The following is a 282048-nucleotide window of genomic DNA, read 5'->3' on the forward strand; positions in this document are numbered from 1 at the left end:
ATAACTATAGGAGCAATTAAATTAGTATCAAAATCTAAAAAGAAATACTAAAATACATTTTTTTAATTACAAAATACCATTTACGTATAGATATGATTTGGTTGGTTCGATTAATTTAAAACTTTCACACCAGAAATCGAACTAACTAAACTTTTTAAAATTACAAACTATAACCGAATTGAATTAACCAAAGATCTAACCTAATTAAAATTTGGGTTTGTCAATTCATTCGGTTACATCCGAATAGTGCATACACCTAAAAGAATTCTTTAAATTGAATTAAATTATGGTCTGCAAGAGTGACGAATTCTGACCATAATTCAATTATTCCCACGTTCTCTTACAGTGTGATTGCATAGCCCACCACATGGCATTTCCCAATACAGAGCCGTGAAAACATGAAACTCATAAAAGCCCAATTCCTATCTTTTTTTGAGTTTTCTTTTAATGTGCCGCTTCTTGTTCTTATCTGAACATAAAACCTCAGCAGCTGCTGGTTTTCGGATCAGTAGAATATTTGGTTTTTATATCAAATCAGGCTGTTTCACATGGCAATGCTTATCAGACATTGGCATCATTAATTTATGTTCCTCTTGCACATGATCCATTTGACGGTGATTCGCTTCCTGCTGCAATCTCATGACATAAGGTATAGATCAGTTGCTGTTGCATCTCCATCCTCACCGTTGGTTGCTCCATTGTCTTGATATCTCAATTATGAAATCATCCGCAGTGTTTTAAAAACTGGACCAAACCAACTGGTTCAATCATAAACCAGAAATCAATTCAGTTTGGTTCATTTCAGAATTCAAAATATAATCCAAATTCCAACCGGAACAACTATGCTGAATCTACTTACAGTCGATTGCTCCATTATCTAGATATCTTTATCACGATATCATCATCATTCATAAATGTTTTAAGAATCAGATCGGAACAACTAAATTTGATCGGTTCACCACAAATTAAAGATCGCTACGGTTCAATTCCATCTTAAGAAAATTAAATACGTTTCAATTATGCTGAATCGGAAAAATCATACAATTCGATAAATTATTAAAACTGGTTGAACTATAAAAATCAATTAGTTTTCAAGTTATAAGTTTTTTTGAAGCTACAAAATTTACATATAATATGTTACTATTCTTTTTTTTTTTTTGAGATAATATGTTACTATTCTAAAAACTTAAATATATACAAATTATATTAAATTAAAAAATATATTTATTTTCATTCAAACGGTTCAACAGTAGTTAAACTGATTGAACCGGTTGAATTGTGGAATGATGGCCACACAAATAGGTCACTGGTTCTGCTTTTAAAACAGTGATCATGATGGCTCAAATTGGTATCAGGTGATATAGCATATGACAAGCCAAACTTGTGTCTCACATTTAAAGGAAATTAAAATTGATAAAGATGATTAATAAGCAGTCAAGATTGTCAGTTTCTATACAAATTTGCTTATACAATTAAGCCAACATCCCATGACTGTCTGTCTCATGAGTTATCCCTCCCTCTCCATTTAACTGAAAATAACTTTTTCTTTTAATGTTTGTTCTGATTATAATTTTTATTTATAGAGTACTTTTATATTAATTTTTTACCCTCTTTGATAATGCATTTAGAAAAAGAAAAGGACGTAACTTTTAATATAAAAATTAAATCATTAATTTTTTTAAATAATGAGTAAAAAAATCTCAATTTTACTAAGATGGGAAGAATATTGCCGAGTTGGGTCAACCCACAAGAATCTATAGTAAGAGTATTTATTTTTCAAGACAGATAAATAAGAACAATAGGTACTTTTATTTTGAATTGATAGGTTATTTATTATTTTTAGCATTTTAAATTATGAATCATCTTATATATTTGATATGCGATTTTTTTTTTGAAATAAAAAGTTTTACTAATCAAAAGCTGATTGATCAGTCAGTACATAAACGAAGGATCAGTCAGTACATAAACGAAGGACATGCCCCAACCAATTAAAAAACTAAAATAGTCATACGCGATTTTTAAATTAGAATTTTTATTTATTAATTACTTTATATCCTAATACAACAATAAAAAAATATAATCATTAGTATATTACTTACACTTAAAATTATGAAAGGATAAATTAATAAAAAAAATAAAAAAAATTAATTTTAACCAACTTAACTAGTCTCTCTTTCCTATTAAATTGTGGACACACTATTTTTATTGGTTCTATTTTAGAATTCCAGATCAGGATTTTAATGCTTGCATGATTTTTTTTACTCTTTATCTCTTTGTAAAATTAATAACTAAAACTCTAAATACAATTTACAAAATCATCATTTTCAGAGATAAAATGAGAAAAACAATATAGCTACTTTTATCTATCAGCAGATGAGATATTCTATGTTTTAAAATGTGACGGCTTTTTAATTTTTATTTTTATCCAAACGACACCATCATTTGGAATGAATAAAGTATATGAGAAGTTACATATTTATTTTGTCAAATTGTACTAGTGGAATGTAAATATTTAGTTTCTTTACTATAATTAGAGTTGCATAAAATAGAAGCATTGATTGCACAAATGGAAATTAGTCGATTGGCAAATGCGAATTAAGGAGGAAAAGAGTAATTTTTTATAAGGCCATCTCCAATTCACTCTAAATTTAAAATTCTATATTTTCTCTCCAATCACAAACTTTATCTCTAACTCTAAAATAGTATTTTAAAACTACACTATTTTATTATTTTAACAACTTAGCTCAAATTGAAATTTATTTTACATATTCATCCTAGAATTAAAAACATATAATTTTTATCAATAGTAAAACATATAGTTTTATTATTAGTAGTAGTAGTAATATTGTTAATTTTTATTATTATTATTTTTATTGTTGTTATTTTTATAATTGTTTGTATTATTTATTAAAATATTTTTTGTTGATTTTATATATTATTAATTTATAGTATATGCGGTTTTTATTATTTAATTTTATTAAAAGTTATAAAAAAATATTATAATAAAAGTATAAATTATAATATTTAAATATACTATTTTATCAAAGAACATAATTGTATAAAGGCCTAATCACTCAGAAGCCCCTCACCTTTAAACTTTTTTTCAACTGCATCCTGACGTAGGAAAATTCTCTCAGAACCCCCCCACCTTTAGATTCTTTTTCAATTTTATCCCAAAGTATTAAATTGATCTATTTTCACATGAAAAGAACTTTAAACTAATCTTTCATTTTTAATCTATATTCTAATTAAACACTAATATTATTATTAATGTAAAAAAATCATTCTTCCTAAAATTATATCCAGTAACTTTTTAAAATCAAAACTATAAAAAATTTCAATTTAGGGTTGAAAAAAAAATCTAAAGATGGAGGACTATTAAGTGATTAGGCCATGTATAAATTAAAACTAATGAATTAAACATATAATTTATAAAAATGAAAAAAAAACAAACTAATCCTTATAGAGTTTTGAATAGTAAAACTCTACATGTAGAGTTTACTATTCAAAGCTCTAAAAAAAAAAATTAAAATTGAATTGAAGTTGGCCAGTTCTAAATGGTGAGACCCAACTCTTTTTTAGAGTTGGGTTGAAAATGCCCTAAAATTTAACAAAAGTGGATCAGTTGCTTACCTGACATGAATAACCGATTCATGCAAGTAGTCTATTGGCAGTAGGGAAAGAACGATCAGAATTGGAACATGTAGAATTAGTGAACCAAACATACTCTTTTTTGGTTTTTTTTTTTTTTTGCCATAACCAAACAGAGAAATTATGAGGGGAAAGAATAATGAGCACTATTCTGTAAAGTAAATGAAATCACATTTTAACTCCTCATTAAATGATGGTGAACAAATTTATTACTATAATTTTATCATTATTTTAATGAAATATTAAAATGTTTAACCACGTTAGATATACATTTTAATAAAAAAATCCAGTTAAAAAGTGTAAAAAGAAAAAATAAATTATAGGAAATAAAGAAATATTATTTCATATTTAAAAAGAATTTACAAAATTCCAACCACAAAATTATCTTTCAAATTTGTAAAAATTAAAATATTTGTTAAATATCGGTATGCAATAAAAAAATATTCACAAATCTGTTACTATAACACAAAAAATATATAAAAGACTGATTACATTTTGTAAAACAGTGAAATCAAAAGGAAGCATTACCTATTTAAAAATAAGTAGATTCGTTGTTAAATAACAAGTAATTGTTACATTTAAATTTTAAGAGTTCTAAAGGAGAAATTATATAACCAACTTACTGAGTGCAAGCGTATTGGTACATGCAGCCAAAGATGTAATAAAATAGAATTGCATAATCAAACTCGAACTCAGGTCTAACTAAGTTCGAGCTTGAACTTTAATCTCAACATCGAGCTTGAAAATTTTGTCAAATTTTTATAAATTCAAATCAAGTTAGAGCCTTAATATCAAGCTTGATCAAAAAAGTTGATAAAACAACTTTTTAAAGATAATAATATAGTGAGAAGAATTTTTGTACAAGAAACTATAACTATTAGTATAATATATGAGTAAAACGGTAAAATTAGATAAGATAAACTCAAATTATATCGAGTCAATTTGAAATCAACCCCGGATAGCTCACAAATCACTTACACCCTACTTGAAGATGACCGCATGAAACCAAAAGCACAATGTTATGACAAATTCATAAAATTAGTGACTGGAGGGGGAAAGAATAATAAGCACTATGTCCAAAAACAGAAATAAAAGAATGCACTGCTCAATTAGAAAAGAAAAAATTACAGCTTGTTCAAACAACACATCTACACCTACAATGCCTCAAGACAACAGTTTATAAACTACAAAAGATTAGTCTACAGGTTACGCATAAATATGACCTAAAGTTATAAACTCCTAGTTCAGACCAAGGCGCCAAACAAATGCAATTGAAGAAAAAAATATATGATAAATACGATATAGGGAGAAGCAATCAAACATACATAGCCAACAGCATGCATTCAAAGGAACATAAATAAGCATCATCATTCAGCTCCCTGGATCGGCCCATTAGATCTAAATCCACGACCCCTTCCACGATATCCTCCTCTCCCACGGCCACGACCTACAAGATTGTTTCATGGTTAGCATTTGAAAAAATTAATCTCAACATTCTACCAGTGAAAAAAAAAAGAGAAATGGCAACCATCATTACAAGTTTACATCAAGAAGATTTTAGTAATACAACTAAGGCAGATCTAGGAAGCAATGCTACTATACTAAAGTGTAACATAAACCATCCTACTGAGAAACCTAAAACAAATAAACCTAAATAATCCATTAAGATATATGTAGGATAAAAGTAGACCACCCTAGTGAAAGACCTAAATACAAACCTATAAAAATTTATACTAGAATTAGTAAAAAGAAAAGTACCACGGCCTTGAGCAGGTGCATCATAACCATATCCTCCATCTTGCTGCACATCAGCATATGATGGTCCACCATTATATCCTCCTCTTCCACGTCCACGGAAACCACCACGTCCTCTTCCTCGACCCCTGCCCCTGCTGGGGCCCCTGTTGCGATCCCAGCTGCCATCTCCATATTCAGAAATATATCCATTCCCTGAAAAACAACACAATTGTTAATACAAAATAGCAATGATAAAGATATAGAGCATAAAGATGAGCCCATTCTACATTTAATACCTTAAATCGATAAAAAATTCAAAAGAACAGTTAAACATAAAATCCCAAACAACAAGATTCTTGCACCCAGCACTTAATCATTGACAGATGATACTTCAAATAAATGAACAGAGAAGCAGATATCATCTCAAAAAGAAAACTAGATTTAGTTGCACAGCACCAGCAAGATACAAGAAAGTCACATATGAAATAAGGATTCGTAGTTAAAAGCATGTGGTCAAAATGCATTAACACGTACCTCTTCCCCCACGGCCCCTGCCCCTACCACCACGACCCCTACCTCGGTTTGGTGATCCCTCTGCAGCACAAAACTAACATTAAAAAATGAAATTTGAATGATTGTACATATGAGTTGAACAGCAATGAGCTCACCTCCATCATAATCAAATTCTAGAGGCCCCTTCACCTGGTCTGCTGGCAACGGAGGCTGATAGCTGAAATGACGGAGTTCATGAGTGTCATGCATTGTTTGCCACAAGGCAGCATTATAATTCATTCAATACCAAAATGTAAGAACGCTGTAACTAATCAACAGTTCACTGTACACCATATAATTACAAAGAATTGCCAAAATCCAACCACCTATAATAATCAACAATTCAATATTATTTTCCACTTAGCAAAGCCTATTATGTTGCAGAAATATCGCAATGTCAACATCGGAATCCAAAACCCTAAGCTTGAATTATTATGTGTATACACTATTACAAATACTTACCCAATGGCAGATGTATTAAGTTCCTCTTTAGAGAGGGTAATTGTAATCATAGAGACATGCCTTGTGGTCTCCAAACTGTATTAAATGTAAACAAAATTGAATTAACAGAAGTGATACAAGGCATGGCAAAAAGATACTCAAACTCAATTCCAGAATGTTCTTACGGCAGGAGGCCTTCCTCCAGGGGCTCCCATGTATCCGTAATGTCCGTAGATCCAATCACTGTGATTTGGTGGAGACCAACAATTCTTCTCTGCATTACACGAAATTAAAGACAGTACCATTAAACATCTAAAAATAAAAATTTAATCCGTGTTATTAAATCAATGAGAATAAGTGTAAAGAACCTTAATTAACTCCACTATCGTCACAGTTTTATTAATGGCTCTTCCCATTGCTTTGAATACAATTTCATTAGACCCTTTCTCCTGCAAATTCAAAGTAAAAACAACAATTGAAACCAAAAACAAACATATAATATCACTATTTGTTTCCAACTACCACTCCGAGTAAAATTGAACAATAAGCAGCAGCACTTGCTCCTAAGTAATAATCTAAATAGTGAGCACGAAGCATAGCTTAAAATAATAATCATCATCCACAGAAACACTAACTATAGAATCTATTTTACAATTAGCATTGTAGTAACAATATCCTAGCCTCTTAGCAACTCAACCGAAAATAAGATTCAAAATTATAGCTCTAAATTTCATGACTAATATGAACTACACCATACAGATCCAAAAATAATAATTTTCCTAAAAAAATTGCTTAGAATCAAAGAGTAAAATTACATGTATAATCAAAAAACAAGCTAAAAAAAGAAGAAATACTTGAAGCAGAGTCATGGCGTATGAGATATAACTGCGCATCCTTCCTTGACTTGTAATACGAATCTCATTCTCATCAATAGGAGTATCTGCTTTAGGTTTCTCCACTCTCTGGTACCGATCCATCTGTACTTTTTAACACACAAATCGAATAACAACAAATTGAACATAATCAGAGTCATATAAAATAAGATATGAATTAGGGTTTTGGTGGATCTGAGGGGGATGATTACCTTGGAAGAATTTGGGGATAAGTTTGTTATGTTTGCTCAGCCAAGAAAGAGCCCTCTTCTACGGCTTCGTTTCTTCTTTTACGCCCTAAACCGCATACTATCATCTCTTCTCTCTTATATACCACCACTAATCTTAATTCCCAAACTACCCTAACAAACTCTTCTTATCCGCTTCACACCCGGCTTGCTTTTTACACTGTTGCTCCCAAATTAGTAATTCACACTGTTTTAAAAAGATTTTTAACAAATTGTGAGCACCTAATTATTATTTATCTAATTAATTATTACATATGTTTCCATTAATTATGATAGTACATTAAAAAGACAATACAATATACTATTTCCTTTGATTTTCTTTTAATTTCTTTTGATTTAATTTGTATCAAAAAAATTATCCATTTAGTCTTTTTTTTTTTTGAATCTCAAAACTAATATCAATAAAATATCGAAACAGCTTACAAGCGTAAGAATGACATTTAGTCTTAATTAGTACTATTGTAAAGAGATTTTATCGCTTAAATGAATTGGTAATCATATTTTTAACATGTTTGATCTAATAAAGAATGACATTTAAAAAAAACATAAAAAGTGTTGGATATGGCTCATTTTAGATTTGTCCCACATTGTTTAGAAAAGGGACTTGTGATTGTTGAGCTATATACATATAGTGTAGAATCCCACATTGCTTAGGAGTGGAAGGGTGAGGACTTCCTTAGCCTATAAAAGGGAGTCTCCTCTACCCATTGAAACTCATCCCACAACAAGTCTTATTAACTCCTAAGGCTTAGTTGGTTCTCTCTCGAGTTTGTATTTTGTTACAAACAATTAGTGGAGTATTTTGGGCAGTGCCCGAGGATGTAAGCCGGTCATTTCTGGCTGAACCTCGTTAAAAGGTTGGTGTTCTCTTTATTGTTTATTTATTAGCTAACGCTCAGGCTAGTTGGAGTTATATATTGTGAAGTTATTTATATCGTGTGAAATTCTGTCTAAGGAGTTTGGTACTTAAGTGGTCCGTCTGTGACCCACCATTCTTTCCTGGGAATTTTCCGGTATAATTATTTAGCACAATACGTGATTCGCTAGCGTAATCGATTGAGCTTCCGCAACAATTGGTATCGGAGCTAAGGTTCTATCCTTGGCATATCGGTTAGCTATTAAATAAAAGTTGGAGCAGAAATGTCTGGAAGCAAAAGTCTATCCACGTTGATAGCTTCTTCTTCGGGAAGAATGGCAATGTTAAATGCAAGAATTGCGGTGGAGATTTTTGATGGTACAGGACATTTCGGCATGTGGCAAAGTGAGCTTCTAGACGCTTTATTTCAGCAAGGTCTAGATGTTGCTATTGAAAAAGAGAAACCAGCAGATGTTGATGAGAGAGAATGGAGTAGCATCAATCGTTTAGCATGTGGTACCATTCGGTCATGTCTTTCCAGAGAGCATAAATATCCTTTCTCAAAGGAAACATCTGCAAGTAGTTTGTGGAAAGCATTGGAGGAGAAATTCTTGAAAAAGAACAGTCAGAATAAGCTTCACATGAAGAAAAGGCTGTTTCGGTTCACGTATCTCCCAGGTACTACTATGAATGAGCACATCACAAATTTCAACCAATTAGTAGCCGATTTGTTGAATTTGGATGTGACGTTTGATGATGAAGATTTGGCTTTGATGTTGTTGGGATCACTTCCTGAAGAGTTTGAGTTTCTTGAAACTACTCTCCTTCATGGGAAGGTTGGTGTGTCTCTTAGCGAAGTTTGCGCTGCAGTATATAGTTATGAATTGAGAAGAAAAGATAAGAAAGAAAACACTAGTAGTGCAGCAGAAGCTTTGATTGTTAGAGGCCGTTTGAAAAGCCAAACAATTGGAAAGGAAGGGAGATCAAAATCCCGACCAGAGAAAGATGAATGTGCCTTTTGTCGAGAGAAAGGGCATTGGAAAAGGGATTGTCCTAAATTGAAGAATAAATGCAAGACTGATAAAGAAAAAGCTGAGTTTGCTTCGAATGTAGCTGAGTGTGACGACGAAGATTCAGATCTTTCATTGGTTGTTGTGTCATCGGTAAATACTCCTACTGCATGGCTTCTAGATTCGGGTTGTTGTCATCATATGTGTCCCAATCGGGAATTGTTTGTTGACTTCAAAGAGCTAAAAGGTGGAGTTGTTTACACAGCAAGTGGCAATCCTTGTTTGACAAAAGGAATTGGTTCAATTCACTTGAGGAACCATGATGGGTCAATAAGGATTCTGAAAGATGTTCGCTATGTACCGAGTTTGACGAAGAAGCTCATTTCTGTAGGAGTCCTAGAATCAAAGGGCTTTGTTGTGACTGCAGTAAATGGAGTTATGAAGGTATTCTCGGGTGCACAGGTTGTCATGAAAGGAATTTGGAAGAACAATAACTTGTATTACTATCAGGGTAATGCAATTATTGGGTCAGCTATAGTTTCTTCTAGTGATGATAATGAGCTAGAAGAAATCAGTCTTTGGCATTGGCGTTTGGGGCATGATGGTGGAAAATTCTTGACGGTTCTTGCAACTCAAGGATTATTGGAGGGACTACGTCCCTGTAATTGGATATATGAAGAAGGATTTCTGAACAAGAATGATATTGGCTATAAGGCAAAGTTGGTAGCTAAAAGCTATGTTTGGACGGAAGGAATTGAGGCTATCTCTCGAGTTGTTAAACATTCTTCCATTAGAATTTTGTTGGCCTTAGTAGCAAATTTGAATATGGAACTAGTTCAATTGGACGTAAAAACAGTGTTTTTACATGGATTCTTGGATGGGGAAATCAATTCGACTCAGCCAGATGGACTCAAGGTGGCTGGAGATGAAAATTGGATTCTACAGTATACTTTGAATACTGTGGATATTGGTCTAATATTTGGGCAGGACAAGAAAGATGGTCAATATGTAGTTGGGTACAATGATTCGGACTACGTTGATAAACGGCGATCGACTATGGGCTATGTGTTTACACTAGCAAAGGCGTCGTTTAGTTGGAAGTCTACCTTGCAGCCAATAGTTGCTTTGTCTACCATGGAGGTAGAGTACATGGCAAGTGCAGAAGCTGTTAAGGAAGCAATTTGGCTTCATGGGTTGTTTGGTGAATTGGAAATTGAAGAGAAGGACCAAGTTCATCATGCAAGGACGAAGCACATTGATGTTCGATATCATTTGGTGCCAGAGGTTATTGAAGAAGGTGGAGTCCTACTTCGGAAGATTTTGACCATGGAAACTCTTGCTCATATGATGACAAAGATTGTGAAAGCAGTCAAGTTCAAACATTGTTTGAATTTGATTAGTGTTCTCAATATTTGAGATTTGAATGTGGCCCGGCCCACGCGATGCGTGAGGGGGGATTGGTTGCTCTGCTCGGTCATGCTATGCGTGAGGGAGAGTGTTGAAGTGGGATCATCCCACATTGGTACTTGACTGCTACAGTTAAGAGTTGGCGCTTTTGAAGCGCAGTTGAAGGTACTATTGAAGATAGTCCGAGATGGTAGAGAGAAAATTCGCCAAGGTGGAGATTTGTTGGATATGGCTCATTTTAGATTTGTCCCACATTGTTTAGAAAAGGGACTTGTGATTGTTGAGCTATATACATATAGTGTAGAATCCCACATTGCTTAGGAGTGGAAGGGTGAGGACTTCCTTAGCCTATAAAAGGGAGTCTCCTCTACCCATTGAAACTCATCCCACAACAAGTCTTATTAACTCATAAGGCTTAGTTGGTTCTCTCTCGAGTTTGTATTTTGTTACAAACAATTAGTGGAGTATTTTGGGCAGTGCCCGAGGATGTAAGCCGGTCATTTCTGGCTAAACCTCGTTAAAAGGTTGGTGTTCTCTTTATTGTTTATTTATTAGCTAACGCTCAGGCTAGTTGGAGTTATATATTGTGAAGTTATTTATATCGTGTGAAATTCTGTCTAAGGAGTTTGGTACTTAAGTGGTCCGTCTGTGACCCACCATTCTTTCCTGGGAATTTTCCGGTATAATTATTTAGCACAATACGTGATTCGCTAGCGTAATCGATTGAGCTTCCGCAACAAAAAGTACTACAAAATAAAGTATGTGAATTTTTAGTATAATTTAACTCATATCATTTATATAAACTATACTTTTTAAATTATATTTTACCTAATAAGAAAAGGATGGAAGCGAATATGATATGGTCAATGTTAAATGCCTTATTGCTATTAATTAGTCATCCTTAAGAAATGCAAAACCTATATATATACACTCAATGTAAGTTTGCAATTTTTTTGAAGACAAAAAACATCAATTGAGTGACAAAGAAATAGAGGAAGCATTGCTCTTGTTTTATTGTTATTCCTTATAATGGGATGAGTTTTATGAGTAGGGTTTATCTAGTTATATGCTCTTATTAGTAAGTCAGCATTCAAATGAGCTTGCCCCACATAATTTTAATTAATTTTCTCCCACCATTGAATGTGCATCCACCAGCTGATTAAATTGCAACTTCTATATACTCACATAAATGTCAACCACATTCAGTTTTCTCTTCAGGCGAGGAGCACTGCTCCTCAGGTAGTGGCGGACGGTAGCTCCTCTGCCGGTGGATACAGAATGTAAAAATCTTAAAAATAATTCTTCAAATTTTTAAAAAATAATAATTTGATTTTTGAAGTTTTAAAATATAAAAAAAATTGATATTTCAAATCATTAAGCGTTAATTCAGACAATGAGAAAAATATTAAACACTCTTTTGAATTTTTACTATTAAAACCTGGAGAGAGTATTTCACTCTCTTGGAGATGCAATTTGATATGAAAACAACAAGTTGGAGAATTTGTTTGACTGTTTTTCTTCGAAAATGACTTATTTGATTTTTTGTATCATTCTTCGGACTTTGTTAGAGATTTTATTCATGTCTATTCCTGCTGCCAAAAGTTTTGTTTATGGACCGAGTCAGCCCGAACTAATTAACTCCATATATAAGTATACTATGCTAGACATGCTAATTGGTGAATAGAAATCATAAATCAATAGTGTCCGCGTCCATGTAAATAGAAAAATATAAATAATTACTAATCGTATTTAATATATAAAATCAAATATGATACACTTAGGTCGCTGATTGTATGACATAACACACATTGAATCAATGTGTTTAAAATGACACGTTGTTGGAGTACTTAAGATCAGATTAGAGCTTTGATTGCACAGCCTTCCATCACATGGCAGCAGACCAAATTGCTGGGCTTAAGTCTTCAACAATCCACTGAATTGGTAGGAATGCCAAACTTACAACAATATTAAACACCTTTTTATTGCATTACCAACAGCTTTTTTGCACACTAAACAGTAGCTGTTTTTTTTTCATCTGATAACATAAGTTGAAAAACATAAACAAACAGAGATCTTGCCAGCAAACTAACTTATGTATTTCATAATAATAAATGCATGGTTTCTCCGTCTCTGCTCCTCTTCGCATTAATCAATGGATCGATTAATTTTCTCCAGCCCTTGTAATCTACGGGAGATCCAGCATCAGGCACCACAAATCCATTGATAAAGAAAGTAGGCGTGCCGTGCACTCCTCTTGAAGCACTAAACTGCATTGCCACAGAAGAATTTGTTCCAACATCAATGTAAGCAATATAAGTAGATGGCTGATTTTTTCACAAACGCCATGTCAAAGAATATCGATATGGAAGCAAGAAAGCAATTCAAATTCTTGGAAACAATTTCAACTCATAAAAATTAAATCAATCTCATTATCTTACCTTAAAAGAAACTCTTGTTTGAAGATCAGTTTTTCTATTATTGAAGCCAGATTGAATTGCAGAATAATAGGAATTTCCAATTGCTGAACTTGCAAAATCCACAATTTCTTTTACAACAGCAACTCTTGATAAGTTATGTGTTTGAGCATTATAGAACTTCTCCTGAAATCAAAATGAAGGACAAGTTAGCAGTCTAATTCAAACTCAAATAGATGTATAATTTCACTAGTTAAACAAGCTTGCAGTTATATAGTCTGATCAACAAATAAAATCAAACAATCTAGCCTTACATAAGTTGTACTCTCCTAGAAATGTAAATGTAACTTTAAACCATATAATCTCCGAATCTAAGATTAGTTTTTTATAATCTACCGAGCCAGCAGGATTAGTCTCGATTGAGTCACTGTTTGAGAAGTGTTGGCGGCAGAAGTGAGTTATGATATTTCCGGCGAGACAAATACGAGGAGGAAATGTGTTTTGCTCAAGCTTAGGTAATAGAGATGAATACAAACACCCCGACTCTAAGAGGCGGAATCGGAAGGAGCTGGTGAGAGGTCAGCTAATGAAATAGGAAATAGGAAAGAGAGGATCTGATCTAACATGAAAAAGAATAGAGGCTGTGTGCAGATATGCAATTCAAAACTAAATAACTCCATCATATAAAGTTCGATTCTGTATGAAGCACATAAACAGAAAACAGCTATTTGAATTATAATTGAGTGAATTTGTGACTGCCTATAGCAGAAATACATGACAATTTCTTCAGTGAATCATCACTGAAACTAGAATTAACTCTATAGCAAATTCAACATCATATTGACTCCATTAAGAGCATAGTTGTTGTCAAATCGGAGGATCGAAATGAAAAGATTAACAAACAGAAAATTGATCAATTTAAAAGGTGAGAGCAATCACAGCTCTTAGCTCTATAGTAAGTTGATTTCCCCTTTGTTTTACACAGCAAATTAAATCATCATATACAGTACTGTTAGATACTAGAAATACCAACCTGGTGCTTAAAGAAGAGCTCTAACAATGGAAAGGTGGATGAAGAATTCAGATTATTTGCAATATGCAAAGCACGTGAAGCAACATATGCATTGTCATGATATCTGCAACCAATTTTCCAAAAAATCAATTCCCAAACAAAAAAATGTTACGGACATATAAAAAAAAGTCAACTGAGATCAATCATCGAGTCCTCAACATGTTGAATTATAAGAAACTAATTAAGAATAATAGTAATAAATAGCTGCAAATTCATGAAAGCTTAGAAGAGATAAGGAAAACTGACGGCAGAGGCAGAAGATGAAGAACCAATGAAGTGCGAGAGCCATAGTATTGAAGAGCTTGTTTAAGAGGAGGCCAAGAGTCTCTGCTATCAATGCAAACAGGATCAAAGAAAGCTTCAATCAAGATAGTATCGGCATGACCATGGCCATGGCGATTCCCGTACAAGAACCCATCGTATCTTGCCGGCGGTATGATCTGAGCATCTAGGCTCCATATAGATACGTTAGTAACAATAAAGAGCAGTGAAACCAGAGTGAACAAACTTAGCTTTGCCATTTTTGATTCTGTGGTTTGGAAAATGGATGGGTTTCCTGATATATGTGCTTTTGAAGTATGATGATGTGTGATTACTTTTTCTTTTTATCTTATGATGTATGATTAGTTTTAGCTTTTATGTATACCGCCAGTAAAGTAAACAAGGTACATGACAAATAATATTGCAAATATATTCATGCGAAAATACATTCATTTAGTAAAAAAATATGACCGATTTAAGTATCAATTTATTCTCCCAGCTGATATGTATAATTTTACAAGCAAATTTATTTTAAAATTGGAGATTATAGTTAATTAGCTTTATTTTTATAAATAGTTTATAAATTGAAGGGCAATTTGTTTATGGTAATTATAAAAGTGCACAAAGTAAATTTTTTAAAAAAGATTATTATGTCCTGAGACTTATAAGTTATGGCCCCACCACATGTCCCACTGGACCACTCTGATTTGTTAATTTCAAATTAATTAACTATGAACCAAATACACAATGGAGTAGTTTCAAAAAAAAAAAATACACAATGGAGCATTCAATTGATTTGCGTACACATAGCCATGGGCCGGGCTCAGTCTGGGTCTACCGGGCATTTTTACTTAATCCAAGTTTGGCCGAGCCCCGCTTGAACTTTATTTTTACTATCCAAATTCGACTCTTACCTTCTATTTTTGTGGGTTCCGGATGCACTTTTCTGGACCTACATGTAGAATAAAAATAGAAGTTTGTCCGTCTATAAAATAGTTGACTTTTTCGGACTCGGACTCAGGCCAGATTTGAAACAAAAAGTTAGTGTCCAAACCCTCGGTCCTAAAATAAAAGTACGGTCCGTCCAAGTCGGTCGGATATCGAGGCCCATGAATAGGTAGGTAGATACCGCACATGACTCTTCCTTTAGACAAACAATAATTTTAATATGCCTTCATTTGGACAATTTAAGATAAAAACTAATTGAGCCTTTCTTTTTGCCAATGTCATGTTTACCAATATAGGGCTCTTAATAAAAAAAACTATAAATAGTTATATAATTTAATTAAAAATAGAACATATTCAATACAATAGTTGCATCTAGGGCTGATAATTTATAATTACACAACCCGTAACCACGACAAGACACAATGTTAAGCGAATTCGGATTGATCTTATAAATATTTTAGACATTTGTAATGTACAGTGTAATTACACCCTAACTTTTCTCAAAAGCCCATAAACCTGAGGCCTATAGTCTTTTTGGTGCAACCCATGTTTTGGATTTATTGGAAGGGATTTTTTGAAAAGTACTCTATTTTTACAAAATAATTAGAAATATACGGACTGGTGATTATTCTTGGGAACAACACTTATTTACTTAAAATAATCCCATTTATACGGAATATTTAAGATAATTTCCAACAAACACGTACTTGCGTTCCCGCTGTTAGATTTGTAGACTCCTATTTTAATCTTTGGCTAATTAACAAAGAAAATCAAAAGCCGCTTAAGTGGGGGCATGTGCTGTCCCTTCCCAAGTGACGTGTTGTTTATGAGCCACTTGATTTCTAATATTAATTGACTTTGATGACATGGCCTATGCTGTTCTTCTTCTCTCCCACGTGCAATTCCTTTTAGTTTTGATTCCTTTTAGCTTGTATATTGATACGTGTCCACTGAGTCATCCAATTCTTCACTGCACTCTCTTTTTTACTTTTTAAATATTTGTTTGCTTAAAATGGGATGAACCATATTTTCAAAAACATAGAAAATGAAATGGACCAATTAATAAGTGAAACTCTAAGCAATCCATATAACAGACAATTAGTACATCAAAAACATACAAAAGAATAACTTATTTTTAAATATATTAAAAAATAACACTACATATTAAAATAAAAAAACACCAAAAACATACATATTACATGTATATGCAAAAAGTATATATAAAATATACGAATTACATATTAAAATATATAAAAAATATATGTAAAGTATAATACCAGTATATCTTTTGTATACTTTAGTATTTAATAATCATTTTTATATATTTTAGATATAAATTAGTTTTAAATATAAACAAATAAAAATTTATTTCTTTATATACAAAAAATATATAAAAAATATATAAATAGTATATAAAAAGCATACAGAAACTTAGTTCTAATATGATTATATAATTTATTTACATCTTAAATATACATTTAGTATACCATCTGTATATTTTTGATATACTTTATTCATATCTTATATATACCGTAACTATATATTTTTTAATACTTTATATAAACCGTAATTATTAATGTCTGTATATTTTATGTATACCATAATTATGTAATTTCTATATATTTTATGTATATTTTATGTATACCATAATTAAGTAATTTCTATATACTTTCTGCATATTTTATGTATACCATAATTATATACTTTATGTACACCGTAATTATATAATTTTTCTACATTTTATGTATACCATAATTATATAATTTATGTATACTTTATGTATATCATTATTATGTAAAATCTATATACTTTATGTATACCATAATTATATAATTATTGTATAATTATTATATATTTTATATATAACGTAATTATATAATTTATGTATATACTTTATGTGTACTGTAATTATATAATTTTTTTATATTTTATATACACCATAATTATTTAATTTCTGTTTATTTTATATATATCATAGTATAACTTGTGTATGTTTTATGTATACTGTGATTATTTTATTTTTGTTTGATTGTTTCTTGCTTCCAAAATTTTAAATTATATATATATATATATATTTGACTAATGTATATATTTTGAATTATGTTTAATAATTCTAAATTTTAAGTTTTGAATTATATATATTTTTGAATTATGTTTATTAATATTCAAGCAAAATTAATGATTAGTAACAGTGAAGCTCTTGTTTTAACTCAGCAACACAAAGGTTTGTAAGTTCATTAAACTATTGTTCTTCGTCGGCATGTTCGTCATTTAAGCGTTGCTGGAGGTGATGATTCGGCGGATGTGAGGAGGTGTGGGAGAGGGGTTCTGGTTTGGAGTTCCATGAAAACAGATTTTCAATTCTTAAAACCATGTCCTTTTACTGCGCATGCCATCAATAGTTTCCATGTACCACACGTTAGGCTTTGCTTCTCCATGTTTCATTCTCTGTACTCCATAGTAGTAATAGCTAAAGGATCATGAGGAGATGCCATAGAAACATTCTTCTTTTCCTCTTTTGCCCTTCTTTTTTATTGGGTATCGAGGCAATGTCAGATTTTTCAAAAATAAAAATCAAACAGTAAAGTGGATTTGCTTTCATTTGATTTTCAATTTCAGGGTGGCGCTAGAGACGGGGGCGACGGAGATGCTTCGACGATGATAAATTTATTGCCAGAAGAAGATGGTGTTGATAATTGGCAGTGTTGTTGGTGGTCCCAGTAAAAAAAGCTATCAGATATTTTTGAGATTATTTTCCCAAAATAAGTGGGCTCTTTAATTTTCTCAATTAAATAAGTGATGGTCCCAATAAAAAAGGCTATCAAGTGTCAGGTGTAATTATTTTTAATTTTTAAGTGCTATAGCTAATTTTCTCTTATTGGAATTGAACAATCTAAATCAACATTAAGGGTGTGTTTGTTAAGTTTTGTTTAAAATTCGAAACTTTATTTGAATTTGTTTTATGAATAGGTGACTCTCTTGCCCTAGCCGTTAACTACTTTTTATTCGTCCGAATTCTTCTCATTTACAGCTAAGTGTCATTGAATCAAACAATAATCGAATCACAGAAGTTGTGCCTTAGCTGGCCAAATCACCACATTCACACACTTTACTATATATATAGTAAAATCATTTCACCATTCAAATTCAACTTTCACTCTACCCATTACTCTCACCTCTACAATTTACTTACAACAGATACACTTCCTTCCCTTGCCAGCTACGAAACGCGCCGTTTCGAAACCCCACTAACGGCCATTAACTCCGTTGCTGTTTCCCTTCACTTTTGCTGACGTCACCTTCCACCCGTACCTGAAAAACAAACGCCAACCCATCTCCTCCTATTTATAGGCATTTTTTGATTTTTTTTCACTTATACTCGCCTCTACGCCTCTATAATGCGCTATGGTGTGCATTACGCACCCTCAGCTCTTCTTCGTCCTTTACCTCCAATACTCCTCTCTCCTTCTCCGTCACCAACCGCCGTGAACCTTCCTTATACTCCGCCTCCCCAATCTATCGCCAGCCAAAACATGCTGCTGTCAGTTTTTTTGGCGCTTTTTCTGCCGTGTGTAGGCATGAGCGCCGTTTTCTTAATCTATATTTGTCTTCTTTGGTACGCTGCTAGTCATAATGCAGAGCCGGTTACTCCGGTGAAACCTGGAGAGAAGAAAGGATTATCACCGTCTGATCTTGATAAACTACCGAAAATGACCGGAAAAGAGCTGGTTTTAGGAAATGAATGTGCGGTTTGTTTGGATGAGATCGAAAACGAGCAACCGGCGAGACTCGTTCCTGGCTGTAACCATGGGTTTCATTTGGAATGTGCTGACACGTGGCTCTCGAAACATAATGTTTGCCCTGTTTGCAGGTCTAAACTCGATGCACAGTTTTTCAATGCCTCCAAAGAAAATCCTTGCTAGCTAATTCGAATGAGTCGTATGCTCTGTTCTGTCGTTTTGTGTATATGAGCCGGTACCGGAATTATTAGGATTTTGTACTGCTAGAAAGATAGGGAAAAAAAGAGAAATTACTCTTCTCTGTTGCTTTAATTTTAGTCATTTAAATTTCTTGTTCATAATCACTTTAGCTTAATGTTTTCTTCTCGTCGGTCGGTCGATCGATCGTTGATTATTGTAATCGTAATCATACGGCGGCGTTTAACGAACGATGAACAGAACAGAATGTCCAACGACCATCAAAAACAAAATTTAGTTGGGCATTACGGAAGGCGTGTTGTTAAATTTTTCTGTTGCCAACTTGGCAGCGTGGCGTTTCAAAGAAGTCTGTTACTACTTTTTTTTTGCCCCTGTTGTCTTATTTGCGTGAAGCCATGGTTTTGTTTTGTTTTTTACTTGCTAATTAATTTACTAAACAACCAAAAAAACTCTTGGTTTTGGGTTAATTTGGTTAATACAGTCTACAGATAGCAATTAAAATGTGTGTGTGCGTGGTTTAGAGAGAGTGGAAAACTGAAATGATAGCGTGGGGGAAACTGCCAATTTTAGCATACCCACAGAGTTTATCGAACTGTGTGTATTTTTTTATTCCTTTGAGAACAGAATCAATAACTGATTAATCATCAACCGCTCACCTGAATGAATACACCAGATCTCATCTCACATGTCCATGGCAAATTCATTTCTACACATGTCATTCAGTGTAAAATTTTGGATTAATTCTTTTGAAGGTCCTTCAACTTTGCATGTTTTATGTATCTGGTTCATAAACTTTCATTTGAATTTATCTGATCTTTAAATTAATTTGATATTTTTTTATTTATCTTATTCCTTAATTTTATATTTTTTCTTTATCAGATCCCTCAACTTTGTGTTTTTTTTATTTACATAATCCTTTGATTTTATATTTTTTTAAACCAAAAATCAAACACTAAATGAAAGTTCAAAAACCAGATAAATGAAATATATAAAATTAAAGTACCAAATAACACCAAATAAAAATTTAACAACCAAATAAACAAAATTCATAAAATTAAAAGAACTTAAAATGAGTTAATCCTAAAATCTTTTCAAAGTTCAAGTTCCATATTTTTCTAATTTTTTTAGGCAAAACCAAGTTCAAATTATTAAAAATTGAATATATACAAATTTTAACTAGTAAATAAATCACACCACAACTTGTATTAAAATTTGCTTTATCTCTCTAAAACCAAACATCTAACTTCTCTTTGAAATCAAAATCCTGTTCTAAGGGTGGTGAATCGGCGATTCCGGTCTTGAGCCAAAAATTAATCCTTTCATCGCCCTTCCGTTTTTTTTTAGCTTTACTTCAATAAATTATAACCTTTTTTGAGACATGTTGGTTATTTTGATATAGTTTGCACTGTATTTTAGTGATTTTATTTAGTTTTATTGGGATCGATCCTTAATGTGTTCGAGATTTGTTCGAATTTTACATTCAATTTTTTTGATAAGTTGAGGCTATGTCTAACTATTGATGTATACTTGAAATGACAAATTAAAAATAGACGTACTAGATGTATAAGTGGTGCTGATAAATTTTCAACACTTGAATGATCTAGTTTATTGGAGCGGTCAAAATCCATTATTGGATTATAATTTTTATTTCATCTTAATTAAAATTGATCAATTATCCATATTTATTTTAATATATTTTATTTTTAGCAACGTAAAGTCTCTTTTTCCAGTTCAATGAAATTTTATTTTTACAGTTTTTTTATATGAATTGAAATAAAATAACCTTATTCGAAAAATGTTATTTGGCAGTTTTCATATAAATGGAAAATTACGTTGCTCTTGTTGATAAGATTGTCTAAATGAAGGCCCAGCTGCTACCAACTTTCTATCTATCTCCTCCATGATTTGTTGTGTGTATGATGAGAAGGGATGGTGAAGTGCCTTTAATTTTTATATTACACGGATGCTTTTTGCTCAGACCATAGCTTAGTGGACCAGATATCATATTAGTAGACCCATCTATTATCAAATCCTATTATTAGTATGTCTCTAATCAATTGAATTCAATGATTGGTTTAGTTCAAATAAATGTTATAAAAAATTATATTTAATTTATTGGAAAAATTATGTTTTAATTTTATAGGATTAACCATATTTAAATCAAATAAATTATTTATTAAATAAAATTAATATTAATAATACAATTAAACAAAGAAAGGTAAATCTCTCTCATTTAACCATAAAATTGGTATTGCCATGATTCACTTATTATGCAACAAATTTGAAACTATTTTAGGCAATTTTTTGCACGCCAGCTATAAATATCTTAGTTGCAATGTCGTAATCTTTTCAAAAATAGCTCCAAATTTGTTAGAATAGCTGCGTCCATTGATGCTATTTTGAGCAATTTATTGGACTGTAGTATGTAGCTATAAATATATATAAGCTGCTATGTCAAATTATTTTCAAATTTAGCTCCAAATTTGTTATAGTATTCCATAATTAATGATTATTTTACTAAAAGTACTAATTTTTTAATTAAAGAGATCAAGACTCAGCACATAACCATCACAATCAGTTAATCGCGCATTTGCACTATGAGAGTATGAGTCACGTAGGTAACCAAACCACTAAGCGACAAATAGAAAGCTTAGTTCTGTGCATAATTATTAAGCCTAATCTAATGTGCACTATATGAAATACATATCTTAATTATTTACTTAAGAAAAATTAGATCTCTAATTAACCTTATCTTTATAAGATTTTTAAAACAAAAAGAAGAAGACGTATCTCTGAAATAAAAGGCAATTATTATTAGTTTGTGGAGAATGCAGTGTTGAGTAGGGTATATTTATGGTGACAAGGAGCTATGAACTGTGAGTAGGCAAAGAAGAATGAAGTGTCGAGTAGGGTATATTTATTGTGACAGGGAGCTATGAATCAACCATCATCATAATTCATCATAATTTCACCCATATATTTTATATATTACGATATTTGTATTTTTTCTGTCAATAAATTATCTAGTTATTTTTCTTCGGATTTAGTGTTTCAATCATGTTTTATGTATATACGACAATAGTTCTATAGTATTGATGTTTTTTTTTATTCGATCACAATTTTATTGTTGTTGATGAATCTCGTTTTATGAAATTCTTTTGATTTAATAAAAATTCTTGTGAAAGTTCAAATTTGTTTGTTGCGGATTTATACTGATATTTATAATTTTCTGCACCGAATCAAGTTTTCCGATTATAGATTTCTTTTAAAAAAAATCAAAATTTGTTTTTCTTTTATTGTTATTATATAATTCATTTTTGAAATTCTTAGACAGATTTGTGATTATAGCATCTATGATAAAAAAAAAAAAATATAAGACCACCAGACTTTTTTGTAAATTTTATTTATTACTGCTTTTGATTTTCAACTAACACAAAATAATTCATGTTGACTTAAAAATTTATTAGTATTATTTTACTTTTTGAGAAAAGGAAAGTGGCCTCAAATTGCAGACAAGATAAATTTGTTCTTGAACTGTTAATTTGATATTATTTATGGTGAATTTAGCTGTTTTATAATTACTGATTATCAAGTTCAGGAAGATGTCGGTCCCATATTAATGACAAATCAAAAGAGATGAACAATTGCACTTGAACTTTTTGATTTTTTTTCTTTTATGAGTACATCAGCCGCGACCCTAACTTGATTCAAATTGATATGATTAAAATTAAATTATTAGAAATAATTATAACTAGTTGTATATCAATCTTATGCCAATAAGTTTAATCATGCTACGTCCATTCGCGAGTCGAGACATGTATACAAAAAATTAAAGAGAAAATATTTTGGGTAAAAATCGCTAACTTTTACCGTCTGTACTAATATTGAGAGAAGAAACTAAGTTTTCATTGATTGCAAAACAGTGATTATAACTTACTGAAATGGTTAGTATATATACATGCTGCCAATGCTAGAAAAAACAGATAAAAAAATAATAACCGTCCCTAACAAACTCTAAAAAACTAAACACCCTTTAACAGCAGGTTAAGCTGAGCTGCCACGAAGCCAAATCATGTTGGAGTGAAGAAGCACGCAATAAGCTACTTCACTGCACATGTGAATCCTGGACAGCCTGACTGATTTGAACTGAATTCATGCTCCGTATTAGTCTAGAGCTTTGGAGACGTTTACACTGCTTAAATTACCAGTCGTCCCTATAAAAGACATAAAAAAAAAAAATTATCGTGTCACATTGCAAGACATGTTACGAGACAGAAGTATCATGTCTCAAGTGAAAATCAACTATAAAGGCAATGTATAATGGATAAAGAGTTATAAGAATAAGAAATAATACCCAATGAGTTCATCGGGAGAAGCCTCGTTGAGTGCCTTCAAAATTTTATCAGTCAGCATTGTATCAGATCCACGACCATCATGAACCCTTATTACAGCATTTAAAGTCCTTGTTGCAATTCTATAGCCACTGCAATCACATACCACATTTGGTAAACTCTTAATGAAAAAAATAGTTGTTTATGGAAATCAAAATTGACATCTACCTTTCGGTTGCTTGATACAGAACATAAAACGTGGCATCTGAATTGCAGCTGCTTCATATAGGTGTCGAGTATTTGATTCAAACTCAGATTTATTCTAGAAATCTGCATTTTGAAAACATATAGAATTGGAAAATAAATTGAACAGAACATAAGTATGAATCTAGCAAGACTATTACTAATCTTTGTAAGAACATAAAAGCAACATAAAAGTATATGATAAATCCGATGTTTAAAGACTTTTGCCTGGAAGCTGAAAAATGAATATAAAATGAACATTTCAAAATGCCCGGAAGCTGAATACTTCATAATGTGGCAAGAGGCACTCTTTGCTAAATTCAAAATATTAAATGAACTAAACAACTATCTAATAGAGAATAGTGCTCAGTACTAAAATTGTGAATATAGAATGTAACATGCAAGTGAATTTATTCCATTTCCACCTAATCATCTGGCTGGCTACTATAAATGACATTTCAGTAGACAACAAAAAGCTTTCAAACAAAGTTACGTTCTAAAATAACATCTTTTGCAATCAAAGAGAACAACAAGACGAAAGCAGACTAAGCTTGTCTTACCTTGGGATCATCATGATCATTAAAGGATGGTTCAACAGAAGCTTTATCTGACTGAGACCCAACTGGTAATTCTGCTTCAGAAGACACTTGTTGATCCGGAGGATAATAAGCTTCACATTTGCATCTTCAATGAAATTAGATGTCATAACAGAATGCAATACCTTTGCACCATCCGTAGCTGTATTTTCCCCCTGTTCACATAATATCCATTCTACACCAAGAAATGAGCATGTTAACAAGCAGTCTGTATTAGAGAAATCTTACTTTTATTTAGGATGCTTAACTAGATTGAGAAAATTGGCTTCCAGTTATTTCACGAATTTACTTGGAGAAAGTGATCTTGAAATGAATTTGGGATAAATATATTATGTAGCTCTCTATGATGCTCGATTTATATATTATCGTATCTGTTGATTGTTGCTAAAAAAAAATAGAAACAGCCACTAATAATTCAAAGGCAGTAACTGCACAAAAAAAGGGATGACAGTTGGGAAAAGTTCAATTTACGTCGGGCTAATCCTAATCCTAATATATGCTAAGCTCTAATCCTAATATACTAAACCCTAATACCTTAAATCTTAAACACTAATCCTAAATATACTAACATTAAACCCTAATCCTAAATATACTACCCTAATCCTAAATATACTAAACCCTAATCTTATACTAAACCTAAACATATTAACCTTAAACCCTAATCCTAACCCTATACATATCTCGATTTTTGTTAATTATATATTTGCCAGTAATTTATGACTATTTAGTTAAATGGTGAAAGCTTTTTCAAAATTTGCATCCTTAGTTATAAATTTTGTACAACTAGGGTAAAATCAAGTTAAACCCTAATTTATGACTATTTAGTTTTTTTTTTTTTTTAGTTATACTGCCTTTGAGTTATTAGTTGCTATTTTTAACTAGCATGTGCTCATTTCTTGGTGTAGAATGGACACTATATGAATATGTGGCAATTCAATAACGATAAAACTTCACAATTATAAATTAAAAGTATATAATTTAAATTTAAAAAGAAAAAAGAGTGAGCACTATCTTTGTGTTTGTTCCTGACATGAAGATTAAAACCATTAACCAACTACTAATACTATGTAGTAGACAATGTAAGATAATGACACATCGTCAATACTCAGTTCGGTTAAGGCATAGGAAAAAACGGGGAAGTTCACCTACTGTCTCTAGCAAATGCGAGAAAGACATAAACTATCAATCTGAAAATAAGTTCACAGAGTTAATAGCCTTGTTAGAACAAAAACAATGAGAACATGAAAGTACATTTGGAGATTATATATGTATGTATGTGTATGTGTGTGTGTGTGTATATATATATACCTTTGATAGTTTAATCTTATGCTCTGAGCAATATCTTTGAAGCCCCTGTTATAAGAGCAGTAAATACTGAGATCAAAAAGATTTCAAAATTAATGTAATAATAATATTGAGCAAATATAGAACACTAAACATCAAATCCTATAAGAGAAACTGTTGTTTCTTAGTGTTGTTTTTATTTTTTTAATTTTCTGGGTATTTATTTATTATTTTACCACTAAATATATAATATGTAGTCCTATAATAGTAATCATGCAATTCCACAAAATCGTAACTAAACTTATACTTAGAATTGACAAAAAAGGGAGAAAATACCTATTTTTCTACTAATATCTTAAAACTTGGAAATCAAAATTCACATTTACCTCTTGGTTGCCTGGTACAGAACATAAAAACTTGAGATCTGAATAGGTGTCAAGGATTTGTTTCGAACTCAGATTTATTCTAGAAATCTGCATTTCAAGAACAAATAGTAATTATTAGAAAAAAAATTGAATAGAACGTAAGTATGAATCTAGCAAGACTAATACTAACCTTTTCGAGCATCAAATAAGAATCTAATAAGTTAGTTGTTTAAAGACTTAGTGCGTGGAAGCTGGCAAATAAATATAAAGCGAACAATTCATAATGCCTGAATGCTGCACACTTCATCTCTCTCCCTCTCTTTCTTTGCCTCTGTCTCTCATCTGCTTTTGCCGCGTGTTCTGCTTCTACTTTACTTAGTCTCTCAGCCTCTTCATGCTTCCAGGATTCCAACCATGCAGCTTTCTCAGCCTCTCCTCTTCCCACTTCACATAATAAATTTTCTTTCTCGTGACCTCCCTCTCTTGCTTCCGAGCATGAATGATCTAATTTATTACTATATCCGACCTTTCCCAAAACTCTTGGAAAATTATCTTGTATTCAAGCATCCGAGACAACCTATTTCTCTCTTTTGAGGTCCCCATCATGACATTGTCTCCTCAGTTCAGCCTCTAGTTGCTGCTCACATTCATGAAGGGCCGTCTCTTCCACTAATCGCTTTTGAAAGGAAGTTAATATTAGTGGAGCTACCTCTTCTCTCTTACCTCTTCTCTCCTCTAGCAAACCTATAATATTTCTTGAAGGATCCTTTCGTTCTTCTTCCTTCGCTCAAGTTCAAAAGCATGCCTCTTCTGCTCTGCTTCTTCTCTTTTCTTCTGTTGTTGCAACCTCCTTGACAGCTCTCCTCGTACCATTTCCAGTAGTTGGCATTCTTCTTCTTCCTTCCTCTTCTCAATAATTGATTTACGAGCAAGAAGTCTCTTATGTTCCTTATCCACAATCTCTCATTTCAACCGATTCAAGATCCAAATTACTAAATATATGGCATTCTTCACATGATCAACTGAGATATGATTTGGAAAATCAAATAACCATTAAACAAAAACAAGTAGAAACAGAACACCCAATAACCAAAGATCAAAAAGAAAAAAAACTCTAAATTTCAAAGTGGTAGATACAAGCAAACCCATTTTTCAATCTCCCACATATCTCCAAACAGCTGTTAGATTCCTAGAAAACAAACCAGCAAAACTTAATAATCCCACCACATTCTGAAAATAAAAACATAAATATGTTTAAGTAAATAATAAATTAGAATTACTCGCCTTTTTCCAGAATAGAACGCGTGTCCCCTTCTCATATCCCCTGCAAACAGCAACCACTTCCTCAAGTTTAGCAAATGGATGATGTCACCAACAGCAACATAAAAGAAAGAAAGAAAAAAGTAATATTGAAACTGTGCAAAACTTACATGCTGTACGAGTTGATCACAATCCTTGAATCCATCTAACACTATATTGCTTGGCTGACCAACTGAAGAAAATAGATCATTAAGCCAAACCTTTTATAGAAGTAATTAGGAAAAAGAGAAAACAATCTTATCATACTTGGACAGAATTTGAAATCTGATGCATCCTATCAATATCATTATGAATGCTGATATTGATGATGAAATGGATGCATGCCAAGATGCATCCTATCAGTATCATGGGCATTGCATTTCAAGATCAGAGTAATCCCCTTCAAGCAACTAGTACATCATTGCTGGTGGAATTCAGTCACCACCTTTTTCTGCCAACAGTGGTAGAAAATTTAAAGGCCATGAACTATTACCTGCTAAAAGCATTTATAGACCATAAACTATATTACCAACTAACCTTTATTCATCATTGTGATGCTAGCCCAGAAGAATGAGATTTGACAAAAGCTCCTCAACAGCAGGAATAACATTTTTAACAAGTGGATCACGAAGCAAAACCTAAATCATCAATATAGCTTAATTATTACAGACGAAACAAATTAACTAAACTGACTTCTGTTAACTAAATTGGGAAAATTTAATTAAATTCAATTATGTCTTTAGGACTAATAATCGCTTATATGCCGCCACATAATGTAATAGAGATTGGTGAAATGGAGATTGAAACCATTGGAAAAACTATAAAAACAAAAAAGGCTTCAGCAATTTTACTCCAATATATGTATAAGAGCTATACTTGTGAGATGCCATGTTAGCATCATCAACAGTAACACAAAAGTAAGACCATGATAAATGATATCAATGCACAAAGAAGCAGAGAATCAAGGAAAACGATTTTGATATGAATATGTAAAATAAGACCATGATAAAAAAAATGAGCAGAACAAAACTTACTTCATCCCAAATCTGATCGTTAATTTTCACACTCCCCTACTTAGGTACACAAAGCCCGTCTGTGTGAAGTGTTCCATTGGTTTTGTCTTCATGTACTTGTTCATCAGCAGTAATGGCCTACATAAATTCCAAATGGAAATAAAATAATAGTAAATCGTACTACTATTAACTAGAGAAATAATTTCATACCTTGTTAGAGATTAGGCAGTTTCTCTTTAAAAACAATTCATGTGCACCTATATCGCGTCTCCAGATACCTGGAGATGGACAAAATAAATTGAGAATAACATAAATATCTAGTTCTTCTTGATTAGTGCAGAGTAATTGAAGAGAAAAGTGAATGAACAGGAGAGAGAGATAATGAAGCTCACCAAACAAATTCCGGACAGTTTACTAGTGCCTGGAAGCTAAACATTTACATAATAGCTTTCAGCCTTTCACTAATAATAGAACTTTAATTTTATAAGTTACTGTATCTTGATGGTTAAAAGTTGTGTTGCAGGAGTTTTGCAAGGGTAAATACGCTTTCCAACAATTGCATGCTAGCTTTTACCCATATTTGAGCTAAAAATCATCCTGTTGAACAAAAAAATACAAATTCTATAAAGACATGAATTAGCAAATTGTAAAACTCTATAGTATGAATTGAGTAGAGAATTTGCTTGCCTTCGACAATTGTATCGGCAAGAAAAAAAGATTGTGTTGGAGATATTTTTCTTGGAGACATGCCAGGAAGGTTTGGAAATAGAGACCTTTCTATTTGAAGTTAGAGTGCCATCTGAGCAGCAAAGAAAAAAATAAAATGGTTAGTTCAGGAAAAAGTTTATATTCAAAGGGCAACAATATAATGTTGCACGAAACAATAATACTTAGAAATTTTATTTCTATAATGTATTCTTCAAAAAAGATAAGTTTTTTGTCATTTCTTGTTTCAGTGTTTTCGTTTTTGATAAATAGAGAGCATGGCAAATCTTGCAAGATGATCTCGCATTTCATCCAATTCAAGATCCAAATTACCAAATATATGGCATTTTTCACATAATCAACTGAGATATAATTACTTTAAGAAGAAACCTACGTTTTCATATTGCTCCACCATATAATGGAATCCTGGAAAATCATATAATCATTAAACAAAAACAAGTAGAGACACAACAGTAATACCCAATAACCAAAGATTAAAAAAATAACTAAATCTCAAAGTAGTAGATACAAGCAAACCCATTTTTCAATCTCCCGCATATCTCCAAATAGCTGGTAGATTCCTAGAAAACAAACCAGCAAAAACTTAATAATCCCACCAAATTTTGAAATTCTTAACTGAAAAAATACTTAAATTCAAGCAACCTGATTTTTTAATCTTTGAGAAATACATAATGCTCCAAGCAGCTTGTGGAAATTTATAGCATAAATTTTTGTACGCCAGTCTGATCAAATATTCACTACTCAATATTAGGAGGACCTAAAAACAACAGAAACAATACTCATAATCGAACATCCAAAAGAAGATTTAGAGAATTAAACACAGTAAAGAAACCAAAAGATCTTGTGGGTGATAATGGATAATGATTCAAAAATACCTTTAAAAGAAATGAGGCGACCGTCATTGTAAAATACCATTATATTTGAGATACCTTTGACATATTTAAAAGACCTGCGAATGTTTCTGCCTGAGGACCTAAAAATTGACATATTAAAAATCACAACAGGTTGGAACTATGATCAAGCTATTCCCAGAGAGGTAATCTCAAAAACTTACCTCCTCTGTGATATTTATTGAAAATATGAGAACAAAAATGTGCCTCTCCTGTAAATTGTAGAGGAAACAGGTAGTTCACGTGATTAACCTTCTTGAAACATGTTAACTGTATGAGAAAGGTAGTACAATTTAACGCTTTGACAAAGTTAAAGATTAGAAAAACTTCAAAATTTTGTAATCGTGACTCTCATATAGTGGTAAACTGTAACTTGATAACGATGGTGAAATACCTATGGAAAAATTACTTTCAAATTGTAAGAATAGAGGATCAATGTTAGTTGGGGTCTCAGACTACATTTTCCTCTCATTAATTATAGTCTATGGAAACAGAATTTGGAGGTTTTGGCAACCTTGAAAACTAATATGAGCTCAAGATGTTGAGTAGGAAGCAAATAGTTTTACCTTAAGAAATTCCAATAGCTCAACATCACCATCCCTAAGAGAAACAGTGGACTTTGCAAGAGACTCCCTAATTGCATCATATGTAAGGCCTCCCTCAAGAAGAAGATAATGGGATTTCCCCACCTGCGGTATACAAAAAAAATGGAAGAATCATAAAGCAAACAACATTGTTACCTATTACATTTGCTGAAATTGAGTCTTGTAATATCTACAGAAATGGCGTTTATCATGATTACAACCAACAAATGCAAAGCTATTAGTAGACTAGAGCCCAAAAGCAGAATTAAACTATGGATCCCAATTGTAATGCCTCTTGCTTCATATTCTTTTTAAAGTCTTTGTTTAACCAAAAATTCAATTGAAACTGGATGCAGTAATATGACAATTAGCATTAGAGGAGGTAGACAGAAAAATAAAAATAAAAAACTAAAAATCGAAGACTATTCGGCTATTTAGATATAAAATCAAAACAATTTGAGCTGCATGACAGAAATAAGACTAGAAGGCATGTGGGTAATTATCATTAAAAAAATATGTGAAATTACTAACCTGTTTATAACCATGCAACACCTGACAAAGATCATTGTGTTGTGTAGCTCTTTGCTCCTTATTTCCTATTTTTATGTGCTATGTTAGAAGACATTTAAATTAAAAATTCTAAAGATAATTTTAAACAAGCAAAGCCATTCTTACATGCCAATTTACAATAGCTTTGCACATGAGTACAAGTGAACTTAAAGCTCTTGAAGGATTTGCTCGGACCTGAAAGGGATCCAAAATACTCGAGTTTAGTTATTAATTCACCATTAATGATGATAACTTCTAAAATCAAATTCAAACTATTGCGCATAGGCCTTGGAAAGCATCCTCCTTTTCAATATCATCACGAATCCTGCCATTCAAACATTTTCTGATGTGATGACACCATAGAAGTGGCACAAGAAAGCATTCTACATTAACATAAATGGACTACTTTCTTTTGAGCACACAGAGCGACCAATACTTACGTAGACAAAGCAATACACCATGATTGCATGAAATGCTCCATATAAGGTGATGTAATCTCTATGCAAGCCTTCCAAAAGTGATTGCACTATTTTCTATTAGTGATTTGTTGAGGTCCTGTTTAGCAAATTAGCAATTATAAATAAATAAAAACAATTGCACATGCACCGGTGAACACCTATGCATGTGGTATATAAAACCACATCTAATATGAATAATAATGACAGAGACAAATTACCCTTGGATGTTGAAGAATTGATACTAAACTTGACATAAAGAGTCATAACAATTGAAGAAATTTCTGGACAAACCTATAATAACAAATAATTGATTTCAATAAATAAAATAAATCCGGAAGGAAATTCTTACAATTAAATCACTATGTATATTTATATATAAAATAGAGAGAGTTTTAAAAGAAAAGAAAATCTAGAGAAACTAGGAAGTTGGGCACATACCTTGACTGCTAATTCTCCAATAGCCCATCAAACACTGTTTGCAACAGACACAGTTCCCTTGAGCTTAGGTGTGCTCTGTGATATACACATATTAGGTAAATCTACTCCCAACCAAATAAAAAAGGAAACCATGAATACATGTTTACTAACCAGTTATTTGGCTGCAACATTAAAAAATTCGGCCAATCGAGGGCGCAAATGCACACCACACCTGAGGAAGTATAAAGATATTCACATAGCATCAGAAGTGGAAAAAAAGGGTAAAAAGCCTAAAGAACATAACTAGTTTGCTAACAGATAACACTTCTCGGCTTTAAAAGAATAATAAGTATTACACAATTTAATCAAGTACTAACACTCTGGCAATCTAGCCGAAATAAAAATTGTCCTCGAATATGTATAGCTACAGCCATGTGAAAATCATTACCATCATCGTCGCCATGGTATTAATTTTTTGACTTGTAGATTCTGATTTTCAAGTTTTATATTTTTCATCGCAGTCAGTTCTCATCATACTGCATCGTTCATAGTTGCAGGATTTGGATGATTCAATATGGAAAATGAGATGGGCAACAATAACTCATCTGACTTGCAAGGTAATTAACGACTTCATGTTATTAATTTACTTTAATTAAGCTTTTCTTTCAAACATTAATTTTTTTTAATGATGTACTAATGCAGAAGCAGATAAAACCAATTCTGAAAATCAGGACAAATCTATGAATGAACCTATTAATGTCAGTGATGTAAAAGGAGAAAATTACGTGGGTCCATTTGTGAAATAAGAAGAGATGCAAAACTGAAAGACAAAGTGGACTCTGTAAATTGTGTTACTAAAATTTGAAGGCGCCGCAATCAATTTATAACACATCACTTTAGTTTTTGGTTAGCAAATCTCAAAGGAAATGATAAATTAAACAAAATAAGCTGTCCTGGAAGGTACAGAATTTGACATTTTTTGCAACATAACAATACAGTGTCAATGAGCAAGAAGATGATCATTAATGTTCCAATTATCATGAGGCAAGGTCTGTTAAGGTTTTAAACATATTGATTGACAAAAAATTAACAAACAACAGAAATAGAGAGGAAAGATGAAACACTAACCACGGAGATAGCTTTCTCTACATCCTCCTTGTTTCGGCCTGCCATATGTCCTCTTAAAGATTCTAAAGCATCTCTAAGCTTCTTTAAAAGAATATGTCCTTCCAAAGAAGCCACCTCTCTAAGTTTTGTCTGTACCAAGGAAACAACAAACACTATTTATTTAGTCTTCTTACCATCATGTTAGTGTAAGCATACAGAACAATTTTAAAACAGTTGTTAAAATCCAGGAGAAGGCAGAATGAAAAAGTTATGAGAACCTCCTGAGCCATCTTGGCAGCAGCAGCCAAGTTGGTGTCAAATTTAGTAGCCAGATCACGAACAGATAGGCGCTTTTGCTGATCTGACAATTGCATAGTTTCTTAATCAACAACTTCTTTTAAGGATGGACCTTTAGTTTCTTCTATCGACTCTTCCACAATCTGATTATCAGGTCCCAACTTATATTTTGGAAACTCATTGTAAACAAAGCTGACATCAGCTGAAACATATAGAAGAACTTGTGTCCCAAATAAACGTCTATTTCTTATAGAAATAAAGTATGGAGTAAAAAAGGAGTACCAAAATCTCAATCCCGCTACCAAGACCCTTAACAAGCCCCTAGAGGAGACAATAAATTCTTTATCACATGGAGCTACTGCTGAAACAGGGTCAACCTGAAATAAAATAACACGACCATGGAAGCAAACATGTTTCTTTCATTCTCCTTGCTATGCATTGCAAGTCTTACATCGATATAACGTACTATGCATAAGGTAATGACATAGCAGATGCATAAACCTTTAAAAACTGATTCCAGGTATAAATCTAACAGAAAATAGGCTAGTAGTAGTAGTCGCCCAAATACAATCTCCCATTAGCATTACAGGAGGTAAACTGAAAAATCAAAAATCTAAGACTATTCAGCTGTTTAGTTACGAAATCTAAGATTATTCACCACTCGCACAAAAAATGTTCAAAACTTTTATGAAATTTGTACCAACTGTCGAGAGCAATACATACTTAGAACCCAATCAAATCAAACTACAAACCCAAAAGGCTCCAAAATCATAAAAAAAAAAAATCAAAAATAACTGGAAATTCACAAACACACAGAAAAGAATCAAAAACACAACCAGAAAAAAGAGAAAAACAAAACAAAAATTATTCACAAATGCACTCACAAAGGAGACACCCACAAACTAAAAGACGCAAAATCACAAACATTAGGGAAAAATACACAAATTCACAAACACTGAAATACAAAAATACAAAACAATTCACCCAAAATTACATAAAATCACAAACTAAAGACACAAAGTTACTAACAGAGTACCTACAACCCAAATCAAATCAAGCTACAAACCCATAACATTCAAAGCTCATAGCAAAAAATCTGAAAATTCACAAACACATGTAGAAAAAAATCAGAAACACAACTAGGTATACAAACCCACTCAAAAGAGAAAAAAAGAAACAAAAATTACTAACACAAACAACATTCGCACTCATCATAGATACACAAAATCACATAAAAAAACTGACCTAAAGAAAGACAACCACAAACTCAAAGGCACAAAATCACAAACGATTAAACATAAAAATACACTCATAAATACAAGCACTAACACAGGTGTAAAAAAATACAGAATCAGAGAGACATAAACAATCGGAGAGAAAAACAAAATCAAAATCAAAAAACAGATCATATAAACACATATAAAAGAATGCACAAATATAAGCACATCACACAATAAACACAATCAGAGAGAAACAAGAAGTGAAATGAAATGGCGGGTAAAGAAAAATGAAATGGCGGGTTCGGTTCGATTTACTTATAAGCATAACATACAATCCTAATGAGAGTTGGTTTTTGTTTGAATGTAACGGCTCACTATGATTCCAAATTCATTTAGGAATATAATTGCCGCGTGACGTTTCTTTTCAGAACAGAAAATTAAATGCTCAAGTTAAAAGTTAAACGACAGCTGTTAATTTTTTTTACCGAAATAAATAATAATATCCTAATGCAAACATCTCTATTATTTGAAGGAAAATAACCGCGCCCAATATCTCATGGGCCCAAATATTATTGGCCCAGTAGTAATTATAAAACTTTAGAAAACCAACACTTTCATAATTTTAATATATTTAAATATACAAAAATAAATAAGTAATAATAAATTATATCACATATACATTTCCTATTTATTGAAATTTTGAGAGTGTAACATACTCTACAACTAGTTTATTTATTTTTTTGAAAAAAAAAACCTTAAAATTTACTACATTCTTCAAATTGACATTTAAAATCTTTTAATTTTCTTTTGATAATTAAAATTTTAATCATGGATCTTATAATTTAAAAGCTTAAATATTAAAAGATAAATTAAAATTGATAATTTTTAAAGTTGGAATTTAATATTCTTTAAACTTCAATTATGAGTGTACGTATATAGAAAAGACTAAAATAAAAAGGAAATATATAAAGCAAATATATACTCTGCAAATGCCTACGTACCCGATGTGCGGGATTAATGTTCACGTAGTTCGAATTGAAATAATGAGATTTGGATTTGAGTCTTGGTTTGTATGCCGAGGCGCCGACATATCTGTCATGTCGGAATTAAAACCCACGTAATCTGTAAAAACTGGATTTCGATAAAAAAAATGTAAATTTAAAAAGAAATGGATTTGAGTCTCGGTTTATGTGTCGAGACGCTTGCGTGCCCAATTTGTCGGGATCAAACAAGCGTAGTTTGCTTAAGAATTAAAACCACAAAGAAAACATTTAATTTGTGAATAATGAATTTGGATCTCGGTTTAAATGTCGAGACGCCGAATAAAAAATTGTAAATTTGGATCTCAGTTTGAATGCCAAGAAGCTGAAAAAAAAAGATAAATAAAATATTATTCTAACCCAGACATAATATTTTAATACTAAATATTATTCAAACACTCACAAAAATAAAGAATGAAAATATAAAGAAATGAATTTCATAAATTATAAAGGGTTAAATGCAAATTCATACACCAACTTTGACCTAATTTGCAATTACAACATAAACTTTTAAACTTGGCAATATCGGTAACCAACTTTCATTTCTTGGCAAATTGGTACACCGACCAATCATAAAACGACAAATGGCGGTTTATTACAATGTCCACGTTAGTGTTTTTTGAGTTTGGTGTACCGATTTGCCAAAAGTGTAAAGTTGGTTACTGACATTGCCAAGTTTTAAAGTTTATGCTGTAATTGCAAATTAGGTCAAAGTTGGTGTATGAATTTGCATTTAACCCAATTATAAACAAATTCTTTAATGAAAAGTTTAAGAGTTGGACTTGAACCGAAAATTAAATTCTAATGTCTAAATATCCAAACACTATAATAAAAGTTTGTGTAGTTCGATCGAGAACTAAACCCTCTATGAAAATAATCAGTTTTAAAAAAATCTATAAATTAATATATGATATAATTTATAGGAAAAACTCACTTCCATGTCATTAAACTGTACATGCTTTGTTTATCTGGTCTTTAAATTATTTTTGTCTTTATTTGGTTCTTCAAATTAGCAAGAAATCATTTTCCAGTCCCTAATTAATAAAAACGACGTCGTTTAGGGTATCAATTTGCATTTCCAAAAATAATAACACAACGTCGTTTTTATCATTCGGGAACTTGAAAATGCATTTTCGTTTAGTTGAAGAACCAGATAAGGACAAAAAATTAGTTTAAGGACCGTATAAACAAAACAGTTATAGTTTTGGGACATAAAAATGGGTTACTCCTAATTTAAATTAGGCGTAAATGCACCAAAAATCACCAACTTTCGCGTGCTGTTAGCATTTAATATAATCTTTTAATTTTGGCAAAAAAGTGCGCTAACTTTCCAAATTTTACTATTAAAGACACCGACACCGTTTTAGATTAAAATGACACCGTTTTGAATATAAAATGACACTATTTTTTAAAGAAAACACACACATGGTCTTAATTGCAGAAAAAATAAAAAGTTCATGTTAAATATGCCAAAATTAAAAGATTATGTTAAATACCAAAAACACGTGAAAATTAATGATTTTTGGTGCATTTAATTGCCTTTAAATTATTTAATTATAATATTCATTAATCATTATGTTTTTTTAAAAAAATTTGTGGAAAATAAGCTATTTTTGTTTTATTTGTAACATGAAATACTATTTAGAATATATATTAAATATGAAGTACCTATTTGAAATTTTACCGAAAGAAAAAGGTTAATTTAATTTTTAAGGGTGCAATTGAATTAAAAATGTGTGAATTTAGACATAATTAACCAAATTGCAATATTAGGATGAAATTGGAAAAGAGCTAAAATGTGAATGATGTTTTAGTTAATATACCTAACAAATGACAAGTCATGGTCGGCTAATAATCACCGACGGTCCTCGACCTTTGCTCTAAACTTCCGTAAACCCCCCAACCTTTCAAAAGCTTCCCTAAACCCCCCAACCTTTATGGCGGCGCTCATTCACGGTCCTCATGGACGAAAATACCCCTAAGCGCCGTCTTTTTTTGGCGGCTACAATTCTAAAAAAAAAAAGACGGCGTCACGTGTCATCTGACATGTGGCAAAATATCTAAAAAAAATTGAAAAAACCCAAAACACCCTTACAACTATTAAAATTTAATTAAAACAAAAATAAAAAATCAAAGCAAATCAACCCATTCAAACCACTAAATTATCGAAATCGAACCGCCACAACCGAACCCGCCTCCGGTCATCTTCTCAGGTGAGAAAACGACCAAGCTCGTCGTCTTCTCACCTGAGAAGACGATCGTCTTCTCAGATCTGAGAAGACGAGCAGCTGCTCGTCTTCTCAGATCTGAGAAGACGAGCTGCAGCAGCTCGTCTTCTCAGGGAAGACGAGCTGCTGCTCGTCTTCTCAGATCTGAGAAGACGAGCATCAGCTCGTCTTCTCAGGGGAAGACGAGCTGCTGCTCGTCTTCTCCGGTTGTGAGAAGACGAGCAGCAGCTCGTCTTCCCTGAGAAGACGAGCTGCTGCTCGTCTTTTCCGTTTTTGAGAAGACGAGCAGCAGCTTGTCTTCTCCGTTTTTCAGAAGACGAGCAGCAGCTCGTCTTCTCTGAGAAGACGAGTTGTTGCTCGTCTTCTGCACATCTGTTCTTGGAGAATAGATGTGCATCTGTTCTCCAAGAACAGATCTGAATCTGTTCTTGGAGAACAGATTCAGATCTGCTCTCCAAGAGCAGATTCCGATGGGTCGGCGGCGGGCGGCGGGTGGTGGTCGGCGGCGGGTGCGGTGAGTGGTTCGGGTTGGCGGGCGGATTGACCGTGGGTTGGGTTTGATTAAGTAAATTTGATTTGGTTTAATTTTTTAGGGGGTATTTTGGGTGTTTCAATTTTATTTTGACATTAAATGACGTGTCAATTAACATGTGGCGCCACTATTTGTTTTTTTCCAAAAAAAAGGACAGCCGCCAAAACCAAAAGGGTAGTTTTGTCTATAAGGGCCGTGAATGGCGCCGCCACAAAGGTTGGGGGGTTTAGGGAAGCTTTTGAAAGGTTGGAGGGTTTACGGAAGGTTAGGGTAAAAGTCGAGGACCGTCGGTGATTATTAGCCGTCATAGTCTGTCTAAATTATAGAGAAGTTGAAATTTTCTCTTATTTTTGCATATCTATATTTTCTACATTTTTTTCACGTTTTACTTTATTTAGTAGGGGTCTTAGCTCCATTTTTTAAGGCTGTGATTTTGGCCTATTTTTAGCTTAACTCATATAGAGGTCCTTGTACTTTACATATTTTTTTCGGTAAGTCCTTATACTTCATTTTTGTATTATTTGATCCCTCTACTTACCTATTTTTGATTTTCAGGTCCTTTATGAATTTTTTTCGGTCCTTTTGTATATGGCTGGAGGAAACAAAAATTGTAAGTAGAAAGACTTGAGGAAACAAAAATTGTAAGTAGAAGGACTGGAAAAAACTCACAAAGGACCTGAAAATCAAAAATAGGTAAGTAGAGGGACCAGATAATACAAAAATGAAGTATCAGGACCTACGGAAAAAAAGTGTAAAGTACAGGGACCTCTACATGGGTTTGGTCTATTTTTCATATTTTATCATCACCGTTCCTTGTAATAACATGTCATATAGAAACAGCATTTTATGGTGTCTCTGAATTTTCGAGATCAGAGATGCAAACGATTTTTCAAATTGTTTAATCACTTGGTGAACAAGTTCTTTTGACTTGATGTTATAAGTTCTTTATCCTTCCTTTGATAATCGGTTGCATCATCTTTAAAATTATTGCGAGTTTTTGAGCCATTTTTCGATAGTCACATCAAATGTGCTCAATTGTTCCGTGTAAATTTTTAAAGAACGGTTGGTGAGTAAACGTGACAGAAGGTAATAACTTAAATTTGAGATTTTGAATTTAAAATTAAGCGATTGTGACAGTTTTAAAAGGACTTAAAAATATTAAGTGGGTTCTTAAACAATCTACAAATAGAGTTTAAAATTGAAACAGAGTTTTATAATTAAAAAATTAACATTGTAATTGTAATTGAAGTTACGATTAAAATTAATGTTGAAAAACAGAATTTGAATTAAAGACAAATATAAATTACAGTACATAAGAATTTTAAGAATTTTGAAGTTGACATTGATTTTTTTATGGGAGTTTTTGAATTTTTGATTGATTTTACCAAGTACTCTTATAATTTACCTTTTCTGATTTTATAGGCTCTTTTTAAAATTGTAATTTGCCCACCTTTATTCAACTTCTCATGTTCTCCAAATTTTACATTCTCAACTTTTTAAAAACCGTTTTATTTTATCGAAAGATATAACTTAATTAATGAAAATCAACTATAAAAGTTTCGACTTTAGCCACACATATTGCGCTATAGCGCGCCAAATTAGGACTGACTTCATCTTTAGGCTTCTAACTTTTGTAAATTATGGGCTTTTAGATTTTTAGACTTATAACCTTTTGAATTTTTAAAATTAGTATAAAAAATTATTTTTGAAGAAAAGAAAAAAGTGGACTCCTTTTTAAAAAAAATAATATTATCCAATTAAGAAATATTGTTCTTCCATTAGCAATTTTAATTTGACATTCTAGATTAATTTGTCTGACTCTTCTATTATCTGCAACCCAAATAAAAATTTATAACATGATCATAAATTATACTAAATTTAAAACACATGGTTGATAAAATTTGTCAAATATTAATATTGCAATAATTAATTATAACACTTCTTTTTCACAATACTATATTTGAGACATAAATAAAATTTTATGCTAACATATTAAATTTAGCATGAAATATGACTCTCCATCTCCATTGATGCATTGAGTGGCTATTTATATTGTATTTGTTAGCCAAAAATCCACGATCTATGTACGAAAAACGTAAAATAAAACTTGTATGTTTCATATGCATATCATGATCTACTCATAAGTTTAATTAGACAAGTAATGCATCTTTGTAAAATCCTAATACTAAATTAAACTTTACAGCTTGATGCATTAATTTAACAAGTAGCATTAAAAGAATTAGTCAAATATATATATTTAAGGTTTAATTGCACTAAAAATCATCAACTTTCGCATGTTTTTGGTATTTAACATAATTTTTTAATTTTGGCAAAAAAATACATAAACTTTCAAAATTTTGTATTTAAAGACACCGACACCATTTTGAATGTAAAACGACACCGTTTTAGATTAAAACGTCACAGTTTTGGATGTAAAATAACACTATTTTTCAAAGAAAAACACACATGGTCTTAATTGCAAAAAATTAGAAAGTTCATGTTAAATATGACAAAATTAAAAGATTATGTTAAATATCAAAAACACGCAAAAGTTTGTGATTTTTGGCACATTTAAGCCTATATTTAATTGATATTATAAAAGATAAATATAGATAAACATATATAAAAACTACATTAATAAGTTATTGTTATACACCTGAATATATTAAAAAAATAGAAGAGTTAATTTTTTTTAAAGCATGAGGTATATATAATACTTAGCATATCTTTTTTGTTACCATAATTTATTAGAATTAGACTAACTTATTTGAAAATATTTTATCTTTTTTTTCTCTATAAATGATCTAAATTTTCAAAATCGATTTTAGTTCATATTTTACGTCTCCGTTTCAATTGTAGATTTAGTTTGAAATTGAAAAAAAGTTCAAATAAATCATTAATATTTAGAATCTTTAATGGTAGAAAGACTAATAAAAACAATATAAAAGTCATATTTAAATGTTTTCACTCTAATTTGAATAAATGACTACAATTTAAATAAGAATTGAAAAATAAATAAAATTTGATAAATAAATAAAATTTGATGATTTTTTTAAATTTGGGCCACAAATAAAAAACTAAAGAGAGGAGACATTTTTGGATTATTTAATCTCACAATTATTACTGTAGAATCTAACATATTTTAGTTAAAATGAAAAAGATTAAACTAAAATGTTTAATTAATTTTTTTATTATTATTATTATTCAAATGAATCTCATAATTTTCCTTTCTACAAATAGAGAAGTTCTTAGGTAGATTCAGTCTACCACGTTATCCGTGAACTAGCCTATCACATTATAACACGTCATTAAAATAATGGCACTATCATAATTTGTTTAATTTTTTTTATACTTTTGGATAGTAATATTATGACAATGCCATTATTTTAATGACATGTCATAATGTGATAGGTTTTGTAAATGACGCGGTAAACTGAGTCTACCTAAATTTTTTTTCTATGTTTATATTTAGTAGCCTTTTTAGTTTTACATATACGATAGTATAACTTTTCCTATGGTATGAAATGAAAGTGTAAGTTATCAAATAGGACATCCAGTAAAAAAAAAATCAACAGCTGTAATTTAACTCTTTACTCAAGTATTTATTTCCTATTTTGAAAAGATACGCCACGTGGAAAAATCAGTATTTATTTCCTATTCTGCCAAAAAATCAACAGTTGTCATAGTAGTAGCAAACTATAAAGTGAACCGTTACAATTACATTGCAATTTTTTCCTGTTTCGAAAAGGATACGCAATTTTATTCCCAAATGGTTTTGGAATTAAAGTGAACCGTTACATCCAAACCAAAACCAATTGTTATTAGGATTATATTTTATGACTATAAATGAGCCGAACCGAACCCGCCATTTCATTTCATTTTTCTTTCTCTCTGTATATGTATTTTGATTTTGTTCTCTCCAACTGTTCGTGTTTCTCTGATTATGTGTTCATATTCATGGATTCTTCTATACATCTATGTTTGTTTGCTCTGATTGTGTTTTTCTCTCTGAGTGTTAGGTTTCTTTAGTTCTCTTAATGTTTGTGTTTGTGTTCGTTTATACCTTTGTTAGTGCTTCTATGTTCTTTATATGTTGTTTTGTACATATCTCTGAGTGTATTTTTGTGTTTGTGATTTTGTGACTTTGAGTTTGTAAGTGCGGTCAATAACTTTTGTGATTTTGTGCCAGTGTTTGTGATTTTGTGTATCTATGATGAGTGTGAATGTTGTTTCTGTTAGTAATTTTTGTTTTTGTGTTTCTAAGTGAACGTTTTTGTATCTTAATGTTAGTGAATTTGTGTATTTTTGTCTTACAAGTGTTTGTTATTTTGTGTAAATTTGTCTCAGTGTTTGTGTATTTTTGTCTCAGTGTTTGTGATTTTGTGGGTGTCTTTGTGAGTTTATTTGTGTGAATATTCTTCGTGTGAGTCATTTTTTATCTTGTTTCTCCTCTTTTGAGTGGGTTTGTGTGCCTAGTTGTGTTTTTTTATTTTTCTCTCTCTACGTGTTTGTGAATTTTTGGTTATTCTAGGAAATCTTTTATGAGCTTTGAGTTTTTTTGGGTTTGTAGTTTTTTGAGTTTTGCCTAGGTGGGTATTGCTCTTGATATTTGGTACAAATTTCGTGAAAATTTTGAGCATTTTTTATGTGATTAGTGAATGATATATCTAAACAGCTGAATAGTCTACCTCCTATAACGCTAATGGGAGATTGTGTAATTGGGTGACTACTAATACTAGCCTCTTTTCTGTTAGATTTATAGCCATAATCAATTTTTAAGGTTTATATATCTGCTATGTTCATAATTTCATTACCTTATGCATAGTACATAATATTGATGCAAGACTTGCAATGCATAGTAAGGAGAATGAAAGAAACATGTTTGCTTCCATGGTTGTGTTATTCTTAGTACATCAACTGGGCGTTTGTAGAGTTGAAATGTGAGCACGTCTAAACACTTGCATCGTGTTGCATTCCTTACTTTTTGATTTATTTATTTATACAAGTGTACTAGCGGTACAATTTTGAAATTTATTCAGCATTTCAGGCTGTCTCCTTTTTGGGATTACTGAGGGTCTTGGTAGTGGACCTGCTGCTGCAATGTTCTGCGAATGATGCTTCTGATGTTCGACAATGTGGTTTTGCACTGTTTGGAGACCTTGCAAGGGTGAATGTCATTGGCTGAACTCAACTCAGGTAAATTCTTCTCTACCAATTGGGTACAATTGAAAATTAAGGCCGAGAAGTGTTATGTGTTAGCAAAACAAGATAATTTGTATTTCCGTGGTTATGCTCTTTAGGCTTTTTTCCTTGTTTTTTCACTTCTGATGTGAATATCTTTATACTTCCTCAGGTGTGTGGCGTACATTTGTGACCTTGATTGGCCGAATTTCTTAATGTTGAAGCGAAACAACTAGTTAGTAAACCTGTTTTCAAGGTTTCCCTTTTATTTGCTTGGCTGTAGATTTACCTAATAATATGTATATCACAGAGCACACCTAAGCTCAAGGGAACTGTGTCTGATGCAAACAATTTTTGTTGGGCTTTTGGAGAATTAGCAGTCAAGGTATGTGCCTAGCTTCCTATTTTCTCTAGAATTTCTTTTCTTTTAACTCTCTCTCCATATAAATATAAATACTGATTTAATTGTAAGAATTTCCTTTCGGAATTATTTTATTTATTGAAATCAATTTATTATTATAGGTTCGTCAAGAAATTTCTCCAATTGTACTTATGACTATTATATCAAGTTTAGTTTCAATCCTTAAATTTTCAGAGGTAATTGTCTATCTCATTATTTCTAGTAGATGTGGTTTTATATACCACGCGCATAGGTGTTCAGTGTTGCATGTGCTATTGCTTTTTTGATTGATAAATGTATAATTTGCTAAATAGAACCTCAACAAATCACTGATAGAAAATGGTGCAATCACATTTGGGAGGCTTGCACGGGTCTATCCTGAGATTTCATCACCTCATATGGAGCATTTCATGCAATCATGGTATTGCTTTGTCTATGTAAGTATTGGTCCTTCTTATAGCTCAAAAGAAAGTATTGGTCCATTTATGTAACTGCAAAATGATTTCTTGTGCCAATTTCTATGGTGTCATCACATCAGAAATTGTTTGAATGGCAGGAATTCTGATGATATTGAAAATGAAGATGCTTTACATGGCCTATGCGCAATGGTATGAATTTGATTCAAATGTTATAATCATTAGGGGTGATACAATAGCTAAACTCGAGTATTTGGGATCCCTTTCAGGTTCGAGCAAATCCTTCGAGAGCTAAAGCTCACTATATTCATGTGCAAAGCTACGATAAGTTAGCATGTAAGAAATGGTTTTGCTTGTTTCTAAATTATCTTTAGAATTTATAATTACAATATCATCTAACATAACACATAAACATGGGAAATAAGGAGCACAGAGCTACCCAACGAACTTTGTCAGGTGTTGCATGGTTATAAAAAGGTTAGTAATTTCACATATTGTTTTAATGATAATTACCCACATGCCTTCTAATCTTATTTTTGTCATGCAACTCAAATTGTTTAGACTTCATATCTAAATAGCTGAATAGTCTTTGATTTTAGATTTTTCAATTTTTCCGTCTACCTCCTATAATGCTAATGGTCAGATTACTGCATCCAGTTTTAGTTGAATTTCTTTTTAAACAAAGCCTGGAAAAACAATCTGATGCACACCACAATTGGGGTGCATAGTTCAAACCTGATTTTAGATTCTAGTTTACTAATAAAATTCCGCAAGCCGCTCTGAGTATTATAATGTGCTCATAAAAATTTAAAAATCAGGTCGCTTGAATTTAAGTATTTTTTAAATTAAAAGTTTCAAAATTTGGTTGGATTATTAAGTTTTGCTGGTTTGTTTTCTAGGAATCTACCAACGGTTTAGAGATATGTGGGAGATTGAAAATGATTTTGCTTCAAGATGCTGATAGTAAAACTAATTTCAAATGTTACAGCTAATTTCATTGAAGATGCAGATGTGAAGCTTGTTTTCTCCAGATCAACAAGTGTCTTTAGAAGCAGAACTACCCTTTTGAGTTTTGGTTAGATAAAGCTGTTGTTGAACCATCCATTGATGATCACGACAATCCCAAGGTAAGACAAGCTTATTCTGCTTTCATCTTGTTGTTCTCTTTTATTTCAGAAGTTGTTATTTCAGACTGTAGCTTGGTTTGAGAGCATTTTGTTGTCTGTATTGAAATGCTATTTTAAGTAGCCAGCCAAATGATTAGATAAGAAATGGAATACCAGCACTTGCATGATACATTCTATATGCACTATTCTCACAATACAACACAATTTAAATACTGAGCACTATTCTCTATTAGAAATTTTTTTAATTCATTTTTAATTTTTTAATTTAGCAAAGAGTGCCTCTTTCCATATTATGAAGTGTTCAATTTCCAGGAACTATGAAATATTCATTTCATATTTATTTTTCATCTTTCAGGCACTATCAGTCTTTAAACAACAGGCTTTTCAGATTCTTATATGCTGCTTTATGTTCTCGCAAAGGTTAGTATTTGTCTTGCTAGCTAGATTCATACTTATGTTTATATTCAATTTCTTTTTCTATACTTATTTGTTTTTTTTCTATACTTATTTTTTTTTGAAATGCAAATTTCTAGACTTAATCCGAGTTTGAAACAAATTCTTAACACCTATATGAAGCAACTGCAATTCAGATCCCAAATTTTATGTTCTGTATCAGGCAACCAAAAGGTAAATGTCAATTTGTAGTTCTATAAATAACTATTTTCTTCATTAAGAGTTGACCAACCGTGGTATGTGATTCCAGTGGCTATGGAATTGTAGTTAGGGCTTTAACTGCAATAAGGGCTTATGATGGTTGTGTACCAGAGACAACACTAACTGATAAAATTTTGAAGGCACTTGATCTTGCTTCTCGAGATGAACTCATTGGGTATTATCTTTTATTCTTATAACTCTTTCCAATTATCAAATTTTTGTTCAATTGTTGCTTAATATGATAGAAAATTTACCATTTACTTAAACATATTTGTGTTTTTATTTTCAGAATTTGGTGTGGTTATTAAGTTTTTGCTGGTTTGTTTTCTAGGAATCTACCAGCTATTTGGAGACATATTTGGTTACATCGTGTCTCTTCTTGTTTGGTAATTTTGTTTAATGGTCATATGAGTTTCCAGGATTTCATCATATGGTGGAGCAATATGAAAAAGTAGGTTTTAGAAACAGTATTTTCCAAATCATATCTCAGTTGATCATGTGAAGAATGCCATATTATTTGGTTATTTGGATTTTGAATTAAATGGAAGAATAAGAGAAAGCTGCATTGAAGATGTGAAGCTTGTTTCCTCCAGATCAACAAGAGTCTTCTGAAGCAGCATTACACTTTAAGTCTTGATCAAATAAAGCTATTGTTGAACCAGTCCTAAATGATTTTGACGATTCTGAGGTAAGACAAGCTTATTCTGTTTTCATCTTTTTATTCTCTTTGATTTTAAAAGCTGTCATCTTATATCCTATTTAGTTGAACTTAAAGCATCTTATATATCTTCCATGTAACACAGCTGGTCCTTGGCCAGCTTCTCACCCCAGCTGCAATTGGTAGACTTATCTTCTTACTGAGATTTCAGATCAGTTTACTTTTACTTCTTCTATGCTCTCTATTAATCAGAAATGAAAACACTGAAACAAGAAATGACAAAAAAGTTATCTTTTTTGAAGAATACATTATAGAAATAACGTTTCCAAGTATTATTGTTCCTTGCAACATTAAATTGTTGTTGCCCTTTGAATAGAAACTTTTTCCTGAACTAACCATTTATTTTTTTGCTTTGCTGCTCAGATGGCACTCCAACTTCAAATAGAAGGTCTCGACTCTCTATTTCCAAACCTTCCTGGCATGTCTCCAAGGAAAATATCTCCAACATAATGTTTTTCTCTTGTTGAGAAACTTGTCAAAGGCAAGCAAATTCTCTACCTAGTTCATACTGTAGAGTTTTACAATTTGCTAATTCATGTCTTTACAGAATTTGTGTTTTTTTATTCAACAGGATGAATTTTAGCTCAAATATGGGTAAAAGCTAGCATGCAATTGTTGGAAAGCGTTTATACCCTTGCAAAACTCATGCAACACAACTTTTAACCATCAAGACACAGTAACTTGTAAAATTGAAGTTCAAATATTAGTGAAAGCTATTATTTAAATGTTTAGCTTTCAGGCACTAGAAAACAGTTCGGAATTTGTTAGGTGAGGTTCATTATCTCTCTTTCCATTTCATTCACTTTTCTCTTCAATTACTCTGCACTAATGAAGAAGAGCTAGATATTGGTGCACATCAAGAAGAACTAGATATTTATATTATTCTCAATTTATTTTGTCCATCTCCAGGAATCTGATGATGCTAGATATAGGTGCATATGAATTGTTTCCGGATTGTTCAAAGAGAAGCTGCCTAATCTCTAACAAGGTACTGAATTTTTTCTCTATTTAATAGCAGTATACTTTATTATTATTTATTGAATTTGAAATTTATGTAGGCCACTGATGAATAATTACATGAAGACAAAACCAATGGAACACTTCACACATACGAGCTTTGTGTACCTAAAGAGGGGAGTGTGAAAATTAACGATCAGATTTGGGATGCTGTAAGACTTGTTCTACTCATTATGTTTTTTTTATCATGGTCTTATCTTACAAATTCATATCAAAATCGTTTTCATTGATTCTTTGCTTCTTTATGCATTGATATCATTTATCATGGTCTTACTTTTGTGTTACGGTTGATGATGCTACCATGGCATCTCACATGTTTTAAGGTAACAAGTATAGTACATTTATTGGAATAAAATTGTTGAAGTCGTTTTTGTTTTTATAGTTTTTGCAATGGTTTCAATCTCCATTTCACCAATCTCTATTACATTATGTGGCGACATATCAAGGCGATTATTAGTCCTAAAGAGGTAATTGAATTTAATTAAATTTTTCCAAATTTAGTTAGCAAAAGTCAGTTTAGTTAATTTGTTTCGTCTGTAATAATTAAGCTCTATTAATGCTTTAGGTTTTGCTTCGTGATCCACTTGAAACAAATCCTTGACACCTATATGAAGCCGCTGCAATTTAGATCCCAAATTTTATGTTCTGTATCAAGCAACCAAAAGGTAAATGTCAATTGGTAGTTCCATAAACAACTATTTTCTTCATTAAGAGTTGATCAACCGTGGTATGTGATTGCAGTGGCTATGGAATTGTAGTTAGGGCTTTAACTGCAATAAGGGCTTCTGATGGCCGTGTACCAAAGACAACACTAACTAATAAAATTTTGAAGGCACTTGATCTTGCTTCTCGAGATGAACTCATTGGGTATTATATTTTATTCTTATAACTCTTTATATATATCAACTTTCTGTGCAAATGTTGTTGCTTGGAATATGATAGAACATTTACCATTTACTTAAAAATATTTGTGTTTTTATTTTCAGAATTTAGCATAGTTACTAAGTTTTTGCTGGTTTGTTTTCTAGGAACCTACCTGCAATTTGGAGACATATGGGAGATTGAAAATGGGTTTGCTTGTATCTACTTTGAAATTTAGTTATTTTTGATCTTTGGTTACTAGGTGATGTGTCTCTTCTTGTTTGGTAATTTTGTCTAATGGTCATATGACTTTCCAGGATTTCATTATACGGTGGAGCACTATGAAAAAATAAGTTATAGAAACAGTATTTTCCAAATCATATCTCAGTTGTTCATGTGAAGAATGCCATATTATTTGGTTATATGGATTTTGAATCGGATGAAAGAATAAACTAGATCATTCTTGCTTCGAAGCAAAAGAGGGAGATCATAAAAAAGAAATTTATTGTGTGAAGTGTGAATAAGAGAAGCTGAGAAAGATGCATTGAAGATGTGAAGCTTGTTTCCTCCAAATCAACAAGAGGCTTCTGCAGCATTATTACACTTTGAGTCTTGGTCAAATAAAGCTGTTATTGAACCATCCCTTAATGATCATGACGATCATGAGGTAAGACAAGCTTATTCTGCTTCCATCTTTTTGTTCTCTTTGATTTCAAAAGTTGTTATCTTAGATTCTATTTAGTTGAACTGAAGCATCTTATATATCTTCCATGGCCAGCTTCTCACCCCAGCTGTAATTGGTAGACTTATTTTCTAACTGAGATTTCAGATCAGTTTACTTTTCCTTCTTCTATGCTCTCTATTAATCAAAAACGAAAACACTGCAACAAAAAATGACAAAAAATTTATCTTTTTTAAAGAATACATTATAGAAATAATGTTTCTAAGTATTATTGTTCTGTGCAACAATATATTGTTGCCCTTTGAATAGAAACTTTTTTCTAAACTAACCATTTCATTTTTGCTCTGCTGCTCAGATGGCACTCCAACTTTAAATAGAAGGTCTCGACTCTCTATTTCCAAACTTTCTTGGCATGTCTCCAAGGAAAATATCTCCAACACAATGTTTTTCTCTTGCCGGTACGATTGTCAAAGGCAAGCAAATTCTCTACCCAGTTCACACTGTAGAGATTTACAATTTGCTAATTCATGTCTTTACAAAATTTGTGTTTTTTTTGTTCAACAGGATGATTTTTAGCTCAAATATGGGTAAAAGCTAGCATGCAGTTGTTCAACTTTTAACCATAAAGACACAACTTCTTATAAAATTAAAGTTCAAATATTAGTGAAAGCTATTATTTAAATGTTTTAGCTTCCAGGCACTAGAAAACTGTTTGGAATTTGTTTGGTGAGCTTTATTATCTTTCCCTCCATTTTATTCACTTTTCTCTTCAATTACTCTGCACTAATAAAAAAATGCTAGATATTGGTGCACATCAAGAAGAACTAGATATTTCTGTTATTCTCAATTTATTTTGACCATCTCCAGGTATCCAGAGACGCTAGATATAGGTGCATATGAATTGTTCCCGCGATTGTTCAAAAAGAGGCTGCCTAATCTCTAGCAAGGTATGAAATTATTTCTCTAGTTAATAGCAGTATAATTTATTATTATTTAAATTTGAATTGAAAATTATATATAGGTCACTGATGAACAAGTACATGAAGACAAAACCAAAGGAACACTTCATACATACGAGATCTGTGTACCTAAAGAGTGAAAGTTGACGATCAGATTTGGGATGAAGTAAGACCTGTTCTGCTCATTATGTTTTTCTTATCATGGTTTTATTTTACATATTCATATCAAAATTGTTTTTCTTGAATCTTTGCTTCTTTGTGCATTTATATCATTTATCATGGTCTTACTTTTGTGTTACTGTTGATGATGCTACCCATGGCATCTCACATGAATTAAGGTAACAAGTATAGTACATATATTGGAATAAAATTGTTGAAGCCTTTTTTGTTTTAATAGGTTTTGCAATGGTTTCAATTTCCATTTCACTAATCTCTATTACGTTATGTGGCGGCATATCAAGGCGATTATTAGTCCTAAAGAGGTAATTGAATTTAATTAAATTTTTCCGAATTTAGTTAACAGAAGTCAGTTTAGTTAATTTGTTTTGTCTATAATAATTAAGCTCTATTGATGATTTAGGTTTTGCTTCGCGATCCACTTGATGAAAATGTTATTCCTACAGTTGATGAGCTTCTGTTAAATCTCATTCTTCTAGTCTAGCATCACAATGATGAACAAAGGTTAGTTGGTGTATAGTTTCATGGTGTATAAATGATTTTAGCAGGTAATAGTTCATGGTCAATAAATTTTGTACCACTGTTTGTTTTCTAGGAAACTACCAGTTGCTTGGAGATCTGTGGGAGATTGAAAAATGGGTTTGATTAAGTCTACCACTTCGAGATTTAGAGTTTTTTTTTCCCTTTTGATCTTTGGTTATGAGGTGTCTTGTCTCTACTTGTTTTTGTTTGATGGTTATTTGACTTTCCAAATCATATCTCAGTTGATCATGTGAAGAATGTCATATATTTAGTAATATGGATCTTGAATCGGATGAAATGCGAGATTGTGGATAAGGAACATAAGGGACATCTTGCTCGTAAATCAATTATTGAGAAGAGGAAGGAAGGAAGAAGAATTCCAACTACTGGAAATGATACAAAGGGAGTTATCAAGGAGGCTGCAACAACAGAGGAAAAGAGAAGAAGCAGAGCAAAAGAGGCATGCTCTTGAACTTGAGCGAAGGAAAAAGAACGAAAGGATCCTTCAAGAAATATTATATATTTGATAGACGGGAGAAGAAGTAAGAGAAAAGAGTTATTCAAAAGCGATTAGTGGAAGAGACGGCCTCAAAAGGAGACAATGTCATCATGGGGACCTCAAAAGGAAGAATAGGTTGTCTCGGATACTTAAATACAAGATAAATTTTCAAGAGTTATGGGAAAGGTCGGAAATAATAAATTAGATGAAATTGTATGAAAAAGAAAATCTATTATGTGAAGTGTAAAAAGGAGAGGCTAAGAAAGCTGCATTGTTGGAATCCCGAAAGCATGAAGAGGCTGAGAGACTAAGAAAAGTAGATGAAATTGCTGAGAAATAGAGGCAAAGAAAGAGAGGGAGAGAGAGAGATAAAGTGTTCAGCATGCAGGCATTAAGAAATGTTCACTTTATATCTGTTTCTCATCTTCCACGCACTAAGTCTTTAAACAGCAGACTTATCATATTCTGATTTGATGTTCGCAAAGGTTAGTATTAGTCTTGCTAGATTCATACTTACGTTCTATTCAATCTATTTTCCAGTTCTTATTATTTGTTCTTGAAATGTAGACACCTATTCAGATCCCAAGTTTATGTTCTGTATCAGGCAACCAAGAGGTAAATCAGTAAATGTCAATTTTGATTAATTTTTAAGATAGAAGAAGTAGAAAGATAAGTATTTTCTCCCCTTTTATTAATTCTGACTGTAATAATAGTTACGATTTTTTGGAATTGCATGATTATTATTATAGGACACAACTGTTTTTATTGTAGGATTTGATGTTTAATGTTTTACATTTGCTCACTGTTGGTATTACATGTATTTTGAAATCTTTTTGATCTCTGTATTTATTGTTTTTATATCAGGAGTTTCAAAGAAATTGTTCAGATCATAAGATTAAACTATCAAAGGTATTTATAGAGGGGGGGGGGGGGGGTTAGTCTCCAAATATACTTTCATGTTCTCATTGTTTTTATTCTAATAATGCTATTAACTTTGTGAACTTACTCTCAGATTGATTTTTGTCAAAAACACTCAGATTGATCATTTATGTCTTTCTCGCGTTTGCTCAGAGACAGTAGGTGGACTTCTCGGTTTTTCCCTATACCTTAATCGAAATTGAGTATTGACCCATCCGTTTTTCAGCTGGATCTGAAAAAACTTTTCTTCATTTTGTAGGAAATGTCATTATCTTACACTGTCTACTACATACTATAGTAGTTTGGTTAATGGTTTTAATCTTCACGCCAGGAACAAACATAACGATAAGTGCTCTTTCTTCTTTTTAAATTTAAATTATATATTTTGATGTATAACTGTGAAGTTTGCTTGTATCGTTATTGAATTGTATGCTTATTATTTTACCAAGTAAAAGATTAACAAATTTTTAAAATAATATGATTGTTTTAGAAGGTATATAAATGGGGTTAATGACACATTTGTCTCTATTTTATTAATTATTTCTCATTTTGGCCCCTATTTTTCTAATTTTCTGATTTTGTGCCTTATAACTCGCGGAACTGTTCCGCGATTTATGCAACTCGCAGAACAGTTCCGCGAGTTATCCTACGTGGCTCCAAGCTGGCCAGTCAGCAAGGAGCCACATGGATAAAGTAACTCGCGGAACACTTCCGCGAGTTACTTTATACATGTCCACGTAGGACAAAAGTAACTCGCGGAAGTCTTCCGCGAGTTACTTTATCCATGTGGCTCCTCACTGACTGAGCCACGTAGGACAACTCGCGGAAGTGTTCCGCGAGTTACACAACTCGCGGAAGTGTTCCGCGAGTTGCAAGACACAAAATTAGAAAATCGTGATTTTAGGGGTTAAAATGAGAAATAATTAACAAAAAGAAGACACAAATGTCATTATCCCATATAAATGTTTGTTTTTTAATCAAATGGTGAAAGCTTTCAAAATTTGCATCTGTTATTATCTTTTTTGTACAACTAGGGTTAGGAATAGGGTTTTAGTATATTTAGGATTTAGGATTTAGGTTTAGGATTATGGTTTAAGGTTAAATGTTTAGGGTTAGGTTGTAAGATTAAGGTTTAAGGTTTAGTATTTTTGGGATTAGGTTTCAAGGGTTGCTATATTTTGGGTTAGAATTTGGGTTTAAAATTGAAGGTATTAGCTAGGGTTTAGTATATTAGGATTAGGGTAGGTAAATTCAACTTTTTCCAACTGGCATCACTCTTTTTGTGCAGTTGCTACCTTTGAATTTTATAGTCGCTATTTCTAACTCGCATGTGCTCATCTCTTAGTGTAGAATGGACTGCCGATCTGTAGATGGTGCAAGGGTATTGCATTCAATTGTTACAGCTAATTTCACTGAAGATGCAAATGTGAAGCTTGTTTCCTCCGGATCAGCAAGTGTCTTCTGAAGCAGAATTTCCATTTTAAGTCTTGTTCAGATAAAGCTGATTTTGAACCATCTCACTCCAATAGACCAATACAATTCAGCTTCATGCCACCTCAGCTTAACATGTTGTTAAAGAATAAAAGATGTTTATTTTTGTAGAGTTTATTAAAGGCATTTATATCTTTTTCTCTGATTTCTCAAGCACTGATGTTAAAACTTTAAAGTTGAAATTTCTACCGTAGGAACCAACCACTGGTTCGGTTATTCAAACTGTTATGCATTGCATTTTTATCTTATTTAGTCTAAAGATTTAACATCCAAAACAAAAAATAAAGTGTTGATATTTTCAAATAAAAAGAAGCATTTAAAAAGAAAATTGGACTGTTGTTGTGTAATGCCATGGCATAAATCATTGAGATTAGAGACTAAAGCGCTGTTATACTATCCAACTTTGAATTTAAGTGGAGAAAAGAAAAATTAAATAGAAGCAACATGTCACCAAAGAAGCATGGAGAAAAGATACGTGCAAATATTTATATCTGGAAGGCGGTTGTGGTTTTAAGTAAGAGACTCGGCAGTAAGTGAGACATGTGGCAATAGTCCTACAACTGTGGGCTAATGGTTCGTGGGACCCGAATGTATTGAGGTAATTCATGCCAATAATGTATTCTAAATGCACCACCATCCCACATCTGTCACTTATCTTTTATACGTTTCCACTTTTTTGACTGCAAGGAAATAAAATTTCTAATTCTCTATGGGAACACCGCTAATAGAGCAAAATATCTCCATGGATACATACGTGGAAGGGGAAGTTCCTTCTCTATTCACGAATATAGGAGGTGACGGGGAATGTTGTTCTAGACTCATGAAATCGATTGTAAGAATATAAAATTTAATAATCATATTTTTTAAAACTAAAATATTGAAATATTAATTTTCTTTTAAATAAAAAATTTGGAAGAGCGCTCGGGCCTTCATCCTCTCAGCTGGGTCCGCCTCTGTATATATATTTATATTATTATTAATTTTTTGTTTGTATTCGATTAATTTTTATTTATATAAATTGTAATATCGTATATAATTATATATTGGTCAAAAGATCCAACATTATATTTGCATTATTAATTAAGTATTTAATTTTAATTTTATTAAATTCAAAAAATTAAAAATTAAAACTATATTTTTATATTTTAAAATAAAATATAACAACATTTTTTATAATTAAATTACGGTTATTACTCCAAGTTGTTAGAGAAACTTTTTGGGACAAACTACTATAAGAGTATTATAAATTTTTAATTTAAAAAATACAAAATAGAAAATAAAAACCGTCATATTTTAAAAGTTAAACGGAAATGATGATCCTCATATGTATGGCAAACTTTCATGGAGATGGAAATGGGGATGGTTTCCCTCATCAATTATACGGTAACCAGAACGAGGATTTTCAATAGAAGCGTGATGGTATTCGCGCCCCACCCTACCCCATTGTCATCCTTAGGTGAAGGCGTATTTCATGGATTTCAAGATACCTCTCACCAACTCCAGTTCAATAAGGAAAAATAAGCAATTATTAGAACCTGGTCGAAATTTTTAGAAAGAATATTTTTCAAGAAATTATGCATTTTTAATCAACATTAAGTTCAACAAGAAAATAGTCTGAATGGAACACATCAATATTTTTTACCTATATAACTATTCAAAAAGTCACATGATTTTGTTATTTTTTTAATATAAATATATAGATACGTAAATTAATTACTCAATAACAACGTCATGTCTGAGAAAAGCAATTCTAGCTTTCATTTGTTTCTCCAAAAGGATAAAACCACTAAAAGATACTTTTTCTACATATGTCGGTAAAGATAAAGAGTGAAAGGTCATATATATCTTAAAATTGTATTTTATAAGATTAAATATTTAGAAGGGACGGAGTGAAAAAGAACAGAAAAAAGTGAAAACTCTGCTGTGTGATGGGAAAAAAAAATTCAATGGAAGCTTGGAAAAAAAAATGAAAAATGTATAATAGAGAGACAGGTGTCCTAACATGTTGTTTGCCAATCAATTACATCAATCCAAAAAGTCTTTCACGACACCGCGCATCATAATGCCAAATGTCCAACCTCAAATCAAATGTATCCGCTCCTATAGTAGAATTCAAATAGATGATCTCAGCATTACACGTGGCACCGTTTGTAAGGTACATGCCAAGGTGTGGTGATAGATTATTTGGCAACTTTGAATAAAAGTAGGACAGGCTGCAGGATATAAGTTTCTTTTTCTTTCTAGTGAAGTGTTTGTGCTACGTGTGAGCGCAGTGATGGACGAAATTAGGGATGCAATTGTAATGATTTGGAAAAATCAATGAATATATTATAAAATTAGTTGAAATTAAAAAGAGAGAGTAGTTTATAAGAAAAAAGAAGAGTTAGAGTAGAGAGGTGGCGAGAGATGATGAAATTGGAGGAGGAAGCAGCAGCTGGAAAATCAAACGGATCAGCTTCAAGCCTTAGATTGTCTTCTCTCTTAGCCTCCGCAGATCGGGATTTTCTTCTTTCCTCCGACGGAACTCAGGTTTCACTTTCTTTTTATCAGACGACACTATATTTATAGATAATTATAGTTATAGCTTCGTCTGTAGCTTCGGCTTTAAACTTAAGTTCTTTTAGTTCGAATTTGTAATTATGTTTTTTCTTTTAATTCTTGTTGTGTTCGGAATGGAGCAAGTTAATCTATGGAAGAGAGTAGAAAAATAATTCCATTTGCTTCCATAATTTTCTAGAATAATTTACGTACTCAAGCCAAATCCATAAAATCTTAGGTGATGATTAGAAACATTTGATTTCATGTGAAGTCGCGGTTCAAATCGTACTGATATACGTATGAAGCCGTTTAAAACTTAGAGGCCAGAGCTTTGCCTCCGGAAATACCTATCCGGCTTGAGCGAGGATTAATCTGTATGCTTAAGTGTGCCGTCGTCTTATAGTTAAAAGACGTTCAGAACACCTCATGTACCCTTACCAAAAAAAAATTATATATGTTAATTGATGATTACGTGAGGTGATAGTTTTAAGTACTCGTTCTGGTTTCTTTGCTGAGGTTTGACAAATGAGTTTAAACGTGGGATATCCAATTCTTCTAGCAGGTGAAAGTTTCTGAACTTGAAGGGAAAGTGATAGGCTTATACTTTTCAGCTAACTGGTACCTGCCATGTAAGAATTTCAATGAGATGCTAGTTGAAACATATGAGCAGTTGAAGAGAAACGACTCGAATTTTGAGGTTGTCTTTGTATCATCCGATGAGAATTTGAATGCGTTCGATAACTATCGAGCACCGATGCCATGGCTTTCAATTCCATTTTCTGATTTGGAGACGAAGAAGGCGTTAGACCGTAAATACAACATTGAAAGTATTCCTTGTTTAGTTGTTTTGCAACCAAATGATAATAAAGATGAGGAGGCGACACTGCACAATGGAGTTGATATGCTTTATCGATTCGGTGTCCAAGCCTTTCCATTTACTAAAGAGAGACTAGTGGAGTTGAAATTGCAAGAACAAGAGAAACATGATACTCAGACTTTAACAAATTTACTAACAAATCATGATAGAGACTATCTTTTGGCTCATCCTGCACCGAAACAGGTTGGTCTTTATAGTTGTAGGGTCGAGTTAAATATTGTAGCATCAAATTTTATTCATTAATTGAACCAAAGATAATATGATTGACATGTATAGTGGTTGATTATTGCAGGTGCCGGTTGCTTCACTGACGGGTAAAACAATCGGACTATTCTTCACAGCCAACTGGTGTCGTCCAGGTGTGAAGTTTACTCCCAAGCTAATTTCTATCTACCATAAGATTCAACAGACGCTAATGGAGAAGAACAAGGAGGAGTTTGAGATTGTGTTTGTGTCGAGTGATCGAGATCAAGAAGAATTTAACGCCTCTTTCAATAGCATGCCATGGTTGGCATTGCCTTTTGGAGATCCTACAATCAAAAACTTAGCTAAGCATTTCTATGTGCAGGGTATCCCTTGTTTGATAATTATTGGACCCGATGGTAAAACCATTACCAAGAATGGGAGAAACCTAATAAACTTGTATAAGGAAAATGCATACCCTTTTACTGAAGCAAAAGTGGAGTTGCTAGAGAAACAGATGGATGAAGAGGCTAAAAACTTGCCTAGATCAGAGTACCATGCTGGACATAGGCATGAGCTGAATTTGGTATCGGAAGGAAGTGGTGGAGGGCCATTTATTTGTTGTGATTGCGATGAGCAAGGGTCTGGTTGGGTTTACCAATGTCTTGAATGTGGCTATGAGGTGCACCCCAGGTGTGTGAGGGTTGTGAACCCTGGCTCAACCGGCGTGTGACAGATGAATAAGCTTTCAGGTCAATTCAGCTACTCAAAGGGTGCTAATTGAACTCTTATGCTAATTATAGTGTGTATATGTGTTCATGCCTTGGACTGTCATCTGCATGATATCATAATTTAGTTGCAAGGTGAAAACTTATTGATCTTTTCATGTTTTCTTAATATTACATCATTACAACAAACTTAATTTGTACATTGATTTTCCTTGACTAATCATGCACGTAGCATTGTCCGTGTGTCGGTCTTATTTATTCTTTTTACATGTTGTAAGCGTTTGGTCTATGTACATTGCAAATCAATATTATCTTGTGTGCCACTTCTCATCATGGCTGCAAATTCTTCATAGTTTATTCTTCCATCCTGCTCATCATTCAAAGTTATTCCAGAATCAGTGAACTCATAGCAGAAACAACACAAGTAGATAGCATTAGAGGTAAGAAAAATAGATTACTTTATTAGTATCAACATCTTCTATGATTTCGTCTATCGTAGCCTCGTCTCCCATTCCATATTGAGACATGGCTTGTCTTAATTCATCTCTTGTAATAAACCTGTGTAATTAATTAACTCTGTAAATCGGATAATGCATTTAATTTAATTTTGTTTGCAAGAGATCAAGATGATATGAGTATATATACACTAACTGCATATAGAAGCACTAACCCGCTGTCATCCTTGTCGAAATATTGGAAAGCCTTGAACAAGTGTTCTTCCTTGTCGAGTTTATGCCGATGCATTGTTGCTGTTATGAATTCAACATAATCAATAGTCCCACTTTTGTCGACATCGGCCTGACAATAAAAGATTAACCTTTTCAACACCAGGTTTATATGCAGTTGAAGATTAATTCATTGATACAGTGGGAGTATATTATTAATTAGCCCTTACAGCATCCATTAGCAGCTTGATTTCTGCTTCAGTAAGCTTAGATCCAAGTCTTCTTAATCCCTCTTTAAGTTCTTCGTATGTGATTGTACCACTTTTATCAGTGTCCATGTTGTTGAACATCTGCCTTAAGCCCTTGATTTCCTCTTCTGAAAGGCTTTCTGCTATTACCTTCAAGCCATCAAATTTATCAATTATGTAATAAATAAAAAAGAAAAAAACCCTTCAGCTTTGTATCGAAGTGGTATCCTAAAACATAATTTACACCGATGGTCCTTAGACAAATTCATGTTGATGTATACTGCCGTGACACATGGTAATAGGACACATATTATTATCTCCAAATGCCTACATGTTAATAAATTTTAAAAATGCAAATGATGTAATCACTGTGTTCAGCTAACAAATAATTTGAAGGTCATAAACTTATAGAGTTTGTTATAGAAACCTTGAGCGCGAGTTTCTTCAGCTTGTTCATTGCTCTGAACTGCTTCAATCTTGTAAGAACAGCACTGTCTATAGGCTTATCAGATACCTCACCGCCATCCACCTTTAGCCACGGATGCTCTATTTCAAATAGAGAGTAGAGTATAAATTAACAGTTTAGTTTTCGCAGCCAGCTTAATGAATCGAAGATCAATTCACCTATACATACTGAAGAATCACTTACCTAATGCCTGAGCAGCAGTAATCCGTTTCTTGGGATCTCTTGCTAACATTTTCTTGACAAGGTCTTTCGCAGAAGGCGAGATTTTAGGCCACGGCGCAGTTTGCAAGTCAAGTTTGCCTTTTAATATTGCTTCAAATATTCCTTTCTCATTCTCTATACATAAGAAATTGTTATCTTTTAGTCACATATAAACTCATTCCACGGTATGCAATAAATTAAGACCTTGTTATACCTGCCCAATATGGAGGCACTCCACTGAGAAGAATGTATAAAATGACTCCGGCGCTCCATATATCGATCTCCTTTCCGTAACTCTGATGCAGCACCTCCGGCGCAACATAGTATGCACTTCCTACAATGTCCTTATACACTACTCCTGCACATATTATAAGCATTCACACTATGTTCAGTTCAGTATAAGAAAAACTATACGTTAAATCATTGCCATTATTCAATTGTTTGCATGGATAATTAATTATTCCACAGGATAACTTTAATTATACTGTAAAGAGTTATCTATTCTGGGTGTATTACACCTATGAACGTTGACGTTTTAGTGATCTGTCTCTTTCTCCATTGACTTGGTCTCCCCTTGACCCATAATTGCATAAGCAAGAACATATATCTGTTTTACAAAAGTGAAGTCTCCTTCCATCTATCCGAGTCTTTTTGTTTGTTTATACTTAATATGATATATATTTTTTTTGGTTAAAGGCAGCATACGACTCTTCTCAATTAATTGTTAGTTACGGAGGTAAAATTCGAACTCATAATCTCTTGATACATTTAAAGACGCCTTAACCATCCAAAATAAGCCCAGACACTTATATAATATGAGTCCTACATTTCGTGTTTTATTTTCATTTCAAATATTTCCTTCTAAAACACAGTAACTATGTGGAACCATAAATTTTGTTTCAGGCAAAAAATTGTTTAGTCAGACAATATTGTCCGACTATTATTTTTAGACCAAACAATATATTATTCGACTATTCTTAACTTTTTAAATCAAATTATAATAGTTTTTAAAAATTATTCGGTACTCATTGGTAATGTAAAATGATAAAAATGGGTTCGTCCGACTACTTTTAAATCAAATGACATATTGTTTACTTAAAAAATAAATTATCTTTAAAATTAATGCTTCAGTACACATTGGTTTCATAAATTAAATTCTAAAAACATTGATATATATTATATCAAAAAAAATTTAAGTTAAGAGATTTGGAACATACCATCTTCAATGAAAACAGAAAGACCAAAATCAGTGATCTTCAAAGGAGAATCTTCTGCTTTACTAACAAGCAAGAAATTTTCAGGCTTCAAATCTCTATGCATAACCCCCATAAAATGACAAGCATGCACCACATTTACTATCTGTCTCGTAATTTTAGCAGCTTCACGTTCTGAGTAAACCCCTTGCGCTATAATTCGATCAAAAAGCTCACCGCCGGAGCAAAGTTCCATCACCAAATGCAAATTCTGGCGATCTTCATAACACCCTTTAAATTCCACAATATTGGGCTGACCAGTTAAGTGTTGAAGTATCAGAATCTCTCTTCTAACATCTTCAATGTCTTTGTTGTTCACTAACTTACGCCTCGAGATGGATTTGCATGCGTAGGTTAAGCCTGTTGATTTTTCAGTGCAGAGATAAGTTATACCGAACTGACCTCTGCCCAACTCTTTATCAAGATCGTACAACGAGGTTAAGTCGACGTACGGTTTGCCGAGAATGGGACCGATGTTTGAAGCTGACAAAGTGGGTGGTTTAATGTAAGATGATATCGGAGGGTTTGAGTAAGAAGGTATTCGCGGTGGCCGTGGCGGCGGCGGCGGTGGTCTTTTGGGTTGGGGGTGGTAGGGATGAGGTGGCGATTCGGTGGAGGAAACGATTGGGATGTCACTAACATTTGGTTTAGACCATTTGGTGAAACAGATACCCATGTGACTTATTTTTGTGGGTTTAAGGAAATAAGAGAAACGGAGAGTTTTTTGTTGAGGAAATTGTTTCTTGTTCTTGTATTTAAGAGGGGAGGAATTATATACTCCCTCCTTTTTAGCATAACTATACATTTTAAAAAATTAGTATAAAATAAGATTATAATTATATTTATATAATTAAATAGTAAGCTTACATGAAATTAAGAAATAATAATTCAAACTACTAATCCATAGAAGATGTATATAATATTTAATTTGATATTTTAAAAATTAAATCTGTGGCCGATCTCATATGATCATCAATTTTAAATTCCATCAGTTTAACGGTTAATCGATTTACATAATGCGTAATTTTTTAATTTTTTAATTTTTTAATTCAAAGAGGTTGAATCCAAAATTTAATTTTTGTCAAATCAAAATAATTTTTGATATATAGTCAAGCTGAATAAACGAACTGTTTTGATTTGATTATTAAAATATAAATATAAAAACCTAAATTGTAATTAATTATCTATATTTAAGATTAAAAACGATTAGACATTGTAAATGTAATAGATACTTTATTTAAAAAAAATAGATAGTAATTTCGAAAACGTATAAGAATAAGGGTGTTATTTTTTATTTTATTTTTTATTTTAGGTTAAAGCACTTTTTAAGGTGCTTTGCTTTAGCCCATAAGATGGTGCGGAGTATAATTTCTTTAACTTTTTGCACAAATTGGCTTTTGCTTTTTGCGTTTGCCTTGTCAACAAGAAGACAATTTCGTGTCTCATAGCTTGTAGTAATAGTAGAGTTTTTGCTTTTAGTAATTTTACGCGTTTCATTACATCATATTACCGTTTTGTTCGGTTTTTATTGTCGTCTTATGTACAGATATAAGGTGACGGCATTTCCCACCAATACAATTTTAGAAATTGGGTTGGATCCTTTTCTGAAGAGCGCCTAAATGGGCCTATCTTGTGAAAAGTGTTCGAAGTTCAAAGCCCAAAATTCTCTGCATCAGCATCAAAAAGACCTTTTCTATCCTTAATTTTGATTGTGGTTAAAAGTTTCTCAAAGGTCAGGCTGGAATATTTACATTAATAGAAGATGCCAAAGGCCCAAGCTGACAAAAACTTATTGGAGTTTACACTTTGTGGGCCTAATATTTCGTATTTACCATCTTTGTTCTCATGCACAATAAGATATTCTCACATTCTTTCATTTTGAATTGAAATGAATTATAAAGTATAATTAGATCAAACATTATGTAAAAAGCAAATAAAATTAATGTGATCAAACAGATTCAAAATGTTGTATTTATAAAATTTAGTATAACTGCGAGATATCTTTAAAATTACTAAAGTTATTTTTTTTACTCTATCGTCTCTGACTATCAGGTATATATATATGTATGATGAATTTATAATCATTAAATCGAATTAATTATCAAATTATAGATAGTTTACAACCACAATTATTTTTATTTTGGGTGGAACACATCAATCGATAAATGAAAATATAAATAATGAAAAGTTCTTCTTTACACGTGATCTATGATGGACTACTCTAACATAAATATTTTCTACAATTTAAATAATAGTGAATTTTTGTTTATTATAATGGTTTACTATATGGATGAAGTTTTTAAATTCAGTTTTTTTTTGTTATTTCAACTTTCAAATTCCTTTCAAACATACAAAGATTAATTGAATGACTATATATTTGAGTACCAATGAGTGATGGGATGTGTCTAATTTGCTAGAAATACGAAGAAACAGATATAAAATGACATATAAAATATGAACTAGGACACGGTCTATCTTGAATGATTTTCAAAATATGGAAATTTCATCGCCATTCTAATTAAGCCACTGCGCATATTTTCTCGTACCTTTTCAACGTAGTCACATTTTCATAGTAGTTTCATATATATAGCTAGACAGCAACAGGAGTGTTACATTAATTAACTACCTTCAACTTCAAAACCAAAGCTTAAGCTGATATATATTGACCAATATAGAGTCAACCACATTTATAGAGTTGGTCTTTCTTATGACTATTATACTTAAACCTGGCTGGCTGCTTCTTTATGAAATAAATATATACGACCTTCATTTCCTCTATTTTCCTCCATCACCATACCAATTCTTCTCTCGGCTTAATTATTTTTCACTTTCTTTCAATTATAATCTTGAATTCTCTAAGAACTTGTGATTACATATATAAAAGCTTATTTGATATATGATAGACACGCACATGAAGATTTGTAGATGTTCTTGGGCTTGTTTTGCTTTGTGGGTTTCTGGTACGGTTTCTACAGTTGCATGCAGCTTGTTTATTGCTATCTCTGCATTCGTATTTGCAGTTGGTGAGTTCTTCTTTTAATTTTCTTCAACCAATAAAGCTAGAAATATTCCATGCAATGCTGAAATTAATATTGTCGCAGGCAGCTTTGCTATAGATCCGATAAACACAAACATTACTTGTAATTGCTTGTAACTATAGTTAACAAGAAGTCGTAAAGCAATGAAGTTCTTTTCCGTGACCAAATTGATCACTTGCTAGTTTCTATTGAGAAATTAAAACGTCCAATCCAGGGTTTAGACAAAAAGTTACAAAACCCACATGCTATTGCTAGCTAAATCATATTCTGACATTTAAAATATTTAGAAATTAAATCCACAGGCAAATGTCACAAAATAAATTCCTGATGAATAATTCATCATATAAAATTATAAATCATTAATTAATTTAAATAATTATAGTGTCATCTTTTTGCTCAAATTTAATTTTTCATGTTAAAATAATACTACTATTCTTGAAAGCTCACCTAACAGCTTGAACTTTTAAGTGAATTGTTTATTTAACACTTCAAAACATAAAATCAAGATCATTGGCCCTTTAAATCGCTTTATGCTTTGATACGATATCAAAATTCAAAATATAAATTTATCTGAAAATTCAAGCTCTTATATGATTCTCTAACTATAGTTTTATCATTGTCTCCAACGTCATTCATTCTAACTCATCGGCAAAATAAACCTAGGAAGCCATTTATGATTGAAAATTAATTAAAGTATTCAAATTCGTTGTTTATTCACTCCTAGAAGGAAAAATGGTCGCCAATTTGGAGTAGTAATGCAAGTTATTATACTCTTTTTAGTACATAATAATCTTAATTATCATTTTACCGTTGACGACGTACAGTTGGGACAACCGTGGGAGGCATTTCTGGAGGTTTGGTTGGAGTGAAAACAAAGAGCGGGTTTGTTCATGGAGCTTCAGTTGGGAGCATTATGGGTTGTATTCTCTCGGCTCAACTCTTTCGAGTATGGTTTGATGTTTGGGATAATGATGACTCTGCTATCGCTGCTTTCATTTCTTTGGTAAGCCAGAGAGCTACACATAAAATTACAGTAACATAAAATCACTGTTTGATTGAAATTCTAAAACTATATTTTGATTTTGAAGATTGATAACGCTTCAAACCGCCTCAAAGAAATACTCGTTCAAGGAAGACATAGTCCAACCATTCATGGTCTTCAAAAGGATCAGGTAAAAACTCATTCCCGTTGTTGAACTTATGAACGAACCTTATACAAATTAAACTTAATTTATTTTAATTATTTAGTTGATAACTCTTCAAAATAAGACAAATTACATCCACTATTATAATTTCAGAGCCACAGAAAGTAAATTAAGTGTCTTCTGCAAATTTTAATTTTAATGTATTTGTGTTTTTTTTAATATTTTATATCAATTTTAACATATTTATATTGCTTTTCACGGGCTCTAAAAATATAAGAGTAGATGTAATTAAATTAATCTTGAAGAACTATGTGCTAAATTGTCAAAATATACCTAATTTAATTTATATGAGTCCGTCATACTAACTCAAGAACCAAGATGACCCTCTGCTTTTATGTAAAATGTGCAAGCATCAATTAACCAGCATATGATTCAATTTGATCAGGGAGAAGATGCTGCTCACATACTGCACAATGAGGTTCACAGGACACGGAAAATTTCAAAAGTTTTACTCACAGACAAAAACACCGCAGACGTCCTACGGAATGAATCATGCTGTCCAATCTGTCTTCAGGTGTTTTAACTTTTTTCTTCTTTACATCCTGATGGATTAGTAATAATTAAGTTTAATTAGTTTCTCTATTCAAGTTTCTTACTGCTGTCAACGGATCATACATACAGGACTTCCAATTGGGAGAAACAGCTTGTATCTTGCCCCATTGCTGCCACACTTTTCATCTACCGTGTATTCGTAAATGGTTTATCGCACATAGTTCTTGCCCATTGTGCAGAACAAGAGTATCAAGATCATGGATTTCCAAGATATGTAAAATCACCACAGATATGCAAAATGTAAGCTAGGGGCAGCTTGCATTATGCAACAATTATTTGATTCTTTTATTGTAATTAGACACAACTTAGAAGTAGAATCATACAATTTCCACAAATTAATTGCACATCATTATTTTTTATTTAAGAAAGATGTAAAAAAAACAGTTCATACAAAGGGCTTTTGAGTTTCTATTACACTCCCTATCATTCCCAGCATGGCTGGAGTGCGGTGCAGAAATATAAATTATCAAATAATAAGTGAAAGGTGCAGAGTTATTACAAAAGCTTTCAAGTTCTTGAAACAAAGAATTTCATATAACTAAACAAACAAACTCGATGCACTCTAGTTGAGAAGCCGAACCATTTTTTTTTTTCAGAGTGAAATGGACCAGGTATCGAACTTGGATTAAATAATTGCAAAACTCAGGCGTGTTCTAACTCGAGTATATAGATTGAAATAAGAAGCCACTTACTTCATAACACTCAGTTTGTTGCATCACGGCTATAATACTGATCCAAAGTCTTTGCTGGAATACGGTGGAGGAGCTCACGAGGGAAGATGCGGAGTAGTGTCCATGCAAGATCAAGTGACTGAAAGATGTTGCGGGTGTCATAGGCCCCTTGGGCCACAAATTTTCTCTCAAATTTATCCAGAAACTCTAGATAAAGCTGGTGACCAGAATATAAGACCAAACATTAATTAGTTAAATTTCAACCAGAAAATTTTAAAATACAAAAAATGGGTAGAATACACATGTACAAGCTACTTGGTTCCCATTTAAATCAGCAATTAAAAAAACCCGACCGGACAGGCCAGTTGAATCAGTTAAACCGGAAACTGGCCAGCTGCCCGGTCCAACTGATCCTAAAAAATGGAAATTTAGTTCAACTTTCGGTTTCTAAAATACTGATTCATACCACAACTCCCAACAACTATAACCCTACCCACCCGTGCATTAATATTTAGAGAGAGAGGGAGAAAGAAAGAGCACCAAGTCCTCAGAAGAAAGTGCTTCCTCTCCAACAACAGCTTTCATTGCCTGGACATCTTTTCCAATAGCATAGTTTGCATATAACTGAAGTTCAAAACCAAAAGGATCAAGTAAGCGGGCATGAAAGAATAATAAAAGATGGAACTCGAAACTTCCACATACCTGGTTAGAAACATCAGCGTGGTCCCGACGAGTCATTCCCTCACCAATAGCACTCTGCAGTTCAATGCAAACAACATTGGGTAACACTATCCCTTACTTTTGAAGAGTGAAGACAAATGGGGCATTAAGGAGTGACATGTCTTACCTTCATTAAACGAGAAAGTGATGGGAGCACATTAATAGGTGGGTATATCTGCTCATAAGAATCAATTATTAAACAGCCGGAGCAACTTGCTTAACTTATTATCAAAACAAGAAGATGGAAAAATGAAAGGCACCAGCAATTTGACTAGAAAAAGAATCTGAATTAACTTATATTGGAAGAGATACTTGCAAAGATCATTAAAAATGGACAAATGGCTATCAAAATAAGATGACAACTGAATAATGAAACAAAGTTTAGAGGCTAATGGGCAAAAATTGACTGCAAATAATCACCTGCCGATTTTGAAGTTGCCTATCAATGTATATTTGACCCTCAGTGATATAGCCAGTAAGATCTGGAGTAGGATGAGTGATATCTGTTTGAAGACCAAAATAAAAAATAAGTCATACAACCAAGAGAATAGAACACGAGTCAGGATGTTCTGTTTTGTGAATGCAAAAAATACCATCATTGGGCATAGTTAAGATTGGAATTTGAGTGATAGAGCCTTTTCGCCCTTCAATACGCCCTGCACGCTCGTAAATTGTTGCCAGATCAGTGTACATGTACCCAGGATATCCACGCCTTCCGGGCACTTCCTCTCGTGCAGCAGATACCTGCAGTCAGAATGAAGCAGGCCGCATCAGTAAACTACATGAAGTTCAATACAAACCTTAGCAAAAATTTACGGAAGCTTAATGTTTTCAATGTTGCAAGACATTTTCATCTTCAAACGTCATTTGACAAGGAAGAAGGACATAACAAGTCTAGAACAATTGATGCGATAAAATTTGTTACCTCACGAAGAGCATCAGCATAAGAACTCATGTCAGTTAGTATGACTAGAACATGCTTCCCACATTCATAAGCTAAATATTCTGCAGTAGTGAGGGCAATTCGAGGGGTGATAATACGCTCAATGGTGGGATCATTGGCCTGCAGAAAAGCATGAGAAACAGTAACATAAGTGCCACCTATAGATTTTTATACAACATAAGTGCCACCTATAGATTTTTATAATAACAGACAACAACCAAGTCAAAGGAAGGATCAAGAAGATTAATTAATTTAAAGTTACCAAATTTAAGAAAAGGGTCACTCTCTCCATTGATCCATTTTCCTCAAAATCACGCTTAAAAAATTGAGCTGTCTCCATGTTTACTCCCATAGCTGCAAATACAATGGCAAAATTGTCCTCTTCCCCGTCCTACAGAAAAAGACATGAAACAGCATAGAATATTAAATATTTCTTGAACTAAAAAGGAATATAAATAAGACAAAGGAAAGTCAGAGAGGTTTTAAGAAGGAAAAAATCATGCTGAGGCTAACTAGAAGAGAATCAACAGGGACCTCAAGCATAGCTTATGCATTTTTTCCCTTCTTTTGATGAAAACTATAATTTATACTACGTGAACCATCATTTATTAGCAACAGCAAAGATCACATACTCCCAAGAGATCCCCAGATTTTTCAAGCCTCTTTACTAGACCAGCTTGACGACAAATTTGAGCAGCTATTTCATTGTGAGGAAGACCGGCAGCAGAAAAAAGTGGAATCTTCTGACCACGAGCAATAGAATTCATAACATCAATGGTAGAAATCCCTGTCTGTATCATCTCTTCAGGATAGGTTCTCTCACTGGGGTTGATGGAACTTCCTGAGATGAATCCAGAGAGCTATAATCAGAGCAAAGATAAAATCTAAAGCATCACTGATAATCATTGACATTTACAATATCTCACCAGAAATGTCGAGATAAGCCTCAGGTAGAATTGGAGGACCGTTATCAATAGGTTTTCCAGAACCATTAAAAATGCGCCCAAGCATATCCAATGAAACTGGTGTTTTCAGAACCTGCAAGACGAGCATCATAAAAGCAGCTGAAATCTTAATATGTATTCACTAGTGGATCAATTAAAATCTGAAGCAGGAAAGAACATAGAAAGCAACAAGGAGAACGTAGACAGCCTTATTGAAAACCATGTGGCTCTATACAGAAACGCTTAAAAAAGGAAGCTTCTGCAATTAATAAATAATAATTGCACCTTTTTCCCTTAAAATCTTCAATTCAAAAGTTAAAGGAAAAAACATTTGTAAGACCTTCAATAAAGTTCCCTAATCCTCAACAAATTTTACATTTTTATGATTGAGGAAAAAAGAAAAAGAAGAAGATGGAATTCCTCTCATTCTCAGCTACAATGTTATCATGCCAACGAAGTTCGTGACAATTAAAAGAATTTTGTTAAGTTTCACCAGATGATGATCATATGTCTAAAAAGTCGAGCAAACTTCTTTGATCATGATCCCAATTTGACCATCAACTCACGCACTAACATTCACATTGGTTTCAACAACTCGTATATTTTTCACATTTTCAGAATATAGCAGCTCAAATGGATTATGACTCTCATTCAAAAAACGGATAATGGTCAAAACAAATATAGCAAACTGGAGTCCGAAAAATCAGACGGAAAGATTTGTACCTCTCCTGTGAATTGCACTGTTGTAAATTTGTTGTCAATGCCAGAGGTTCCTTCAAAAACCTGAGAAAATGAAATACCAATTTATGATGTTAAAATAAAAGGTAATCATCTATTCTAATCGTCCAATTTTAACCAAACCTCCAGTAACTCTGTTAAAAATACTGTCAGAAAAATGTTAAAAATACTTTTCCTTCTAGTTGAATTATAGGCAAGGCTAATGTAACACTTAATTATCGCATAAGCAAATGTAATTAGTGCAATTTTATGGCAGACAACTGCAAAACCTAATGAGTAACCAGGCAGTCACCCATCATCTGCTCTGGGGATGCAGCTTTTTAAACAGATATCGGTTTATGCACCCAGCCACCCACCCAAGGCTGCAGCAACTGCAGCCTTTTAAACAACGTGCTAATCTAGAATAATTAAATAAAAGAACAAATGATAACCATAAAAGAAGAAACAGTATAAAAATGTAAGGCTGAATTAAGCGAAGAGACCAGGCATAAGTAACCAAATTTGATGCCATCCAATGGTGGATCCCACCTTAGCAACTCTTTTTTTTTTCATTTCTGCACCTTGCTCAGGCAACACTCAATTAACTAATTCAAACTTGAGAGAAGCCCGTGATTAGGTGCAAAAATACGCAATCAACTAAAATGCAGAATTAAACAAAAGAATACCTAGATTAAAGTAGTTATAGTCAATAAGGACAAATTTACACTAATATCAGGTATAATCAAGATTGAAAATAAAGCAATCAGATGTGACAAACAAAAGGATATAGGATAAAGAAAAATAAACCTGGACAACAGCTTTTTCGCCATCGACTTCTAAGACTTGCCCACGGCGAGTAGTTCCATCTCCCAAACGAATATTAACTATCTCCTGGTATTTTGGACCCTGCAAAAAACATCCCGAAAACTTAAAATGTAAGCTAATTACCATGACATTCGACTTCAAATTCAACAAAAATGATCGAACATCAAAATTAACCTTGACTTTTTCGAGAATGACCAGAGGACCAGCAACACCAGACACAGTTCTATACTCTGTAAAACAAAAACAAAAATTAAACAACATGAGAAGAGTTTATTTGTGATTAAATTAATTTTATTAACAAACATAAAGATCAATAAATAATTTGAAATGTTTACCCATGCCAATCTCTAGTGTTTCCTCCTCCTCCATATCAAAACTCTTCCCTGCAGCTCCCATTCTTCTAACTTCAATCTGATCGCAAAAAACGGCTAAAATCTCAGTATCATAACCAAAAAAAACCGTTGAATTTCTTGAGATCCAAACAGAGGAATTATTATGATGTTGATAATAGAGTAGAATTGAAATCTTAAACACCAAAATTTAATTACAAACCAAGGAATGGATTAAAGGAAGTTACACAATGTAAACGGAAATTGGAAGGTTAGATCTGAATGACGTACGGATAATTGAGAGAGAGAGAGGTTCAAGCTGCTTCTCTGTTCAATCGTGAAGGCGTTAAATTTGGGTTCATACGATTAGAAAATACTGTAACTCGCTCTCCGGTTCGCTTTTGATCCGGTTTTCTCAGATTTTTATTCCTTTTTAATGTTGTGTCACGCGTGTAGGGTGATAAGTTATGAATTAGTGTTTGATAAGACTTAAATTAAGTAAAAAATTAGGCGATGAATGTCATAATTTATTCTCAAAAAAAGAAAAAAGAAAAAAAAAAGAATGTCATAATTTGTTTGATAATTATTATTATTGAAAATGATAAGAAAATTCATAAAATATATTTAATTTTACTTTTAAAAAATTGAAATTTAAAAATAATATTAACCAAAATAAATTTAAGTTGTTTTTAACGTAATTAATTAAGTTATATTATTAAACTCTATTTAATAAGAACAAGTGTTAAATTTTTTAATTTTAATGATTAAGTTGATTATCAAATACCACCTTATTCTGTAAAATCACCACGACGTTTTATTTGTCTTAAACAAATTAATTTTTCTTTTCGAAGATAAATAAACGGACGACATTTTTATTTTGTATTGTATTAGATAAAAAACATGTATAAATTCATCTCTTGAATATTTAATCTTCCTAATATATACTATCATTTAAATTTAAGAAGTTTGAATATGAATATTTTTTTACTATATTTTGAAAAGGATTGGTATATATGTATATTTTTAATCCTTCACCTTATTAATTTGGAAGTGTAAAGTGAAGCAATATGACAATTAGTCTTTCTTAATTTTGAATTTCAGTAGAGCTAGTAGTTTAAAGCCGATCTAAAATTTGTTAGATTTAACTAACTACTAATGTAATTATATTTTGTCTCTCCCAAAAACATATTTTTATCATGCATATCCACTCATCTCATACAAAATGGGCCAATGAGATTGTCCAATTATCTGAGTTTTGTTTATTTTATTTTATTTTACAATGTCAGTAAATATAAAAGCAAAAATCACATATTTGAATAATGCCAGCATGGTAGGTGATTGAAGACCAGAGAGGAAACTACAAAGAAGCTTCTTGGTTGTATGATTTGCAGTCTGGGGCCTTTGCGCCACTTGGCAAGAACATGACTCGCAAGGGCTAAAAAGACAACGTGACTACATTACTTTTCTTTCCTACTTATTTTGGCCCATTTAAGTGGAAAAAGCCGACAGTAAATGACCAATGACATGTCCAAAAAGTTACATATATAAAATATTGTAATCCAGAAACGTCTGTTTTCCTTCTAAATTCATAGCTTCCATTAATTTGATCAGTTTTTGCATATAAAAAAAGACTAGCTATAAAAATCTAATAAGTGGAAATCATACAAGCTGAAGAGGCCAATTGAGCAAAAATCAGAAAAATTATATTCCAGCAAATATCAAGTTTGTTTACAGTTGCCTGTCATGCTGCAGTCATCCTCCCTTCCCCTCCCCTCAACTAAATTTGTAGGTACAACAACATTTTCTCTCAAAATTATCAGAGTTCAACAACTTCCGACCCGATCACAACACTGGTTAGAAGAGTAAAAACGCTATATGGAATTAAAAAATGTATTTTTCTAAGCCTAAAATGTGTAACTGTCTTTGAGGTATGCACCATAATGTGTCTAGAGTTCTAGAGCCATTCACCAGTACCATCACCAGAATTTTATCCTGCTAGAGGGACAAGATAAAAAGGAAATTGCATATTTCAGTCCACGACTTACAATGCGGAAAATTCATATATGTAAAGATGGTATCAAATAACAGCAAAGCGTATCAATCTTCATCTAATCCAATGCCCTCTACAATCACAATATACAATTCAATATTGGCCAATACTCATTCATTTTCCTCTTTCGGGTTGCAGCTTTCAAAAGCCATTTTAAAAAAGCCAATGTAAAAGAAGTCCATTATTCAATATGATAAAAGAAAGTGGAAATTTGACTAACTGAAAATACCAGATAGATATACACAAAAAGAAAAAAACATTTGCATCACCTAACATCAAATACAACTAACTACTTTAGTAATTGGCGAGTACCTTTACTTATACTAGTTCAGGCTTTGTACTCTCCAAGATGCATCCACTTTGTAGCTGACCACTTGTTTCCTCTAATCACCGGGCAACTACCTGATATAAGGCATGAGATGAATTAAGGAAACTGGAGAATTATAACTTGCTACAGGAACATAGACCAGGACCTAATATTCCTACAATTTTAAAGAAACGGTAGCATCTCCTTGAATCTTAGTTAGAGATGCCAACCATTTATTAACTAAATGATTACTAACCATGCAAACTTGAGGGATCTAGTGTAGCGTCAGGCCTTGTGCTCCAAAATAGTAATGCATTACCCATTTTTGGTTTCACTGAAAGACCTTGTTTGGCACATTCAGACAACTCATTCCACCATGGCACATTGCTGACATTTCCCTTAGCAGTGGGAAACACTGTCTCACCACCCTCCTCGACATCTGACCTGTCAGTATAGAAACAGCAGAAGCAGATACATATAAGGAATAATCCAAATACATGCATACACATATATGTACCATGCTATCCAAAGGGGACAATCTTACAGGTACATAAGAACAGTTGCTGTCCGTTGGCCCCCATTCTTAGTGTTGAATTCATCAAGAAAATAATCAAAATGAGGCTCATACTTCTGCCCAACTTCATAGTGAAGAATCTGAAGTCCTTCCCCATGTTCTACAGATAAAAAAGTCAGACCCAAAAGGCAGTAATACAATTAGAGTAAACACTTGGTAGTTCGCAACAAAGTGAGGACAAAGAAAAAATGTTGCATGGCTAATGATTCCCTGCGACGTGGATCACCTATGCTCTAGGCGCCAGCATTTCAAAACCCTTTAACAATCTTCTTCTATTTAGTGCTTGCAAATGACAGATAATTCAAGATAGAAGAGCCAACCGGAAATGTATTAGAAACAATCGGAGTATTTACAGCTTTGTCATGCTAAAAGAATATATACAGGCCATTCAAGCCAATTAGATGTATAGTTAAAGTTAAGACTGCATGGTTGTAAAGGTGATTTAACGACGTAGTTTACTTACAGTTCGTTGCAACTAGCAACAAGTTCTTAAAGTTAGGAATTTATTTTCTACTATAAAAGATCAAGTCACTAATGGGAAAGAGAATTTTCATTGCAAATATATAACCAGCATTCAAGGAACTTCTCTTTCCAACATCCTAAGCTTAAAAATTACAACCAAACTTAGGCAGTGTTGTTCTGATATTTAAAATGACGTACCTGCAGGAACGAAAGAGAAGTCTGCTATCCTCTTTTCGATGTTCCTAATAATTTTATCTCGCCCTCTTCTTAGGAACATTCCAGAACTTGTACGCACCCTGCAAATGAGTATCATATCACTTTACAAATTCAGAAACCCCCGTACGCCCTCAACAAAGCGCACATCACACATAAAAGAAAAGAAAGAAAAATAATATTAAAGAATGGTATGTACCTAAGAAAAATTTACCTGCTATCTTTACTACGGCCAGTCTTACTATCCACCACAGTTGACTTTTCCATATGTGGTTTGGCCAGAGCTATTAGGTATTCACATTCTTCTTTCGACTGTTTGCATTAGCATCCCATGTCAGTGTTGGGCACAAATCAAAACTTCATAATCTATACTGTACGGGAAAATCTTAACCTCAAAACTAACCAAAAACTAATTTAATGTTTAATGTTCATTGCTAAAGCATAACAGAAATATCATAATAAGAAAAATGGCAGATAAAATTGAACCGTATGTATCATTTTGCAAAAATATTTCTTTCTATGACCCTTACAAGAAAACATGGGGTGAGCAGTGCACATACTTAGCCAATTATGCATAGAAATTCTTCGAAAGGATGTAAAACCTTATCGAGTAATTTTCAGCCTAGAACAAAATTAAATTAATCTGACCAAATCTTTTCCTTCTACCTTCATCGAGTAACATATAGCAGCTACTCATCGTGTCATGTAAGTCTAAATTGCTGACTAATATTTAAAACTCACCAAGAAATTATGATAAAGAAATGCCCGTGGCTCCCAAGAAAGAATTTCAGTCCATTGCTCTACCCTCTTTCCCAGATCATCATTATTATCCCTGTAACCCAAAACAAAACAATTAATCAAATACAAAATCGAATTGAGAAAACAGAAAATAATAAAAACGCAAAATGATTAAATTACCTTTCAGCAGCCATACGGCGATATGAAGCAGCGAGATCATTTGGAGGGGAATCATCGCTGCTGATAGGAAGTGAAAAAATACCGAGACCCAAAAGCATTAAAAGAACCATCGTTAGCATAATTAGCATCGTTAATACTAACGTCAATGTTGACATTTTCCTTGCTTGTAATCTCGAGTGTTTCACTTTTGCCATTTAAATTCTTCTAAAACCCTAATAGATAAACGAAAGAATCCAAATAATTCGTGATATGAATGAGTTTATTGAGTGATTTCGACGCGAATTGTGAGGATTTATATAACGATCGGGGAGCAGTGGTGGTTGGCGGTGGTTTTGAAGTCCTGGGAGGTTTTGAAGATAAAACAGTTTTTTTACATAAGAATTTGTTTTTGACTATATTGTCCTCTATATGCTAACAGTATTCTTGTTTACAAGTAATGTGATTGTAACGGTACAGGGGTATTCGTGTTCTAGTTGTGGGTGTTTCTGTCATTTACAGAGTTCTCGGTTTCTACTTTCTATCTGAGTCTTCCCGGCGCTGTGGGCAGCCCAAGGTTTTAGGATTTCTTTCTTTCTTTGAAAAGGAACATAAATTGGCATGTAGGTAACTTTTCTCGGTAACTTATTACCCAGCAATGTTATTTCATTTTAAAATTTTAATTTGATATATAAAAACTCTAAATAAAAAAATGTCCTCGATATTTTGACTATATTGTCCTCCATTTTTTAGTACATTTTATTATTAATTTACTTATAATAAATGAACAAATAATATTTCAGTTTTGCTAAAAATTAACAAAACATAAAAGCACTCTATAATAAGTTTAAAAATAAATATTTAAACTGGAAATAAAAAAAAAAAATATTAAACGATCTGTTGAATGATATTGCACATATTTGTATTAAATATCTCGTTCTATCTCCCCTCTCTTTCAAATAGAAAACCCTAGCCGTCAAGCGTTTCTCTTTTGTTTTTCGTTTCGGCTGCCGTTAATGGTTTATTTTTGCCGTTGGCGGTAGCCATTTCTTTTTTATTGCTTTAGAATAAAATAAATGAACGACTCCTTTTCATCTTTTTCATTTTGGTTGGTAAATCTATCGACGAGGCGCATCAATTTCAATATATATACAAATAAAAAATCAGAGATGGATCAAGTCCTTTCAAGATTGAAGATGAAATCGTTATAGGTTATATTAGTTTTTTTTATAACTATTTTACAACGATTGTCTTTCTTTTTTGAAAGTTTCGTTGTTCTTTCTATATAAAAGATTTGTTGTTTTTTATGAAGAGTTTGTGAGTCTTCTGTTAGACAGAAAAGGATTGGATCTTATTATGTTAGAGCGGTTATGTAATTTTGATTTTGTTTTGTAAGGCGATCTGCGAATCAAGGTTTATATCTTGTTCCATGTCAGGTCATTAGAAACGGTTATACCCTTTCTGAATTCTTACACCTGTAACTGCTCTTTATTATTAAAGAAAGATTATTCGATTGTCAAAAAAAAGTATCTCGTTCTATATCAATAAAAACATATATTAAATTCTATAATTGTATCAAATTTTGGGGTAATTGATTCTGACCATGATTTAATTTTTCTGTTTTTTCATTTCAGTCACTAAACTATTTTTTTGTCTTTTCAATCATTGAACTTTTTTTTTTATTTTGGTATTTTCAGACCAAAAATGCTTAGGTGGCAGCCGGAAATTGACATGTGGCAACCGGATTTTAATAGTTTTATTTTAAAAATTTATCACACATACATAAATTTACTTTAAAAAATGAGTTTTTAGGCCAAATTATGCAAATATGGCAATTTTTAGGTTTAAAAAAATAATTCCGGCTGCCACCTAAGCATTTTTGGCCGGAAAATACCAAAATAAAAAAAATAAAAGTTCGGTGATCAAAAAGAAAAGAAAGATATTTTAATGATTGAAATGAAAAAACTCGAAATTTCAGTGACCATCAGGATCAATTACCCTAAATTTTGGCTCCGAAAAAAGTTTTTTATTACAAATAATATATTATATTCATATTAAAATGTAATTTTTTTTTTAATTTTAGAAAAATATCATCACTTTAGAAGTAGTTTAAAAAATTATAATAATAAATAATCCGCCAACTCAAATATTTTAGATTTGAAAACTATTTAAATTCATACTGTTTTCATTAATTATTAATAACAACCAAATTATATTTTAATTTTAAATTTTATCTCAATTGTATCTCAAAATTAATTTAAACTAAAACTAACCCTTATAGAGAGTGTTTATCTCATGCATTGATTGTGTCATGTCATAATTACAACAAGTCAATGAGCATTCGTGATAGGAAATTTTTAAATTATTTTTTAATATTTTTATTATTAAATTTTCCTCATAATTAACGCATCATTGGTTTGTCGCACGAATGACATGGCACAACGGTTGCGTGAAATAATTTGTTTCCCTTATAAAAAGACATGTATGTTTTTAACTTGACTACATTATAGATACATGTAAACTGGTATTTCAGGTTTTGCAAAAACTGCTCTATAACATTTGTAAAACGTTTAGTGAATTCTAACGCTCATATTCTAGCTAAAGCAGAGAATTCCAAGTCTGATCGTCTGAAATGGTCCTATTCCCTCCTTTTTTTGTAAATTTTTTAAGTTTTGATCTTTAATAAAAATTTCTAATTGCAAAAAATAAAAATACTTGTTATATTATATCCATCTTACTACTCATTCCAGCCAAAATCTCCATTTCGAAATTCTTTAAAGTTCATTTTCCCCCAAATGTATCTAATGTATACCAAAAGTCGAATGTATCTAATGTAGTCCAATAAAACACCTATAGTTTATGCTAGATAGGTTAGTTTTAGTTCAAATTGAGATTCAGACAATTTTAACAATTTTAATGATTATATATTAAAAATTTTAATTATTCAAAAACATATCGCCTTTATTATATATCTCAAACTTTTAAAATCGTATGTTTTACTCATTTTTCAATTATAACTTCAATTGTATCCATTTTATTATATTAGAGTTTTCTTGCTTGAAGAGGGTTCAAACGTTCTTCATACTTGATACATAATTTTAATTTTTAATATTTAAAAAATATTACCAACTTGTTTAGACGTCAAATATGAAGTATTTTTGGAGTGAAAAAATGGATAAATTAAAATAAAAAATAAATTAAAATTGATGATTTTAAAAATTTGAAATATAAACACAAAAAATCAAAATGTGATATATTTTGGATGAATAAGCCTTAAAAACCACCAATAAAAGGTGCACAAAAATTTAAAAGAAAATTATTATTATTTTACTATTAAGATAGTCAAGAAGCTAAAATTAAAAGAATTTTTAGGTGATTGTGATTTGTTTGAAAATATATAAGATGCAATTTTATATAATGGAAAATATACAATTTAAAGTGCAAAAGATATTATTTTTAATTGTTTTAGTAATAATATTAATTTTCTTATTAATTTATTATGAAATATAAAATAAAATAAATTTATATATTCATAACTATAATTAATTTGATAAAACAATAATTTTAATAGTCAAGTTTTTAATTTTATAAATCATAATAATTATATCCAAACTTATCGTCAAAAAAAAAAAAAAACAGAAAACATTTAAACGTTTAAATAATTTTTATGATTAAATAGTTAATATTTATATAAAATTTATTATTTATAATAATAATTTTTTTAGTTACAAATTAATTCATTATAAAAATAAATTTAGATAAAAAATAGGTTATTTTCATCAACTAATTTTTAATATTTTATATATTATGTAAATATAATCATTTTTTTAAATAAAATATCTTAAAAATGTTACAAAAATTATTTGTATCTATTCAATCATGACTACCAAAATATAATGATTTATTGTAGTTTTGGTCATTGGTGAGTAGTGACTATAAATTTGGCTAAACATATCTAGAGTTTTTTATACTATATCATTTTTATTTAAAAAGTTTTTGTACTATTTTTTTATTTTTCAAGTCTTTGAACTCACATAATTTTTAATTTTTAAGTTTTTTTTTAGTTTTTTTCAGTACCTCTACTTACAATTTTTTTATTCCTCCAGTCCCTCAAAAGGATACGAAAATCCGAATTTTACCAAATACAGGGATCTGAAAAATAAAAAAAATAGTACAAGGCTTTATAAACAAAAATAATATAGCATAAATTGCAAAATTCGAAAACTACCAAAAGCTTGCAAGTTTCTTTCTCCTCACGCACACTAACCAGCACATACATGCATTTTGATCGTCTTCTTCATTCTTCATCACTCACCATAAACAAAATTTCATAAGCTGTTTATAAAAATGGCGACGCAAAGCTGTTTACTATGGCAACCAAAGGAAGAAAAACTCAAAAATATATGCTATTTACTGGAACAGCAAACTTCGCCTACTTCAAATAAGTCTCGCATTTGTCAACAGCTTCGACATTATACTCAATTTCATGATTTCAACAACTATCTCGCTTTCATTTTTGCTCGCGCTCAGGTATTCTCTCTCTCATTTCTTAAAGCATCTAATATTTTGTTAATTTATTTGAATTTTTCTTTTTAAGTTCGCACAAAAACATGTTAAGTTATCGCTTAATGAATTAGCCGTGTGATTGTTTGATAATTAATCTGCAATGTTATTCTAAATGTGTTCGTCAATATATAGCTATATTTGCACACGCACAAAATTAGTCACTATGTGTATACAGTATATATGAACTCTGCTCGATTTTTTTTATAGAAATTATGATTATCAATTTATGAATTATTTGTATTGATTTTCTAAACATTTGTAGGACAAATCGGTTGAAATTAGACAAGCTGCTGGTCTATTACTCAAAAATAATCTAAGAAGTTCATTCAAATGCATGGATCTTGCAGCCTGCCAGCAGTGTATAAAATCTGAGATGTTACATTGTTTAGGAGCAGTGGATAAGCGTATCAGGGCTACAGCTGGAACAATTATCAGTGTTATAATTCAACAAATAAAATTTGACGGTTGGCCTGAACTGTTGCAAGCTCTTATGCAACGCTTAGATAGCAATGATCTTGACCATATGGAAGGTGCAACGGATACCTTATCAAAGGTCTAACTTACCTCCCTTGATAGTCCTTAGCTTAAATGAAAACCATAACATCTTTTTAATCATTTTTGTGCTCTAATGTTTTTTGGAACTTAGATATGTGAAGATATTCCTAAACAACTTGATTCCGATGTACTTGGATCAGCTGACCGCCCCCTAGATCTAGTATTGCCTAGATTATTGCAGGTGACTTAAAGCTGGTTATTCATTTGCTCGTCTATTCAATCTTTGTGATGTGCTCATTATCTATTTTTTATATCTGAAATCAGCTTCTCCAGTCACCAGAGGCCTCCCTACGAAAGCTTTCTCTACAGTCGATAAATCAATTTATAATGTTGATGCCCACGGTAACACTTCAATACTCTTTCTTGCTGGTATTGAGACATTGTTGCATATTTTGGTGAGCAGTTTCTGTGTTTTCTTTTGCTTGTTTAGGCTCTTTATCAGTCTATGGATAAGTACCTTCGCGGCTTATTTTACCTTGCTCATGACCCTGTTGCGGAGGTTTGAAAACTGGTGAGTAACTTCTTCTTGGTGCAATGCACATTACGTTGTATGCATCGGAAAAAAATTGATAATCAAATTGAAACTTTTTTGAATATTTTCCTATTCTTTCATTCCTATTGACATATGTAACTTGTAGAAACCTGATTTTTCATGAGTTTAGAGTTTAGTCTACTGATGCTTTAGCGTTTATCTTTTCCTTATGTATCTTTTAGACTTTAAATCCAATCTAAATTTCCTTTTAGAATTGCAATTTGAGTTTGATTTAATAATCCATTTGGGAGAAATTATTATGCCTGCAATCTTTGACACTGGAGGGATGCAATTTACCTTGACTTACTCGTTTATATATCTTTCTCTCACTAATTTGTTTACAGGTTTGTTTGGCATTTGTTCTACTGATTGATGTCAATCCTTCTCTAGTGGAGGTGCTCTTCATGCTCTGTTTCATAACCTGTTATGCTCATTTATGTTAATCTGTTTCTCTTGGAGGTGCTCTTCATGCTGTTATTCGTATTAGCTTAACATTTTATTTCTATTCCAACCTAATTTTATAGCTGTTACCTCATTTACATTATGAGGTGCAAATTATTTTCATCTGGAAAATTAAAATTCAGTTATAGCCTTACAGTAGTACGCTTCACAGTCATTTTCATCTGCTTAATTGAAAACTAATCGGTTAAATAAGTCTCATATTGTTTTTACAGGATTATGTCTTTTCTTATCTGTAATTTTATTCTGCGGTTTCTTTCTTGTCATATGTGCTATCATGTATCAGCCACATATGAGGAATATTGTTGAATTTATGTTGCAAGCAAGCCAGGATAAAGATAAAGATGTTGCTCTTGAAGCTTGTGGATTCTGGTATCCTTAATCACACCACTCTTTTATTGATGGTATCACAGATAGACTAGAAGTTGACATATTTTCCATATGTTTGAAGGAGATTAGTATTGTTGAGAGTACTGGATGATGATTGGCTACTTAATTTATCTTAGTTTATCCTGAATCCTGATAAAGCTTTCAGCTTTTATGTGAAGTTCAAGCTTTAAGATGTTCATCATTTCGTGTTAGCGAAGTTAGGATTTCAAGTTTTGATCATCCTTTGCTTGTCTTTCTGCATCCTCTTTTATTCTGAGCTTAATTAGTTCATTAATGAGATTGACGTGTTGAAACAATATAGAGAAGATAAAACACCTTTATTATGTTCTATTTGGGGGAAATTATATTTTCACAGTCCCATTAAATTTAAACATAATGTAGCGCTTTGGGATTATGTTAATGTGCCCAGATCTCTTTATTCGGCACATCATAATTCTTCTCTCTCATATGTTATTTTTGGTAAATTCCAAGGAATGGATATTTCCTGCTTTTTATGCTTGAGCAACTGTAGAAGATTTTACTCAGAAAATTGGTGCTAACTTTATCATTAACAAATGTAATCACATTATCCTAGTAAAAGTGTATCCTTGAACATGTTTTATCTGGCTTTCAGGTTAGCATATGGCGAAGTTCAGTTAAATCCTGAACTTTTAAGAGAGTTCTTGTGCCTTCTAATTCCTGTATAGCTTCATGGTCTTATGTTGAATATTAGACCATTTATTTTGACTGTACCTTTTCTAATGCTTTGGCGTTTGGCCTCTTATTTTTAGGTTTTACTATCAAATATGATTTATGCCGACGATGATGAGTCTCTTATTGATGCTGAGGTGAAATCTTACTGGTTCTCTTGGTATTTTTAGAACTGGTCGAGACATCATAATGTTCACCTTCCTTCTCTTGATTCAGGAGGATGACACTCTTCCAGATAGGGATCAGGTTACCAGATTTCGTTGTACTTTGGTTAATGTGTTATCTTACTTTCTACACTGGTCAGAGTTTATGCTCATTTCACTTCTTTTTTTTTGCATTGTTCTTTACTGCAGAATATAAGACTGCATTTCCAATCATCTAGGTTTCATAGGTCAGATGACATGAAGGATGATGTATGATTTCCATCAAACCTTGTAATATTGACATATTGCTCAATTATCTTTTGAAAGACATTTTATTGATTGTCCCTATTTTTTATTGTATGATATAACAATCTAGTGATCTGATTTTGTGCTGTTGACCACATATTGCTTTTAGTTTTTATGAAGTCATGATTTATTACAAGACATATCAATTGTTTATTGAACTTCAGCAATTTTGATAGGACAATGACGACTTCAATATTTGGAACTTAAGGAAATGCAGTGCAGATGGCCTCAATATCATCTCAAATATCTATGGGGGTGACATTCTTCCAATATTAATTCCAATAGTTGAGGTAATATTACCAATTGACAAATGCAAATACAGTGTTCAGTTTTCCTGTATGATTTAAGAGTGTGGATTATAGATTCAGGTGGCCAGGTATTGAGAGTGGGTCAAATGACCTCTTAAGCATTTTGCTTGCTTTTCTTCATACTGTTGTGTACCACTAATTCAATGTGTAGCTCGTAACCTGGAAAAAAATAAAGGAGAAGGAAGGAAGAAAAATAAATGGAAACCTCACAAGCTTTCTTATGTTTAATATTGCCCTCAATTGTGTAACTAATAAATTAGCTTAATTTTCTTATGAAGGCTGTCCTGGGAACTGTTATCCCTTGATTATACATAAAAGTTAGTTTGATGGATATCTCTCTCTATTTTGCATGCTGTTAATATTGGTCAAGGATGTGTCCATTGCCACGTATTATTGAGCGTGCAGTATACAATGGTTGACCAAACTCATTCCAAATCCATTACCTCTATGTTCTGTACCAGGCCAAGCTATCTTCCTCTGATGATGAAACCTGGAAGGAAAGGGAAGCAGCAGTACTGGCACTTGGTGCTATAGCTGAGGGTTGTATTGGAGGCCTTTACCATCATTTGCCTGAGGTAACTACAAATTATACTCTGCAGACCCTTTAGTGCTATGCAAATATATCCTCCTTTATCATCGCATGCATCTCTAATTGTAAAGATTAAGCCTTAATCTAATTTTAGTGACATTTTTTTTACCTTCTAAAATTTAATGTTTCAGTTTTCTAAGTTTTAACATGGTTGACTGCTCATAATGCAAAACATTGAGGCCAATTGTTAGAACATATAAGATTTAGCAGAGTTCTGCTTTCTTCATTTCTTTCAGGGTTACAAGTTGATGGATTGTGTTTTGACATGATTTTGCCATCTCCTTTTTTCTGTCACTATCATTATTAACTACCATATTTAGTCTTGTTTCTGTAATTAATATAGCTTCTCCTTGCTTGCAGATTGTAGCATGTCTCATCTCTATGTTAGATGATAAATTTCCTCTTGTTAGGAGTATGGCCTGTTGGCCACTTTCTCGCTTTAACAAATTTATCATTCAGGTATAAATTAATTAAATTGCACACGACTGGCTTGAAAAAAGTCAGCTTTAGCAAATTTATAATTCAGGTATAAAGAAATTTATTTTCATGGTACTGGCTTAAAATTAAATTGTTTGTTATTGATCTCATTGTACAATGCTTTCTTTGTTGGATGATGCTTTGAGGTAATTCTTTCTTTGTTTGGATGAGGCTTTGAAGATTTTTCAGTAATGAATAATATATTCTTTCCATGGTATTGACAACCAAAAGGGCAAAGAACAGTTCAACAATGTACTTATGGGTCTTTTATGGAGGATGTTAGATGGTAATAAGCGGGTGCAGGAGGCTGCTTGTTTTGCATTTGCTACACTGGGGGAGGTTTCTCCTGTGATCACTGTGTAATGTCACCAAGAGTCCTTTGTGTAAATCTCAAACTCAATTGTTCATGTTTGACCGCAGGAAGCTGCTAAAGAGTTGGACTTGGCACCATACTCGGAAGTTATTATTCAGCACCTTATGTATGCCGTTGGAGCATATCAGGTTTTATTATGTCATAATTTTATGTATTTTCCTCAATTTCATGGACTCCAATCAATGAAACGTCATTGTAATGACTCAAAATCTTTAATCGCTGGATTGAACCGTTACATATTGAATCGAGCTGTTGAACTGAAACCAGGGCTCTCTAGATCATCATTTTCAAATGTACTATTGGAAGTGATGTGCTATTTATATTATGTACTTGCTTTTTTAAATACTATTTTGTATCCAGGGAAGAAATCTTCAGATTGCATATGGTGCTATCAGTACTTTAGCAGGTGCTGTTGGCGTAAAACTCAATCAGGTAATGGTATTTGATTTGTGTTCATATCCTTTCAGTTTCCTTACATGGTTTGATCTAGATAACCACAAAGAGAATAATGTGGAGCGCTTATATGCTTCTGGGTCTTTTAATACCGTCAAAATGTCACTGCAACATTTTTCGTGATATTTGCAGCCCAAGAATCTTGACATTCTGATGCATCCATTATTTGCAAAGTGATTGGATCTCTCGATTCAGATAAAGAACTTGTTCCAATGTTTGATTGCTTGACATCTATTGTGAAGGTATATTGCATTTAGGCTTTTAAATGCTGTACTGCATGTGCTGCACTGTTATGTCTAGGCAGATTAATACTTAATTGACAATATTTTGTTCATTGCATCAGTGTTAATCAGTGTGATCTATACATCACGCTGATGGTTTTCCCTCTTCCAATGGATAGGATTTTGTCTTCCACATAATCTATAAAAATCTAGGCTAATCACCTCAAAAACTACCGGCCTTTCATTTTTTTTTTCAATAACACCCTGACCTTGCAATTTCGTCAATTGCACCCTATTTCGTATTTTTACGTTTCAATAGCACCCTAAATTAAAAAAAATAGATGATTTCATGATTATAAGGATTAAATTTTATAAAATAACCAAATCTAAGGGTCATTTTATACTATTTTCTACTTGGCTAAATTTTAACAAGTCCTTTAACTTAAAATATGTTCAAATAAACCATCTTCTCCACTAATTCAAAATAAAGAAAAAAAAATATCTTCCCCGACATCTTTTCCGCTCGACCCGCTGCCGCTTCCGAATCCGCCACCACCCACCGCCGCTTCTGGGACCAGCAGCTGGCCTCCTTCCGGCCATGGAAGACCAGCAGACAAGCTGCTGCTGGTCTTCCTTTGGGGAAGACCAGCTCGTCTTCCCCAAAGGAAGGTCTTCAATGGAAGACGCGCAGCTCGTCTTCCATGGAAGACCGGTGACAGAGAGTGGCGTTTGAACGGAGGTGGTGACGGAGAGCGGCGGCGTTCGAATGGGTTTATTTATTTTTTGTTATTAATTAATTTATTTTTTGTTATAGAGAAGAGGGTTTGTATGTATAATATAAAACATCATATTTAGAGTTTTTTAAAAATATGAAGGATTTATTTTGAATTTTATCCAAATGAAAAGAGTTCAATTTAATACTTTAGGTGCTATTGAAACGTAAAAATACGAAATAGGGTGCAATTGACGAAATTAAAAGGTCGGGTTGTTATCGAAAAAAAAATGAAAGGTCGGTAGTTTTTGAGGTGATTAGCCAAAAATCTACTATTGGCTAAAGGAAAAAAAAAACGGATCATCTTTGGTTTTTTCTTCTTGTTTTAGTTATATGCTTTAACATTTCAGGCAGTCGGAATTGGGTTTTCTCACTTTGCTGAGCCAGTGTTTGAGAGGTGCATGAATACTATCCATTTCCAACGATTTGCAAAGGTCTGTGTGTCCTTTCATCCTTCCCTGTTTTTGAGAATCCACAAAAGGATATTAAATGTGCTTAGGTTGCCTATTTTTTCTTAGCAATGGATGTTGGATTATATTGCCTTAGGCTTCTGCAATTGACAAAACTTTATTTCAACTTATCATTCATTTTGGAAACTTTTGGAGCAGTAACTAATATGAGAAAAGCAACAATTTGGTCATAACCTTGAAATGTAGTTTTCTGATAAAACTATTAACTCTCACTTTACTAATTTCAGGCTTATCCCTCATCTACTAGAGCTCAGTACGACAAGGAGTTCATTCTCTGCTCTTTAACTCAGGGCTTGTAGAGGGCCTTGGTAATGGGATTAAAAAAATGGTATTTACTTGCACCTGTCTCCTAGTCTGTGTGTCATAATTTGTCCTAGTTTTAGTCACCTACTATTTTTTTATTGACCCAGAAGACTGAACATTATTAGTTGCCGCTTTCTGCTGATTTTAATGAAATTTTTTCTACATCATAGTTCTTTTGGAGATGTTACTTTAGATATAAATCTTCACTCCTTTCCACATATCTTGATATTTCTCTTGTAGGTTTCACAAAGCAATTTGAAGGATGTACTTCCAGAGTTCTGTGGTGATGATGCTCCTGATGTCCGACAAAGGGCTCTTGCACTTCTGGGAAACCTTGCAAAAGTGAGTGCGTGTTGTGTGCTCTTCTTTGTACCAATAATTAGTTATTCTATTTGACTCTAGATTTGCACGAAAATTGTAACAGAATCTATACTTCCTTGATCAGTTTTGTCCATTTTGTCTGTGGCTCTCTACATCCAACCTTCTTAACGTTGCATCTAAGCAGCTCGTAAAGGTAACTCATCAGCCCTACAACTTAATTTACGCTTGTGAGATTAATTGCCAGTTGCCTTAATTCCGATACAAAATGGTGCCACAGAGTATTACCGAACTGAAGAAATCCATTTTGGTGGCAAACAATGCATGCTGGGTGCCACGGGACACTACTGAACTGAAGGAATCCATGTGGGTGGCAAACAATGCATGCTGGGCAATTGGTGAAATAGCACCGAAGGTTGGGTCTCTTTTTTCACATTAAACTTCTGCCAAAATCAACTAAACTAGTTCGGATGCAAGCTAGCTTGCAGCATGCCAGCATGTATTAGGACGCAAGAAAAAGATGGACTTGGACCTCACGCAGAAGCTCAATAATCACTGTGACGTACAAACAGTTGTCTTATTTTGTTCATTGACTGCAGATGATAGAAGAAATGCCACCAGTTTTGACCTCTGTCATCTCATGCCTAAGTCTAATCCTTTGCCATCCAAAGGTTCGTTGTTTTCTCTGAGCAAACTAACAATGTAGCGTTCATCAGTTTCAAGCTTCTTTTCACAATTCACACTCAGTTCATCTCAGCAGAGTCTGAATAGCTCACTGGTGCTCAATAGTACAATCACTCTTGGGAAACTTGCTTTGGTCTGTCCGGAGATCGTGTCACCGCATATGGAGCAATTTATGCAACCATGGTGTACTTCTTTATCCATGTAAGACGAGCGATTTTTTTCTTCTCCGGTGGTGAGATTATGATTAGCAGTTTTGACCATCCTGCAGAATACTGAAGTGTTTCAGTTTCTTTTCTATTTGTTCATGTACAAATGAATCTCTGGCAGGACTCGTGATGGTGTTCAGAAGGAAGAAGCTTTCCGTGGTCTATGTGCAATTATATACAAGTTCTTTCATAGTTTCTGTTATCTAATATTATAACAACGATTCACGAATGCAGTCTCTTAATGATATATAATATATTCATATTTATGCAGGTTAGCTTAAATCCAACTGAGGCATTGAATTCAATCGTATACATCTGTAGAGCTATTGCAAGTTGGGATGTAATAACACAAATTTCCATACTACTGAATTATGATGCACTACTTTGTCTATGTGATTAATCTACATTCATTCTTTTATCAGTATGAGGTAATGTCTTCCGGTCTACGTAGGGAAGTTTCTCGAATGCTGCATGCATCTAAACAGGTCTCTCTCTCTCCCTCTCACAATAGCAACTCATTAATGCTTAGAATGGTGTTAACTTTAGCTTATGAAACAATTGAATTATAACATCAGCACTTCAATTTCCTTCAGGCTCCTGGTTATTACAGAACTACTCTAACCAAACTTGCACCAATATTTTAACAGATGCCGAACGATGGATCATGGGAGCAGTGCATGTCAGCACTGGAGCCTCTAGTTAAGGAAAAGTTGTCAAAATACCAAGTATAACATTGTTCACCAAAGCCTTGATGAATCTGCATCCGTCTCGGTATAACTCTTTGACCCAAAATTTTGCTTTGACAAACAGAATTCGCGTTTTCACTGAAAAATCTCGCTAAATGAAAAACCATACTGGGAGTAATGAAGGTACAAATGGAAGCAAATAAGAATAGGAAATCTGCAATTTTTTAAGCATCTCACAAGGGTGTGCCAAATCAAATCAGATAATATGTAAAATTGACTCCGTTAACATCGAATCAAGTTCAACTCAATATATAATATTTTTATCCATTAAAATTACATATTTATAAATTAATTCTTAAAAATTTAATGGAGTCAGAGTTAGAATTTCAATTATTACTATATCAAGTTCAAGCATGAATTTCTAAAGTAAAATTAGACCAAGCTCGATTTCGAACATTACAGTTTAAAGTCGAACGGAATTCGAACTTTACAGTATTTCAATTCGACTAGATTGAACACTATCGCAGCTTCAAAAGTGCTAATGACCGATCAAATTTACATATAAAAAACAATGGATCAACGGCCACCGCCGCCGCCAGGTTCCTTCTCAATCTGCTGTCTCTGCTGCTCAACAAGTTTGTCAATAGCCGACTCCACCGCATCTCTCCCACCAATAATCAACCGAGTCACAACCTCTGGATCCTTCTCATATCGTGCCTCCTCAAACTCTTTCCTCGCGTTCTCTCTCAGTACCTCCTTCCATAGCACACCTCGCGAATCAGGCCACGTGAAGAATCGTGTTGCCCGCAATATGTCTCTGTAAAGATGCAGTGCCTCTCTCCGAGTACTGGTCAATCTCCTCCGATTCAACAGCTCTTCTTCTTCGTCGTCCAGCGATTTCTCTTTCTTCACCACGTGTCTGTCGATTAATTCCTCTACTGTGTCTGGACCTTCGTGTAGGAACCGCCGATTTGAGATGACATTGCTCCGATTAGTAAGATTCATAGAAAACGATATATTTCGACATTTCAGCAACTTTGTGTTCATTGTGTTCGGCGTTTGCCTGCAGACTTGTTGGGCAAATTTAGTTAATTTACAAATTTTATCATTTAGCCCACCTTTTATTTCAAACTTAGGCTAATACGGCGTCGTATTGAGTGCTTTCAAAATTTTATTTGATTCCCTTCTTTTCCTTGCTTAGTTCTCCTCCCACTCCTGCAAGAAGAGAAAATTGCAGGTGTAGCCGTCAATGGCTTTAATCAAATCGAAGCTGCGCGTACCCTACTCGTCGTCTCTCTTTAATTTTTCGCTTAAACCCTTTTCTTCTACTACTTCAGATGAGCTAAACGACGTCGAATCAACAACTCCACTCGCCGCTTTATCTCCCGAGGAAACCACGCTAGTCGACAAAATTCATTCTCTACTAAAAGACCATCACCGGAGCAACCCAAACCCAAGCCTAAACCCGACTCCACCGGATCCTGACTTCACCTCTCCGTCTCTCTCCCTCGACTTCTCCCAAATCTCCACCCTCCACGTCGCCTCCATCTCCTCCTCCCTCGTCCGCCACGTCATCAAGAAATGCGCCAGTGTTCGTCACGGCATCCCTCACCTCCAAGCTCTAGCCTTCTTCAACTGGGCCACGCGTCAAGACGGGTTTATACAGTCACCTGAACCCTACAACGAGATGGTGGATCTTGCCGGTAAGGTTAAACAATTCGATTTGGCGTGGCATGTTATTGATTTAATGAGAGCTAGAAATGTTGAAATTACTATTATGACCTTTTCCATTCTCATTCGCCGTTACATTCGCGCCGGATTGACTGCTGAGGCTCAACTTGCTTTTAGCCGGATGGAGGATTATAACTGTAAGCCTGATAAGATTGCATTTTCAATTCTGATTAGTTACCTGTGCAGAAAAAGAAAAGCTAGTGAAGCTGAGAATTTCTTTAATAGTTTGAAGCATAAATTTGAGCCTGATGTCATTATATACACAAACTTAATTAGAGGATGGGGTCGGGCCGGAAAGATAGAGGAAGCCGAAAGGGTATTTAGCGAAATGAAAATGGCTGGTGTTTCGCCTAATGTTTATACGTATAGCATAGTTATCGATTCTTTGTGTAGATGCGGCCAAATTACTCGTGCTCATGATGTTTTCGCAGAGATGATTGATGTTGGATGTCAACCAAATTCTGTTACTTTTAATAATCTTATGAGAATTCATGTGAAAGCCGGTAGGACTGAAAAGGTTTTGCAAATTTATAATCAAATGAAAAAACTTGGGTGTGCTCCCGATGCTATTACGTATAATTTTCTTATCGAGACTCATTGTAAGGATAAGAATCTTGATGATGCTATGAAGGTGCTTAATTCTATGGTTAGGAGAGGGTGTAATCCAAATCCTTCTACGTTTAATACTTTATTTGGGTGTATCGCGAAGTTAGGAGATGTCAATGGTGCTCATAGGTTATATAGTAAGATGGATGAGTTGAAATGCAAGGGTAATACCGTGACTTACAATATTATGATGCGATTGTTTGCTGAATCTAAATCGACAGATATGGTTCTTAAGATGAAAAGGGAAATGGATGAGAATGATGTTGAGCTTAATGTGAATTCATACCAGGTATTGATTTCAATGTTTTGTCGAATGGGGCATTGGAAAAATGCCTATAAATTATTTAGAGAGATGATTGAGGAGAAGTGCTTGAAACCAAGTTCGCAAGTTTACGAGATGGTTTTAGAGCAGCTGAGGAAGGCAGGTCAGTTAAAGAAGCATGAAGAATTGGCAGGGAAGATGGTCGACAGGGGATTTGTTGCTCGCCCTCTATAGTCGAATAATTGGTTCTTATATCTTCACTTCTTCTCAGGAATTCATGTTTTTTAGATGCCGGACGCTAGAATTTATTCATACATTTTGACATTTAAGTTTCAAGCATTTCTTTATGGAAACTGTGCGATTTCAGCTAAATTATGTAATCTTCGTCACTTTATGTATGTGTATTTCTTGCTGATATATGTATACTTATTTGGAGATGATCTGGGTAGTAATCTTTGATATTGAACAACACTTTTCTTGAACAGATTCTTATTCAATGAGAAGTGTGTAGTAGTTGAGTTTAGAAAAAGATTACTCCATTTATATGTTAATTTAGTGTTATGAATTCTTATTTTTGAAAGATTAGTGTCAACCTTTTCAAAATGTATCATTGTACTTCTGTACTTATTTTTCTATCATTGCACTCTATTAATATGACCAAAAATAAATTTTAAGTTTATCATTATAGTCTGTCATTTTGATTATATATAGAGAAATATATTATTTCCACAATCTATAACTATTTTTGTTGGCTAAAATGACAATCAAATTAACCAAAATGAGATCTATTTTAGCATATTAGTGATTGTAAAACTGCTAAAAGCGTTTATTTGATAATTTTTTTATTTTTAAGTTAAAATACTAAGTTAAAAAGGTAAAATTCAGAAACTGAAAAGTGTGTGGCAATTTTCTTCCATCCATGCTACTCTATCATTTCTTCAGCTCTTTGCAGTCTGAACTGCATAGGGTTGGCCGTGTGGTGCACATGAATTTGTTAGCCAATTTTTTAAAGCAAATCAGTCACATGGACAGAAGATGACACATTAACACTAAATTCAATGTCAATTAGCTTCTTCACATCTGTTTTGAAAAAACAAACACAGTTTCTTCACTACAAACTACATATTTTTGTACAAAATCTTACTTACATAAAACTCATCACCCACAACACCCACAACTCAAAAACAACCAATAAAAAGGCAACTACCATTCATACGACAAAAACTAATGGTGGCAGTGTTTTGCAGGGGTTTTATGGACAAACCTGCCTATGGGGTGTTGCTGAGTTAGATGAATTTGCAAAATATTATTGCCACTAAAAACATTTGAGCACTTAGAATGTGGGCAAACCTTGGTAAACTTCTTGTGACAATTGTGATTGTGAAAGTGAAAGCCGTTAACGTGAACGAACGGCCGTCGTGGAGACATTCAAATTCCTCATTTCCATGCAGTTTCTTTACATGCGCCTTCACCTTTTTACCGTCGCGAAACATGTTTTGACAGAACCGACACCTTTTCTTGAAACCTTTGTGAAACTCCTTGTTGTGTGCAAGAAAATCATCAAGTTGCGCAAATTCTTCGCGATCATGAACGCAATAAAATGTGATTTGATCTTCTGTGTTTTGCTTCTCTTCTGATGAAAATAGCAACTTAAGTCCCAAATCATCCTCCATCTATCTACAACTTAGAATATATTCAAAGAAGAAAATGAATAAGATGGTCTTCTTATAGCAATTAGATAGATGTGACATGAAAGGTCACGTTATTGATATCCGGTTATAATAACAGCAGTTATTACACTGCAGTTACCGAAGCACCCACTCAATACATTAACCCTATCCAGTTTTTAACTCGCCACTATTTACCAATCAGAATTTAATATATCAATGAATTAAATTTAAAACAAAAACAAATAATATTGAATTTACTTCATGATACTCTCGTCCACTTTCTCAATCTTGAACTACTGATCATATTTCTTCTACAGCAAGTAGCCATTGATTGTTGTTCACAATGCAAACAGCCATAAACTGTTCTGCATTGAACTGCCTCTCCCATTGGATTGCAGATTACATGACAATGATCTCTTAACTAGACACGAATTTTTTGATGGATCCAGTACTATCCTTGAATTTATACATAGAAGAATGATCCACCATGAAATCGATCTAGTCAAAAATTTATTTACCAAAAAGTTTTTTTATCTAGACCGGATCTTCATGAGCTCTCTTGAAAGAACCCTATGTCCCTTAAAAAATTGTAGAGTTCACTCTCTATCATGAACCCAGTCTAGATAAAAAAAAAATCACATTCTACCATGCAAACCAAAATTAGCCATCTATCACTGATGGTGCGGTGCAACGACTCAAGCAACAGTTGCATCCAACTATAGCATGTTGTTGAATAAGGTTTGCAGATACATACTGTTCATATTTAAATAACTGAATGTAAACAAGCAAGCAAATGAATTTTCATATTTAATTTTCTTTTCATTCTCTTTCTGCATTGCAGATGATGAATTGTCGGTCCTACCCAGGAACGTGAACCTTGAAATACATATTTGGATAGCCATTTCCAGTTTTAATCTACTATCAACTCCCCTGCATATCAAGCATCTCGTCCAAACGTTTTAATCTTTCTATTCCTTCACTAATCAGAAAACGAATCCTTTGCTTGTCCTTGCAATTACGGTTATTCTCCATCTCCTGTCTTATTGTTTGTTTCACTTCAACTGTAAACATACATTGGATTTGAGATAAAGTGGTTAGACATGTGCTGAAGCTCAACAACAGAGTACAATAAAACTCTAAATAATTTAACAATGACACAACATAATGTCCTCTACCGCAAGTTATGCCTATAGGTCACATATCCACAGCACCAGAAAATAAATAGTAAAACTTTGGCAAAATAGCTCAATGCTATATGAGATACTTTACATTCTACAGATTCAGTGGCAAATAATAATAGCAGAAAGGGAGATTATTATTTTGCTTACATATATTAAGCCTAAAAAGAATCTTGTTTATGAGAAATGTGCCCTTTTAGATCCATAGTTCAAGTGATTTAATCAAGAATAAAAATTTAGACTCTATAATGGGGAACGTAAATTAGCTTTCTATATAGTAAACACAAGTAGCAATGAATTTTAACTTATACAAAATATGTTAAGAAAAAAAAAGTATTGTAAAGAGCACGTCTTCAGATTGAACAGTTCTTGATTCAAGAAACTGAATGTCTGAAAAATAAAAAACAGGATAGCTAAAAAAGTTCAGCAAGCCTCTGTGACTCTTATTAACCAAGTAGAGAAGTGCCCCAGTTTGCAATTATTTACTGACATTGAAAAATTAACATAGATTATATACTCAAGAAGAATGTATACCTCTAGAATGATCAGGGGCTCTTTGTGCAATTCTTAAAGCTTGTCTGTATAGCTTTAAAACTCGAGCACGGAGAAGGAAGTCCTGTAAATCAAAGGCCAGTACCATTCCTGATTCTCTGCCCAAAGTAATACACTTCTATTTAAAGGCCTGTAGAAGAGGAAAATGTGAAAATTCAGATAAAGAATCAATGAATCATCTGACTTTAGGAACTCAAATAAACTTCAATTAGAACAAATTTATGTTAAATCATGCCCATATAGCTTCAATACTGGCAACATTTAACAATTTCAATTCTATAAGGAACGATTTCATCCAAAAATCAGCCGATTTCCTGAATTGCAGACAACTAATTCTTAAATCTAGGGGTTTCTTTCATCAAAAAAAAAATCTAGGGTTTTCTTTCTTTTATTCCCAAATGAAGCTAAATTACGTAGATAAAACAAGAATCGGTAGGAAATTATTCAAATTTTGGAATAAAAGCAGCTAGTTTAGTTCAAGCAAACACAACCTACAGCTATCTTTAGTTTGAGCTTACAATTAACCAACTGAATCAACTTCTAAAATCCCTAAATTCAGTTATTCATCGAGATCGGTGCATCATAATTAAAATCTCAGAAACTAAGACTAGGGTTTTAAGATTAAACTAATTAGGAATTTCTTAACATACCTTAAAAATTAGGGATTTTTGCAATGGTTGAGAAATTAGCGGGAAGGCAAATAGATGGAGTGTTTTGAAATCTGAATCCTGAGCTCAACTGAACTATGCAACTAACGACGACCTGATATTTGCTGGACCTTCTCGTCTTTTGCTTCTACAACCCTCGACCTGTCGTTTACTTGACATAGTATGTCGTTTCATTGTGAAATAGTAAAACTAGGGTAATTGATTCTGAGATACAGTGGCGTAGCCAGAAATCAAAATTAAGGGGGGCAAAATAATTTTTTTTTTATATAATATACAAAATTTGAAAATTTATTAAAATTAAGGGGGTCAATATATAGTAATTGTCTAAATAACATGATAATTTTTTTAAAAATTACTTAGAAAATTTGTCTTTTTGGAAAAATAAGAGGGGCAAATGCCCCTCTTACTCTCCATGTGGCTCCGCCACTGCTGAGATACCCAAAATATCACCATTTTACAATTTAATAACTAACTTTTGATTCTTTTTTATTTCATTAGTAAAAAAATTAGCGAAACTTTTTGCCAAAAAAAAAAATGAATATGGAAACTGAAGTTTTTTTTAATTTTATTTTGCCTAAAAATGTGATGAATATATATAGTTTTACTTAAAAAATTCTTTTTAAACTAAAATTATGCATATGTGATTAATATTTTTTAAAACAAACAAACCTCGAGTATCACATGGTAAAATAAATAAAAGTTGGTTACTACATATGTATTTTGACCTAAAAATCTCTCATTGAAATGAAATTAAAATTTAATCATCAAATAAAATTCACCAAAATTTGATCACTGATATGGAGGAATAGGACATGAAATCTGCCACAGCCAATTGATGTAGATACTGATATGGCTTGGGACTTTATAAGAAGGAATTTTGAGGTGACTAATAACAGAGATAGTATTATGTTCTCCTGTTAGCTTGGGGCTGATCTTTGCTTTTGTTTTTTCCTTGTATTCCTGTTGGATCAGTCAGGAGGTTGTATTGGCGTAGGTCTTTTGTTTTTCTCTTTATTGCATTCAGTAATAAAGCTCTTTTTTGGGTTTTCTCCACACAAAAAAATGACCATCAAAATAATATTATGATAGATATTTTAAAAATTGAATATCCATTAAACTACTGCATGTTTTATTTTAAAAATTGAACGTTAATATAACAATCATTCGGATTTAGGAATCCTTAGCTTAAGCTACCACTCCTTGGATAAGACACGGTATTTTTAAAGATTTTTATTTCTTTCAAATAATAAATTTTGAAGATTCAAAGAGTGTAAGATTTCTGGAGAAAAAAAAAGAGTGTAAGGTATATTTACTTAAAATTATACTAACAGACTTCTTAAATCTTGACTTGATAGAGTCCATTCTTTTTTTTTAGTCCAAAATTATGTATTTGGCTGTTGATTTTATCAAACTGAAAATTACATTTTAAATTATTAGTTTATATTTTCGATTAAAGTAGTAACAGTTGACTGATAATATAATTGAACTAGTAAAGAACCCTCGCGTTGCTTCGGTATAATTTTTTTTCTCAACGAATTAAGTGACAGTTAATATAAAAAATTTGCCTAAAAATTTAGCTAGAATTTTAATATTTAATATTTATTTATTATAAATTATTATTATACTTATCTGGTCATATTATTCAATAAAAAATAAAAATGTAGCTAAGTCATTTTTTAGTAATTTTTTGAAATTATTCATGTGTTATGTAATATATAAAAATCTATTAATTATATTTTATATGTGGTCTATATAAATAGTTAAAATATAGTTACTATAGTATTGTTTTATAATTTTAAAAATACAAATTTGACATGTTATTTTCGACTCGGAACAAATAGTTTATGAACAAAGGGTCAACGCGCCCCCTGGACTTGTGACACGGGGTCATCTAGCCCAATTTATACTTTTTTGAGCAACTAACCCCAAAACTCTTCATTATTGGGTCAAATAACCCCATAATTTATATTTTTATTTTAAAAAACGGATTTAGGATAATTTTATCGCAACAATTAGGGAAGAATCTAATTACTTTTTTGCATCCCTCACCTCCGATTTGTATTTTACGCGTTTTAAAAATACAATTATGGGGTTACTTGACCCGAAAATGAAGAGTTTTGGGGTTATTTGCTAAAAAAAGTATAAATTGGATTAGATGATCCCGTGACACAAGTTTAGGAGGCACGTTGACCCTTTGTTCAATAATTTATGTGCATGGACGAAATAATATATATATATATATATATATATTCAATTTGCACTCTATAAACATATTTCATAACAGTGGAGCTCGATCTCAGCCGTTTATTCGAACAGTCAAACTATGATAGTCATCATTGCACTGCGCAATCGTGGCCATTCGATCATAGGCGCACGTTTCCAACACCGTCAGATGAGTTGAATGAGCAACTAAATACAAAACCTTGAAGGTATAGTAAAAGAAAACCCTCTTTTTATACTGAAAAACAAAATAACACTCCGTTTTCCCTTTCTCAGAAATTAAAGATTAAATGACAAAAAAAAACAAACACAATTCATGAATCATGCAAGAATTTAGCCCATGGGTTTTGCAGTTCGTCCAGACATTCAAGAATAAAGGAACAGTGAAGTTCCGTAACGAAGATGGCAGACTAAGGGATGATAATGGATCTCCGCGGATTTTTGGAACAATACGATTTTTCGATTTAGTGTGATGCGACGAAACAGCTTCTAACTGAAGCCGCCTCAGGGAGACGCTAGTTAGATCTGTGTTTCGCCTGCAAACAGCGGAAAGAGCATAGTCAGTTAAAAACATTGTGCACAAACTGGCTGCTAAACGGAGAACAGAGATCTAGTGAACCGCGATGCGAGAATAGTTATACTTAATGTCATTTAATTAGCATCACAAATAATTTTAATGTTCTTGTCCTTGTCTTTGTCAACTGTTCTATCTTTCAATTGATATTCTTTTTATTATAATCTTTGTTGAAATAGGTTTCTTCATCATTTTTATTGATGTGAGCAAGATCGACATGATCACATTTGTGTTGGGACTCAGAAATTTCAATGTCCATCACGATTGTTCCAAGTTTCGTGCAAAAAAATTCTTTGTCATCATAACTACATATAAACTTATCTAATACATATGTAAATGTAATTATAATTATTTAAATCAAAATAAGGGTTCAGGCATTGCCATGAATTATGATTAAGTAAGAGATAAAAAATAAATACACAGTAGAAATCTTGAAACAGTTAAAACTCTATGGATCCTGCAAAAAGTGACAAAACTTTCATTAGAAAAGAACAACAGACGTTTCTGCTATAGAAAATGCACACTATTAAAAATAAGATTTATTGATGAAGAAGAGAAATCAAGCAGAAGCTGAGTTTTTGTTAGTTTCCTTTATTGATTTATATAGTGGTTTATGGCAGGGTTAGAATTGGTAGTATGCTATAGTATATGGACACAAAGCTGCCAGCAAGCTATAGAATAATTGTGATAGCAATTAGTACCAAGCCAGGTGTCAAAAGAAACATGGATGAGTTCTGCCAACAACACCCCCTAGAATGACCCCTATAAAAAGTAGAGGACTCCTTGTTTCAGCTGCCGAAGCATCAAAGGGCAGTGTAATTAAAAGTGAAGCCATTTTACTGTTCAATGTACAGTAAAATGGCTTCAGTTTTATAATAGTAATATAGATGATCAAACTGTTGATTCAAAAAATTGCATTGTTTTTTTTCTCTTATTTATTTTAATTTTATAAAGAACAGATCCAATTGATAAGTTATTGACAAGGTAACATGGTTTATTTAATTTGAACAAGAAAAAGTAACATGATTGAGTGTGGAAGAAATTGAAATGCATGGACATAAGGCAATGGAACTCCATAACTTAGACATAGCATAGACATCAAGCAATGGCTTGACTACTATTATTTGGCTTAATAAATTATTTGACACTTGATTTTATTTCGTTATATTCCTATGATTTTTTATCTTTTAATTTAACCTCTCTAATATTCAAACTTTTAAAACCTTTTTTAACTCCTGAAATTGTCCTTTTTCTATAATTATTTGGTTCATGCTTGTCAAAATGGGACAAGCTATTGGTTACTAATTAAAAAGATGAGTGAAACAGATTTTTAAACTGACATATAATAAAATTAATATATATTTTGATTTTTAAATTATATTATTTATCTATATGGTCACATCTTTCAGTTTAATCTCTCAATTTCTAAATTTCTATATAATCTATTTTTTGTTATGAAGATTAAAAAAATATAAGTCTCTACTTTTAATTAGTAAATTTTTAGTTTTTAAAATAGATTATATTTACCCTTTAAAAAAAGGAAAATAAATAAATATTTAAAATCAAAATAAAATCAAAAATCAAAAAAATTAAATTTAAGTTTCGTTTTAACTTTTACTAAAAAGTTTTGTCTTGATTTTTTATCTTTTTATAATTATGATTTTTTTTGTTAAAAATTAAGTTTTTTTCTTGTTTTTTGTATCTTTAGTACTTTTTTATCTATCTCATTGCGTTTTTTAATTTTTGTGATGCGTTTGCAGGTGGCAGTTTAGTCAGTGTCTTTTGTCATTTAGTATTTTTATGCATAATTCCTCTCTATTTCATAGGTCAAAATGATAAAATTTAAAAATTGTAATGTCAAAAAGGTTAAGTTTAAAGATGGAAAATTAAATGAGCAAAGGAATACAAATTCAGTGATTAAATTATGTATTAAGCCATTTATTTACTTATTTTTCTTATCTTGCATCAGCCCTAAAATCATTTATTCACAAAGGACCGCCTTTTTTCAATTTTTGTTTCCTTGGATATTAATTTTCAATTTTTATTTCCTTGGATATTAATTTTCAATTTGTTTCCTTGGATATTAATTGAATTGCGTTAACAAAAGGAAACTAGTAGTCATTTCCCTTGTAAGTTGCTAGTTAATGGCAGGATTTTGAGGCAGTTTTCCTCTTTTTGATGCTTGACTTTAATTTAAAACTTTTTTGTTAGAATATTTAAAACTATTTATATACTTAAAATGGAAGTTTCATATTTTCACACCTCTATTTGACATTTTTTGTACTCATACATAATTTAGTAATGAAAATTCAATTTGAGAGTCATGATTAAGGATGATCAACATTAGGTCGGTTTAATCAAATTTACATAGTTAACTGATCTACTTCAATTAAGCAAGGTTCGTTATTTTAGTTAATTCGTTTAGGTAAATAAAAATAATTTTGTTCGCCTATCGTTAATAATTTAAAATTTTAATCAACCGAATTAACCGAATTAATTTGATATTTAAATATTTTACTTTTATATTACTATTGTCTTAATATCATTATCAATTAAATCGAATTAACCGGCTATTATATATATTTTTATAGAGAATTATCTTAATTACTTTTTATCTAAGTTAAACGACTAAATATTTTTTAATTTGATTCTATTTTAAGAAAATTAATTATTACGGTTAAAATTAATAAATTGATTAGTTAAAAAATAAAATAAAATATCTTGACCAATCCGATTTTTTCATTAAAATCGATAATTCTTAAGTGAACCGGACGTGTGCTTAATCATAGTTATAGCTTTGAATTCTTTATTTCCATTTTAGAAAGAAGAAAACTCTATGATCATAATTAGCTAATCAACTCACGTATGACAATCGTATACTTTTTCATTTTTTGATTGTCATTAGTAGTAGGATTAGTTGATTTTCCCATCAACCAAACAAAAATTGTAGATAAATTGTTGTCTGTTGAAGACCCTTAACCATTTCTCCAAACACGCTTTTAAAGTGCTAAAATTGTTGGACGTTAGTGTAACAACAAATCATTATTGGAAGTTTGTTTGTATTTCATATATTTTTAATTTTTTATATTCACAATTGGTGTGTCCATGCTTACACCTTGCCGATCTGAGTACCAAGTCCCGACCAGTGTGTTTTATTTAATTCCAAATTAATTTGATGTAATGATAAATAAAACACATTTACATAACCGATTAGCATAATATAGTTTGTTAATTACTAAACTGCAATAATACAGCTGGGCCTGGGAGTGCAAAGCAGATAGATATAATACTAATTAACAAAGGACATTTTTGTTGGTGTTCTATTTTTTTTACAGGATATAATTATTCCATGTAGTATTTTATTTTTTGTTTTTTTGTTATTTAATTTATGTAATTTTTTTGTGCTTATAGAGTTATTTCCATGTTTTTGTTTCGTTGAAAACAAATATTGAAACGCAATAGCGTAGGAGTATATGTTTGACTTTTCTTGGATATCAAAGTCTTAACGCAATCAATAGAATAACAAGAAATCTAAGCCTTATCAAAAGTCTGCTTGATTCAATCCAGCAGACTATTTCAATTTTACAATTTGTTTGAGAAACTAATTTCCCAATCACAGTCCTACTCTCCTACTTAGAGATAAGCACCGAACATGGCAATAAAAAAACATGTAAAGTACAATAATTACTTACATAATAATCCTGAAAAAAAAACTTACATAATAATCTATTTCTTCCGTTCCATTTTAAAATTTTGATTTTTATATGAAATTTCTCTTTTTATCCTTCGTTAAATCACTTTAAAAAAATTATATAAAAAATTTCACTATCGTTAATAAAGATAAAACAAACAAATACTATGTATAATTCAAAAATATGAAAGATTCAATGATAATAAATATCTAAAATTTCATATTGATAAGATAAATCAATGTCACTCTAATTTTACACAACTTTTACTCTTACTAAATGACGGTCACGTGAGAAGAACAAACAGAGGTCAAAAACTCCTTCAGTCGTTGCATCAGCTTTCAAGTCAGTATTTGGTAGGAAAAAATAATAATGAAAAATAAGAATAAAAAAAAAGTATCTTATGATTTTTTTTATATGGTAATATACTATCAAATTTGTTGAACTGTACAATTCGAATATTTTTTAGATGTGTTAGGCACATGGAACTCTGAAAACATTCGTATATTATACAGTCTTATGTGATTTCAATATTTGGCCAGACGAGCGTTACCCGAGATGTGATTGATGTTTATATCTCGATGGTATGTTGTTAGTTAGCCGGGATGTTGTCTTTGGTGGTGACATCTTGGTTATCCTAAGTACGAGCGAGTATGTTTGTGTCGAGTGGTCATTTTTGTATCTCGTCTGCCAATGTTTCGGCAGTTACTCTGACATTGTCTTGGATGCCATTTGTTGGATCTAATGACTTGCACGTCGTCAAAGTTACTTCACCCCTATGATACGTTATCACTAAGTTAAGTATGTGAGAAGACACTCAGATCTATTGTAACTTTTTCATGGATAATATATTATGGGGGTTACTGAACTTTGCCCAAGTTATAGTTTGGTGACCCAACTTTAATTCGTCACAAAATGGTTAATGTACAGTAAAAAGTCAATTTCCAGATGTTCCTTAGTGAATTCCTGTAATACCCCAAAATAATTAATTAGCTAATTGGACCACGTGTCCAATTTTGATTCGCCAGAGTGGCAATATTAGAAGAATTTCTGAAAAGATAAAGTAAATAAGTTTCAAGTAGGTCGGTTTTGGGAAATTAATTATGCGGAAATCAAGGTTATATTTCAATTCTAAAGTTAGAATTGGAATTAAAAGGAAAAATGTCAAGGAAAGCTCAAAATGAAGTTCAGGGACTAAAGTGGTAATTTAGCCACTTTATGTCAAAAATGGAAATTTATAAGTTTTGACGGGAAAATATTAATATTGGGATTCGTATTGTTTATCGGATATAAATAATACGTATAAGTTATGATTTAAGAGTTTATCGATTTAGCTATGGACTAAATCGTACGAAAGAAAAGTTTAAAGGATAATTAATAACAAATGAAGAAATTAACGGTTAAAGTAATAATTTAACCAAATCATATATATAAAAGGAATTATGAATGAAGAGTAATCAGAAGAAGGAAGAAACCTCCAGAAACAAAAAACGAGCGATACCGTCGTTTCTTCGCCGTTTCGCCGTTCGGCGTCCGTTTCGAGCGATTTTCGCGGCAAACTCTTCGGAATTGAAAGCTCTATCAATCCTAAGCTTCAAATTAAGGTAAATATCTCGAAATTTGGTGTTAAACTCGAAGAATAGGGGCTGTTTCGTATAGGAAGTTTCGTTCGAATCGTACGGTTAGGAATCGAGTTGTTTTTGACGTTTTTGAGTTGTAAAATGATAAGATAAGTGTTTAAATGAATTGGGTATGAAGTGGTATGAGTTTTGGGAGTTTTGGAGCCCCGGAAATGGCTCAGAGGCGCCGGAAAAGACGCTGCACACGTCGGTGCACGACGTGCTGCACTTCAGCACGTCGTGCAGGCGCACGACGTGCACCACAAGGGTGCACGACGTGCACCAAGGGGGTGCACGACGTGCACCATGAAGGGCACGACGTGCCCTTCACAAAAATTGAAGGGCACGACGTGCCAAGGTGACACGACGTGCCCTAACTCGACCAGAACCTCCGTGGGACTTCCGGGAGCGAAAATGAGCCTCCGATAGCTTGATTTGAGTGTGAAACTCAGTCAAATGTCCTGAAATGGATGTAAAACATTATAGAAGTGAATGTTAATTAGTTAAGAAAAGTCATATAACTCTCGAGTACGAGGAATAGTACTCGATAAGTCGCAAGTACGACTAAGGATCATCGAGTTTAGAAGCAAACTAGAAATGGAATCTAATCAACTTAAACTTAGAACTTAAAAGTATTATACGTATAAGAATGCGAGAATCACGTCTAACTATTAACGATTTATCAGACGTGTCAGCAAGTAGTGGAGTCAGTAGAAGCGGACTAGCAAGGGCATATCATCTCATCGACCATATTTGTGATTGGATTGCGGTCACTGTGAGTTGTACTTTTACTTTCATGTATTATATATATTGAAATTATTTTATGAAATTATATACATTGTTTTCACGCATCGCATTATATATATTTGGTTGGATGTTATATGTTTATTTAATTTCTATATGCGAGAACTAGTATGCGATCCGAAGAAACTAGCTACCTATTGGGTGTCAATAGGCTGTGTGATCACCAGTATCGAGTCAGTCTAGTATGTTTGCATTGAGAAATGACTTGACACAGCTGGGAGCTGTTGATGAATATGATATTTACGATTGGGTTATGATTTCGATACGCAGAGTGAACTCGGCTACGGTGTAGCCTGGAAGTCCCCGTATCTAGTGGCTGGGCCACCAACGAGTTGGACTCGCAATTGATATTTACGATTGGGTTGAATGATATATGATTATTCGAGAGATGTGTCGCATGCTAGGATATTAGTTTCGTACGGATCAAATACATGTTTATATGTTTATATTAATATTTTCTTGAGATGCGATGCTATATTTTTATATCAATACTGTTAGTAAATGTCAACTCACTCAGTATTTCCCCAAATACTGACCCCTCACCTTTGATGTCTTTCAGGTGCTTAGTTTGTGGACCTAGCTAGAGGCCAATTTTGAAGTCCAGAAGTCGGCTGTATATGTTAGTTTCTGACTTCTGTGAATGCTGCAGTAGTGGTCCTTTGTCGATAGTATTGTAGCCTAGACAGCAGTTCATTTTGATTGTATATATTAACTGCTGTTATTGTTTTATATGCATTTTGATAGGCTACGTGTTTAGTATATGATCCACGGCCCCAGGTGCCGGTGAGATGTTTGAAACACTAACTGATGTATATAGTACCGCGAGGCCAGTTCGTACAGGGTACGGTAACTAGAGCCCGCGAGGTTTTGAAACAGTTAGTGTATATATTTGGGTATATGTTATGTATATGTATAATTGCTTCCGTTGTTTGTTGTTATTTGTTTATATTATATTTGCGAAAAATAAACTGTGATTTTAGGCTTGCTACGGGTTCCGGAGCTACCACTCCCGTTCCCTAGCGCCGGTTGCGGCTCAATAGTTTTGGGTCGTGACAATTCCGGCCAAATTTTTTTCCTATATAGCAACCGGAATCCGAGTCATCCCTTTTTCTTTTATCATGTCATTCCGCAAGTCATTTAAAAATCATCAGATTTTGGCTTTTTGTATGGTCGGAACTCATTAAAAAATTGACCAAAATTGGCCGGAAGTCATTTAAAAATCGCAAGAAATCGATTTTTTATTGTACAATAACCATTTTATAACAAATTAAAATTAAGTTATCAAATTACAACTCAGACAAAATTCACTAACCTTCGGAATCTATTATCTATTTTCATTTTGTGAGAAGGGATGGCAAGGGGGGTGGGGGTGGGGAAGCTATCCCCATCCCCGTCCCTGCTTCTATGGGAAATCCCCATCCCCATTTTTATTTATTTAATGGGGACTAATCTATTCTCATTATCATCTCCGTAGATTTCTCATCGCCACAGGGATCCCCACATCCCCGTATAATTGTAATATAAATATTTAAATATTTTTATTATTTTCATGAAATATTTAAAAAAAAGATATGAATTGTTCAATATCAATAATATAAAAAATTATACAATTAAATTATCCAAAAATTAATTAATTATTTAAAGTATTCAACAATTTTATATATTAAAATAAAATAATCAAAACAAAATAAAAACTCGTTTAAATTCATTACGCAATATCCTAACAATTAATAAAAATTATGAACAAATATGAACAATATATTAAAAATTATGATACAAATTATATAAAAATAGATCGATTCTCTATGGGAACGGGGATGGGAATTCCCATGGGGATGAGGACTACACCCTCCGTCCCCTCCCCATCCTCATAAATGGAGAATAATCTTCCTCAATTCCCGTATTTATGTGAATAATTGGTGGAAATTCTCGGCCCCATTAAAAACGAGTCCCATGGAAATCGAGAAATTGTCTTTCCATTGCCAATCCTATTATGAGTTTAGGAGATTTGCTTAAACCTGGTCCAGACTCAATCCGCTAACCCTATTGTTACATCAATAAGTAGACATATCACATAATTAATACTCCCTCTGTCCTGAAATGATAGGCACTATTTTAATTTTTTTTATCTCATATTATATGCATTAGATATTTGTCTTACTAAATAATTGTCAAACACACCCTCATTAATTGTAGGAAATATTCGAAAAAACAATGAAAATCACTAAAAGATAAAAATTACTATTATATAAAATAAGGGTAAATATAATATTTTTTTTATATTAATTTATTTTATCTGAAAAAACCTAAATTTTTTAATATTCGTATTTGTCTTAAATTGTCTATCAATTTAGAACAGATTGAGTGTTAAATAATGAACAAAGGATCAATTCACCCCCTCAACTTGGCACAAAACATTAAATGAGTCATTTTGGACGTTTTTGGGTCAACAGACCCGCAACTTGCGTTTTTCGCTCAAATAAGCCCCTCTAACACAAAAACACCCCAAAAAGAGAGTGAGATTGCTAAACCCAAAAATTAATTCGAATTAATTGTAATTTAATTCTAATTAAACTATCAAAATTATAATTAACACTAATTAAATTTAATTATTCTAATTTAACATTAATCAACAGTAATTAACTCAAAAAAACTAATTAAACCTAAACTCAAGTTGCCGCCACCACAAAATAAATCAATCGAGGCAAGGCAATGAAGAACGGCGAGAGGATGGAGGTGTAGCCGCAGCAACAAACCATCTTTTGTTTGAAGAATCTCCATCCGCCACCCTCCGGAACCTCTTGCCGCTGCCCGGAATCCCTCGCCCACCCGCTCGAAAGCATTATACTCTCAGTGTGACTGAGAACAGGTTAGATCGTTCTCGGTGTGATTGAGAATTTGTCTGTTCTCAGTCACACTGAGACGAAAATAACGGCACCGGCGGGCGGAGGAATCAGGTGATGGAAGGAAAGAAAAAAATAAGAAAAAGGAGGAATTTGATGGAAGGGAAGTAGAAGTAGAAGAGATGTAGAAGAAGGAAAAAAAAGAAAAGAGATTCCTAAATTTTTATTAAAAAATAAAAAAAATAAATTTTAAAATTATAAAGACATAATTGAAATTTAAAAGAAATCAAAGATTAATATAAGAGATAAACAAAATATTAGGGGTCTTTATCACTTTTTTGGAGAGTGTAGCTCACTTGCTAAGGTGAAAGTGGGGGAGGGGTTTTTTAACCGAAAAACACAAGTTGCGGGTCAATTTGATCAAAAAACATACAAAATAACTCTTTTGATATTTTGTGCCAAGTTGAGGGGGTGAATTGATCTTTTGTTCATTAAATAATTCATAAATTTAGTAGCGACTGTGCAGTTTCCTTTAAAGCCCATGGTCTTGGTGTGTCCTTAATTAGGTGTACGATCAACATCGATCTACTGAATTGAATACATTATACATGTATCAGCTGCAAAAAAATGGACTATATTGCTAGGTTTTCATTATTTTATATACTATTCAACCAACTAGTTATTGAAGCGTATACTGTATGTCATTTACGCAACATTTTCTAATGAATTATGTCGAATATAATGAATTTTGGAAAATTTAATTAATGCTATCAGATAGAGATTCAACACCTAAATAATGAAAAAACCAAACTTATTACTCCAAAATAAAGAGAAATAATTCATATTATAGCACCTTCTAGTTTCTAAAAGGCTTAATTAATAAAAAGTATATCATCTTTTTGACTTTTTTTTGTTTATGATCCAAATTTTATAGCTATTTATTTAAATTGGAGTGAAAAAAATTTAACATATCATATTATTTTATATTTAAAATTTTTAATAGTGAAAAGGTATTTGAAACAATATAAAATCATGTGGAATGCATATTTGAATTTTATGAACACTAATTTGAACACCCAGTTGTAATTGGAACTGAAAATACAAAACTAGCTAAAATTAATGGTTTAAAAAGATTTTAAAAGTTTGAACTATAAATAAAAAAGATAAAAAATATGAGGTATTTTTGGATAGTTCACTATTTTTAAAGTACACAATTTAACTTCAGTTTTGCTTACTTCCTCCTAATAATTGTTATTTTCTCTCCCCATAGATTCTCACCTTTTCAACAGTTTTTAAGAAAAATTATTTGTAAATATACTTAGTGAATTAATATTTTGTTTTAATTAAATGGAATATTATGGATTAAAAAAATTATAGGAGCCTAAAAGGTTGATTGTGGTTATTATGTGGCCTCATGCTGAACTTACAATAAACTAAAATACAAATAGAGAAAATCAAATGTATGGGATTAAAGATAATGTTGCCAAATTGAGCTGATCGGGTACCTTTTAGCCACGTGTAACTTCTGACGATTAGATCAATTCATCATAGTCATAAACAGACAATTGACAAAGCAAATTGATTTTACCGCGCACATCAGTTTCAATTTTATTATTCAAACACTTAACTTAATTTTTAATATAATAGGAGTATATAGTATTATATATAGTAACCAAACATTTAGCCCGTGGATTAATGTATTAAAAACATTGAAAACAATACAAATATTTTAGGTAACAAGACAAAAAGCTGCACAATCATAGCCAGCAAACAATACTATTTATTTTTTAATAGGCAAATATGGTTTGCTAATTCACACTTTCTTATTTGACCAAACCCTTTCTATATATCTCTCCGGACATGGTCAAGAAATTAAACTCCTAATTAATATAATACCCACCTGCTTCTCTCTCTAGATTTACTCATTCATTTCTCCTGTACAGATTTTCATATATATATAAGTGATTCAGAAGTTCAAGATTTCAAACATTTTGCAAGCACAAATAAAAAAAATAGTTCAAGAAATGGAGAAACAACATCAATCAGCCAAACCAAAGAACAAGATCCTGAAATTCTTACCGAAAGCAGCTGCTCCGGCGGTTTCATTTCAGAATCCGCCGTTCAGTCCGAGCAGAATCGACAAAAGATTGGCAGAGGTTCACAAACACATTCATCAGCATATACATAGAATTAAACCGCCGACCGGTAAAGGCTATTCGGGTCCAATAGTACCGATGATTCCCGACGTAGCTCGCAGAAGATCAACCTCCAAGAACGGAAGCTTTGAAAATCAAGAACCAACTTCACCTAAGATTTCTTGCATGGGCCAAATCAAGCACAAGAAGAAGATAATCAACTGTAACAGCAATAAAAATCAAGAAATGAAGCCGGAAAAGACAGTTACCAGTAGTCCCCGGCCTCGTGAAATCAAGAAACATGCGTCGACGATTAAAAGATTTTTCAGTAATGTCGGAAAAGGGCCGGAGCATGGAAGAAGAAGATCTGATGCTTCCATTTACGACAAGCCGCCGCTTACTGATACTAGTCATAGAACACCGGCTTTGGGTCAGTTGAGGCGGTTTGCTAGTGGGCGTGATTCTTTTGCTAATTTTGATTGGACGACTCAGGTTGCTCCGGAGGAATCAGAGCACCGGAAATACTATTCCGACGAAGAAGACGATCAAAGTGATCCAGACGATGATGTGATTATTCCCTTTTCTGCACCTATAATTGTTGGTCCGGTAGTGGATAATTTGCGGCCAAGGAAAGAAATTAATATATGGCAGCGAAGAACCATGAGTCGGCCTCAGCCTCTTCAGTTAAAAGTTATGGTCAGACCAACCTGATTGAAATTTTCTTGTTTTTTTTATTAAGTGCATATTTTTGCAGTATTTAGTTCTTTAATTATTATCTATAGATTATTGAAGAAACACAGGATAATTTTTTTAGAAATATGTAAATCTTGTTATATCTCTCCTTTCAACTGTACTACTCAGTTTTAATTTATTTTATTTCAATTATAGGCAAATAAAAAAATTCAAACATTTAGATGAATTTGGCTATAATAAAAAAATAAATTATAATTGCTAAAATTAAATTGGATATTCGCAGAATTTATTCAGATAAATTTTTTAAAAACATTCTTAATGTTCAGAATACTTACCAATTTTATTTTATAATTTTAACCATTTTCACCCTTTTCTTCTTTTAAATATATATAATTAAATAAGATTTAAAATTAAAATATTTTCAAAAGTATCAAAACTCAATTAAACACTTTGAACCTAATAAAACGCTTTTGGAATTCAATTAAACCAATTAAAATTTAATTTAAACGTAATTAAATCTAATTCACTCACCCGCTGCATTCCGGCGATAGTATATTCCGAACGAAATTAAATTAAAAAAAATAGTCGGAGAATCTTCTCCGTCCTGTTGTTCTTTCCATTGAAAAATCTTGTTTTTCCCAAGTGGGTGGGAAGAACAACTCAAGTGGGAGAAATAGCGTATGTTCTTCCATGGGAGGGCAGTTCGACAGAAAAAACCGCCGGAAAATAATTTTGGCGGTCGGTAGAAGGCAATGTAAAAAACACTGCGTTGTTTCGATATAGATTTGGAGAAAAAATTGGTGGTGATTTTGAAAAAAAAATATTTTTAATTGATTTAATTGAATTTGATTTGTTTAATTAGATTTTGATGTATTTAATAGGTTTTGATGTGTTTAATTGAGGTTTAATTCTTTTAATAAATATTTTAATTTTAAATATTATTTATTACATATATTTAAATGAAAAAGAGGGTGAAAATAATTAAAAAATCATAAATATAAAATTGGTAAGTATTTTAAACATTAAGGATGTTTTTGAATTTTTTTCCTAAGGACCTAGACGGAAAAAAAAACTAACAGAGTTAGCGTTCAGTGCGATGTGAACCACTTTGAATAATATCAGGGTGATAATTGAGCCAACCTCGATATCAAAGACTTATTTATTCTTTTAGTCTGACCTCAGAGAGTAAAGTAAGCCTTTTACCATTTTAAAATCAAATAAGTACACATATATTTGATATTATTTTAGAGAAATTCTTATGTAGACTCAGTGTATCACGTCATCCGTGAACTAAGCCAACTATATCATAACATCTCATTAAAATGAAGGTATTTTTATAATTCCGTTTATTATTTGCATACATTTTTGAATAATAATATTATTAAAATATCCTCATTTTAATGAGTTGTTATGATATACTCAAGGGACTACAAATTACATGTACGACTGACACATGATGTATACGTTTTAATTTTAAAAAATTATCAATATCTTTATTTCAATCACCCATCTATAATAATTAAAAATAAAACAAATATAAATAAAACAATTAAACATACAAATTAACAACACAATCTTATAAATTTAATGTAGAAAATTTTAAATATAAAATTACCATTTATCTACCACGCAATTTTATTTTATAGTTAATTAATAAATTTAAATTTTTAGGTTCATGACAATTTGCCACATTTGGGCTGCCTGGAGAGACCATAGGATGGTACTTTGGCTTGCTCATTAACAGTGAGTCAAAAATTAAACAACACCGCATAAACACACCTCTTTTTTCTCTCTAAAAAAACCCTAGCCGCCAAGAGTTTTCTTCTTATTTCTTCTCCGGCTGCCGTCAATGGTTTGATTTTTGTTGTTGACGGTAGCCATCCCTTTATTTATGTTATTTTAATTTGATAGAATATAATAAATAGCGACTCTTTTTCATTTTTTTGATGGATTAAAATCTATCAACGAAGCGCAATTCATTTACCAAGAAGTGAAGATAGATCGAAGATCTTTCATCAATAAAATGGAATCGTTTATGAGCTATATTAGTTTTATTTGTTTTTCATTGTTTGTTTTTTTTCTGAATGTTTTATGTTGTCCTTTCATTATGAAAGGTTTGTTGTCCTTTCTCTGTGAAAGGTTTGTTGTCTCCTTTTTATGTAGGAGTTTACTGTCTCTTTTTTATGAAGGAGTTATCAAGTGGTGATTGAATGGAATGCTCTGAGTTTGTGGGTGATTGGATAAGTTTTGATCGACGAGTGATCGAAGACTGCACTTATTTAGCAAAACAGTTAATAATTTATTTTTATTTTCGTAAGTAAGATCTGCGAATCAGGCAGCATGTTGTCTGTTCCATGTCAGGTCATCGGATTTAGTTTTCGAATTATTCCGAATTTCTTACAAATGTAACTGTTTCATATTCGATTTAATGAGATTTGATGATTTCAAAAAAAAAAAACAGTGAGTCAAAAGGACCTTTTCTAAAAAAAATTACATCAACCTTATTTTCGGTCCCTAAAAAATTATGTCTTTGGTCGAAACTATATATTATTTTATCTATATTATTAACTTAATTTTTTATTTTTTCAGTTATATATTAAATAATAATAACAATAAATATAAAAAGTGAAAATCACATCCAATATTTTTAAATATAAACCATAACATAAATAAAATTAGGAAAATCATATTTAACAATCTCAGATATAATTCGTAATAATTTTAAAAATATAAATCACGTGCAAGACTCGTACACAATAAACTAGTATATATAAATCACTAATCATCAAACTTTTTAATAATCAATAAAAATGTGTAAATTATAAGAATTTGTGGCTTAATTATAATCAGTAAGTAACTCGAACTCCTTGGTATCTAAGAATTTCACCAATAAGCTCACCTCTACCAGATCCAACATATCTTCCATCAATTTTGCCATCTCTAATAAACAAGAACGTAGGCACTTCAATAACCTCCATATCTCTCAAGAACTGCATGCAGCTATCGTTCTCATCACCGTTCATTCTCGCAAACACAACCGTATCAGACATCTGTCTCGACAGCTTCAGAACCGTCGGATAAACCTTCACACATGGCCCACAGTGCTTCAACCCTACATCAAGAACAATCAGTTTATGATCAGCTTTATGATCGTCGATCAGCTTCTCCACGTCTTCTCTGCAATGCAGCTGCACCACTCCAGAATGGTTGTCTCCGTAGTATAGCACGTCTCCCATGAGTCGATCTGGGCCTATGGCTTCTTCTTCGTGGATCTTCTCCATGGATTTATAGAAACTGAAGTGTGGGACTTTGTCTACCTTCTCTCGTCGGCAAAGCTCTCTGGTTTTTTCCGATTCATCGCCCATTACAAGGAGGAAATCCACGTCACCGCAGGTTCTGCTGAGTTCTACCATAAACGGGTAGATTTTTTGGCTGTTTACGCTATGGGTAGCTGCATACTCTACAACAACAAGCTTATTCTTTGCCGACTTCAAAGCTTCATCGAAATCCTCAGCGCTGTGAATTTTTATTACTTTTTCGTCACTGATAGTTTTTTTTGTATCGGAGGCAGCTGTTGCCTTTACTATGGAGCTTGTTCTGTTTGTTTCTAATTTTATTGAGATTGGTTTGTGTTTAGTGGAAAAGGGTAGTGGAAGAGAAGCGCCATGATAACGAAGAGGAGTGATTCTAGGGTTTGCTGGTAGGGATGATGAAGGTGTTGATAGGAAATTTGTGATTGTGGCCATGGCGAAAGAATTTTGGAGATGGATTATGAACGCAGGAAAACAAAAAAGGAAGTGTATTGAGTTGTTGAGAAAATCTTAGTGACCAAAAATTGTGGCCACTCATTGGCTATGTGGCTCATGTTATCCAAAAATTTGAGTTTGGCTAGACTTTTCAAGAATATTATCACACCAGCCTTCTTTTTTCCTTCAGTTTGATATCGCTTAAACAAGGTCTCGGGTTCGAGTCCTTGTGAATGCAGAAAATTCCCACTGAAAGACTCACCCACCATGCCAGGTGCGCGACACGGGTCGGATCCGGATTAGTCAGGGCGAAGTCTTGGAAACCGGATGGGCTTACCAAAAAAAAAAAAAAAAAAAATTATCCGAAAGGTGATCTGTTTTTTTTTTAAATGATGATAAAATTGTAATATTATTATTACAATCTGAACACATTTATTAAATTTTTTCATCATTATAATGAAGTGTTATAATATAATTGGCTTAATGTACGGATGACGTGATAGATTCGGTTTATTTAAAAATTTCTTCTTATGCTCGTAACTGAATAGAGTGTCTAATTTATAATTGGTTTTTTTTAGCACCGGAGAAAAAGTATTTATTTGTAAAAATATTAAATCCACAACCTTAATAGTGCTATTCAATCTTATAAAACTTGAGTCTTACCTCTTTTGTATTTGAGCTAGACAAGTACTTTTGCATAAAACTTTCTTGAAAATAATCCTTACACTTGTACTTCGCAATAGACACAAATTTTGAAAAAGGAAATAAAGAGATTTTGTGAATAAAAAGTTTTATAAATCAAAAGATATAAAAAGTGAGAGTCTGAGTGTAATTTCCCCTCTACAGTCGACCCTCTGATAATTAATATACACGGTGGATCAAAAATTTATTAATTTATTGAATTTATATAAAAAAAATTATAAAATATATTTTAAAGCATCTACATTAATAGAACTAATATTAATATTATATTATAAAAAAAACTAACTAAATACACTTTACAGTCACTCAATTTAAAAGAAATAATTTTATATTCAATTTAAGAAATATCAATTGATATCAAACTAAAAAATAATTATTAAAAAATTATATTCATAAAGTAAATAATTTTTAATATTTTTTATACTAGAGATACTTTACTTACTTTAATTTGTTTATCTAATAACTTTTTTTAAAAAATTTCAAAAAAATAAAAAATTTATAATTTGATGGTATTTTAACTTCCACTTTATGAATTAAAGTTAGTATTGCCTCAAATAAATCATCAATTATTATATATTTATTTAAAAAAATCTTTCTAATAATTAATATTCATGTAGAATATATTTTAAATTTTATTAATTATTAAATAATAGAATTATTAATTATCCGACGTGGAACGCAGTTGGTTCTCTCAATTTTCTATTAATTATTAGAATTATTAATTTATAGAATATTAACTATTAGAGGGTCGACTGTATATTCAAGATAGTTCATTCTCCAATTATTTGGGCTTTACCATATGGACTTTAGCCGCTAACGCTTATGTTTAGGCTACGGCCTAGTAAGCCCCGAGTTGCCCACTTTTGTAACAGAAAGGCCCATTTAAGTCGGACCAAACACACAAGAAAGCCCTTACAATTCGACCATGCGACACAAGGCAGAAGCCCTAGTTTGTTAAGACCACTCACAAGATAAATGAATACTAAAATAATATTAACCATAGTTAAAGAATCTTGATTGACCTCTACCTGTTTTTTTTTTTTTTAGAAATATCACATTTAATAATCCCACCTCAACTTTTAAAATCTTCAAAATCCTTCCAATTTTATTTTTATTCTTCACCCAAGAGGAAATAAGTTTTACATAAACCTAATTCACCTTTTAAAATCATTAATAATTTATTTATTACATGAGATGTGATATTATTAAATGTAATAATCTATCAAAAAAATATTTAATTTTAACTAATATAATATTTATTGATTGATTAGATTTATTTAATTATATCATGTTATAATATTAATTGATGATTCACAATCCACGAAGAAGCATACAAATATTTCAAAAAAAAAAAATATAAACAGTATTTTGCAAACAAAAAAATCTGTCTTTTCTTCTTTTAGTCCCTTGTCATCAACTTTTTCATCATCAATGATAGCCTTAATTTTATTTTTTATACTTTTTATATTTTTATCAGTTTTAAGCTTTTCGATGAATTAAAATATTTATCATTTCAATAAAATATATTTAAAACGGGACACTTGTGAAGATCGAAGTTTAATAAGTGCACATGGTGTTCAGATATATCAACAGATGAATTCATTGAATTATAGCATCGTCAAAATTTCATGCTTAAATTTTTAGGGTTAATGCCATAAAAATTCACCAACTTTACACTTTTTTTCATTTTAATCACGTAGTTTAAATTTTCTCATTTCATGCACGTACTATCATTTTTTCTCAAATTTATTCACGGTGATGAGGTGTCACGGCTCCATTGGTGTAATTCGCTGAGGTGGAGGTCATTTTACACCAATGAATGAGTGTCATCTCAGCACCGTGCATGAATTTGAGAAAAAGTGATAGTTCGTGCATGAAAATGAAAAAAATTTAAAATACGTGATTAAAATGAAAAAACGTGTAAAGTTCGTGATTTTGTTTTGACATTAATCCAAATTTTTATTGTTATTATTTCCATTTTCTTCATATAGATTAATTATTCAATTAATTTATTTTTGTTTTTAAATATGCTATTTCCTCTATTCCATTATAATTGAAAAAAATTCTCATTGCACATTGTTTACAAAATATTAATAACTTTACTTTAATATCCTCATATTACATTAAATACATCACAATATTTTCAAAAAAATATTTTTAAATGCATTAATTGAAAGGGTAAAAAAGCAAAAAATAGTGTAAAATATTCTATAAATAGAAGTTGTCAATTAAAATGAGACAGCCAAAATTAAAAATTTATTCAAATAGAATGGAACGGAAGAAGTATATTATATGATTTGCGATGTTCTTTAACGAATATTTCGGTATATGATAACTTTTGGATGCTAAATAATCTTGCAAAATTTACTAACAGATGATTTTCAGTAATTGCTCATTATTTTTAAAATTTATGTGAAACTCATTACTAATCCAACTTAAATATATTAGTGCTAGAATTGGAGTTACATCATCGACACCATGGGAAATTCTAACTTAGATTTGGTCCATGAGTCCGCCTATAAGAATACAACTAAAAGAAAAAGAGTTTTTATCCCACATAATGGATGTGCCACGTCATTTTTACAACAAGCAAACTTTTTTATACTTCTCATTTACATTCATTATTTTTATTATTTTACCAAATAGCCCAACTGATTTAAGTATAGTCATCAGGCATCACTAGTCATCATTCAAATTGCAGATAAATGCTCGGCAGAGTTATAGCATATTTGTTGTCCCTCTATACCATGCAGACAGCATTAATTCCCATTATGACCATACATTATTTAGCAGTCATCATTCTCAACATATATTTATGGCTGAAACCTAGGAGTTCTGTTCATCCTTCAATTAATATTCTCAATATGCAAAATCTGCGGATCTTTCACTCCTAACAAACAAACCTATTGCATTAAAACCTATAAATCTGGTGCTACTTACCCATCCAAAATCCCCAATTTAGCCCACCTTTTTAGTTAAACTGAATTTTTCTTTCAACCAACACTAAATTTTATCAGCAGACAGCCCAATTTTTTTTATTTAAATAGTTTGATTAGTTTTTTAGTTGAAATAGGTAAACTATTTATAACACAGTATTAACGTGGTGCATCCAATCTGTATAAGAATTTTTACCCGAATACCATCCACATTCTTCATTCTTTGTTGCCTTGATACATCCGATAATTTAGACTCTTGTGACCCGAAAAAGATCAAAATCACCTTGATTAAGATCCTAAAATAGAGTAAAAATCAAACGATTTGGAAATGCAATGACAAATAATATAATTAAGGATTAATTTTTTTGATTTTTTAATGCCCAGACTTTCAAAATTATTGCTTTTAGCACATTTTTGTGATTTTTAGTTTCAATTATAGTTATTTGTTTAAATTGGAATAAACAAATTAAATGTCATGCATGTTAAAATGAAACAAGAGAAAGTAATATAAAAGACATTAATAGTTGATACAAGTAGAAAATTCATGAGGTCGTCTTCATGATATCTTACACAGTGACATAGAAGTCCAAAAGATCTGAGACTAGTGATGCCTGATGACTATACTTAAATCAGTTGGGCTATTTGGTAAAATAATAAAAATAATGAATGTAAATGAGAAGTATAAAAAAGTATTACCCTCCTTAGTACCATTCGAGAGGTATTTATAATCATCGGTGGTGCGTTTATTTTCGTGTCGTGGTGGAAAAATGTTTTTTACTGGTCAAACGTGGCCTTAACCACGTTCTTTTAAAGGTTGTGTACACCGCAGAAGTTACCACGATAAGTGATGCTTACGCATAATGAGATTGATTATATATCGCTTCTTATCAAGATCATGCATTGCCTAAATAGGCTAGCCATGGATAGTTAACGCTTCTCTCCCCTCTATCTATCCTTTAAAGCGAAGTGAAATCTTTGGAACAAATTTGGGTCTAAATTATGGCTCGCTTAAAATTCATATTATATTAGATAAATATAAGACATATTTGAAACATTTTTTTCACTCCAATAGAACAATGCTACAATTAAAATAGAAAATTAGTGGGGGCACATACGTGCTCAGTAGATTAAAATCCTTTCGAATCGAGTGAATATGATATATCATATTCATTTAAGTCATTCTTTTTTATAAAATGAATGTTATAGACTACCTTAATTTAACTTTTCATCTTTCAATTTCAACGATTTATTTTATAAAATATACACGATAGATCATTATCAATCATAATAGGCAAAGATTAAAAAAAATAAACAAAATACATATACATACTTGGAGTATCATACTTTATTAAACAAAAAAAATATTCGTTTTCTTACACTAATTTTTTTTAAATCGGTTTATTCCAATTAATTTGATAATTTCAACATTGTTTGCGATCTATATGTCTTATAAAATTAAAGATACAGACATAATGTATGAAGAAACTAATTTAAAAATTATGATCTATGATTAATTTAAATATGCGTTTTGCTAAAACTAAACATAAAAAAACAAAAGGGAAAAGCATAACATGACAAAAGGTGAACAAAAATGGCAGGAGGACAGACAAAACTGGGCAAACAAAGTAACAACTCATGAAAAAGTCAAGATCCAGTGCAAGCCACCTATCTGTTGGCAAAAGTATCTTTTCTAATCCATGTGCGCCTCGTGTCCTTCCAACTCATCACCCACCATCTATTCTGATTTTTCCGTTTCATCATACCATTAATTATTTTAATATGGCGGAAAATCCGAGATTCAGATTTTCAGATAAAATTAGTAGAGATTTTATGTGGTAGCTGATAACAAAGGAAAAAAATGAAGCACTGTTCTGTTTTCCCCTGTACTTCAGTCTAACAGTCATGGCCACACACAAAAAATAGATGATTCTTGATTCTCCAGAAACGAAATTAAAATAAAATTCAAGAACAAAAATACAAAAGATGATAACAAAAATCATGATTTACCTACTAAAAATAAAGAACAGGAAGAAAAGAAAACACCAGAGTTTCTGCAGCATAAATTAAATACCAGACATTACCTCAGACTTTTATAATTTAGTTTTGTCGTTGCAATTAAGAATCTGAAGCTTGAATCTCAGGTTTTCTGCAGAGAATCATATGCATCGGAGTGAAAATTCCGGTTTCACCGCCTCGAGTCAGATAATCAGCTGTTACGAACAGCATCTCATGAACATCTACGGTTCCTTTGGGAGCAATCCCTAAAAAGGACAACACAGTGACCAGAACGTGGTTCCTCCAGTACGCGAACCTACCCATCTTGAGACGAGTCCACCATGGTTGAGCCGGCGGTTTAGCCAAATCTTTCTCTTTAACCACCTCGAACCCTACTTTCTTGGCCGTCTCTGCTATGTCCAGGTGGCTTCTCAGTCCAGGTAATGCGTCTCCTCTTTCAATGCCTTGAATGACCTCCACGTGTTCTGGATCACTGCCTTCGTATTTGTCAGTTGTCACCCATTCGTATGACACGTAGAGAGATCCAGGCTTGAGGACTCTGAAGATCTCCGCGTATACTTCTTCTAGCTTCGGCGCGTGACATGTTGCCTCTATTGAGTACGCGCCGTCGAAGCTGTTTTCCGGGAATGGCATCTGTAGGAAATTTCCACACACCACCTCACAGAGCGAATCTAGACCGGCTTTCTTGTTGTGTAACCGCGCACGGTTTACTTGGTACTCGTTGATGGTGATGCCGACCACATTAGCGCGTGAATGTGCTGCGATGGCCCTCATAGGACCCCCAACGCCGCATCCGACGTCCAGGATTCGGTCTCCAGGCTTTACTCCGATGAGATCGACGGCCATCTCTTCATGGAGGCGCGTGGCATCGCGGTGGGACTTACCGGAGACAGAGGGAGAGAAGTGGAAGGACTGACCCCATCCCCACTCGTAAATATCTGTTACTAAATTGTAAAAAGTGTTGACAAAATCGGGGACTCTCTCGGCGGTTTCGATCTCTTTGGGGCGGCGAAAGAATGACCAGTACTGTTTGTAGTTGTCCCGGACCTTTTCAGCGGAGATGGAGCCTCCGGAGAGATCGACGGCGCGTTTGCCTTTAACCTCGGCTGGGCCGAGAATGCAGACGAACCAATAGAGGCCGACGGCCAAGAGAGCTCCGGTGCAAACGAGAGAGAAAGAGTCCATTTTTGTGTGTTGGGGAGAGAGTGAAAGACTGTGCCTCCCTCTTTTTTATCCTTTTTTTTTGTAATGCTGGTGTGAGTTCATGACTTATTTTTATGAGTACGTACTTCGAATTGGCACGCGCATAGCGCGTGGCAAACACAAGACAACTGCATCTACACGTGTAACTTTGAACTAGTATTTGAAGTCGAAGATGTCGGTAATTTTGGAAGTTATAAACTACCCGTAAAGATAGAAAAAGTACCCATTTTACAAGAATTAATAAAGTAGTTATTTATAGGTAATTTGTGATAATTTGTCTAAATTACCCTTTGTACTTTATTAGTTATGTACATTTCCCAAAGCCACTCTACTAATTATAGCACTTACAACTCATTTGTTTATCTTTTCAAAATATGCATTTAATGTTTTATGATAAGCATGTAGGGGTATTTTAATAATTTTTGACTTAACTAACTCTACTTTTTCTATTTTTATGAGACAAAAAAAGGTGGTACTTTTTCTATCTTTATGGGACGGAGGGAGTAGTAATTTACTGTATTTATCTCTAGTTTCTAACCTCTTCTTGACCAAACTAACAAAAATTTGATTTAGTCTTATGGAATGATAAGTATTTTCTATACGAGTAAATGAAAATTACAAAATTGTCATGTAAAAATTTCATTATTTACATATATAATATTATTATAATAATATTCATTGAATCTAAATTTAAAATAAATTAACAATTAAACGTTATTTTCTCCTTTTCTAAAAAAAAAGAAACTTTTCTATTAATTAAGAAAAACATAATACTAACGTATGCAGAATAGGACGAAATGTTTGGACCTCATTAATTGATATCAAACATATAATTTGACCTTTCAAAAAAAAACATATAATTTGACTTTCAACTAGTATATAAACGCCAATGTGGGCCTAGCCTGAATGGTTAAAACGTCTCTAAGTGCATCGAGAGGTTGTGGGTTCGAATCACGCCTCGGTAACTAACAACTAACATGAGACTCTAAAGAGTCGATTTCCACCTTTGATAAAAAAAAACTAGTATATAAAAAATCAAATTATACCAACGGGCTGTACCTCAAATGATATAAGCGCTCAGCAGAAAACTGCTAAAGTTGTAAGTTCAATTCCTCCCACAAACGCTCCCCCTTTTCCAATTATCAAAAAAAAAAAAACAATCAAATTATATTTCCTCTTCACAAACTCTTCACAAAAATATAAATTTATTAAAAACTTTAGTAAAAATAGATCTTGCAGTCTTCAATTATATATCATCGCATAAGACCAATCTTTAATCTATTTAATCCAAATTGAGATTTTTTGAAAACTAAGCATTTTCAGATCAGATGTGCAATTTTTTTTCTTTTGATTATCATAAAATTAACCCTTAAAGAAGTGAGTGCATATAAGCTCCAAAAAATTAAGGTTTGAGGCCTTAATTTGGCTATCTGCTCTTACCATTGTCGATATAAACTATTGAATCAGAATAATATGATAAAATTAAAAGTAATTCGTCTTGAGAGTCATGTATCTTATCAACCTTATTCAACAAATTTCTATTTCAAAAAAAAAAAAAGCTTTTTAATTTCTATACTTATCACATTTTGATTTTTATACTTTTTTTTTTGTAATTGAAAAAAATTGTAAATAAAGATTTACGTATCTGCCACTACCAATCACGACATATGTTTATTGAAAATAAAAATTTTAATTGAAAAGTTTTTAATTGCTATAAAATTAAAGTTTAGATAAATTATAATGAGTTGAAATAGAAGTGAAAAATAAAAAAAAAATGTTTAAATACCATAGTTAAATTTTCCAACATATATGTTGGTTTTTCAGGCTTTTTGCAGTTGAATATCCTCCTTGATTGATACTTTTGAGTTTTTTACATTAATCAATTTCTCCATTTCACAGGAAATATTAGCATAAGCTGCGCACTTATTTTCTTTTAACATAATTATTAGAAAAATTAATCGTCTAATTATTTCCTTGTTTAGGCGGCAAATATAAGTGTCTTCTACTGTGTATCGATTGTTGGCCATGCATTTAGTTTAGAATGTAATGTTTTGGCTTTTTCCTAAAATTGTTAGTCATAATTAGCTGTAGTGGTGCTGTGGTGGTTCATAGCTAGCTCTGCACTATCATGGAAGCACGAAGTATTATTTTACTTTCGATAAATTTATAATTAGGTTCCTGGATAAATTTATAATTAGGTTCTTTTAGTATACGCATATTGATTAATTAGTTTCTCTGAACTATTATTTATAGGTTCAACCATCCGAAAATATCACACCTTTTCGACTTTTATCTTTAATATCCCCATCTTTTAAAATCCTCAATTCCTATTTTTTTTTTTCAATTTCAATTATAACTATTTGTTTAATTGTGGCAGCATAAAAGGTTTGAATATATCCTTTATATTGCTTCATGTTTGAAATTTTTATGAACCAGTACAGTTTAAATAAATGAATATAATTGAAACCGAAATTAAAAAATAGGCTAAATGTAAAGATTTTAAAAGATGGGATCATAAACAAAAAATAATGAGACATTTGAATGATTAGCCTATTTATAGTTAAATTAATTGTTTACTTAATGTCCGCTAGGAGAGTAATTACACGCTCAAAAGTTAGCGAGTGTTTAAGATTAAACATCTTTAGGTCCATGAACAATACATTATTTGTTAATATGGTCCCTAATATAAGAATCTTTTATATGAATATATATCTTTTAATTGAACATTTCACCTTTAGATGACTTCACTTATAGATCGGAATATTGTAGGTGAGTTTGGACCACTCATGAATTATCCAAAAATAATTCAAAAAGTTTTCGCAATATGTTTAAACAAGTCTCTAAATACGCACTATAATTTTTTTTCTTGCTATTTTTTATATTTTTTAATTTGTATATATATATTTATTGGTTGAATTTCATATTTAAAAATAAGTATTACAGTCTATTTAATAATTAATTTTATTGTCTATTGAATGTGAATTTATTCCAGTCAAATTTTTTTTTCGACTTCTAACTTAAAGTCAATCATTTTTGTCATTGTAAAAAAAGCTTTTTTTTGAAGATATCTTTTGTATAGGAATCAATAAATCTATGATAAAATGAAAAATTATATGGAGAGAAAGTTAGAGAGAGTATTTCACATACAGAGGTTAATTATATGGTCTTTTTAATTATAAAAAAAATAATTATATGGTCTTTTTATTAGTGCACGCATTTGACGAACATCTAATGTAAGACGTAATTTAGCGATAAACTATAGTTCAGAGATCAAAAAAAGCAAAATTAAATATCAGTCACGAATTAATCAAAATACGTATGATATAGGAACCTTAAAATATATTTAACCCAACAATTTTTTCATAAGTGAAAATTTATATTATATTTTTTTGTTAGTTAATAGAGTAACTAAATGCGAAAGACTAACATCTAAAAAAAGAGTGTTTATCCCATACAACGGATGTGCCACGTTATTTTTACAACAAGCCAATAATTATTTGCGATAAGAAATTTTTATATATTATTTATTTTTTTATCATTAAACATTTACACATGTCTAACGCCTCATTGGTTTGTTGCACGGATGACGTGGCGCAACCGTTGTGTTGTATAGTTATTCCTAAAAAAAACTCTGATTGATGAAGAGACTATAAAAAATAAAATTAAAAATTAAAAATCAAATTATCCAAACGCTTATAGTTAGGCCATCTCCAACCCAAATCACCAAATTTTTGTCACCAAATATTAATTAAGTGATTTGTCATCAAATTCACTCTAACCCACAATCACCTTTTCCTACACTAAAAAAAAAATATTATTTTTATCTTCAATATTTTAATCATTTTTTTACTTTAATATTTATACACTTTTATCAACTACACCCATAAACTTATTTTTGTTACATATTAGTTCAATTAATATATATATAATAATTATTTTCTCGTAAAATTAGTAATGTATACTTTTAAATTATTGTCTCGTAAAATTATTTATATAATATTTTTATGTTAATTTTAATAATTTATGGAAAAATAAATGATTTTAATATTTTATTCTCATGTATAAAATTATTCTATAATATTAAAAATAAATAATATTCACATATATTTAAGTCTTTAATTATAAATGTGTTGAATTAAATAAAAATAAACTACAAGTATCAAAATTATACTTTAACCAAATATTAAAATGATGATACAGTAATTTGCTGACTCCAAATAGGGAGAAACCTATTTTGATGAGAGATGGAGTATCCTTATCATCTAATTTAAATTAGATGACTCTTTGGAGTTCACTTGTCACCTAATTTAAATTAGGTGACAAGAGTTGCAGATGCCCTTAAAGGATCTAATTTTGAGTTATCCTTTTATTTTTTTACTTTTTATTTCATAAAAGCAGTTCCTATCCTATAGGATTTGTACTTTAAGGCTATGGATCTGCGTACGATCATGCAGCTTTATTTCCTTTTTTTTTTTAACTTTGCAGTTAAGAAAGTATATCCCTCTTTTGCACCATCCTGAAAATAAAGAAATAGGCATCCTTGACTTTTTCTTGTTTAATTTTATTTAGGGAAATTTAGGTATTTACCTAAAAAATAAAAATATTTGCACTTTTTACCTCAACAAAAAAAAGTTACAAAAAATACCTCACCTTTTTTTCATATTTATATTTTTACTCTATGAATTAAAATAATTATAATTTTACTCCATTATCATAAAAGCAGCACTTATATTATCATCTCGTTATCATAATTTTTTTGTAAAAATTATTTTTCGTACGTTATCATACTATTATCATTAACTCTGTCATACTACTATCATAACTTATTCTTATAAAAGATACAGTTACATTATCATATCGTTATCACTACAGTGTTATGATAACGACATGATAATATAGTGATACTGATACGATAACCAGACATTGTTTTATCATAATAGTATCATAAATATTATCATAACATTATCATATAGGTGCCATAAATATTATCATCCCGGTATCATATGATAATGTTATGATAACGACATGATAATGTTATGATAACAATATGATAATCAAACATTATTTTCTGTAAACAATCTTTTTTTTCCAGCAATATTATGATAACTACATGATAATACAGTGATACTCATATGATAATCAGAAACTGTTTTTTTATAGAAAAGCATTTTTCTCTGCAAATGTTATGATAATGCAGTGATACTCTTATGATAATCAGATGCTGTTTTTTTTGCAGAAAATCGTTTTTTTCATCATAAATTCGTTTTTATGCAGATTTTAGATCTAAAGTTGAAAAAATTCTAGAGAAATTTATTTAGATCTGAAATTAAAATAAATCGTATTATTACCACAAATTAAAAAAATTCGCTTAAATTAGATATAAAAAAGCGCGAAACGACGGAGGAGCAATGGCGGAGAGCTGACGGAGCGATGGTGGAGCAATGGCAGAGAGGCGGCAGAGGAGAAAGAAGAAGAAGAAGAAGAAGAAATCAAAAATGGAAAAAAAAAATATCCAGGTCAAAAAAATGGAGAAGAAAAGAGAGAGAGAGAGAGAGAGAGAGAGAGAGAGAGATGTGAAAGTGACAAGTAGTGGTTGAGAGTAAAAAAAAGATGCTTGGAGTAAAAAATAATAAAAAGTAGGTATTATAATAAATAAAGATATGTCTTGAAGTACAAAATAAATGGGTGATGTATTTTCTCTAATGTTTCCTTGTTGAGGTAAAATTTATAATTATTTTACAAATTGGGGTATTTTCTCTAATTTTCTCTTTTATTTATTTATTCTCTCTTAAGAATGTTAAGAGGGCAATCACATACCTGATCAATGGGCTGAGTATTTACCAGTTATGTACAGGCTCGGCCCATTTAGACTAATCTTTAATACTTAAACTTTTCATCAAATAGTATTATATTTTAATTAAACTTAATTTTCATTTTTGATTAAAATTATATGTAGTTCTAAAAAGACTCGTCTGAATCGAGTCCGGACAGGATTTGAACTTGAGAGAGTCGGGTTCAATCCGATCCTATCCAATCTGAATTTATCCAAGCCCAGCCCACAAAAAGGTCATTATTGATTTTGCAAAACATTGATAGAGAGGTCCGGGTATTGGATCCTAGACACGCTGGCTGAGATTTAGTCAAGCCCAAAATGACTCCAGATATGAACAGTTTTCCATTTAGAAGAAAAGCCTATATTAGTTAGGGCCCAATAAAGTATGTGGGCCTATGTACAATCTAGCTGGTTGATGTTTTATCTGTAGTACGAGTCAATTTTACATTAATGAAGAAATTTCTTGCTTTGGCTTATGTATTTTCATTTGTTTATGTTTTTTTTCTCTGATCTCTAGAAATCATCGATGAAATGAGGTTCAATGAAGCTTCTGATTACATGTAGAGACAATATTTTTATTATCTCTAACAATTGAATATTAGATGGATTTCAGTTTAATAATGAAAGCTTCTAATTATATGTAGAACACCAGTATTGAGGAATGTACTAAATTCCAATCTTCCCCTTGAAACCTCATCGATTATGACATTAATCAACCAGAGAACCAAAGACAAACGTAATAAAAAGAAAAGGAAAAACAACTACTCCACTTAACTAATTACTGAATCAGTGTCAATTCGAGTTTTAAAAACCGAAACAGTGGTTAAACTAGTGTAGATATCAATTCACAATTCAATTATCAATTCAACCAATCTAATAATATATATAAACATATAATGTGTTTTTTTTATTATAGTATTGTATTTAAAATTAAAGGCTTAATCACCAAAAAAAACCCTCACCTTTTAGCCCTTTTTCAGTTGCACCCTGACGTTACAATTTTGTCAGTTGCACCCTAATTCGCACCTTTGGGTTTCAATTCCACCTTCAAATTCAAATTGGACTTTTTTCATTCGGAAAAAATTCATAAAAACCCTTATAAAGTACTCGTTTGAACTCTTTTCCACATAAAAAGTTAAAAATGGATGACTATTTTAACTTTTTTCAAATAAAAACTAGATCAATTTAATACTTGAGGGTGAAATTGAAAACCAAAGGTGCGAATTAGGGTGCAAATGACAAAATTACCACGTCAGGATGCATTTGAAAAGGGGTTAAAAGGTGAGATTTTTTTGGTGATTAAGCCAAAATTAAAACACATAGATAAACGTTTTAAGCAACTTGTAGATTGAAAAGTAATAAATGGATCACATTTTGATTAGTAAATAAATAAATAGATGATTTTAACGATTTAACGGTTTTTTAGTTTATAATTTTTCTTTATCTCTTTTTGTTATTATGCTGCTATTTTATTTAGGTAAATCTGAAGCAATTACATGAGTAAATAACACTGAAAAGTTATTAAACAATTCTTACTAAACTGACATAGAATGAAAAACCTGTGCTAAAAAATGCCTAGTTCCATTTGCACATCAGAAATAAAATAAAATTACCGAATCGTTTCATAGAGTATTGCATTACATTCCTCAATGAGAGGATTTATTCTAACCAATTGAACCATCCGGTCAAGTTAGATTCTTAAAACACCAATAAGACAATGTTCTAATTTTCTAGGTAATTTTTTTTCTTTCTTTGCCTTTGATTAAGCATTTTAGTATCTATCTAAGTAACTATCAACCTACTTGGGTGAGTCTTAACTTAAGATTGCACGCTTCATTGCGTAATTACACCCCCTGAATTAAAGAAATATGGACTCTTTTTCTTGCATGAACTTTCAAGCAACGCATCCTTCTCCATGTCACCATCTATCTTTTCATCAACTTAAGTACTTTTTAATTTTTTTTTTTTACGAAGCAGAATCCAGGTTATCTTCTCTTGAATATGAAACTGTGCCTAAATGCAAACAAGAAAAGTTAAACTTTTGACGACCTGATCCCTTGTCTAAGATTATTACATATGCTGCAAGAAATATATTAGAGTTAAGTGAAATTGACATGTTTTCTTTCCGACAAAAAAAATAATTAAATTGCAAAGTGTATACTTTACTTGTTAGTTAAACAAGTGTTCTTAAGAATATCTACACTTGTCTATTTAGTTTTGGAGTGGCATTTTTCTTTAAGATACTATCCTCTATAGAGTGAAATTAGAGGAATGGAAAATAAGTTATCAGGTTTAAGCCATCTCTTTATGACCATATTTCTGCATGGCTTCTCGACGTTCATGGTGGTTCCGGCCATCACCGACGTTACAATGTCGGCGCTTTGTCCCGGCAGAGACGAATGCTCCTTAGCTATTTACTTGACAGGTTTCCAACAAGCGGTATGCTCTGCAGTTCTATTACTCTGTTATTTTTCTCCAGAAAGTTCATGTTTAATGTTTTATATATTTTTTAGTTAATTAACGAAAAATACTTGCTTAGACATTATTCTATGCATCATCATATAGACAGAGTCAATTAATTTAGTGCTAATTTTACTTCTATATATGTCAAATTTAATTTCCATATGAAGCTCATTCATAGATATCGAAAAATTTCTTTTAAAAATGTTTTGGGGTTTGTATTTTATATATATAGGAAGGCATTATAGATTGTTAGCAAAAAACTCAAACTCCTAATCAAGTATTATAGGCTTATATTTAGGGTTTAGACCATTAACGTGCACAACTTTCTTTTCTCTTTTCAGACTTGATTATATTTTCTTTCCTTTGTATTCTTCATTGTTCGAAACTTCGAATAAATGACCCTGTAAGGTTCTTGGTGTTCAATCCATTGGTGAAACTTTTACTGGGAAACTTTTAAATATCATGTATGTATAACTTAGCAATATTGAAAGACCATCTCCGATCCATACTCATTTTTGAGTATCGGTCTTCCTTTTTCACTCCAACTCATACTCACTTTCCACCCCATTTCTTTATTTATGAATAGTAGAAACTCATTTTTTGGCATACATTATTCACACAAACTCATTTTTTGGTTAATTGGATGTTTACTTTTTAATTACAATTTCATTTTGGTCCAACTTTTATTGAATACTAATTAATTTTTTAACAATTTAATCCAAATTATTTTTATTGGTAAAAATAAAACAAATAAATAAAATTTATTTAAATTATACATGCAATTTAAACAGCATAATATTTTATTTAAACATAAAAATTATGTTATATTAAACATTAATCCAGATAGGTAAATATTATAATTAAACTAATCCTAGAACGGAAATTAAAATAATAGTTAATAATAAATATTAAACATTAAAATCAATGTTTAATTTAATATTATTTAAACATTATCAAATAAATTAATAGATGAGGATATTTGTGGTTAAAATATAAATATAGATGTAAAATGGTAAATTATTAAATGTAGTAGTATTGAATATATAGAGAATATTTTTTTGGTGTGAAAAATGAGGTAATGGGTTGGAGTAAAAACACTGTAAAAAACCTAAAAGTGTGTAAATTGAAACTCATTTATGAGTTTTGGATTGGAGATGCCCTAAATCCCAATAGTTGGTGATAATTAATTTTCGTTTCTATTAAAAGAATTATCACAATTTTTTTTATTACATCAATACTAAATTAATAAAATGAACTTTTCTATCCACTGTTTTAATATTTTTATCAAATATATCACGATTTTAAATTTTGCCATTTTAATTTATTATATTTTTGATTTTTGCTAAATCTCATGATGCATTTTGAAATTATGTGACACAATGTTATTTTCAACATAAATAAAATTTATCCTACGCGGCATATACAATATCGCGTTATATCAGATCTAAATGAGTCGTGAGTATTCTTGATAAAAATTTAGAAGATGATTAATTAAAATGCAAAAAATTTAAAAATTATATTTGGCAAAAACATTAAAATTGTGACCACATAAATTTATTTTGCTTATTTTATGTTCAATTGTGTACTCAATTTTATACCTTAAATCATGATACAATGCATAGTTAAAGTAGATAAATTCTTAAGGGTCAAGTGTCTACATTCTGTAGGTAGAAACTTTTCTAAAAACTTAAAAGAAAAAAGAAACTCACTATATCAACTTTACATGTATTTAAGTGACTAGGATCTAAATGAAAAGTGACCCACAAAAACTAGAGTTAATTTGATCCAATTGTCCTATGACATACGAAATTTCCATCTAGTATCACCACACCTGCCTTTTTCATCTCCTTATGCAACTTATTAATATGTAGAAACTTCCAAACCCCAGATCAAGAGTTACATACCCAGCTTACATCACCCAATCTTTCACGATCATCATTATCATGATGAGATCAAGAACACAAAAACTCAATTAATTTAACACTTCACAAACTCTATATAATCGACGTCAAAAAGAAATTACTTGAAATGGTAAAAACCCATTTAGTGTTCCATAAATATACTCTTTAAATACACTCTTTAAAGTGTGGTTCGGCTGTCGTATATAAGCTATACCTCACTCACAAGTTATCACTCATTTTATAATAGTAAAACTGACGTACGTCCACTATACATATCATGTATTTGTTATTTTTTATGCTTAACCTATCAAAAAGTCCCTATACTTTTAAATTTTATTTATCTAGTCCCTTTTGAAAGTAAGTTATTTAATGTACATTTATTTTTTATTTAATAGGTTGATGTGCCCAATTAAATAATTGACAATTTAATTTCATTTTTAAAATGACAAAAAAACCATCTACTTTCAAATTCATGTTTATGCCCCTTCTTCAATTTTTTTATTCAATAGATCCTTATATTTATAAATATTTGTTTATTTGGTCCCTAATAGAGTTCGATGATATGACACAATTCGCTAACATGTCAAGTTAGTTGGACATTTAAATTCAGTGTCACACGTATTTTATGATGAGTGTAATGTACGCTCCTTTCGTCCAAAACAAATTAAGTATATGTACTAGATAAAGACGGAATTTAAAAACAAGATCTGATAAATAAAATTTTAAAAATGCATGGGTCTAAAGAAGAATTTGACCTATTTTTTACATGACAAAAGAGTACTTTATTCCAAAACACTTATTTTTTCATGTTAAGTAGAAGTTTCTAGCAAGCTTGGTTTTTTTGTTCTTCTTTCTAAGAATTGGAGCTAAATCCTCAAAAGAAAGAATGCGAGTGAAGAAATGGAAAAATTAAACCACCTTTTCTTAACTATATTCTTTTACAACTTCTCAACATTCATGGTGATTCCGACCATGACTGATGTTACTATGTTTGCACTTTGTCCTGGTCAAGACGAGTGCTCTCTCGCCATTTTTCTTACCGGAGTTCAGCAAGCGGTACAGCCATGTCGTAATATTTGTTCACAATTTCATAAATGTCTCCTTAAACTTAGATTTATTTTTCGCTTAAGAAATTAATTTACGCAAATTAATGTGCAATATAATGAATTAAATAAAGAGGTGTATATTATTTTTAATGCAGATCATAGGGTTGGGGACATTAGTTATGATGCCTATGGTGGGGAATTTGTCGGATAAATATGGGAGAAAAGCGTTGCTTACTATTCCTATGGCTCTTACGGTAATACCTTTAGGTAAGCATACGCTATTATATTTTTTATATTTATTTTTCAGAGTTTGAAACTTTTCTTCTTGCTGCTGAGTTTCAAATTTCTTTTTTTCACAGGTAGTATTAATATTAAAGATTTAAAGTGCATATAGAATTTATATATTTGAAAGCAGATGCAATTCAAATAAAAAAAGGGCAATTTTGTTGATGAACAATTAATTAAAGTTAACTCAGCAATAAAACATGGTTGCAGCGACGTTGGCGTACAGCAGAACAAAGTACTTCTTCTATGCATACTATGTGATTAAGACTCTCACTGCTATGGTTTGCGAAGGAAGTGTTCACTGCATTGCCCTTGCCTATGTGGTAATCTTTTTATCTTTTTTTTTTCTCTTCCACACTCCCGGTAAAATTTAGTTAAACGGAATTAACCGATCAATCTGATTACATTTGTTAATTTATAGTTATTTTTAGTAGTCATGTCGTTTTGATAAAAAAAATCAACATTGTTATAGTTAAGAATTTAATTAAAAACTCGGTTAGCCAAATTAACTATTTTTTTAAACTATTATTCTTTAAATTTTTATCGATTTACTGACTTAATTGAATTAACAACTGATTCGGTTGATTTGACTTTATAATATTTAGATTTCAAATAATTTGGTTAATTTTGTCGAATTGATTAAAAAAAGAACTATCGATTAAATCGGTCGGTTTTTAACTTAATCGACTGGTTTATCACCCATACTGCTAGCTACACTACACAGGCTGGACCGTTGAGCCTCATTCAAGCCCAGATTTGAACCTAGAAAAGGCTCAATTAACTCCGTTAGAGGCTGAAGCCTAATAAAAGCCCAATGTCTCCGTAAAAGATTGAAAGCTCAATAAGCTCCTTACAAGGCCAAAAGCCCAGTAAAAGCCCATTTTGCTATGATTTCCCTCCAAAAAAAAAAGTAAAACCAAAAAGCTCAAATCCCGTGTCCGTTCATCGGTTTGTATTTGTGTTTAAAAATTGATTTTTCAGGCAGACAATGTTCCAGAAGGAAAGCGAGCGTCAGCGTTCGGAATTCTATCAGGGATCGGATCATCAGCTTTCGTTTGCGGAACACTCTCCACTCGCTTCCTCTCCACCGCCGCGACTTTCCAGGTTTTTATATTTTAAATTTCGCTATTTCATTTTATTAGTTTTGATTAATTTTACCTTTTATTTATCTTAGATCAAATGGACAATCTCATCTGTTTAATGTTTAATTTTAGGTTGCGGCGTCAATGGCAATCGTTGCAATAGTGTATATGAAGATTTTCCTTCAGGATTCAATTGTGGATAATACTTTTTTTACTCCATTAATAAATGGAAATGGAGACAGTAAAGTTGATGTACAGATTGAAAATTCAAGTAAAGATATGCAGGTTTTTAAAACTATGCCTTCCTTAGAGGACATGCTTTGCTTGCTCAAGAGCAGGTCAGTAATCAGTTAGTGGTATGTTTTTTCATCAAACCTGATAAATCACAGGATTATGATTGTGTTTTTGTTTGTTTGCAGTGTTACGTTCACGCAAGCTGCTGTGGTTGCATTTTTCAACCATCTTTCGGAAGTCGGTCTTCATGCTTCACTGATGGTAACCTCGCATTGTTGTTTTAAGTTCAAAATTTACCAATCAATTAGTGGTTTAAAGACTTGTATTTAAAAGGTGTACATGCTTTAAGGTGATGTTTGATACTGCTGCCTAACCTAGCCTGAATTGTCTTCCGGTTTTAATGTGCGCAATAACTATATATGTGTGGTTTAATTTTGGCTATGGTTATGTTCTTTTTCTTTATTCCCTTTCAGACTGCTAGTATAATTGTATTGAATTCTGAGTATCTGTGCTGAGAAGATTTAATTATTTTCTTCTTCTTTTGCAGTACTACTTAAAGGCACGGTTTCACTTCAATAAGAATCAGTTTGCTGACCTGATGGTGATTTCTGGGATTGCTGGCACCATTTCGCAGGTACTATCCGCACTTCCTTATTCAAGTTCAGTGACGTTCTTATGTTTTTATGGGCATTTGGTTTATGCGGTGCATTTCCGTATTCCCTTTTGTTAATATCAAAGTGGAAGCCAATGTGCAGCTGCTTCTCATGCCTTTGCTGGTTCCAACTTTGGGAGAGGGAACATTGCTTTCAATAGGGCTCTTTTTTACATGTGTACATGTAAGTACCTTGTCTATATATATACATCATGTGATCACTTCCTCCTTCATCTCTTGTCAATAGTGTCTTTGACATTATTACAGAGGCATGGTTTTGAATAACTATAAACTGATGCAATTATGTAATTAACTTTTTTGCATGCAGATATTCCTGTATAGCATCGCATGGTCTATCTGGGTATGTATATATGGTTTAGTACTTGTGCAAAATTTGTTTTGGCAGTATAATAGGGTTTGTTGATAGTTATACTTGTTTAAGGTCTATGCTTTAACTAACTGGTAGCTTATCTTAGTTGATAACATTTCAAAGGTTGATGATAGGTCCCTTATGCTGCTGCCATGCTCTCCATTTTCTTTGTCTTTTCACAACCATGTGTGAGTTTCTTCATTTTTCATGACGAACTAATTTCTTGCTTGTTTATACAGTAATATACTAATATTTGAATAACATTTTGAAATGATATTTAGATGAGGACCATTGTATCAAAGCAAGTTGGGGCCTGCGAACAGGTATTTCTGAAAAAGTGACAATAAGGTTTTGGTTGGCAGATGGTGCCTTGAAAAACTGTTGCAATAGAGTCTTTTTCTCTTTTCTAAATTTTTCCCCAAAATTCATTTATCTAGCTTATAAACAATAGAGAAAATAAAACAGTTACGGTTTCAGTAAAAGAAAAAGATCCCAAAAAGAATGAGCTGCTTTCTTTTGAAGCATATGGGTGCTTGATTCGCTAGTATTTCCTAGTTTCTCCTGCTTTTACTGTACTCATGCTTACTTTCTTCTTTTTCTCTTTTTCTGCAGGGAAAGGCTCAAGGATGTATATCAGGCTTAGGCTCCTTGTCCAATTTGGTTTCACCCTTGATTTTCTCTCCTTTAACAGGTGATTTTAAATTTAATTTCAGGCTGTCAGGCTTAAGAGTCGTTTAAAAGTTAAAACTAATTAGCTTAAATGTTTCCCAGCTTTGTTCCTGTCTGAAGGAGCACCATTTCATTTCCCTGGTTTCAGTATTATGTGTGTCGGATTTGCAGCGGTAAGGGCATCTATTTTGTGGTGACAATGTAATGTGTTTTCTATTATATTTGCCTCGGTAAGCTCTGCTTCTACGGAATCAGTGAATATTAACCTTCCTCACATTACACCGATGCATATTGCTATATGAGGTGCCACTTAGCTGGGATCAGATCCTGGCAAAGACATATTGATATTAGAACATGGATTAATTGAGCAAGATTCTTTATGATCTAAATGGAACTATTAATTAGATACATCAAATACTTCCAAATTCTAAGGATAAATAGGTGGCATATAACATGCGAAAGCAGTCGCTGATGAATTGTACCTGCTACAAATCTATTCTTAATAGCCTAATTAAGCCTTCGAGTTCATTTTTTGGAATTATTTAGTCCTAATTCCCTTGCATTTTGGTTGGAAACCATATTAAGATAAAACTGTAAGCCGCAGACTTGTTCTTCCTTGCTTCCTGTAGAGTTCTAGAGGCTTTAAGTTGACAAATCATACATGGCGTTTCAGTATATCTGCACAAATGTAGTTTTTGTCATCATACATTATTTGTTTTTTATTTTGGGGGTCATTGTATAACTATTGTTCTGTACACTTCTTTATCATGTTATGTAGATGATCGCCTTGATTCAGAGTATGATGATAAGATTGGCCCCTCCCATCTCCAATGAAAATGCTGTTAATTGTAATGTGGATGCCTAATCACGGTATTTGCTTTCTGCCTTTGATTTGAAGCTAGTATTTATTGAAAAGTGTAGTTTTCTAGGACATAAATTCACGAATGGAAGAGGCAAAATTGCTCAATTCAAGATTCAACTCCACAAGATTGTAATTGATCCCGTAGTATTGAGTTAAGTAAATTGGTGTAGCATTTAGAAGTGGTGACTGTAGTCGAATTTGTATGATAGATTGATAGGTGTGTAAAAGAAATAGAAATGCTCTGTTTTGTGTCGGGTAGTGCACTTTTTACCTGGTTTCTACCCTATGTTACAAGTATTAGAAGCATTTTATTTCTTTACATTCTTTGTAAAATGTTTAATTCCTTTATAATTTGCTCGTTTTTAAAATTGTGTATTCATAAATTTTATGAATTTTTAAATTCTAAAAGATCAGGTTTCTTATTAAAGCAACATGGCTAGATCACATGCGACTTCCTGACAGATAATTTCACTTTAAATGCTTGAGTTGAGCATAAGAAAATACTTACTATAAAAAATTGAGATCTGAAATGAATGAAGTGAAACGCAAACTAATCAGAACTGGTGGCCTCCCTATTCATTTAAATGCTGCCAAGGCGCAAGGATCGCATACGTCACCCATTCAACAAATCTTCTTGGTTGGTTCTATTTGCCCAATGACTCCAAATTAAATTGTTTTCCAAACATTTTATTAGTCTAGTCAAATTTTGCACTTTTAAATTAATTTTGATTTTAAATTACTATCATAATCAGGTCATAAAACTTAGATATCAATATTTCTTTTCTTCCTTTCCTTTCATTACTCTCCCTTTTTCTGGGACTGGTGCAAACCTTTTGATACAATTTATACATACTTAAATAAAATTATATTAAAAACTTAATTTGTACTGTAACTTTTTATTTTCTATTATAAATAATTATTCTATTCATAATAATATTCAAAAAAAATTCATTCATTCAGCTACATTTCAAAATATTCAACTTTAAAAATTAAATAATACCTATATATTATTAATAAATTTCATTTATCAATAAGAATTTTATTTAGTTACTTAAAAACACACCATCACCCTAAAAAATCTAATTTTCGTTAATAGTATACGGAGAAAAATAGGTGGTCAAAGGTCCAGTAACTGATGTGTCAACCAATGTTCTTAAATTAAGCTTAACTTGAACAAAATTAAAAATCTTAAACTCACTAATCCCCAATCCACGTATCTAACGCTTTTCTGTTAATACAAGAAACGCTCCGCCCACAGTTTCTCATTTTCATTTTTTTCCCTCTCGTCGCCTGAATTCATCATATATAGTTGGCTTCGTCGGAGAAACTTAGGAACAAAAGCTTCCTATACACGGTGTCGTTTCTCCTGTTCCTCCGTTGATAGCCAACTTCATTTCATTATATATATATGAGATTTGTATGATTTTGTCTCTTTGTTTGATGGCGGAAGATGATCCCAAACGTTCTCCAACCGCAATGTATCTCTACGGAGAGCTTGATTTGAAAATCATCGCAGCTCGGCGGTTACCAAACATGGATTTATTAACAGAACGTGTTCGCCGCTGTTTAAACGCATTCGACGATTGCCGGCAACCTTGTATTAAAGAAGTAAAACGCGAACACCAACACACAATCATCACGAGTGACCCTTACGTCACCGTTTGCATAGCCGGAGCTACAGTCGCACGCACGCGCGTGCTTTCCAACTCTCAGAATCCTACATGGAACGAGCATTTCAAGATTCCCGTCGCTCACCCTGCCGCTCACGTGGAGTTTCACGTTAAAGATAACGACATGTTTGGGGCCGAAAAAATAGGAATAGCAACCGTACCGGTCGAGAAAATTGTCTCCGGTGAAACGATAAGCGAATGGCTCCCGATAACCGGTCCTAACGGAAAACCGCCGAAACCGGATTGTGCAGTCCTTATAGAAATGAAGTTCATGCAATGCGAAGAAAATCCTTTGTATCAATACGGAATCGCCGCGTGCCCTAACGACTTCGGTATTCAAAACTGTTATTTCCCCGTCCGTCACGGGAACTCCGTTACGCTGTATCAGGACGCGCACGTGCCTGATAATTTGTTGCCGGAGATTAAATTGGAAAACGACGCCGTGTACAAGCATGGGCAATGCTGGGAGGATATATGTCACGCAATACTAGAAGCGCATCATTTGGTGTACGTGGTTGGCTGGTCAATATATCACAAGGTCAAATTAGTCAGAGAGCCGACAAAGACGTTACCGAGCGGTGGGAATTTAAATTTGGGGGATTTGTTGAAGTACAAATCGCAAGAAGGTGTTAGAGTTTTATTGCTGGTTTGGGATGATAAGACTTCGCACAGCAAGTTTTTCATCAATACGGTACCGTGTTAGTCAATTTGGATAGTTGTTGTTAATGTTTGATTGCTAAATGTATTGGTTCTAAATTCAAATTTGGAATTGCAGACTGGACTGATGCAAACGCATGATGAAGAAACGCGCAAGTTTTTCAAGCATTCATCAGTGAATTGTGTGTTATCTCCACGTTATGCCAGCAGTAAGCTTAGCATTTTCAAGCAACAGGCATGCTTATACAGTGTTTCACTTTCAGTTGCATCATATACACTCTTGAATCTCTGAAATTAATTAGGAAAGATGTAATGCTTTCTGTTTTTCAATCTGCCAGAAAAATTTACCGAGTTTTTGCTCTGTTATCTCTTTAGGTTGTGGGGACGCTCTTTACGCATCATCAGAAATGCGTGATTGTGGATTCACAAGCATCTGGAAACAACAGGAAGATAACTGCTTTTATGGGAGGTTTAGATCTTTGTGATGGTCGTTATGACACTCCTGAACATCGGCTATTTAAGGATCTTGACACTGTATTCCAGGAGGATTATCATAATCCAACAATACCTGTGAGTGTATACTTCCAAGATTTTCATTTTCTGTTTCTGATAACCCTTTTAAATAAATTCTGCAGATATAATTCTAGAGGTGAATTAGGATCTAGGTTTTGTTTCTATTGACCATCATCAATAACATGTATTAGTCCATGAGGTAAATAAAAAAATAATGATACCTACAGTCCCTTTGGCTTTATCCATGAGGTTGATTTACAGAATAAAGCTTTAGTAGGTAAAATGCACCAGGTTTAATCCATGGATTTTTTACATTTTTGACTCTTACTGAATAAAACATCCTTTTCTTCTTACTTCTTACCTAAAATGATAGACAGGAACCAAGGGTCCAAGGCAACCATGGCATGATTGGCATTGCAAAATTGAAGGACCAGCTGCGTATGATATCCTGTCAAACTTTGAGCAGCGTTGGAAAAAAGCCTCAAAATGGAAAGAGTTTGGACGGCGTTTTAAAAGGGTTACTCACTGGCATGATGACTCCTTGATAAAGTTAGAACGGATCTCTTGGATACTCAGTCCTGGGCCATCAATTCCTCATGATGATCCTAAATTATGGATGTCTAAAGAAGATGACCCTGAAAACTGGCATGTTCAGGTAATTAGCACGCACTATCCTAAGAAAAATAACTTTTTGCTTCGTTTTATGATATTATCGTCTTATTGGTTTCTTAAATTGACAGGTTTTCCGGTCTATTGATTCAGGGTCCCTGAAGGGGTTCCCAAAATCTGTTTATCAGGCTGAGGCGCAGGTAGACTAATTTATAAATGCATTAAGAGGTATTTCAGTTTAACTTGCATGTAATCATATTTCTCATGATCAATAGTTTCTTGACCTTCTCTTTTCATTGCAGAACCTTGTTTGTGCTAAAAATCTAGTTATTGACAAGAGCATTCAAACAGCATACATTCAGGCAATCAGATCTGCCCAGCACTTCATTTATATAGAGAATCAATATTTCATTGGATCATCATATGCGTGGCCATCTTACAAAGAAGCAGGTTTTAGTATCTTCTGTATCACTTTTTGCATGAACATATATTTTCTAGTGCTTGAATTAGTGATACAATTATTCGGAAGCAATAAGAGGTTTGGCATCCAAAAGATGCTCTTTTTTTAAACAATATGCTGTCTCACTTTAGAACTAGACGATGAAATGATTTTATTTTACACTTTTAGCGCCACTGTATTTTTTTAAGTTGTTTTGTTCTTATTTAGACCTTAGAGTAAAAAAAATCCCTTCAAGTTATTTTCTTTTCTTTAACTAGGGGCTGATAATCTAATTCCTATGGAGTTGGCATTGAAGATTTGCAGTAAGATCAGAGCAAGGGAGAGATTTGCAGTTTATGTTGTCATACCAATGTGGCCTGAGGGTGCTCCCTCTTCTACCTCTGTACAAGAAATTCTCTTCTGGCAGGTAATATAACTTGTAGTATAGTTCAATAAATTGTAGGTATGTATTGATGAAGGTCAAGAGGGAGAAGCAAGTGGATATTCAGATTTATGTTGCTCTATAAAATTATTATCAGTGACAAGTGACAACTGCAGCACCTTTACTTTGAATGGTGCATTGGTGCTGCAGTTGCTAATAAATGCAGCACCATTTATTAGAAAATGAATTGACGGTTGACCCATCCTTTTTGTGGCTACATTTTCCAAAGCTTTATTTTCAACCAAAATAAAAACCCTGATTCTTTGTGATCTAAGGATTTCAATTTTGTTTTGATGGCACAGATCAGTTGGAGATTTATGTATTTTATATGTGCCTTTGACATTTATTTATCTTACATTCACAGGGACAGACTATGCAAATGATGTATGATGTCATAGCAAAGGAATTGAAATGCATGAATCTTGAGGATTTGCATCCGCAGGACTACCTAAATTTTTACTGTCTTGGTAAAAGGGAAGGACTTCCTAAAGAAATGTTGGATTCAAGTGATAAACCGTCCAATTCTGCCGAAGAGGTAGTTCTTCCGGAACTTAATTTTGTTAGATTAAGCTTGTTTGTCTAGAGTTAATAATATTAAGTGGTTAAAATATTAGTGTAGGTCCATGGTCCCATTTTCAGTTCGATTGGTCAAGTTTGGTCTTAGTCAAACTATGATCATTTGTGCAAGAACATTGTAAGTTGTAACTGATCTGTTTAGCATGTTTAGTAACCTATATATCTAAATTTAGCATGGAAGGAACAACAGTTATATAGTTGATTACCTGCTCATTAGATCTATTTTCATTTGGCTCAAGTTACAATTTTGAGCCTCAATACTAAAACAACACGGAAAGGGATAGTATCCTAGTTCTATTCTATCTGCTTATGCGATAAAATTAAATGTTTTAGATTCGAAATATCATTTACATTTAAATTTGTCATAACATTGAGGCAACTGATTTTCAGGTTTCATCCTCTCAAAAGTATCAACGATTTATGATTTATGTACATGCCAAAGGAATGATCTTAGATGACGAATATATAATATTGGGCTCTGCCAACATTAATCAGAGGTCAATGGCTGGTTCAAGAGATACTGAGATAGCAATGGGTTCATATCAACCCAATCACACTTGGGGCAATAAAAAGAGACATCCACGAGGCCAGGTATGTTCCTATGCCCCTCTGCTTGGCTACCTTCAATTGTGGAGTGAGCCAGAGGTTGCAATACCATTTGAATGCTCCACATAGTGGTTTTACAGTTGGTCTGAACTCTGAATTAGGGGTGTGCAAAAACCGGACTGGACCGGACCAAAAAACCGAACCAAAAATAGTAGGTTTGGTTTATATTTTGTAAATTGTTAAAGAATTTGGTTCGGCATGGTTTTAATTTTTGAAAAACCGAAAAAACTGAATTACATCTATATTATAGTTTAAAAAAAATATAATTATTGTTTTCTCAAAAATAACATTATTTTGTATATATTCAAATGATTAAAATGGATGATATTGCAATTTAGTTTAGATTTGATTCCTAAATCTAATATATATTAATTTATTCTTTTTGTCTTTAAATTTTTTGAAAAAGAAAAATTATTCTTGAATTTTGGTTAAACCGAAAAACATACCAAACTGACTCTTTAATTCAATTTGGTTTCTATTTTCTTTAAAAACAGAGATTTTGAATTTTTTTACTACCGTGCCAAACCGACCGATGCACACTCCTAGGTCTGAATACGCAAGTCGAGTAGTTTTGGTTACGCTTTTCATCAATCAACTTGGAATTTAGGTGACGAAACTTTTTGATGCATCTTCAGGTATATGGATACAGAATGTCACTGTGGGCAGAACACTTGGGACTGGTCGATAGCTTGTTCGATGAGCCTGAACATTTGGATTGCGTGAAGACTGTGAATAAGATTGCTGAAGATAACTGGAGAAGATTTACAGAGGAAGAATTTACCCCATTACAGGGTTTTCTTCTTAAATACCCATTGGAGGTAGATAAAAATGGCAAAGTAAGCCCCTTGCCTGGTCAAGAAAATTTCCCAGATGTTGGCGGAAAGGTGATCGGTTCACGCTCAACATTTCCTGATTCGTTGACTACATAGCAAATCCAGGTTTTTGTCACTAACTCTATTTTGTTTCACTTCAATCGTTGAGTGATAGCTAATAGCTTGTAGTTATAATATTGGTGTATAGCTTTTAGGAGAAGCTGGAAACTTATTTATTTGGGTTAGCTTCCAATTTATGGCAAAGTTGTATAAGTGTTTCATTCCTAAGAATTCATAATTGATGAAGAATTCTACATTTCTTGTTTAGCCCGACTATGAGCTTCAATATCAGAGAGTAACTAAGCACCAGTTGTAAACAAAAGTAGGAATGTAACCATTAATTATGACGAATTCTGCATTTCTTGTTTAGCCCGACTATGAGCTTCATTATCAGAGAGAATAATTAAGCAACAGCTGGAAACAAAAGTAGGAATGTAACCGAGTCGAGTCAACTCACGAGCTACTCGGGGTTAATTTGAAAATACTCAGACTCGACATTAGTCGAGCCAAGCTCGAGTTCAAACATCAAAATACTCGCTCGATAAGCTTGAACTTCTAAAATAAACGAATTCGAATCGAGTTTTGAGATTTAAATTTTAGAGTCGAGCTCGAACTCGGTATGACATCTAATCCTCAGATATATAAGCCATTGCTAGAAATACATTGTCAAATAAGGAAACATAAAGGAATTATACAAATTTGACACTGCATACATTTAATTATCTAACCATATCCAACTTCAAAGATTTATGAACTCTTCTACCTCAATGCTTAAAAAAAACAAGAGGAATATGATATGATACCAAACAAGTAGAGTTTTAGTTAACGGTCACTTTTCCGACCATGCCAGCTCCCTGGTGAGGGGAACAGTAGAAACTGTAAGTCCCTTTCTCAGTCAAGGTAACAGCATAAGTCTCTCCAGGGGCGTTGAGGAGATCAGCTTCGTCCATGGAGATTTTGCTTGCATCAACTCCACTCGGAATTTCATCCTCGTCGAAAACAATGTTGTGGGGGAAACCAGCATTGTTCTTGAACACAATCTTTTCTCCAGAAGCTATAGAGAAGTTGTTTGGAACAAAAGCCAATCCTCCGTCATCACTTCCGAGCAACACATCAAGAGCCATAGCGTTGCTTGCAAGCAAAGCACTTGCTGCGGTGGCTGCAACAGCGACACCAATTTCTTTCATTGAAGCCTTGATGCTCATCTTTGGGAACGGTGTGGCTGCGACCTTGGCGCTAGCATTTACCTTGGAAGAGGTTCCATTGGCGGCCTTTAGGCCGGTGAAAGATGGGATAGCAACAGCTGCAGAGGTTACGGTGGCCATTCTTCAAAGTTATTGTTTTCCTGTGTTCTCACTTGGTCGCCTTTTAGTTTTATTTAAAGTGTTGAGAGCAATCAAATGATGAATGAAGGGGAAGTCAGATTTTAACGAGTGATAGAGAGTGCCTATGGCTAAGATGTTTTTCCATTTTGTGTGGTTTAGATTTGGACATGAATATGATAATATGTGTTAGATAATGGATGGCAAGGTGAATGGGCAGAAAATGGTGTTATCTGCTGAGAATTGCTCTGATTGGCTAGCTTGGATGCTGTTTCATGACGTGGCTTGGATGTCCCTGAATTTTGAAAATGAGAAAGGTGGAGTAATCACCAAATAAATATCAATATAAATCATAAAGAGAAGAGGTGCCATCCAGACATTGTGGATAGATATACTAACAGACTTCACTTGAAATCCATATCATGATTCTGGCCTGATTCGAATTTGATAAAATCTTAATCCTCATTATATCAAATCATATGAGAGCAGAACTTATAAAATTCAACTTCAAACTGAACCTAAACCAAATTGAGATTGAAAGATAAACACCAACTCGTCTTGGTAAAACAAGAGTACATATCTTCCCTGAGAAATTCTTGTCTAAACCAATCAAATGCTATCAAGATGTGAAATGAGAGAAAAAAAAATTAAGTTTTTAACATTTACTTGGTTTGGTTTATGAATTTCTCAAAAACCGGGTCTAGATAAGAATCTTCCATCTTCCCAGAAATATCACCTTAATTTCGACGCACCTCTAAGTCGGAGACACTAGGTAAAATCCAATATCCTAGGATATTTTCATGGTACATGGTTTGTTACTCTTTACGTTCCAAAATAATAAGCAGTTTGAAACAAAATAATACTAGAGTTGATTAAATGAACCTTTTTATCTATTTTTTTTATAATTTTCTATTTATAAAAATAGCATATTAATGACCAGTCTCTTAATGGCGCATTTTATATCAGATATGATAAATTAGTCCAATTTATCTTATACTAAATAAAAAAATGATATTTATTCTACATTTAAATATGAAATAATTAATTTTATATATTTATTAGGAGTAAATACAATTTTTAATCTTAAAATTATTTACCAAGAATATAAAATGGTCTATCAATTTGAAACAGATAGAGTATTTAAAGACACGAAAAAATATGTTCTCCTAATTAAAGTAGGATATTTAGCTTAAATTATCATTGTTATGTGTTACCAAGGAAATTCCCATCTCGACTCGTTATTTATTCGATTTTTCTTGAATCACGGGTTAGTTCTCACTCAAGGATGATTGCAATGCTTTTCATTTGTTCTTGCCATTCTCTCACTTAGTTACCAATTTCCAAGTCAATGTGTTAAGAATACATGACATCTAACTCTCTGATCGGAGCCAGAGTCAAGGAGCTAAGCAAGGATTAAGTGCATTCATCCATTCTGAACTTGAATTGTCATTTGAAAAATGACAATCATGCCTATTGCCAAGAAAACCTACAAGAAGAAAAGAAACTAAAGCAATATAATAACAGTAGCATTCAACATCTCAATTCTTATTAAGGATGAGAAGGGTTGGCTCAGGTGGTAAATGCACCCCACCTATAGTTCTTAGGTTTGAGTTCCCATGAGATATTCAAATAAGAGAAAATAAAAGAATCATCAAAGGATTAGGTGCTAAAAGAAAAACCACCATGTTCCCTTTAAACAGTAAAAACAATGACGTGTAGGCCATTCTCCACCAAAAATGCTCTTAAAACCTGCAAATATGTGCTTCAGCTGGCATATCTTAGCCAGGTATTTTAGCCGTATCAAACTAGGGTAGGGGTGTAACCGAGTCGAGTCGACACACTGCCAAACTCGAGCTCGGCTTGACTCTAAAATCTGAAACTCGAAACACGACTCGAACACAATCGAATTTCATTTGAGGAGCTTGAGCTCGAACTCGATAGAATGATTGAGACTCGAACTCGACTCGATTATCTATATAAATAATTAAAAAAATAAATTTTAATTTAATAATAAAGGTGTTATTATAAAAAGTAAATATAAAGGGTAAAAAAGTGAGTTAACTAAAGCTCGATTAGGCTCGCACGCTCAAACTCGACTCGATAATTAACTCGAGTAGCTCGAACTCGACTCGATAATTAACTCGAGTAGCTCGAACTCAAACTTGAGCTCGACTCGATATGAGTCGAGTCAATTTCGAATATTTTTCGAGTGAATTCCGAGTAGCTCACGAGTTGGCTCAACTCGGTTACCCCCCAATATCAACTATGAACGAGGCTCTTCCTGCACTGAGACCCCATGTTGGCCAGAATGTCCTTGCTGGCAATAGCTAATAAGCCCAAATATATAGATGCTGAGCAGGCATCAGCACCACGGCTGTGCAGAGCGCAAACGGAAATACAAAACGAGCACAAAAGCAGCAAGGTGTAACAATTACGAAGAACTCTCTATTCTAGTTGACATCTTGAAAACAATACTTAAAATATTGGATGTTCTTCTTATGGGGATTGCAAAACAGTGATGGCCGACGGGAAAGAAATATAATTATCATGGAACTCGATATAAATAAACTACAGTACCAACATCATTAACAATTTCCAAATCATCAACAATTCAAAACCAACAAATCATGCATACTCAAAAGCCAAACAATGTTCTGCATCCCGAGGCACTACCTATAATTCCAAAGAACTTTCTCCTGAAGAATGGTTGCATCATGCATATATAAGAAATGAATTGAGAAAATTACCCAAAACGACTCTGAAAAAAGAAAAAGTGCAGTGAAAAAAAGAGAATTTTTAGCTCTATCCGGACTTAAAAAAAAAGCTATATTTGCAATATCAATCTAGTAAATGAGGTTGCAAGTGATAAAGATAATTGTGCATTTGTCTATTGCTTTTTCATTTACAAACCGATTGGGGCCAATTACATTTCTTTGTTCTTTAATTCAACTTCCATGCGACCAATTCACTTTTGAAGGTCATTACAAAGTACAGCCAATTACATTCACATCGAACACATACAACAAGACTGATTCCATCAAAATTTATAGGATTACTGATCAATCTCAAGCTATGAAGTAACTGACAGTAAGTATCATTTTTGCTATGCCAGCTATAACCTTCAATGATAAGTGTCTTAAGAATGGCTACAAAGTCACCACATCTGGACAGTACCAATAAGGAACAAGGTTCTCGCATAAGAGGAAATATGTAGGTTTGGCAAACACTTGGCCTATGTTTGGTTCATGGAATAGGTCCGGAATAGAATAGTTATTCCGTAAAGAATAGATATTCCTTGCTTTGCTATTCCATGATTTTGTGGAAAAAGTACTCCTCTCAAAAAGTAAAGAATAACTATTTCATTCCTTATGAAATTACTATTCCATTCCATGAACCACACATAGCCTTTAAGTCTAATAAAAGATGATCCTTACATTAACTAGACATTCCCTAATTCCTATCCTATATGTTCTTATGATTAAATTGTGAACAATAAAGTAAACTGACTTATTTTCTCAGCTAACCAAAACACAAGTTATAGAGCACATATCAAAGAAGGTTGCAACTATAAGAGAATGAAAGATATCGAGAAACACAAAATGATGTTAAAATAGCAGAAAGGGAATTATCAATTTGTACCTGGCGCAAAATACAGTTCTTTTGAAATTCACAAATATTCAACAGCATTATAGCTGAATGCTTAAATATTAAGTAAATAGTATTCAATGTTGAGGAAGATACGAAACATTGTTCAAGTTATGATGAATTTAGAGTTATAAAATACAGTAATGAAAGACGCTATATACATAATGTACGATACAGATATAGAATTCCCAAGTATAAGAATAGAATTTACATTATGAAAATCAAACATATCATACCAGATTACCAGGTTATCACCTCTTTATTATATTGGATACACATCATCTCTATCATCATTTTCATTTCCCTCATCGCCATCATCCATATCGAACAACTTGAATCCGACGTCCCATTTTGAATCTCTATAATTAAAGCTAGGGTTCACATAGCACTTCATTTCATGAAACAGGTTCAAATTATCGACTAGCTTATGAAACACATTGCATCCACAGCACTACAAAATCCAAAAACTTGAGTAAATCAAATCAAATCAAGAGCAATTAATAAACAGATTGATATATAAAATACAGAAAGAAAAAACTAACCTGAACAAAAACGGTGCCGTCCGTATAGGCATGTGGATTGATAGCGCGAGTAGTCCTTTGACCGCAAACGTTACAAGTAAAAGCCACGCGCATTCGCCTACGTGGCGATTTGGTGAAGAGAGACCATGGTAACGTAGATATGTTCTCCGTACTGGACCCGTCAGCGCCTGCGGGAACAGAGGGGCCTTCCATACCGGAGCCTGTAGTCCATCCTCTAACAGAGGCTGCGCTCAGAACAATTCCCATCGCATCGTCCTAAACACGCCAATATTATCCAGAAAAATAATTAAAATACGAAATTGATAATTGAAAAAAAAAACTGAAACGTTTTTTTTTAATTACCTTAGAGAGGGTGGGGTTGTTAAAGAAAGGAACGATGCTTGACTCGTTCGAGACAGATCGGTTATCAAACTCGTTTTCATTCTCTGTAATTATATAGGTAATTGTAAGATTCAACTCAAAAAATGATGCAAAAAAACAGAATGAAATTAGAGAAGGGGAATTAGAAACTTACTTTTGGAAGAAGAATGGATACGGAGGAATCTGACAGGTAGAGTATTATTTTTCTTCGGCGAAAAAAATGAAATCGAAGAAGATGATGAGGAAGAAGATACGATCGAAGCTGCTGAGCTCAGAGTTTCCATGGGGATTTTGTCAGCTACACAAAAAAGAACCGTAACTTGATTTTTCTTTCATATAATCTAACTTATTGTCTAATTATATCCATTAGACCGATTAGCTTCGATATTAGGCCCAGTAGTTATGGGCCCTTGAGCCCAAACGTAAAAATCGGCCTAGTTCAGCTTAATACAATTGAGCGATATTAATTTTTATTTATCTTACAATTTTAATTTTGCTTCCTCCAATAAAATTGTTTTATTTTTTATTTTTTTATTCTAGTTCTCATTTTATTTTCTTTTCATTCTTATTTTGTTTCTATCCTTTATTTTAAACCAAAAAGAATAATTTTAAAATTCGACCATTTATATTTTGCTACCAAACATTTTTTTTCTCTTTGAAGAGGATGTATTGCAATTTAAAATATACAAGACAAATTATTAATGTTAGTTTTATTTGAGGCCTGAACACTTTTGGATATTTTGTATTTTTCCTAATTTTGGCATTTAATTTTTTCACTTCTATTTGTCAATATTGAAAGTTTAATATTTTTAATTTTATAGACATTCAATCCCTTTGCATAAAAAGTGTCAACAATGCAAGTTTATATGAGAAAAAACTATTTTAGGGTCCGCCAATAAAAACAAAAATATAGGAACTTAATTTGAATAATGTTATAGTAAATATGAATAAATAGTTCATTTCAATCGCATTAACGACGCGTGAAGTACACGTACTTCGTTTCCATGATGAAGACACCTAATATTTAGAAAATTAAAAATGTATGTATGAATTCAATGTTGATAAATAAAAGTATCAGAATTCAATACTAAGGAATGGAGAAATAGATGGACTCAAACTTGCATTTTGCCTTTATTCAACAAGAAAATGAATTAGTGCAATTTTATACAACAAACTGGATGAATGCATATGGATTCCTTCTGCCTTTATAATTCAAAACTCTATAAGATTTGTTGTACATCATAACTTGCTCATCAAATTGTACAGATAAGAGTACAATTCAACCAATGGAACATAAATATTTCACCAATTCTAGATGATCCAATTAAAAAAATAAATACCCAAAATTATATTCTAGCACATGAACCAGAATGGACCAGGTAAGTCAAAATCGCTCCAGTGTTAAACCCATTAAAGTTTGACCCAGCAGCCACAGTATAAGCCCCCATTTTTGGAAATATAAGCCAGTCATTGATGTGCAATTCCGGTAATAGATGATCCGTCAAAACCGTATCGAGCGCATCACAAGTCGGGCCAAAAACGGTAGAGCTCCACATCCTCGACCCGTTGCAAGTAGGGTTTGAATGATTCGAAATACAAGCAAGAGGAGTACAGGTAACCGTTGCATGATCATATAAAATACAATTCATGGATCCATAAATACCGTCGTTAATCCAATACTCTCTTAATTCTCCCCTAACTCTCTTTCCAATAATATTTGTGGCTAATGTGAAGGCTGACTCTGCAAAGAACCGGCCCGGCTCAGAAATGATTTGCAAACCAGGTTCATTTGGGAAAAAAGCCTGGATCGCTGATTTGATTTCTACAGCTGCTTCCTCAAATTGCGAGCCAGCGGTGAAGCCGCCGCCAATGTTTAGCACGTTCATTTTCGGCATTCCGAATCGAGCGGCGGTTTCAAACACGCTTCTAGCCGACTCTATGGCGCCGTGATATGCGCGTGAATTGGTGGCGCCGCTTCCTATATGGAAGGAAACGCCGATAACTTTGAGCCTTGAAGATTGAGCGGCTTGTAGAAGAGGAACAATTTCTTCAGGAAGTGCGCCGTATTTAGGGCCCAGTGGACAACGGGCCCCACCATCTTCCGGAGCTTTGACCCGGATTAGTAAATCACAATTCGGGTGCCATTTTCGGATCTTGTCAAGTTCTTCTTCGGAGTCGAATGTCGTCAGATTGACACCAACTGTAGCAGCGTATTTGATATGTGACTCTGCTTTGCAAGGGTTTGCATAAACAATCCTGTCAGGCGAAACTCCGAGAGATAAAACGGACTCAATCTCCCCTCGGCTTGCGCAGTCGAAATTGGAGCCTAAAGTTGCCAAAGCGGCAAGCAGATCCGGGTCAGGGTTGCACTTGACGGCATAGAATGGACGGACCATGGGAAGGGTTCGGATCCAATTGTCCATAAGAGAAGCGACCACACCTAAATCAAGAACGTAAAAAGGTTCTTTATTTTCTTGTTTCTCCAAAATGACTGATTGCAAGAAACCAATAGAGCCATCTTTTGACAATGGAGAAACATTTTTGGCTGGTGCACCCAACACAGCCATGAAAAATTAAAATTAAGTGCAAATATTTGAAAAGAAATTAACAACAAAATACAGAAGAGTTTGAGTTATTGTAATTCTCTAGGGTATAAATAATGTGAATAATGAAAAGTTAGAGTAGGTGAATTATTATATTACCTTTTGGGGTCGAAAGAATCAGTACTTTTTTGAACAATTAATTAATTAGATAAAGAAAACAAAAACAGTTATAGTAATTGAATCTGATTTTGTAGCTAGTGCAGGTTGGTTTGATTAGTAGAGTTTTAAGTTGAATCCAAAATCTAGCGGTAGTAGTGGACCTAGGGGTGGGTGAGCAATACTTAGATGGGATGTTGTTGTGATTCTTAAGCGCGGGTCTGCGCGAGTTGCGCGTCAGGGCGAATAGAGAGGAAGCCATAGAAAGATCTGATTTTTTTTAGATACAAAATCTACCTTTTCCATTTTTTTTTTAGGAATCGGACTTACAACCTAACAGTTTGTTGTTCTATGACATTTGAGTTATTGCTCATTGGTACCTTTTCGATTTATAGTTTCATCAATAATTGTCAAATTTGAATCGGACCGGCTGATTTAATCGGAATAATCGACAACTGAATTAATTTTCGGTTCGATTACTATGATTATCATCTATGTAAAGAATTAATGAAATCCTTCAAATACCGGTTAATTGGATATGCTAATCATTAAACTTGATTCGGTTCACAATTAAAAATCAATAAAATTTACATGTTTCAAGAGTTGAAGACTACACCTCCATCAATAGACCGATGACATCCTTTTCTCTTTAATCTAGTAAACATTAATCATATACTCCACAATTTAAATGCAACAAAAATCACTAACTTTCGCATGTTTTTAGTATTTAACATAATTTTGTTAATTTTAATATATTTAACATGAATTTTTAATTTTTTTAATTATGACCATGAGACCGTTTTGGATGTAAAACGAAGCCATTTTTTTATGTAAAACAGCACCATTTGGGTGTAAATCGACATTATTTTTCAAAGGAAACGGAATTGTGGTCTTAATTGCAAATAAAAAAATGAAAGTTCATGTTAAATATGAAAAAATTATATTAAATAACAAAAACACGCGAAAGTTTGAGATTTTCAATGTATTTAAACCTACTTTTAACATCCCATAAAAATAAATAAAAGAAATTTTGCTATAAAGATTAAGAAATGAAACTTGAATTACTGTTTATTAACTTTTCTATCGTATTTTTAACTTAACTAGTTTCGCATTACGTGCTATGCACGTGGCTCGTAACGTAACTCGTCAATGTACATATTAGTAAATTTATTATAATTATATTAATTTTTTTTATTTATAATTAATATTAAATTAGTTAAGAATTTTTTTAAAAGTAAATATAATATATTCGGCTATTAAATTTTTTCCACACTAAATTTATTCTTTTTTTTGGTTTATAATAAACATAATTAAATAATTAATTTAATTTTATTAATAATATCTTTAATATCTTTAATTAACTTGGCCTTTATGCTTTAAACTGCATACACCGTTGATTTTGGTTTTCTCGTTGACATTGTTGATGTAAATGGTCATGATTCATGTTAGTAGAGACTTCATTGCCATTGTTCACATCTGGAGCATTTTTGTTGCTTAAGTAACGCCAACAAAATTATTTGATCTGGAGCTTCTTTTTTCTCCTGTGAATTAAATTTTAATGGAGACTATTTATTCAAGTTACATCTTTTAATGAAACCAAACTCTTTAATTGTGTTTATATTAGAATTAAATTTATAATTAAATTTTTAGTTTTTGTGTTAGAATTAACTTCTTAATCATTAAATTCTATTGAAATTAGACTTCGTAAATATTTTAATTATTTAAGGCTATTATCGTAAATATTTAATTTTATTACAATATCGATTAATTAAATAACCAATTAGTTAATGACTATAAAACCTTCATTTAGTAGTAAACTGAAAAGGATTATTCGGTAAATTTGCCTGTCCCCCCCCCATCCGTGCTTTTATATATAGTACTAGCGTTTCGCCACGTGTTACACACGTGAGCGACATTTATATGACCCGTTATATATTATAATAATAATTATATTATTTAATGAATTATTTAATTTTTATTTGTTATTCAAATTTTTAATAATATTTTTTTGCCACGTGCATGACCCGTTAAATACATATATTAAATATTAATTAAATTACTAAATATTAAATTTTATTTTCTCATATAACAATTATTGATAGATTTATAGTACATGAGTGGTATATGACAATATTTTATTTTTCATCATTATATTATATGAACCGTTATATTATTTAATAAATATATCACTATATATGCTATGCATGTGAATTGTATTTATATGACCCGTTATTTTTTATAATAGTTTTTCAATTAGTTTATATTTAGTAAATTAGTTTATATTTATTTACTAAATTCATTTATTTATTATGTCTAAATTCAATTTTTTTAACTCTTTTACTTATTTTTAATTTATTAAGATGAATTCTTTAATGAATTTGTTTTCCGCCACTGCTTAGTATTAGCATTAGAATTGTATGCAATTAAACTTCTTTTTCTTTTAATGATATGTCAATACAATTTACACATTATTTAAGTAAGTAAATATTATTGAAGATTGTTACAGTAGAATTGGACTCCTACTTAATGTAATGGTTCTCTACTTAACATCGTTGTATTTCATTGAAATAACACTACTAATTTGATTAGTTTTATTCATATGTGTGCTACTCACGCGGGTAATAATTATATGACCCGTTGTTTAATTATTAAATATAATATTTCAATAATTATTCTATATATCGACCATTTTTTTTACTAAATTATAGAATTTGCTTTTTAAAAAAATAATATTTACTTTACTCCTAAATGAAAAATTCACCATTTTTTTTAAGAAATGCATATTGTTACTTTATTGTTCTTTTTCGCCATAACTCCCTATTTGATTTAAAGTAGTTTTATGTAGTCTTTGCAGTGGTTGTATAGAAAGTAATGAGAAATATCAAGAGAAGAAAAGCTAAGATATAATCGAATATTAAAATTCAACATAAAAAGTATAGTATAGCTGTGGTCCTGTGGCAAGTCTAATTAAAATACCCATGGTAATTTGTATGATATCCAGATATCTTTATATATTTTTTATGTTCGGATGTTGGTGCGTAACATCATTGTCAGATTTTGACAATTACATTAACACCACAACCATATGATATAATATAATAGTTTTTACTTATTATTAGTTGTGACAAACTAACAATTAGACAATGTGTTTGTTTATACGCATAAAATAATATCCTAGTAAAAGTCTAATTAAAATTGTTCAATCTTATTATTAGAGTTATGTTTGTATTTGATTTCTTTATTAGCATTAGTTTTACAATAACTCTTAGTCCTTATTTAAATCAAACACTCATTTAATTATTATTTTTAGAATTAGGCTTATATTTAACTTCGTAATTTCTTAATTATTAAAAACTAATATCGTAATTTTGCCTGTCCCCCCCCCTTCCCACATATAAGATAGTTATAGATAGATAGATAGATAGATAGATAGATAGATATAGATTAATGTTTTAATTGATAAAAGAGATTAACTAATGATGAATAAGAAGAGAAAAATATTAATAGTTGAAAATAATGAAGAATAAGTTGATATACTGTTTAACCTAACTAATCAAAACAAAACAAAAAAATTATCTACATTAGACGTCCAAATAAAAATTGTGCTTAGCATTATGAGAACGAGGAAGTATTTGATTGTTTTCATCAGTCTTAAAAGATAAATGACGTGTTATATATATATATATATATATATATATATATATATAATTACATAAAAATATTATGATTTTTGTATAAGTTTTATTTTAATCATTATTTTAAAAAAAATGATATTTAAAGACATAATCTTTTAAATTTTTTTAAATTCATCATTTCAATGTATTTTTTTAACTAAATTCTTCACTAAAACATCAATTAAAAATCCAAATTATAAATCGACACCGAATCTTATTATCTTTCGGTTAGAGTATGTATGATTGTGAATGTTTAGTTATAAAAAATACACCGAATTTTACTTTGTTGATAGATTTGAAACAAATAAAAGATCGTATATATAAATGTCAACTTTTAAAAATCGTGATTAAAATAAAACTATATGCAAAAATCGTAATTTTTTATATAATTAACCCTATATATAAATATAAGTCTCTCTTTTTAAACCTAGACCAGCTCAAACCTGATTATTTTTCCAATTTGAAGACCTCGTCTCAACCACTGTGTTGGAATTTGTTGTATTGGTTTTCCATTCAATACCAACGACTTCTTGTTCTTTTTTAAATCTGGGTAATTCACCTACCCCTATCTGCTATTAATAATATACATGTAATAGGAAATACATGGATCGGCTTCATTAAGCAATTTTATTGCAAACATAACAAATTGTAGAACAATTAATCTGGAAACTAGCTTGAAGTATCTAATCTATATCTATACTATATATAAAAGCACGGATGGGGGGGACAGGCAAATTTACTGAATAATCCTTGTCAGTTTACTACTAAATAAAGGTTTTATAGTCAATAACTAATTAGTTATTTAATTAATCACTATTGTAATTAAAGTCCTAATTAGAATAGGTAGCTAAATTATCTCCAATTTAATTTTTAGTATGTAAAAAATAACTAAATTGTCTCCAAATTAGTAGGAATATCTATCTTTTAGTTTGATTGAGCTACAAAATTAAAATTCTATATTTGGTCAATATATTATTATTTAAATTTCTATCTTATTATTTTTAAAGATATTATTAATAAAATTAAGTTAATTATTTAATTATAGTTATTATAAAACCAAAAGAAGAATAAATTCAGTATGAAAAAAAATTTAATAATCGAATATATTATATTTACTTTTACGAATTTTTTTAACTAATTTAATATTAATTATAAATAAAAAAATTGATATAATTATAATAAATTTATTAATATGTTCATTGAGGAGTTACGTTACGAGCCACGTGCATAGCACGTAATGCGAAACTAGTATAATAATTTTAAAGGTTAATTATATAGAAAATCACGACCTTTCCACGTAGTGGGGTCGGACAGTTTCCGATGATTTAGATTCAGGTGTTTAAATAAAATAATTAGATTAATTAAGATTTTAATTGTGCTTAATTAAGGTTGTAATTGTAATTAATTCAAATTAATTAGTTTAATTAGCAATCTCACTCTTTTGAGGTATTTTTGTGTTAGAGGGGCTGATTTGAGCGAAAAACGCAAATTGCGGGTCTGTTGTTGGAACAGTTTATGAAATGGAACGAAATTACCAAACACCGTTTCTGACTGAGTCGCGGACTAGGTCGCTCTCTTTAAGACGTTTCGCGGCTCTGCTTCTGATGGTGCAAGCTGTCGTACGTACCACGTCATCCCCAGGATAAAACAGCCAAACTCCGATAAATACTGCACTGTATTCAGCGGTCAATAACACTCTCTCTCATTATTGCTCAAGAATCGTTTTTATTTTGCTGTTGTAAAAGTGAGTTTTCAGTGAGGAAGACATAGTCTATTTATCTGATTTTGGAAAACAAAACGGTAATAAAAAAATAAAGGAAATAAATCAAACGTTTTCCAAAATTAAATCAGAGTCAAAACCGTTTGAGAAAATCAAGGGATTGTGTTTTATTCAAAAAATAAAATGTTACAAAAAGATTTCAGAAATAAAAAATTTATTAAGTGTTAAAATCGGACCGAACTGGACCAGCCGACCGGACAAACGGCACGCGTGTGGTAAATCGGATAGAGCCCATTCACAAAACTGGGTACCCCTTAGGGCCCAAATCCAAGTGTGAGAGAACACTCTTATAAGCTCAATTAAATGAGCTCTCATAAGTAATGTGGGATTCCACAATACTCTCTTTATTCTCAATTAGCACTTTTCTTTTCCTTATCTTTTTAAATTCAATTTGTACCAACATCTGTTAATCCAAAAACGTCCAAAATAACTCATTTAATATTTCGTGGTAAATTGAGAGTGTGATTTGATCCTTTAATTTTTTTGATTTAAATATTTAACTAGAAACCATTCCTTTCAAAAAGAATCTATTTACACAAAGCGTACTAGAAACGAAATCATATACAATAAACATATCTAAACTTATTTAAATAATTAAATAAAATACGAGATATCTAAACTTATAATAAACAAATCATGTGTGCACCTTAATTTGTATTATATGTATTTTGATGTGCCAGCTTGATTTTTGTAGGACCATAGATTATTGTAGTATATAACAATTGAGTTGTTATTATTTTCACATTTGTAAATTGAGATTTATTTATATTCATTTCATTATATCTAAATGAATAGTGTAAATAAAAAAAAATTATTAAATTAATTTACACCATTTTTTTTGTAATAAATGGTGTAAATTAGCGAATATGACCCATCATATTCATTTGAACATGAAAAAAATCCCAATTCAAATAAATTTACATTAAAATTATTTCTCTTTATATTTATTATATGATAATTTTGTTTATTTTATTGATTATCAGGTTCGATTTAAATTAAATTTTTGTCTTTGCTCAGATCTATTACCTCAGAGTTTACTATTTAAATGGTGGAATGCTTTAATAAGCGATTTATATCTTTTTAGGAAAAAATAAAGAAGAATTTATTTTATGTATTTTCTACTCTGGCAAATATGGAAATCATGCAACGAGGAGGTCCTTAATTAATCACAACCCTTCGCTGGTTGGTCAGAAGTCAGTCTTCTTTGGTAAGACGGAATTGGCAAAGAAATGAGTAAGACAAGCGCTTCAGGTTAGGTCAAGAAGGGCAAGTTACTCGAAGTGTACATTCATATATTGAATGTAGATGAGGAAAAAGCAAACTGGTGTCAATCGGGAAGCAGCAGCAAGACTTGCTCCCTCATTCTTCGAGAATCAAAAAGATTTTTTTCAAATTTGAATTTGTTCATTTGGAATTTGGGCTCTTTTGCTTCTACTTCATTTTTATTTATTTCTGTTCCGCGAACGAGCAGTGGACAGGAGTGGGCCTGCAAAATGGAATGGATTGAATTAAAACTGTCTTATTTTTCATACAGTGAATCACTTCATGAGCTACCAAAATATTATCAGTTATGAGACGTTCTTGAATAAAGGCACTCTGTGCTGAGCTAATTATGTGAGGCATAACTTGTTGAAGTCTTGATGTCATCACCTTTGAGATAATTGTATAAAAGACCGTACATAGACTTATTGGACTTAATTCTTTAACTGAACGCACATTTGATACTTTTGAAATTAGGACAATGCGTGTCTGACTAAAATTGCGTAGTAATTTTCCAGATCTATGAAAGTAAGCATAGTTATACATTAATTATTTGACATAAATTGAATATAAGAATTTTTTTATCAAAATAAAAATAGCTAATAGGTAAAAATTGTTTATAAAGTTTGAAATATATAAAAAATTAACAACATCTGCATATTATCCCGAGGTATTGGAAAAGTTATTACTTATACTTCCATGGAATTTTTATGTTTAGAAAATGTAATATTTAGAAAAAATAAGGAAAATAATATTAAGATATAGGACATGTAAGCAAAACTGGTATTGAGAATGTTGAGTTTTATAATTATGATGCACTAATTCGTGAATTAAACTATGCCAATAAATTAGAAACCCAAGCTATAGTGTATAATATGAGCTTAATAATTAATTAGAGTGAGGTCAAGTTATGGCTTAATTTTATAATGAATTGATTAAAATCTAATTTTTAAGCTAAATTGGTATCACAAGAAATAGGCCAAATGTTGTAAAAAGGCCAAACCTTTCATAAAAGTTTCACAAAAGTCTTGACCTTTCAATTTTGTCGATTTTGGCCAAAAACTGATTATTTGGTTTCACAAAAGTCCTGACCTTTCAATTTGGTCGATTTTGGCCAAAAATGAATTATTTGGTTTCACAAAAGTCCTGACCTTTCAATATTTGGCATGCCACATAGGCACCACATAGGTGTCACATAGGCAAATTGAAATCAAATCGAGGGTTGGCCATAATTGAAACCAAATAATTTGTTTTTGGCCAAAATCGATAAAATTGAAAGGTCAGGACTTTTGTGAAACTTTTATGAAAGGTTTGGCCTTTTTACAACATTTGGCCCAAGAAATAAAGCGCACCTTTTAAAAGAGAATTATCAAAAAGTTATATAATTTTCCATAAATGATATTCAAAAAGTAGGTAAATGCCATTTTTATATTTGCATATCATAAGAGAAGCAATTTTAGTGAGAAAGAATTATAGACACGACAATGACATTACGTGTAAACAGCTGGAAAGAAAGCATTTATAAAATTAACACTTCATTATACAAGTATACATGTCAAGACCTGGGTAACTTTTTATAAGATTATAAAGTAAGAAACTAATTATTAATTTCATATTTTGTGTAGAATGATATATCCAACAAAAATAAAAAAACTAAGGTAGATAAATGGTAAACTTAAATAATTCTGGAAGAATAATAAATAAGTAATAACTTACCTGAAGAAGTCACGAACAGTTTTTATTATATCCATTTTAATTACATCCCAATATGTTTGAAAGAACTGTGCTGTCATTCCATCATCTCCTGGAAATCCTGTTGGATTAATATCAAATACCGCCTTTTTGATCTCCGTATCCGTTACATCCGAAATTAGACAAGTATTCATGGAGGATGTAACCCGGCTCTGAAGTCCATTAGTTACTGTATGAAATTGTGAAGGAGAGAAGTTGGTGAATATAGACTTAAAATAATTTTTAATAATTTTTCGCATTTGATATGGTTTAGCCGTCTAAATAGCATTTTCATCTTCTATTCCTTTCAATCGATTATTGATTGAACGTTGCCTAGTACAGGCATGGAAATATGCAGTATCGGTATCTCCCTCCTTTAACCATTGTACTCTAGACTGTTAAGAATAATCACAATGCAACTACTTCTAGATAGATAGAGATTGTATAGATTGAGTTTGTATAGAATGAACTTCCTAATTCTTATCCTTATCACATTGTAATCAACGTGTATATATATACACATGTACTGTTACATTATTGATTCATTAAGAAAAAACTTTCTCATATCTTCACATGGTATCAGAGCCATAATGACTTCAGCTTCAAATACTCAAATTGCCCTTCCTTCTTCTTCTTCCTCCTCCTCTTCTTCTTTTACTTCAGCTCAGCTGAATTTTGCTATTAAACTAAACTCCAGAAATTTCTTATCTTGGAAAACACAGCTGCTGCCTTTACTTAATTCTCAAAACCTGACCAGTTTCATCAATGGTTCCAAACCGCCACCTCCACAAACTATTATGTCTAATGATATTCCCCCTTCTATTATTGATAATCCTGAATATCAAGTTCAATCTTCACAAAGTTACCCGCGAACTTGGCTTATCCCTTCTTTTTTAACAATCTTCGCGACCATCGCAAGGTAGAAGTTCGCAAGTGCAAATTTCCCCTGTAACTTATGGAAATATAGATTTTGACTTTTTGCTAAAATTTTGCTATAAACCTTTCAAATATTTCAATTTGTTTTTGAGCAAATTATGCTACGGTGCTTATTGGTATCTTTTATTTCACAAATCTACTTAATGGTTCCTCAGTTTTAATTTCATTAACTGAGAGACTTTTTTGTTAATTTGAGAGACCAAATCGTTTAATGGATTAAAACTCATGTATTAAATCGTTTAAAAGTGAAGGAGTAAATCGTTTAATCTATATCTATATCTATATCTATACTATATATAAAAGCACGGATGGGGGGGGGGACAGACAAATTTACTGAATAATCCTTTTCAATTTACTACTAAATAAAGGTTTTATAGTCATTAACTAATTAGTTATTTAATTAATCACTATTATAATTAAAGTCCTAACTAGAATAGGTAGCTAAATTATCTCCAATTTAATTTTTAGTTTGTAAAAAATAATTAAATTGTCTCCAAATTAGTAGGAATACCTATCTTTTAGTTTGATTGAACTACAAAATAAAAATATTGTATTTGGTTAATATATTATTATTTAAATTTCTATCTTATTATTTGTAAAGATATTATTAATAAAATTTAGTTAATTATGGTTATTATAAAAACAAAAGAAGAATAAATTCAGTATGAAAAAAAAAATTAATAACCGAATATATTATATTTACTTTTAAAAAAATTCTTAACTAATTTAATATTAATTATAAATAAAAAATTAATATAATTATAATAAATTTACTAATATATTCATTGACGAGTTACGTTATGAGCCACGTGCTATGCACGTAAAGCGAAACTAGTATAATTAAAAGTGAGAGACCAAATTGTTCACAAAATTATAGATGGGGTACCAAACCGTTTGAAAGTAAGTGTCAAATTAACAGAGGGACATAATAGTTAATGAAATTAAAGCTGAGTGATCATGAAGTAGACTTTTGAAATAAGGACTATCAAACTGTTAATTATGGCATTACCTCAGAATCTCATTGCTCTTTGTTTTTTATACTTAAAAGATAATTACAACACTTTTGTTAATATTAGAGAGATATTGAACTTATAAAAGTTCTACATAATACAAAGTGAACTAAAAATTCATTTTTTTTATAATCAAACCAAACCAAAAGCAGTTCAATTTATTGTTTTGGTTCGAGAGTTCTTTTATGTTAAAACTTAACTTAATTACATTCAAGATCGAACTAAATCAAAAATCAATTTCTATAATATCCAGCTAACATAACCAAATCAAAAAAATTATGTTTTCAAAACTGAATCTAACAAACTAAATTTTTTGATTTTTTTCAATACTAGATCGAACTAAAATTTTCAGGGAATTATATTTTTTCATACCGAATCATACCCATCAATTTTTTTTGGGTTTTCATTAAAAAAATTATGTTCAAAACCGAACCAAACCAACAAACTAATGATTTTATAATATCAAACAGAATCAAATTTAGTTTGGTTTTACACACTCGTACTCATTCATACACTAATTTATTGAATCAAGAGCAAAGAGTCAATACGGCCCTTAAACTTGTGTTATTATTTCAAAACTTATATTATTGGGGTAAAATAAGTTTATTTTAATTATTATTTTTCAATTAGACCAAGAACTCACTCAATTTAGGTCAACTAATTTCAAAATTATAGACTTCAAAACATGAACTTATTTAACTGAGAAATGCTAATTTGGGGGCCTAGTTGACCCAAAAATTAAAATGGACTTAATTGATCCCTAAAATACTAGTTTTGGGTCAATTTGCCCTAAAAATTAAAATTGATTTTTTTATTCCGAAACACAAATTTAAGGACCATCTTGACCCTTTATTCATTGAATCAAACAATGTATGCTAAACAATTATTTCCATTTTCAACCAATGAGCTATAATTCAAATGGTTTAAACGCTAGATAACAAATTGTTAGATCGTGGGTTTCAATCCTCTCACAAACGTTTCCCCTCCTCAATTACCAAAAAATATATTTTCATTTCATTCTGTCTCTTTTTAGTTTTTGTTCCTATTCTCATCCATATTCTGGAATAATATGGCCTCTAATCGCGTGGAAGAACTGTTAGAACTTGCTACTAATGTGAAAACAGTGGTCATGGACACTGGCAGACCCAGAAATATTTTATAAGATGGTCAAAATTATATTGAAACTTTATAAGATGAGTAAATTGACAACAAATAAATTTTAAGGTGGGAAAACTATATAATTTAAGGTGAAAAAAATCATATTTTTCAATTTCATATCAACATTTTTTAAAGAAACTTAAAATTATAAGGTGTGCAGTTGCCCACCATACGCTCTTCCTAGGTCCGCCCCTGGTTATGGAGTAGCTAACTTAAGAATAAGAAAGATGATTATTCATTCAAGGCAGAAAAGGGTAGACAACGAGAATTTCTATACTAATACAATGAGAACAACTCTTAGATATCATTTGAAACATTACGCTATGCAAAGGTGATATTATGTATATTCTTGCGAAAAAAAATTGTGATTTAAAATATCTATTACTACATCAAAAATATTAAAAACATTGCACCTTTTGTCCAAAATAAAGTAGATAACATGAGAGTTTCATATATAAAACCATGATAACAATTCATAATAAAAAACATGCCAAATTTAATAACCAAAATCCAAAATACAACAAACTTTAATAGTAAAAAAAAAAAATAAAACTAACAGACTAACAGTAGTAGGAAGCAAACCGCGTGCGAAGACAATAAACCAAAGGTTATCAAACCAAATATTGGATGAATAATGAGAGTGAGTACCAACGGCGTAAAAGATAGCGGGTGCCAACTTCAATCTCCCTCTGAATTTTTGCAAAGCCGTTAATTCTCCAATCATATCCGTAAGAGCTTTGAATAATAAAAACTTCTTCATAAGTGTTGGGATCTCTTCCATATCCTATCACGGTAACGGCGTGATCTCCCTCTATATCGTCCTCGGGCGATGGACCGCGGTATACATCCTATAATACAACAATTTGTTTAATTGACATTAATTTACAAATAGTTTAAAACTAAACAAAAATAATCTTAATTACTCACATCTTCGGGATCTCCTTCATAGGCCATAAAACTGTCGCAAAAGTCAACTGCTGCAGCAACCGGTTGTATAGCAAGTCTTCTTATCAACTCATTTTGGTTTACGGAGATTATGAAAATCAAATAGCCTATACACTGCATTTGACTAGAAAAGAATATACATTTATATTTATATATATTCATCATGCATGCTCTAAAATTTATATCATAAAATAATGAACATTTTATTTATTTATACTAATGTTATTTTTATTAGTTTGTGAACATTAAATGCAAAAATAACTTAGTAATATGTGAATAAGTTGATATTTACTTATATGATAAATTATTAATAATTCAAATGAGATTGTGATATATTTACCGGTGTCAAAGTACATGGTTGGACCATATTTTGATATGGTATATCTTTGTCTAATGCAATTCCATTCTGACATATCCAACTAAAATTAGTTGTAAAAGAGCTTGTGTTGTTGCCCGTCACACAGTTTATTAACTGCTGTGGTGAAAAAGACACTTGTTATTCTGGATGATACTGAATTCTTCTTCCATATTCGTACACGGTAGTAGATGTAAATGGAGCACATGTACCTGATTAAGAAAAAAATATTTAAATTTATTATATAACATATATAAATAATTGTTAAATATACAATTTAAATAGACTTAATGATAAATTAAATCTAAATTTTATGAGTTCTAATTTTATCCAAAATTTCTATTTTTTGTAACAATAACTTAATTTTAATATTTTATTGTAATAATAACCAATTTAAAAATCTCAACTTTTACTGGTGTATGTGGTATGACACATTAGATTTTATTCCAAAAAGTTATTTTTTATCTACACATGTGGCATCTTAGTCATCAAATTCCGTTTGTTTTGTTCTTTTGACAATTACCAGCATACCCTAAAATAAACTACATCGTTTTAGCTTCATAAACCTAAACCACAAAGTGTAGACCTTCTGGCAAACTGAGACCCACCGCTACCTCCACCACTATCCGGCTCACTGGGAAATCCAGTCTCTAGCTTTTTAATATACTGTTTTTCATAAAATATCATTCTGGTCAGTTCACGGTTAAAATCTGGAATAGCAAATAAAAGGCATGGGCGAATAATATCTGCAAACTGTATGCTGGCACAACTTTATTATTTAAAATGAATTCGTAAGCCAATTCAAACCCTGACTAATTAAACAATTCAGCCCCAACTATAAGATCTAAACCCCTAACAAATCTTGGAAAATCAAATGATAAAACACTGCGAACAAACTGTTACATTCTTCATCACTTGGACAGGGACGGACCTAGAAAGAGCTTATGGTGGGCAGTTGACCACCTTATTATTTCGAATCTTTGAAAAATATGAGTATACCCATAAGTAATATAGTTTTTCGGCCTTAAAATTTATATCACTGACCACCTTAAATTTTAAAGTTTTCCTTATAAATATTTAGTACAATTTTATCCACCTTATAATAAATTTTTGGGTCCGCTACTGCACTTGGGTTAATTGAAAGGTTGATTGTTAAGGTTTATGAACAGAAACAACAATATTAACAAAACAGAAAAAGTTAAACATAACACAAGTTTAAGAACCCGCATAAAACTAATAATTGCATTGTGGGAAAAGTTTGAAAATTTAATAAGAAAACATAAAAGTGAAGATAAAGCCTAAAAGATGGCTTTAGTTGAATTTAATCGCATAAAAGAAACGACCCAGAAACTTAAGCTAAAAAGAAAATCCATAAAAGCTTTTTCTAAACCCAATTAATCCAAATACAAGCGGTTACGAAGAATTTCCATATCCAATTCTGATGACATCTTAACTCCACTTAAGCAATAGCTTTACTGTAAACTGCTGGATGGCCAGTAGAAACTAAAGGTTTATATGGCGAAGGAAAGATCTGTGAACTAATAAACAAGTAAAAATTAAAACGAGATGCCATTTTGTTACAGCTATGAGTAGAGACTAGAGTGTACTGCCTTTTATCTGCAAAGCAAAGAAGCATGAGTTATGTACGTATGTACGTAGTCAAGTCAAACATTTAGAATTACTGTTATATAAGCCTTCTAAAAATATTATTTATTCAAATTAATTAATTAAGTTAATAAATAATTTTACTCAAATTTTAATTATCCAAACCCGTATAAATGCACGAACTTTTCAAGTTTGCGCTTTTGATGTAAAACGACGTCTTTGAATATAAAACGGAACCGTTTTAAATGTAAAATGACGTCATTTTCAAAGTAAACGAAAAGGTGGTTTTAATTGCAAAAATTTGAAAGTTCGTGCCAAAATTAAAAATTTATGTTAAACATGCAAAATATGCGAAAGTTGGTGATTTTTGGTGCATTTAAACCTATATTAAATATACAATTAGTTTAAAATTAATTAAAACTTAAAAGGTTTTTACATTAAAAATTGCAATAATGTTTTCCAGTTATTCAATAAATTAAAATAACTAAAAATTATTGAAATCATCATAATATATTAAAAGTAATAAATTATAACCAGTTGTTAAATAAAAAACTAACAAATTTTAAAACAACTAACTAAATAAATAAAATGCTAGCAAGTTATTCTACAACATAAAAAATTAAAACAATAATTTAGAATAATTTATTAAACTGAAAATATTTATAATCAATTAAGCAAACAACTACTTTGAGAATATATATTTTTTCAAAAGCTGATGAAGAAGTATTTGAGTATCGCAATAATATTGTCAAAAAAAACAAATAATAACAATTGATATACAATATACATAAAAGTTCAAAATGATTTTAAATCTTTTTTCTCTAGCAATAGGGTGAGCACAGTTCGGGGAAATCCGGAAATTGGTAAATTTCTGAAACCAAACCAAAAATCGGGGATATCAAAAATTAGATTTCCGAATCGGTATCAATAATAGGTGCGGTTCGGTTCAGAGATTCTATTTTTTCAATACAGTTCGATACGGGGATTCGGTCATAATGATTCGGTATGGTTTAGTACAAATATCACTCGAACTATCAATATTATTTTATTTAAAATATATTATAATATATTATATTGACTATTTAAATTAATTAGCTGCTCATTCATTATATCGTTTTTTTATATTTTCAACTATCATAAATAAATAATCATTAATCTATAACATATATTAATTTTAATTACCAATCTATAAGAATTTTATTCTAATTTTATTAATGCAGTTATGTAATTTTATATTTGTTTTACGGGAGCGCTACAAAAATTTTATGTACATAATTGTTCAAGCTTCTTATTTCATGTTAGTTATCATAAATTGTTTATTTTTTATTTTTCACACTTGTAATTGCTTAAAATTAATAAGTTTGTTTTTGTAAAAAAAAATGACATTCTTCTAATAAATAAAAAAGTAAATCTTTTCATACTGTGAGGATAGATGGTCAATTTTATAGATTTTATAAAAATAAAAATAATTCTTAAATTGAAACTCATGTAGATCTTTCTCTTAAGGTAATAAATTTTGAACTTGGTAATTAAATTTAATTAGGTTTAATTAGGTTAATTCAGAGGTTAATTAAGTTTAATTAAATTTAATTAAGGAAAATGGCAAAACAAGTCCTTAACTTTTTTATTAGTATGAATTTAATTAATTAGAATTAATTAGAATTTTAATAAATGTTAATTAGGGTTAATTAGCTATTCCACTTCCTTTTTCTGACAAAGTGGTGTATTTGACCGATTTTTGCAACTATTGATTATTTTTACCCATTTTTACGATCTTAGGTCTATTTGATATTTCGTCCCAAATTGAGGGTGCTTTTTGATTCTTTTTTCGTTTTAAGTAAATCAAATGAAAGTTGTATGAATGAAAAATTTAATAGCTTTAAATGAAATGGATCCAAAAATTTAGTGGATGAGATCTGTCTTCCTTTGGTCCCGGGTGGATCGAGTTAATCCAGCGAAAGACGTATGTAAGCTTGGGAGAAAATTACACCAAATCACCCAAAAACTTAAATCTTTATGTTAGTGACCCAGCTTTTTATTTTTTGCAAAAATCCCTCTTTTTTAGAAACAAGTTTCTATCTCTACCTTTTAATAGTTGCCTTTCCTATTTTACCCATGTAGTGTATTTTAACTATGGTATTTTTATTACACACAATTATTTTCGTTTTTATATATGCATGCCACATGTTCATGCGGTTATTGTCCCCACACTCCTCACCACTGCTATCCATCCAATTCTTGTTGTTCAAACAGCTCATTGTCCCGCCATTTATCTAATTAATTATCAATATCTAATAGCACGTCTATTATTTTTTACTCCTTAAAATATACTACAATAATTACGTGTAATTAAATTTATATTAAATTTATATAAAATATTATTATAAATTGATAATTAATTTAAGGTAATAAATTTTAATATTGACTAGTCTTCCATGCATTATCTGCTCATCTATTAATTGTAGTTTTATTTTTTTAATTTTGTATTTAATATTTTTTACAATGTTATAAATTATAAGTATGGGTCACATGCCTATTATTTTCCATTTAATTTTCCTTTCTATTAATTTTTAATTAAAATATATTTATTTTAATATATAATAGTAATTTTATATAAATTTTGTATTAAATAAACTGATACATTATTTAATTAAAACTATTTATAACTAGATATGTCGTGGTCTGACCCGCTATGGTCAGTGCAAAGTCGGTATAAATTTGATGTCAACTTAAAGTGAATAATTTAAATTAAGACCACATATGTGTATTCTTTGAAAAATAGTGTCATTTTACATTTAAAAGGTGCCGTTTTAATTTAAAACTGTGCCTTTTTACATCCAAAATGGTATCGGTGTCTTTAATTGCAAAATTTTGAAAGTTCATTTACTTTTTTCCCGAAATTAAAAAATTATATTAAATACCAAAAACACGCGAAAGTTGGTGATTTTTTGGTGCATTTAAGCCTAATAAATTAATAGTAAACTGAAAGTAAACATTTTAAAATTTCTCGTAGTGATCGGTGTAAACTAAACTCAATATGAACCTAATATCAACTCAATGTGAGCTTAATATAACCTCAATGTAAATTTAATATCAACTCAATATAAACTAATCTAAAATAAATTTTTAGTAAACTGATTATAAATATAAAATTAACTTACTATAATTGAATTAATTTATTAAAATTTTACTCTATTATAAATTTATAAAGTGACAAATAAACTAATAGTAAAGTAAAAGTGATTTTAAAAAAAAAATCTAAGGTGGTCGATATGAACGTAATGTAAACTTAATGTCAATTTAACGTAATTTTTTAAATAAATTTTTATAAATTTAAAATTTATTTGATATAATCAAATAAATTTCTAAAGTGACATATAAACTAATACTAAATTGAAAGAAACTTTAAAAAAAAATTCCTAGTGGTCAATGTAAATTTAATATGAACTCAATGTAAACCTAATGTAAACTCAATGTAAACTTGAAATGAACTTAATGTGAACTTAATATCAACTCAGTGTAAACTGATTTTAAATAAAAATTTAGTAAAATAATTATAAATTTAAAATTAACTCACTCTAATTAAATTAATTTTTTAAAAAATTACACTATTAAAATAAATATATAAAATGACAAATAAAGTAATAGTAATTAAATTGAAGGTAAAATTGTTAAAAAATATTATATTGTGGTCGGTATGAATGTAACTTAAACTCAACATCAACTCAATGTGAACTCAATGTGAACTTAATGTGAACTCAATATAAATTAAATGTCAACTTAATATCAGCGCAATGTAAACTCAATGTCAAGCTAATGTCAACTCAATATAAACCTAATATCAACCCAATGTAAACTTAATGTCAATTCGAAGTATTTTTTTTAGTAAATTGTTATATTTTTGAAATATAACTTAATATCAACTCAATATAAACTTAATATTAACTCAATCTCGACTCAATGTCAACTCAATGAAAATTTAATGTCAACTGAATGTCAATCCGAAGTAATTTCTTTTGTAAATTATTATAATTTTAAAAATTAACTTAATATGAACTCAATGTAAACTTAATATAACCTCAACGTATGTAAACCAAATATCAACTCAGTATGAATCTATTGTCAACTCAATGTAAATGTTAATTCGAAACAATTTTTTTGATAAATAGATTATAAATTTTAAATAAATTGAGTCTAATTAAAATAATTTAATAAAATTTTATAATAGTAAAAATAAATTTATAATAAACCTGAAAATAAACTAATTAAGTGTTATCAAAAGTAAATTAGTTAAATAATTTATTTCTCTCAATTGATAATAGGTCCATTCTTAATAGGTAGACTATAAAACAAACTGAACTATTAGATCAAAGTATTAGCAGTGATAACAATACATCTAATTTAAAATCAACTACCAATCATAAGTTAAACTCATGGGACGTGATTAAAAAAATTCATGTTGAATTAATGGGAAGATATTAGCTTTTGATTTACATATTAATTTTAACAAAATATCACCGAAAAATTCAATCTTTAAAATGTGTTAAGAAGACAAATAATTTGATGAGAATTTAATATGATGTTTGCAGATACAGCTCAAATGCAACTTTAATTTCAAAAAGATTAACAGGCAATTTTAATTAAATAAAAATATATTAAATTCAAATTTTTCAATTAGCCAAAATATATTACATTTAATTAGTAAATTTTTTAAAGATTATTTGTTTGCAACTACACGTGCCTGGGAGACATTTTTAATTTTTACCTGCGTGAATAGTTATAAAAAGAGGGTTTAAAAGAAAATAAAAAAAAAGAGTAAGTTTTTGCTTGCAGTGTAGATAACATGTATGTGTTTTAACAAATGAAGGGCAAGGTCGTCCTATTCTATTATAAATCCAACATGCAGTTAGTCAACTACTTTCACGTGTTTTAATTACTGAAGGGTAAGATTGTCATGTTCTATTATGAATCCACTTATTTTTGGGGTATGAGGGATTAATAGAAACTTTTTAATTTTTTTGAGAGATTTTTGCAAAAAAAAATATTATGAGTCACTAACATAAATAAGATCCTCTTTTGAGGGATTTGTGTAAATAACCCTAAGCTTGGAGAATTTGGGCTTTGGGTTTCGAGTACACTCTGACACTTAAGTCAGTAAGCGTATTTATGATATTTGAGCGAGTAATGAATGCATTTATACTGAAAAAACTAGAAGTGACACAATTATATCTTCAAATTTTTACAATTAAAAACATTAGTTAAATTTTCAACTTCAAGCTGCTTATATGGACACTGGAGCATCTCACGGTCTTCTCCATCTATTAAACGCACCGTCTAGACTTAATTGCATGAAAAATCATAAGTTTTAGCGTTTTTTGCATATTTAACATGATTTTTTTAATTTTTCTAATGTCGGACATGGACGTAAAAAGCATATATGCTCTCCATCAAAAATATAAGGATCATTTTGTATCTTTTCCATTATTTAATTCACAATAGACATGTTATAAAAAATATTTGTTCTATATAAACTGAAATTTCAAATTTTATTTTTTTTATTCACACTACATAAATTGACCATCTATCCTCACAATATGGAAAGATTCACTTTTTTATTCATTAGAAGAATGTCAATTTTTTTTACAAAAACAAAATTATTAATTCTAAGCAATTACAAGTGTGAAAAATAAAAAAATTATGATAACTAACATGAAATGATAAGCTTGAACAATTATGTTCATAATATTTTCATAGCGCTCCCTGTAAAACAAATATAAAATTACATAACTTTATTAAAGAATAAGATTCTTAACTTTGTAATAGAAGATTTACAAATTATTCAAAAGAAGTGGAATACAATGACATACATAGTTTCTTTATGAAGAAAGACATGCAATAAAATAAAATATTTGAAATAATATTATAGTTCCTAAACATATTAATAGTAAATTTGTGTATAAATGAAATTTGATATATGTTTTATCGATGAATTTAATCACCAAAATTAAAAAAAATGGGTTTTACATATATTTTTAAAAAATAAAGCAACATAAAAGAAACAAAATGGCTACAATCGATGGTAAATAAAATATTTGATTATTAGACAATTGCTTAAATTATTTCTCTATCATACAAATAATTTATTAAATAATTAAACATAATTCCCATAAAAAGTCTTCAAAAATTAAATAAGTGAATAAAAGCACATAAAACAGATAATTCAACATCAAAAAATAATAGTCGGTGTCTCGAATTGCAAAAATATGAAAATACATGTCTGATATTATCAAAATTAAAATTTTATGCTAAATATGCAAAACATGCTTAATTTACTGATTTTTCGTATAATTACGCCAAAATAGTATGTTTATTAGGTGGAGAAGACTATTCCTACATGACAATGCTCTGATGTTCATATAAGTAACTTAAATTAGGAAATTCAATTAGTGTCTCTAATTATAAAAATATGAAAGCTCATTTTAAATATACAAAAAACACTAAAATCGATGATTTTTTGTGCAACTAAAGCCTATTGATGAATGTGTTTGGAAAGTCTAAAAACACTTAATTGTATTTTTTTGATGTTTATTCTATGTATTTTTGGTATTTTTTTTCAGGTGCATAAATTAGTTCAGATCTTAAGGAGGCTTCTTCTGCTAATAAGAAGGGGGGAAATACGACATTCCGACGGAAAAATTCTTTCGTTGAAGTAGCTGGGTAAGAGAAAAGAACTTGAAGATGTCTTGACGATGCTCCTAATTCACAGCATAAAATAAATGCAAAAACACCAATCATCCTTCTCTCTCTAAAAAAATTTTCTCTTCTGTCTCTCTAAAAAGTTTTCTCCTTTTTCATCTTTTGAAGGGTGGGAGAAGGTGATTCTCCGATTTCAATCGGAAATCACCTTTCTCCGCCCATAAATATTTAATATTTGATAGTGTTAGTTTTTATTCCAATAAACCATTTTGTAGTTTTTCCGGTATGGATCTTAGCGTTTTCTTGAACGAAATTTTATGGTTTTATGGTTTATGTTTTTTTGTGGTTTGTTTTCTTAGATCTCTCAAAAATCTACAGTGATCGTTCAAGCTTCATAGTCTATTTCTTGTAGATCTAAGATTTTAATGGTTTTTGCTTTCTAACCTCTAAGAACTCCATTGACAAAGATGATAGAAAATACTATTTCACCGGATCAAGCGGGTCGAGCGTGTGGCCGGTGCGAAGATAAGGGCAAATCAAAGTACTCGCTCCAACAGAACTTTTGCTTCTTGTTCGGTCAACCTATGCGGAATCTATGTCTAGATTTGTTCCTCCGATTTTCTTATTATTTGTATCTTGCGATGTTTGTTGTATTTTCTTTTTTAGTTCAACAATTGAAAGGTCATATATTAATCATGTTATATGACTTTTCTTTTGTATTAATCTTCATCAATGTATTCTAATTGGGAAAAAAATCACAGCATAAAAAAATAAACTAAGACAAAAAAATTGGCCCGTTGGATTATAATGCTAAATTCTTTGTCATGCTTCTGTTAGTGATATGCACTGGGTCAATCATGTTTGACCATGTTTTGACTTTATCATTTTGTTATTTATTGATTGGCAGTTTTTATCATTTTATATTAATGATTAAAATACTTGAATGGTTAATTCTTTCTAAGATCATCAAGTATGTGACTTGATAGTAAAACCCTTAGGTTTTATAAAAAAATTATATAACATCTATCTATAGTCTTAATAGAACATTAAGACTAGTATGATGTTGACTGATGATTATGTTTTACTAATCATGTATATGAGATATTAAGTCAAATCATAGGTGTTATTTGAGAAATAAGGCACTGGATGACCCACTATGAGAATACTACATTGATCACTGTCATAAGTAATTCTCATTACAGTTCTATTAGTATAATCCTTTGACCTTGAAATCATCATGAATTTCTACATAGCTATTTCATATTTTGATACAGCCTTACATTATCTTTAACAGGATAATGGAATAGACTGTCATTGGATATAAAAGTAATTATGTGAGAAATGTGAGTGACTGAGAAGAAATTTGTCCCTCATTTATTTGAGAAAGATATCTATGGGCCCCTTGAAGAAGATAGACTGAAGGAAATGCATGGTCATGCTAAATGAATTGATAAGGAGTTATCATTTTCAGTCTATTTAGAATCAGGAAACTAATGATTGAATATTACAAGAATGACAGGACTATGCCTTATATTCAATCTGGATATCGAGCGACAAAGGGATTAAAATATTATTGTAAATGATTAAATCAGATTGTCGATATTCGTATAACTTGGGTAGTCATAATATCTTGCTAGAAGCCACTTATGACTTATGGGCTGAAATAGGGATTTCAGGCCTACTGCCAACGTTATATGAACCTACAGGGTCGCACACTAAGAACAGGCCCAAAACAGCTATGGGTTGTACAAGTCCAATGTGATTAAGTGATTAATTATTATATATATATATATATATATATATATATATATTAATAAATATATATTAATTCGAAATTTAAGAATAAGTGTTTTCCTTAATTTATTATTTATTGATAAACATAAACTTGTAAGAGTTGCAATGAGATTGAAATATGAATTTGTCTCAAATCCTAGTGTAGTTGTATGACTATAAATACACATTAAGGAATGGGTTTGAAGATCGCGAAATTCATTATTCACTAAATCACTAAAATTCAAAATTGCTTGTGAAGCAATAGTGCTAGCACACAAGCACTAGTTTTGGCTAATCTGTTCGTGTGGATACTCGTAGAGGACACATTCTTTTGGAGGGGTCTCTTATCCGAGGTCAGGTATCACCAAAGTGAACCACCTCCTTCCTTCCTACATTGCTGTTGAATTCGATATACAAGTAAGTATTAAATCTGTTGTTAATTTATTTATTCGAATTACATGGATCTTGGTTTGGGTTTTAGATAAATTTTTTGAAATTCCGCTGCGTTATGAACCTAGAAAACCTAACAGTGGTATCAAGGCTGCTTGTAATTTGATTAATTAGATTCTGAGTATATATGTGATATATGCTTATTGTATGTTCTGTTTTGAAAAAGGGGTTGTTTTTCGAAACTGTTTTTGAAGGAATTATAATTCGTTGTAGTTATACATAAAACGTTTATGTGATTAAATTGTATGAAAACAGTATGAAGAATTAATTTGATTAATCGTTTAATGTGATTAAAACTTCGAATATACTGTTCGAAATTAATATTACATTTTAATTTGATTAAAGGTGTCGTACTATTAATTTTCATACGAATTGATAAGAAAAGGAGAAACAGATTAATAAAACTATTTTTGAATATGATTAGTAAACTGTTTATGTAACTGTTTTAATTCTATTAGGAAAACTGTTTTTAAATAGAATTAGTAAACTGTTCGTGAAACTGGTTTTATCTTATTCAATTTTGAACTCCGATTGAATATTAAATAATATAAACAATTTTAATTTAATATTCCATAATATAAAAAAGTTTCCGTCCCTAATTTTATATAAAAAAAAACTTTTAGATAAGTATTGAATAAAAAGTCATCCCTATTGATTTGTTAATAGAAGAATAGGGGACAATTTTTTTAGAGGTCCCCATCTTTATCAGTTTTAGTAATTGGGGACGATCAAAATAATGTGGTCCTCTATTTTCGTCCCCTATTTTTCTTTTTTTGTAGTGCCCCTTCCCACATAACATGTTGTATATATTAATATTAATTCATCTTTTAAAAATATTTTGTTTTAATAAATTTAATAAATTATTTTATTTAAAATTAAAATTATACCACGTAAGTGATATTTATATAACCCGTTAGAGGTGAACAGAATATAAAATATAAATATAAATTAATCATTACAAATCAAAAGTGGTCAACAAATAATTTGTATAGCTAACCTCGTTTCGCATGCTAATTATATATATTTGTTATTTTTATTGAAATTAAACTTTTGTTTCATTTATACTTATAATTTTTTTTATTCAAAATTTCCTTTGTAATTCTATATATGGAATGGAATCACTGGTCCACTTTTTTTTTGGCTAATTAAATAACTGATGGATTTAAGTTTTTACTAATGGTGGGTTTCATGATGTATTAGTTATTGTTCATGAATGGGTCTCATTACGAATTGAACTTTAATTATCAATATTACTTAACATATATTTATAATTAAATTTATATTATCCTCTCAAAATCTATTCCTTATATAATTCAAATTCAAACTCATGCATTTACAAGCACATGTGTTTTTTTGTTAAAATTAAACTCTTATTTGATTTTTTTTCTATTATTAAATTCTTATTTAGTTATTTTTGTTTTTAAAATTAGATTTGTATTTAATTTTATAATTTTTTTAATTATTGAACTCCATCGTTCAGCCACGTGCTACGCACGTGAGTGACATTTATATGACCCGTTATATATATTGAATATTAATAAAATTAAATAAAATTAGTAAATATTATAATTTAATTATTAATAAATTATTACAAATACCTTTTATTTAATTTATAATTATAGCGCGTGAGTTATAGTTTATGACCCGTTAATATATTAAATACAATATATTTTAATTATTAAATATGATATATTTTAGTATTTGGTTACGTTCTATGCATGTGAGCGATATATATATATATATATATATATATATATGACCGGTTGTATATATTGAATATTAATAAAATTAGTAAATATTATAATTTAATTTTTAATAAATTATTACAAATTATGTTTTATTTGATTTAAAATTATAGCGCGTGAATTATAGTTTTAAGGCCTGTTAATATATTAAATAAGATATATATTTGTTTTAAATATGATATATTTTAGTATTTGATTACGTGTTATGTACGTGAGCGATATATTAGTTAATTTTTTAAAAACTCAATTAATTAATTTATTTATTATTGTAATTTATTTAGTGTTAATTTTAATCATATTTATGTCAATAATAAACATGTTTTTTTGGTATGATATAAATAAATAAAATCACCATTATTAGGATAGCTTCTTTATCTTAGGTTTAACACATTTTTTATTAATTAATTTATTTATTTTTAATAATTTTGTGTGGCTTTAGAAAATCCCACCTTGGTCTTAACATCATCTCGGGAAAACCACTTGATTTGATTCCTATCTAAATGTCACTTTCTAATAAATCACCCTGTTTTTGTTATATTGAAATTAAATACTCCCTCCGTCCCAAATTGATAGGCAGTTTAGGACAAATACAAAAATTAAAAAATTTAGTAAATCTATACAAAATAAGTAATTCTATAAAATAAATACTCCCTCCGTACCGTTTAAGAAGGGACAAATGAGTTTTGCACAAAGATTAATAAAATAAGACAATATTTTATTTTGTCATGTCTACCCCTATTTATTAGTGTAGTTTCTCCTAATAATAGTATAGATTTATTGTAAATTGAGTTGCATTTAATACATATTGAAATAACTAAAGGGATAAAAGTGAAAGTTCAATATAAATTGGCACAGAAAACACGATATGGCCTTCTTAGATGAGACAAATAAAAATAGAATATGTCTCTTTAAACGGGACAGAGGGAGTACTACACTTACCACTATTTAATGCAGTGTTAATTTTGTTTATTAATGGATTTTTCTCTTTTTTTAATGTAATATATTGCAATTAATGAGGGCATATATGCCATTTAAGCATTTAAGCAATAAATTACTACCTATAATTTGGAACAAACAAATTCAAAATATTGTCTATCAATTTGGAACGGAGAGAGTACCTAATTAAATTATATTTATTTATTTTTCTTATTAATTAGTTATGGTCTTAGAAAAAAAATCCTCCCTGGCATCCTATTAACTTGGCAGTTTTATCTGACACTACATGCAAACAAATAGGACATAATTGTTTGGCTCTATCTTAACTATAAATTAATAGGTTACGTTTGGAGCTATTTTTTTATTAGAACTAAACTTTACTAAATTACTATTACCTTGATGATTTTTACGTTTGGAATTAATTTTTTGAAATTAACTTTATATTTAATTACTATTACCTTAATAAATAAAATTTATCCTTAATAAATTCGATTATCGTAATTTTGTCTGTTCTCCTTTTTCCATATATAAAATAGTTATAGATAGATAAATAGATTGATATAGATTAACGGAATTAAATTACTACTATTTTGGTAATCCACGTCATTAAAATAACTCTTCTTCTTTTGTTGATATGTTAAATAAGTGGGCCTCCATCTTCTTCTTTGACGGCAGCTACAACACCATCACTACCTAAAACTGCTCTATAAACCTTGGCAAAACCTCCACTTCCAAGAACTTCATCTTCACCAAAGCCTGAAACAAAAACAAATTGCTGAGTCTTAAATCGCAACTGAAGGAGGAGCTTTTAGAAGCGAAAATAGAAAATTTACAAATTTGATTGGAACACGTTTTCTCTAATTATTCAAGCGGATCATCATCCGGTGGTCACTCTTGTTTCCTGTTAATTACTTCGCTTCTCTTTTTTTTGTCGGTGGTTGAATCGTCAGTTTTAGTTTTGTTTACTTAGAAGGAGTTTATCTTCATGTATTTTGTTGGTACCTGCAAATTGAATACTGCATATCCGATTAAATAACGAAATTGACTCGAAATCTCGGTGGATGATAACTTGGTATAAATGATGTTTTTGTTGGTTTGATATAATCTTTTATGCTATATATATATATATATATATGTGTGTGTGTGTGGGTGCGGAGATAAGCTATATATATGGATATGGTTTTAGTTTCGACAGTGAAGAGTATAAGAGGAGAGAGCGGTGGTGGAGATAACCGGCGGCTGAGGATTTTCCAGGTTTGAATTTGTCAGGAGTGGATGGTAGGGGTGGTGTCCAGTAATGAGGACATAATGGATATTTAGAAATTTATGGAAAGCCACCACCTTTGACCTGGGTTTTGCTGTTCTTGTGGCTCCGATGGCCGTAGATGGTGGGGGATGGGTGTGGGTTTTGAATAACGGATTTAGAAAGAAAAAAAAAAGAGATGCCTACTCATTACGTAAAACTGCCATGTCACCATTCATATAATTAAATCCATGTCACTATTTAGTAAAAAAAATTACCATGTTATTTCTTTTTTTTTCTTCACTCTCATTGACGGAGAGTATCATACACTTTTCAAATTCCCTCAAATAAAGGACCTTAAAATAAGAATTATGACAAATATATGGACCTAGGAGTGACAAACTTTGACTCGGCGGCTTCTCGAACAAAACGTGAAAAGTACAAAAACTTTTTCTTAGGGTTTGGCCCGTAAAATAATAATTTTTATTATAGTTATATTGATTTTTTATATGTAGTCGAGTCTCAATTGAATAATATCTGAGATAATAGAGATCACCTTAGTCTAATTGAGACTCGACTCGGCTCGTTTACGTCACGAAACTCGAGTTAAATAGGCGACACTTCAATTTTATTAAATTAAGGAGCTGGGAATTTGAGCAGAGTTTCTCGATTATTTGCTCTTCTGATCAAATCACTGCAATGACGTGCATGGCGTTTGGATTAGAAAGAGCCCAGAGATATGGAGACAGGCAGATAAACTTATATATCTATAGTGAAAACACCATAGCAGCACTAAAACTTGAGTGCAAATTCTTAAAATTTACAGAGCATCATTCTCTTACAAACCAAACAGAATAAAAGTAATGAAAAGAAAATGAAAGAAACATAGTGGTAAGAATGAGAAATTTATATAAAATACATGAGATAAATATTGTTAATAGAGCAGATAAAATCAATTTTCACCTTGGAAACGCATCGGGAACAGAATTGAAAGAGCACTAAGATATTGGCACGGCTCAATCAAACCAGTATCATGTTCTTTTGATCTCATGCTTGAGAAAAAACACAATAATTTTGTCTGAGTGAACCGGGCCAACATCACAGTGACACTTTCAAGCCACAAACCAAAAGTGAAGACGAAGGTAATAGAGAGGGAATGGTGAGAAGAAATGGGAATGTCTGGTTTCAAATTTAAAGAGGAAGGGTTTTGTTGTTGAACAGATTTGCATTAAATGGTCAAGGACAGGCCATTGAATGGTAAGGCAGGAGCTAGGGCACATCCATAATATTCTCCGCACTTAATTTGTTTGTTCGGAGGACCATACTGCAGGCACCACCCACATCTACCCATTCTGTGTGTGTCTTTCTTTTGAAACAGTCGAACAAACCAGAGGAAACAGACTACACTACTGCAATGGTTTTTAATGAGGGGAATCTCTCATTAAAACGCCATTAATACTGTCGTATTTCTTTTCTTCTCTCTCAACTGCATGCATGATGCATCGTATTAATTACTACTTGAGGAATCTCATCAGCTTAACGACACTCTTTTGTCCTTTTCTTATTGCCTCTTTACTTACCTTCTTCAATTCAACAAACAAACCTTGTGGTTGTTGGTGGTTGAAGTTCATGACTCTCCTATTTCATATATATCTGATTTTCATGAATTTCTATGCATGCTTGGGCTTGCTTACCAAACAAGATATTTTGCTCTACACATTTTCTGGCTTGGTCCCATGGAAGTCATTTATTTACTAGAAAAAGTTTGTTCTCTTTTTGTGTACAAAATTTTACAAAAAATAATTTGTAAAGCTTTATTTATAAAAATACGTATTTTAAAGTATCTTCAATGATACTCTTTATTTTAAAGGATATTTTTAAATAAATAAAACTCACTTTAATTATAGAGAGTAAAAATTTAATTTATCTCCAATGAACTCTCTAAATTTAAAAATTGTAGTGTTTAAAGTTAAAAAAAAAATTGAGAAAGAGGTAAGAAGTGATAAGATAAATACCGTATTTCAAAAATGAAGAGCTGGTTTAGCTCTCTATATGTGAAGAACCAATTATTTTTACTTTTAAAAATAAAAAGAGTCTATTGCACTCTTTATAATAAAAAAATTTGAATTTATAAGAGTCCATTGTAGATGCTTTTACGTCTTTGCGATAGTTTTTTTAGTTTTTCTAATAAAATTTTAATAGATGCTTTTACAAGACATTAACTCGTGTTTTTTTCCTATCGCTTTATTGATTATTTTAAAATTTTATTTAGTCAATAATTATTTTGAGAATTTTTATTCAATTATTAAGCTAAAAACATAGTAAAAAAACTAAAAATAAGAAACTGAAGTTAAAAAATAATAGAAATATAATAGAAACTTCCTAAGTGCAACAATACAAAAATATAAAATAATTTCTCAACCATCGTATTATGATGGAAAAATATCATTTAAATTTAAAAGACTGATTTAAAGATTTTATAATTAAAAACAAAAGAATAAAATAGAAATTTTGTTTTCTTTAATCAATAGCGTGTTTTAAATTTTATAAAGTATATTTATAAATAAATGTAATTAGCTAGTTTTAGTAAAAAAGTATTTAGTAGTTTTAGTTTTAAAGCGTATTCAATTTTATTTGTTTAATCACTCAAAAATATCTCACTTTTTTGAATTTTTTTTGTTTATAGCCTCAGCTTTTAAAATTTTCAATTTTAGTCTATATTTTTAATTTTCACTTTTAATTAGTTGTAGCCATTTTGTTGAAATTAGAGTTCAAAAAGATTTTTAAAAAACCTCTGATATTAATTCATTTTTGAAATTTATTATGATGAAAATACAAATTAGAACAATATAAAGTAATATAAACGAAATATTTTAATTTTTTTTTACTCCAATTTGAACAAATGCTATAACTGAAAATGAAAATGAATAAAATAGACTAAATTTAAAAATTTAAAAAGTAAAACCATAGACAAAAAAATTAAAAAAGTAAGATATTTTTGAATGATTAAACCTTTTTTTTTCACTAATCGTATTCAATTATTTATGAGTTTTTTAGACAAATACCCCCAAAACACATAAATATTCTCAAGAGCACCTCTTGATTAAAATCTTTTGAAATTTACGACTTAATTAAGATATGTTACAAAAATAAAGTTTCAATTTTGAAATGTACGACTTGATTGATTTCTGACAGAATACGACTTCGATTGGATGATTTCGAAGAACTGCAGGAGTTGATATAGCCAATCCAAATCTGCAATTAAACCCACAATTTCTTTCAAAATCATTAACCCTAATCCGACAATGACAGCCAAGAAAGAGATGGAGAGATACATAGAAAGATGGTATGAAATTGTTTCATTTTCGTCGATCGGAATTTGTTGATTGTGATCAGAGAAGCTATTGGGTACTTAATATCTGACACTATTGTTTCATTTTCTCTTCATGCCGTTGCTTTCAAAACTGGCTTGATATCTGACACTATTGTATCTAACCATGCTATTAACTTTTATACAAACTGTGAAAACATAATACATGCTCGTCTTGTGTTTGATGAAATGTCTGAAAAGAACTTTGTTTTTTTGGTCAGCTATGATTTCTAGTTATGATCATATTAGATAACCTTTCTTAGCACTTACGTTGTTTTCTCAATTGAAACCCATGCTTAATGAATATATTTTTGCTAATATTATGGCATTGACTTAAGGGAAATAAATTTATGCTCGAGCATTAAAGTGTAGTTTAGCAGATGAGAAAATATGAGAAAATATAAAAATTGTTCAATCAAAGTAGTACATAATTTATTTCCAGCAAAACTCAAATGAAAGCAAACTAACCTGTGACCATCACAAGTAGGACACAAGCAAGGGTTAATAACAATAGGATCATATAAGGCGACCATTTTACAGTAACGTCCCTTTTGCATAGCTTGCATAAATAAAACTCTTTTCCTATGCAAACTCCGTATAGCTTGCATATATAAAAATTCAATCAAATCAAGGGTGAGCAATTTACTATTGTTTATTTTTTAAAATTATAAAATATTAAACTTATGGTTCATATCGGTTTACTAGATATAAGTTTACCAACGGTTGACTATCAGTTCACTTAATAATAATTTACTATTGTTTATTTTTTAAAAAATTATAAATATTAAATTTTTGGTTTATATCGGTTTACTAAATATAATTTTACGAACGGTTGACCATCAGTTTACTTAAAAAACAATTTACTATTATTTATTTTTTGAAATTATAAAATATTAAACTTATGGTTTATAGCGGTTTACTAAATATAAGTTTACCAACGGTTGACTATCAGTTTACCTAAACACAATTTACTATTGTTTATTTTTTTAAAAAATATAAATTATTAAACTTATGGTTTATATCGGTTTACTAAATATAAATTTACCAACGATTTACTATCAGTTTACTTAAAAAACAATTTACTATTGTTTATTTTTTAAAATTATAAAATATTAAACTTATGGTGAATATTAGGAAACCTAGTATTAAACTATTTTTGGAAATCTTGGGTATCTTAATAGTACACATATTTTTATAGTATATTGATACAAAATTGGTGAATCTTGGGATATCTATTAGTTTTCATTGGATAACATGTTGGGGAACACTTAAAATTCTATAAACAAATAGTAAAAATATCCTTACACAATTTGATTTATTATTTTAGTTTTTATAAATTTAGTAGTTGTTTAGTAAACTGTTAGTGAACTTGCAGTTTTTTTAATAAAAAGTTATTGGTAAATATTTGGTAATCTAATATAATGCATCTTTATACAATATACTAATAATAGTAGTAATTGTCTACTGGTTGTAATTGACATTTGGTAATCTATTGAAACACTTTGAGTAACCTATTAGTAAACCTATAGCAATGTTAAAGGAATGTAAAATAAGTTTTATTGATTAACTTTTAAAAATTTATTAGAAAATTTTAGGGATATTTATTGGTTATCTTTGGATTACTTAATAGTTGAGAGAGTAACCTATTAGTAAAAGTATTTGGTAACAATTTAGTAAACCTTTAATAACCTATTAACAAACGTAAATCAATACTATCCCGATTTAAATTGTTTTATTATCAGTGAGTATTAGGGAACCTATTAGTACACCTTTCTGAAAACCTTAGGTATCTTAATACTACACATATTTTTATAATATGCTAATACAAAATTGGTGAATCTTGGGATATCTATTAGTTTCCATTGGATAACCTGTTAGTAAACACTTAAAAATTCTATTAACAAATAGTAAAAATATCCTTACACATTACTTTTTATAAATTCAGTAGTTGTTTAATAAACTGTTAAAGAACTTGTAATAAACTACATGTATTTTTCTTTATAAAAAATTATTAGTAACTATATGGTAACCTGATAGTAAACTTTTAATAAACCTTTATATAATATACTAACAAGAGTAGTATCTCTCTATTTCAATTTATTAAACCTCTCTGAGTTTCACCATTAGTAAATTAATAGTAAAGTTGTTTTTAAGTACCTATATGAGACTAACAGTAAAATTAATTTTTTTTAAAGATAAAAATAAATAAATTAAAACTAATTTTAGTAAAAGTATTTGCTAATAATTTAGTAAACCTTTAATAACCCTCTAATAACAATTTGATAGTGTTAAAAAAATGGTGCCTTTCAAGTCAATTTTATATACGCAACCAAAATACTATCTTGGAGGCCTGTGATATTAGAATTAGTATTCTAGTTTAAGGGCATTATGTAGCGTAATGATGGTCAATAACAGTGCACTATCAAATCAATTTAGCCATAGAAATTTCTGATTTAATGGTGTAGGATCTTAATTACGTAGTGAGGTTCATTGATTTTGATTTGCTTTTGTAAATCTGTTTCTTGTACTTAATTGATATGTTCATTAAACCTTTATGTACATCATTCAAACTATTGACATTGACATTTCCTCAAACACTTGGAGTACATTCTTTAACTGCTAATATAGTACCATTATAGCCATTCAATTTTCAAATAAACTACGAAGCTTAAATGAAATTAAGCACATAATATATCTTACATAGAATTTGGAACAATAACAAAATTTCAAACTGCATAAACAAACTTATAAATTATCGTCATTACAATTCACAAGCTCATGAATAAAATGAACATTAATCAGTAAATTTTCCATCATACAACAAAACAAACAAAAAAAGTTAGTTAATTTAAAATTCACAGAAAACAAAATAACATTAAAAAAAATCAAAAATTAGATCCAAAAAGAGAGAAAACTCAAAAACCACAGTTAAAAACGACAAAGTCAACAACAGTAAATCAACGGCAATCGCATTTGGTATAATTTCTTCATGAAATATCAACAGCAGAAAATCCACTAATTGACCTCTTTTCTTCACTTCCACCTCTACTCCTCGACGACATTCTTTGTGGATAAATAAAATGAGAACGCCGGTGCGATTGTTGCGGTTGTTGTTAATGGAACCATATATAAAAATTAAAGAAGGAAGAAAGAATGTGAAAATAGTTCAGATCTGAAAGATTTTTGCAACTAAACATATTGCGTCGTATGTGTGAGAATAAAATGGACTTTAGCAGTGCTAACCCTAATTTCCTCTATTTCATATGGTGATTTTGCAATGAAACAGTTTGATCCGTACCCATGAGATTAATTAGGCTTTTGGTGGTACTGGGCCTAATTTCCTCTAAGGCTAAACCTACATCCGAAGCCCATGTATTTTACCATTTTATTCAAAAAAATCTACTGCTATTTTTTTTACAAAATTCTTCTACTTATAATTTTGTTTTTCAGTTTCAACAAAAGATGTACAAATTGAAATTAGACAATTTTTTATTTTTAATCAATTTTTTTAAAAATATATATCTTTTAGAATGTGTATTAAACCGCCGTTGATTGCATGGATAGAAATGTAAACCCTAAACCCAAACATAAAAAAATCACTAACCAACCATTAAAGCTAAAGAAATTGAAAAAATTACACCTTGAGCTTCAAATTTCGAAACCCCATAATGAGTAATCAAGGTTACAAGTGCTCTTTTCTCTTCAATTTTTTTTAATAATTCGGTTATGATGATAATTAAGAGAAGATTTAAGTTGAATTTGTTGAGAAATTAAGAAGAAAAGAAGAATAATATAAAGGATTAAGGGTGATGGAGAAGAGAACGATCGTTTATCACTATGTTTATTAAATAAGAATATTTTGAATTTTCGGTTTCGAATTTCGGTAGTTTGAAACCAACTTAAAAAAAACAAAAAACAAATTGACACTAACGAATAACTGTGACTGCGGCAAAAAAATGTTGTTAAGAAAATGGAATGTCAGGATATACACGTTTAACCTGCCATCTTCGGTATTAAATTAATCCTGTCAGAATCATTACCACATAAGCATCAAATAAACAAATATGGGCATGATTCATATGTTGAAGCAATAAGAGTAGGAGAAGACCAACTATGTGTATTTTTGGGTGTAGTATGTGGGCCAATCCACATTATCCTCTTCCAGAACAATGATCTTTAAATATTTTATCCATTAGTTTTATCACTACTTGATTTTACCAACTATGATTGTAATTTTTACTTTACATGGAATAAAATAACAAAAGAAATCCATTAACTGAAGATGCCACTATAGTCTTGACCCAATTATAGCAGCTGCCATTGAGGTCTCCAAACTGAGATGCTTTAAAAGAATTATGAACTTTAGAGTTTTTACTTATTTATTATAAAATTTTAACTTTATAATATTAGATATTAATTTTTTAATTTATAATTTAAAATATCAAATAATTTTCATTTTAAAGTTGTTTACGTAACCATCAGAATATTATATTTTCGATGCGCATATCAATATTTATTTAAAGAAAAAATATTTGGTATTTTTTTGAATAATATGGTAAAATGTACAGTAGTGTATTTGTCTTTTTTTTATATATAGAAATTTAACTTTTCTTGCTTTATGAGAATGGATTAATCTTCCGTCGACAATAAAATTTAGAATATTAATTTTAATCTAGAAGAAATTGAAATTATTTATATACGCATCAAATATAAATTCAATACATGGCTCAGCATAATTACGAAGATGGAATTTTATTTCTACAAATAAATCAATTGTATATAATGGGCTCTATATAATTATTTTGTCAACATAATTGATAATGGTCAAAGGATAAATACTTCTTATAGCATATGATTTACATTCCTCTAAAGAAAAAAAGCATATGATATACATAAATTTGTTTATTGCACTAATTGATTACTATTAATAGAAAATTTCAATATTTATTTTTAAAAATTAAATAATTTTTTATTAGCATTGTAAGAAAATATAAATTATAACAGTATATCTTTTATACTCCATTTTGAATAAAATTATATGTTAATGGACACTATAAATCATAAGAAAAACTTGAGGCTAACTTTGCAGCAGTAGTATCTTTCTTAGAATGAATTTACAGATTGGTGCTAGAAAAAAAAGAAGGCAATGGATAATTATGATGGAGAAGGAGATTCCCTAAGGCAGTCGGCTTCGAAAGGCTACAGCGAACAAAATCAGGTCCACTAGAATCTCCCACACTAATAAGGAATATTCATGTCCATGTGATCCATCAATTTTAGAAGAAAATGCGGTGGTGATCCAGATGGATATAATCTATCTCATAACACAAAAGAACTCATACTGACTAGGAGTGAGATTGGTATCAAATTGAGCATACTGAATAGTGTATTTAATTAATATATCCAATTGTATATGCTGTGTTTGTAGGGGTGTAAATAGCCGAACCGAACCCGAACTTGAATTCAAATATAATGTACAAATTCGAGTTTAAATTTTTAAGTTTGAGTTTGAATAAGAACAACATCCGAACTATCCAATCGAGTTTAGTAAAAAGTATTATACTTGTGTATCTATTATTTTTATGGGTTAATTCCATAAAAAATCACGAACTTTACATGAAATTTCATTTTAATCATGACCTTTAAAAGTTGTCATTTAAAGGCACGAACTTTCAGTTTGTTTCAAATCTATCATTTAAGTGTATTTTTGTTGACTAAATTCTTCATTAAACCAATAATAAAAGACGCAAATTATAAATCGACATTAAATCTTATTATCTTTCATTTGGATTACGTAGGATTAGGAATTTTTAGTCGGATAAAATACACCGAATTTTACTTTGGTGATAGATTTGAAACAAACTGAAAGTTCGTGCCTTTAAATGACAACTTTTAAAGGTCATGATTAAAATGAAATTTCGTGTAAAGTTCGTGATTTTTTTAGGAATTAACCCTATTTTTATTGTAAATATCCAACCAATTAATTTAATATATCTCTAAAAATTAGAAATATAAATTATAACATCAAAAAATAAATTAGTATTTTAAATATATAAAAGGTTTGTTTAAATTTACGAGTCTCGCTTATTTTTTTTATTGATATTCAAACTGTTGGCTATAGGCCTTTATTTTTTATTCCTGATTTTGATGATAACTAAAGCCCACTGATATGTTAATTCAAGAGAAAATTAGGATAATACTCTATTTTCTAAAATAATTTGATTTCCTACCTCAATAAGGAAAAGATAGAGAAAATACCTCATTATTTTAATGCTTTTATTTTTTTACTCTAAAGCATGTTTATATTATGATTATACTTACTTTTTATTATTTTTTTACTCCAAGTATATATTTTTACTCTTATCATATGACAACTGTCATATTTTTATATTTCTTTCTCTTTTTCTTTCTCTCTCCTCTCTCCTCTTCTTCTTCTTCCTCTTCTTCTCTGTTCTTCGTCAATTTTTTTTTTTTAAGTTTTTCTTTTCTTCTTCACTTTTTTCTTTCTTCTCTGTCGTTCCTTAATCGCTACGCCGCCGTTTCTTCGTCGCTTCACTGTTCTTTCATTCTTTATTTTAGCAAACTTTTCTTTAATTCATGGTGATTATTGCGATTTTTTAACATTCAAATATAAATAAATTACTCTTGAATTTTTTTTCAATTTTAGATTTAAAAATTTGCATGAAAAAACGATATTATGATGAAAAAAATAATTTTCTCCACAAAAAACAATTTTCTGCAAAAAAACAGCATCTGATTATCATATGATTATCATAACACTGCAGAAAAAATGATTTTTTATATAAAAAAAACAGTCTCTGATTATCATATGAGTATCACTATATTATCATGTTGTTATCATAACACTGCATAAAGAAAGATTTTTTAAAAAATTGATTATCATGTTGTTATCACTGTATTACCATCTCATTATCATAATATAATCATATGATACCGACATGATAATGTATTATTGTACCTAAATGATAATGTTATAACAACGACATAATAATAAAATTATGATAACAGTATGATAATATGATACATATATAAAAAAATTACATAAAAATTATGATAACGGGATGATAATGTGAAAAAAATAGTATGATAATGAAGTGTAATAAGATCATGTTATCATACTATTATCGTCACCTTATCATCTTATTATCATAATTTTTTGTAATAATTTTCTTAATACATGTATCATATTATCATACTATTATCTTCACATTATCATCTCGTTATTATAATTTTTTTTTATTATTTTTTTCATACATGTATCATATTATCATATTATTATCTTTACATTATCATCTCATTATCATAATTTTTATGTGATTTGTTTACATATAGTTATCATATTATCATAACTTTATTATTTTATTATCATCTGGTTATCATACTGTGTCATGAATCTTTTTATAATTCTATTTTCACGTACGTTATCATCCAGTTATCATCCAGTTATTATAAACTTATCAATAATTCATTATCATTTAATTATCATACTCCAGTGTTATGATAACGATATGATAATCAGAAACTATTTTACCATACATTATCATAGATATTATCATATATGTACCATAAATATCATCATCTCGTTATCATATGATAAAACATTATCATATGACACTATTTCTGTATTTTTTTTCATATAGATATTATATTATCATACTATTATCATAACTTTATTATTTAATTATCATCTGATTATCACTGATATCATGAATTTTTTTGTAAGTATATTTTTACGTACGTTATCATCCAATTATCATAACTTTATCATACTTCGTTATCATCTAATTATCATAGTGTTACAATGCAGTGATACTTATATGATAATCAGACGTTTTTTTATAAAAAAAATATTTTTCTGTTCATGATAATAGCATGATAATCAGATGCTGTTTTTTTTGCAGAAAATCGTTTTTTTGTGCAGAAAATTGTTTTTTTCATCATAACATCGTTTTTTTGCAGCTTTTTATATCTAAAGTTAAAAAAATCAAGATTAATTTATATAGATCTGAAAGTTAAAATAAATTGTATTTATTACCACGAATGAAGAAAAAAATTGCTAAAATCAAATATGAAAAAACGGAGGAGCGACGACGAAACGATGGCGGAACAACGACGGAAAAAGGAATAAAAATGGAGAAGAAAAGAAGAAGAAAGAAGAAAAAGAAGAAGAAAAATGACGAAAAAAAAGAAAGCAGAGAAGAGAAAGAAGAAGAAGGAGAGAAGAAAGAGAAAAAGAACAAAAAAATGACAGGTGGTATAATAAAATATGATTAGAGTAAAAGAAATAGAATTAGAGTAAAATAATAATAAGAAGTAGGTATAATTCTAATATAAACATGTCTTAGAGTAAAAAAATAACTATATTAAAAGGGTGAGGTATTTTCTCTATCTTTTACTTGTTGAGGTAGGAAATCATATTATTTTTAAAAAAAAGAGTATTTTTCCTAATTTTCTCTTAATTCAAATGTTGCAAGGTCCAATATCTAGAAGTATCTTGATCGTACTTCTAGTAACAAAGATGGATGGTATTTTCGAAATTAGTTTGGACAGTACCAGCTCAGCACCAACAGATTGGCAGAGTACCTTGTACTACAATCAGGCTGCCAACACTATCAAACAAACCTGATCTCAATCTGATTGGTCAGATCAGTCTAGAATAGGCTCCTCCTCTTGTCATTTTGTACACCTTGCATAAAGGATAAAGATTGAAAGAATATTCAGATATGACTCAGCCCTACTCTCTCGAAGATTCATGGAGTCTATAAAAGGCAATCTCCTCCATTTGCAAAGGTGTGGGAAATCAAGTGAACATATCAATCTTCCACAAATCAAGAGCTTTCAAATCTCGGTGATTCATCTCAAAATAACTAGGAATAGTTTGAGTGAGAGTTCATACCACATTTCTATAATCAGCCTGTGAGGAATAGATTAGATATTAGGCTCTTGATAGAATTAGATTTATTCTCTAAAAGGTATTAGTTTGCTGAAACTATCAAATCAGCTTGCAAGTTACAAACTAGTTTTTGGGTAGAACTAGGGTTGTAATTGGCTTTATCTCTAACCCGTAATAGAGATCTAAGAGTGGAATAACTAAGGATAAGGATCCTTAAGGAGTGGATGTAGGCATGGTTGCAAAACTACTATAAAAATCTGGTAGCTTCAGACAAAATTGTTTTCAAAAAGAGTTTTTCATCAAAACTAAACTTAACTTTCAAATCACTCAGCTTTTATATTCAGTCAAAAAGGATTTCACAAGTCTACATCACATTGCTCTCAAATTGATCCATATTTGATTAGCCTGTGATGACTATTTCTCAGCCCAAAGCTATCCATTAGCGCCCCCCCCCCCCCCCCCCCCTCCCTCCCCTCTCTCTCTCTCGCGCTACTGGTGGACTCAACACAAACTTTGCTTGAAATGCAATTTAAAATATTAAAGTCAACTTGAATTTTTTTAATTGATTTTAAATTTTATGGAGTTGATCTCAAATAATTTGTTTTTTAAATAGAAAAGGAAAAACGCTTATGCGAGAATTTAAATATACGATCTAACAGTTTGCTGCTTAATGCGGGTGATTGATACACCACTTTTAGTTAATTAATTAATGGAAATCAATCCGTTTGGTTTGATATAAGCAAAGAAAGACGCATTGATAGAATCCACGTAGATCCGCGCTTGTGCTGGTGGGTGCGCATTACGCCATCTATTATTAACGTTCTTCTTGGGCTGAAGAAATAAAAGAGAAATGAAAGCAAAAAAAAAAACAGGCAAAATATGGGCGCCTTTCCTTAAAACCAAAAATTTTCCTCTTTCGTTTTTCCATTTCATGCAAAAAGACCCTCAAAATTTCTCTGTCGTTTAGTACTCCAAAAACTAGTTGATTCACGTGCACCGTGTGTTTCAAGAGTGTGATCACCGACTCAGTAATTTTCTTTAAACAAATATATTTTTTCCTTCGAAACTGAACGTGAATTTTTTTTTCATTGTTCGGTTTGGCGGTTATTTTTGATGGGAGATACAGAGAGTTGCAGTAGTAGACCAGCGGATTTTGTGCAGAGTCGGAGTCGAAATCGAAGGCAAAGAGTTGAGGTTTATAATGAAGTAATTTGTCGTCTCAGGGACTCTAATCACGAAGAGTCAAAGCTTCCTGGCTTTGAAGATGAGCTCTGGGCTCATTTTCATCGACTTCCTACTAGGTAATCCAATTCCAAACCCTAGCACACTCGATCTCTCCATTCTGTTTCGGTTTGAAGGCGACTGAGTTAAAAATTAGTTAAAGTAATTATAAATGTTAATTTGGACATAAATTTGAATTTTCACTAATTTTTTTATTTTCATTTTAACTTGAAAAGGCATTCTACACGATACTTGATTGATTCAGTATACTTTAAATATAATTTCACCAAGAATTATCCTGAAAATTTCAGGATTCTGTTTTATTCAAAAATGTCAGTGTTGCATATTCTGATAATTATTCTTTGATCTCCTTGAGATTAGAATTGATACGGCATGTGATATTTGTATAAATTTGAGATAATAATTGATACGGCATGGATAAATTTGTTGGCCGGATGATGCTGTCTCTATTAAATTGCTGTGTTTTTATTGATATGTATTGATTGCCAATGATCTAATCGGTGATTTTAGGTATGCAATGGATGTGAATGCAGAGAGAGCAGAAGATGTACTCATGCATAAAAGATTACTTCAGTCGGCTCATAATCCAGTTACTCGGCCTGCAATTGAAGTCCGCCTTGTGCAGGTATGTATCAAATTACAAAGATTCACTGCATTGATTCCTCAGAGGCCTTTGGTATCTTGACCTTCTGATACTTGATACTTTGTTTTTTGCTTATGGTATATTCTTCTAGATTCTACTCAAGCTTGTTCTTATTATTCAACTACTGCTGTCTTTTATTTTTTAAACTTTTTTTTATATATATAAAATGCTGCCAACAACTTTGACTTTTTCAAATACAAATTGTAACAGTATTATGGAGACTTCTTTGTAGCAACTCTCTGTATCTATGTGTTTCTTGTTAGGAGGAATGAAGTTTATTTCAATTTTTCTTAATATTTGACGATTAACTCCTTGGAATTTAATATCTCGTATAATCTTGAGGTTGACTGTAATGAAAATATAAAAAAATTGCCATATCTGTAAAACTAAAATGAAGCAACTTAGTATCATGGATATGGACGGCTAGTGGAAGTAGGGAAATTTAATTGCCAGCTGATGGTATTAGAAGATTAATAGCCAAATTTATTTTGACTCGTAAGGAAAGCCAAGCTAAATATCATTGAGCTGTTCGGTTTAGCTTTTAGTGATCTTTTTAGACTACTTTTCACTGAGTCTGAGGATCGTTACAGTGTGACAACCTTCAAACTGCTGATTCATATCTTCTCCATGGAATTCTTTAAGGTTGATACTAATCAACTTGGTATTTCTTTAGTTAGTTGATATTCCCTTTTAGGATTTCCTGATCCACGTGGATGCTAAACTAGAATTTGCAACCTTTTGTTAGCATATTGCATTCATTTTGACTGATTTCTGTTCTGCTAATTAATAGCATATAACCTTTCTATAAGATATCTTTTCTCACATAATTAGACTGACAAGACAAGTATTTGGCATTCATCTCTTATGCAGGTCCGTTACATTACTGATGGAAATTTTGGTGACTCGGTTCATTCTCACTCTACAGGAAAACTGGAACTTAAGTGTTCTGATCATCCCTCCAACCAAAGGCATGACTACAAAAATGTGATTTTAGAATTATTTTTAGGATCATCATCAATGGGTTAATAATTTACATATGCTGTTTTGCTTTTCCTTTTGATTCTTAGCATTCTTCCGCCACCAGCCTTCGGTTCATTACCTGAACTCGACCTTGTCTGTGAAGCTCGTAATAAGGATATGTCTATGATTGCCAGTCCAGTTTATTCTCGGTAATTGTTCTGAAAGGTTCTTTCCAGTATCATAAAAGGGTCTCAAGTCTTTTTAACATTTGATATTATCACAGCTTTACCCAGATTAGTCATTCTTGCACTGCCCTGCACTGAATTTCTATTATACTTTTAAAATTGAACTTCCAGCTATGTAAGGAATTTCTAACTTGAGTTCTGACTTGAAAGATAAACATCTTTCATTTAGAAGATCTTTCTTTGTTGAACTTGTGGTTAATTGTAATATTTTCTCAATTATTGATTATATGCACTAGCTGACCGAAGTTCCCAGAGTGAACATTTATGGATAGAATTAATCTATCAAATCCATGAGACAATTGATACAGTGGTTTTCTCTCTCTCTCTTACCATTTATCTGTGCTATATATGCTTCCTGTTGAATGATTTATAATCCTTGAATCCTCCTTGTTCATTGAATATACTTTCAGGTTTGAGAATCAAATTTTTGTTATCAATTTCTCTACAACCTATTCGAAAATACCAATGGAAATTTTCCATAATTTTGTAGGCTGATGCACGAAATCACTATTTCAACTAGTGATAAACCAAAACTTCTTAGTCAGGTGGATATCTCTATGTCTATATTTATTATCGCTTGTTTCCTCATCATTTGTGAATGAACTTTCTTTGTCATATTTATTTAGATGCATACATGGCTGATTATTTAATTATTTGAGGTTCATATTTTTACTAGTGTTTTGCATTCAGATGAAGAAAGTTTTTATTTTTAAAAGTTTTTGGAACTCATGACCGCCCATTTGAGATTTTGGACAATTAAACTTGTGCCTTGGTGCAGTGGTCATGCTGAACCTGGTTTTAATTTTAAAATACTTGGAATGTCTGAGTTGATACCATCCACTAAAAAAATCAAGGCTCAACATTTAAGCCGTCCTTTCACCTTGATCTTATTTTCGATCATTTGCAGTCCTATCTAAATGATTTCCACTTGTTGGGATCATCTTGAAAAATCACCAATACAATATGCTAATGTTTACGTGATATAGGGATTATACTTAATGGGATCCCAAATAGTGATTGTAGTATTGTGGTCAATTAGTAACACCTATGTGAAATTTGATATTTCTAATATTGACCTACAGTAACTTTGTTTCTTTTTTTCCATCTTGTTTCAGTTAACTTCCTTGCTATCTGAGATTGGTCTGAACATTATAGAAGCACATGCATTTTCTACTATAGATGGCTACTCCTTGGATGTGTTTGTCGTTGATAACTGGGCACATGAGGTATTGACTTCTCCTGTCACTTTCTGTTTCCCCATCACTAGGCAGCTTAATCCAGTGTTTTCTCTGTTTGATCTTTTAATTTTAAAAACTAAAACGAAAATCCTACAGCTAAATTACAAATATGCATCTATATTTTCTTGATCTACATTATATTTCCGTGATGAACAGGAAACGAAGCGTCTGAGAAACGTGCTGTTAAAGGAAATTCAAAAATTCGAGGTAGTCTTCTTGATGTTACTGTATAGTGCAGTTGATAATAATTACTAAATTTAAAAAATCGTGAAAGACTAAAAAATCTCCTTGTATTCTTCTGAATTTTGTTTATGCTTAAGCCAGCATTAATATTGTAGAATGATCTACTATTTGTCATGAATTTTATGACTAATTTACAGTCTTTTAATGTTGCATCCGCTTATACTTGATGATTTGAAGTGCAATGCAGAAAAATGCTAGGCTGAAATCTAATGCCATTTATCCTGTTGCGGTACAAGAGGAAAAGGAAATCAATCTTATGAGTAACCATGTGAATATACCTGCTGATAAAATGGATGTATGGGAAATTGATCCAAGCCTGTTAAAATATGAAGAAAAAGTTGCATCGGGTTCCTACGGAGATCTGTGAGTTCTTATAATCTCTTAAATGCAGGCTCTGCTTTGGGTTGTAACCTTGTTGAATAGCACGATTTGACTGGAACAGGTATAAAGGTACATTCTGTAGTCAAGATGTGGCCATAAAAGTTCTTCGAGTTGAACATTTAAATGATAAACTCCGGAAGGAATTTGCTCAAGAAATTTTTATCATGAGGTCAGTTACCTTTACACTTTCATATATTGTGTCGTCTTGTCTTGCACCAAGGTGAAATTATTAGAATTGAGAAATTTCCCAACGTAAGTGACCTTTCACATCCTAAAACTGAGGCGAAGTAGCAGACATCTGATTTTCTCATGTTATGCAGGAGAATAGTCCTATTTGGTAATCTTGAATGCATCACATGCAATTTTGACGCAGCACCAAGATATAAATCTCTTTTTGAGTTTCATTAGTTATTCCATTTTGAAGAATGACTTGAAAGTTGCAATATGCAACCACATGTAATAGCCAAATGCTTATATCTTTCTCTTTTTTTGCTTTTGTTTTGCAAGTTATTTGCTCTTTTGTGCTGCTTTGATTTACTTGGTGTTTTTAAAACATATGCTGCCATCACATCAGCATCTAGTATCAAGAATTCTATCTTCTGGTCCTCCGACCAATTTGAATTTGCAGGAAAGTTCGTCACAAGAATGTCGTCCAATTCATTGGTGCATGTACCAGACCTCCAACCTTGTGCATTGTGACTGGTAATTTTTGAATTTGTGTTGGATGTGCATGTTTATGTTTGTTCCTTATGTAGTTTTTTTTGGACTCGTCAATGATAAGCTCAATTTACGCGTGGCTTCTGTTTGTATATTTTTCCTGTCACAGAATTTATGTGTGGTGGAAGCATGTTTGACCTTCTCCATAAACAAAAACAAACTTTTGACCTCCCATCGTTGGTAAGATTAGCAATTGATGTTTCCAAGGGAATGAACTACTTGCACCAAAATAATATTGTACATAGAGACCTCAAATCAGCCAATCTTTTGCTAGATGAAAATGGAGTAAGCTCTTCTTTCATTGTTTTCAACTTGCTGTCTAGCTAAAATTTCTCTTTTGTGATTCACCGCTTGTTCATGCTCTGAGAGTTCTGAAACTGCATTTTCCCTTTCCCTGGTTGGTGTACCTTTTGTATCAAGTTCCCATCTTTTTTATTTATATCGTAAAGGTAAATGAAGGCTTTAATGGAATTGGTACTCGGATCTTAACAAGTTAAATCAATGGATTGAGGTTATTTTAAGTTTAATTGGTTGTAGAAGGTCCATGTTTCCCTTGTCAGAGATAGCTTATTATTTATAACTTTACTATACTTGATCACCAAATATTCCTTTCTATTATTTAAAACTTGAGAAATGTGGCTTATAGGTTGTGAAAGTTGCTGACTTCGGCGTTGCTAGAGTGCAAGATCAGTCTGGTGTGATGACAGCAGAAACCGGTACATACAGATGGATGGCTCCAGAGGTTGGCGTCCTGTGACTGCTTGTTTATGGATGTTTACCATCTTTGTTATAATCAAAGTGTCATATAGGCAGCAACAAGACTGCAACAGAATTTCTAGATGGCCCTGAAGTATATTTTTCTTTTGAAAATGAAAAGAGTATCTGAAAAATCAATTTAGTAAGAATAAGAAAACCTTGATCTTGAACTTCTGTCGATGAATTGAGGTGTGATTAAATAATTAGGTTGTAGACGCTACATGTTCTCACGAAAACTAGTATTTAGATTGTGGGTAGCGACGTGATGGTATTGTCAATAGATTATGTTGTGAAGGATACCCCTAAACCCTGAACGCAGTTTATTTTCCTATATTTAGTAGTTCCAAGCTCCATAACTTGCACGTTACTGCGAATGGCTTGATAAATTACGTTATGATGATAAATTAATGTTTTGTGCCATAGGTTATTTAATCTCGTCATTTAACACCTATTCATTTGGTGTTTGATACGTGAAAAGGTTATTGAGCATAAGCCCTATGATCATAAAGTTGATGTTTTTAGCTTCAGCATTGTACTGTGGGAGCTGCTTACAGGAAAGGTAATGCTGTAGAATTTTTATTTTTGATTTTGCAAAACTATGTAGTTTTCCCATAGGAATAGGATAAGATATTTCTATAAGTATTATTTGTTTAAAGTTCTATCTCATTGCTCAGTTTCATAATAATAGGCAATTTTATGGTTGATTTGCCAGCTTCCATATGAGCATTTAACCCCATTACAAGCGGCGGTTGGTGTGGTCCAGCAGGTGATCCTCTATGATGCCTTTCATTACGTATCCTCTCCGTCTATATATCTTTTTGGTTCAACCATTAATCGTACTTTATTATTTGTCATTTATAGAATAATTTATCCGTATGGTATGGACTAATGAATTTCATTGCATTGCATTCAGTGTACAAGGCCTTCAATACCAAGTGATACTCATCCGAGGCTGGTGGAACTGCTCGAGAGATGCTGGCAGCAAGATCCATTATTAAGACCTGAATTCTCTGAAGTCTTACAATTACTACAGAATTTAGCCAAAACGGTACTGAATATTCTGAATTTTTTTCAAACATTTTATTTTTGTGTTTTTTGAGGTCTGTGATAGTGTAAGCAGGTTACGAAGGAAAGGAGGGAGAACATGCAGGGAGCCATGAAATCAATGAGAAGAGGCAGACATTGAGGTAAAATGAGTGAGATCATTGTATATAGCATCGTAAATCATTTTTCATGGGTCCTTATCTTACCTTTAACATTTAGATTCGTCCACGTGGAAGTATGTGCTTGAGCATGTAATATATAAAGATTTAATTTAAAGCTATGTTACCCGGTGTTGACGTAGAATTGTTCATGGCACAGTTTCAGACCTTAGCCTCGCTTCTATAGTGTCTGGGTCGCTGTTTTGCAGTAATCAAGTTGGGAATATAGTTCAATACTTGCAGAATTAAGAATTCATAGCAACAGATTTACTGATTTGATTAAAAGGAAGCTCTCACATATTCTGTTACAGAGTTTGAACTTGTATTAAATTAGATAGATTTCATGTTGAAACGTAGCTTTATTGTGAAGACTTTTAGATATTCTTGTTAGTGGATGTCATGAGCACTCGCTGGCAGATGAAATTCTCTACTAAGTGCCATACATTGTGTTCAATGGCTGTCCAATTTATTCTGGTGTGACATAGCATCGACAATTAACGATTTACAATTTTCTATAGAGAATCTATGAAATGCATTTTCGAGAAATCAGAAATAAACAAAATGTATGGATTCTTGGGAACTCTATCCTTAGAAATAGATGTTAAGCAGCTGATCTGAAGGACACAAATGAGATTGCAATTATTACAAATGTCTTCTCCTTAAGAACTAGAGTTTTTTTATATATATAAAAAAAGGAAATATAATGTTCTGCTCCCCACTAAAAACTGCCCGAAAGAAAGAATTTATACGGAATCAAAAAGAAGAATTTAACGTGTTCTCCCAAAACGGATTGGGATTCCCTCAAGTTCAAATGAATTTGAGGGGGTCATGTTCATAATCTAAATCATTCATTGTAAAATGAACAGTGTAAATTAATTTGATTAAAATTGTATATTTTTGATCTAAATCATTCATTTTACAATGAATGGTGTAAATCTTAAACATGATCTCCTCAAATTTAAAATGAACTTGAGGAATTCTCGATCCTTCCAAAACACATTGCGTATCTTTATTCCTGCCCAAACATTTATTAAGCTAAGTGCCACTGAACAATATGAAAACATTCTTGAATTATGCTCTTATAAAAAAAGTTCTGTTGCTCAGGATTCTTTGTCAGCGCTCTCTATATAAGAGATTATTTCTCAAATATTTCACCCAAAATCGCATTAAGTTAATTTATCTAATGGACTCTTTCAGAAAGTCCTTAAGAACCTATTGTTCTCAAATTAAGCAACAACAAAATTACCCGGAACCTGAAGAAGAAAAACAAGCTCTCCTGGATCACCAAAACAATAGCCAAATGTCACAGTCCGCTGGTTCTCCCAATCAAAAAGATGTAATTCTTAACATTGACGATAAATCTGAGAGTTCTTCTGATACTAGTTCTAGCACAAAAAAATTCAGCAGTAAATTTTCAGGTTCATCAAGCAAACTCAAAGTTTCCTTCGAAGATATATTACAAAAAGCTGTCCGTCAAAGGAGGAGCCAGCAGGATTCTGCAGATTGGTCAACTAATGATAATTTCCAAAGAAACTCTTGGAGATCGCTTGTGAACAGGACAAAATCAAGGTTGATAGACCCACCGGAGGTTCAATATCAAAGAGCTGACGGAGCTTTTGAGAAGAACAGCAACCACGGCGAAGAAGACGATGACATGGATGATAATTCAGAAGAATATAAGAAAATAACTTTCAGTTTGTTGACGATGTTTCCACCAGCTATGCTTGTTTTGGTGACGACAGCTTTAGTCTGTACCCTTTCCATCTCCCCAATAAGGAAGCAAAAATTATGGGATTTTCCACTCTGGAAATGGGAAATATTGATTTTATCACTGATCTGTGGTAATTTGGTGTCAGGATGGGGAACGAAAATTGTCGTCATCTTCATTGAACACAAGTTCCTTTTCCGACAAAGGGTTTTATACTTTGTTTACGGATTGAGAAAGCCTGTTCAGAATTGCTTGTGGTTATGTTTGGTCCTGCTTGTCTGGCACTGGATTTTTAATAATAAAGCAGACGAGAATGAGAGTAAGATCTTACAGTACGTGACCAAAATTCTCGTGTGTTTGTTTGTCGGAACATTTATCTGGCTCTTGAAAACCCTAATTGTCAAGGCTCTTGCTTCATCATTCCATGTTAATACGTTCTTCGACAGAATCCAAGAGGCTCTATTCGATCAATACGTAATCGAAGCACTCTCAGGCCCGCCTCTGTATGAAAGACAGAACGACCACAAGAAAATTGGAAGGAGGCCCAGTTTTTCGAGGACAATGTCGAAGAAGAAGGACGATGAAGTTCCGATAGATCAACTGCATAATCTCAACCATAAGAATATATCAGCTTTACATATGCGGAGGATGATCAATATAGTTCGACATGGAAGCTTGTCGACTTTGGACGAACAGATACTGAATTCAGACATTGAAGATGAATCTTTGTCTCATATCAGAAGTGAATGCCAGGCAAGAGAAGCTGCTAAAAAGATATTCCTGAAGGTGTCAAAAGCAGGATCCCAGTAAGTTAATTTTTATGGCTGTCAATTGATATTATGGTCTTTAATTATTTTATAATATTGAAAGTATATGTAATCTGTATCAGATATATTTTTGTTGATGATTTAATGCGGTTTATGGCTAAAGAAGAAGCTTTGAGAGCAATGCGTCAGCTTGGAGCAGAATGTGAGAATGAAGGAATAAGCAAGTCATCTCTCAACACTTGGCTGGTAAGAACTAGTATTACAGATAGTTGGATAATTTTCACTCATAATTCCTTAACTTTCACCTCCTTCACACCAAAGTCCTTTTATTTCAGTTTATAACTGTAAAATCCCTAACTTCCAAATTAGTTAATTTAGTTTTGTTTGATTATTGGCTTGAATTTTCTAAAATTAATGGAATCAAGCTTCTTAATTTTCTATATAATGAACAATTAACAACAAAATTAACTTTTCGTATAATTTCTTATTAATTGTGTTAATAAAACTCGTCTAGCTAATATAACCAACCAGATTGAATGATTATTTTGATTCGATTAATAATTCAATTTGTATATGTATATATTTTGATTATGGTTAGGTTGAACAAAATTTAAAAATCTTGCTTTTAGTTAATTAGATTCTGTTTAGTGACGCAACCGATTGATGTGCACTCACTCCTACATACTGCATTATAAGTGCCTAGATCAGTATTTTTTTGACATAAGTTACAGAATGGACGGTAAATATGTATTTTCTTTAATCTTTTACAAGTAGGAATTGTACTTATACAAATTGAAACAAAACGACTTTAATAGGAGAAAGATGAAACTCCAGGGACAGTGGATGAAAATTATACCAAATAGAGATTTGCAGATAAACCCTTTAACTTCGGTTTCAGGTTAATGCATTTAGAGAGCGACGCGCACTTGCATTATCTCTAAACGACACAAAAACAGCTGTGGATGAGCTTCATACTATGTTGAACATTTTGGTAGCAATCATCATTGCCATAATCTGGCTCCTAATACTTGGAGTTCCTATTGCTCATTTTCTAGTCTTGATAAGCTCTCAGCTTCTCCTCGTAGCTTTCGTCTTTGGAAATAGCTGCAAGACGACATTTGAAGCTATCATTTTCTTGTTCGTAATGCACCCTTTTGATGTGGGTGATTGCGTTGAAGTTGACGGAGTTAAGGTAAAAGTAAATTAATATCTAAAATGTATTATGGCTTAATTCCTTAAAAAAATCTCACCTTATATTTTTTTTCGTTTATACCTTAACTTAACCTTGTAAAAACACCATTTGTACCCAATTTTGAGTTTTTATGTTTCATCTTTACCCAAAAGCATTAAATTGTACTCTTTTCATTTGGAAAAGAGTTTAAAACAATCCTTCATTTTTAACTTATATACTAATTAGATATTAATGTTATTAATAGTATAAAAATACCATCTTCTTCAAAAAATTAAAAATAATAATAATTTTTTTTTATTTTTTTTTTAAATATTTCCGATTTTTTTTAATTTTTTTAAAAAATATTTCCGACAAAAAAATTAAAAATAATAATAATTTTTTTTATTAATTTGTAAAATTTAAAAAAATTAATTAATTATTTGGATGTATTTGATTATTTTTTAAGTTTAAGGATTTATTTGTATTTTTAAAAATAGAAAAAAGTATGTTTTAAACTCTTTTTCAAATGAAAAGAGTATAATTTAATGCTTTTGGGTAGAGATGAAACATAAAAACCCAAAATTGGGTACAAATGGTGTTTTTACAAGGTCAGAGTATAAACGAAAAAAAGTGCAAGGTGGGGTTTTTTTAAGAAATTAAACCATGTATTATATATGTATTTTGCCATGTTTTTTCATTTTAAGTCTAGACGGTAGAAGTCTATAATTATTTATGCCACTAAGAAGTTATTTTTGGTTGCGTATTAGATGGTAGTTGAAGAAATGAACATATTAACTACAGTTTTCCTGAGGGCTGATAACCAGAAGATCACATATCCCAACAATGTTTTAGCTACCAAACCTATTGGTAATTTCTACAGGAGCCCACATTTGAATGAGACAATTGATTTCAGTATCCACATTTCCACTCCAATGGAGAAGATTGATATCATGAAAGACAAAATCAAAGAGTACGTATTTTATTCATCCATTTCTATTTCTTTTAAAAGCTGATCGGTTTTGACATTTTAATTACGAAAACGAATCAAAATACTAATGCACACTCCGACTTATATGAAGTCAAATTAGCTGACAATGTTGTTGAAAATGAAGGTATGTTGAAGGAAATAGCGAGCAGTGGCATCCAAATCCAAAGATATTTATAAAGGATGTAGAGGATATGAACAAAATGGACATGTCACTTTGGGTTTCACACACAATTAACTATCAGAGGTCGGTGGAGAGATGGAGCCGGAGATCACTGCTGCTGCAAGAAATGATCAAAGTTTTTAAAGAGCTCGAGATTGAGTATCGCCTGCTACCTCTCGATGTCAATGTACGAAACTTGCCACCCTTGGTTTCTGATAGACTTCCTTCAAATTGGTCCTCTTGTGCAACCTAATATCAAACATGTAAAATTTTAAAATCCTCCTAATAATAACACAAGCATCATTGTGATTTGTGGAGGCCTTCTAAAATAAAAGGCTTGGGGACAATGTAAGAATAAAACATGTAAATGGTTTTAAATTTTATAGAGTAGAAGAATATATGAATAATTGTGTATGATTTCAAATCCAGTTAGAGTTATGTTCAATTATTGACTACTCTGCTATGAGTACGGGTGTGCAAAATCTAATAAATCAACAAATATGTTTTTTCAATTCGATTCAATAAATTAAAAAATCACACTTGATACAAACTAAATTGAATTTAAAATCAACTAGACATACTAGTTAGATTTGATTTAAAATATTTTAAATTCTTATAAAATTGGTTAAATTTAGCTTTAAATCGAATGCACATTCTACCTATGAGTTATGAATAAATCGTGTAATTATAATTTTATTTTGTCTAATATGATGTTACTCGTTATAAATAGATCACTATTCGTATAACTAGTGATAGGTATCAAATACACGATCTTAGTAAAATGTTAAACACTTATCCCATTTTTTTTTGCCGGAACTTATCCCATTTGAATAGTAACTATTGGTTAGAAAGCGAAATAAATTGCAATAAAATAAGACTTGGAAGACAAAAATTAATCAAGTGGGTCAAAAACATGACATTGTTTTGGGTATTGGTAGTTTGGGTGGACCTTCTTGGCCAACTACCATAAAGGATAAAGCAAAAAACATGGATTTGAACATCCTTTTCTTTTTGTGCGGTTGAAAAAGAAGTAAACAGATAACAAGAAATGAGACAGAAATAAAACCAGAGAGAGTCAAAATTCCAATTACCCGTCAAATACTTCCAGATCCAATGGCAGTTCCGGTGAAGGTATACGGACCTCCATTATCCACTGCAGTTTCAAGAGTCTTAGCTTGTCTCATCGAGAAAGATGTTGAATTTCAGCTCATCCCAATTAACATGGCAAAAGGCGAGCACAAGAAGCCCGATTTCCTCAAGATTCAGGTTCTTAATTACTTTCTTTCTAATACTATTCATGTATAATATCTTCCTAGTAGCACGAAGACTTCATTCAATTAACGTATTTTGTTTTGGAAATGTTTCAAATACTTGATGTTTCGGACACGGGAAAACCTTAAAATAACATAGTTTTGCCGTGTCCATATCCAAGTGTCTCATGTCCCCATATCCGTGTCCGTGCTACTTCTCTGTAACTAAAGTTAACTAATTTGCCTATAATCTGAAACAGCCCTTCGGCCAAGTACCAGCTTTTCAAGACGAGAGCATCTCCCTCTTTGGTAAACACAAAATCTCTTCAAATCAAACCCATAAACTCGTCAGATATTATAAATTTTGTTTCTGATTGATTTAATTTCAGAGTCGAGAGCAATTTGTCGGTACATATGTGAGAAATACGAAGAGAAAGGAAACAAAGCATTATACGGAACAAATCCGTTGGCCAAAGCTTCAATAGACCAATGGCTAGAAGCTGAGGGACAGAATTTTCACCCACCAAGCGGAGCTTTAGTGTTTCAGCTGGCATTTGCGCCGAGAATGAAGATTCCTCAAGATGAAGGATTAATCAAACAGAACGAAGAGAAGTTGGGGAAGGTATTGGATATTTACGAGAAGAGGCTGGCGGAGAGTCAGTTCTTGGCGGGGGATGAATTTTCTTTGGCGGATCTGTCTCATCTTCCTAACACGCACTATGTCGTGAATTCTACTGATCGGGGGCAGCTTTTTAGTTCGAGAAAGAATGTGGGTAGATGGTGGAGTGAAATCTCTAGCAGAGAATCGTGGAAGACGGTGGTTCAGATGATTAGAAGTGGTCGAGCAGGTTAGCTGGGTTTTTCAACCACTCATGGCCTAATCTGTTTTTAATTTTCTTTTCGGCCAGTTTTTGTATTAAAATGAAAAAAAAAAAGAATGATTAAGAGTGCCCCGTTGATATTAAGAAAAAGATAAATTATAAGGGCGTGTTTGAACTTTCCAAAATATTATTTTAGTGCATGAATGTTTATTTGTATATTAAATTAGTGTTTTTATTTATGTTTAGATCGCCAAACTATCAAAATTAATATATTTTATTTTATTTTAATAGCAAATAGGAAAGTGTTTTAAAAATCGAACCGGTGACTGAACCTGTGACTGAACCGGCACAGCCATCGGTTTACGGTCAGACCGGTTCAACCGCCGGTTGAGCCGGCTCAGCAGCTGTTCTATTATTTAAAATAAAAATAATTTCAGATTATAAATCCCTCATAAGTTATAATCCCAACTAAACCTATATGAATAAAGCTCAATCAAACCTAAATGAATAAAGCCCACACAAGTCTTCTTAGTTGATATGAGACTTTCTAAAATCTAATTTTGGCATAAAATTAAGACTTAATTATTTAAAAACCATCCACCTTGTAACTTTTTTCATTTATACCATGACCTAGGAAAATTTTCAATTGTACCCTATTTTTGATTTTTATGTTTCATCTCTACCCTAATGAGTTGAATTGACCTATTTTCTTTTGAAAAAAAGTTTAATATAATCCTTCATTTTTAATCTATATTCTAATAAAACGTTAATATTAATCATTTATATATCTTGTTTTTAATATTTTCATCTTTAAATTAATTAAATTATCAAAAAAATTACTCTTGGGGTACAAACGAAACATAAAAATCGAAAATAGGGTACAATTGAAAATTTTCCTAGGTCGTGGTATAAATGAAAAAAAATTACAAGGTGAGTGGTTTTTAAGTAATTAGGCCTAAAATTAAAAAGTAGCCGTCACCCACAAAATTGATATTCTTGTCTATAATTTCTTAATCACCTTTTTCTTTCACTTTTTCTCGCCTTTCACCATGGGTTCACAACAAGCAAGCCTTTTTTTAATTAATGCAGAGAATATATTGACAATTCATTGAGTTTTTTCTGTATTTGTGTATTTTTCAAATTTTATTCAGTAATTGGTTTTTTATTTTTCCTTGGTTATTTATTCTGGTGATTTGATTTCTTCTTTGTGTGTTTGTTAATTTTTATAAATAGGTTTTATCATTTTTAATCTTGAAAAAAACTATCGTTAATATGTTTTCTTCTTCTATTTTTTCCTTTGACATTGAACCAGACGGTTTTTAGAAGCTAACCGGTTCAACGGATCTCCGGTTCGTACGGTTATTTCCGGTTTAAAGCGGTTCAATCGAAAATCCGGTTTTAAATCATAATTGGACCGGACTGACATCCGGTCACAGGTTGAACCGGCCGGTCCGGTCCGATTTTTAAAACACTGGGAAAATATATCGTTACATAGATTATTATTATTATTATTCTAAGGCTTAATCACCAAAAGAATCCTCACATTTTAGCCCTTTTCAGTTGCACCCTAACGTTGTAATTTTGTCAGTTGCACCCTAATTCGCACCTTTAGGTTTCAATTCCACCCTCAAAATTAAATTGGACTTTTTTCACTCGGAAAAAATTCATAAAAATCCTTATAAAGTACTCGTTTGAACTCTTTTCCACATAAAAAGTTAAAAATGGATGACTTATTTTAACTTTTTTTAAATGAAAAAGAGATCAATTTAGTACTTGAGGGTGGAATTGAAAACCAAAGGTGTGAATTAGGGCGCAACCGACAAAATTGCAACGTCAGCGTGCATTTGAATAGGGGTTAAAAGGTGGGGGATTTTTTGGTGATTAAGCCTTATTCTAAAATAACAGTGCAATTTAATTTAAACTGTTTTTCTATTAAACTGATAGCCGAAAAACAATCAGAGCTCTTAATTTACAAAATTCTTATAAGTTAAAATATTCATTTGAAACAATTAAAAGTTTGTAGCGATCTCAAGTTATATTCTGTGTCGAAATTTTTCTAAATATATTATTTATGTAAATCAAACTATAAATAAGAATTGGATGACTTATAAGGATTACAATTAAATTATGTGATTTTTTTTTTCGGTTGAAAGAGATTGAACAATAATTTCAAATTTTTTAAAAAAATCGAACTTGACATGACTGACTTCTAGTTTGCAGACAATCGGGTCTGATTCGTAAAACACTGTTCTTAGCACTTTTCCATGCAAGGTACATTGCTTGACTTTGGACCAATTAGAGCTGCTGTATTGAAAGTTAGGAAGAAACAGTAATTAATCTCATCATATATACAATGCTAGTTATTAGAGTGGACTTGAATTGCCTAGATTAATTCTGAATCTGCATTAGCTGAAGTTTCTCTTTGTACTCTTTCAACTCTCTCTTATATCTCTCCTTGTCTTTCAGTCCAATCTTCTGGTAAACCTACACAATAAAACAAATTTAATCAAATTAGCAAACACATTCAAATAGTACCAACTTTAATTTAAAGATTGCTTAATTACCATCCTCTCCTCTGCACTAAGATTGCTCCATGACTGACCAATAATTTTGGTAAATTCTCTTTCTCTATTTGGATACTGAGATTTTAGCTTATAATGCTTTTCTGCAAAGAAAAAGTTATAGCCACTTCTATTGGCTTTTGGGTAGTTAGGGTCCTCAGATTTTCTACTTCTCCGACGACGACGGCCTCGTCTGCCTTTGTCAATGTAGGGAACCAGAGCATCATCAGGATACTGGTTTATCGAAGGAGGTGATTGGTTTGGCCGGTCTGGATGATAAAGTAATCCGTTGAGAACCTCGGAACCGACTCGCACCGACACAATATAACCACAATCGAATTTTCCCTCGATTGTTCCGAGAGCTGAAAAAGATGAAGAACCTGCACAGGGGAATGAGTTAAGGATTCATGGCATCTTAGCTGAAGTAAGGATATAATTGGATGAAAAGTTTCAAATGTTATACTTATTGTAAATTTTTATATAAACAATACAGCAGGTAAATAAATCAAAAATAATGTAGGGAAAAGGAAAATTCAGAATTCACCAAATTACTCACCTTCATTCCAAAAATCTCACCACTAACTTTTAATTAATGAAACATGGGGCTGAAATTAATGAAACATATTTGTGGTGAGTGCCTAACTTCTTATCCACTTACATACATTATAAATCTATTGAATATTGAACAATTTCTATGATAAAACCATATAAAAGTTTATTTTGCCTATTTAATTCGAGACGAAATATTAATAGAGTCAATATTCGTGATTTTAGACGAAAACATACGCAACTTGTTAATTTAGATGATTTTGCTCCTTTGACTATAATAATGACGTTAGATTATGGTGTAAAATGATCTAAAATTGATAACCAGTGGGGCTTTTTTTTAATCAAAACCCATAAAAACAAACTCTTAGGATCTTTTGTCCCAAGTTTAGAAGGCAAAATGAACCTTTATGATAAACCAATTAAACTAAGATTCACCTTGGCTACGACTATCAGGGCAATTCTTGGCCACTTGAGGGGAATATTCAACAAGAGCTAATTCAGGTCTAGATGAAGAGTTGCTCACAGGAGATGCAGCTACAAGGAAATATGATTGAAATATTAAAGGTCATAGAAAACAATGTGAGTGCAGAAAATAAAACTGGTGCAAAAACTATTTAATTTTACCTGTTGGTGAACATAATGGACCTTGAACGTTGAAGAAGTAAACTTGTTCATAATGATACAGAAGGCCAAAATAATGTCTTCGCAGTACAAAAGAAGCACTTGTAGTAGTTGGAGAGAAGTTAAAAACAGAACCCACTTCCCTCCATTTTTTATCTGCCACAACCTGCATAAATTTTCACTCTCAGTAAAAAAAATGGTCCAGTGCTTCGAACATAAACAACCTAGGTAACACGGACCAGACACGAAAAAATGGGACACTTGGACACGGACACAACAGAACAAAGTTTTACGAGTATCCAACAAGTTTCGGAAACGGAACACGTTAATTGAACCAAGTTTCTGCTAAATAACATGTAAGAGGCTAACCTTCTCATACCCGCCTCTTCTTGTAGCCTCTACATACAAAACATGCAAATCTAGCTCACGTCCTCCAATCACAGGAACCCTTACAATATAACCAAAAACCAAACTTATCACATTCTTGATTCTTTCATATTTTTTCTGAAGAACAAAGAAAAAGATAGAAAAGAAAAAAGAAAACTCACATAAACTTGGTATTGATAGCAGAATGAAACCGTCGAAGAGTGTCCCAGAAAACAGTTGAGTCTTTAACAACGTCGTTATGGGAAGCAAGAGGAGCAGGATAACGGCTGTTTTTGTCAACTTCATCGACAGCAACGTCATTGGTCGCCGGCGACGTCATTTATCTCGGTGACCGGAAGAAACAGAGGGGAAAAAACGAAAAAAAAAGTATAATGATGATGATTCCAAAGATAAGACAGTAATTAAGAGGAGCAAAGCTAGAATTAAAGAAGAGAAGTGACGCGTGGAGGCAACGGTTATACAAAATTGGCTTTATCTGAGCTAAATTTTGAAAGGCCAACCCAGAGGCAGTGACTGACTTCAGGCAAACTTATTAATATTTTCACAGGCCTATATAGCTGTGTTATTACACTCTACTGCTACTTACTACAGTACTTACCCTTTTTTTTTTCATTTTGGTTTTTCTTGATTTATCTCTATCTCTCGAGAAATATATAGTATAAATTTCCCTGTCGTGTCATTCGAAATCTGACAAATCTGCAGCTGGGGAAGGTAAAGCTTTGATTTGGTTCTCTTTTTCTTCTAACCAAACGTTGACATGCACTTCTCTGACCATATCTTACGGTACATCTGTAACCAAGATATAGCCTTCTTTTGGATTGCTATTTACTCTACTCCACGGTGTAAGTATTTAGCTATATAGATTAAAAACACAAGGGTTTCATCAAACAGAGAGCCCATACTTTTCTTGGTTTATAAGAGTTTCACATGAATTTATATTTTTTTTAGAGTCTGAATTTGTTAGTGGTTAGTTGCGGAATTAGAATTCGAACCCATGAACTCTCGATACACTTGGAGACTTAGGCCCACACTGGTATATGAATCTATATATATGCTCATGTATTTTCTGCTGTTTCCTTATTTTTATTTCAATTTATGTAACAGTGAATTTAATGATATAATAGAAGAATATTATGTGGGGCTATCTTGTATTTATCCATTATCCAACCTGAAACCTGTTTTGGCCTTCCAAATAAAACTCTTGCTGGTCATCTACTATATATATATAAAGCAGGACGTTTTTTCCCACGGATTGACAAGTGGCATTCCCTCATTTATTCTAATATATTTTCTTTTTCCTTTTAAATGTCAAATGGCATTCATATACTAATTTTCCCATATTTCCTTTTTTTAATAATTTTAAATCATTAATTCTCTAATTAATGTCCCTATGAGTGTTACTAGATACTAACTAAAAAAAATCACTAATATATTTGTTTATAAATATACTAATAAAATATTTAAATAATTTTTTATGTTAGTTAATTTGAGTCGTAGGATTGAATAAGTTCATAAAAATAGAATAAACTATTTTTCTCTTCATTTAAAATATTATTATTATAATTAATTCAAAATTGTATTTTTTTCTCTTTATCATCACATTTTCGATTTTCTCAACACAAAGCTATATTTTAATTTTATATCTAATTGGAATATATAACTATTATTAATTTTGACAATTAATATTCACAAAAGTAGATAAAATATACATTTAATCTACTGATAATTATGATATTACGATAGTTTTAAATTTTATAGCAAAGGATAAGAAAAAAATGACATATTTAAAAGATAATTTAAATTATAAATAAATAAAATTAATGAAAAAGGTTTTGACATTAAACATTCCATAAAAAATATGGTAACCACCATTCTTTGGACTTTATTGATCTTATTATGGTAAAAAAATAATAGAATTATGTGTCATTAATAAAAACACTGGGTAATGAAAGAGATTTAGTATAATAAGCAACATTTACTAAGATAACAACAAATGTATACAACTGCTAATAAAAAAAACGTTAGAATATTTTAGTGGTCTATGTTTTAAATGGAAAGATTTTAGAATTAATAGCCAATAAATTATGTTTAACACTAATAAAGGAGTAATTATCAAAATTTATAATCCGTTACAAAATTAAATGCTCATTATTTATAAAACAATTACAAAATTTATCACACATTTTCATATTTTTCTAAAAAAAAAAAAAACTTTTTATACTCTCTTAGATCACCATTATAAATACTCTTATTTTTACTCTTTTTCAATGGAGAGCTACATAATGCTCAGGTAATTTTTTTTATTGTTTTCTCTTATTCATTGTAAAGTTTTGTTTATAGTTTTTGAGTTGTTCTAATCTTTTTTTATTTGTTCTATTTTTCAAATGTTATGCTCTAACTAATAATTTGTATGTAGAGATTAAAAGGCCTTGCTATTGACAGTAAAACAAATAGGTTTTATCACCAACTTTCATCTTTAAAATTTTAATTTTTTGATTTTTTTGTTCTAATTTATTTCTTTACTTCACATTTGACGTTCTCATAATCATTCTCATATTTATTTCTTTGACATTTCTACACCACTTCTTTTAAATTAATATAGTACGATGTAATGTTTTTTCTTTAGTTGATATTTGGCATTTTCATAAGGGACGCAAAAAGAATGTCGTTGTGCGGGGATGCGATTCGCCAAGGTGGGGAAAACAAAGACGTCCGGCACTACCAGATTCCTTCTCTTTTATATTTTTTTATAAATTATTACTTTTTTATAGTTAGCATAATAAAATTAAATTGATATGTTAATCTAATTTGGTGTTGTTTTTTTCAAAAAAAAAATTATATATTGTTTTTGATTTATATGGTAACATTTGGGATTTAATATATCAATTGATTTGCTCAAATTTGGTAACATTTTTTTAAGTTACTAAACAATTTCTTTTTTAAATTGGTATGAAAAAATTAGTGAATTTAAATTATTAATTAATTTTCTAAACTAATTTTGTAACATGCTTTACCTTTAAATTCTTTATTTTGTATAGCAAGATTGGTCAAATTTGGTAATGTATGGGAAAATTAGTGAATTTAAAGTATTAATTAATTTCCTAATCTAATTTGGTGTCAAATTTGGTAATGTTTGTTTGTAAACAATTTACATTTTAACTTGGTATGGATTAGTGAATTTCAAATATTAATTTATTTTTTAATCTAATTTGGTAACATATATCCTTTACTTTTAAATTGTTACTTTATATTATTTCTTTTTATTTGCTATGGTAAAATTGGTCAAATTTGATACATGCATTGATTTGTTGATTTAATTTGATAAAATTAATAACTTTATCTTATTTGATTTTGTTAACATAATTATATGATATTCAATAAGTGGTATTGAAAAGAAAAATTTAATAATAAATTAAACTTTTTTAATTTTAGTATCAAATAAAATGATACTCTTCATTCCGAAGAAGAAGCAAATTTTTGGAAATGGAGAATTAAATTTCAAAATAAAAGCATCATATGCATATGAGATAAAATTTGGCAAACAAGCAATAGAGGACATTGAATTGATATAGAGGAAGATAGACATTTTATAACTTGTAACAAATCTTGATTAAATGTGGTATTTTATTCTAGATTAAATGTGTTTAACCTGTTATGATATTTTAAATTTATCAATTTACTCTATTTCCATATTTATGAAATGCAATTTGTTATTTTTATAACAAAACATTTTGAAAAGCATGACATTATCACTAGCTCAAATAATATAAAATTAATGAACACTAAATTACTCAATATAAACAGAAGTAGTGCTCAAGAAATTAGCAAATCATATTAAAATTACTACAAGCACGAAGTTCATAAGGACAAAAACCGATTGGTGATTAAATGGCATAACTGAATTTTTTTAAAATCTTGAGGGTACATTCAACATAAACAACTTACACTATTAATTCTTTATTCATGATACAAATGTAATATTTATATAAATATTAATTTATAATCATTGACACTCTAATTTTTTAATAATATATTTTGCAGTTGTCATTTTTGAATAACTTTACTAATTCCTTGTAAATGATAGTAATTAATATGAATGTTAATTTTTTATAAATATTAAGTGTTTTAATTCGAGAGTTAACCTTCCATTTTCTTTCTTTAAAGGTTAAAATACATGAAATAAATGCATTTTAATTGCATTTTATGCTCAAATAACAGATAAGCTAAATGTAAATCAATCATTAATATTTCTTTACACTATAGTATCTTTTTTAAGAAAATATCTAAAATATTAATTTTAGTTTAATTTTCTCTCTCTTAAAGATAGCAATGCCAAAGTATTTTTTTGAGCTAATTTTTTACAGTCTCATTATTTGTAATTTTTTTATTTCATTAATAATACTAACATTAAAAATGTATAAAACAAATATTACTTTAAAAATAAAAAATTATCCAAACAAAAAAATACAAAAAGCATTATTAGTCAATTTTTTTAAAAAAAGATTATAAAAATTAAAATTAAATTTGTATCTTGAAAAATCGGACCTCATAATATTTATTAAATACATAATCAAACTTTTTAAATTGAAATATTAATTTATAATCTTTTAAAAATAATTTAACAAATTCCGACACTTATTGAACTATATATTAATTTTTTTTAAATGCCACATAAATATTTGCAATAAAATTAAAGAAGTATTAGTTATCTATCAATTTAATTATAAATAAAAAACTATCTAAATAAAAGATAGAAACAAAATTTCAACAATTCTATTCTTTTAAAAATTAATAAAAATATTAAATAAATATCGTGCAACGCACGGGTTAAAACTAGTTTAATATATGGTAGGAAATTTTCTTAGCATATGCAATATCTCATCACATCCGGGTAATATTAATTGCATATAATTGAAGAAAAATCAGATTAAAACTACATAAATTTATTAAAAGAAATATTCAAATATCAGAAATAATTGAAAAATTATATTCCATTAAGAAAGTTTTGTTAGGTCCAATTTGAGAGCCCATTTACAATTCTAAATTTGGCCCATTTACCCACTTTTTGGTCGTCTAAAAATTGGAAAACCGTCAGTTTTGGCGCCTGGTTTAACTTTTGTTTCATCTATTGTTAATTTATTATATGCTGCAATCACTTTAATTATGGGGATATCTTTTTAGTTAGAAGGATGGAAGATATTAATGTCAATTACTCGAAAAATTTCACAATCTTTGATTTCATTCACCATTTCAAGAAAAAGAAAATTTCACAAGAACACGAATTCCGATTCGGACACTCTTGCTTCAGCTCTAATCAGCTGTATAACATCTTGCACTTTGATCGTTCATTGTCGGATGCTTCATTGCAGTGTGATCAAATCTCTAAGCTACAAGCACGGTTTCATTGGTGATCAACTCGTGTCCGCTTATGTTAGATTGGGATGCACAAAAGACGCGCAGTATCTGTTCGATGAATTGCCTGATAAGGATTTGGTATCCTGGAATTCGCTAATTTCTGGGTTTTCGCGTAATGGGGATTTGGGTAATTGCTTAGGTGCCTTTTTACAGGTAAAATATCTAACGAATTTGAGTACCAATGAGGTTACGTTTATACCTTTAATTTCAGCCTGCACTGGTGCTGAAACTCCCGAATTGGGGGAATATGTTCATGGGTCTGTTTTGAAATTAGGCATGCTTTCGGATGTCAAAGTTAACAACGCTCTCATTAACTTTTATGGTAAATGTGGAGATTTGGACGCAGCTTGTAAAATATTTAAGGAAATGACAGAGCAGAATTTAGTGTCATGGAATTCAATCATTGCGGTTCATGTTCAAAGGGGATTCGCCGCGACTGGACTAAGATTTTTTATTTTGATGAGAAGGGCAGGGATTGTTTCTGATCAGGCCACTTTAGTAACATTGCTTCAAGGGTGTGAGAATCTAGGTTTAAGAAAACTGGTAGAGGCTATCCATTGTTATATCTTCAATTGCGGCCTTAACACGAACTTACCTATTGCAACTGCATCGTTAAAGCTGTATGCTAACTTGGGATTGTTAAGTGATTCTCATAAGTTGTTTGAAGAGATGCTTAATCCTGACGCAGTAGCGTGGACTGCGATGCTCGCCTGCTATGCAGTGCATGGTTGTGGGAAAGAAGCAATACAACATTTCGAACTCATGGTTAGAGAAGGAGTGGTCCCTGATCATGTTACGTTTACTCACTTGTTAAGTGCTTGTAGCCATTCCGGCTTAGTTTCGGAGGGAAAATATTACTTCAAAATTATGTTGAGTACTTATGGAATCGAACCAAGGGTGGATCACTATTCGTGCATGGTTGATCTTTTCGGTCGTTCTGGGCTTCTCGACAATGCTCATAATCTAATCAAAAGCATGCCGATAGAGCCAACTTCTGCAGTTTGGGGTGCTCTTATTGGTGCTTGTAGAATCTATAGTAATATAGGTCTTGGGAAGAAAGTTGCAGAGAAATTGTTTGCTTTAGACCCGTCCGACTCTAGAAACTATATCATACTATCAAATATGTTTTCTTCAGCTGGTAGATGGAAGGAAGCTTCAAAGGTAAGGGCTTCAATGAAAGAAAAAAGTTTGATTAGAAATCCAGGGTGCAGTTACATTGAACATGGAAACAGAATTAGATGTTTTGTGATGGGCGATCAATCTCACCCTGAGACGAAGGAAATATATGAAAAGCTCGAAGAACTAATGAAAAGGATTCGAAAAGCCGGGTATGCCCCGAAAACTGAACTTGTTCTGCATGATGTTGGTGATGATGTGAAAGAGGATATGATAAGTAAACACAGTGAGAAGTTGGCCATTGCCTTTGGGATTTTGGTGAGTAATGCTAATGTGCCATTGATTATAAGAAAGAACCTTAGAATATGTGGAGATTGCCACAACACTGCAAAATTCATATCACTGGTTGAGAAGCGATTGATAATAATCAGAGATACCAAGCGGTTTCACCATTTTAGAGATGGGACATGTTCATGTGGAGATTACTGGTAATTCTCTGTTTCAACTCTTTTAACTAAATTTTTAAGAAGCTGATGAGTGACGCCTGGTCGTTTTATTTGGGCCTGCTCAATAATCAGCCTTTATTTAGTGGTTCTGTTCAGAGATGTGTCCTGCTTTTGGGCTCTGATAGGTCTCTATGAAAAATTACAGAAAAATTCAGAGAAGGGTAAAAATATTAAGAATGTCCTCTTCTAAAAACGTTTACATTTAATATCTAATTTTTTTCACTAAATATCTAAAAAATTCCGCTTGGTATATTTATGTATTAGATATGTATCGATAATAAATCTTTTGAGGTATCAAATATGTATTAAAAGTAAGTACGTAAAATGTGAAATGATTTGTATAAAAATGAACTTTAAAAATTGTACTGTATATTTTTTAATTATATTTAAATTTCGAGAGCAAATAATATCTAAGTCCCATAAAAATTATAAAAATATTTTAAATTGTTAAAGTAATATTAAAATTTGATTAATTCGATCGGGTTGGATAATTTAAAATTTCAAACGAAAATCAAACCTAATCAAATGGACCAATTTTTTTTTAAAATATTAATCATATATCCGAATTGAATTAAATTAAAAAGTACTTTAGTTAAAAGAGTTGAAACAGAGTTTGATTGCCTAATTTGATTGTGTCCGAATAATACACACCCCTTTCTGTACGTGTGAAGTATTTCCAACTGATTCACTGAAGCTGATAAATAATTATGTACTTTCAAAATGATATTAAAAGAGTTTGATTGCTTAAAAAGACGAGCACCGTGTCTCTGATTGCGGTTTTTCTGCCTCCCAAGGCCTGCCCATATTCATTAATTTGGTTCGGTCATGGTGGAGTTTTACTATATACCGCCTCTAATTATTATATACCGCCCCTTCTAATTACCTCCTTGCCCTTTTAATCAAACATAATAATTTTTTTCCTCTCAACCTCATTTCAATTCTGAAATTGCAATGGACGATTACGATTCCAATTCATCGGAAAACGAGAATCAAGATTCTAAAAAATTTCCCGAAATAATTTTTTTTTAACGTTTTTTAAAGGTGGGACGTCTTCGAGGAAAAAATTCGAAAAAGAACAAAAAAATTAAATGAAAATTTACTAGGGAATGTCCGCCTCTTTAATTTTTTTTAAGAGTAAATGCATAAAAATGATTATACTTTTAAAATTGATTTTTTTGTAAGTTTTTCTTCGAGAAGTTATTCAAATTTAATTGATCTTCCAAATAACATAAAATAACATAATAAGCAAAGTAATATGTTCATACTTTTGTATTGTTGAATTTGAGTTATAATAAGCAAAGTAATATGAACAATTTCAATATTTATATATAAAATAAAAAAATAAGCTAGATTTTTCCTAAATATGTTATATGAGTTTAGGTTAAATTTAAGATTGGAATTCTCTCAAGTTCATTTGAACTTGAGGGGGTCATGTTGACGATCTATACCGTTCATTATAAAATGAACGGTGTAGATTGATTTGATTAAAATTTACCTTTTTTATCTACACCGTTTATTGTAATATTGTGAACATGACCCTCTCAAGTTCAAAATGAACTTAAGGGAATCCTGATCCTAAATTTTAACCTAAGGTCATATAACATATTTAGGAAAAATCTAAAAATCAAATGTCTCAATTTTATTTGGTCTTATTTTTTAAATTCGAACTTTTACATATTGATGAATCATAATTACAAAGCCTTCAGTTATGACCAAGCCTTCAACTTATTTTTTTTAATTATGACTAAAAGTTTAAATTTTATTTTTTGATTTGGTCGAAAAGGGGTGGTTCGGTCCTGGAGATGGGTGAACTCAGCAGGTCATCAGTTGGAAGCGTGGATGAAGGTGCACAATGCTAATTCTCCATTAGTTGTTGTGAGCCTTGAGAAGGAAGATGAATTTGTTAAATGGTCCAAAAGCCTTTGGAGGGATATGTGAAGGTAAATGTGGATGCAAGTTGTGTTAGCAGTGGAGAGTCGATGAGAGTTGGTTGTACTGTGCGTGATTCTTGTGGTCATTTAGTGAAGGCTAGGGCAGTTAACATCATAGGCAGTTTTGAGCCTAGGGCTGCTAAAGTAATAGCTATCTCGAGAAGCTTTGAGTTGGTTGAATGATGAAGAGCGGAAGGTGATGATTGAATCCGATGCTTTGTATTAGCATTAACCATCTATAGAGATTCACATACCATATATAGCTCCCAGATTTAGGGTCAATTTATATTAATTGATTCCCAATGTATTGATTGATTTTCATTGATTTGTATCCTATTTAGTTTCCTTGATTTAAGCTTTCCTCTGTGTATAAGAGTACTTCTCTTTTCAATAATAAGATACAGTAAAAACAAACAATTCTTCTTTTATATTTTAGCATGGTATCAGAGCGTGGCTAAAATCTATACTCTGCTCTCCTTTTCTTTCAATGGCTGACGAAACTTCTTCAGTCACCAACTACAATCAATCCACTAGTACCCAAATTAATTGGGATACTTCTTCACCATACATACTCAATCCATCTGACAATCCAGGGACATCATTAGTAACATGTCTTTTAAAAGAAGAAAATTATCCCACATGGCGTCGTGCTATGACGAATGCACTTCAAGCCAAAAATAAATTTTGTTTTGTAGATGGATCTGTTACTCGTCCATCAACAAGTTCAAAGGATGAGCCGGGATGGGTAAAATGCAATTCAATGGTCCTCTCTTGGATTTTTAACTCTCTCCATCCTACACTACATGATAGTGTGGCATTTTTTATGACAGCAGAAGAATTATGGAACGATCTAGAAAATCGATTTTCACAAGGTAATGCTCCTCGTATTCATCAGTTGAAAACTGAAATGATGAGTATTCTACAACAAGGAATGACAGTTTCAGCATATTACACTAAATTGAAGGGTATATGGGATGAACTCAACACTTATTCACAGATCCCACCATGTACTTGTGGTTCAGCTAAAGTGTTTGCTGCAGAAAGAGACAGAGAAAAAGTACACCAATTTTTAATGGGCTTGAATGATAAATATAAAACTGTTCGTTCTCAAATTTTAAATACAGATCCCTTGCCATCTATATCTCGTGTTTATTCACAGGTAACTCAAGAGGAGAGACAACAGCTAATAGTGGAGTCACGAGCGCCATCTACTGAAGCAGCAGCCTTCTCTACGATTAGTGGTAATAGAACTAATAACTATCGTAAGTTTGCAGGTAATCGTGATACATCCAAGTTATTTTGTGATTATTGTAAAAAGACAAAGCACACAAAAGCAACTTGTTTTGAACTCCATGGATATCCAGAATGGTGGGACAAAGGAAAGAAGCCATTAAAGACTAAAATAGCCAATAATACACAGCACATAGAAACAATTAATAGTCAAAGTACTATTCCAATTGCTGGATTGACAAGTGAGCAGTATAATCAGCTCATATCTATGCTCAATCTCGGAAAGAGTTCTGCCTCCACGGCCAACTTCGCGGGTAAGGCAATTCCATTACTCGATAATGATATGGAATGGATTTTGGATTCAGGTGCCTCCGACCATATGACGTCTCATAACAAACTTATGGCTTCACACACTACCATTCCTCATTTTATGCCAATTAAAATCCCAGATGGATCTTTTGTGCCAGCAAAATTACGTGGAGATGTTCCTCTTAGCTCTCTCATTACTTTAAGAAATGCTCTTTATATTCCATCATTTTCATGCAACCTCATTTCCATTAGTAAAATAACTAAAACATTAAATTGTGTAGCTCATTTTTTTCCTTCTTTTTGTGTTTTACAGGACCTACATACGAGGAGGCTGATTGGAATGGGTGAGCTACGAGATGGTCTTTATTATTTTTGGGCAATCCAAACACCAGTAGCGGCAGCCAGCATTACCTCTAGTCTAAATATTAATCTTTGGCATCAACGCCTCGGACACTTGTCTTTCGATAAGTTTTCTCTTTTAAAGGATTTAGGCCCTTTTTCATTAAAGTCGTTTAATAAATGTTGTGACTCTTGCCATCGAGCTAAACAAACTCGACCTTCTTTTCCTATTAGTTCTATCAAAACACATGAACCTTTTGAATTAATACACTGTGATGTTTGGGGACCATATCAAACTGCATCATTGTCCGGAGCTCATTATTTTTTAAGCATTGTTGATGACTATACTAGAACTACTTGGGTCTATTTAATACAGAATAAATCAGACGTTTATACTTGTTTGATTTCTTTTATGGCCATGTCAGTTAGACAATTTGGAAAAATAATTAAGATCATCCGTAGTGATAATGGAACAGAATTTACCAATAATAAGTTTCAATTATACTGCCAACAACATGGGATCTTAACTCAATTTTCATGTGTCTCCACACCCCAACAGAATGGAGTCGTAGAGCGTAAACACCGACATATTCTTGAAGTAGCTAAAGCTCTACGTTTTCAAGCTAATTTACCTATTAAATTTTGGGGGGAATGCATCTTAACGGCTGTATATTTGATAAATTACACTCCGACTCCCATTTTGTCTGGGAAAAGTCCGTATGAGCTTTTATTTTCTCGTAAACCCAACTATTTCCATTTGCGTGTGTTTGGGTGTCTCTGCTATGCATCAATAATGCCCCGGTCTAAGGATAAATTCTGTGAACGTGCCACATCATGTATCTTTGTTGGATATCCACATGGTCGAAAAGGGTATAAGGTGTATAATTTACAAACACAAAAGATCTATATTTCTAGAGATGTAGTGTTTTATGAACACAATTTTTCTTTTGCTAGACAAAACTCATTACACCATCTGCCTCCTACTCCTTCTACCCAGGTTTCCATTCCTCTACCCATTCCTGATCATGAACCAATAATTGTTGAGCCCGTACTTAATAATCCCACTTGTTCTGTCCCTTTACCACTTAAAAACAATGATCATCAAATTTCTAATGACCTTGATACACTTAACCTACCTCTTGACACATTACCCACTCCACCTTCCCTATCAACTTCAGCTCTCCCTCCCCGTATAAGAAAAATGCCATCTCGCTTTCATGACTTTCATGTTGAATTACCGGAATCGCACTCCTCTCGTTTATCATCTTCCAATCATGCATCTTCAGGTACGTCTTATCCATTATCCAATTTTATTTCATATTGTAATTTTACTACTTCACATGCTAGTTTTCTTGCGGCCATCACTCAACATGATGAGCCAAGAACATATATACAGGCTAATAAAGATCCTTATTGGCGGGAAGCTATGGAGAAAGAATTGATGGCCCTTGAACAAAATCACACATGGACGATGGAGAAATTACCGCATGGGAAGAAGCCTATTGGATCGAAATGGGTTTATAAAATCAAATACCACTCTGATGGAACCATTGAGCGTTACAAAGCTCGCTTAGTGGCCAAGGGCTATACTCAAGTTGAAGGCCTCGATTACACTGAAACTTTTGCTCCAGTGGCAAAACTTACCACAGTCCGCACTTTATTAGCTATAGCAGTTGCCAAATCATGGGAATTGCACCAACTTGATGTTCATAACGCTTTCTTACATGGGGATCTTGACGAGGAAGTATATATGGTGCCACCACCTGGATATTTGACCTCCGCTGATAATCGTGTATGTCGACTTCAGAAATCTCTTTATGGTTTAAAGCAAGCATCGCGCCAATGGTTTGCTAAATTCTCTAATGCCATCCTTCAATTTGGGTTTACTCAATTAAAGGCAGATACCTCTCTCTTCATTCATCATAAAGGTACTTCATTCACTGCATTACTTGTATACGTGGATGATGTTATTATTGCTAGCAATAATACGGAACACACTACAGCCGTTAAAGACTATTTGAACACTTGGTTCAACATCAAAGACCTTGGTCCTTTAAAGTATTTTCTCGGATTGGAAGTTTCTCGTACCTCGGATGGCATTGTTCTATCTCAACGTAAATATGCAGCAGATACTTGTTGGCAATTAATCGCAAGTGTACGATATCGCTCAAGTAATATAACTTGGAAGACCAAGTATCGATCCCACAGAGACAATGGACTTAATCACTAATTTCAAATATTCTTTAATCGGCTAGCTAGAAAAATCAATAGGGTTTTGTAATTTAATTAAACTAATTTAAACTGAAAACAAATAATAAAATAGGGTTTAAAACAATAAGATTAAAAAGTTCAAGGATTGATAATCCCAAATAAATAAGTAAAATTATGGAATAGGATTTCTTAGTGATTTTATCGCGAATCGAGCTATTCTAAAGCACCGAATCCCGCCCTCTCAAGCCTCAAAGATCCGAATAAAATCATAACCTAATTAACTAACCAATTATCAACTCGCTCTCACGATATTAAAACTGAATTAAATAATCAAATTATAATTATGAAGCAAACTCAATAACTACCTAAATCCCAACCCGCTCTCACGGCGTTTTTCTTTAAGTTCTTAATTATCTATGTCTATTTAATTAACAATCTCTCAATTAGTTAACTAAACACAAAATCATGAACTAAGTAGCTAATTTAATCCAAGTAATAAGATTAATAATTAAGACACGAATTAATACTAATCCATCCAATCCAAATAATTACCAATTTATAAGTTCATATCAACCCTCGAACAAGGGTTTTAGTTACACATATTAAAACTGAAACAAAACAAGAAGGATGATGAAGAAGAAAGCATAATTAAACAATAAATACCGGAGTTGTCAATTTCGGAAAGAATCGTCTTGATTAAACTTGAAATCTTCAACAATCGTCTTGCAGAAACTAATTATAAACTACTTATAAACTGCTGGAAAAAACTAAACTAAAAGCTATTTAATAAAAACTAAATTATAACTACTCTAATCTAATGTCTAATCTATTCTACATCTTAAATTGAGTCTAGTACAAGGTCTTTATATAGTAGGAGAAGTTCCGGAGTCTTCTAATTCATATTATAAATCAATTTGTAATAGGAATTGTAATTGTAATTTGAGGAGGAATTTCAGTCCAATTCAAAGTCTGCTGCACGCGTAATTTTCTTCTTTCCCGTTCGGGAAACCATAGTCCCGTTCGTGACATGCCCAATTTTAACATGGTTCCCGAACGGGAGCCTCATTCACGTTCGAAAAAACTTGAATCCGAGAGTTTTGAGATGTTGATTCCTTCTTGAGTCCCGAACGAGACAAGGCCTTCTCGTTCGAGACTCATGCTCATTCTGCATGGTTCCCGTTCGAGAAACCTTTGTTTCGAACGGGAACAACCCATTTTTTCTCAATCTCGTTCGTGAATCTTCAATTTCTTCGTCCGCAAGCTACGCTTTTACTCGTACACGCAATCCACCATAAATTTGCCCCAAATAGTAGTTTTTCACCTAATTTCCCCTGAAACACTAACAAACACTATTAAACGTAAAAACGCCAAATAATGTATAAAAACAATACTACACATGATGAAAACCGAGTAAAATCGACCCTAATTATAGGAGTAAAATACTCCTATCAATATTTTGCATGAAGTTGGTCTTCTTGGTAGTAAACCTTCCCCTTTTCCTATGGAGCAAAATCACAAACTCGCTTTGGATGATAGTGATTTTCTTGATGATCCAGGTGCTTATAGACGTCTTGTTGGTAGACTTATCTACTTGACAATCACTCGACCGGATATTTGTTACTCAGTTCATATCCTCTCTCAATTCATGCATCAGCCCCGTCATGGACATTGGGAAGCTGCTTTACGAGTTCTAAAATATCTTAAATCTGCTCCGGGTCAAGGTATTTTTCTACCAGCCAAATCTGACCTTCAACTTCTAGCTTATTGCGACTCGGATTGGGCTGGTTGCCCTATTACTCGTCGCTCGATCACTGGTTTTTTTTATTCTTCTAGGTTGCTCCCCCATTTCTTGGAGAACCAAGAAACAAACTACTGTCTCCCGCTCATCAGCTGAAGCTGAATATCGCTCTATGGCTAACACTGCTTGTGAACTCACTTGGCTTCGCACTTTACTTCGCGAATTAATGGTTCCCATCTCTTCACCTGCTCAACTTTATTGTGACAATCGTGCTGCACTTCATATTGCTGCTAACCCTGTCTATCATGAGCGCACTAAGCACATTGAGATTGACTGCCATTTTATTCGAGACTGTATTAAATCCGGCTCTATTGTCACCTCCCATGTTCCCTCTAATCTTCAGCTTGCAGATGTATTTACTAAGGCACTTGGTTCTCATCAATTCTCATTCCTTATTGACAAGTTGGGCATTCGTAACCTCCATGCTCCAACTTGAGGGGGCGTATTAGCAGTAACCATCTATAGAGATTCACATACCATATATAGCTCCCAGATTTAGGGTCAATTTATATTAATTGATTCCCAATTGTATTGATTGATTTTCATTGATTTGTATCCTATTTAGTTTCCTTGATTTAAGCTTTCCTCTGTGTATAAGAGTACTGCTCTTTTCAATAATAAGATACAGTAAAAACAAACAATTCTTCTTTTATATTTTAGCACTTTGGAGGTCATTTTGGATATTAAGGATCCAAGTCGAGGTGAAGCGGATTTTTTAATTGCGGATTGTGTGGAGTTAGCGAAACAATTTACTAGTTTGAATTTTGTTTTTGTAAGTTAATCAGGCTGCGCATGTGTTAGCGCGTTATGCTCGTTCCCTGTCAAGTTATCAGGAATGGTTTAACCATTTTCTTAAATTTCTTACATCTGTTATCGCTTCTGATTTGATTTAATAATATCAGTTATCTTTCAAAAAAAATCAATTCTTATATTTTTTATTAATTGCGACCAAACGTTAATATTGATAATATTTGGAAGTTAGATAAAAAAATTAAAATTTGGTGTTAATTGATAATATATGCAAAAATTTGGATTTAAAAATTTTAATTTTAATTTTAATCACAATTTTAAAAAATTAATTTAAATTTAAAAATATAAAAAATCATATTTGATAAAAAAAACCGAAAATTGTAGCTTGAACATTTTTTTTAATGTGATCAGGGTCCACATGGAGTAGATGAGATGCAACTTGACAAAACAATAAATCGAAATAATCTTGTGTAGGACATAGGCTGCTACAAGTATTATTTTATTTATCGACCGTATGGAGAAATATAACAAATTTAATCAAGCACCGCACACGTTTGATGATGAGCATACCACCTAAAGTAGCCATCGACGGATACGAACTAATGGAAGAAACTTGCCTCTTCAAGCTTCTACTTATTCCTCTTAAGTGGGTGCCTCTATACATATTTACTTACCTATATAATCAATTAATTATACCAAGTCAGTGAGGTCTAGTCTAATTAGCTAGGTCTTCAAAATATAAATTTCAATAAAATTAAGTGGTTTGAGATTAATTTGGCATTTAACAGCTAGCAACTAATTACTAATTATTAACAGCTGACGTAATTAGATTCTGCCTATCATAAAAAATGAAAATTATATCAATGAGATATATTTCAAATGGAAAATGCTTTATAATCCACTTTTTTAATTCAACTCTTTTAATCCGCCTTAAGCGGCAAGATTTAATTCGTCTAATTCTCACCCAAAAGTATATATCGCAAACACAAAATTTAATCAATCCATTATTTACGTCATGCGGTATAAAAAAGGTGGATTAAAAGTGTTGAGTTATATAGCATTACTCATTTTAAATAATATATTAAACGGTATTCTATTAAAATTATTAGTTTAATTTATTCCACAAATGCTAAATTTTTTTAATGATAAAAAATTAATTTAAAAAATCACAAATTGAACATTTTCTATAATCAAAATTCAGTCAAATCGACCTATATGATCTTAAAACACTGATATACACAAAAAATAATTTTTTTTATCCACAAGTTAAACAATGAATAAAAAGCTTTTTAGTAATACAATAAAACTTTAATCTAAATTAGTATATATATGGATAAGGTTGAGTGATTTTGATTCTTGTTTCTTTATGTAATTAAAAATACAAAATGAAGTGCAATCTGAGCTTAATAAGCGGAGCTGTGAGATCAATTATGATTTCCAAGTTCTAACAAAGCTGATCAGAAGAAACCCGCAAGAGACCAAACAGTGACCATACATTACGTGTCAGTATTAATAGTTTTGAGATCGCTTCAATTCTATCCAACAAATCGAAGATGCTTCAGAATATACCTTTTGGATTTCCTTTTTCAAATTTTACAATTGTACACGTCACCGAGTTTCATGGCTAAACTACGGATAAGTCCCTATCCCTAAAATTCAGCTCCCTATTTAAACCCGCCTTCCTCCTTCCGCCTCTCCCCAGCAGTTTTCAGTTACAATTTTTTAATTTTACAGTTCCCTGTTTAAAAAACTGAATTTAAATTAAACAAGAAAACATGAGTTCCGTTCCGACTGTTAAAATTGTTTCGGAGTCGGATCAAGAAAATCTGATGGAGAAACTGGAGGTGTTCAAGGTCCAAGGCCGAGATAAGCGTGGCCGGAAAGTTCTTCGCATCATCGGCAAGCTCTTTCCCGGTATATACTTATATCAAATATGAAAAGAGTTTGCTCAATCTGTTTGCATTTTTCTGTTTCATAATCTCTCATTTAAAGATTTTATAAGGTTTGTTTTTTCATTTCATGTTTGATTCTTTCCTAATTTTGCTTATGTGTTAATTAGATTGTAATTTCGATTTATTTTCTAATTTGTTTTAATTTATATTGATTAGCTCGGCTGACGAGCACTGAGACGTTGAACAAGTATTTGGAGAAGAAAATCTTCCCTAAATTGGAAGGAAGACCGTTCTGTATTCTGTATTTGCACACAGATGTTCAAAGAAGCGAGAATTTCCCTGGAATCTCAGCCTTACGATCAATCTACGATGCGATTCCGATCAACGTTAAGAATAATCTGGAGGCTGTTTATTTCGTGCACCCTTGCCTACAAGATAGACTCTTCTTCGCCACTTTCGGCCGTTTTCTTTTTGGTGGAGGGTAAGCTTCTTTTTCACTTTTCCGTTAAAAGAATAAACGTTATTTAAACGGCGTTATTAATTAATTTTGTTTTGAATGAGTAATTAGTTGGATAACGCGTGACGTGAAACAGGTTATATGGAAAGCTAAAGTATGTGAACAGGCTGGAATTCTTGTGGGACCATGTAAGGAGGGCTGAGATTGAGCTACCGGAGTTTGCTTATGATCATGATGATGATATGGAGTACCGGCCGATGACGGATTTTGGGCCGGAAAGCGATCATCCGAGAGTTTACTGTGGAACCTCCGATAGTAATCCAGTTTCCATGTACTCAATGAGATGTATTGCCTAAGTAATTTAGGAGATGCTGTATTACTTTGGTTTTCATTATTTCCTTTGTACAAAAGTGGCGGAAATGGAAAATGTTCGCTTTAGGAAATTTAGAAACGGTTTTTGTTTATAGTTTAATTCATATATGGAAGAAAGATGTAAAAAGAAGAGTTATTTTATTCAGAATTACTGTTAAACGGCAAAAGCTCCAATAAAATAATGATATATGAAATCATATCTGATTCATTTAGCTCTACTCAATAAAATAAAGAATTATTGGAGTTGAATAAAGTGATAAGCCCACTAAAAGTCTGAAACTGAGATATTATTCTAAAATTGCAGTTGGAAACAATAGATGCCGTTTCCTTTTAAAAAGTAAAATTGTGGGACGTTATTTTACAAAAAGCTAGTGAATTCGAGATATTGGAATAGTGAATAATTTTTATTTTTTATTATTCATCATATGGATTTGTCGTACGAATAACATAGTATAACCGCTGCGTCGCAAATTGAAGATGAGACAGGAAAGCATTAGGTTTAGACAGCAGAATCTAGATGCACTTTTGGACCCATCTGTTTGTATACAGACGTTATCTACACTCTTCTCTATTCTTATAAGCTATGAAGCTGTAACTGAATGGATGGATACAAGTGCAAACGGAAACTTCGTTTGTGTTCCCCTATCGATAACCCATAACTGTTGATTAACACATTGCTCAACGAACAAATTAATAAGGGGAACTAATCCAAATTTAGATAGGCTACACTTTTTGTCATGTATGCAACATGACTCAACCACTGATTATATCAAAGTTTAGGTATGGTGTTATTTATACCAGTTAACATGTAGCTCTGTAATCATTAACAAATTCACAAACATCTTATTCAAGAAATAAGATCTGGCTTGGATGAAGTCGTATCAAGACGCAAAGCTTTATCATATATATGTTCAATTACATTTATAGCCATTTGGTAATTGTATTAATACTTTACTCATGGATGCGACCAATCAAAAGTTAAGAAATTGTACACATTTTTCTCCAAATTTTAATTTTCTAAGTTGAGTGATTGGGTCCATGAGTAAAGTATGAAATCAGTATAGGTAAGTAGCACATAGAGGCATAAAATATATGTCAGGACAAAAGTTATATGCAACAAGCAGCTAAATAAGAAACTAATTACATGGACATATGCAAACCAAATAAACACCTGTACTTAATGACAAAGACCTGAAATCGGTATGGACTGGGTGAAAGCAAAAGTGGCGGAGACCATTATAACAGAGTCAAACTTCGTTAGATAATATGTATTATTGTCGTATAGTAGATGCACGTAATAAACCGTTCCTCCAAGTTTGCATCTGATTGTTGTTACAAGTAGTTCATGGTTCTACTCAGTAACTGGGTCCTGGAACAAGTAAATAGCATTTTCAATTGTCTCAAACTGAGCATAGCTGATCCATGCTTATCATCATCCAGCATCAATCATGATACTTTCAATGATTCTTGGTACTAGATAGACAAGAAAATGAAGAAACCTATGCCATACATCATTACCCAAGTGGATATATATAATGCCGAACAAAAGAAAAATCTCTGGTTCGAAACTAATCATAACATGTTTGCTGAAATAATAAAACTACACAAAGATCCCTGCACCATTGCCAATGAGATATCATAGATCAAATGAAACTCACTTGCACAAAAATGAGACTCTCCAACTTCATACATTCAATGACAACAACTTAACACGTATCTGTATTAAAGTTCTCGATGGTTTTCAGAAGCATATCCAGATGCTTACTCAAAAAATTACCCCTTTAATCATTTATGACTTCATAGATTTCTAATTGGAGCAAAGTCTTATCACAAATATCATAAACATGTATATTTATAAGTATAAATATGTTCGATTCTACTTAATAATCATACAGAGGTACAATAAGTAGTGAAGGAAACAGTTTTAGGCAACAAAGAGCAAAGGCAGAGGAAACAACTATACATTCAAACAAAGATATACATAAACATCAACACATGAACTTACATGACAAAGACCTGAAATCAGTATGGATTGGGAGAAACCCAAAGCGCAGACGACCATTGTGACGGAGAGTTAGAATTCCGAGGATAACAAGGCAAAGGTTCAGTGCTGTCATCGCGTAGTTTGAAAATGCCAAAATCATGCTCTCCAACATGGCCATCAGCATTAGTATCCGAATAATCATTCGTATAATATATACAATTTGCCATACAACCGGGGAAATCACTAGCTGACAACGATAACGAGCTATTTTCACCGATGAACAGCGCCTTATCACCCAAGCTTCTCATACTCAGCCACCGCGGTCCATTCAAATCCAGCCTCAGAACATCAAACCGTGTAGTTCTATAAAACAAATGCGGCTCCATATCAGGATGATCAAATTCATATTCAACATCCAAAAACCTAGTCACCAATAGCAATTCATCTCCAGAACTAACCAAATACTGCATATCACCACCGATTTGTCTAGGCGTTTCGATTATCGAAACCCTAGGTGATTCACCACTAACATCACAAACAGCAATTTGACCAGTCTTATTAACCGCATAAAACATTCCATTATAATAAATCACATCTTCAGAATAAGTGCGTGCATTTTCAATTAAACTCCACGATTTATCTCCGTTTCTACAGTAAGCTAAATCACCTGTTTGATTAAGAATTGCAACGGCGACAAAATTATCATCCTTCAACGGACTAGACGACAGAACAACTTTCTGGATAAACCAATCCCGCATTTGCCTCAGGCTAAGGTTGATGCGTCCACCGAGCCTGATTTGAAGCGCGTATTCTCTACCGACGTCGGAGTAATTAAATCCGACGACGTTAGGAAAACTCGATAACGGAGGCAAATAGAGCCTGGCGCGCGTGAGGGGGTTAATTAGAAGAACCGACGGCGTGTCGTCGATGATAATAAGCCAGCCGTGGGAAGAACCGCAGTGTCGTTTGGGATAAGAGACTTCGGGGAGGTTAAGGAGGTGGGATTTGTTGGTTGAGAGATTGAAAAAGGCGCGACGTGATTGGTTGGATTGGGATTGAGGGAGCATTAGCCATGGGAGCTGTGGAGGGAGGTTTTTTGGAGTTTTGGGGATTGAGGATCGCCACGTGTGACAGACGGCGCGCGAGTGGAGGTAGTCGGTGTAGATGGTGAGGCTTCTGGAGATTGTTTCTATGAGTTCAGGTGGGAGCTCAGACCAATCCATTTGTTTGTTATCTCTCGTCCCGCCTCCGACATCAGATGACTCGTCGGCGACTTTATTTTGAGCGAGAATTTGTGAAATAGGAGATTTTATCCTACAGTACATGCAACGTGGACGGCGCGAGTTTAAGCTGTAATCGATAACCATAAGACTCGTGGGGCAATTTATTTTGGAAGTCACCAAACTTTCGGATATTTCATTTTTACCATATAACTTTGAATTATTTTATTTAAATGACTAAATTTCAATTTTATTTTAATAGAAATAATATTTAATACTTCAAGCTAAATTATTCGCAAGTAGTAATCGATATTTGATTACTTTTTCATGTCATGTCGTATTATTTTACGTATAGATATAAATAACAAAAAATCAACTCTATATTTATGTGTTCAGTTATCAAAATTCCTTTCCATTTAGTTCAAAGTTCAAACTAAAATTTATTTACTAAAATAATAAATAAAAAGTTCGTGATTAAAATAAATATAATTCAAAAAATCATATTCTAGAATGAATTACTCAATACTCTTGACTATATTATCAGTTGATTAATTTTATTTTAGACAATAATGTTACTTATCCGAATAAGTTTGTTATCAACTGCAACTAACCTTAAAAAAATTGATGATTCTTAAAATATAGTAGTGTATATATCAGAATTCACACCACAGTATGAAGCTTTGATTGAAAGTAAAAAGAAATTACTAACAAATAATTTTTCTACTCCTTTATAAGTTGACATCCAAATACAATTTGTATATCAAGCAGCAAAAATTACTAAAACTAACTTGGAACTACAGAATAGTAAGGTTAAAAATGATAGATGATAAATTATCCAATTGCACATAAGCTGCTGCTAAGAGGAAAATCTTTTCACAGGCAACAATCAGCTGAAAGAACTGCCATTATGATTTTCAATTTCTTACACCACGCTCTCTATGTCAGCTCTTTTATCACCATTAGCATCTCCATTATTTTGCACCTCAATACTTTTCTCACCATTAGCAAATCCACCATTCTCCACCCCAGCAGTTTTCTCGCCGTTAGTGTCCACTATGCTGCCGAACCGTAGATCAGGATAGTTTCGGTGGTTAAGAGAATGTAACCATAATCCTACAACTCCTTCCTTGTGTTCAGTTGAAGCAATGTGAGAGTATATATACTTCATTTTGAAATCCTCCGCTGTTTCCGCATAATCTTTCATAGAAACTTCCTCATGGGTGTCCTTCCATTTTTGATTATATGATGTAAAGAGGCACTCATCTAAGTACAATCCAACCTCGGGAGCTGTAGGCACAGTGATGTTTACATCCCTACATATAACAATGAAACATGAATAAGTGAAAAACATAATTGATCAGAAAATGTAACAAACATGAAATTGCAGAGCACGTGCTTACTTTTGTAGAGCAGTTGATATCAATGATTCAGGAGCGCAGTTCCTCGCGATTGCCACAGCAAGACCAATCATTTTTCGTATCTGATGAAGCATGAAACTCTGGCCTATAACCTCACACTTGACAAACTCCATGCCTTCAACAGTAACAGTTGTATTTGCCTCAAAGGAGATAATGTAGCGTTGCGCAGAGGGGTCTTCGGCCTTAATTCTGGTGGTAAAGTTATGGAAATTGTGACTTCCAACATAATACCCCAATATTCTATTGAACCTCTCTTTCTCATCCTCTCCATAGCAAAACTCACTTGCTTTCACTTCCTGCTCTTGTCCATTAATCTCCGAATCTTTCTCAATAGTTTCCGATTCTTTGTTCCCACCATTAATATTGTCCTCAGACACCATAATGTCCTCGCTACTATCGGGTTTGCAGCCTGTCTGCGGCATTACAGAGTTTGATTCAGAACCTTCTTTCAGTGAGGCATCAACCTCATTTTCCAAAGGAACTCTAGTAGTATCTACTTTTAATTCAGAGTTTGTAATTACTTCTCCATCATTAAATAAAATGTCTGTTTGAGAAACCACAGATTTCGTTTCAAAACTACATTTACCCATAGCACCAAATACTTTCCTCCCTCTCTCTGAACATTCCAAACACTTGACAAGCTCATTACCAGACCCTAAGCTAGCCAATACACTCTCCCTATCACGATGCGACGACGGATTAAGAGCAAAAACAGGAATTAAATACACATACCTTCTACGATCAACGAACTTCTTGGCACTGAATGATCCCGTCACTCGCTTAAACCCAAAGATCCTAAACTGAGATGGAAGAATCGAATTCAATCGATCAACGAGTCCTGGCGGATCGATGTAGAACCGGCCTGAGACCACCTGACCTACGGCGCTCACACCTTTATCAGTCCGAGATGATCGAGCCCAATCGTAGCGCTTGGGGCAGCCGCGGTCCTGTTCAGGAACAGCGCCGCTGTGAAAAAGGGCTTCTTCGAGTTCACCTTCGATAGTTTTAGCGCCTGGATTTTTTTGCATGCCTTGGTAGCCTACGCCGCAGTAAGCAAAGAATATAGCGATTTTGCGTCGTTTATATCTCTGTTTTCTCGTCGTGGTGTCGTCGCAAGCGGCTGCCGTTGAGATTTCTTCATCGTCGGAGGTTGTGGTGGACATTTTAGGCTTTTTAAGGTCTGGTTCTTCTTGAGGTGGTGGAGATGTGGTGGTTTTTGGATCTGGATTATCCATTTTCAATGATTATAAAAGATTGAGTTTTTCCATTGATGTGTTCTCAGGTTGTCTATCCCCTGTTAAAACCCTAGAAATTTTAATCTTAAAAAACTTCTCCACTTCTCAAAACTGTTCCTATGCGGCCAGCATTAGAATAATACAATGAGTTATTGGTTAACGACTTAAAAGGACAGCACTTCAGCCGTTGGATCACATGGAAAGGTCAGTTTCGTTGATTTTTGAGGATGTAGCACCGGGAAGTTTACAGTTGTCCAGTTGGCATGCCACGTTTGACATACTTCCATGTTGCAAAAACAGTTGATGTGTCCAGCTGGAAGATTAACCTTTTTCCCCCTTCAGTCTTCTTCTTGGGTAGGAATTCTTGAGACTAAACATTGTACTTACAAAATAATATCTGTTAGTTACTTCTCTATAAAAATACATATTCCCTGGGTAAAAATCTGTTGCATATTGAAAGTTACTCGTTTCTTGCAAAAGATTAAAGTGGATTATTCTACTACATCAACATAAAGTCACAAAAGTAAGCAGGTTGGTCGTCTTCTTCCTTCATTTGTTTACTCAAACGTTGTATTTCTGTTCTTATATCTCCAATTGTGGGATGCAACTGGTCACCAACAACAAACACATGAACATGACTCTTGAGTTCAATCCAACTACACCCGGGCTCCTTGCTCACTCCTCGAACTCTCATCATGCTCCTGATTCGTTCCACATCTTCCGGCCTGCCCAAGACTGTATAAATACTCGATAATAACACGTATGCAGATGATTCTTGTGAGCCCAATTCCATAAGTTTCTCACCTGCATATGCTCCCAACTCGTAATTACGGTAGTTTCTACAGGCACTTAATAAAATTCGCCATAAACACATGCCATGATCTGTGGTTGACGTTTCAATAAATTCTTTGGCCTCATTGAGCTTCCCTGCACGACTTAGGACATCAACCATGCAGGCATAATGATCTACTTTAGGAATTATACCGAAATCATCAATCATCATCCTAAAGTATGCCCAGCCTCTCTCCACAAACCCCATATGGCTACAAGCAGATAGAACATTCACAAATGTCACGTCATCTGGCTTCGTGTCTTCTTGTCGCATTCTGTCAAATAGTTCTAAAGCTTCCTCACCATTGCCGTTTTGAGAAAGTCCAGATATCATTGCATTCCATGAAATTGTATCTCTCTCTGGCATCCTCGTAAACACAAGGCTTGCTTCTTCTAGACTGCCACATTTTGCATACATATTTGAAAGAGCACTTCCAATTGTAACTTCAACGCCAAGACCATACTTAATCGTACGGGCATGAATTTGCATTCCTTGATCCAAAGCAGCAAGGTTTGAGCAAGCTTTTAAAACACTAGCCATCGTTAGCTCATTAGGCAAAATACCTTCCATCTGCATTCTGCAATACAAGCTTAAAGCATCTTCGTTCTCCCCATTTTGTACATGCCCTGCGATCATGGATGTCCATAGAACAAGATCAGGTTCTTGTAAATAATTGAACCCTTTCCGAGCATCTGCTGTACAACCACTTTTTGCGTACATGTCAACCAAAGCTGTCATTATAAACATCTGGGACTCAAATCCCAACTTCAATAAATAGCAATGCACTTGCTTTCCTTCTTCAATAGCACAAGTATCACTGCATGCATTAAGAACACCCACAAGGGTAAACTCGCTAGGACTAATCCCAGCAAAATGCATTTTAGAAAAGAGCTTTGCAGCCTTGTGAGAATCCCCACTTTGAGCATAACCAGTGATCATAGCTGACCATGTGATAGAATTCTTATCGCTTGACATCTCAAACACTTGAACAGAATCATCCAATCTCCCACATTTCGCATACATTGTAACAAGTGCGTTTAAAATGGAGACGAACTCTAAAAGCCCGTTTTTAACTGCCAGGCAGTGTATCTGTTTGCCACCATCAACAAGTTCAGGAACAGCCAAACCACTAAGCACACTAGTAAAAGCAAACTCATTCAAATCCTCCACCTCTCCACGCATTAATTCAAAAATCTCAAAAGCCTCTGAAGCACGCCGTTGTAATGCATATCCAGAAATCATAGTAGCCCATGTAACCTCGTTCCTCTGAGGCATTTTATCAAACACTTTACGTGCCTCCAACATCATACCGGCTTTACAGTACATATTAAGGAGAGAACTCCCAACAAAAACATCATAAAAACACGACATTTTTACAGCGAGAGCGTGAGCCTGTTCGCCACTAAAAGTGCTAGGCAAGTTTGAAGCGGCAGTGAAAACACCGGAAAAAGTGTGGGTATTTGGGAGGGTATTCCCAGCTCTCATGCGCTGAAGAAGTTCCATGACGAAGGAGGAGCCTGTGCGGCCCTGTTGCGAGTAGGCGTTTATGAGGCAGTTCCATGATACCACGTCTTTGTTATGTATTCGATCGAACACGAGCTTGGCTTTAGATAAACAGCCACACTTGGCATAAAAATTAACAACACAATTAGCAAGATAAATGCAAGTAGTAGAAGAAGTTTTTATGATCTGAGCGTGGAGAGCCCTGCCTTCGTGTAGGCTTTTTCGATTGGTAAATTGAACGAGACAATTATAGAATGAGCGATTCTGAGAAGAGAGATGCATCAACTCCGGTTTTCAGCGGCGATTATCACTCTTGGCGGCAAGCGAAGCGCAAGAATGTATTTGAAAAGGGCAGTTTTCTTGTAACACCTTCGCACGACGCCGTCGTTTAATAAGCAGTAATACGGCGTCGTAAGTTGAGGGGCAAAGATGCCCATTTTGCCGACATCTCCACCGCCGGCCAAAACAGTCTCCCGCGCTCCACCCTCGAAACTCAAAAGCGCCACGTGGCTTCAATGGACGCTTTACTCACAAATCGTACCGTGTGTTGAATAGCAGGATCCCTAACCTCTGATTGGCTAATTTGAAACCGTTGAAATATGAAGAGACTTTCTTTTATTCCTTTTCATTTGAAAAGGCTGATTCTCTTTTTTTTTTCTTTTTCATTTGTACAATTTGAAATATTCTGCGTGCTGTATTGTGCTGTCGAATCCTTTTTTCTAACGGAGCAAATTCATTGTTCTGCTTACGTTTTTTCTTTAATGGAGATTCCAATTGAGTGGACTTCTTTTCTTCCTATTTAACCAGCCATAGCGCTTGACAAGCAACTCACGCTGCCATCGCTACCAATAGCGCTTAACAATTGCAGGTTTCTATCTTGTGCTGCAAATCATTTGATCCAGCGTCAAATTTTGTGCACATTTGACGATTCAATTTGGCATGGGTTACACCAAGGTGTGCATATTTTTGCAATTCAACTTTTTTTTATAATTTAGCTAGTCAGACCGTTAGCTGCACTGTCTTATTTCGTTTCATTTTTGTATGTTTTTCGAACAAGCAGGGACCTGATCAACGTAATCCGCAGGCTGATATTGGTATGCTGCTTCTGTCTCTCTTAACGTTTATCGCTGTATTATACTGTTTTAATTACGAAAACTGCTTGTGTTGTGGCATATGAGTTTGGAGCATATTGATCTTTTGAACAACGTTGTGTTCAGGTGCAGCAGTGCGTAATGGACGAGAAATACTTTTGCAGGTAAACTGGAAAGAAAAACAAAAGATTTTTTAGTTTTTGATATGTTTGGAGGAATTCAAGATTTTTTGTTGGTACCTTAAATTCAATATTGGTGTCTACGTATGAAACCCTTATACAGTGTGGCATTATATATTGGATAATTATCCAACCTGAATTTTATTGCAGTTGGAATCTATAGTTTGAAGATAGTAAGTGGATCAAATAGAAAAGCTCTGAGCTAGAAGTAGTTGTGGCACGCATATATTATGTAGATTTTGACTGGAGCTTTATTTTAACAGGCTTTCAATTGGGAATCTCATAAGCATGACTGGTGGAGAACTTTAGAGAAGAAGGTTTCTGATATTGCAAAATCTGGATTTACTTCAGCTTGGTTGCCACCGCCGACTCAGTCATTCTCACCTGAAGGTTAGAGTAATGGCATTTTTTCCGATTAGATTACAATCTTATAATGCAAAGACACTGGAGCAAGAAGGGTTTATCGTTTACCTGCCAAATTTGTTCTATGTAGGTTACCTTCCTCAGAACCTTTATTCTCTTAACTCTGCATATGGCTCTGAGAATTTATTGAAGGCTTTACTTCAAACAATGAAAAAGTACAATGTCAGAGCAATGGCTGATATTGTTATTAATCACCGTGTCGGAACCACCCAAGGGCATGGAGGAATGTATAACCGTTACGATGGGATTCCATTATCATGGGATGAGCGTGCTGTTACATCATGTACAGGAGGACTGGTAACTAATATAAACTTCTTATGCAACTCTGATGTCATGCATTGCAATTCTGTGCTTAGTCCATGTTATTTCGTCATCAATGCTACGTGTGTTTCTTAATTTTCTTGAAAATTCATTTTTCATTTAATCTCATTAGGTAATTAAGAACTATAGTATTGGAGGTATGGGTGGGGATATGGAGACTGGTCTGGTAATTGGTCTTCCCACGAAGTAGATGGGGAAGAAATTATGAAGGACATAGTGTGTACAAACTCATGACATATGTGGTTGCTTGAATATATATGGTTTCATATTACAAGAATTCTTGACCTCTTTACGCCATATTCCAGGGTAATCGTAGCACAGGAGACAATTTCAATGGAGTTCCTAATATTGATCATAGCCAGCTTTTTGTTCAAAAAGATATTATAGGATGGTTGAAGTGGCTACGAAATAGTATTGGCTTTCAGGATTTCCGTTTTGATTTTGCAAAAGGGTAACTGCTAAGGCCTATATCTGTACCTGAAAATTGCTGTTTCCTATTCATTTATAAGCCTTAATGTCTCCACAATGCTGTATTTTTTAGTTACTCAGCAAAATATGTGAAAGGGTACATTGAAGCAGCAAGGCCAATATTTTCTGTTGGCGAATATTGGGATTCCTGCAACTATAAGGGCTCTCATTTGGAATACAACCAAGGTAATTGTTCTCATTTCCTATTTTCATTTCTTTCCACCTTGTGTGTTTTCATGCAACAAATGAGCTACATTTTAACTGATACACAGCAGCATGTATCCCTGGTATTTCTGAATGCTTATTCAAGAAACAAGGTGTCTTATGCTTAAGTTTATTTAGCAATTGACTTTTATTTAACTTGGATCATCCTTTTGCGCTTTTTTATCCTTAGTTATACACTTAGCTTTTAGAATGCTACTCGACATAAAGCTGTGATTTTTTATACTTGCATGTCTGTCAATTCCTGTTCCAGATAGCCATAGACAACGGGTTATCAATTGGATTGATGGTGCAGGACAACTTTCAGCTGCATTTGACTTCACAACAAAGGGAATTCTTCAGGTACTTTTGAGGAAATCTTCTACTTGGTGAAAATTAAATGTCCATTCTTGAGCAACCAACAAGGACTAATCTAAGGACAATGGTTTCTATACTTCAATTTCCTTCTGAATAATATTCTTTGACTTAAGAGTGATTGCCTAATTTACTGTGATAACTTCTAGAAGTTTTTAGGGTAACTACACTTAGCTGCTTTAGGTGACTCTTGCTTGAGGAGATAATAAGAGCTTAGCAATTTATTTTCTCCACAAGATTATTTGCAGCAACAGTTGCATATTTTCTGCTGATAATAATTCTTCATAGTATTCATTGTTACACAGGAAGCTGTTAAGGGACAATTCTGGCGTCTCCGTGATTCTCAAGGTAAGCCCCCTGGTGTAATGGGATGGTGGCCTTCAAGGGCCGTGACATTCATCGATAACCATGATACAGGCTCAACACAGGTACCAACATTGTTTCTACTGTCATTGTATTTGTATCTACAAGTATAAACGATTGTGGGAGAGTTCAATCTGAAATTCTTTTAGAACTATATATTATTCGTTGTCACAACCAAACAGGTGAAATTGAATATATATGCACAAATAATCAGAGACTGTGATGTAACTGATGTTTGAGATGCAACCACCGCTATGATGCGACTGATAATATATATGAGTGGCAATTCTGATTCTGATATCAACTTGAGCTGAAACTAACGTTCTTTGTGATAATTTTCACTCTTGCAGGGCCATTGGCCTTTCCCTTCAAATCATATTATGGAGGTATGTTTAGCATTATTGGTATTATTGGTTGCCTCACTTTTAAGTCCTAATAGTTATTCAAGAATTGGTTTGTCCTGCGCAGGGTTATGCCTACATACTTACACATCCAGGAATTCCATCAGTGTTTTATGACCATTTTTATGATTGGGGTAACTCCATTCACGACCAAATTGTACAATTGGTATGTGAAATTTCTGTTAGTATCCCGTTAAAGTATTAAAGTGAAGTAACATAATTTTCTCAGAAAGCTTTCGGTGCTTTTTTAGATTGACATTAGGAAGCGGCAAGGCATCAATAGCCGATCATCTATCAGGATTGTAGAAGCTCAGCCAAACCTTTACTCTGCAATAATCGGAGAAAATTTGTGCATGAAAGTTGGGGATGGTTCGTGGTGCCCAGCCGGGAAAGAGTGGACACTGGCAACTTCAGGCCATGGATATGCTGTATGGCAAAAGTGATTCATTTCATATTGCTAACTATTTATTAGGAGTATATTCCTGCAATGGACTTGATAATTATGAATAATATTCAATTTTTATCCTCGAAATTGATCTACGAATGAACACTGTGCCATTGTCGCTCTCAATTCTTTGTTTTCGGAATATTACTGGCCTATTACAGATGTAATATGTTAAGGCAGCAATGGTCTTTTAGAATCGGATGCATTTGAGGTTATCACTGATTCATTGATATCAGGCAGCCCCTCAAATGTTGTTTGGATATTATGTTAGTCCATCAGTTTTGTAATTTATCTTCTAAAATTATTAGAAGATGTGCGAATAATGTTGGGTATGTTCTTACTCAAGTATCTAATGTAAGGTTTTGTAATGTTTCTGCATTTCTAAATATGACGTAATGAACGTATTTTATCCTCTCAAAAACAAGCAGCACTCTTAATTTTTAGATCAATTATAAACAAAGTTGGATTATCAATCCGCGACGTGTTCATATTGTACAATTTTATCTTTAATTAACCAAAAAAATAAAGAGTATCATCTTCAATTGATCAAAATGACTAGAACTGATTAATCACAGATTTACGGACCGACATATAACCCTTTGCTCAATTAAATTTTGATTGGTAGTTGCATGAAAACTTATTAAGTTCTATAATTCACTTTCATTTTCTATTTTTGAAAAACTTATAAAATTCCATATTTAAAAGTCTATTTATTTGTTGTAGTATACAGTATTTGTAGGAAGAAGAGAGATGAAAAGAGTCACATGAGAATAGAGCTGGAAAGGTGGATTCTCCTATCACAATCATAAGCATCGTCATCGGACTCATCATTTGTGTTTTTGAAACTCAACGATTACAGAACCCACCCCCTCTCTTCTCCCAAAACAACAAAACATTTCTCATTTAATATTCTAATTCTTGCTTTATGTGTGGTGCTTCTTATACCATCACACTGTCATCTCATTGAAAATTGTAAAATTGCTTAAATTCTCATCTTTAATCATCATCCTTCCTCTTTTTTTAGCTCTATCCAATGTTTTAAAAAACTAAAACTGTTTTTAATTTAATTAGTGGAAGACTGTATATCACCATTAGTGCATGGAGTTTATATACACTATATTATATGGTTAAGCTTTAAAAGGAATTTAATGAAAAAGTATGGAAAAATAATTATAATTGCAGAGGCCACATGCATTAAAAGAGGACTACTGCTACTACAGAATCATGGATGCTATTCTCACGTAATAATAACAACACTGCGTACCAAGAACTCATTTTTTAAATGCTCACCCTAATTTAGATACTTCATTCATTGATTAAATACTACTCCCTCCGCCCCACTTTACAAGTCCCATTTGACTTTACACACAGATTAAGAAAACATTAATTATTCTTGTTTTTTCATGTTTTTTCATGTTTTGCCCCTATTAATGATAGTGGAATTTTCCATAGAACTCTTTTAAGATGACTAAAATAAGGGTAAAATAGGATATTAAATGGAAAAATATTCTAAAAATAGTAATGGGACTTTTTAAATGGGACATCCCAAAATGGAATATGAGACTTCTTAAACGGGACGGAGGGAGTAATTAATACAAAAATAAGTTGACATTGTCCACTAAGTACATGAGAGGGTTAAAAGTTGGACCAATGATAGTATGCCAGCAATTGATCTCGCATGGTAAAGAAATCCTTACCTGTGTCAACATTTGTCTGCCACTACCTATAATGTAAAAAATCTCTACCTCAATATCTGCTAGCTACTGCTAATGAGTGCATTAATAGTTCATACTATTAATATACTATAAGTATAAAGTATGAACCTTCAGATGGTATTTTACCTTTCTGCAACCCTTTGCTTGGACTTTGCGGCTAATGAAATATATACCATTGTGTGACACTTATAGAAATCCATTTTGACAATGCTAAATCACATTAACTTATGTAATTCACAGCATATATAATAAGCAATCATTACAGATATATTCAAATTGGTATAACATATTAGGTATAAATATTGTAACGATTGTTTTATACGCGATTTGAAGACACTTAAAGTGCATATATGAGCACTAATTCAAGGATAAAAAATACTACAAATTATATTGAAACAGACACTGGTATCCTGAATGATAATAAGAAAGAAATTGAACACTAACAAGCATGATTAGCAAGTTTCTTTAGTTTACACATAATAAACTGAAGCAGAAAACGAAAATCATATTATAATATACTAAAACATGGGCTGAGATTTTGAAGCATTTTACTTACATAAGAGCAGATCCACTTGAAACCCCCATATCCCATAATCATGAAAACGAGTGGATTTCCATGCATCGAGCTTTGCAATCTTTTACTAAAGTCTCTCCCTCTCATCACTTTCACTTGTAGGCAAAAATCTTCCATATATGCATGGGTGAGCATCAAGTAGGTTCGATTTTTTTATCAATGAGCTATAACTCAAATATTATAGGCGTTCAGCCGCATTTTGTTAGATCGCGAGTTTAATTCTTCTACAAACACTCTTTCTTCCTAATAAAAAGAAAGTAGGTTCAGTTTTATTATTCATAATCAATGTAACTGAATTATTTTAGCTCTTTGGTTGAACCAATCTAATTGACCAAATTAATCAAATTGAATTAATCAAATTGTTAAAACTATAAAAATATAAAACGGAAACAATTAACTTAGTTGGTTAATTTAGTTAAACCGATAAAAATAAAAATAGATAAACATTAAATATTTCATTTATTCAATTAATTTGGTTAATTAAAGTTTTAAAACTCTTAATCAAAACAAAAATTGTCAAATTAACTAAAATCTTTTAACCGAATTAAGACTTTTATCTAAAATTTTCTCACCCATTTTTCCTTGAATATAGGTTTAACTTTCAACCCCTAGCTTTTTAGTCAACCAAATCATCATCCAATGTTCCTTTTTGTCCTTTAAATGAACATAAACTTAAAAAACTAAAATGAATTTGAAATTCCAGAAATGGAACCACATTAAATATATTTTTAATTTCTCTATGCCTTTTACCTACTTAAAATCTATATAAATATATATATATATAAAGTCCCCAAAGTTGCACCCATTCTCTTGTATAAGCTTTCTCTGAAAAGATATTAAAGAAAAGTCATACATACAAGAGATAGATAGAAGAGGATATATAAAAGCTGCACCTGAAATCGCACGAAGTGCTGCAGAGAACAAAGCGCATGAACTTTTATCAAAGCCTAGATTTTCCTATTCAACTTTATTTATATAAAAAAAAAAATACTACTAGTACTCAGAAAGTTTCCATTTTTTTCTCATCTAATTTTAAAAGTAACAATCCTTCTTTATACTTTTCTAGTATTTCACTAATAAAACTTGACAAATTAATTTTACTTATCAATATAATAACTACATAAAACTGACAAAATTATTTCGGAAAAAATAATATTAATATTCTAGTCCATCAGTATTATGATTCTTAATAATTATATCTAAGCAATAGATAAAAAAATTGAAGGATTTATAAATTAATTGAATCCATAATAAAGAAAAAGTCTTAATTTTTTTAAAAATCCTTTATATAAGTTTATGGAAATTTATATGTTGTTATTGAAGTAATATTTTCATTAATTTATTAATAAAATACAACTCTCCTAATATAGACTAATTTGTTATAAATAACATAGCATAAAGTAATAAATTTTATATTATTTTTATAAAATATATATTTCATCTTTTTTATTTGGTCATATAGTTGCCCAGACTCATATAATCAACAAACTAAATTGTTGGAATTATATCAAAAACATTTCTATCAATTTAATATGAATATATAAAATCATTTAATTACCATAAAAGTTTTTTAAAAGAGGACTTAAATACTTTTCTCATTGACCTCCCTAGTTTTCTACAACTATTTCATAGTAATTACTATTCTTCCGGAATTAATTACTAACAATTTTTTAAAAATAATTGCACATATTTGAGGCAATTAAATTTTAATTTCCGTTTATTCTTATAAAATGCATTCTGAATTATAATTAAACAGAAAAAGGTTAAAAAAAATGCTTTAAGAAAAAGAAAAAAATTCATCTTCCTATTGTACTTGAAGAAGAATGAATACATATATATGGAAGTGAACCTAAATAATTTATGAACACTCCCACCAACTCGCCATTAATTGTCTGGCCATACACATGCTCAAATTGAACGTACTTTGTTTGTTAGTTAGTTCTCTATGTATTGTACAGTGAAGTGAGGACTTATATAGGATTTAGAAATTTCTATCATTCATCCATTTTTTTATAAATAAATGTGTGAATCTTTACGCAAAAATTACCGGTATTCAGTTTGTTATATATTTTAATGATTTAACTTTTATTTACTATAACGAGCTAAATTATAGCAATTCAAACAACTAATTACTTAAGTAGTGATAGAAAAAACCGTGTGACTATCCAATTGTGATAAGTTGGTTTCGTCGCCACGTAAATAATTATTGATCTAAATTTTTACAATAATGTAATTCAACTATTGATATATTAGTAATCCAATTTTGGAGTATCTAGTTAGAGAGTTACTATATTGGTCTTAGATTTTGACTGTCCAAACAATGCAATCATGCCCTGACACTAACTGTGTAGAGAGGTAGCTATAGGTTTAATTAGATGGTGAAGAAAAAAGTCAGATTATGAGTGATGATGATAATAGACCATTTCATTGATTTACAAATTCATATAAAAATAAACGGGAGAGTATGGTTGAGAGCAATAAATAGAAAGGGTCGGATTAATAAATAATAAATATGTGTGGAAGTTTGTTGTTCAAATTTTTACTCGAACAACACAGCAACTCAGACAATCTACAAAGACTTATCAATAGACAAAAGGTAAGATTTTTTCTTTTCTTTCTGTGACAACCAACTCTCTTTTATTTTGGGAATACCAGCAACACGTGACAATCCATTTCTTCATTCAATACACAAAATAATATTACACACAAGGTAATGAGTTTAGAGATTTGTACATTTCTTTTCTATTTGTGTTTACGATTATTTTATTGTACAATAATATTATGCATCGGTCGGTTTGATAGTAAAATTTATCAAACCCGCTCAATTTTAAGAAAATGGAAATCCAACTAAATTAAAAAGTAAAGTTCGATTCAGTTTGTTTATTAATTTAACCAAAATACATGAATAATTCTTTTATACAATTTTAAAGATAAAAATTAAAATTATAGATATTAAGTTTAGAAATCAAATCGAAATAATATTATAATATATCATACATTTTAATCATTTCAATACATAAAAATAAGATTATTTTCAAAAAATAATATCATTCATAAAATAAATAAATAAAAGTTATTGGCATTGCATATAAGATCTCAACATTTTACGTTTATACCGATTTGAGTATTACCGTTTAAAACTTTGCATAAAATGCTTAATCTTTCATTTTTTTTACATTTACAATCTTAAGTCGTTATCTTATACCGATTTTGTCATTAAAACCGCCAAAACGAGATCGTTTAATGAAGAAAAATGTTTGAGCTATAAAATGTCAAAAAATTAAAATTGGACATTTTATGTTAAGTTTTAAAAGTTGTGTAAATCGCTATAAATGCGAAATATTGTTATTTTATATGCAAATAGCTCAATATATATGTGTGTGTGTGTGTTTTTTTTTTTTTAATAAGAGATTGACTTAAGTTTTGCCTTTTAATAACACATTTCACTTTGTCTAAATTAGGTCAAAGTAAGAGATATTTGTTGAGATGTTGATGATGTTGAATTTGTTGTATGAGAAAGAATGTACCTAGGATTCCACACTCATTATATACATTAGTGGTGTAATAGTAGGACCAACTATGGAGGAATTCCATTAAAAAAACTTTGGAGGAATTGAGTGTGGTTTCTCTTTATTTCTACTATAATAAGTTGCATCCATTATTCATTCACTAAATTTGTATTTTTCTTATATTGGTTAAAGATATTTGAATTTTAGGATATGCCATCCCAATACAATTATTTACTTTTCCATTTTCACATAATTTTTAAAAATGCAATTAATATTTAAAATTTATTATTCCATTTTTATTTATCCCATTTAAAAAGATCATATCGTATTTTCTGTGTTAAGTTATATTGAACTTCCACTTTTATCCCTTTAAGTATATCAATATGCATTAAATGCAACTCAATTTACAATACATATATTATATTATTAGGAGAAATAATACTAATTGATAGGGGTAGACATGACAAAATAAAATATTATTCTATTTTATTAATCTTTGTGCAAAATTCATTTGTCCCTTCTCAAACGGGACGGAGGGGAATATTATAACTAATTCACTTTCAGAATAATAACAACAAATAATAGACTCTAAATAGTAATAATATTAACAAATTAAATTTTAAAGATTGTAATTTATATTATAAATAAGCAAAAATTTCAAAAAAATTGAAAAAATTATAAATTATAAATTAAAAGAAATGATTTGATCTTCTTTATAATTATAATACTAAAACTAACATGACTTTCTTATATACTGAATGACATGGATTGGAGATAATAGTTAGATCAATGTAACAATTTTCTTTCCTATGAATCTATTTTTAGATATAGTATTAGAGTTTTAATTCCTAAAAATCTAAAATTTGATTTTTAATAATTTTACTATTTAGTTAAATATTTAAATGCTAGATAAATGAATTTATATGCTTATGTATTTAATTTAAATTTAATAGACATCCGCGGGCACAATACGTTAAAACAATAAAACTATTAGTAGAACTATTAGCATATTGAGTTTTTAGATGAATTAGTTATTGGACAGTATAAAAATTATACTTTATTGTAGTTTTTTCGGGAAAAAAAACTAATTTAGAAATGCAATTAATATTTAAAATTTATCTTTATTTTTTATTATAACTAATTCACTTTCAGAATAATGACAACAAATAATAGACTTTAAATAATAATAATAATATTAACAAATTAATTTTAAAGATTGTGATTTATATTATAAATAAGCAAAAAAATTTGAAAAATTTGAAAAATGAAAATTTATAAATGAAAATAAATGATTTAATCTTCTTTATAATTATAGTACTAAAACTAACATGACTTTCTTATATACTGAATGACATGGATTGGAGATAATAGTTAGATCAATCTACCAATTTTCTTTTCTATGAATCTATTTTTAGATATAGTATTAGAGTTTTAATGATCCTAAAAATCTAAAATTTGATTTTTAATAATTTTACTATTTAGTTAAATATTTAAATGCTAGATAAATGAATTTATATGCTTATTTATTTAATTTAAATTTAATAGACATCCGCGGGCACAATACGTTAAAACAATAAAACTATTAGCAGAACTATTAGCATATTGAGTTTTTAGATGAATTAGTTATTGGACAGTATAAAAATTATACTTTATCGTAGTTTTTTCGGGAAAAAAAAACTAATTTAGAGTAATTTCGAACATATTTGAGGGTTTTAATTTTGATTAATTTTCTAATCTCATAAATGTTATTTAGCGGGCAATAGATTAAGTTAAACAAAGGTATAAACATTTCCATGATGGCATAATGAGCACTTGGGTAATTGATCCTGAAGATCACTGAACTTTCGAGTTTTTTCATTTCAGTCACTAAACTATTTTTCTTTTCATTTTGATCACTGAACTTTCATTTTTTTTCATTTTGGTATTTTTCGGCCAAAAATGCTTAGGTGGCAGCCGGAATTAATTTTTTTAACCTGAAAATTTGTCATCTATGCATTATTTGATCTAAAAATTCATTTTCAAAGTGAAATTATGTATGTATGATAAATTTTCAAAGTAAAACTTGTCAAATCCGGTTGTCACATGTCAAATTCCGGCTGCCACCTAAACATTTTTGGCCTGAAATACCAAAATGAAAAAAATGAAAGTTCAGTGATCAAAATGAAAAAATATAGTTTAGTGACTGAAATGAAAAAATCCAAAAGTTCAGTGATCTTCAGAATCAATTACCCTGGGCACTTGGTTGTATTGGATATTAGGGTTAGGTAATAAGAGGAGAGAGTCTAATTGAGCATTTGATGAATGTGTGTAACTTCACTCAACTTCATTAATTGATAGATATATCAAGTCAACAAAAACCTTGGCTAATTCTTCGCTGGCATAATGAGTTGTTTAAGCAGGATGACAAAAGCTCATTAATACCGAAACCCCCCCAAAACAATGTTCATTAATGCTTCATGAATATGAGTATTAAACGGTATGACAAGGTAATTTCCATTCATGATTACATTCTAGGTGTGCATTTAGCACAACGAATTATGACTCAAATAATATCAACGCTCAGCATTATTTTATTAAGATCGTAGGCTCAATTTTTTCTATAAACACTATTCATGATCAAAGATTATTTCATCTTAGTATTAAAATTATATTTTTCTGTCTCATTTATCTTATATCTAATTTTGTTATTAAATACTGTTAGTATTTATATTTAAAAATTTCACTATGATTTGATTTCTTAAAATTATAAGTTTATAATATTTTTTAAATATATTAGGATTTTATTTCAAAATCTAACATAGTTCCTAAAATTATAATAGTTCCAAATTTAATAAACTTGCATTGTTGTTTTTGAGAATGAGAAATATTTATAGGAGAAAATGAACTTACAATTATACGTAGCAGAAAACTACTCAATAATTTTATGGTTTGAGCAATAACTCATTAATATTAAAAATGAATTAGATCGTATGATGAATGTTAATTGGAATTTGTATTTTGTACATAAATATCATTGCTGGAGTTATACAATTAAATCAAACATTTTTTTACATGAATGTTAATTGAATTTGAACTTATAATTAATCCCCCTGCTGCTACATTACTAAAATCAAACCAAATTCTTTGATTTTCATGATTTAATAGGAAATAAAACATTTTAAGTTATTGGTTTAAGAAAAACCCTTTTCAATTAAAATTTAAGAAAAACTTAAAGCTTAATTTCCCAATTTAGAAGGCATATAATTACTAACATGAATTGCCAGCAAATAGACGAATGTTAGTTCTGTATAAACTCAAATTCAAAATATTTATAAATCTAATAAGTCATTCTGATTGACAGCCAGCCTTCCATGTAAATCAAACGGCTATGGATAAATTATCTGTACCCAACAACCAATCAATGTTCATCAAGGGTACAAATTGATAATGTTTGAATGGACCCTTTAACAGCTCCTTGCATAAACTGGAGCAGTTGCATCTAACTAATTTTTTTATAATTACATTAGAAAAGCAAACAGAAAAACTTGAGATAAAAGCCTTTATCTTTTAGATCAAAAATAAAGTAACCTACTTTACAATTAAACTGAAACTGATGATGAAATTTCTTCTCTTTTTCTGTCATTTTTTTGGCTTGAATAGCAGTAAACGAAGACCAAAATTTCTCTTTATATAACCTAACCTCCAGGGCTCCAACTTTATGAGTTTAGAACTTTGAGATATATATGAAAAATTTGGCATCAGAAACGAGGGAAGATAAAAAGAAACGCAAGAAAGTTTAGGGTTTTTTTTCATTTATTTGACAATTTAAAATGGGATACCGCTTGTGGGAGAATTCGACCCACAACCTTAACAGTTTGATGTCCAGCGTTTATACCATTTGAGTTATAACTCGTTGATTAGAGTTTTCCTTTTACTATTATTTTGATCAGCAAGAACGAGGACAATCAAGAATGACTATGATGATGATTCTTGATCCTTCTGATTCTGAAAATAAATACATAAGAACATGCCCTATTCCCCACTTTTCCCCCTATATATTGCAGAAAGAATGAACCATCTATCCAATCTGTGTCTTTTTATTTTATTTTTTAATAATCTCTATTTTGTTAATAAATTACACCCATCACCCTCAACTAGACCGTTCATTTTCTCTCTCTTATTTACTGTGCTACCACCTTAAATAAACCCATCTGCCCTCGTCTTTTCATATTCTTCTTCAATCCCTTCTCTTTTTAATTAGTTTGGTGAACTCAGAGGGACTGTGTTTCAGCAACAGCAGCAGCTAGTTTCATGTGGGTTTCACAAAGGGTTTCTTACCGAGTTTATTGGCATTCTGTCCACCTCCTCTGATCCGATCAATACAATTTATATATACTTGTGGAGGTGGGCATACTGCCAACTGAGCTCTGTTGGTCTCTCTTTGTAAAATCTTCGTGATTATACTTCAATTTCTATTATTTCCTGCTACAAGAATCAAGGTAAAAAAAGTTTATCTCTTGCTCTTATTGCAAATATAGCTAGCTTGTGTAAGAGCATAAGGAAATAAATAAAAAAGACATCTTTAACTGTTCGTCCTCGTATCACATGTAGTTTAGTTAGCGTATTTTGGATTGTTTAAGGACAGTATGATATATATGGAAGCAAGCATCACGTTCAACTCTTTTAGCTTTTGTTTCGCCATGTTATGAGTAGCTTTTTGTTTTTTTGCTGCGAAAACTTCACTTTTTTTCTTCTTCTTCGGGTTTTCTTGTTTGTTTCCTTTTATTTAAGTAATGATTTTCATTTCTCCTTATGAATTATTACATCGCTCTCAATCTAGGGTTCTCACTTAATTCCCTTCGTATTTTTAGTTCTCTATCAATCCAGGTCACAGAAATAGGGTTTGGAAAATTAAATAAAATATAACTGTTCTTGCCAATTGAACAAGGATCGAGTTTGTAAGAATGACGGATTAATGTACTAAATGGCGGTAGAGTGGCTGGATCAGAAGTTTTTTTTTCTTTTCAAAATTCAATCTGTTAATTTGTACTGTAGATTATAGCATGTTCTTTGTGAATTTGATGTAATTAAAGAATTATTTATTATATGACAATTAATAATTCAGAAGATTTTTGATGTTCATCATGGCTTCATGCATGTCTGCCACGGTTGTTCAATTACTTAATTTGATTTAATAATTAAATTTGCAGGGCAGGCAAGGAGTCCTTCATTTTTAGGGCAGACCTATCTTGTATACGTTTCTGGTTTCTCTACACTACCATATACGTAGCCTCATGATTGAACTCTGACATTGCTTTTATAATTGATGTAAAACAACATCTCCCACTATCCTCTTGGAATAAGTAACCATCACGTCCAATCTTGTCAACCTTTCGACTGAAAAGTGGCTTGTGATTGGGCTGTGTATTCCACGCAGTTAAGAAGTCGACTGCAAAAATTCTCTAAAATCACATTTTCTAAAATATAATTATGAAACACTCTTTTAAATTATTCATATTTAAAATAATATCCACTCGAACGGATAATTTTTTTTAAAGATGATAAAAATTTAATATCAAATATTATACGGTTTGAATTTGCAACTTTACTTGATCAGGGGCTCAAAAATCGCTTTCATGGAGAGGGAATTAATATTTTGCTTTATAGGCATTTGGGTCGGGTCATAAAAATGGAGCAAGACTATTATGATTCTTCTGCTATTGCTTTGGAGTCAAATGGGATTTGAATTTAGTGATGGGTACGATAGAGATGAAAAGGGTAAAGAAAGTGGATGTTGATAATTATTCTTATTGGGGACCATTTTGTATTGTTTATGGCCACCTCATTTTTTCCTTCCGTTTCATAAAATCTGAGGGACCATTTCCTTTATTTTCATAGCTAACCAAATTTACATTTTTAATTGTGAAGTTCAGTTTCAGGGTTCATTGTTAGGTCTAGGCTTGACGCAAAGTCATAATATTATATGAGAATTCATCCAAAATTTGATGGTCACATTGACTTATATAGAGCTGATAATTATGAAGAGAGGCTACACAAGCCGTACTAAAACATTATTTTCTTACTAAAACAAGAAATTGTAAAACATTATTTTGTAAAAAGAAGAGAGGCTAAGATTGAATTTTAATTTTAAAAAGTAGATTTTGGTTTTTGATCAATGTAAATGTATAGTAATATTAATAATAAGGTCAAGAAATTGTAGAATTTTCATTAAAATATGTTAGAATACTTTTGTTAAGTGTTTTTGTGTAACCAAACCGGGCTGCTCTTTAATTTGTTTCAGAGGGCGTTACTATTACGCGGGGTCCAGCTCTGCACCGCCACCCTTTTCATCGGGTCCTCCTTCTTCATCTGGCCAGTTTTACGGGGATTCGGCACATCACTATTTTCATGGGTCGTGTTCATATCCAGTGCCACCAGGACCTTTTTCGCCTTTTGTTCCACCGCCGCCTGCTTATGTACCACCTACGGTGCCTCCTTTTCAGGTGCAGTGGGATCAACCTACACAGGGTACACAGGACTTTCCAACTTCACATGGACTTCCAGAGACACCTGGGACTACAGACTTTCTGTCATACGGTAGCAGTTGGTTAGGTCTACACAGCATGGAGGCGATGATGTTCCGCCAACAAGAAGAATTTGTTACCCCGCCACCAGCAACGACGAGTACGACCATTCCCCAGGACCAGCAGGGTGACGACGGAGCCGACGACGAGGACGCCGATGCAGGAGAGGGAGATGGTGATGGTCGCCCAGGTCGACGTTACCTAACCATCAGTACAGGCCGTCGGGCGAACCGTAACAGAAACAACTTGCGCTCGAACCTCCCGGTCACTAGCAGATATGACGATAGGACTCCTAGGTGATTTCTTTTTTGTACATTGTACATTATTATCTGATGTAGTAATCTTTTTTAATTTGTAATTTTTAGTTTATTAAATATGTTATTGTTATGAAGTATAAATTATATTTGAATATTTGTTAATATAATTATTTTGTAGTATTTTATAAATTTATTTTTGTAGAATCTTAAAAAAATTAACTAATTCAAACGTTTTAAATTTAAAAAAATCAACAATTAAAACGTATAATATTTTTAACCAAAGATTGTTTTATTTTCAAATAAATAAAATATATTAATTTTTTTTTAAATGATTGGGATTCTCCCAATCCCAATCAATGATAGTGCAGCCAGGTAATTAATTCCCTGGCTGCACAAAAGCAAACCGCGTAACACTTACAGTTCGGCGGTCTGGAAGCCATAAAATGGGAATTTTATAATTTTGGATGATAATTTCGGAAATAATTAACAAAAATCGAATTTAATGGTCATTAACCCATATATTAGAGACTATATAATTCTTATCAACTAATAAAATAACTAAATATAGAGATATTGTTATCTTTTTTTATCTATTTAACTAGGAAATTAAAATATGCCTAGATTTTTCTGAAAAAATTGGACCACCAACTTTTTGGAAATTAGGATATACAAAATAAACCGAGTAAATTATACTCCCTCCGTCCCACTTTAAAAGTCCCATTTGACTTTACACACAGATTAAGAAAACATTAATTATTCTTGTCTTTTCATGTTTTTTCATGTTTTGCCCCTATTAATGATAGTGGAATTTTCCATAGAACACTTTTAAGATAACTAAAATAAGGATAAAATAGGGTATTCAATTGAAAAATATTCTAAAAATAGTAATGGGACTTTTTAAATGGGACATCCCAAAATAGAATATGGGACTTCTTAAACGGGACGGAGGGAGTATATTTTTTCCGAAAAGTTCTACTTCATCCTTAGTTAAATTATCCCTGGGAAAGTGAGACCTGGATCTAGAATATGATTCATGAAATTGTTTTAGCGATAATAGATATTTGAAATAACACTAAATTTTTACTGTTACGTATTGTTAAATTTAATTTTATGGGTAATTTCGAAAGATGATTAGAAGCTTCATTTTATATTTCTTAAAAACATAAAATTCTATTACATAATTAAATTAAAATATTAGCAATTTAATTAGACAATTACTGTTTCTTTACATTCCTAAAATAAAATTTTGAAATTCTGATCTGTCAGTTTTATAAATTAAAACAAATGTATTTAGATTTCAAATTATATTTATTTTTGTAATATTTTTTATGAATTTTTATTTCCATAAATGATTGTTTTATATAGTTGATCTTTAATTTCTATTTAGTAACAGTTATTTTTAGTCCCATGGATGATTATATTTGTTGCAATTTGCAATATTGGCGGATCATAGGGATACAATTGACAAAATGATTAAAGTTGTAGATAAAACTATTCCAATATCTTAAAGAAACCCATCTTTTCGATCTATTACAGTAATATCCCAAACTTTTAAAATTCTTAAATTGTAAGATTTTTAATAACAAATGGTAATATAGATTGAAGGAAAGTGAAGGTGTTACAACATAGTACAATACCTATCAAACAACTAATGAAAAAACATTGCAATTAATCTGTTACAATCACTAGCTAATTGATGAGCTATAATGTTAAACGTTTTTCTAATAAAAATAAAATATGGTTCTTGAAATTGAGCTTTGAAATACAATACATTCTGAAAAATACACTAGGCTAAATAAAAAGTAGTTTGCTATGAATTGATAGAGAGAGTCTTGATGAGAGGTATCTCCTTCAAAAATTACATTTGAACCTTTTCACAGTTTTTCCAAACATTTTAAAATATTAAGGGTTATTTTGTCTATGTATCAAATAAATATAAAATGATATATTTAATTTTTTTTCCGAATGAAAATAGTTCAATCTTAAAAAATAGATACAACTGAAAATAAAAATTGGAAACTGGAGTAAAATTAATGATTGGCTTAATATATTTTTTGACCCCTAAACTTGTACCAATTAATCCATCCGACTCTCTATTTTTTAGTTTAACCTATTTAACACCTCAATTTGTAAATTTTACCTATCTAACCTATGAAATTTTTATTATTATACTAATTGTTTAATTGCTTCTTGTCCAATTGGAATAGGCGTTTGATTAATTACAAACAAAAAATGGCACGTGAATGTACCTTGACTCTTAAGATTAAGATGATCTGCCATATAGTTAAGGTGCATTTTGACTCCTAAATTTATACTCTTTTACTTATTTGACTCCCAACTTCCAGTTTAATCTCTTTAACATCTTAACTTTAATTTTTTTATGTTATATTTTTTAATAAATATTAAACAATTAACTTTGTGCTTTATATAATTAGTGAAACTTTAATTAAAATAATTTTTTTAAAATTAAAAAAATAACTTATGTTTACGGTTTACCTTTTCAGAAAAGAGAAAAAAATTTAGAAAATGAAAAATAACATATTAAAATATGAAAATATAAGGTATAAACAAATTATAAAAATATTGTAAATTGTAAATTTTATTTTTATTTTTATTTTTATTTTTATATATGAAAAATAAAATCAACTACAAAACTAAAATCAGCTTTAGAAATTAAAAACACTAAATATATAATTTTTGAACTACAAATAAAAATATGTTGGCAATCTTTTCTATAAAAATTTGCATTTGATTTTAATTTTTTTTTTATATAATTATGAGCTTCTTTGTTTAAGTTTGTTTGTTTTTTTTAAATATTGTATCCTTTCACCCATTTGACCCTCACATTTTTCTATTTAACTCATTTGACTCTTCTATTTAGTTTGGTGATGTAAGGTGGCAGCCAATCATCAATTTTTTTGCCACATCAGCGAATTTGTGCTTCACAGGTTAAACAAGCAAAATTTAATAGTTTGAATGCTGAAAGATGAGGGGTCTTACAGATGATTGAATACAAGTTTAAGGGTCAAAAAAAATATCAAGCTATTAAGGATTTTGAAAGTTTGAAATATAATTGCAACAAGTCGAAAATATAAGGTGTTTTTAAGACATTAAGCCTATAAAAAATCACTTTAAATATAAATTGTAGGGGGGGTAACGTAATCGCCTCCAACAGCTCTTTTCTGTGTATTAGGCCTTTAATTTGAGCAACTGTACAGAACCTTAAGCCGAATTAATAAAGACTACCGATTTTGATTTGAAAATAAAGACTACTGATGCAAAAAGAATTAATGCATTTGCTGGGAAGTTTTTTAAGTACAAGGCCTTTTTAAGAAGCATGCTAGTGACCAAAAGAAGCTATCCTATTGAAGATTCTTACTAGTACCACCCACCCCTAAGGAAAATATACTACAAGATGAAATTTACATAAAGGAACGTTGCACAATAGCTATCAACTGCACTTTGTGAATCAAACTACTTAAACCTGGTGAAACATTAATGAATTTCTAGGCTCATGAGGTTACTCAAGGAATCAGAAGGTTAGTTTCTGTAATGTCTGAATTGGCGAGTTCCTAATCTTGCCTTTCTTTGTAAAATGATCTGCACTTCCATGAGAGAATCTAGTTTTCTCACGAGAAGAGTCGAAAGCCTGCAGTGGAGTCGAAGAAGCAGAGAAACTGTGTCGAAAAGAAACGGGGCCGAGTGACATTTGATTTTGTTCTGGATGTGCACCAACCCCAAGTCTTCCCTGGTCATACCAAGATGCCAACTCTGCTGCTGCACGTTGCTTGGTGGCATCATCCACATATAAGAGATCATTAATCCTTGATATCATATTAAAGGCTAAGCTTTCGATCACCCTAGAATAGCTCTCAATAATGGCGTGTCCAACATCCTGCAGCGAAGAGAATTTAGTTATTTTGCTTTTCCATTCAGCTATATCAATTTTGTGTAATATGTGATACTCTACCTTGTTACACTGAATCTTGTTTGTGTCCAAAGTGGTCTGTGGGAGAGCTGGGAACCGTAGCCTTAAGCTATCTAAGAGGATCTCAGCTCGTCGTGCTAGAAGCTTACTTCTTTCTAATTCACCAACTAATCCTTTAACCCTGCCACCCCATGTCGACTTCTTCCCGGCCCTTTCATGGATGCTGTGACCTTTTAGGTACTTCTTCCTCCAAATATGTGCAGCTGCTTCTATCCTGTTTGATACGTCCAAGGTGGAATACTCTGACGATAGGTCTAAGTAATCCAGAAGACTATCAGGAGAGAATCGTTTGGTAGCTACGTGGCGATATATGTCCTCACCTAAACAAGCTTTTCCGCTCTGAAAGAAGAAGATATTGCCATGGAAACCAAAATTAAAGCTTAAATGTTATTAAATTTATCAGTAGTGCCGACTACTGAGAGTTTACCACCTGGGCATAAACATTAGAATGAGAAATTGAGAATTATGTAAAGCTAATTCTATTCCAGTATTCATTGCAGTAAAAGTGACATAATGTGAATAACACATGGAAACTACAAGTTATGCATATCTAAGGCATCCTCATATCAGTGAAACGATAGGGGCAAAATGGAGTAAATTCAAGCAATGCTTATAAATGAATAAATGATCAACATCAATATGTACTACTAACGGCTATACATAATATACATAATTGTTTAAGGTTGATTCTTCCATCACCTATTCCCACGGTGCATTATTTTGTTCCAAACTGTTAACCTCTTGTAGTGTCTATATGCATATAAAAAGATGTAAAGGGATGAAAATGCAAGTACAACAGGAAATAAGAGAGACATTTAACAAAGTGATATTGCAGAGAGCTGAAGAGAATAAGATCAATACCCACCGCATATTTGACGAGCCCAAAGGAATTAAAACGTACATATTGCAACACTAGTTATCCTGCACTAACGGTATATAAATGGCAGGACAGAGTTTCCATACCTTGGGCAAGCTCTCCAGGTAAGCATTTGGAACTTCCATCTCAGTCAACACACTGCTATTAATTGCCATTGCAGCCTTAAAGATCTGATTTGTGCACTCTTTACACTGCTGCAGGCTCTTTCTTGTATCTCCAGATAAACCATTCTGGGGTACTTTAGGAAATGGAAGCCAGCACTTCTCATTACTGATAGACAGGCGTGCAGAAGATGATGGCAAAGTGAATGTTTGAGTTTCATCACCACCAGCAACTATCACCCCACGGTCAACGTAGTAAAACTCAGAACCCGAAAACCCATCAAGAATGTCAAGCAGCATGGCGTCAAGCTTCTTTAGGGCAGGAAGGTTCACAAAAAGGTCTAAGCGAGGGCGGGGCACCATAACCTCAAAGGTTCCACTGCCTGGGAAATCTTGCTTGGATGGCACAAGCTCCACAATGGAATCACTCACACATAAAAGCAATTCCATCTCTCGGTTCCACATTGACTTTTTTTGAGGTGATAGCGGCTCTAACTTCCATAGCTCCCCAAAAACAGAAGCTGCCAAATATACCTTAATATGAGCAGATGTACACAGACAGAAACGTGATATCTTAGCAATCCTTTTGCTTCTCTGGATTTGAACAGAAAAAATAATAAACAAATTACATGTTATCTTTTTTCAAGCAGTCTCATGAATCCAGCACCAAATTCAAATGCTACCAAGCAGACTCTAGCTCTGATTCAGATGCAAGTACAACCAAGTCTAAAAACAAATCATAAAAACAAAAATACAAACTAACCAGATAGATTTGTAATGGCATTGGAGATGGCAAGAGCTGTACAAACGCCATTTCCTCCACCTAACATGTCTTCGCCAAGCAGAAGCCTAGAAAATCTTGCTTTCATCATTTCAACCTCTGCAACCCCACAAAAACAAGTTCATTAAACCAACAAAAGTTTGCAATTCTCTGTTTCAATTGCAACCTTGAGCTTTTATTTCTATCTTTATGCTACAATGAAAACGAAGCAATAATTAACTTCAAAATCACTCTACAGTTTATATACCAAAATGAACTTCACTTATTTATTATAATAAACCTACACTGGTTTTGCATGTTTTTAAAGTAATGAACAAACAGAACTTAAAGAATCTTAAATTTGTAGATTCTAAACCTAAAATTAGTAAACACAATTCAATTTAATAACAATTAAATAAATCTGTTAAGAATTTCCTAAACCTAGAAGAAAACAGTTCAATTGAAACAAAATTACAAATTGCGAAAAGAAAAGTTGAACAAAAAAGAACCAGATAATTCCGGCTCTGGCTTATCTTCCTTCCTCACAGGAATGACGATATGCTTAGCACCAGCTACCGGCCGCATTATATGAAGCAGAGGCGGCGGAGGAGAAATGAAACCGTCAAGTAACTGAGGTGGCGGTGAAGAAGTGGAAGCGCCGCCATGATGATGATCATAATAGCGGTAAGAAAAGTCACTGGAGCTCTCAGATTCACTCACATCCGCACTCAAACTGTAGCTATCAAAATCAAACCGCTCACTGAGTCGATCCAATTCATCCTCTGATGAAACACTCCCCATTTTTAATTGATCAAAATCAAATAAACGGTGAAGATTAGAGTACACTGCTACTAAAATGATTGGTGAAAGAAAAGGGAAATGTTGAGTGTTAAAAAGCTTTGCAGTGGAGAGGGTTCATCTCTTTTCATGCGGCCGTTGGCTTCGTTAAATATTAGTCCCACTTCCCACCAAAAACACTACAAAGCTGTTACTTTTTCAGTTCTTCGAGGTTGATCAGCTCACGTGGATTTTGAGGGCGGTGTGCTGCACGTTCCTAAATCCCTGCAGTGGTACTGGGCTTTGTTGTAGAGATTGTTACACGCGACTCGCGAGATGGTGTGAGAATTTTGAATTTATTTTATATGGATACTTTGCTTTAAATTTATTGATTGTTCTACTTCATTTTAAATTCTATTTAAAATTTATTTAAATTTTAAATAATTTAAAGAGGAAATTTTTTATGCCACACTATTTTTTATTTTATTTAAAACTTTATATTATTGTTTGTTGTTTTTAGGGTTAATGTCAAAAAAAATCACGAACTTTACACGTTTTCTCATTTTAATCGCGCAATTGAAATTTTCTCATTTTTATACACGAACTACCACTTTTTCTCAAATTCATGCACGATACTGAGGTGGCACTCATTAATTGGTGTAAAATGACCTCCACCTTAGCGAATTGCACCAATGGAGCCGTGACACCTCAGCACCGCGCATGAATTTGAGAAAAAGTGGTAGTTCGTGTATGAAAATGAGAAAATTAAAACTGCGTGATTAAAATGAAAAAGCGTGTAAAGTTGGTGAATTTTTATGACATTAACCCTTGTTTTTACTTTTCTAATTATTTTATGAAAAATATATTTTTTTTAATTTCACAAATCTTGTTTGTATGATCAGGTCATAAATATCCCCAGTTTCAGTAAGTACCCAGTTGCTAGAAAGGTTGCAACCTTCCACGTCAAACCAACAACGCTCATCTCAAGCATCAGCACCAATATCCGGTGAAAGATCGTCTCATTCGACGATGGCAGGAGATGATGTCACGACCCAAAATATTGAGCCGCAACCGGCGCTAGGGAACGGAAGTGATAGCTCCGGAACCCGTAGCAAGCCTTAAATCACTATTAATTTTTCGCAAATAATAAACAAACAACAGTAAACAACGGAAGCCAATATACATATATAACACATAAACCAATATTTACACTAACTGTTCAAAACCTCGCGGGCTCTAGTTACCGTACCCTGTACGAACTAGCCTCGCGGTACTATATCCATCAGTTAGTGTATCCAACATATCACCGGCATCTGGTGCCGTGAATGAAACATAAAACACGTAGCCTATCAAAACATATAAACAAGACAGCAAGTATTATGTACAATCAAAATGTACTGCTGTCTAGACTACGACTCTATCAACGCGGGACCACTACTGCAGCATTCACAGAAGTCAGAAACTAAACATATACAACTGACTTCTGGACTTCAAAATTGGCCTCTAGCTAAGTCCACAAGTTAAGCACCTGAAAGGCATCAAAGGTGAGGGGTCAGTATTTGGGAAAATACTGAGTGAGTTGTCATTTACTAACAGTATTAATATAAAAACATAGCATCGCATCTCAAGAAAATATTAATATAAAACATATAAACATGTATTTGATCCGTACGAAACTAATATCCTAGCATGCGACATATCTCTCGAATAATCATATATCATTCAACCCAATCGTAAATATCAATTGCGAGTCCAACTCGCTGGTGGCCCAGCCACTAGATACGGAGACTTCCAGGCTACACCGTAGCCGAGTTCACTCTCGTATCGAAATCATATACCCAATCGTAAATTTCATATTCATCAACAGCTCCCAGCTGTGTCAAGTCATTTCTCAATGCAAACATACTAGACTGACTCGATATTGGTGATCACATAGCCTATTGACACCCAATAGGTAGCTAGTTTCTTCGGATCGCATACTAGTTCTCGCATATAGAAATTAAATAAACATATACCATCCAATCAATTGTATATAATGCGATGCGTCAAAACAATATATATATTTTCATAAAATACTTTTAACATATATAATACATGAAAGTAAAAGTACAACTCACAGTGACCGTAATCCAATCACAAATATGGTCGATGAAATGATATGCCCTCGCTATCCCACGTCTACTGACCTCTCTGCTCTGACACGTCTGATAAATCGTTAATAGTTGGACGTGATTCTCGCATTCTTATACGTATAATACTTTTAAGTTTTGGGATTTAATTTCATTTTATACTTATTTACGTATTCGATATCTTTAGTCGTAGAGATAACTTAGCGAATACCATATCTCATAATTGAGAATCGCTTAATGTCCTTGATGTTTTCCATTATTGTTATTTATCTAAAACGTCGAGCTAATCTCGAGATCAATGACTTTCCAAGTCCGAAATCCGTCCTTTAGCGTCAAATTACTCTAAACGTCAAACTCCTAGGTTAATTACAATTTGCATACGCATGGGTGAGTCAGGGTGCACGGGCGTGCCCTTCGGTAGGTACACGTTCGTGTAACCAAGTACACGTTCGTGTACTCTCAGTACACGTTCGTGCACCATGAAAAGTGCACGTTCGTGTACTTTAGGTACACGATCGTGTACCTTGCTAGGTGCACGTTCGTGTACTTCCAGTACACGTTCGTGTACTTCCAGTACACGTTCGTGCACCTGTGCACGTGCACAGCTCCCCGGAAGTCGATTTCCGGGGTTTTATCACCATTCCGACGTGCCTCACACACCCATACTCAATACCCATCTCTCGGTTTCTTCAAAAACACCATAATAACTTCAAAAACGTCAAAATTCAACCTAAACTCGATCCTAATCAAAACAGTCAACAAACTCGTATTTTTATACCAAAACCCGACCTCATACCTTAATTTGATGGCCGGAGATGATAGAGCTTTCGGTTCTGAAGAAATCGCCGCTTGAATCGCTTGAATCGGATGTCGAACGCAGAAACGGCGGCGAAACGATCGTGGTCGAGGGTTTTCGATGTTCTGGAGCTTTCTCTTCTTCTGATCTCTTCTTTCATATTTCATTTCTTATATATTAAGGTTAAAAGCTCACTTTGATCCTTGTTCTTTTTGCTTACTTTCATTTATCTTTTAAACTTTTCAATCGTACGATTTAGTCCATAGCTAAATCGTTAAACTCTTTTATTACGACTTATACGTATTATTTATATTCGATAAATAATACAAAACTCAATATTAATATTCTCCCGTGAAAATTAGAAAATTTAAACTGCGTGATTAAAATAAAAAAATGTGTAAAGTTGGTGAATTTTTATGACATTAACCCTTGTTTTTACTTTTTTAATTATTTTATGAAAAATACATTTTTTTAATTTCACAAATCTTGTTTGTATGATCAGGTTATAAATATCCCCAGTTTCAGTAAGTACCCAGTTGCTAGAAAGGTTGCAACCTTCCACGTCAAAGCAGCACCATCGATTCCAACAGCGCTCATCTCAAGCATCAGCACCAATATCCGGTGAAAGCTCGTCTCATTCGACGATGGCAGGAGATGAAGACGGCGGATCTACACTTTCTCTTTTTGTTATGATTTTTAGAAATGAAATGAAATTTGTTTAATTTTGTTTCACAAACAAATCATATAGCTATAAATAGAAATCGGACCCTTAAATTACAAATTCTCACAGAGTTCAGCATACTCATTAATTGTGTTAAAAAAACAATGAATGTTGTCTTTGATACTATCATGTCAAGAAGCAAGTTGTGGCATCCTACTTAATTTGAAATCCCTTTCAAGAAAGAGGCTCTTGAAGAAATAATTAAATATTACCACAATTTTTAAAGAAATTCAAACTTGATATTGTGAAAGAGACACTAAAAAAACATTAAGAAAAAATATAAATAATTTAATATAATAGAAGAGGTAACTACTATTTATTACAGTCAACTCTCTAATAATTAATATACATAGTGGTCAAAAAATTATTAATAATTAAAATTATTATTTTATTGAATTTGTATAGGAAGAATTATAAAAAATAAAAAATATATTTGAGATAATGTCAAAAAAATCATAGACTATACATATTTTCTCAATTTAATCATTGACTTTAAAACATCGCAATTGTATGAAAAAGGTTTTATTTTTTCAATTTAATACATGAGGTCATAATCTGCTAACGTGGCGAACAAAAATGGTGTCCACCTCAATAAAATTTAAACCAATGAATGAGTATCACGTTAGTATATGTATCAAATTAAGAAAAAAAATGAAAATTTCCACATTTATTTAAGACGTATTAAAATTTGTGATTAAATTGAAAAAACAAGTATAATTTATGAATTTATTTAACATTACCCCAACATATTTTAAAGCATTTTCATTCGTAAACCTAATATTAAAATTATATTATAAAAAAAACAATTATACACACTTCACAATAACTGAATCCAAAAGAAAATAACTTTATATTCAATTCAAAAATATCAACTTAACATTAAACCAAAAAATAATTATCAAGTTTTTAATTTTAGTTTAGTTTAAACTTCTTCTCAGCTGTCTTGTTGCACATAAAGCAACTCGTCTAGAGAACGCGCACATTCAAGAGAGACACAATTAGCCAAATGAAAAGTATCAGAAAACTTTTCTAGACGGCTCCTATCATCGGTGGAGACTCGGAACAGTACCAGCTTGTATGTGTCAGATCCTGAACGTAATCTCCAATAAAGCGGAACTTCTTCCCGGAAGTAGCACAACTTCCTATTACTCAAAGCAACAAAATAGGGTTCAATATAAATAGAAAATGCAGTGTCAACCTTCACCTGAGATTTGTTAAGAATTCCAGATGAGCCCTCAATATCCAGCTGCAACGCCGAAAGCTCTGGTTCACCATTAATTTCACCAAACTGGTAAGAATAAATGACATCATCTATGAACACAGCAGGGAGACTGAGATCCGTGTTGGGGCCAAGACTGAATAACCAAGACTGAGACTCAGGGAGGAAAGCATAAAACTCATAACCAGTGTATACAAGGATGAAGCTACTCTTACTCTCCACGGGAGAAGGAATTATTCCAGGGGAGCGATTGGGGTTAAATCCATTCGGAGGATCCGGTAAGCTAACCCAACTGTTATTTGATGGATCGTAAACCTCACCAGAGGGTTGACTTCCAGAGATTTGGCCTCCAAAGACGTAAACTTTTCCACTCTGTGACACAGCAGTAGGCCTATGATGTGCAACCTTCATGGAACCGACTAGATCTCATCCCTTATCAGGATGATTAATGTCAAAACGATGAACCTCCGATGTATAGCTTTCCAAATCCACCCTATCACTAAACAAGCCTCCCACATAGTATATGAATGAACCCGCCACAACGGAAGTGCCGAATTCAACAAAATTTTCAGGCATCACACACAATTTCTGGAGTAAAACAGAAGGTGAAGATGTTTCGCTCACCTTGGCAGTGTAATAATGGCGTTCATAAATTAACTCGTCCAATTCTTCATCTGAATCCTTTGCTCCAGCTGACATCCAGAATTGTAAGAGAATTTCATAATTACCCAGGGATTCTTCTGCTTTTCGCTCCATTGATTCATGTATTTGGGCACTAGGTCACCGCTTGGTGCCCTAATTTATAGTATCACATAAATCCCACTTACCAACACCTGTAAAACTGCCAAAAACATTGCAAACTTGCGCTATTTTTTCAAAACAATTGCAAAAACATAGCCAAAAAATACTGTGACTAATTATGGGTAATTGATCCTGAAGGTTATTAAACTTTCAAATTTTTTCATTTCAGTTACTAAACTATTTTTTTTATTACTGAACTTTCAATTTTTTTTATTTTGGTATTTTCCGCCCAAAAATACTTAGATGGCAACCGGAATTAATTTTTTTTTACCCGAACACACACTTGCCATATATGCATAATTTGACCTAATAACTTATTTTCAAAGTGAAAATTATATATATGTGATAAATTTTCAAAATAAAACTAGCAAAATCCGGTTGGCACATGTCAATTTCCGGCTGCCATTGAAGCATCTTTGACCGGAAATATGAAAATGAAAAAAAAAAGTTCAATGATCGAAAAGAAAAAAATAGTTTAGTGGCTGAAATGAAAAAACTCGAAAGTTTAGTGATGGTCAGAATCAATTATTTGATTAATTATATATTTTAAAAGGTCATTGTTGCTTTAAGCGTTTCACACGTGCCTCGTAGTGTGACTCGTTAAATAATAATAATTATATTTGTTATAAATAAGTAATTATTAAAATATCAAGTAATTATTGAAATAATAGTTAATTATAAATAGTTTATTTTATTTATAGTGAATATAAATAAAAAAATATTAAATAATAACTAAATTAGAAATTTATTAGAAGTAGTTTATATTTTTATTAGAATTTTATATAATTAAAATTACAATTATTAAATATTGAAATAGTCTATTTTAACAAGTACTCTATATAATTATATTATAAGTAGTTTATTTTAGTTATAGTACTCTAATTTTAATGATTATCTCAATAGCTTTTTAATTATTAATTATATTTGATAAAGTAAAAAAGACATTAATGTAAAAGAATAATAATTATATGGACAAGTTATAAATAAAATATGTAAGTGAATTTTTTTATATATAATACTAACCTAGTCATATTAGGAGTTTTAGTGTAAATTTAACTTTTATTTTTTGAGAGGAGTATTATTTTAGAAAATCATGAAATAACAATTTCACTAGAGATAACTATTCTATGAACCAAAGTAAAAAATAGTAATTTTACATGAAATAATTATTCCATTCTGCACCTACTATATTAACCAAACATAGTCTATATTTTATTATCATAAAATAGACTATTAATCTAAATATAAATACTTTGAGAAAAGAAAGAGATGCAATAAAGAAATGTAACCAATATTGATGTTGTACATTTTATTGCATTTATAATAATATTCTTTTTAAGGGATTTAAATTTTTAGTGTCTCCTAGTTAAAAATTAAAATAATATTGCATACAAAGTTAATACCAATCTATATTTTATAATTTTTACATTAATTATATACAATAAAATCAGATTAAATAAATATTTGTCATTGTTAAAAATGAATGGTTACATTTCACTTGTACGTCCGATAAAACAAAAAAGGTCGAATTAGCTCAGAAAAGGTCGACATAGCCACGCTAAAATGGAGTCATAAAACAAATAATTCCAATAGGTCCCCGTACCCTATTTCTCCACGAACCAAAACGGTAACGTAATAATGTTATCACACACTCGTCACGCGCATCTTTTTCTCTCGCCTAGTTTTTCCATCCCCCAATTTACGCGCCGCCTCTATAACATCGCTGCCCCAACTCCACTCTCATTGTTATATTCACGCAAGCAAAACAAGACAACAACAACAACAAAAAATTCATTCTCTCATTTTTCTCGTTCAACAATGGGATCTCTCTCCGCCGCCGACGGACCGCTGAAGTATCCAATTGCTCGCCGTGACGAGTCTGTTGTGGAAGATTATCACGGCGTCAAGGTCGCTGATCCTTATAGATGGTAAACGGAATTGAATTAGTGAACGTCTCATTCATATTTAGTTAACGTAAGCAATGTGTTTGATAATTTTTGATTTGATAGGCTTGAAGATCCTGACGCTGAGGAAGTGAAAGCGTTTGTTCAAGAGCAAGTTAAATTAACGGAAAGCGTACTAAAGAAATGCGATGCTAGAGAAAAGCTTCGCGAGAATATTACGAAGCTGTTTGATCATCCGCGCTACGACGCGCCGTTTAAACGAGGTGATAAGTATATCTATTTCCACAATACTGGACTTCAAGCTCAAAACGTCCTCTACGTGCAGGTATATATGACCGCTTTTCCAATTTCGCAAACAAAATTTCATTATTTAATTCGTTTTAATTAGTTGACGAATACGTACAGGATAGTTTAGAGGGAGAAGCCAAGGTTTTACTTGATCCGAATGCGCTAAGTGAGGACGGAACGGTGTCGTTGAACACACTTTCTGTTAGTGAGGATGCTAAGTATTTGGCTTACGGGCTTAGTACGAGCGGGAGTGACTGGGTGACGGTTAAAGTTATGCGTGTTGAGGATAAATTTGTTGAGGCTGACACATTATCTTGGGTGAGTTGTTCTTGTATTTATCATTCTGGACAGGGAACATTATTTGTTTTGGTGTGAAGACTTAGCTGTGTGTGTGCATATTTGTTTTGTACAGGTTAAGTTTTCAGGTATTAGTTGGACACGTGATAGCAAAGGGTTTTTCTATAGCCGTTACCCTGTTCCTAAGTATGTAATCATCATTTTTTTTAACTTGATGCCATTGTATTGTACTTGCATGGATTCAAAAATTGAACAATTGATGTTTTCTATGTGTAGAGAGGGAGAGAAAATAGATGCCGGGACGGAGACTGATTCCAGTCTTTATCATGAAGTGTACTATCATTTCTTGGGTACAAATCAGTCTGAAGATATTTTATGCTGGAAGGATCGTGAGAATCCTAAATACATGTTTGGAGCTAGTGTAACGGATGATGGGAAGGTATATTTTTATTGAGTTCTTATAAACCTGTATGTAATAGTAGGATTCACATGCTGCTACACAAATTCTTATACTGAATCTATGATCTACACTTAGTTAACTTTTTGTGCACATAACAGAACATAGATGTATTTTTATGTCAAGCCTTAATGTCTTATCATGTTAATTAATATTGTTTGTTGCTATGCAGTATGTTCTCTTGTATATCGATGAGAGTTGTGATCCTGTCAACAAAGTATACTATTGTGATATGTCTGCACTTCCTGAAGGTCTTCAAGGTTTTAGGGGAAGAAATGACTTGCTCCCATTTACTAAGCTGGTTGATGACTTTAGTGGACAGTATATTGCCGTTGCAAATGATGACTCAGTTTTTACTTTTTTAACTAATAAAGATGCTCCTAAATATAAACTAGTCCGTGTAGACTTGAAGGAGCCAAGTGTTTGGACGGATGTTGTCCCGGAAGCTGAAAAAGATGTATTGGAATCAGCAATTGCTGTTAATCGTGATCAAATGATTCTGAGTTACTTGAGTGATGTGAAATATGATCTACAAGTAAGGGACCTGAAATCAGGATCTCTACTACATCGGTTACCGATTGACATTGGCACAGTTAATGGCATATCTGCACGTCGGAAAGATAGTACAGTATTTTTTGGATTTACTAGTTTCCTTACCCCTGGTATCATATATCAGTGCAATTTAGACTCTGAAGTTCCGGATATGAAGATATTTCGTGAAATTAGTGTGGCAGGGTTTGACCGAACAGAGTTCCATGTAGATCAGGTGTTTATCCTCCTTACATTGCGTGACATTGATTTTACTATTACTTCATGGCATCTGCCTATCCTATCTTATACACATCCTGCAAATTAAAATTGAAGATTTGTCTCTTTTCTGTGCATGCGGCTGTGTCTGTGGATATGCACTCATATGGCTTGATTATTTAACCGGGTTTTTTATCTGCAGGTGTTTGTTCCCAGCAAGGATGGTACCAAGATACCAATGTTTATTGTGGCCAAGAAGAACATAAAACTCGATGGTTCACACCCATGTTTATTGTATGGATATGGTGGATTTAACATTAATCTGACACCATCATTCAGTGTTAGTCGCATTATACTCTCGAAGCATTTGGGTGCTGTTTTTTGTATTGCAAACATTCGTGGTGGTGGAGAATATGGTGAGGAATGGCATAAAGCAGGCTCACTGGGGAACAAGCAAAATTGCTTTGATGACTTTATTTCTGCTGCTGAATATCTTGTATCTACTGGTTATACCCAGCCGAGTAAGTTATGCATTGAAGGTGGAAGCAATGGTGGGCTTCTTATTGGGGCTTGCATCAATCAGGTGAATACAATTCATTTGCCTGCTTGCACTTCCATTCCATCCTTTATTTTAAATTTTAGTTGAATTTCTTTGTGATTGTGGCAGAGACCGGATCTTTTTGGTTGTGCTTTGGCTCATGTAGGCGTTATGGACATGTTGCGATTCCACAAGTTTACCATAGGTTAGTTGACATACATGGGGTGTATTAGCCATTTATTCAAGTCATGTTCTGATTAAATTTTGTTTTTGTAGGTCATGCATGGACTTCTGATTATGGCTGTTCAGACAAGGAGGAAGAATTCCATTGGCAAATTAAGTAAGTGGAACTTGCTGTGAGAAGTCTGTCATATTTCCTTTTCTTTGTTAACTGATCTATTTTGGTTAAATGTGGTTAAAGATTTTAGTTAATTCGGTTCGGTTAATACAAAGTTCGGTTTATGGTTAAGAGTTTTCAAAATTCAGTTAACCGAATTAATCAATGAACAAATTAACTGATTTTTTTTATTCTTTATTTTTATCGATTTAACCGAATTAACGTACTAATTCATTTCGTTTGGATTTGTATTGTTAAGATTTTGGTTAATTTGGTTAAATCAACTTTGGTCTAAATTGATATTTGGTCGATTTGGTAAAAAAGATAAAAGAAAATTGTTTGATTTGCACATGGTTTTTAGTCATCCAGGAAAATCCCATTAGAACTTCTGCTTCTTACTATTATTATAATTATTAGTATAATGTTTTGAGGTCGTGAAATTTACTCTAGCACACAGCTATAATTTAACATTTACGGCATCTTAACTAGGCAATATAAGGCTGTTAAACTCTTTAAACTTTTCAGTTCTCAAGCCTGATTTAAATATGCTTCAATTTTTAGGATACGAGGGTCTTGAGTTAAAAAATCTCCCAAGATATTTGTGTCATCTGGTTGTCTTCTTTTTTCTCAGGTATTCTCCACTGCATAATGTGCAAAGACCATGGGAACAGCGTAATGATCAACCTCGACAGTATCCATCCACCATGCTGCTTACTGCCGATCATGATGATCGAGTTGTGCCATTACACTCATTGAAGTTGTTAGCGGTTAGTTGTCAGTGAGGAGTCTCCTCGGAGTCGTATATCATACTAGTCATTTCCTTTTGCATATTAATCGTAAGAGCATAATGAATTAATGAATAGTCTTTCATTTTTAATCATTAAGCACTGTTATTTCATGTAGCACCAATAGAATTAATTTGCATCACCATGTTTGTATTTATAATTACTTGGCTTCCACTGACATTATGGTTTTCTCACAAAACGCGTGGCAGACCATGCAGCATGTTTTATGCACGAGCTTGGAGACTAGCCCCCAAACGAACCCGATAATAGGTCGCATTGAGTGTAAAGCTGGACATGGAGCTGGGCGTCCAACACAAAAAATGGTACGAGTTTGATGCTATTTAGTCTTGCCAATAAAAGTCCATTCCCCCCTTCAACTTTGAATAAACAAACCCACAGCTTGGTAAAGTTGGATTATTTTCCCCTGTTGGCAAATAACAGGACACATTAGATCACAAATGGGGGTTAAAATGATCCAGTTTTACCAAGCTGTGGATTTATTTTTCCAAAATCACCAATTTGGACACTTTAGATCCTTTGTCCCGTGCCTAATTGGAAGGATGATATCAACTTTGTTGATTTACTTGCATTGTATCTCACTTTTGGATTGTGGCATCAAAAATAAAGTTGTCATGTCATTTTATCCTTGTGTAGATTGATGAAGCTGCTGATCGATATAGCTTCATGGCGAGGGTGTTGGACGCTACTTGGAATGATTAGTAGCTCACTTTGTGTAAGAAATGGACAATTGTTCTACAGATGAAAAAACGGCGCTTTTCCCCTTCATTAGCAAGTAGAAAGTGTGATTACCACCACAAATATCAATTACAGATCCATAAGATTTTTTCTTTTTCAATTCCACAACAGTAATGCATTTTTAAAACTTTGAAAGGTAAGCCACAGTGTTTTGCAAAAAAGTTATTTAAGGTCAGGTTACATCACTGTACTGTTGTATGCAAACGCAGCAAGATAATGTATCAAATTGAATAAATAAAAGATTTAAATGCACCGATTACTCAATTTGGTTGATTGTCCGCACTCCTTTGATTTTTAAATAATACTGTGAAAACATTTAGTTCAAGTTTTAAACTATGAAAACCCTTGAATAAGTCTCAAAAGGCAGCCACATCAGTCAGCCAGGAAGCAATCCATTTTGACATCAGTGACGTCAAGCTGCAAGATCTCAGCTCTGCATCCTAGAATTGATCCAACGCTGGTAAGAAGAAGAGAAAAAATCAGATATCTTTTCCAACCAAAAAAGTGATGAAAACAAAGCTTACACACTCGAGCACAGCTTACTTTGGGTTGGTGCGCCCGAGATCCCCATGTACGAACTCTTTGATATACGTCCCAGCCTGCATTGCGATGATTTTCATGAGTTCTTCACCTTTAGAGTGTGTTACAATTTTGGCATTTTAATAGACAAACTATCATTCTTTTTTACAATTTGACGCCCAGAGAGAATTTCCAATTAAAAAAATGCTGATATAGACCACAGAACATATATTACCATGCAGTAATTTCATTAATAAACACGAGTAACTTCTGATAAAAAAATTATTGGCTGAGACACCCGAATATATTTTATTACCAATGTCACTGTCTAGGCGTCCACATTGGTATTTTTTGATAGGGAAATTGCTTTGTTCCAAATTGCAAAAAATTAAAAGTTTATACTTTAAATTGCCAAATTAAAAGTTTGTGTCAAAATTGCAAAAACGCTAAAATTCCTTGCAATTGCGCCTTAAAAATAGAGCATCCGAGCATTTGTTTTATTTTCACAATTTTTTTTACCTGTGTGCATAGATGCAGAAGAAAGTATTGACAGCTCCCTGTAAGCTTTTCTACATTCATCCTATAAATGGGCGGAGAAACCAGTAAGACATTGTTATAAGGCTAAAAATGATGTGCTAGAATAAAAAAATGAGACATAATTGGGAAATTCTAACCAATGAATGATCTTTTCGCGTTCTAATGGACTACGACGGTGAAGCACCCTCACTGGCGTTTTCTGACAAATTTGCTACACAAGAATTGATAAATAAGACTGAGCACTTTACACGCCAAAAGAAAAGGTTAGAACCTAAGCAAAAAGATGCACAGTGAAAGCAGCTTAAGTATAAAATCTAAACTGGCTTGATGCAAGTCTAGAAGGTTCGACAACAGCTATAAGGTCAGTATGCATATTTTGTTAAAACAAATTGCTGCTAATTGGAAGGAATTTTTTTTTAAAAAAATGAAGCTCACAGAAAAACTCACCATGTCCTTATGGGAAACAATCAACTGCAAGTCTTGATCCTCAAGAGGGCGTGAAATCCATACTAATGCACAATATTGCTTCTGCAAGAAGTTACAATATTAACTGCATGTCCATTTTCCTTGATGCGTGAAATCTTTCCCCCAATGATGTATTAAGGAGAAACAAGCCAAAAGGAGAGATTGAGACAGGGAGAGAAAAAAAGAAATTAAGGACCTGCTTTTCTGCTTCCCCTTCATGCATCAAAGCCCACCCCTCATTTGATACCATTTTTAGATGCTTAACACCAACCTGCATCAGGCACATGATTCGTCACTATTATTTGCAGTGGTTGAAAACAGAAAGTAAAATAGAATCTCGAATTTGGCAAGTAACTCACCAATTTTCCATTTATGTTATTTATCTTTGATTCTATTTCTTTTACATGAGTCTCTGATGGGACTTGGCGCGCATTTAGTATCTCAACCAGGAAGGGCCTACCAGAACCCAGCATCCGAACCTGGAGAGAGAAGTAAAAAGTTAAACAAAAAACATTTACATAATCACCATGCAGAGTCAAAAGAGAAGATATTCAGTACGTCTATATCCTCTCTACCAGCAGCATGAAATTTGTAACTGTCACCCTGACACATTGGAAGAATGCCGCCACCTATGATCTCCTATACAGAATATCAGAAACCTGTTAGCTTCTCATTAATGTTTAGATGAGAGCTTTTCATGAAGAAGATGGTGATCATCAGCCAGTGGTAGATAGTACCTCAACAGATGCTTCTCCCATTCTTTCATCATCAATGATCCAACGTGATTGGCTAACATTCCTTGAGAACTGCAAATACAAAGTAAAAACATTTATTGACATTTGCACAAGAAAGTGAAGAATGTCGATTTCTCTCATTTTAAAGGAGCACGCACACGTCGGGTGTTATTTTTATAAGCACCAACATTCAAAAAAGCACTTGGCCAATGGCCAGTATAGGCATGGTAAAATAAACAAATAGAACTTCTATTTCAGGCATTGACCAAAAAGAAAGGTTCCATCAATTCTTCTTTAGTTAACAGCTATAGAAAAAATTGACTAGGATAGTCACAAGGAGTCTCTTCTGCAAAGGTCAGATCATACACAAAAATTGGTATCATAATCATAAGAAAGTGATGACAGCACCAGAGAGATTCCAAAGAAAAGTATGGCTGGTATTGCAGCTCTTAATATTATTTTACTAAGTAAATAGAAGGCTTAATTACTTAAAAACCACCCACCTTGATTTTTTTTTTCGTTTATACCCTGACCTAGGAAAAAATTCATTTACACCCTGACGTATGTGTTTATGTTTCACCTCTACCCCGAGGCACTAAATTAACCTCTTTTCATTTAGAAAAAAGTTTTATATAATCCTTACTTTTGAACATTTTTAAAGATGATGTATTTTTTTGTATTTTTTTTAATAGAAAAAAGTATAAAATAATCCTTATATTTAGTTGTTTTCAATAAATCATCTTTTTTTCTGAAATTTGGGGTAGAGGTGAAACATAAACACATACGTCAGGGTATAAATGAATTTTTTTCTAGGTCAGGGTATAAACGAAAAAAAAGTTCAAGGTGGGTGGTTTTTAAGTAATTAAGCCTAAATAGAAACTAGAGTTTCCCCGTTGCTTCAGGGGTCCATCCAAGGAGTTCAACAAAACATTCAAAATGGACAAGCAGTGCACCATAATTTAATTATGTTTTTTCTATAAAAAAATTTTTGGAGGAGGGATAGATCAGCTTACCTTTAAGTATCTCCCACCAAAGTAAATAGATGTCCTGTAGCAATTAAATAACAAGTTGCAGGGCTCATTTACCTGTAAATGTAAAATAAACAAATTCATCAAAGCCAAGACACCTTGATCTCTTTTTTTTTTTTGAGCAAATGAATAAGACAATAAAATGACTTTGAAAACCATGTACTTCATAATGCAGAGTGTTGAAGTTCCAGTAACATAAAACTAATGACATGTAGGTACCAGATGTAGAGAGGCTGCAGTAGAAATAAGCTAGCAAATCACCTTATCACTGGGGAAAATCATGCACTCCGAAGATTCATAATTTTGCAGACCAGAGAGAGAATTTGCACTACCATTACTAACGGACTCCATAGCAATATCAGCGCCTGCAAATATTGGTGAAGTTACATTGGTATCCAATACTAGGATGATCATATTCATGTAAACTAAAACAACAGTGCTCTCAGATATGCGAATAGGACATCACTGCACAGCCTATAGCTGCAACCACTCCAAAGCATAGAAGGTAGTACTTATTCAGTCTCCAAATGCAACAAATAAATCTCAAAATAAAAAAACAATACAGATCCCAAACGACACAAAACTGCCCTACTATCATACAAGAAAGAACATCCAGAGGTAAAAGACAAAAATAAATAACCAAATAGTATCTATGACCTTAAGGAATAAATAACAGCCTTCCCACACTTCAATATACACATACCTGTTTTTCTTCTCTTGCAATCTTCACCTCCCTCCACTGAATTTGGAGCCACAATTAATGGCTTTCCTTGGCTGTAAGTCAAACGAATGCGACAAGAACTTGGACCAGATTTTAAATCCTGCACAGCTTCAGTTTAATGAAGGATTAAATTGAGAATAACTTTATCACCTTCCTCTTGCAGGCAAAGTAATAGTTCAATAGTGCAATTAACTCCAAGATTAAATGCTTTTGCTCGATGCATAAATCTCAACATGTTAGGTATCTATCTTTACTATTCAGAGCCAGTGTGGGAAAGTACGATTAAAAGGAGCTTTAGTGACCTCAAATAAATAAGTCTGGCATCATCACTAAAAGCATAACCTTATTGCAACATAAATTTAGTATCACTTACCAACAACTCTTCAAGAGAATTAGCTATTGCAAGCTTTAAAGCATCCTTTGTAGAAATGCATTTAGAAAGGCTTTCCGGGAACCATAGCTCTAATTTGTATTTCCTTTCCATATACAATCTACAAAATGCATTAATAACTACTATCAGTATTTGGTGGTCACAATTTTCATACTATTTTACAAGAAAAAGAAAGCCTACAAGAAGGGGAAAAAACAGAGACCGACAACTTAGGAGACAAATAACTGTAATCAAACCAACAATTTACGAGGATTTGCCTCGAGCGCTAGAAATTAAAACAAGGTAATACAGTGTCTTGGTCATAAACGTGTTTTAAAATCGATTTGTTACACCACAGAAGAATTGGAAATCTATCAAATTTGGAGGTTTACGAAGTACTAGTAGATAACCCTGGAATTCCCCATGAAAAACATAAGAAATTGAATAAAATTCCCACAACTTCGTTGCATCTTATCTGTTTCATTTAAAAGTTACAAAATACATAAATATGAAAATTGTACACATAAGTACCAAAACATTAAGTAACAGCTCCAAGAGAAGTAAACACCAAGATAATTCAAGGCTGGGAAAACCTTACCGAACAATATTTTCATTTTCCTGTATAATTGATGGTATAGAGACTTCGAGGGAAAAACTATCAATCTGATGACCTTGTTGCTTTATCGATTCAACAATTGACGCAGATAAGTTAAGAGCATTCTCTTTTTTCACTAGAACTCCTTTATCATCATAGTGAGTACACTGCAAGATTCCCAAACACACACTGCACACTTCTGATTCCTTAGATGTACACCAATCTTTCATGGATTCATAACCTTCCAAAGGTTCTCCAAGCATATTACACATATGCTCTTGAATTCCAAGTAGCCGAAAAATGCATCTGATGCAAACCTAGAAAGAAGCAATGTAAGAGCATTTAAATTCGATGCAATCACATGCATTGTGTAAATTTAGGTTAAATAATTAGATTACCAGTCCGCTTCTTAATCAAACTAATGAGTGATAATATTAATGAAACCTGTGCAAGTAGCAAAACACTTGAAAATAGATAGCCAGTATGATTATCAACAAATTACAAGATGTAGTTAACTCTTCAATTTTCTTTTCTATTATGATTTCTCAACAACCAAACAACCAGAAAGAAATCGACTCTATGAATTAATAGTCACGTAAATAGATTATTTCTAAAATAACGGACGATTAAATTCGATAAGATAGCCAAAGCAGAGCAATTAACAAAACCGATTGCTAAGAGTTGTTAACAAAGCCCTAATTTAGAGAGATATAGACAAGTGCAGTAATATAGATGGTTAAGAAGACGCACCCCGTTGGACAGCAAGTCCTTAACGGCGTGAGACGGCAAAGAACGAACAGCTTCTTCTACGAGTTTCATGTCACGCTCGCTAACGGTGGCAGGTGGAATAAGTTGCGCCGCCGTGTCTTCTGCTGAGCTAACCAGTAGAGGTTCAGTCTCGTTCGACATTTTGAAGCTGTTTTACCTTAAAAAAAATGGCGGAATCAGTTTTGGCGTATTGAATTTCGAAACACAGTGCGTACGCTTTTGTAATAAAATATTGACTGTTCGATTTAATCTAGTGGAAAGTTATCATCTCATGCTTTCGTACGCGAAACATAGCAAACCAAATAGCGCGATCTTAACCGTTGGATGTATTCAGTTGATTTGCTTTGTTGTTTTCAAATGCTAAATAGCCGTATGATTAAATTACGAATTATTTTTTATAACACTTGTCATCAATATAATTGGCCAGGCCTAAACTTTGAAACAGGGTTAGCTAAACAACCGATAACAAACCTGCTACTGAATCTATCAATCACTATTCAAGTATTTTATAGTATATGAAGAGAAAAAATTAAAGCTATTTGATCAACAATGATCATTATTTTACAATTTTATTTTGAATGAAACGCTCTTTATTAGTAATAGTTTTAGAACAAATTTACAAAGATGATGCTAAGTGATGGAGATCCACAAAGCCAGATAGCACTGCTCGATTTCTTTCTTTTATCTTCGCCTGGTATATGACCCTGCACATTACAGTGTCTATGAGAACAAATAAAATTAAGATATGAACAAAGATTAAACTTGTGGCCGACTCATGAAGAAATTATTATCAGACGAATCACATATCTGAAAAACTAAAAAGAAATAGGATAAAAGCTCAAGATAATACCTCAAGCCTTCAAGCCACATTTCAGTGATCAAAGTTTCACCAGGATACACATGTAAAAGGAATCTCCCTGATATGGTTTTAATAATGCTTGGATCTCCTCTGCAAATGCATTTGATGATTGCCCTAACTGCAAATCCAAGTGAGCACAGCCCATGCAATATTGGACGCGAGAATCTTTAACATCGAATAAGAGTAAGACAAATCAATATTTCATTGGAACAAATAAATAAAATCAAAGCTTTGAATGCATATGTAAACCAAATGAGCATGAAATAGCTACAAATGAGAGTCAGAATGAGATCCTCATCCAATTCATAGTAATTTGTGGATATGTTTGGTAAAGATTAAGCATTCTGAAAATAAAATGAACTATTGATAATGAGTTGGGTAATTATAGATATCATACTATGTAATATTCCAAAAAAATAATGGTAATTTAGTGTTATTTCTTCTCGACTGCCTTTCACACTTTTAGACAACAAAATATCATCCATCCAGAAATTGATCTTGATGTTTGTAACCATAATCACAAAACAACAGTTGTCAAATAAAATTATACTGACATATTTACCTACCCTGCAACTGTAGCAACCATAGGATCTGAATGCAGAGGATTGTAATCGCCAGATAGCCTATATAGCAAGGCCTACAAAAATTAACATAAGCCTGAGAATAAGTATCTTATATAATATATATAAATGGAAAAGAAAAAGAAAAAGTAAATTATCTCTATCAGGAAAAAAATTCAGACCCCAAAAATTGTTAAGCTAAAGAATATTAAAAAAGGAAAATGTTACTTCAAGTTCAATCTAGTGCTTACAACGTCATAAACTGTAAATCATAATGTTTCAAAGAGCTACCAGCATAGTCAAGCATCAAACATCTTAAAAACTACAAACCAATAAGAGTTTATGAGACGGTAACACAAATATGCTGTAATTTTAACAGCAATGGTTCTCTCTCCATTTATTTGCTATTGAGTTTCAGTTCAAACATTGTGAAAATAACTTACAGATATTTTGAGTGGGAGAATAGCATATAAATTGAAACAAGTCATATTACACATCAAATATTAAACTTCACAAATTTGAGTTCTTGCATTAGAGGGATGGATCTTCACTGCGTACCTGAGAAGGCTGAATAACATCCTCATAAACCGCAAAAGGCCGAGTTTTGGGAATTTTTACAGCAGGAACCTGATTGGAGGGATAATTGGAATAAGAAAATGGGGAAGTGGAGTTTGAGAAGCCACCAGCACCTCGAAGATAAACAGTAGACCTACAAATAGAAAACCAAGCAATATCTCATATATGATTGGATATATATGGCAATGAAGATGTTCTAGAAATCAACTCACCTATTCATGCACAACAATTCACCCGATTCTTTCTCGTAACTTTTTGTTTCAATTTCAACAATAGCTGCTTTACCTGAATTATTACGAGAAAAATATGAAATCAAAATGAATATAACCGAGTCTTCAAATTTCATGAAATGGATGTAATGGTATCATGTCTACTGTTTCTGCCAAAATTCATTAACCTTTGTCGTGCAGTCCAGCAAGACTAACTTTGTTATGCATCTGCATAAAGAATGAAGTGAATCACCCATTTAGAAATCTAAAATGACCTAAAGGGGAAACAAAAGTAAAGCAAAGACTCGTTCATATTGTTTTGAATAAGGAAAAAAAATTAACAGGAAGTTGAATTAAAACTTGAAATTCTTTAATTAGCATGCTTTATTCATACTGCAAATGCTATGAGTTTAAAACGAATGGACTTACAGATGCACTTGAAGGAAATGGCTTGTAAATTTCTATATATTGCTGTCCATGCAGCAAAAGACGCGGATCATATCTGATTCATGAAAACCAGAACTCACAATTACTTCGGCATCGAAATTAATCTAAAATAACTCGTCAATTAGATGGTAACCAAATTTGGAGTAAGTTGACTTCACTCTTCAAGTAGTTGTTATGGAAGTAACAAGACAAAAAGAGAGAAGTAAAAGTTTACAGTCCAAAATGAGGATTAAAACTTACTGCAAGCCTGGCAAATCTAAACCAGTTGACAATGATCCGAGCGAAAACAATGCAGCAAATGTTGGTAAAACCTACAAAATTCATAAAAAGGAGAGCGAAATGTAACTTCCAATTCACGAATTAAAAATTATATAGCTCTGCAACAATCTGTACTAATTTGAAACAAAATTATTGACCAAAATAAAATTAGCAACACTATCTTCAACCTAAGTAATTCACACTCTATTAAATAAGAAAAAACAAACACACCTTGATAAATTGCTGACCGTTTTCATGATAAACATATTTAAGCTCGTCCTTATCAATAGCATCACGACCACAAGCTCCAATTCCCAAAGCATAAACTGCTGCATCTCTATATTCAAAAAAAAAAGTATGATTGCTTGTAATGATATAAATTTGAGAATAATAGCAATTAGAGCAAAACAAAAGGTACCTTTCAGAGTAAACATATGTTGTCTGATCAGTAAAACAACAAACAAAAAAGAAAAAAATTGTTAGAATATGGAAAATAGAACATAAAATTAATTAAAAAAATTGAAATAAGCAAATCTTTTGATGTTTGTTTGAATGTGGAAGGAATATTAATACCTCTGGGAATTTGTGAGCAAGAACACGATCAGCATCAAATTGCGAAGACTCCGACATTTTTTAATTTTGAGTTTCAGAAATTTAAAAGGCTAAAATGTTATTCAAACTTTTTTTCCTTTGATTATTTGGATTAACTCGAGCTCAAGTATAAACAGGGATGATCTTCGATTGTTAGACGGAATGGATAAATATCATATGGGACGCCAATCGAGGCATAAGTAAAAAAGTGTGAAAACAACCTTATTGTTTTGGACGGGGATCAGATATGCCCTTCTTTTACTTTTTGTCTCTAAATTGATCTTAATGTTTCTAAACTGGTACTATTAAACACAACTCTCAATAGTTCTCTTAACAGTGGTTACGGGATGTTGTCCCTTGAAGTGCTGGCGGTGGCAGCAGTAAATGTAGGGGTGAGTAAAAACTCTGTTTAACCGAATTAGTTGGTCTATTTCGATTAAATTTAATTAATAATCGTAATTAGTTCAGTTAATTTGGTCAATTCGAATACTACAAAAGAGGTTAAATTTACTGTTAAAACTTTTGTTAGAATTGATAAAGGCGGTAATTTTTTTATATAAATATTTATAGCTATTCTGATTGCACAAATGCAAGTATTTTTCATTTACATTGTAGGTCAAGAAATACAATTGAGCAATAGCAGTTTCAAATTTAACAAAAAAATTAGTATAAACTATTAACTATTCACGCATGAATCTTTTCACCACTTTGTCAGAAAAAATAGAAATGCTACAGCATTACAAAAAAATAATGAATGATTTTAGAGCTTATTGATAGGTATCAGACATTGTGATTATATAATTGTATTATCATTTAATTTAATCAAATTTAGTAACAAAAATATCCCATAAGGATTCAAAGTATGGAATCTTTTTCAATTTCTTCATGTTTGAGATAGGCTTTAGTGTTGCACATTTGGAAAATTAATCGAATTTCCAACTGAATTTCTCATTGTAATTGGGTCAACAATTTTTCCAGTGTTTATTGAAAAAACATAATTTTTGAAGTTTATTCAAATAAGGCTAAATCATTCAAAAATATCCCTTTTTTTTATTTGTTTCTTGTATGATCCCATCTATTAAAATCATCAATTTTAACTCATTGCTCAATTTTCAATTTCAATTATATACCATTTGTTAAAATTGAAGTGTAAAAAGATTCAAATATACCATTTATCATTGTTTCATGTTTCAACTTTTTATGATAAAAATGCAAATTAGACATATGAAGTAATATAAACCAGATATTTTAACTTTTGTCTACTTCAATTGGAATAAATGACGACAATTGAAATTGAAAATTTTAAAAAATAAGACCATTAAATAAAAAAATTAAAAAAGTAGAATATATTTTTAATGATGAAACCATCAAATAAAAAAAAGTATCAAGAGAGTGGACTTGGGTCCAAATTAGAAAATGAAAGTATCTCTG

General features: G+C 31.9%; 36 protein-coding genes, 4 long non-coding RNA genes and 1 pseudogene across 81 annotated transcripts in view; 17 read left to right on the plus strand and 24 right to left on the minus strand.

The window, feature by feature from the left end:
* Positions 1-4740: 4740 nt before the first annotated feature.
* Positions 4741-7577, minus strand: LOC126664283 (uncharacterized). Of its 2 annotated transcripts, none has more exons than XM_050356597.2 (9): positions 7466-7577; positions 7236-7358; positions 6750-6830; positions 6567-6655; positions 6403-6477; positions 6057-6118; positions 5923-5982; positions 5410-5601; positions 4741-5098 (listed from the first exon to the last, which is right to left on the minus strand). In XM_050356597.2, exons 2-9 carry the CDS (start codon positions 7356-7358, stop codon positions 5019-5021), a joined length of 762 nt encoding a protein of 253 aa, XP_050212554.1. In that variant the 5' UTR covers positions 7466-7577; the 3' UTR covers positions 4741-5018. The 2 variants fall into 2 exon arrangements, with proteins under 2 accessions (XP_050212554.1, XP_050212555.1); XM_050356598.2 differs by having other exon boundaries at positions 7236-7363; positions 7466-7565.
* A 4926-nt stretch (positions 7578-12503) lies between these two features.
* LOC126666090 (uncharacterized) lies at positions 12504-14864 on the minus strand. The gene is made up of 4 exons (XM_050359051.2): positions 14507-14864; positions 14222-14324; positions 13213-13374; positions 12504-13041 (listed from the first exon to the last, which is right to left on the minus strand). Exons 1-4 carry the CDS (start codon positions 14779-14781, stop codon positions 12874-12876), a joined length of 708 nt encoding a protein of 235 aa, XP_050215008.1. The 5' UTR covers positions 14782-14864; the 3' UTR covers positions 12504-12873.
* A 3819-nt stretch (positions 14865-18683) lies between these two features.
* Positions 18684-19774, plus strand: LOC126679457 (E3 ubiquitin-protein ligase ATL23). Its single transcript, XM_050377586.2, has one exon. It carries the CDS (start codon positions 18868-18870, stop codon positions 19390-19392), a length of 525 nt encoding a protein of 174 aa, XP_050233543.1. The 5' UTR covers positions 18684-18867; the 3' UTR covers positions 19393-19774.
* A 3517-nt stretch (positions 19775-23291) lies between these two features.
* LOC130015015 (uncharacterized) lies at positions 23292-27417 on the minus strand. Of its 5 annotated transcripts, none has more exons than XR_008790016.1 (8): positions 27372-27417; positions 26417-27248; positions 26248-26334; positions 25886-25930; positions 24542-24752; positions 23967-24068; positions 23762-23890; positions 23292-23621 (listed from the first exon to the last, which is right to left on the minus strand). It is a non-coding gene; the product is annotated as an uncharacterized LOC130015015 (long non-coding RNA). The 5 variants fall into 5 exon arrangements; XR_008790015.1 differs by having other exon boundaries at positions 27364-27417; XR_008790017.1 differs by having other exon boundaries at positions 24542-24612; positions 24703-24752; positions 26417-27415.
* Positions 27418-27505: 88 nt separating this feature from the next.
* LOC130015016 (uncharacterized) lies at positions 27506-29134 on the minus strand. Of its 2 annotated transcripts, none has more exons than XR_008790019.1 (7): positions 28931-29134; positions 28749-28816; positions 28560-28676; positions 28063-28163; positions 27793-27976; positions 27657-27718; positions 27506-27550 (listed from the first exon to the last, which is right to left on the minus strand). It is a non-coding gene; the product is annotated as an uncharacterized LOC130015016 (long non-coding RNA). The 2 variants fall into 2 exon arrangements; XR_008790020.1 differs by having other exon boundaries at positions 27515-27566.
* Positions 29135-29229: 95 nt separating this feature from the next.
* On the minus strand, positions 29230-31748 carry LOC130015256 (uncharacterized). Its single transcript, XM_056105028.1, has 10 exons — positions 31675-31748; positions 31561-31612; positions 31414-31482; positions 31270-31347; positions 30721-30843; positions 30319-30424; positions 30140-30229; positions 29907-29986; positions 29638-29824; positions 29230-29337 (listed from the first exon to the last, which is right to left on the minus strand). The coding sequence occupies exons 1-9, from the start codon at positions 31746-31748 to the stop codon at positions 29750-29752; spliced, it is 747 nt and encodes a 248-aa protein (XP_055961003.1). The 3' UTR covers positions 29230-29337; positions 29638-29749.
* Positions 31749-31776: 28 nt separating this feature from the next.
* Positions 31777-35192, minus strand: LOC126686294 (uncharacterized). 5 transcript variants are annotated; one of them, XR_007643882.2, is made up of 7 exons: positions 33849-35191; positions 33548-33727; positions 33291-33419; positions 32334-32394; positions 32184-32258; positions 31964-32036; positions 31777-31842 (listed from the first exon to the last, which is right to left on the minus strand). It is a non-coding gene; the product is annotated as an uncharacterized LOC126686294 (long non-coding RNA). The 5 variants fall into 5 exon arrangements; XR_008790021.1 differs by having other exon boundaries at positions 31816-31842; positions 33548-33758; positions 33849-35192; XR_007643887.2 differs by having other exon boundaries at positions 31816-31842; positions 33548-33768; positions 33849-35192.
* Positions 35193-42321: 7129 nt separating this feature from the next.
* Positions 42322-54361, plus strand: LOC126686163 (transportin-1-like). Of its 19 annotated transcripts, none has more exons than XR_007643816.1 (25): positions 45006-45060; positions 45572-45710; positions 46066-46130; positions 46244-46337; positions 46414-46539; positions 46696-47052; positions 47446-47850; positions 47992-48070; positions 48141-48251; positions 48482-48566; positions 48665-48764; positions 48841-48966; positions 49128-49627; positions 49998-50100; positions 50207-50368; positions 50510-50589; positions 50664-50767; positions 50999-51083; positions 51182-51282; positions 51374-51417; positions 51543-52284; positions 52367-52414; positions 52664-52708; positions 52812-52879; positions 52977-54361. XR_007643816.1 is itself a non-coding variant. In XM_050380205.1 (9 exons), coding segments are annotated over exons 2-8 (435 nt in total). In that variant the 5' UTR covers positions 42322-43526; positions 43634-43719; the 3' UTR covers positions 45019-45060; positions 45483-45571. The 19 variants fall into 19 exon arrangements, 2 of the variants coding, with proteins under 2 accessions (XP_050236162.1, XP_050236168.1); XR_007643811.1 differs by having other exon boundaries at positions 49128-49178; positions 49278-49627; positions 51374-52284; XR_007643814.1 differs by having other exon boundaries at positions 49128-49170; positions 49278-49627; positions 51374-52284.
* A 2131-nt stretch (positions 54362-56492) lies between these two features.
* On the plus strand, positions 56493-58734 carry LOC126655481 (probable nucleoredoxin 2). Of its 2 annotated transcripts, none has more exons than XM_050349693.2 (3): positions 56493-56737; positions 57306-57806; positions 57916-58734. In XM_050349693.2, the coding sequence occupies exons 1-3, from the start codon at positions 56615-56617 to the stop codon at positions 58537-58539; spliced, it is 1248 nt and encodes a 415-aa protein (XP_050205650.1). In that variant the 5' UTR covers positions 56493-56614; the 3' UTR covers positions 58540-58734. The 2 variants fall into 2 exon arrangements, with proteins under 2 accessions (XP_050205650.1, XP_050205656.1); XM_050349699.2 differs by having other exon boundaries at positions 57309-57806.
* Positions 58658-62111, minus strand: LOC126655475 (calcium-dependent protein kinase 29). Its single transcript, XM_050349683.2, has 8 exons — positions 61332-62111; positions 60329-60472; positions 60097-60249; positions 59875-59993; positions 59430-59597; positions 59205-59332; positions 58993-59092; positions 58658-58901 (listed from the first exon to the last, which is right to left on the minus strand). Exons 1-8 carry the CDS (start codon positions 62041-62043, stop codon positions 58821-58823), a joined length of 1605 nt encoding a protein of 534 aa, XP_050205640.1. The 5' UTR covers positions 62044-62111; the 3' UTR covers positions 58658-58820.
* Positions 62112-63845: 1734 nt separating this feature from the next.
* On the plus strand, positions 63846-66497 carry LOC126654447 (NEP1-interacting protein-like 1). The gene is made up of 5 exons (XM_050348306.2): positions 63846-64390; positions 65230-65408; positions 65494-65577; positions 65996-66124; positions 66232-66497. The coding sequence occupies exons 1-5, from the start codon at positions 64264-64266 to the stop codon at positions 66409-66411; spliced, it is 699 nt and encodes a 232-aa protein (XP_050204263.1). The 5' UTR covers positions 63846-64263; the 3' UTR covers positions 66412-66497.
* LOC126654432 (V-type proton ATPase subunit B 2) lies at positions 66488-71710 on the minus strand. Of its 3 annotated transcripts, none has more exons than XM_050348290.2 (15): positions 71603-71710; positions 71318-71393; positions 71157-71212; positions 70965-71063; positions 70164-70223; positions 69423-69534; positions 69129-69337; positions 68759-68887; positions 68479-68616; positions 68147-68297; positions 67974-68056; positions 67681-67728; positions 67536-67589; positions 67374-67457; positions 66488-67050 (listed from the first exon to the last, which is right to left on the minus strand). In XM_050348290.2, the coding sequence occupies exons 2-15, from the start codon at positions 71376-71378 to the stop codon at positions 66865-66867; spliced, it is 1470 nt and encodes a 489-aa protein (XP_050204247.1). In that variant the 5' UTR covers positions 71379-71393; positions 71603-71710; the 3' UTR covers positions 66488-66864. The 3 variants fall into 3 exon arrangements, with proteins under 3 accessions (XP_050204247.1, XP_050204236.1, XP_050204253.1); XM_050348279.2 differs by having other exon boundaries at positions 71560-71681; XM_050348296.2 differs by having other exon boundaries at positions 71535-71681.
* A 1282-nt stretch (positions 71711-72992) lies between these two features.
* LOC126666048 (probable prolyl 4-hydroxylase 3) lies at positions 72993-76392 on the minus strand. Of its 2 annotated transcripts, none has more exons than XM_050359001.2 (8): positions 75836-76392; positions 75659-75749; positions 75132-75229; positions 74903-75000; positions 74213-74342; positions 73925-74112; positions 73674-73763; positions 72993-73303 (listed from the first exon to the last, which is right to left on the minus strand). In XM_050359001.2, the coding sequence occupies exons 1-7, from the start codon at positions 76027-76029 to the stop codon at positions 73690-73692; spliced, it is 873 nt and encodes a 290-aa protein (XP_050214958.1). In that variant the 5' UTR covers positions 76030-76392; the 3' UTR covers positions 72993-73303; positions 73674-73689. The 2 variants fall into 2 exon arrangements, with proteins under 2 accessions (XP_050214958.1, XP_050214959.1); XM_050359002.2 differs by having other exon boundaries at positions 72993-73306.
* Positions 76393-80035: 3643 nt separating this feature from the next.
* LOC126683426 (transportin-1-like) lies at positions 80036-89543 on the plus strand (annotated as a pseudogene).
* Positions 89544-89690: 147 nt separating this feature from the next.
* On the minus strand, positions 89691-90359 carry LOC126683438 (uncharacterized). Its single transcript, XM_050379336.2, has one exon. The coding sequence runs from the start codon at positions 90357-90359 to the stop codon at positions 89889-89891; it is 471 nt and encodes a 156-aa protein (XP_050235293.1). The 3' UTR covers positions 89691-89888.
* Positions 90360-90421: 62 nt separating this feature from the next.
* LOC126683431 (pentatricopeptide repeat-containing protein At1g20300, mitochondrial) lies at positions 90422-92348 on the plus strand. The gene has a single exon (XM_050379323.2). The coding sequence runs from the start codon at positions 90562-90564 to the stop codon at positions 92143-92145; it is 1584 nt and encodes a 527-aa protein (XP_050235280.1). The 5' UTR covers positions 90422-90561; the 3' UTR covers positions 92146-92348.
* Positions 92349-94287: 1939 nt separating this feature from the next.
* LOC126677805 (uncharacterized) lies at positions 94288-96148 on the minus strand. The gene is made up of 3 exons (XM_050372597.2): positions 95962-96148; positions 95294-95441; positions 94288-94642 (listed from the first exon to the last, which is right to left on the minus strand). The coding sequence occupies exons 2-3, from the start codon at positions 95397-95399 to the stop codon at positions 94503-94505; spliced, it is 246 nt and encodes an 81-aa protein (XP_050228554.1). The 5' UTR covers positions 95400-95441; positions 95962-96148; the 3' UTR covers positions 94288-94502.
* Positions 96149-109564: 13416 nt separating this feature from the next.
* Positions 109565-110734, plus strand: LOC126676789 (uncharacterized protein At1g76070). The gene has a single exon (XM_050371077.2). It carries the CDS (start codon positions 109753-109755, stop codon positions 110572-110574), a length of 822 nt encoding a protein of 273 aa, XP_050227034.1. The 5' UTR covers positions 109565-109752; the 3' UTR covers positions 110575-110734.
* Positions 110735-113245: 2511 nt separating this feature from the next.
* Positions 113246-114402, minus strand: LOC126665903 (thioredoxin-like protein CDSP32, chloroplastic). The gene has a single exon (XM_050358839.2). The coding sequence runs from the start codon at positions 114300-114302 to the stop codon at positions 113403-113405; it is 900 nt and encodes a 299-aa protein (XP_050214796.1). The 5' UTR covers positions 114303-114402; the 3' UTR covers positions 113246-113402.
* Positions 114403-119874: 5472 nt separating this feature from the next.
* LOC126664210 (24-methylenesterol C-methyltransferase 2) lies at positions 119875-121212 on the minus strand. The gene has a single exon (XM_050356486.2). The coding sequence runs from the start codon at positions 121139-121141 to the stop codon at positions 120056-120058; it is 1086 nt and encodes a 361-aa protein (XP_050212443.1). The 5' UTR covers positions 121142-121212; the 3' UTR covers positions 119875-120055.
* A 7953-nt stretch (positions 121213-129165) lies between these two features.
* LOC126666209 (uncharacterized) lies at positions 129166-136924 on the plus strand. 2 transcript variants are annotated; one of them, XM_050359214.2, is made up of 14 exons: positions 129166-129431; positions 132558-132669; positions 132898-133010; positions 133669-133791; positions 133902-134107; positions 134189-134264; positions 134551-134637; positions 134759-134839; positions 134984-135016; positions 135160-135213; positions 135307-135348; positions 135638-135716; positions 135797-135867; positions 136473-136924. In XM_050359214.2, exons 1-14 carry the CDS (start codon positions 129264-129266, stop codon positions 136557-136559), a joined length of 1332 nt encoding a protein of 443 aa, XP_050215171.1. In that variant the 5' UTR covers positions 129166-129263; the 3' UTR covers positions 136560-136924. The 2 variants fall into 2 exon arrangements, with proteins under 2 accessions (XP_050215171.1, XP_050215172.1); XM_050359215.2 differs by lacking the exon at positions 129166-129431 and adding an exon at positions 132179-132412.
* Positions 136925-137720: 796 nt separating this feature from the next.
* On the plus strand, positions 137721-143196 carry LOC126686559 (phospholipase D delta-like). The gene is made up of 10 exons (XM_050380677.2): positions 137721-138917; positions 139002-139118; positions 139259-139453; positions 139770-140051; positions 140137-140205; positions 140308-140455; positions 140723-140871; positions 141251-141421; positions 141853-142053; positions 142704-143196. The coding sequence occupies exons 1-10, from the start codon at positions 137976-137978 to the stop codon at positions 142995-142997; spliced, it is 2568 nt and encodes an 855-aa protein (XP_050236634.1). The 5' UTR covers positions 137721-137975; the 3' UTR covers positions 142998-143196.
* Positions 143197-143560: 364 nt separating this feature from the next.
* Positions 143561-144265, minus strand: LOC126686569 (plastocyanin). The gene has a single exon (XM_050380689.1). The coding sequence runs from the start codon at positions 144263-144265 to the stop codon at positions 143759-143761; it is 507 nt and encodes a 168-aa protein (XP_050236646.1). The 3' UTR covers positions 143561-143758.
* Positions 144266-148000: 3735 nt separating this feature from the next.
* Positions 148001-149142, minus strand: LOC126657714 (uncharacterized). Its single transcript, XM_050352498.2, has 4 exons — positions 148964-149142; positions 148792-148874; positions 148450-148704; positions 148001-148358 (listed from the first exon to the last, which is right to left on the minus strand). The coding sequence occupies exons 1-4, from the start codon at positions 149091-149093 to the stop codon at positions 148170-148172; spliced, it is 657 nt and encodes a 218-aa protein (XP_050208455.1). The 5' UTR covers positions 149094-149142; the 3' UTR covers positions 148001-148169.
* Positions 149143-149984: 842 nt separating this feature from the next.
* Positions 149985-151698, minus strand: LOC126679507 (ornithine decarboxylase-like). Its single transcript, XM_050374554.2, has one exon. It carries the CDS (start codon positions 151374-151376, stop codon positions 150156-150158), a length of 1221 nt encoding a protein of 406 aa, XP_050230511.1. The 5' UTR covers positions 151377-151698; the 3' UTR covers positions 149985-150155.
* Positions 151699-191934: 40236 nt separating this feature from the next.
* LOC126661716 (serine/threonine-protein kinase STY46-like) lies at positions 191935-198972 on the plus strand. Of its 4 annotated transcripts, none has more exons than XM_050355580.1 (16): positions 191935-192390; positions 192842-192956; positions 193845-193942; positions 194042-194143; positions 194670-194724; positions 195295-195405; positions 195574-195624; positions 195848-196023; positions 196103-196210; positions 196670-196743; positions 196868-197043; positions 197405-197500; positions 197993-198073; positions 198227-198280; positions 198428-198562; positions 198626-198972. In XM_050355580.1, exons 1-16 carry the CDS (start codon positions 192203-192205, stop codon positions 198698-198700), a joined length of 1695 nt encoding a protein of 564 aa, XP_050211537.1. In that variant the 5' UTR covers positions 191935-192202; the 3' UTR covers positions 198701-198972. The 4 variants fall into 4 exon arrangements, 3 of the variants coding, with proteins under 3 accessions (XP_050211537.1, XP_050211547.1, XP_050211541.1); XM_050355584.2 differs by having other exon boundaries at positions 191937-192390; positions 198635-198972; XM_050355590.1 differs by lacking the exon at positions 194042-194143.
* A 794-nt stretch (positions 198973-199766) lies between these two features.
* On the plus strand, positions 199767-203958 carry LOC126661710 (mechanosensitive ion channel protein 6-like). The gene is made up of 5 exons (XM_050355574.2): positions 199767-201230; positions 201314-201437; positions 202090-202383; positions 203130-203332; positions 203475-203958. The coding sequence occupies exons 1-5, from the start codon at positions 199771-199773 to the stop codon at positions 203761-203763; spliced, it is 2370 nt and encodes a 789-aa protein (XP_050211531.1). The 5' UTR covers positions 199767-199770; the 3' UTR covers positions 203764-203958.
* A 521-nt stretch (positions 203959-204479) lies between these two features.
* On the plus strand, positions 204480-205804 carry LOC126666274 (glutathione S-transferase-like). Its single transcript, XM_050359283.2, has 3 exons — positions 204480-204776; positions 205021-205069; positions 205150-205804. Exons 1-3 carry the CDS (start codon positions 204624-204626, stop codon positions 205611-205613), a joined length of 666 nt encoding a protein of 221 aa, XP_050215240.1. The 5' UTR covers positions 204480-204623; the 3' UTR covers positions 205614-205804.
* A 1970-nt stretch (positions 205805-207774) lies between these two features.
* On the minus strand, positions 207775-210708 carry LOC126665375 (high mobility group B protein 9). The gene is made up of 6 exons (XM_050358155.2): positions 209861-210708; positions 209682-209760; positions 209316-209478; positions 209127-209225; positions 208146-208522; positions 207775-208065 (listed from the first exon to the last, which is right to left on the minus strand). Exons 1-6 carry the CDS (start codon positions 210016-210018, stop codon positions 207970-207972), a joined length of 972 nt encoding a protein of 323 aa, XP_050214112.1. The 5' UTR covers positions 210019-210708; the 3' UTR covers positions 207775-207969.
* A 3918-nt stretch (positions 210709-214626) lies between these two features.
* On the plus strand, positions 214627-218889 carry LOC126665373 (pentatricopeptide repeat-containing protein At5g40410, mitochondrial). 2 transcript variants are annotated; one of them, XM_050358153.2, is made up of 2 exons: positions 214627-216718; positions 218520-218889. In XM_050358153.2, exons 1-2 carry the CDS (start codon positions 214902-214904, stop codon positions 218593-218595), a joined length of 1893 nt encoding a protein of 630 aa, XP_050214110.1. In that variant the 5' UTR covers positions 214627-214901; the 3' UTR covers positions 218596-218889. The 2 variants fall into 2 exon arrangements, with proteins under 2 accessions (XP_050214110.1, XP_050214111.1); XM_050358154.2 differs by lacking the exon at positions 218520-218889 and having other exon boundaries at positions 214628-216986.
* Positions 218890-226995: 8106 nt separating this feature from the next.
* Positions 226996-228192, plus strand: LOC126663349 (uncharacterized). The gene is made up of 3 exons (XM_050356416.2): positions 226996-227218; positions 227413-227677; positions 227790-228192. The coding sequence occupies exons 1-3, from the start codon at positions 227080-227082 to the stop codon at positions 228007-228009; spliced, it is 624 nt and encodes a 207-aa protein (XP_050212373.1). The 5' UTR covers positions 226996-227079; the 3' UTR covers positions 228010-228192.
* Positions 228193-228891: 699 nt separating this feature from the next.
* On the minus strand, positions 228892-231361 carry LOC126663322 (F-box protein SKIP23-like). Of its 2 annotated transcripts, none has more exons than XM_050356415.2 (2): positions 230031-231361; positions 228892-229387 (listed from the first exon to the last, which is right to left on the minus strand). In XM_050356415.2, the coding sequence occupies exon 1, from the start codon at positions 231332-231334 to the stop codon at positions 230048-230050; it is 1287 nt and encodes a 428-aa protein (XP_050212372.1). In that variant the 5' UTR covers positions 231335-231361; the 3' UTR covers positions 228892-229387; positions 230031-230047. The 2 variants fall into 2 exon arrangements, with proteins under 2 accessions (XP_050212372.1, XP_050212371.1); XM_050356414.2 differs by having other exon boundaries at positions 228892-229394.
* Positions 231362-231930: 569 nt separating this feature from the next.
* LOC126672263 (uncharacterized) lies at positions 231931-234199 on the minus strand. Its single transcript, XM_050366215.2, has 2 exons — positions 232630-234199; positions 231931-232542 (listed from the first exon to the last, which is right to left on the minus strand). The coding sequence occupies exons 1-2, from the start codon at positions 233880-233882 to the stop codon at positions 232152-232154; spliced, it is 1644 nt and encodes a 547-aa protein (XP_050222172.1). The 5' UTR covers positions 233883-234199; the 3' UTR covers positions 231931-232151.
* A 115-nt stretch (positions 234200-234314) lies between these two features.
* On the minus strand, positions 234315-236499 carry LOC126672256 (pentatricopeptide repeat-containing protein At2g33680). Of its 2 annotated transcripts, XM_050366209.2 has the most exons (2): positions 234687-236499; positions 234453-234607 (listed from the first exon to the last, which is right to left on the minus strand). In XM_050366209.2, the coding sequence occupies exons 1-2, from the start codon at positions 236497-236499 to the stop codon at positions 234576-234578; spliced, it is 1845 nt and encodes a 614-aa protein (XP_050222166.1). In that variant the 3' UTR covers positions 234453-234575. The 2 variants fall into 2 exon arrangements, with proteins under 2 accessions (XP_050222164.1, XP_050222166.1); XM_050366207.2 differs by having other exon boundaries at positions 234315-236499.
* A 543-nt stretch (positions 236500-237042) lies between these two features.
* LOC126672271 (probable alpha-amylase 2) lies at positions 237043-240862 on the plus strand. Its single transcript, XM_050366220.2, has 12 exons — positions 237043-237171; positions 237278-237311; positions 237435-237472; positions 237751-237877; positions 237981-238207; positions 238537-238682; positions 238773-238885; positions 239175-239263; positions 239581-239703; positions 239989-240024; positions 240107-240205; positions 240291-240862. The coding sequence occupies exons 1-12, from the start codon at positions 237157-237159 to the stop codon at positions 240480-240482; spliced, it is 1239 nt and encodes a 412-aa protein (XP_050222177.1). The 5' UTR covers positions 237043-237156; the 3' UTR covers positions 240483-240862.
* An 8633-nt stretch (positions 240863-249495) lies between these two features.
* LOC126677695 (uncharacterized) lies at positions 249496-252273 on the plus strand. Its single transcript, XR_007640570.2, has 2 exons — positions 249496-250760; positions 251472-252273. It is a non-coding gene; the product is annotated as an uncharacterized LOC126677695 (long non-coding RNA).
* Positions 252274-256375: 4102 nt separating this feature from the next.
* On the minus strand, positions 256376-259790 carry LOC126665146 (rop guanine nucleotide exchange factor 1-like). Of its 2 annotated transcripts, none has more exons than XM_050357856.2 (5): positions 259338-259790; positions 258832-258948; positions 258054-258589; positions 257073-257429; positions 256376-256997 (listed from the first exon to the last, which is right to left on the minus strand). In XM_050357856.2, the coding sequence occupies exons 1-5, from the start codon at positions 259627-259629 to the stop codon at positions 256635-256637; spliced, it is 1665 nt and encodes a 554-aa protein (XP_050213813.1). In that variant the 5' UTR covers positions 259630-259790; the 3' UTR covers positions 256376-256634. The 2 variants fall into 2 exon arrangements, with proteins under 2 accessions (XP_050213813.1, XP_050213814.1); XM_050357857.2 differs by having other exon boundaries at positions 258054-258662; positions 259338-259429.
* A 7053-nt stretch (positions 259791-266843) lies between these two features.
* LOC126672174 (uncharacterized) lies at positions 266844-271644 on the plus strand. Its single transcript, XM_050366123.2, has 12 exons — positions 266844-267199; positions 267281-267500; positions 267581-267781; positions 267876-267946; positions 268037-268199; positions 268390-268983; positions 269167-269547; positions 269632-269707; positions 269779-269842; positions 270471-270606; positions 270834-270947; positions 271279-271644. Exons 1-12 carry the CDS (start codon positions 266910-266912, stop codon positions 271342-271344), a joined length of 2376 nt encoding a protein of 791 aa, XP_050222080.1. The 5' UTR covers positions 266844-266909; the 3' UTR covers positions 271345-271644.
* On the minus strand, positions 271637-277315 carry LOC126672182 (uncharacterized). Its single transcript, XM_050366128.2, has 15 exons — positions 277100-277315; positions 276353-276666; positions 275758-275875; positions 275367-275484; positions 274925-275028; positions 274649-274720; positions 273639-273707; positions 273460-273540; positions 273261-273380; positions 273098-273172; positions 272884-272964; positions 272574-272647; positions 272419-272479; positions 271924-271979; positions 271637-271837 (listed from the first exon to the last, which is right to left on the minus strand). Exons 1-15 carry the CDS (start codon positions 277256-277258, stop codon positions 271753-271755), a joined length of 1587 nt encoding a protein of 528 aa, XP_050222085.1. The 5' UTR covers positions 277259-277315; the 3' UTR covers positions 271637-271752.
* A 265-nt stretch (positions 277316-277580) lies between these two features.
* Positions 277581-280838, minus strand: LOC126672184 (enoyl-CoA hydratase 2, peroxisomal). The gene is made up of 11 exons (XM_050366131.2): positions 280600-280838; positions 280445-280467; positions 280258-280363; positions 280009-280079; positions 279751-279823; positions 279510-279549; positions 279325-279397; positions 279095-279245; positions 278543-278613; positions 277968-278141; positions 277581-277821 (listed from the first exon to the last, which is right to left on the minus strand). The coding sequence occupies exons 1-11, from the start codon at positions 280654-280656 to the stop codon at positions 277734-277736; spliced, it is 927 nt and encodes a 308-aa protein (XP_050222088.1). The 5' UTR covers positions 280657-280838; the 3' UTR covers positions 277581-277733.
* A 1097-nt stretch (positions 280839-281935) lies between these two features.
* Positions 281936-282048, minus strand: part of LOC126654482 (stemmadenine O-acetyltransferase-like) — a 2237-nt gene continuing 2124 nt past the window's right edge. For both annotated transcript variants that reach the window (XM_050348354.2, XM_050348361.2), the window contains one exon: positions 281936-282048. This exon is cut by the window's right edge. In XM_050348354.2, coding sequence (XP_050204311.1) covers positions 282002-282048 — 47 coding nt within the window. In that variant the 3' untranslated portion in view covers positions 281936-282001.

This window comes from Mercurialis annua, linkage group LG1-X, assembly GCF_937616625.2.
Source record: "Mercurialis annua linkage group LG1-X, ddMerAnnu1.2, whole genome shotgun sequence".
NCBI classification, from domain to species: domain Eukaryota; kingdom Viridiplantae; phylum Streptophyta; class Magnoliopsida; order Malpighiales; family Euphorbiaceae; genus Mercurialis; species Mercurialis annua.

Excerpts from the sequence above, each read along its gene's own strand:
- LOC126665903 (XM_050358839.2), bottom strand. The coding sequence starts at position 114,302 with ATGGCCACAATCACAAATTTCCTATCAACACCTTCATCATCCCTACCA.
- LOC126663322 (XM_050356415.2), bottom strand. The coding sequence starts at position 231,334 with ATGTACTGTAGGATAAAATCTCCTATTTCACAAATTCTCGCTCAAAAT.
- LOC126665373 (XM_050358153.2), top strand. The coding sequence starts at position 214,902 with ATGTCAATTACTCGAAAAATTTCACAATCTTTGATTTCATTCACCATT. Across the intron at positions 216,719-218,519 it reads TGTTCATGTGGAGATTACTG|GGGTGGTTCGGTCCTGGAGA; the intron begins GTAATTCTCTGT and ends TTGGTCGAAAAG.
- LOC126664210 (XM_050356486.2), bottom strand. The coding sequence starts at position 121,141 with ATGGACTCTTTCTCTCTCGTTTGCACCGGAGCTCTCTTGGCCGTCGGC.
- LOC126686569 (XM_050380689.1), bottom strand. The coding sequence starts at position 144,265 with ATGGCCACCGTAACCTCTGCAGCTGTTGCTATCCCATCTTTCACCGGC.
- LOC126655475 (XM_050349683.2), bottom strand. The coding sequence starts at position 62,043 with ATGGGTATCTGTTTCACCAAATGGTCTAAACCAAATGTTAGTGACATC. Across the intron at positions 60,473-61,331 it reads TTCTGTTTTCATTGAAGATG|GAGTAGTGTATAAGGACATT; the intron begins GTATGTTCCAAA and ends TAATATGTGCAG. Across the intron at positions 59,598-59,874 it reads TGAAGAAACTCGCGCTCAAG|GTAATAGCAGAAAGCCTTTC; the intron begins GTTTCTATAACA and ends GATGGCTTGAAG.
- LOC126665146 (XM_050357856.2), bottom strand. The coding sequence starts at position 259,629 with ATGGGGAGTGTTTCATCAGAGGATGAATTGGATCGACTCAGTGAGCGG. Across the intron at positions 258,949-259,337 it reads GCCAGAGCCGGAATTATCTG|AGGTTGAAATGATGAAAGCA; the intron begins GTTCTTTTTTGT and ends GTGGGGTTGCAG. Across the intron at positions 258,590-258,831 it reads TGCCATTACAAATCTATCTG|CTTCTGTTTTTGGGGAGCTA; the intron begins GTTAGTTTGTAT and ends TATATTTGGCAG.
- LOC126676789 (XM_050371077.2), top strand. The coding sequence starts at position 109,753 with ATGGAGAAACAACATCAATCAGCCAAACCAAAGAACAAGATCCTGAAA.
- LOC126679507 (XM_050374554.2), bottom strand. The coding sequence starts at position 151,376 with ATGGCTGTGTTGGGTGCACCAGCCAAAAATGTTTCTCCATTGTCAAAA.
- LOC126683438 (XM_050379336.2), bottom strand. The coding sequence starts at position 90,359 with ATGAACACAAAGTTGCTGAAATGTCGAAATATATCGTTTTCTATGAAT.
- LOC126654432 (XM_050348290.2), bottom strand. The coding sequence starts at position 71,378 with ATGGGAGCTGCAGGGAAGAGTTTTGATATGGAGGAGGAGGAAACACTA. Across the intron at positions 71,213-71,317 it reads AACACTAGAGATTGGCATGG|AGTATAGAACTGTGTCTGGT; the intron begins GTAAACATTTCA and ends TTTGTTTTACAG. Across the intron at positions 70,224-70,964 it reads GCGAAAAAGCTGTTGTCCAG|GTTTTTGAAGGAACCTCTGG; the intron begins GTTTATTTTTCT and ends TCATTTTCTCAG.
- LOC130015256 (XM_056105028.1), bottom strand. The coding sequence starts at position 31,748 with ATGGTGTATTGCTTTGTCTACGTAAGTATTGGTCGCTCTGTGTGCTCA. Across the intron at positions 31,613-31,674 it reads AGTAGTCCATTTATGTTAAT|GATTCGTGATGATATTGAAA; the intron begins GTAGAATGCTTT and ends TTTGAATGGCAG. Across the intron at positions 30,844-31,269 it reads TGTTGCATGGTTATAAACAG|GTGGGGAAATCCCATTATCT; the intron begins GTTAGTAATTTC and ends TGTATACCGCAG.
- LOC126666274 (XM_050359283.2), top strand. The coding sequence starts at position 204,624 with ATGGCAGTTCCGGTGAAGGTATACGGACCTCCATTATCCACTGCAGTT. Across the intron at positions 204,777-205,020 it reads CCGATTTCCTCAAGATTCAG|CCCTTCGGCCAAGTACCAGC; the intron begins GTTCTTAATTAC and ends AATCTGAAACAG. Across the intron at positions 205,070-205,149 it reads CGAGAGCATCTCCCTCTTTG|AGTCGAGAGCAATTTGTCGG; the intron begins GTAAACACAAAA and ends ATTTAATTTCAG.
- LOC126672174 (XM_050366123.2), top strand. The coding sequence starts at position 266,910 with ATGTTATCACACACTCGTCACGCGCATCTTTTTCTCTCGCCTAGTTTT. Across the intron at positions 267,782-267,875 it reads AGGCTGACACATTATCTTGG|GTTAAGTTTTCAGGTATTAG; the intron begins GTGAGTTGTTCT and ends TGTTTTGTACAG. Across the intron at positions 268,200-268,389 it reads GTGTAACGGATGATGGGAAG|TATGTTCTCTTGTATATCGA; the intron begins GTATATTTTTAT and ends GTTGCTATGCAG.
- LOC126683431 (XM_050379323.2), top strand. The coding sequence starts at position 90,562 with ATGGCTTTAATCAAATCGAAGCTGCGCGTACCCTACTCGTCGTCTCTC.
- LOC126679457 (XM_050377586.2), top strand. The coding sequence starts at position 18,868 with ATGCGCTATGGTGTGCATTACGCACCCTCAGCTCTTCTTCGTCCTTTA.
- LOC126677805 (XM_050372597.2), bottom strand. The coding sequence starts at position 95,399 with ATGGTACTGGCCTTTGATTTACAGGACTTCCTTCTCCGTGCTCGAGTT. Across the intron at positions 94,643-95,293 it reads AGCCCCTGATCATTCTAGAG|TTGAAGTGAAACAAACAATA; the intron begins GTATACATTCTT and ends GTATGTTTACAG.
- LOC126672184 (XM_050366131.2), bottom strand. The coding sequence starts at position 280,656 with ATGTCGGAGTCTTCGCAATTTGATGCTGATCGTGTTCTTGCTCACAAA. Across the intron at positions 280,468-280,599 it reads TTGCTCACAAATTCCCAGAG|ACAACATATGTTTACTCTGA; the intron begins GTATTAATATTC and ends TTTACTGATCAG. Across the intron at positions 279,398-279,509 it reads TGCTGGACTGCACGACAAAG|GTAAAGCAGCTATTGTTGAA; the intron begins GTTAATGAATTT and ends GTAATAATTCAG.
- LOC126661710 (XM_050355574.2), top strand. The coding sequence starts at position 199,771 with ATGAAAACATTCTTGAATTATGCTCTTATAAAAAAAGTTCTGTTGCTC. Across the intron at positions 201,438-202,089 it reads CATCTCTCAACACTTGGCTG|GTTAATGCATTTAGAGAGCG; the intron begins GTAAGAACTAGT and ends CTTCGGTTTCAG. Across the intron at positions 203,333-203,474 it reads ATGAAAGACAAAATCAAAGA|GTATGTTGAAGGAAATAGCG; the intron begins GTACGTATTTTA and ends TTGAAAATGAAG.
- LOC126672256 (XM_050366207.2), bottom strand. The coding sequence starts at position 236,499 with ATGCATCTCTCTTCTCAGAATCGCTCATTCTATAATTGTCTCGTTCAA.
- LOC126654447 (XM_050348306.2), top strand. The coding sequence starts at position 64,264 with ATGATAGACACGCACATGAAGATTTGTAGATGTTCTTGGGCTTGTTTT. Across the intron at positions 64,391-65,229 it reads TGCATTCGTATTTGCAGTTG|TTGGGACAACCGTGGGAGGC; the intron begins GTGAGTTCTTCT and ends GACGACGTACAG. Across the intron at positions 65,578-65,995 it reads ATGGTCTTCAAAAGGATCAG|GGAGAAGATGCTGCTCACAT; the intron begins GTAAAAACTCAT and ends CAATTTGATCAG.
- LOC126666090 (XM_050359051.2), bottom strand. The coding sequence starts at position 14,781 with ATGGCAAAGCTAAGTTTGTTCACTCTGGTTTCACTGCTCTTTATTGTT. Across the intron at positions 14,325-14,506 it reads CTTCATCTTCTGCCTCTGCC|ATATCATGACAATGCATATG; the intron begins GTCAGTTTTCCT and ends AATTGGTTGCAG. Across the intron at positions 13,375-14,221 it reads AGCTCTTCTTTAAGCACCAG|GAGAAGTTCTATAATGCTCA; the intron begins GTTGGTATTTCT and ends TTTTGATTTCAG.
- LOC126672263 (XM_050366215.2), bottom strand. The coding sequence starts at position 233,882 with ATGGATAATCCAGATCCAAAAACCACCACATCTCCACCACCTCAAGAA. Across the intron at positions 232,543-232,629 it reads ATATCAACTGCTCTACAAAA|GGATGTAAACATCACTGTGC; the intron begins GTAAGCACGTGC and ends TGTTATATGTAG.
- LOC126661716 (XM_050355580.1), top strand. The coding sequence starts at position 192,203 with ATGGGAGATACAGAGAGTTGCAGTAGTAGACCAGCGGATTTTGTGCAG. Across the intron at positions 194,725-195,294 it reads AACCAAAACTTCTTAGTCAG|TTAACTTCCTTGCTATCTGA; the intron begins GTGGATATCTCT and ends ATCTTGTTTCAG. Across the intron at positions 198,074-198,226 it reads GGGAGCTGCTTACAGGAAAG|CTTCCATATGAGCATTTAAC; the intron begins GTAATGCTGTAG and ends TTGATTTGCCAG.
- LOC126672271 (XM_050366220.2), top strand. Across the intron at positions 237,473-237,750 it reads GACGAGAAATACTTTTGCAG|GCTTTCAATTGGGAATCTCA; the intron begins GTAAACTGGAAA and ends TTATTTTAACAG. Across the intron at positions 238,683-238,772 it reads CGTTTTGATTTTGCAAAAGG|TTACTCAGCAAAATATGTGA; the intron begins GTAACTGCTAAG and ends TGTATTTTTTAG.
- LOC126666048 (XM_050359001.2), bottom strand. The coding sequence starts at position 76,029 with ATGGCAAAAGTGAAACACTCGAGATTACAAGCAAGGAAAATGTCAACA. Across the intron at positions 75,001-75,131 it reads GGCCGTAGTAAAGATAGCAG|GGTGCGTACAAGTTCTGGAA; the intron begins GTAAATTTTTCT and ends ACTCATTTGCAG. Across the intron at positions 74,113-74,212 it reads GCAACTGTTCTTATGTACCT|GTCAGATGTCGAGGAGGGTG; the intron begins GTAAGATTGTCC and ends CTATACTGACAG.
- LOC126655481 (XM_050349693.2), top strand. The coding sequence starts at position 56,615 with ATGATGAAATTGGAGGAGGAAGCAGCAGCTGGAAAATCAAACGGATCA. Across the intron at positions 56,738-57,305 it reads TTTCCTCCGACGGAACTCAG|CAGGTGAAAGTTTCTGAACT; the intron begins GTTTCACTTTCT and ends CAATTCTTCTAG. Across the intron at positions 57,807-57,915 it reads CTCATCCTGCACCGAAACAG|GTGCCGGTTGCTTCACTGAC; the intron begins GTTGGTCTTTAT and ends TGATTATTGCAG.
- LOC126665375 (XM_050358155.2), bottom strand. The coding sequence starts at position 210,018 with ATGACGTCGCCGGCGACCAATGACGTTGCTGTCGATGAAGTTGACAAA. Across the intron at positions 209,479-209,681 it reads GAAGAGGCGGGTATGAGAAG|GTTGTGGCAGATAAAAAATG; the intron begins GTTAGCCTCTTA and ends AAATTTATGCAG. Across the intron at positions 209,226-209,315 it reads TCCATTATGTTCACCAACAG|CTGCATCTCCTGTGAGCAAC; the intron begins GTAAAATTAAAT and ends ATTTCCTTGTAG.
- LOC126672182 (XM_050366128.2), bottom strand. The coding sequence starts at position 277,258 with ATGTCGAACGAGACTGAACCTCTACTGGTTAGCTCAGCAGAAGACACG. Across the intron at positions 273,708-274,648 it reads TTGGTGGGAGATACTTAAAG|TTCTCAAGGAATGTTAGCCA; the intron begins GTAAGCTGATCT and ends TTGTATTTGCAG. Across the intron at positions 273,381-273,459 it reads CTGGTAGAGAGGATATAGAC|GTTCGGATGCTGGGTTCTGG; the intron begins GTACTGAATATC and ends TTCTCTCTCCAG.
- LOC126664283 (XM_050356597.2), bottom strand. The coding sequence starts at position 7,358 with ATGGATCGGTACCAGAGAGTGGAGAAACCTAAAGCAGATACTCCTATT. Across the intron at positions 6,831-7,235 it reads ACGCCATGACTCTGCTTCAA|GAGAAAGGGTCTAATGAAAT; the intron begins GTATTTCTTCTT and ends TTGAATTTGCAG. Across the intron at positions 5,983-6,056 it reads AGAATTTGATTATGATGGAG|AGGGATCACCAAACCGAGGT; the intron begins GTGAGCTCATTG and ends TTTGTGCTGCAG.
- LOC126686559 (XM_050380677.2), top strand. The coding sequence starts at position 137,976 with ATGATTTTGTCTCTTTGTTTGATGGCGGAAGATGATCCCAAACGTTCT. Across the intron at positions 139,454-139,769 it reads ATCATAATCCAACAATACCT|ACAGGAACCAAGGGTCCAAG; the intron begins GTGAGTGTATAC and ends CTAAAATGATAG. Across the intron at positions 142,054-142,703 it reads AGAGACATCCACGAGGCCAG|GTATATGGATACAGAATGTC; the intron begins GTATGTTCCTAT and ends ATGCATCTTCAG.
- LOC126686163 (XM_050380205.1), top strand. The coding sequence starts at position 43,720 with ATGTGGTTTTGCACTGTTTGGAGACCTTGCAAGGGTGAATGTCATTGG. Across the intron at positions 44,153-44,289 it reads TTGGAGAATTAGCAGTCAAG|GTTCGTCAAGAAATTTCTCC; the intron begins GTATGTGCCTAG and ends TTATTATTATAG. Across the intron at positions 44,365-44,503 it reads CAATCCTTAAATTTTCAGAG|AAAATGGTGCAATCACATTT; the intron begins GTAATTGTCTAT and ends AATCACTGATAG.
- LOC126657714 (XM_050352498.2), bottom strand. The coding sequence starts at position 149,093 with ATGGAAACTCTGAGCTCAGCAGCTTCGATCGTATCTTCTTCCTCATCA. Across the intron at positions 148,875-148,963 it reads TATCCATTCTTCTTCCAAAA|AGAATGAAAACGAGTTTGAT; the intron begins GTAAGTTTCTAA and ends ATATAATTACAG. Across the intron at positions 148,705-148,791 it reads ACAACCCCACCCTCTCTAAG|GACGATGCGATGGGAATTGT; the intron begins GTAATTAAAAAA and ends TGGCGTGTTTAG.
- LOC126666209 (XM_050359214.2), top strand. The coding sequence starts at position 129,264 with ATGGAAAATAAGTTATCAGGTTTAAGCCATCTCTTTATGACCATATTT. Across the intron at positions 135,717-135,796 it reads GATTTTCTCTCCTTTAACAG|CTTTGTTCCTGTCTGAAGGA; the intron begins GTGATTTTAAAT and ends AATGTTTCCCAG. Across the intron at positions 135,868-136,472 it reads TGTGTGTCGGATTTGCAGCG|ATGATCGCCTTGATTCAGAG; the intron begins GTAAGGGCATCT and ends CATGTTATGTAG.
- LOC126663349 (XM_050356416.2), top strand. The coding sequence starts at position 227,080 with ATGAGTTCCGTTCCGACTGTTAAAATTGTTTCGGAGTCGGATCAAGAA. Across the intron at positions 227,219-227,412 it reads CATCGGCAAGCTCTTTCCCG|CTCGGCTGACGAGCACTGAG; the intron begins GTATATACTTAT and ends TATATTGATTAG. Across the intron at positions 227,678-227,789 it reads CGTTTTCTTTTTGGTGGAGG|GTTATATGGAAAGCTAAAGT; the intron begins GTAAGCTTCTTT and ends GACGTGAAACAG.